The sequence below is a fragment of the Anomalospiza imberbis genome, chromosome 1 (assembly GCF_031753505.1).
Source record: "Anomalospiza imberbis isolate Cuckoo-Finch-1a 21T00152 chromosome 1, ASM3175350v1, whole genome shotgun sequence".
Taxonomy (NCBI): Eukaryota; Metazoa; Chordata; class Aves; order Passeriformes; family Viduidae; genus Anomalospiza; species Anomalospiza imberbis.
Genome location: NC_089681.1, coordinates 57322182 through 57610539, shown reverse-complemented (window position 1 = coordinate 57610539; position 288358 = coordinate 57322182). Strand labels below are relative to the sequence as shown.

Genomic DNA, 288358 nt, shown 5'->3' with positions numbered 1-288358 from the left:
ACTTTTTCTGCAGCTCCTCTTCCAGCCTCCTTCTTATTTACAGAAAGGTACATTTCTTTCTGGACATGTGAAACATGATTGGTACACACTAACTTGTTCAAAACTAATATAACACAAGTTGATTGCACAGCTGAAACAGTGACTAGCAGCCGGAAAGGATTTAACAACATTTATTACAAAATTTTTAGCACAATTTTAACACAATCAGATAAAGATGAGCAGTTAGAAAGTAAAATATTATGATTTTTTTTCTCCATCAATATTATTGAAATTCATTAAAATAAGAATTTGTAAAGGAAATCAAATAAATTGATGTTCAATACTTAATTACCTTATGTTTAATTTGATTACCTAGGTTCACCAGGCTTTAGAATTAGGTTACTAATGCATAATTACATACTGTTTGTGGGAATTAAAAACAAATTAATATAATTTAAACACATCTTAGCTTACTGCTAGAAAAGTCAGGAGCTGCAAAACAAACATTAACAAATATGGTGTAATGAACGAAACAAATTACTATATTTTAGCCCAGGTTTACTGCTTAAATCATAGATCTTTGCTTTTTTTCCTCTAGCCATATTCCAATATTTTATTCCTTCTATAACCCACACAGAATTTATTTTCAAAATTGCTTTTATCTGTCATCCCATGTAAAATGTGCTTTAGAAGTCTAAACAAAATAATGCCAACTAGCTCTCTTTGTCCCTTTATTATCCCCAGAAAAGCCAAATATATTTGTTAAACTAGACCTGGTGTCCCTGAATTCCTACATATCTAGACTCTAATGATTTCCTTCCCCAAAATAACATCCTTAATGTACAAACTACACTTCAGTTAGCTTCAAAGGACCAGTCTTAGAAAAGGAAGGGGTGTTTTCAATTACTGAATGCTACATAAATTTATACCAGAAATAACTAACTTATACAAACCTAGAGCACAATGAATCGTAGACCAATTCTCATTGTCTCTTCTTTTAAAGCCTCTTGAGATTTCTGGTTTTACATTTGTATTTGCTCTACAAAGAATATTCAAATTTAAAATCAATCACAATATTGCAATTTTGAAGTGTCATAATTAAATTATAAATTAAAGAAAAGAAGCCTGAGTAGAGAAAAGTTAAGAACACAAGCAAACAATAATGTTAATCTCAGTCAGAATACCTTTTCTATATTCTTCTATTAGAGAATTTGGACAATGATAACAACTTTGAAATCATCATGGTGAAGCTCTCCATCAACAAATCCAAAGTATATTCTTTGCAGAATTAGAAATCAATTCTCTATGAATATGTCCTCAATAGGTCAAGAGTTTTCATTATAAATGTAGTCAATTTTGTAAGACTTTATAGTAACCTTTATACACTATTTAAATAACAATGCATTTCGAAACAAAGAAAAACTTTAAGTTCCTGAAGATCTTATCTTAAAACAGATAAATTGGTAGAAATTAGAAATCTCAATTTCAGATAAATGCAACTATTTCTGTCTATTCACAAGCAAATATCATCTCTAGAATTTGAAATTTAAACAGTAAAAACCCTGTAAGATGGGGAGTTGCTACCTTTTAAATAACAAAAGTATTTATGCATCCATTTAGAGAATGACAAAACTATTTTCATGACATTTCCTTTGTACTATCTTTACACAGTAGAATTTAAACCATATGGTGCTATGTACTTGGTTGGGGTGGAGGGATGTTTAGAAACAAAATTAAGTGTCATAGACAGAAGTGCTAAAGAAACTGGAAGAAGAATATGTCACTGTTTACATCAGAATGGCTACAATTTCCTCTATAATCGATGTTTTTGCAGGTTTTACTCATACTCATGCCAAGTTGACATTCTCAGTCTGTTGTGTAGGTCTCAACATTATCTAATTCCCAAGATTCCCTCTTGAGGAATGTACAGAGGGTGTGTAGCCACAGCCAGACCAGGTCAGCTAAGCCTCCAAATCACATTAACCCGCCAGTGATGGTGCCCTCCAGAGTTTCACTGAAGCTGCACCACATAAGCATTTAGAGTTTGACTGGACATACTTTCAATCTTCCTGTCATTGATGCAGGTTGTGATGTGTTGGTTTTATAGCTGGTGAGACACCCTTAATAAATATGCAATTGGATTTTGCACATTTAAGTTTTTTACTTTCTTTCCATCTCTATCTCCATCTCCATTTCCATCTACCTCCATATCCATATCTGTCTCCATTGTTTAACTTGATTGATTTCAGTGAGCTAATTCCTCATTTGCTTGAGACCAGCATGTTCAAATTCAGACCTTAGTAACCTGTTTTAACTCCTGGAGTTGGCACCTCTTCAAACCAGGCTAATGACTTCACTGTAAGATGTTTGCAGGAAATGCTGCTGGTACTTGAATCTTGGTAAAATTATATAAATAAGAATCCAGCTTGGTCTTTACAGCTCTTAGATTGTCAACTGGTACTTTCAGAAGTGTTTCGATGATCTTTTTGTTCAGAAGGCAGCATCTCTTGATACCAAGGCCAGAATACATGGAAGAGAGTATGTATCTTTTAAAAAGAAAAAATGTAAATACATACAATGCAAGGAAACACACTTTACCTAGAATTTGGGAAAAACTGTTTCCTGCTTTATTTAAAATTACATTACCATTATATTCTCCTTACAAAAGCTGAGAGAATTTTTAACAACAGATACATTCATTTTTGCATGACTACCATCCTCTCATACCTACACAAAGAGCATAGACTAACCAAAACCAAATACAAATACAATCCACAGTACTAAGTACTGCAAAACTCTGCATATATCTGTATCTAAATAGTTGGCTATCTGTGTCTTAATTAGTTACCACAACATCACTTTTGTCCTGAATTGCAGAAAGTTGTCATCATAGTTGTTCATTTTGCTTTCTCTTTTTCCATTTTTGATTTTCAAGAGCCCCAGATAGTCCATCTACTTACTGTGTATGCACACATAAAATTATATTACAAAATGAAGAAAGGCAGTTCACTACAATGTGGTTTTTCATGTAAAGTATCTAATTTTAAGATAAAATTTTATTTTATTGCTAACTCTTTTTATCTGCAGAAATGCATTTGAGTAGTTAATACTATGGAATAGTCCTCTATTGTAAACATTTCCTCTGAAAAAGGGATCATAGTTTTTCTGCTTCATCTGAAATGTGTTTTTAGGAAAATGGGTTCTGCAGAGGAATAAGATACCTTCTTTACACAGGAAAGAGATGGAGAAAGCTATTTTAAGATGGTTGACTTCAGCCTGAAAACTACTTAAGAGAATCTAACTGGAGACCAAGAAGTGATAATGATTCCTTTGTACTCAGTCAGCTCTGGGTTTGAAGATCATAGAATCATAGAATGGTTTGGATTGGAAGGGACCTTTGTAGTCATCTAGTCCAAACCCCAAGATAACAATTAACCTCAGAATTTGTTGAAACTTCACAATCAGTCTTTTGAAATATCCAGTCATCCCTTTCTCTGAAATATCCATTAGGTCTTGAGAGAGTGACAATACTAAGGTTATGTGCTCTGAAGCAAGAAAAACTCTGTGTCACTTGTAACTAGTCAGTTGTAAAAGAAACACTAAAGAGAATCACAATGGACTAGTGTGAGATTTACATATTAGAAATTAGAGCTTGCACTTTCACTAGCTTTAATTTTTAGACACCAATCACAACTCTTAAAATTAATAAATAGATATATAACAATGTGTGGTAATTGGGTGAAGTTTCTAAGGATTAGAAAGAATTTTTCTTCCATTTTTTCTGTCTTCCATTCCAAACTACTGGAGCGTTTATTTTTTTTTTTTTTAATGTTACAATTATAGTGAGGGATGTCTTTACTACTCTGAGCAGGGCTTGAATTTAGGTATGAATAACTTAATTAATTTTTCCAAGTGTTCCAGAGGTTATTTCATCAGGTATGTGAAACTGGCCTGCTCCAAAGGAGAACTAGAGATTTCAGTGCAATCCACAGCTGAAGTGGCTTAAATGGAGGGAAATATCCTTCTGCCTTCAGTAAATTTGACAAATTTTCTGAAAGAGAAAGGTAAGTTTAGCAGATTTTGATCTAGAAAAGGCTTATTGACACATGTTCTTTTTGGAAACCTTATTTTATTGGTGCAAAAAAGCTCTAAAAAATCTGAAATTCTGTTTCACTCCAAGTGAAAATTTCAAATGATAGTATAAAAAGGAGTGTTTAACATTTGGATAAATTGTCTGTGCCCTTATGACACATTCTTTCTGACAACACAAAAAAGTGAACTACTGAAGGAGTGATGATTCAGTGCATAACCAGCTTTCAGAAGACTCTATTTTTAGACTTCTGCATGACCCAAACATATTTGCTGTGTTTTTCTGTTTGTTGAGTTTTTTTCAACACAGCCTCTTTCCTTCAACATTCAGTCTATTCTGGATTCTAAATTACTTGAAAATCTGAAAGAGTGAGATTTTCATGTTCTGTCTACTTGAAAGGTACTGAAAAATTTGAAAGAAATTTTGCCTTTTGGAGGATCTGAAGGTAAATATTATCCCTTGCAAGATTTTGTTTAAAAAGCCTAACGTTGTGGTTTTCTGCACAGAACTTGATCTTCAGTATCTTAAAACTCATACACAAATATCAGTATGCTGCTATGGAATTTTATTCCACTGCTTAAGTAGTTAAGCCTCCATAATACACCATTGGAGATTGTCATGAAGTTTCCAGCAGTTGCAAATCTGTCATAATTATCTGCCTAATGACTTTCTTTTCTGTATAGGCACATGGATCTCCCAAAAGAGGGTCTAATCTATTAGCTGTGTGGACCATTAGCTGTATGCATACTCAGGGCACCATGAAGATTAATTTTATCCTGTGTCATGGGCTGCTTTTAAGACAGATGTAGCAATGTTCCACTTGGCTTATATATATAGTGCATTATAAATGGATGAGAAACAGTAAAATTTTAAGAGTAAAACAGGTGAATCAATGAAAATAAAATTAAGGAAGAAAGAAAATAATAAAATTAAGAAATCTTCCAGAGTTTCTTCAAGTAGTTTTAATTTCCCATTGTACTGGACAGACTTTTTACTATAAAAAACATAAAAATGATGAAAACCAGTGCACTCCCAGAAACTCTGCACAAACTACAAAATTATATGCGAATATTTTGCTGCTTCAAACACCACGGCTAACTCTGCAACATGAGTGAACTATATTTTTGCCAGTATTGCTGTTATATTTGTAGGAAGATGCAGTGAAAAGAGATTAGAGAACATCTTTTACTCAAGAACAGTGTGTGTGAGCACACTTAGGAAGGGGGGTCTATTTCATACAGGGTGAGTTGAAGAGTGTGACAATTCATTCCTCACAGTTTAAGGGTTGTAGTGGTGCCAGCTATAGTATGGATAAAAGGATGGATGGGTGAATATAAGCTAGGTCCCAAGGAACCCAAGGAACTCCAAATTATGTCAAAGACTGCTTGAAGAAAGTCAAGCGTGGGCAGCCCAGCTCCACTCAGTCAGCTTTTTAGCTTTTGAGCTTTTTAACTCTACTGAGTTGCTCAGAGTTCAGCACGTGATGAACTGATTAACTGCATTTGAACTTAGGCCATATTCTTTTCATCTTTGCATGTCTTTAGATACAAGCCTATTGCTCTTCTTCAGGAAGCCTGCTTCTTGCATACCAAACTGTAGTTATCTCGTTTATATTTAATGTTGATTGCTTAGGAAAATACTGATTGAAGGTGTCATCATGAGTCAGAAAGTCTTTGTTTAGGCTTCTGGTTGAATTGGAATTCAACTGTGTATTTCTCTTCTTACTTTTATAAAATAGGAGCATAAAAACATAATTTACCTTGCATTTTTTTTCCCTGTGAGAAGCCATGGCACACTAGTAAGGAACAATTATGGCATTCTGAGGTAATTCACCTGATTATAATGGGAAAATCTATAAAAGCAGGATGATGCTAACTGTCAGAAAGAAACAGTTGGAGAGGAGATATGACTGGTAGCAATTGCGTTTCAAGTGAAAACGGTGTAAAAATTGACACAATATTTTCATATTTGAAAATCAATGTTCATTTGCATTAATTTCCATATAATTCTAGCTCATATGTGGGGAAAAAGTAATGGGAAAGAAATAGAAGAGTTATTCTTCAGCCCAAATATCATTGGGAAGTAGTGTTAGCATGTAATTTATAGCACTTACTGTTTGTTCTTAAGTTACACTAAGCACAAAGCTATCAGCCGGACTGTGATAATTTGAGTGAGTTCATAATTTCTGGCAGATCAAGAATTATTTCCGTAAAAAGATTGACAGAGATACATCACCATGGCTGCGTGTTACTTTTCTCGGCCCCAGTCAGCTCTTGAACGCCCGGCTTGGGCGTCTCAGCTTTTCGTCGGGGCCGGGGCTCACCGCAGTTCCCGGGCGCTTTTGCTGCTGCGCTCCGGGGTGGGCTGTTGTCCGCGCTTCGCCGTTGGTGCGAGGGAAGAAACAAAGAGGCAGGGAATTAGTCCAAATCCGTCCACGTGGCGGCCGGATGCTTTATTGGCTGCAAGAGCTGCAGTGGAAAAGCTACAGCCGCTCCCAGCTTCACACGGACACAAATGGCCTCGAGCATGCCGAGGAGTGGGATGAAATAGGGAAGGGACAGGGTGGATGGGGAGCCCTCCCGCCCAATGGGTACAGACATCGTGGTGATGACGTGTACTACAGCGACCAATGGGAACACGGCAAGGGCGGACATGGGGCTCTGGGGTGAGTGGGACTGCAAGAACGGGGAGACGGGCACAGAAACCGCAGGAGTAGGGGAAAACCCGGGGGATGCGTGAGGGTACAGAGAACTGGAAAACTAACAAAGAAAAAACCCATAACTTGAACCCAAAACCAGGATGCAACACATCACCTTCACTTATCTTGATATTTCAATTTGCTTTCAAATATTTTAAGGTGAAACAGTTACTTATATATTGCTTTTTGGGGCATATAGTTTGAGTTCTTGTTTTTCTCAAGATTGATCTTAAGAGGTGAAATCCCTGACTCCCAGCTGTGACTCACCAGTTTGGCAGTACCATCTTCCAGTGCCCAGCACAGCCAGCTGACTTTGCTTTGACTAGTGTGTTTCTAGGCCTAGCTACCAGTGTGCAGCCAAGACCTTAAGTACTAGTAACCAGACTGTGTGGATGTAGAGCAGATTTTTATATAAGCATGGGCTTAAAACTGGCCTGGAGATAATGTTTGTGTAGCCTTAAATTTAATGTTAAGTCCTATATATTCTAAACTATAAAATGTCATAAAAACCTTAGGAAACAGAAAAAAAGAAAGCCATTAAGAGAAAAAAGATTAAGTATCTATTCTGTATGTACAGGCAGGTCATAGAGAGACACTCCCTTAGACAGATGCATCATTATCGGTTCTCTTTCATGAGGAGCCCTGTCCATTTTTATTGCAGAATCATAGGATCACACAATGGCTTGGATTGGAAAAGACTTTAAAGACCGCTTAATTTCAGCCCCCCCTTGCCATAGACAGGGACATCTTTCACTACATCAGTGTACTCAGAGCCCTGCCCAACATGACCTTGAACATTTTCATGGGGATGGAGCATTCACAGCTACTCTGGACAGCCTGTTCCAGTGCTTCATCACCCTCACAGTAAAGAATTTCTTCCTTATATCTAACATAAACCTGCTCTTTTTCAGCTTAAAGTCATTGCCCCTATCCCCTTTTATTGGAAAGTTCTACACAGATAAAACGCGGTAGCTTAAAAAAGTAAGTAGCTTTAGACACATCTGTCATTGGCACATGCAGCGTTTAATCAGAGCTGTAAAAGAGATCAAGGAATTTTCTTTGGTCTTGAGAAGGGACAGTTACAGAGATGCCAGATGCTTTGTGGCCATTACAAATCCCACCTCCAGAATCTGTTTCTGCCTTTAAACAGAACAGAACTGACACTGAAACACGTCTGTGGCACAACAAGTCTCTACAGAGCTGCACTAAAATCCTTTGTGTCACCACAATGACAAAACACAATAAAGTAATAATGATACTGATTCAAGAGCATCACAAGCACAAAGTCATGAAAAGAAATGCTATGAAATGCTTTTGGTATTTTTTGCCTCCTGTGCTGTGGCTCCAGGCCTACAAAGGTTTATGTACACAAAGAGCAAAGCACAGTGGGACTGCTCATATGCCTCGAGTAAAATACAGACTAAGTCTTTGTGGGCCTAAGAATTTCAGTTCAGGCTCTCTGCACATTAATTTCTCTATTATATATGTAGTGTATATATATTTTATATATGTGTGTGTGTGTGTATATATATATATATATATATATATATACACTGCTATGTAAAGGAATTATTTGCAATGTGAATTTTATTTCATCTTTACAATACATATTATTCTTGTATTTGGCAAAGGTGTGTCAGAGTTCTGGCTCATCATTTATTTTAAACAGGATTTAGTGTCATTCAGTTCAATGCAATGAAAAAACTTCAGATGTGAAATCCCTTGTGAAGGCCTCAGTATTAGAATGGGAAATGCTATGTCTGCCTCAAAGTTCCTAATGCAAATGTCTGAAATTTAGTGCATTTTCTTTCTATACTGAATGTTTCAAGTTTTCCCTGGAAGGAGGAATACAAGGTGATGGGAATGACTGCTTCTCTGTCATCTCTTTGTGTCTGTGCCTTCAGGCACCACTATTTTTCTATGCAGTCACATGCAATAAAGCATGTTGGGTGTTCAGTGTTTGGGACAGGTATGAATCAGGCTATATGAGGGTTTACCGTGAAAGATTACCTGTGTCTACAACCCTGAGAATTCTGGCTATATCAAATGATGTGATCAGAGATGTACATGGTTTCCCAGAGGTATGGTACAAACATATGTAAAGATCCTTCAAAATAGTGCAACAACTTTGCATAAATATATCTCCTGTTGCAATACTTCCTAGCAGAACGGGGAATGTCTAAACAGTAATATATGCCCAAGGTTCAGCTCAGTGTAGAAAATGAATTTTCAGTTCTTCATCCAGCTTCTTCCAAGCTGTTAAAACAGATAACTATCTAGATACTCTTTCTCATACCTTCCCCAGACTCACGAGTCTGGCTCTCAAGGTCTTTGACATCAAATATGTCAGCTTTGCCTCAGTGCCTTCCCGTCTCTGTTCCCTTAAGAATGTAAGACATTAACTGGATTGTGGCTTTGAATTCCTGATTGTAAGAAGAGACAAATACTGTTGTTCCCAAATGCCCTTATCCAGCTCAAATGAGCTTTCCTTCACAGTGGACTGTGCAAATATTCAGCAGATAATGTTTCACCTCCTTTCCTACCTGATTTGGTGAGGACTGAAGAAATGACATGTCACAAGTGTTTTCAGGGACACCCAATTTAGCAGTCACTGAGATTAATGGGATCGGTCATACCTCATAATGCAAATGCTTAAAAGTAGTGGAGAACTGCCATTGCATGCATCACCCTGGTTTGTGAGGCTATTGCTGCAGTTACAGTAGTTAAAATCTTCTTTTGATAAAAGCCTTAGATTTTAGAAGAGAAGAACCTAATGCCGTACTGATGCACAGTGACGGGATCTGCACTGGCTATAAGTTTCCTGGCACTTTCAAAGGATACAAAGATTGCTATTCAGGACTGTTTCAGATGAGGCAAGAAGTCTCCACAGACCTGAGGAAGCTAAAACAGTGTGAAATTTTGTCATAAGTGGTAGAGCTGAAACGTACAGCAGCAGAGAGCTGAGACTGAAGTGAGGTGTCTGGAACTCAGATCAAGGATGTGACCTCCTTAGATGGATGTAAATCTTCCTGCATCCTAGACAACATTTCAACAGACATGGACTACTTTGGATTTTCTCTATATCCACCTTAGATGAAATACCATTTTTGTAGGCTGGGATCGGATTGTAAGTGTTCTTTGGATGAGGAACTCCAGTCTTTCCCATTTCAAGACAGATTCACAGACAGATACACAAAAAAAATATATGACAAAAAATCTCAGCAGTATATTAGTCTAATTTTTAGTGCAAATTAAGAACTTTGATGGAGAAAAAGTGAAAAAAAAACCAAAAAACAAATACAAATAAAAGCTGAAAGAAATACACGAGTGAGTTAACAACAACCAGAAATCTTCTTCATTATTTTCAGTGAGGGAAACTAAGACTCAAATCTTTTGGGTCCCTCAAATGTCATCAGAATTCTCAGCAGCCATGTGCTGAGTTCGAATTAGCATATAAAAGTGACAAAATACATCTGTTCCAACTCTCTGAAGATGAAGATAGATTTATTTCAGAAGAAAAATTAATTTTAAAAGGACTGAACTTAACCAGTTTTGCTCCCTACCAGGATGGTCACAGCTCTTTATAATGACTGAGATTTCTATAGCAAGTAGCTTTTTTGTATTCCTACTTTGTGAGTGCAAAACTTGGAGCAATGTATAGAAGCCTGTTTGCAGAGCAGTTGCTTTGTAAAACTAAAAGTATGAATCTTTAAAGAAGAATTAAAAAAAGAAACAACAAAAAATATATGAATGATAGAGTTATAGATTTCCTTCCATGTATGTCATTAATGAGACTGTCTTCTAGAGTGTTGCTTTCAAACCAGATTTGCATTCTGAAACGTTATTCGGAACTAACTAAATTAAATCATTAATAATGTGATCTTCCATCTATTGCCATGCATTTTTATTTCTTTGGATCGTTTTCAGAAATGCCAAGGTCTTCTCTGCTAATACAAATTATAATGAATCATTAAAAACATGTGATTCAGTATAATTTTATTTGTTTGGAATGGATCGTAAGATAGCGTAGGCGAATAGGAAGTATCATTCGGGTTTAATGAGGGGGCATGTGGTTAGTGGGTTGGTGGGCGTGAAGTTTTCTGGATCTCCTAGTATGTTGGGGGAAAACAGGGCTAGGGAGATTAGTAGGAGCAGTATTAGTGCAAACCCTAAGATGTCTTTTGTAGTATAATATGGGTGGAATGGGATTTTGTCGCAGTCTGGTGGGACGCCTAGTGGGTTGTTTGAGCCTGTTTCATGCAGACTCCCTAGCCCTATTTTCCCCCAACATACTAGGAGATCCAGAAAACTTCACGCCCGCCAACCCACTAACCACACCCCCCCCACATTAAACCCAAATGATACTTCCTATTCGCCTATGCTGTCTTACGATCCATTCCAAACAAACTAGGAGGGGTACTAGCCCTGGCTGCCTCAATCCTAGTCCTATTTCTTCTACCACTACTACACACATCCAAATTACGATCAATAACCTTCCGCCCTATCTCATAAATCCTATTCTGAACCTTAGTTGTCAACGTTCTAGTCCTAACCTCAGTTGGCAGCCAACCAGTAGAGCACCCATTCGTCATCATCAGCCAACTAGCCTCAGCTTCCTACTTCACGATCATTCTAGTCCTATTCCCCCTTGCAGCTGCACTAGAAAACAAAATATTAAAACTATAACCAACTCTAATAGTTTATAAAAACATTGGTCTTGTAAACCAAAGATTGAAGACTACACCCCTTCTTAGAGATGCCCCATCAAATCAGAAAGGAAGGATTCAAACCTCCGTCACCAACTCCCAAAGCTGGCGCTTTCAATTAAACTACCTTCTGACCCCCCTAAACAGCCTGAATCGCCCCCGGAGATAACCCCCACACAAGTTCCAATACCACAAACAAAGTCAACAATAACCCCCATCCCCCCAACCAAAAGTAACCCAGCTCTTTGAAATCCAGCTGAATGAACAAGTGAAGCAATGAACTAAGTAAAGAAAGTGAAGGCTGTGGCATTTCTTTGTAGTATTTCAAAGTCCTATTTCAAAATTTTCTCTTCTGAAAATAAATAGTCTTTATCTCTTGAATTTCACATTTGCGTGACATTGTATAGCAGCATCTCACCTGCAGCAAGAAAATCTATACAAAAATATAGTTTAACACCACCAGTTCTTCCCACCTGTCACACGTTATTAACATATAATATCTGTATGTACCTAATATATATACCTATAGTATCTTATATATATATATATATATATAATGAGTAAGGTAATATCTGTAAGATACTATTAGATAGATAGATAGATAGATAGATAGATATTATCTAACATATATTAACTTCTTTGATGTTTGTATATATTGGCTATGAGCCCTAAGGGATCTCCTGTAATTAAACTTGAGACCATGCTATGTTTATAGCAATGTTTTCATTATAAATTTCATGTAAACTCTTCAGTCTCTGAACTCAGTTGAGAAGCTCAGAGAGGGGATACTGGATGGCGAGTGAAAGAGAATAAATAAGGTCTTTATTTCTGTTAGCTAGGAGCTACATTTTTAAACTATGGAGAGTTTATTTATAAGGTCAAGTTGTGAGTTTGTATGAGAGAATAGTGCCCAAAACCTAGGCACACAAGCAATGTTGTTACGTATAAAAGAAAAAAAAATTATTTGTGCTTTCCAAGCCCAGTGTCTGGCTGTTGTTGTGGTAAACATTTCTCACAAATGCCTTTTCTTTTTTAGACAAAAAAAATTTGCAGTCTTTGGAGAGCACACTGGCTTGCTGTCATCATTTATCTACTTAAAAGCTCTGCGAAGAAGGAATCCAGAGAAAAGCAAAGCTGCTCCACATCACTGTAAATTGTTTTTTCTGAGGATGTACCAAACTTTGAAAACTGGGCGTAAGTACTGAACCTGCAGAACACATTGGTGACTGGTGCACATTGTCTAAACATTTCTAATTGGTATACATTTAGGGGGGAAAAGTGCCACTTGCACCATTTTTTTTTTAATGATATTACATATATCCATCTTGAAATTTTCCCAAGCAAATCAGAATTACTCAAAAATGTGTTGGTCAGAGAGGCTGATGACAGAGTCAGAACATGATGTTAGGGTTGTTCTGATATTTTTATATGAACCAAATGTTCTTGAGAAATTGCACTCACTTCTTTCAATGTGTAAAATCTTATGAAGATATTCCTGAAATTATATCAGACATGATGTTCTTTATGAGAACGGGTAAATTCTTCCATCCATCCTCCATTTTCCTCACCTTCCAATAAAGGGAAAACCTTTGCACTTGAGAACTGTCACCTGATAAAAACTTATGGTGAATTTTCTTATGCAGGGAAAAAGCCTAACTGCCTTGGTTGATGTGTGAAACACTAAGACTCAGGGACTAGAAAACAAGTTTAAGTATCTCTGTGAATGAATTCTAATTTATTATGTAATTTTTTCTCCATATCGCTTATACTTGAGAATGTTGTGCATGTTATCAACAGGGAGTTATATATTCCTGGCCATAGCTGGCAGCTATAAGGTAATAAGCCCTGGAGTCCCAATAGAATAGAGAATTAAACACTGATTTGAATTCACAAAACATTATTTTAGTCATGCTGACAGCTGAATTTAGCACAAGGATTGCTCTTACAGAGGATGGGTGTACCTCAGCTGGTTCACCAACAACTTTTGGTTAATACGGAGGTCATCACTGGGTAGGTACAGAAGGCTGCGCTTTCTCTACCTTCAGATTATATTTCAAAGGCATGCTTGCATGAAAAAATGATCAGATTTTTAAAATCCCATTTGTTACGATTTACAGTAAAATTGTTTTTTAAAGGCCAACTAATCCATGAAGACACAGTTTAACCATTTAAATGGTAACCTATTTGATACATGAGGACCCAGAAATCATCACCTTGGCTGATCATGGAAGTGTTTTTGTGTCCCTGCTACAAATTTGTTCTGATATTTCAGGTAGATAAAATAAATTTTCACATTAAATGAACATTTCTTCTTTCTCTGTTTATGTATATGTAAAAATGATATCATATATGCAAATATCTGAGACATAATTTCAGGAAAAATCTTACAGCATTTTCTTTTGGAAAGGAGTGTCCTATTTTGTTTGGCATTATTGTAAATAATGTATGGGAAACACTTGGGAGCTACTGATCAAAACACTTTTCTGTTGATAACTTGATTTAGTAGATAAGACAAAAAGCTTTTCTCCTTGAAGCTGTTGGATTAAATGAGTTCAAGGTGAAGGCTAGCTTAGGAGTGGTTCCAAAGAAATGAGCAATTTTATTTCTTGTGTAACTTCCACACCATCAAGTTCAACACATCCCTGGTAGAAATGTTTGTATTCTTGGCAAAGTTATGAGAAATGACATGAGCTGGATTACACACTATTCTTTTCCAATTACAACCAACTTTTTGAACTCAAGAAAGAGAACTTTACTGATAACTTACCTGCTAATTTACTTTAGAAGCTATACTTTCTGAAGTCACTTTATAACTGAGGTGCATTTTCTGACATTAATAATTTAATATTCTATATTTTCAGCCTTCCAACTAAAAAAAAAAAAAAAAAAACAGAAAGATCCTTAAGAGCTACATACCTCCATGAAGGCTGCAGTTTTATTCCATTAAGGACAATATTTAATTAGAAGTAACATGCAGAACTGTCTTCTAATAAACACTGTAAATGTCATGTAATTTGATATTTTATTAGAAGTAAACATTCTGTTTTTATTCCCCCTACCTCTATTCATGCTGTGATGATTTTTACTTACAGGTCTTTTATTAGTTACCTATCTAAGAAGAAGGGAGTTTCTATACTTTTGGGATCCATTTCTTGTACTAAAAAGGGCGAGATTTAATATCTTTTTTTTTTTCCTGTGGGTGCACATTGGATTTAATGGCTTTTCAATTCCCTTTAGTTCTTATGCTCATCTTCCTTGAAAGCTGCAGGCAGAACTGGTAACATGCCATCATTCCCTCAGCACTAGGCCTTATGTTCTAAGTCATACAGAACAAGGTACAAATCCTTTGGCTCTGCTATCATTCCTCATTTATACAACACAGTCATAATCAATGAGTAGTGTGATCTACAGAGAAATAATAGCAGCTCCCTAGTGTACCAGAGACAGGTAAGATTGAGTTTCAATCTCTTCTAAAGGAATTTTTGTGGTCCTTTTCACTGTCTTGCAGAATAGGTGCTACCTTACAGCCATAGACTTGTTCCTGCTCTGATTTCTGATAATTTTAATGCACTACACTTTTCAGCTTTCTACTCTCATAGCTCCGTGCTTGAACTCAGAAAAAAGACCATTGAACATGAGTATTTCAGGCTTAGCATAAATTTCTCATTTGAAATAAGGAGCTATAGGTTAGGAATTCCCTGCACACTGCTTAGCTGTAATTTCAGGGTATGATTAATTTCTCGGTGCAAATCACCAGGCAGACACCCTCAGGGGTTCCGTGCTTCTCCATAAAGCCGAAGATTGAAACAGAGGAGTGCTCATTCATAGAAGAGATTGTAATTTTACTGTGGACATACATCTGCAAATTTTCTCTATATCAGGAGCTACCACTTAGAAGTAAACACAGTTTTCTGATAAGTTCCTTCTAGATGCTGAAGTCTAAGTTTCAGGATCTCTAGGAAAATGCCATATGAAATGAGAAACCCAGTTTGCAATTGAGAAAAATGCATCAAAATGCAATGGTGTTTCTCAAAACTGCATTGCCAGAGCTCTGCCTTACCCTCCCTCGCATTGCTGATAACCTCTCTGCAGCAGCCCCACGAGCTGAGGAGCATGAAACATTTGCAGCCAGCAACATCTGATGATAACCTCGGCTGTGACAGACATCATCGCTACCGCTCCGCAAGGCAGGGGCGACCTACAAGCCCAGCTCACCCAGACCCTGCAGGCAGCGAGAGGGGCGGCCACTCAGCTCCTCAGGCGAACGTTCTGCCCTTTGGGAATATCCCTCCTCCCTCCCCTGCCGGGGTGCGACCCTCCCTGCTCCCTCTGTCCCTCCCTGCTCCCTCTGTCCCTCGCAGCCCCGGCGGCCCCGGGCCCGCCCCGCGGTGCCGCCAGGTGGCGCCTCGCGACCGTACTTGGAGCGGAGCCGCGGGTGGGACCGGGAGCGGGAGCAGGAGAGGGCCTGGGAGAGGGACCGGGAACCGGGGTCGGGAGAGCGGCCGGGAGCGGGCCAGGAGCGAGCCTTGTGACAGGAGCGGGCTTTGGGAGCGGGTTCGGTTCGGAAGTGGGTCGGGGAGCAAATCCCAGAGTCCTGAAGTGGGTCAGGGAGCAGGTTCCGGTTCGGGAGTGGGTCTGGGAACGGGCCGGGAATCAGGACATCCCGGGGAAGAAATATACTAATAAAGGGGCAGACGCCGCCGAACTTTGGGCGTAGAGGTGTGCAGGTACGAGCGTAGGAATGGGGCCTTGCGGTGTGCGGGGCGCAGCCTTACGGCCCGAAGTGCCCCGAACAACGTCTTTTTTAGTGATTATTGTTGTCGGAATCAAAGTCTGTGAATTCCAAATAGCTCCCCGTAAGTGATGCTGCGTGGTTCGGCCGCGGCGGCGGCCGGTGAGCGCTAACGTGTCGGTGGCATGTTGGAACAGGGGCGTTTCAGCACGACGGGTTCAAGTAGAAATAATGGCGGGGGGGAGGGGGGGCGAGGCGGCACGGCTCTTCCCTGCCTCCAGTGACACCGGAGAGGCCGTCCCAGCGGGAACATCGCGGCTTGTCGCTGCTGCTCGCGATGTGTCGGGGTGCGGCTCCAAGGCGCAGGGGTGCCTGGCCGGGGCAAGGACTGGGGTGCAGCATTGCCGGCGTTGCTGTGGCAGCACTCAGCTCTGGTCCCGGTGTCTGAATCTCTGCCGAGTGCCTGTGCTTATGTGTGTGTGCGTGTGTGCCGGAGAAGAGGGGAGGAGGGAGGAAGAGGGGTGGTGGTGGTAGCGGCTGGCGGGAGGGGGATGATTATTGGCAATGGGCGGGAGAGAAAGAGGCGACTCCTGTTTCCTTTTCTTTCTGCCAGCGCAATCTCGGCTCATTTTCTCTAAGCTATACAAGTTCACGGACGAGCTATCTAGCCAACCCGCCTCTCCCGCCATGGACCTCCCAGGTAAAAAAGCCGTTCTCCTCCGCGCCGGCTGCTCTTTTTGCAAAATATCGTTTTAAATGATAGCAAGAATAAGGTGCGGGGTTAGGTAGAGATGCCTCTGAGGAAGTGTAGGGGCGATCTCCCAGAAGCGAGATCACCGGGTGTTCTGGTGAACGGGAAAAACTGAGATGCAACTTCAGAGGGAGAAGCCGGGCGAGGCTTTGACTCCTGCGATATGTGTGCATGCCGGGGTGGGAACCGGGGGATATCTGAACCAGCTGCCTCCTTCTCGCGAGTTTACGGAGTCGCCGGGGTCGGCAGCAGTGGTGGTAGCCTGGCCTGGGGCACAGAAGGTTGGGAAGTACAAATCGGTGCCCAAGCGCGGCAGCCCCCAGGCGGGGAGAAGGGCAGCGGCGGCTTCCAGAGCCTGGCCGGGGCGGGAGCGCGGGGTTCGTGGCGCCCCGGCCACCAGCGAACTCTACAGATAGCGGGGCAGCTCAATCGAGGGGAGAGAGGGCGCGTTACTTATAGTAAGAATAAAATCTCCTTCCGTGGTGTCTGGGGCATTAGGAGACGGACACAAACCAGGCTCGCAGATGTAGTTAATAGTGGGGCTGTGGGAAGAAGTGGAGCCGGGTTTTGGAGACCCCGTTGGTTGTGCGTCAGGAAAGGGACTGCCCGAGGCACCCGCAGGATGCTCCGCCGGGGGTTTGGGGATGCAGCGCTGCCCCCTCCTCTCCCCTCGGAGTACGGCAGACTGCTGGGGAACCGGAGAAAGAGGGCACACCGGGCAGCCAGGTACCTCCCAGACCTGTTGTACTCGCTGGAGCGCCGGGGGCGGGGAGGGGGAGCCCGCCGGGCGGCGTGGTGCCGGCGCCCACCTGCCCGCTTCTGTGCTTCACTGCCGCCTTTCCCCTTGGCAGGCTGCTGCGTGCCGCCCGCCCTCTGAGAAGGCTCATTCGCCCCGCGCAGAGGAGAAGGCAGAGGAGAAGAAGGGGAGGAAGGCGCGGCCGCAGCCGCCGCTGCCCAGCCGCCGTCCCGCAGAGCGCTGGCCGCAGGGCGCCTCGGCGGCAGCAGGCGCGCAGCCCCCTCCGCCTCCCCGCGGCCGCCCGCCCGTGGCGGCGGCGCGGGGCGCCCGCATGTCGGCGGCGATCCGGAGCGGCGGCGGCGGCGGTCCGGCGCCGGGCATGGGTCGGCGGCGGCGGGGGGCGCTGCCGGAGCCGGCTGGCGGCTGCTCCTGCTGCCTGGCGGCGGCGCTGCCGCTACTGCTGCTGCTGCTGCCCGCCGGGTGCCCGGTGCGGGCGCAGAACGACACGGAGCCCATCGTCCTGGAGGGGAAGTGCCTGGTGGTCTGCGACTCCAGCCCCTCGGCCGACGGTGCCATCACCTCCTCCCTGGGGATCTCGGTGCGCTCGGGCAGCGCCAAGGTGGCCTTCTCGGCCACCCGCAGCACCAACCACGAGCCCTCCGAGATGAGCAACCGCACCATGACCATCTACTTCGACCAGGTCAGGCGCTGCCTGCTTCGCCTTCGCTACCTCTTGTCCCCGCGCCTTGCGCGGGCATACCCCGCCCCTGCCTCCCCCTGGCTGTACGCGTATTCTTCTCATGTTTCCCGCTCCATCTTTTAATCCCGACCCACCCGCTCAATAGCAACTTCCCGTCTCAGCGGCCCAGAAAGACTTTGTAAAGTTCTTTTAGGCAGCTGCAGGGCTTTCCTAGGGTGGTACCGTGGGTGAACACGCTGGCTTCTTGTCCGGTCATAATCGCTAGTACGGAAAAAGCTTTAATGTGAAAGTCTGTGCCTCGGACGCGTGCGGGGGCGCCTTGAAGCCAAGGATTGCCTCGGCCAGCCAGGAATGACACGGGGGAAGGGTGCACACCCCTCCTTCGGTGCAAATTCAGAGAGGTACCGATGAGGAGTCGCCGGATCTGCCTGTTCGGAACGCATTTGGCAATGTCACAGCATCTCTCAGAGGGAGGGAGGGATGAGGAAGAAGAGGGTGTTTCCCGCGTTATCAGACGAGGCGAACGGTGTCCCCGGCGGGCTATTTCGGAACGGTGTTATCCCGCACGGCATACGCCGGGCAGAACAGCAAACAGCCCTAGCCCTGACTGCTTGTCCTGACCCCTGCCCCTGCCTCGTCGCACCGCTCCCCTCCTGGACACCAAATCTTATCCATCCACTTTATTTTTGCGGTGAAATTTGCTTTTTTCCTACCGCTTCTGACTACTGAAGTAGTATTGCAGAGTCAGCCAAAATCAGCATACCAGACTGTTTTCTCTGGGCATGTTTGTTTATTGTTGTTTTGGGTTATTTGTTTGGTGTTTTTTTTACCTGTCTGGTTGTCATTTATCTGTCTACCTGTCCCACCTAATGAGTTTGCACAACCATTCGTCGCATACAAGATCTCATAAAATCAGATCAGTAGAGGAAAAAAACAAAACAACAAAAAATCAACCCCCCCAACTTGCTAAATATATAGCACATTTTAGATGCTTTACCTGGCAATGTGCAGTTCCTAGGAGTTTAAAGATGTCTTCTCGGTGCTCCCACAATAAGGTTTTTTTAAATCAATTTTTTGTTCCTTTTTTTGGGGAAACCATAGACTTCGGCTGTTTGGGAGGAAAGGCTTGGGATTTGAGGGTGGGGGGCGATGATGGGTTTTTTTCTCCTGCTTCGTATTTTTTCATTCAAGCAGAATTTTAGCCTGCAAACCGAGCGTGGCGGGTGTGCCCCAGGGGTGGGCACGGCGGAGCAGCCGGATCGGGCACACCCGCACGCCGGACGGCATCGCCACCGACCCGCAGGTTCTGCTCTGCCCGCCGCCCGTGCCTTTTGAGCCAGAGCCTGCTCCCCGTCACAGGAGCCTGGACAAGGCGCCAGAGGATGAGCCGAGCCCAGGGCCCTGTCAGATCGGCGGGATCGGCAGGGTGCGGCCGCCGCTCCCGAACGAGGCTTTGCACATCTGCCGGGGTGCTCAACTCTTCCTCTTTTTTTTTTTTTTTTTTTTTTTTTTTTTTTTTTTTTTTTTGGTTTTGCTTCAAAAAAAACATTGAAATATATGACAAATTAAGGTTATTGCCCAGATGGAGGAAAAGGCCCACCCCAGCCTCCTTAGGAGCGTGTGGGCCAAGTGGTACAGCCTCCAGAGGGACAGAGAGACATGAGCCGGCAGATATTGCTGTTGCTGAGCGTCGTCTTTCCTCCTTTGCCCCTCTCTGCAGTGCAGGTTTAGTTCTACACCTTATTAAACTCGAGGCCAGCCCTGATTTCAGCAGTGCTATCTAAAAACCATACATTTCTATTATGAGCTAATGACTTTTGGTATTTTTTCCTACTTTTTTCCCCCTTCCTCCTTCCCTCCATTCAACACTCCTCCCCCTCCTCCTTCTGCCACCTTTGCTTTTTTGACAGCTCAGTGTGGACATTTGCACTTCATCTAACAGGCTTTGGAGATCATTTTTGTGTAACTAAATTGCTTTATTAACTCTGATGCCTTTTAAATGCCTCTATAACGACTCCATTCCCCTGCCATGCATTTGTGCTGCAAATGCCATTTTGACTATGATTTATGTTGGTCATTGGGCTCATGTCAGATTTTTGCTGGTGCTTCTCTAAGGTGGAGTCTGATTTCTCTGATTTCTCTCTTTCTCTCTCTCCTTTTCTCTGTTCTGTTCTATTTGTTTACATTCCAGGTATTAGTTAATATTGGCAACCATTTTGATCTTACTTCCAGTATATTTGTAGCACCAAGGAAAGGGATATATAGTTTCAGTTTCCACGTGGTCAAGGTCTATAACAGACAAACCATCCAGGTGGGTTCTAATCGAAGGAAGATGCTGTCTTTCCTTTAATTTTCTTCTCTTTTTTTTTTTTTTTTTTTCTTCAAATAATAATTTCTAGACTCATATTTAAAAAAAAACCCTCCAAAGTTGAAGAATGAGATTGTGGGTTATTTTTAAAGGGGTCTGTATACATGACAGAAATCACACATTGCCTATTTCCTTAGCTTAATTCAATCTAGATTCTTACCTGTACAAAATTTAGTGATATGCAGAGGGCAAAAAAAAAAAAAAAAAAAAAAACAAGCATTGAGAGTATTGAGAAAACTCAGATTCTGTCTCTTTGCACTTTTTAGGTAAGTTTAATGCAAAACGGCTACCCAGTGATTTCAGCTTTTGCAGGGGATCAGGACGTCACCAGAGAAGCAGCCAGCAATGGGGTCTTGCTCCTCATGGAAAGAGAAGACAAAGTGCATCTCAAACTGGAAAGGGGTAACCTCATGGGAGGGTGGAAATATTCAACCTTTTCCGGCTTCTTAGTCTTTCCACTATAAAAGAAGGCCAAATAGGAGACAGATCCATGAGCCAGAGCAAGGATTCAATTGTTAATGACACCCTGAACTTGGCAGCACATGACAATATTTCAGTCACCCCGTCAGACTGTCACAGTAGAAGAATGATAACCTTCTAAACTCCAACATTTGCTTTGAATATTGACAATTCCTTGGAACCTGCGCCTCTAATTAGTTTTAGACGACAGTGATCTTTAGGAGAAATGAAATTATCGACCTGAGCAATTTGTACCTGTGATTGTAAAGTCAATTTTGGATTTTATTGTTGGGATCATTGACTTTCTTATTCTTTTTATTTTTATCTCTCTTTAATTTTTACCTCTTTTTCTTTCTCTTGTCGTTGTCCCAATGAAACAAATAACTTGGACCACAGAATTGCTTTGTCAAAGACTCACTCCAGAGCCAGAAGAATGGCGTGTTCAGCCCAATGAGGTGTTCTTCCATGCTTTATTTCTTTGTGTTGTACAGCCTTAAGGAAAAAAAAAAAAAAAAAAAAGAAAAGAAAAAAAAGGAAAAAAAAAAGAATGGCTTCAGTCTCAGTCCTGTATTTTTCTGGGGGAGGGGGATTCTGGACATTACTGTGTCAAGAAGTGCTTTATCCAGTGAAGCAAAATTTGCACGATTGGAACCTTATTTGTGTCGTTTGTGTTTTTCATCAAGTTTTTATTTTTCCTGTTTTTTGTTTGTGTGTACTAAAAATGTAAGCTAGATTGATCAATAAGACAAAACAAAACACATATATACCCTGTAGCTCCAAGTAAAGCTAACCAGTGAACAATTCTGTCTGTACTTTCCAGCTGATCTTTATAGACTTATTTAGAGAGAGAGAAAGAACGAGAGCTACATGATCCTTCAATTACAATCTGGAAACCAGTAAAGGAACTGACATTTCTCAATTGCCCTGACATTTCTAGAAGCAACAGTGGAGGCTTTGAATATCTTCTCTGACCATACCCCAAAATATATTCTTTCTTTGCAATACCATATTTTGGATGTTTTTTTCTGATATTTATTTGATATTTTTGCCCACTAATGCTTGAGTATACTTTGTGGAAGTGCGGAGAGATGTCAGAGCAAATTTTTCCTCTTCCAAATTAAATAAAACCATCTCCACTTGAGCTGTCTGAGGCAAGTATTGGAGAAGTAGACACAAGCATCTTTGACAGCCTTAGGGAGAGGGGACTCAGAGGATCAACAAATGCTCCAGAAGTAGGCACAGGTGCCATGTGTATATTCGCTGCGTCTGCTCTTCCCAACACAAATGGCCTCACAGTTCTAGGGGTGGACTGACATCTATATTGAACACTGAGAAAATTATTATCCCAATCAACAAGAGGTAAAATATCAGGCCAATGTCAATTGTATCCTCTTGCCTCATTCTCAATAAACAGATCCTCTTCAGTTTTTTAAGTTTATTTTTTTGGTATGGTGGGGTTTTTTGGGTTTTTTTAAGTGGTGTACTAGACAACATGCTGAGGAAAATCTTGTTTGAGGAGATCCAAGAGGAATGTTTATTTTATAAAAATTTTCTCAACATTTTTTAAATTTTAAATATTTCATTTTACTATGAATCCCCTAAGGGTGGATGTGCATAAGAATTTATTTTTGTCAAATTTACTCCTCTGCCACAAGCAAATAAAATGGAAAGGCATTTTCAGGAAAGCGGTGGTAACTACATTGTATTTCAAAATAATGGTAGATGTCATTTTCATTGTAAATTTATCATTCAAGGGTCAAAATTAAAGTAATATATTCTTAAAAAACCCTTATCTGTGTTGCTTATATACCTCAGATGACTAAAATATAAGCCAATTTAATATTTAATATTTTTGTGCATTTTCACCATTGGTGTGGTTTGTTTGCTTTGCTGTTTCACTTTGCCAGTTACTTAATGAATTGGTTTCAGGTTGTTGGTTTTTTTAAATGAGTTGCATTTTCTAGTTCATCTTTGTGCTTTGGCATGACTGCAATGTTTCTAGTTGCAAAATATCACAGGGCTAAGTTTAAGTACATGAAATAAAACGTGAGTCAGCAGCAACCTTTTTATATTAAAATACAATAAATACAGTTGTCTTAATGGTAGACATTGTAAAACTATTTTTTTGTGTTTACAACTCGATCGTGTCACTCAAGGAAACAGAAACTGAGGTGGGGTCAAGCTCCCAAAGTTTTAGTTTCTACTATATTTTTAATTTAAAATAAAAAATACTCAGTCAAAATAATTTAAAATAAGAATTACTCAGTTTTGGTTTAAAATTCTGCCTACCGTAATCACATTCAGTATTCCCATTTATTTCAGTTCATTTGCTTGAATAAGGCAATGACATCTTAGTTCTGGCTCCCTCCTAAGCTAAGTGAGGCCAATGGCAATGTTTTCCTTGGAACTATCCTTGGAAGTTTCTTTGGCCATTGAAGATGTATAATCTGAATATCTCACTTCATGTGATCAAGCTCAGTAATCTTGACTGTGTTTTTTTAACAAATATGTTTACATGATAGCCAATCTTTTGAATTTATAGAAAGTATCTCATACAATGCCACTTTCTGCTACTCTTGTGTCCTTCATGCTAAACTATAGAGTTAGGACTCTTATATAAACATTTAAAATAAATAGAAAATGTGGAGTAAATTCTTATTGTACACTAATTGCAATAATGATTTGCTGTTCCTTTTATATTCTTTGCAATATTTATTACCTTTTCGCTTTTAATTTTGCAGCTGGGTTTGAGAATGTGCAATCTACTTGCTATTGGAAATGGTAGAAATTTTGATGTATACATAAGGTGTGGATATCATGATATATTTTATGTTGGAGGGGAAAAATGTACAACCACAGCATTGGAGATTGCAGGAACTATGAAATCAGAATGATTAAAGGAGTCTCCCAGTACATTAAGAGTAGGCTTATAGAGAATAATTTATATAAATAAATAGTTTGGGTAACATTCAGAGTTGATTTAAGTTTAATGTTGAGGGGCACCACGAGAGTTAGAAGTGTAAAACACGTGGTAGTGAAGTAGACCAGTGCCACCATAATGACTGTTACCTGTGGGAGCAATAGCACAAGACCCCTTCCAACAGCTTTAAAGCTTTCTCGTAAACTGCTGTGTAACAGTTGTAACATATTCCTATGAAACTACTGTCTGTTTGACTGTTTCCCTTCCAGGGAACAATCTGTACCCGGGTGTTGGTGTTCAGTTTTAGTACTTCTTCAGCCTACTTACAGCAGGGTGGAAGCCAGGAGCTGTATTAGGAATGATAAATTCCCATCATAAATATCATTGCCTTTCTCTGAGTTTTATATCCATAGTTTGAATACAGTCTTGCCAGAGAGCCTGTGTGCTCTCACCTCCCCCTGAGACAGTGGGTGTGATGGATGTGTGGTGTATCTCATTACTGGTCAGCATCTTGCAAGCTGTATCTGTGGGAGGAGGAGAGAGACGGTACGTGAAACTGAGGAGTTGTTTAGAAGTTATATTGTGTTTGTCAGCTGTGACTTTTTTAACTTTTAAAGAGAACATTTTGTTTTTATTGACCAAAATTTGCTTCTTGGACAATCTGTCAAAGTAGAAGATAGGCTAAAAGGGCCTGTTTACCAGTGGATTCATTCAGAAATAGCTGAAAGTGGTTTCGTGTCCTTGTAATGTGGGATTGGTTTCTGGAATAGGCAGAGTCACAGGTAGCATTCTTTAAAAATAGCTGTTATAATTAATAGTCTGTTTTGATCCAGGATAACTTTCTAGTGTTAATGAGCACTCAAATAACATTGTCATTAATATACTAAAGTTTCATATGTAGTGACTTGTCATTAAGCAGTTATATGTAACTAAAGAAATACAATCAATTCCCCTCTTTTAATATATTGTTGAAAGGCCAAGAAATGTCTTTGAGTCATTGAATAGTTTCTAGATTTAGGACCACTTACTGTCTTGAACAATTGTTCCAGGATCATGTATGATGAGGAGTCATGCCCAATTTTTAAACATGGTAGTAAACTATGATATATTGTAAAATACACATTTTCTTAGTAGAGTGCCTTTTATTTGACATGATTTCACCTGTCAAAATGCTTAAAATAGAACTTTATTATTCCTGGCCACCTGTTAATTAAATCACATTTGGAGTTTATAAATTCCTGACAATTATTCATGTCCATCATGAGTGTAGTTAGACACAGACTAAGTGGGTGGCTAGATGATAGACAAGCATTTAGATCAGCTGTTTATATAATCAAGTATCAGTAAAATTCAAGTGTTCCATAGTGAAATAAATATATTGTCATGTCAGCTAAGAGGCTGATCTTGCTTGTTTCACTCACTTCAGGAAAGTCCATTCCTCTTATGAATGGATTTTACTTGAGTGCCTCTTAACATTAAATTTATGCCAACTGTGAATGTTATCTAATCAATTTATTTACATTTATTACTTTGTGTAAACCTACTCTTAATGTGCTGGGAAGCTGTTTTAATTGTTCTCACATCATAATCCATGTTGCAATCTCCAGAGGTTCTGTTCCCCCTCTAACAAAAAATATATCAGGATATCTACACCTTATAAGTGTACCAAAATGTCTAGTGTTTCCAATAACAAGTGAGTGGAGATTATGAAAAAAATCAGTACCATTGAGCTTGAATTGTATGGTTTGGATTTGGTTATGGTCTACCATCATGTTAATTTAAAAATCAGTGGCAGTAATCAGTGCAAACCTTTAGTTAACACAACTATTCTTGGGTGTTGAGGTATTTCAACACTAATCATACTTCTGATAATATAAGTGAAGGTCTACAAATATATTTTGAATGCATGTTTTAAATCAATCCCCAAACTAGTCATGTTTATGGTCTTATCTAAAATAATCATGATCTATTTTTTCTTATTTCCTATTGCAAATAAAATCTAAAGACCACTAATTGTACTTAATGTTATTTGAATGTCATAATGAAAATACAATTCTCATACCAAGTATATCTAAAATCTCCTCCTTCTTAGCTCATATAGCTTAACCTATTTAGTGAATCATCTCTGCTATTCATCAGCAAAATAAAGTTGCCTAACTTGCTGGTCCCCTGCAGATCACATACAACAGATGGTGTAAATAATGACATAGCAAAACATGGAGAAGCAAATAATGACTATAAATTCTGCACCAAAAAAAAAGTCTGCATCAACAGAAATTCAGGTCTTATTGACGAATGTTCCAAAACTCATAAAATATCAAAGTTAAGTTTTTAAACTAATCTTTCTGACTAATAGTACTTCCATTGTAGTAATGAAGTGTTATTTTTGCTATGGGAATTAAAAAAAAATTAAATTGCTTTGTGAGATCAGCTGTATTAAAAGACTCTTGCTCAGCATATTGATATATTCAGTGCTATAAATTCAATCAAAACCTAAGTTCATCAATTAGTAATTAATAGTTATCATGAGACATTGTAATTTCTGCTGATATAGTTAAATTAATTAAAACTAATTATTTGAAATGCTTTTAGTTTTCAGTGTGTGAATATACACAAAAGCGCACACACATATGTATATGTACACATGCATGTAGAATACATTTTTAGCTAGAAATGGACTGAGAGAGCTGTTTTTTTTTTTTTTTATATGCAGTTTGACATTCCTTTCTCTGAAGCATTGCCTGAACAAATTGATTTTTATTTTATTTGTTGTCATTCTATACCTAAAGCTGTTTATCTTTGCTTACATATAAGACTACCCAGAGTAATAGCAAATAGCAGTATATATTTCAGTGTCTGAGGGCTGCCACAGTTCAGGTAATATTAGGGCAAAGTGAAGCATACAGTTATTAATAACAGATTTAAATACCTCAAGGTCTGTAGAAAGCTTTTGTCATGAGTAAAACTTCAGTGCTGTGTGGGAATTGCTTCAGAAAGACATACAGGGAGACCACAGCTGGAAGTTCAGTTTGTCCTTCTATTGACACCAGATGGGAAACCTTTGATACTCTTTAAAATTGAAAGCAAACATGTCCCTGTACTTAGTTTAGCAAATGTAATCCTTATAGGCTGACTGAATTTTGATTGTGTTAATTTACGTCTAGAGAAATGCTTTACATTGTCACATATCAGAACTAAGAATACAGAGACTAAAGTGGACAAAGAATAAAGGGCTCTCCAACTTTTTTCACTAGAAGAAATATCTTAACACAGAGCATATGTTGCTCCAAAAGACTTTTGTGACAATGAAATTATTTGAAGAAGTTATTTGAAGAAATTATTTGAAAAAGAATCTTTCAAATTCTTATTTATTGTTACCAACAGCAGAGTTTTCTCAGCTCTGTTTGTAATAGTATGACTGGGACTATTTAAGGATGGAGTTTAATAGCTAGACCTTCTAACATCTGGCTTCTTCCCTATCTGAAATTTTCTGTAGAGCTATGGGCTCTCATAAGAACTTACAATCTCTCTAGATGAAACTGTCCTTTAACCCTGACTGTCAAATAAATCCAGTTTTATCTAATTATTTCACCTGGGTAAGGAAAGCATCCATTATTCTGCTTCTTTGCAATGGCTCTATTGTTTTCTTATACCACATGAACTGTGCTAAAAATATCCAGTAGAAAAAGGAAGATTCCCACTACGCTTACCTCCCTAAGACTTGGTAATTTCTCTTCTCTTGCCCTCTGTTGCCCTTTCATGCTTATTTGAAATGCTTTTGATGATTAATTTTTTGAATATTTCCTAAAATAATGCTTTTCCAACTATGTGAAACCTTGTTCATACAAAATTATGACAGCTTTATTTGACTGCTCACAGATTATTCTCCCTTTGTTATGTAGCCAGAACTCTTGAACAGGAGAACCCCATCTGATTAAGGAAAAATATAACTATGAATAAATAAATAATGGGAGATATGTATATGAATCTGTGATTTTTGGTTAATATTTTGACCCCATTCAGTCTGTTCTCTTTGAATGATTGTGCAACCAAGTGACTTGGTACCTCTCTTTTTTTAAAAAATTCAGGCATTTTGGGAATCTTCCCTTTTATAGCCTGTTTGAAAATTATAGACCCTCTTGTATAGGTGTTAGGTATTGGTTAAAAATAACAAATGAGATCTTCAAGTACCTGTGTGATCCTTTAACACGAACACCTTGTGACAAAGAACAGTCTGTAGGAAAGGAAGAATCCCTCCTAAAAAAAACAGAAGAGTCGCTAATTATTCTTTGCACAGATACAAACCTCAAAAGCATCCTGGGACATGTGCATGTACATGTAAGAACCATAGCTGTAAGTGAGGCATTGTATATGAAACACTTTCCCAGAGCTCTAACTTTCATGCAAGCAAAAAAATTACAAGAAAATACATATGCAGTTTAGGTGGGATTAAAGATCCCCGTGCAATTAGCGATTGTACCAAAATGTTTATTACAGACAGTGGCTAATTGCAGATATATTACACAGTGTGTTCCACTCAAGCATGGAATGATGCATTATATAACAAATATCTAAGCTATTACTGTAAAAAATTTACAAAATTATCTTTACAGAGCCATGAAAGCCAGAGATCAGATTGCAGTTAGTACAATTCAGACCACTGGATACGTTATAAAAAGTGAGATAAACATTTTATAAATATTTCTGTATATTTCCCTTGCCCTCAGACAAAAAGTAGCTCACCTCTTAAAAACAAAAATGGAATCCATATGCACTATAAAGCATAATTCAATTTTCCTGTGAGTAAAGAGTCTTGCTTATTTACCTCCATGTCCCCATCCTCCCTAAGACATTTGCCTCTTACTAACTTTTTACATGTGCACTAATATTTTTCAGAGCTTCATAGGTTATGTCTGAACTAAATAATTGACAGATGATTTGCAAATGCACTTTAACATGTTAAACCCATAAGGAACTGGCTTTCTTACCATGCCACTGATCACCAGATTTTCTGAAAATAAGGTTGTATTGGATCTGTCTGAGACAGAGTTCATTTCCCCATAGCAGGACTCACATTGCTATGCTTTGCACTGATATCTAGAAAGGTGTTGATAACACACCAGTGTTTTGGCTGCTGCTGAGTAGCACTGGCACAGCATCAGCTCTCTATCCAGCATTCTGCCCTATCAACAGAAGGCTGGTGTTGGGCAATATCTTGGGAGGGGACACAACCAGGACAGCTGACCAAAATTGACAAAAGGGATATTCCAAAACATATTAAATCAGCTCGGATATAAAAGCAAAAAAAAAAAAAAAGGAGGAGGAATAAAGTGGCATTTGTTATTTGCAACATTAGCCTTCCAGAGTAACTATTAGGCATGCTGAAGGCCTGCTCCTGGGAGGCAACTGGACATAATTTGCTGGTGGGAAGTAGAGAATAAAATCTTTGTCGTTTTTTTGCTTGTGCACACAGAGCCTTTTGCTTTTGCTTTCGTAAATGGCCTTATCTCAACCTATGAGGTTTCTTTCCATTTCATTTTCTCTCCCCTGACCACCTCAGAAGAGAGATTGCTAGAGCCTTTTATTGGGCACCTGGCATCCAGCCAAGGTCAAGCCACCATATAAGGCTTAAAGTGTCTACATCATGTTTAGAAAGAGCCAGGCTCAGGAAATTTGTTGGATATAGGCTGTACTCTATCCATGCCCATGGCAGCCAGGTGCAGTGAAAGACAACTTTAGAAAACATTGAAGTGGCATGGCCAAGTACAGATTCAGTATCTCAAGAGTACTTTAGTGCTGGGACAAAGATTACAAATCAGTGTATGCTTTCTTGTAAACAGTAAATGTGGTGAGTGAATCTGGACTGGAAAAGAAGTTCCCAGCTACATATAACTGCACAATAGAATAGATTTATTGACCTATTAAAAAATCTCCCTAGGGTCTATCTTGATTTACTGCCATTAGACTTGTTCCCCAGTGTCACTGCTCTTCCTGTACTGGGAAACCAAACTGGGCAAGAGACTCTAAATGTGGTCACAAATGCCAAATACAGAGGTTTTCGATCTGCTGGCTATGTTCTTGCTAATATATCCCATTCTTCAATAAACATTTACTGCTTCAAAGCTGCACTCTTGATTGGTGTTCAAACTTTTAAGCTCAGGATCTCCTTTTTTTTTTTTCTTTTTTTTTCTGCAAAATCTTTCTATCCAGTGAGACCCAGACAATACTGCTACACATGCCTATTTCATTCCAGATTTAGAAATTCCTATTTGTTTTTGTTGAACTTCCTGAATGTCTGTCAGTCCCAGCAATTTAAAGCCCCACTGAAGAGCAATCCTGTTGTTAGGCATGTTATCTTCTTCCTCTACATTTGGTTTCATCCACAGACTTGATGAAAGTGTGTTTTTGTATGTCATACAGGTAGCTAATAAAGATATGAAATAGTAACAGGCCCAGTACTCACCTGTGAGGAAAGCCTCTAGTAACCATCTGGCAAGTGAATTTCAAACTGCAACCCATTAGCCTTGGATCCTTGTAATCCAACCAGGTTTTGATGAACCCTGTAATCCAATCAGTTTTTCAAGTATCTTGTAAAACATCTTGTATGCATCCAATTCATATCTCTTTAGGTTGGCTACAAAGGTATGATTAGACACCATGCAAAAATCTTGAGAAAGTCAAGGCAAATAATATGCCCTGACCACCAATCCATTTATCAGAGAGGGAAATCAGTTAGGTGTGATTTTACCTTTGTAAATCCATTGTGGTTTTTCCCAATCATCTTATCATTCATATGCCTATGAACTACTTCCATATGCATATTTCTCTATAATCTTCCAGGAGACTGCATTGAGGCTGACCAGCCTCTAAAGTCCCTAATTCTCTTTCTTGCTCTCTGAATAATGATGTGACACTTTCCATTCTCTAGTCACAAAGGCCCTGTCTGTATCACCCAGGTTTTGAAAGGTGATTTTGGCTAAGCTTCCTCACCAACATCAGGTTATCTCATGTGGTCTCATGAACTGTTGTAAAAAAATTCATTCACTTGATTGATCATTAACTAATCCTTTTCTACCATAGGCAGTACCTCAGTTTTCCAGGCTCTCTTGAAAAGCCAAAGGACATACCATATCAGTAAAAGCAAACAAAGCTTTGAACGTTGCAGACCCTTCTCACAAGACTCCTCTAGTTTTCCCATCAGTCTACTTATAGAGGTTTTTACTTTTACCATTCATATTGTCTGCCAGTTTCAATTGCAGCAGAGTTTTAGAATTCCTAATTCCATGTCAAATTAATATTTTAATCTTTTTCCTGATTGCAAGGCTGCTTTCAGTCAGCTAAAGAAGATTGCATCTTATTTTACCTCTTGATCATCACAGCAGCTTCCTCACTAACTTCCCTCTGACCTCGACCTGTAAACCCCCCTCTTGCTTGTGAACCACCTCATGGCAAAGCTTCACACATTCAAGCTGCTCTTTTGAATAGAGTACAGTTTGTCTTCTTGTCATTCGTAACCTGTGCCTCTTAAAGGACCTGTTCCCACCCATTGCACTGCCCCAGCAATGTGAACTATTCCACCATGCTCCTGTTACTCTGCAACTGATCACAGCTTCTAGTTCTTCTGTTTTGTTTTTTTTCTCTGTTTTACTCATGCTGGAGAAATTTGTGTATCAGCACATTGGATATGTTCCCAGCAGTGTTGTATTTTAGGGAATGAGGAAGAACTTTTCTAATTGTGTGGTCTCCAGAATCCTTGCTCCCTACTATGCCGCTTCTCTTGCATTTGGTCTTCATCTTGAAAACTCATGTGTAAATGCTATGTCATTTTGCAAACAAGCTTGTTTCCAAAAATTCTCATCCCACTTCATCAGATGGAGACAACCATTGTTTCATCCTAAGAGATGGCCCAGTGGTCACAGGCACACAAACTCTGCATGGGATATGAGCGACAGAGGCAGGTATTGGCACACACTGTACTTTTGATTCTACCTGAGCCTTTCCCTTCATTGGAAATATTGAGAAGACACCACTCAAATTTTTTAGGTTCACTCTCTCTTGATATGTTTTTTTTTTTTTTTTCCCACTGGCTAGTGGAACTCACATGGGTACGTAATAAAGGTTTATAATCTAGGGGCTGGCTGAGCCTCTGCTATATTTCTACAAAATCCTGGATGCAGAATGCTCTTCAAATCTGTTTAGAAACAAGTAAAAGGTGAAGAGATAAAGATATGGAGCTGGCATCCCTAGTACTAATTCTTTGAAATTTATTGAGCGGAGAGAAAATTTATGATTATACTCTGTGATATTTGGACAGCATCTTGACACTTCAGCACCAACTAATCTGACAATGGAAGCAATGATGTACTTTCTTCACTGATATTTTTACCATCATGAATCTTTCTAGCACCTTAAAGTCAGGCAACTGTGAAGAAATGGGAATAATCATATGACAGAAGAGACAAGGAGCGATATAAAATGACAAATTGAAGAACATGGGAGGCAAGAGAACAGTCTTGAATGAAAGCAGGGATCCTTTTGGAAGGTGCTTCTAGGATTGAAAATGATTTGGTGTAATAACAGATAGGGCATGGGAGAGAGAAATTAGATGTAAAATGTGGGACCGGTCTTGAAATACTGGAACAAGAGGCAGAGATTAGAATTTTGTCCAAAGCAGAAAAGAAACATTTAGAGAGTGAGAGACTTGGGGGAAAAGTTGTAACAAAATGTGGAGAAAGAGAAAAAAAGAAATCCAGAGTGAACAAGGGAAAAAATAAATGGTGTTTTAGGGCCTGTAATGCATCTGGTCAGTTTGCAGTAAGTAGGCATAGAGGAAGAGAAAAAAAGAAGCTGTGAAATCATACAATTCAAAAGATACCTGGTAAAAGAGGAGAATCATAGAGGTGTCACAGTCTGATGTGACAGTGGAGGCCCTTGGCAAAGGGATAAAGCTTTTACAAATGGTTTCCAAGTTGGAAAAAGAAAATAAATTCAGAAAGTAAAGGTGAAAGATGTAAAGTTTTGTGTGTTTATCTCAAAAATGCATAGACTGGGCAGAATTCTTAGCACTTCCTTATTTTTCTTTTCTTGCTTCTATTTATGTCAAGGGCTTTTGTACCCACTCTTTTTTTTTTTTTTTTTTTCTAACAGCCTTTCCATTTATGCTAGTTCCTCTCATTCTCTGCAAATGACTCATCAGTCCTTCCAACTGTTGAAAATATAGCCAACATGAGCAATTCCCTTCTAACAATGTCAGTGGCAAATGAACATTGCTTCCTAAAAACAAGTTTCTTTCCCTGACCCATCAAAATATGTTATCGAATTTTTTTTGGGCCAGCTAGCCTGCCCCTTTCTTCTTGTTTCCCTCTGGTGTGCTCTGCACCTCCCTGTAACACACTGCTCCTCTTGAGAGATGGTCATTTTGTGACGCAGCTTGTCCAGACCTGGCTGAGGGCAGCAATCCATCTGGCTAGCTGCAGTGCTTTTGGCTTCTAATGGCTGACTGAAAAAATGGGAAAAAATGATGCATATTTTGATTTTTTTTTCCTGTTGTAGATTAAGTTGTAATATTTTACTTTTCAGTTTGAGGTAGGGGGAGGATATGGAAGAATGTATCTTTAAACAATTTCATAGTCTTTTGAGAGGAGATTACAACTTTGTGGGTTATAGTCTGTGAGTTTGGTGGTCAGAAAACATAGTGAATATAAACACTTCCAAAGGAAGATGGTCCTACTAGAAGCCAACCTAACATCCTCCTATGGCACTGAATCACTGCCAGCACTACCTGTCTGTGCCCACCCCTTGGGACCTCCCCCACCTACCCATGTGTACTAGTTTGAAAACAAACCAGTGAGAGATCCCAAGTCAGAACTACAATTTAATAAGAAAACTAAGATAAAGGCAGTAATACAGAAACACTGTATTTAACTGACAGAATCAGGATACAGCCTGACAACCTGTTGGTAAGGGCGGTGGTAGCAGTCTGATTAACTGGTGGCTGCAGTCCTCCCAGAGTGACAGATGTGGTTCTGTTGAAGCAGTGATCCTGTAGAAGGGTCTGGTCTTCCTCTGAAGGTCTAAGGTGGGGCAGAAGGATCTGATCTTCCTCTGGGAATCCAGTGGATAAGGCTGCTTGTGGTGTTTGAAATCTCAGATTATATCCAGGCAGGAATGCTTGGCTCCTCCCCCTGGGCAGAGCATCTCAAAGTGAGATAATGCTACTTTATGAGTCATGCAGTGAGATTTGATGGCTCATTAACAGAAGATATTCCCTGAGGGAGTTATTAGGATATTTTTGGTTATATCTCACATTGTAACCTAAAACACCATGGCTCAGGACCCCCTCTCAGCCCTAGGGCCATCAGCTCCTGCCCCAGCAGTGCTACAGCAGGGCTGGTCTCCAGCTCCCCACAGCCTCATCTTGCCTGGCCATGGACCCTGCCAACCAGGTCTACCTGCAGGTCAGCATCCTGGCCCTGCCTTGTCACATTCCTGTCACCAGGGAGGTGTCTTATGCCTGGGACTAAAGCTTTTCCTGCCTTCTGCCCTTTGCCTGCTCCAGGTGAACCACATGGAGACCACCCCAGTCCTGGAGTCCTCCAGGCCCTGAGAGCCATCCACCCCCTCAAGTACCCTGCCACACTCCCAGGTTTAGGTAAAAAAAACAAAATAATCTCAGGTGTTGTCTGCATCATGCTTGTTTCAATCCACACAGAACAAAGCCACTTTTCCACCTCTGTTGCCAGCACTTGGCTACCCATATTTTTACAGTAGAAATTGAGACTCATTTCCTCAAGAAATTTTGGAAGTGTTCAATAAACCATTGGCTGCACTCATCTGGGGTATGGCCTAAACTGTTCACCAACATCAAATTCAGCTGTTTCATGCAGGAACAGATGCAGAAAGGGAACAAGGTGTCTATGGTGAGTTATCAGTCATTAATATGTGGGAAACTGGCAGGTACCCAAAGCATCCTCTGGGGAACTGGCAGGTACACCAGGGGTGAAGCTGTCCATAAGTGATCAAGCTTTATTTACTCATAGATTATTGCTGAGATTTTCTTATTTAAGGAAATGGGAATTATTTTCCCTCCATGGAGTATTGTTCAGCTACAATTTGTATTCATCCCTCCAGAGTTTGGAGCATTGATTTATTAATTTGAGTGCCTTTTTAGGCAATTAATTGATTAATATCAAGCCTTACTAACTTGAAACAGTATTTGATTCTGTTATTATTCAGTTCAGATGGGATTTATTTGCCTTTAATTGGAGAAAGTCAGGCCTAGGTACAGTGAATTGGTATTTTTCTGTTCACTACTGCTGAAATGTCACCATTCCTATAATTTGATTTATATATATTTTAAGGTCAATTGATCATCTTGCCAGACTGTATAGTAGAGCTTATTGGGTTAGGAACTCCATTTATCCAGTAACACAATTCCTGAGATAATAATTTATCTATGCATTAAAGTGCATCTTTCAGAAAAAAAAAAAAAAATTATAATGATCTCTTCAGTAGGTGGCAGTGCTGGGATTAAAACTGTTGCTGCTTGACTAATATGCAAATTCCTGCCTTTGGGGATTTAGGTCTAAAAGGGTTTTCAGGGCATTCTCGTCTTTAAATTTGGGCTCTAGTTTGCTTGGAATGCTGAAACTGTAGGGAGATTTATTTCTGCTGGCTGAGAAAGTATAGAAAAATAGATCAGTACCACAAGTGCAGTCAGTCGGCTCCAGAGATATGCATGAACAAGCTAAATCCGTGGAAAACACGTACGCCGTAAAGCTCTAAAAGTAATAGTTTCTCCAGTGCACATCCACTTCAATTGGTCTCAGAAAAATGATGTTGCTAGCTGAAATGTTATAGAGTCTGAATAAAAAATATTCCAAAATCTAAATCTATATTCAGATTTCAATTTTACATTTAACTTTACATTAAACATTTTACATTAAGTTTTATCAGAATCACTGCATTATCCTTACATTGTGGAGGACTTTTCTATGTATAGTACCATAAATGACTCCATTACTGGGTTCTTGTGACCTCATAATCCATTCCATAAATTATGATGAAGAACATTTTTCTGCAATGATGGAATATACAAATTAGGAAGTTCTGATTCCTGAAATAAGGTCTAAAACAGAAATTTGTGTCACAACATAAAGTTTTTTTTTAAACAAGATAATTTCTCAGACGGCGTTTTGCCAGGAATCTCTTTAAAGGTCATACATCTTAATGGCACACATTAGGTAGCCCACATGGAATACTGCTCAGGAATCATTAGGATTTTAAGAAAGAAAGAAGACTTCTCTTGGATTAGAGCTGGAATGCACCTGTGTGGACAACAAAGGATGGTTTATAGTGGCAATTAAAATGTGTAGCAGCTGCATATCATTGTTTGTCCATTGGGAAAGCAGGACAGAGAGGGATCTCACAGCTGCATGGAAAGCAGTGCAGAGTAATGCATTCCAGATCATACACAGGACGTAGTGATATTACATCTATGAGCAGCTAGGAATTCTCAGTTATCTCGGTGCTGATTCCTTGCATTGACCCAGTAATTCAGGGAGGCTATGGAGAGAGCACCTATGGAGAAAACATCATTTTAAACACAGCCCCAAAGAAAGAGAATTTGGTCATTTTAAATAACACTAAAGTGTCTAAGGGAGATCTGGACTGATCCTATCCAATGGGGAAAAATATTTATCACAACAAAAGAAAAAAGAACATAACAAGAAAAAAAACTTCCAGCATTTTTCAACAGTAAGAAAGTGGAATTCACTTCTCATAGATTAGTAAAAGTTAGATAACTTGTGAATTCTTCTGACAGAAAATGAAAAATATTTTTAATTAAAAAGAATAAAACAATATTGACATTTAGAGTGGCTTGTTTTCCAAGAAATCTGAAAAAATATTCAACTTGTAGTTAAAGCTTTTCCAAAGGGAATTAAAATATGTTCAAACACGATGAAGTTTAGAAAAGTTTAGAAAAAGTATATTTGGGAGTAAGTCAAATCTCTGTTCTGAAAATGCTGAACCTAAATTGGCAAAGGGACCCCAAACCCCTGTTCTCTTTAGGGAGACTTGAAGACCCAAGACCCTCCAAGATGAGAGACTCCTGGTTGTACTACAGAGGTGACTTTCTTGCACCCAGGGACTCAGGAGTCCAGTCCCTAGAATCAATAAACCAGTTTATGACATGCCTATGGCACTGTGGTGCCATAAACCCCTAAGTCTATAGATATATCAGATTTCACAGCAAGGACTCAGTAACCATTTTTATGAAACTAAGTCAGGATGTTTCAGTCTGCGCAGAGTAGTTTCATTGGCTTACACTGGTTCAGAATCAGTTTTGTTTTAGCTGAGACTTTACTGTCAGAAACTAAACACAACAACCTGAGTGTGACAACTTAATGTTTATAATTAGTAAATAGATACACAAAAAATATCTTGTTATATAGTAAGAGAAGAAGAAAATGGTACCATTACTTTTGACTGCATTCCTTGACTGCATTCACTATGAGCAAGGTTCATAATTAATCTCTCTGAAAATTATTCCACAAATATATAGTCTCATACTTAAATTAGTCTAAGGAGCTTTATTTTACCTTATTGGAAGATATATTAAAGTAATAGAAACAAGAAAATTTACTATCTACTTTATACTCACCTTCTGAAAAGAATTGTATGAACCACAGAGCAATGGAAGAGAGGATTCTTTCAAGAAATATGCTAACCTTTTCTAAGACAAGAGATGTCACTTTGAACCCAAAAGGTATTAGAATTCTCTCAAAAGAAGAAAAGTAGCCTTCTAAATCCCATTTGTAAAATGAAAAGAAGTTGCTAAAAGAGTTTGCATTGGCTGGAATAAAATCTTGTTCTCTTCAATATAAGTAGTGATTTCAGACCTGCTGGTACATAGGTCAGCTGCCTACTGCTTCAGCAGAGTAAGAAGCAAAACCTGATGCTTTTTAAGCTCTTCAATTTTTATTGTGTCATGCAGTGAGAAGATAAGTTTTGTCTTCTAGCAAGAGTATGTCCCTCTTAACTCATGCCTGACCTGAGACCTTTTGAGACATAGATACCATTGTCAAGTTACAGCTTCTCTGCATCATCTGTTAAACATCTTGTCCTAATGGCAACTTCACCTCCTCAGAAGCCATTGGACAGAGCGATTCTACCTAATTCCCTTTTCAGACGCCTCCTGAAACCAGAGAAAATGACCATGCACATGTTAATGCTGAGTTTGTCAACATCAATTTAGCAGCAGGATAATCCCATGGATTTTCAAGCTTTTGGGGAAAAAATAAAGGTCTCTCTTTTCCTAAATAGGCACATTTTTGCATAGAAAATCTTCAAGCACAATTTTATTCTATTTTTTTCTACTCTTCTTCACTGACTAGATCATTGGCAAAATGGGACCAAAAGTCAAATCTTTGAAATGAGCATTGGCTTACAAAGATTGAGAATTATTTCAAAGATTCCTTTTCCATATAGGCTCTTTCTCAGAATTAACTTTTCTTTTGAACTTGCTTTTCTATCTTCCTCTTAGGAGAATGTGCCAAAAGAATGATGTAGTTTATTGAATTAACAATCCCGCAGGCACCTGTGTCTATTTTGATCTCAATTTTATTCCTAAAGAACAATAATGAAAAGTCTAAGATCTTTCTTTCCTGGTGTTTAGTTTCATAAATTCAAAAGGGCACTGTTTCACTCTCTTAGGATGTTTTTACTCTAAAACAGTCTCAAGCTAGTCAGTGTAGCTTTATAAATCAAATGCCAAAACCACTTTAATCAAAATCTGTGATAGGATTCTGGTCTAAAGGAACTGCATTATTTTAAAACCATAACTGTATCATAGAATTATATTGCTTGTTGAGCTGTTTGGGGGTGACCTGGGGGCAGACTAGGAGCTGAAATCTCACCTGAAACTGTTTTACCCTTTGAAATTCTCTTATGCAAGTCCATACAGGTAATGTGGAGCTAGTAGCTCTGCAGACTACTGAAGCCTTCATAACTCAAGGATGATTAAGTTTCATGTTATCATTGCTAAAACATTTGAAATGGAAGAATTGCATGTCTGTGCAAGGGTCCTTTTAAAAGTAATATCTAAAACAATCATGAAGGGGTTGTTTATTTTAATTATTTTTATATTTTGCTGCTAAAACAGCTTTTTAAGAAAAAACCCAAAAGGACATAAAATTGAGTATGACAATGAAAATTTAATCTGTCTCATGAAGCCTAATTGTCATGCCTGATATGCTGATTGATGGTAATTGTTGAAGTGGTTTCTTTAGTTAACTCGTATGTGTAGGATAATATGTGGAATATTGGTAAGAGATATTTTTTTATTATGACATTCTAAACTAATAGACAGAGAAAAAGGTTACCTGGCAGAGGTAACTTACACTGGTAATTTTATGAAACAGACTGTAGGAGGAAGGATTGTGCTTTGAGGGGGCAGGAAGCTCAGGGTCAGGCACTCTTGCTCATTTGTGGCAGTCAGCTGGTGTGAATTAAATGAGATTCAAATCATGCAGGGTCTCTTCAGAAGTAAATTTCAGGAAAAAAAATGAAATTTGTTTTGTCCTTTGCTGTGTTTTGAATGGCATTTTGGATTAAACAGAGACAGCAAAAAATGTCTGTGGATCATGATTTATTTGGGGGATCCTGTTGTTTACTTTATTCTTGCTTGTAACTGGAAATTCAGTTGTGGCTGAGAACATACCCTAGATGAGAAATGTTCACTCTTTCTTAAGCTATGGCAACCAAAGTTTGGGCCATGCACTGTCATAGGAAGATCTTATAAATAAAATCTTACAAGAAAAAATAGTAGAGCCATTGGAAATTCGAAACCTGATAACTAACAGAGTGAAAGAGGTCATGGCCATTTCTGATTATTTCACTTCATTAAATCTCATATATTGTGTAACATACGGATGAGGTACACTGCAGAGAACAGAAAGAACGTTCTTCAGTGTTATCAGTAAGGATTCTCAGAAAAGTTTTGCTGTGTATTTGTGTGGTTATAGATTCTCTGGTTTTGCAGGCCTTTGGGCAATATTAAAAATCAAAATGCAGATATATAGGCACAGATACTGCTTCTTTTGGCTCTTAAATACCCAAATCGTAAACATACTTAAACATACATCATCTCTTTGCGGAGTGAGAGCTACACAACATTTGAACTGAATAGCAAAACAACAGGGCATAGTATTTCACATAGGAAGAGGTAACTGCTAGTATTCCAATTCGAATTTCTGGATGAAGTTGATGCTCCCTTTATTCTTTGCCAGGATGCCAGTGTAAACTTGTGTCAGCTGTGAAATATATAGTTCTTTCTAAAGAGGAAAACCCCAAGACAGTGAAAAGATAGCACACATAGGGGTAGTGCATGTCCTAATGCAACAAACGATAAGAACGTAAGTTACTTAATACCTATTGTCAAAAAGCAGTATAAATACAATTTTAACAATATCTGGAAATATGTATAAATTTCAATTTTTATTACATTTGATGACATTGTTGAATTTGGTTGTAGTGATGTTTTTCTGTTTGTTAGCTGCAGTTCAGTAGATCAACAAAATGTGCCACTGTCAAATCCAAAAGGTCAAATAGCAAAATGGTGTTGTCAGCAGCTGCAATTCTTTTTTCACTTGATTGATAAACTGTAGGTAATACAATTCTTATATCTGAAAGGCATGCACAGTCATAGGAGTACATAATACCTGGTTTTGTTACTAAGATACCAGCATTTGTTCTTAAATGGACCAGAACACTAGCAAAGATGATAATATACATTTGTGATAAGGGGCAGGAGCCTATTCTGAGCTGCTGGCCAGTAATGCACAGTAATTGCAGCTGTGAATAGTTAAATAATGAAGCTGTGGGGAGGCCCAATGAAAAAGTCAGATGAAAGGTTTTAAATCTGAATAAATGACTCCTTGAGAGTCAGTAGAAAAAAAAAATATTAAAAAATAAAACTAAAAAAACCCAGCAAACAAAAACCAAATAGACTTGAAATTGTTACAAAAATATTATTACTGTGTGGCTTTTTCTATGAAATTGTTTTGCATACTGTAGTTAGAAGCCAGGGACGGTGAGAATTATGATATTTATAATGACACTTTCCTATTCAAGTACTTACAATAATTGTAATCTTAGAACAGTGATTTACTGTGATCTGCCTGCTTTATTTTTTCTAAATATGTTTTAATTGTTTATATTTAATCAGAAATTCTTTTACAAAAGTTAATAAGGGAATGGACAAGGCATTGCTCTTCTTTATGTTTGGTTGTTCTTTAACCAAAACAACAGTTTTGATGTTTTCAAAATTTTTGGCATAATTAGAAATTTTTTCAAATGCTAGAAAGCCAGTGTTAATTTTATAAACCCTTTTCCTTTGCCTTTGCCTTTGCCTTTGCCTTTGCCTTTGCCTTTCCTTTCTGACATAAGCTTACCTTCCTGAATTATGAGTTAGCACCTATATTAGTTTTAGAACTGGAGATATGTTCATAACGATCTCATTACATATGAGGCCATATTATCTAAAAGAAATTTTTACTGTAAGAAATATCTTGGTATAATGATGACATAAAATAATGAATATGCTGGGAAAAATGTATGGAACGGGATGCTCTTATGGCTAAGAAAAATAAAACAGGAATTTAAGCTGCTGCTGAACTACCTGCATTTCTGGAAATAATCCTTGGTGTCCTTATATACAGTAGTGGTGGTGGTGGTGAACAGTAAGGAAATATAAGAGAAAATCATAGGCCACAAAGAACAATACTGTCAGAGTGATCAAAAGGGTCTACTAGCAATCTTATCAGCATTATTAACATGAGAAACCATAGGATCAAAGTCTAGGAATATTTGTTAGCTGCTGGGCCTTGCCAAGACAAGAACAGAATACAGAAAGATTAATCTTTACCTTCCTATTCTATAATAAGTTGTTAGAGCATCCCTAACATGCTGCATGTAATATTCTTTACTTTACACCTGTTCTATGTCTGAAGGGGAATTTAGAATTTAAGGTTAAGCTGAGGTTTCTATTTAATAGCGGAACTGTGGCATTGATGACCAAACTCATCAGTTCTGGAGTTAGTAGAATTAGCTGTTTTCCAGCTCCATGCAGAAATAAAAACTAGGCATGTCTTACTCATAGCTACCTGTGCTCTGGTTTTCCTCAGAAAGAAACCTGAACACATGAGCTAGAGGAGTCTTGTGCTCCAGAGAAATAGATGATCTGGTTCATAGCAGGGATAAGGACTTAAAAGTATGCTGTGGGATGTTTTTTCTGTCTTGTCTGAATTCCAGATTCTATGCCTTCTTTGATGCCTTAAAGAAAACCAAATTGTTGCTTACTCTGACCCTGCTGTGCTGTATGAACTCATTGAACCTACTGTGGAGAGCTGGAGAAGGGAATTTTTGCACATAAGTATGCATGTCATTTCTTGGGACTTGTCAGATTTTGTTCTGTAACTTTAAGCATTTGTGTGTATATGTGGAATTGCTGCACATTTTCTTTAGAGAGTTGGCACAGCTTCTAACTGACAGGTGGCACATTCTCTGTTCCATGTTGATTTTTGCTTTTAATATGAAGAATCTAAGTAAAATTCCCTTTTGAGGACGTGTTTAATGTTTGGAAATGGGTGATCTTGGGTTGTTTGAAGTTTTGTTACTGATAGTTATTGATTCTATTGTAGTCTGCATTTTAAAGTTCCAGGAACACTGAGTTGGAACACATGAATGAATGATAGTTCCTGCTTCAGAAAAAAAAGCTAGGTGCTAGAAACTTGTCTACGTTCGCTTGTTCTGAGAGCATGTTCAAACCTGGTACTTTATTCAAAGTAAAATACTTCTATATTCAGGGATAAACATCAATTGATGCCCTCTGGACATCTGATTTCTCTTTTTTTACATTAAAACTTGACTTCATAAAACACTCTGAACAGTACTTGTCCTCTGCATTCCTTCTTTTGTCCATTGCCAGTTGCTTTCGTAACAGAAAACATGTCAGGGAAGTCCTCTTCACCTGCACAACCATATATCCTTTTTTCTATTCTTTTGGGAACATGACAAGGAAAATTTATAAAGCAGTCTAGGCATCCTGATAAGTTACAGGATGAACAACTGGTATTTCTATGACAGGTGAGGAAAAGTGAGGATAATACTACATAACTCCAGTCAAGTACTGTACATGTAATAGAGCCCTGATGTGTCTCAGACTGCCATTTTGCATGTCTCTGGAACACGCAGAAAAGCTCAACCTAGCTGTGGCCTTCTGGTGTCTTACCAAGAAAATACTAAATAATAAGATTTTTCAGAGGTATGTTCAAATGAATTAAAAACAAATGCTTAAATACTTCTAGAAATAAAATGCTATAGATTTTTGACTTATAAGTGCTACCAAATACTACACAACTTAAACAGAACTCTCAAGAAAAATATAAAGTCTTGTTAGATATAAGAACTTGTGTGCTTTATGTGATACTCTGGGAATTCCACTATTTATGATTTAAAATTTTTATAGCTTCAATGTACTGGAGAGCTTCCTGTTCTTGTGATACTTCTAGCGAGGCTTTCCAGGTGCTACGTGTGCTCTCGTTTTAAACAAAGCAATATCACAACAGACATCAATTGTGATGCATTTAATGTATGAATATTTCATCCACTACTGGATGAAACTCTTGGTCAGTGTTAACCTGTTCAAAACGCAGAGCTGATGCAATTGTTGGTGCACCTTGTTAGACAGGAACAGAATAGGTGTTATAATGGTAAATAGTGTGAGCAGCTCTTAATAGCACTTCAAGGGCAGTCAGTATATGCTGGAATAATATTAACATATATTCCTTTTGAGGTGAAATAAGTTAGTCCAGAGTAAAAATAATTGTTCATAAATCAGGGTTTTTTTTTTTTTTCCATTAGTCTTAAAATTTTGTAATTGCTAAGACTGTTTCTATGACTACCACTTCTGCATGTATTTAATTACATTGTATTGTAATTTATGGAACAAAAATGTAAGCCCCACCAGCAGTATTTGAATTAGAATGTAGCAGGTTTATAGCTTTGTTTGGCCTCAGGCACAAGTAATAAAATCCTAGCTTTAAGTACCTTTGGGGTTTGTGGAATGAAGATATCTGCATTATTGTAATAAAGTGTTCCTTGGTGTAATAAATATAACTGACAGAAGAGCATGACTTCCTTTATGAAAAATATGTTGATAACAATATAGTCTTTAAATACTGAAGAAAGTGACTATTAAAATTTTATGTTTCCAGTTAGAGACATCTGTTGAGCATTTAGGTGGTATTATCAGTTTACTGCTGGGTATGCCTAATAAGACTTTTAGTTTACAATTAAATTGAGAAATATCGATGAAGGAAGATATTAACCTTCTGCTGATGAATATTTTTTAACAGTTAACATTTTAATTTTTCAATAGGTATTTATGAACACAGGGTGATGGATTGAATCATAAGGAGTTTCTTTTGCCTTCTCCAGGAAGCTCTAGGGGAATTTACATTTACAGTTTGATCAAAAGCAACTTCACTGTCATCTTTTCAAAAATGGACAAAACACTATAGATGTTCTAGTTCTTATTTATTTTGTCAACCTGAACATTCAATCTCCATTTATATGCTATCAACTATTCATTATACAGATGGCTTAGATGTACTGGTTAACTAAAATTGTTCCCAATACAGGGTAAAATATATTCCAGCTGGGCTATTGTTTCTGTTTGAGACATGCTATTGTCTTTTCCAGCTGATGTCAAAAGCTTGGTGTAACTCACTTCATTCACCATTGATTATTTAGATGTGTATAGATATAGATCTTGTTCTTTACTGCGTACATGCTTTTTTTATTTTTTAAGCATAGTTGGTAAAGGAGGAGAGAATTTTATGTAGAAAGGATTTAATCCTTTCAGTGTTGTTTACCTTACATTAGTTAGAAGATGCTGAATCAGTTTACACAAGTTAATCTAGCTTTCAGTATTACGTTGCTGAGATGGCAGCTATGTCACTATTCAAAGGATTGAAATATTGGTCTTTGAAGCCTTTCTTCTAGACATTAAAGGGAACTATTTTATTTTCTGGATCCAGTGGACAACCAATCTGTTTTATTTATACATTTAACTTTTTAAAACTAGTGTGGTTTATTACCTCAACACTTAAAAAGTGAAGTAAAACTCATCAGGATATTTAATTAAACTTCAGAGTTCTAAACAACAAGATATTAATCTTTAAAATGTAGTTCAAGGATGAACCAGTAATATATTTTTATTTTAATATATTACTTGAAATAAACTGTCACTTACTTTATTCATAAATCTAGCTGTTCATGTTTGCAAGCTTTCTTAAGCAAAAGATTGTTTTGAATAGAGCATCTCCCTAGATTTTGTTGTGCTGAAGTTCCTGCTTTAATGCTTGCTTTTTTGTGGTTGTAATCTTTGGCTGCCAGAACAATAAATGTTTCTGATATCTGACTGACAGGTTCCCACTATGATGACAGGACTATTTTTCTCTCCTTTTATCTCTATTGCATTGAAATGTCCTTCTTCATTTTGTTGCTATTCAGCCAATCTATTTTCATTTTTCCTTGGTCTTTTCCATGTTTTCCTTCTGTTTGTTTTTCTTTTCCTCTTTTTTTTTTTTTTTTTTTTTTGTCTCCTTTTCTTTCTACTGTCTCAGTATAGCTTTGTGACAGTCCAAAGGCTTCAAAGATTAAAGGCTTCCTCTTTGCACAGTCACAAAACTGTGAGTGTCAAACATTGTGTGTTATTACCAAACTAGATTCTTCAACCTGAAGTAAAAGGAGGTTCCAGACTTGGACTTAGAGCTATTGTAAATGGGAGGAATAAACAATAGATTACTTCAAAAGCCCAAATTAAAATCTCAGTATTCCAGAGGATGGCCTTTGCTCTTAGACAATCCCAAAATAATAGCTTGTGCTTCTAGCTTCTAAATTGTTTTTATTTATGTCAAACCATGTCTCTGCTTTTTCTGTTTCTTACCCCCTGCAGGTGGAAGGTGCTTCTAATGTACTTTGCCAGTGCAAAATCACATGTATGCTGGCCTTTATCTTGGCTAAGGACTTCTACTTGGTATATGTTTTTATTTGTAACCAAGTATATGGAAAAAGTAGATTTTAGGCTTGCTGAAACATTTTTGAGGTTTGAAGATTTTGTTATCCCAAATAAACAATTTTTTCCTTTATTTATATTTTTCCGCTCAATTTATATTCTTGGTCATGTTGGGGGCCACTTTCTTTGAGAGAGAACTTAGAAAAAGGTCATCAACTTGCAGGGAAATACTATTGTGGGGTTATACTTGAATTTTTGTGTAATCAAGATTATTACCAAGTAGATACTAAAGAATATTTAAGAAAGCTATTCTTCAGTGATGATTCAAGGGAATATCTGAATAATATTTTACATTTTTATAATGAAATTAATGATAAAGTCTCCCCATATTGCATATGAACTGTATAATCTTAGAATGGTCAAGAGAGGTTGGCATTAGTATTGTAATTTTGCAGCGAACCAAGGCAAAGTCTAAATTACTTTCTTGAGTTTATGCTGAAGTACAGGAAGAAATGAGAATAGGACACTAGTGAACTTAAAATTATATCTAACCTGGACGGTGCCCTCCAATTTCAAAAGTTATAACTTAAGCTTTAGTAATAATATCATTTTATGAAACATGAGAGAACAAATCTAAGCCCTCAGGTAAGTTACAAAGTAAGATACCTCTCACCGAATGACTATGGACAGTAAGCCAACTATCTAAAGGTTTCTTTTGTCTGTATTCTCAATATCTCAATAAAGTCTTAGAATATTATTATTGGATAGGGATTGGAAGGGTTGAAGATACTTCAGTCAATGGTGATGACTTCCTCCCTTCATTATACCTTGTAATTAAACAAACACTATTCAAAGTTGTTTAGGAAGTTGATTCAGTTTCAGAAAGGGAGAAATTAGGAAAGGTGTGGAGAAAGGCACACTGAAAGTCTGTCTGTCTCCTGACACAAACTGGTAAGACATGAAGATTCTGCATCATGCATGCATGCACACAGAAATACATGCTTTTAAGAGTCTTTCTACTCCACCTGAGTAGAATAAAATAAAATACAGAGTTGAATCCCTGATATCCCAAACAGTTCAATATAAATTTAAACTGCATTTTAAGACACTCTTTAAAGTTACCTGACCTCATTATGAAAGTACTTTCAAAAATAAAGAATATCAAGGTGAATCTGATTTTTAGCCCATCATTAGTACTGAACTGCATAGAAAAGACCAGATTGTATAATTTTTATTCTGCAAAGTTCAAGGCCAGTTTTATAATGGTTGTCTCATTTATTAAGATCCTAGAAAGATTGGATTTTTTTGGGTATGGTTTTGTGAGTTGGGCTTTTTTTCTGTTTCTTGTTGGAGATTTTTAGTTGTTTTGGTATTTTAAAGATATCTAAATAAGCTATAAAATAATAAACAGTGTGGGGTTTTTAATGGTAAACAGATTTACCTAATTATTTGAAACTTGTCAAATATCCTGTTAGACATAAGAGAGAAAAGTCTTCCTGAGATCTCTCTTGGTTATTTTGGTGTTTACAATGTTTTTGAAATAATTTATAATGCTGCAATGTGCAGAAGGAGCAAATATGTCTGTGGATTTGTCTTGGAGAGTACACATACAGCCTCATTCCCAGAAAACAACTAGTGATTGCTCAACTTCTGTTATGAGCAGACCCTTCTTTAACATGCTATCTGCCATCAATTTTGAAGTTGCCTTCAATAAATAATACACTTTGATGCATTTGTGTCTCTGTGATCAAGAATAAAAAGCTATGAACCACATAATTGTGATATTTTGGTTTGTTTGTTTTTTTTTTTAACAATAAGAAAGTATGCAGCTAAAGCTTAGTCAGAAAAATCAAATGCTTGCATATTTGAAGGGACAGGTAGAAAGAAGAATTAATTTTTCATGCAAGGCCTTTATTAAAAAAAAGCTGGGGATATCAGCAGGATTAATATTACAGATTCCCATTGGAATTAAGTAATCCCTTCTGATATCAGGTTTTATCTCAGTCATTTTGCATTCTGTATAAGAATTTGGTTACTCTAATACAGACCTTTCCACTTCTTTCTCTTAGAGAAGTGAGTGAAATACTAAAGGCAAGTCTTTCTTAATATAATATGTTGCTAATAAAATCAAAAGCAGAAATGAAATTCTTTGGAAGTATGATGAACAAGGAAAACAATCACCACTTGAGAAGATGGGATACAAAGCTCTTTTGGTTAAGTTTGCTTCAAGCTTATTTGGCGATTTAGGTGATCTTTAACACTGAGTGCTTATCTAACCTGATTTCTTTCCTCTAGCATTTTTTGTAAAATTTCTCCTACCTCCATCCTACCCGTTGCCCTGTAAGCTTAGCATTTAAATTTATTTCATTAAATTTTGAAGCAATATCAGATGAAATGGGGCATTTCATGTGAAGAAAACGACCCTAAAAATTTTTCTTCATAATAGATTTTTTTTAAATACAAAAATAATTCAATTTGGTTGGACTTAAATTTAAAAAATGGTTTTGATGTGATTTTTTTTAGTATTTTCTGTTGACAGCTAGACATGCACCACAGAAGCGTTATTTCCGGTTCTGTTGTTAAATAAAGTGGCACCATTCCTCACTGTGCTCTTACTGCTTTTTTGGGGGGTTTTTTAAGAGAGGCATTTTTCAGAAGCATGGGATCTTCTCATAATACTCAGGTTTTATTTGCCAATAACATGTACTTTTCTGTAAGTCTTGTGTGATTACACAGTTACACATTTGTGCTATCAGAAAAAGAGTTGCTTGTTAGTGACTCGTATATGCTTAATAAATGTCATTGTTCCTTCCACAATTTTTCTGGTCTTGTTTTTTCCCTTGATTGTTACCAAATGATGTTTCAGACAATAGAATGATTAACAGCAATCTTGCTATTCTTTTTGAATCAGAGTAATTACTTTTAGTAGAGTTTGTGCAATCAGACCTTATCCATATGTGCAACATGGTTGAATGAGAATTCTCTCTGATGATTACTCTACTGAACTCATGGTCGTTAATTTATCTCAAGAAGTGAATTTCTGATTCTTTGGAAAGACAGCAAACTACATTTTAGGCTGGGAAGGAAAAAAATTGTTAGAAATTCATAGTCAGTATATCGGTTTAGTCACCTGATGTGTTTGTAGCTCTTTTTGTGATAAAGTAGGAACATTATTTGATCAGATGGTCTTTGGACAGAAACATACTCTAGATGTCTTGTGGCTAGCTACTTAGCTGAAATTGATTAAAGTGTGTGGGTATCACTATTTAATCATGTGGATGTTGCGGATCACAGGCAAAACCCCCAGTTCGGTTCTTCTCTAAACTTACATACACCTGGTGCTTACTTCCCTGAGTAGGATTGCTAATTTTGCATGTTATATTGCAAATATATTGAAAATTTTTCTCTTAAAAGGTAAAGAAGGTGCGTGAAGTTGATATTTTCAATTACAAATTTCTATTCAGTGAAAGTCACAGAATGTAATAAATTTTTACAATAGATTCTCAAATGGTACACTGCCTTTTTTTTCCTTGTTGCTCATGTTTTCCACTTTGCACTTGACAAATATTAAGTTGCTGATCCAAAACTGTGAGGAGTAATTGATATACCAGTTTATGCCTCTATTCAGAGGGACTTCAACACACTGGGGACACTGGAAATTGGGAAACTCATGAAGTTTATCCAAGTCCTTCACCAGAGGAGGATTACCCCATGCACCAAACTGGCTGGTGGTCAAGTTGCCTGGGAGACAATTTTGTGGAAAAGGACCTGGGGGTCTCAGTGGGAAATGGGTTGACAGTGAGACAGCATAGTGCCTGTGTAGCAAAAGAGGCCAACAGCATCCTGAACTGTATTTGAAAAAACATTTTCAGTTGCTTGTGAGAAGCTGGGAGGTGTTCCTGCCTCTCTTCTTAGATTGGTGAGACCACATCTGAAGTGTTATATCTAGTAATGCACTGTGTGGTATAAGAGGCATTAAATACTGGACTGGGTCCAATAAAAGACAACAGATGTGATACTACGAGCATCACACAAAGGATGAGAGACTGAGAGCTGGGATTATTCAGCTTGAAAAGAGAGGATGGTCAAACACTGGAACAAGTTTTCCAGAAAGCTTATAAAGTGTCCACCCTTGGAGAAGGTCAAATCCTGACTGGGCAGGCTCTAAGCAACCAGTTGTAGTGTAGACTTCTTTGAGCATGAGCATAGGACTAGGCAATTTCAGGAAGCTTTTTCCAAACTCAACCCTTTTGGAATTTTAGATTAGATAAGGATATTTTAGTAATCAAAATGTATTAATGTACTGTGCAACTGTTAGTCTTAAAGAATTGTAGATATTTCAGACAGTTCTGTGTATCTTGAGGAGCACAATACTGCACTGTCAGAAGAAGTGGCAGATTATATTTGATGAGATCCTAGACTTTTAGGCACTGGCATAAAAGACCCCAGAATTCTTTTGCCAACCTTCACAAAGATCTGTCTCAACTTCAGGCAGTGTTCCTGTTTTTCAACACTATAAACTCAGAAATAGTTTGGTGTTAATATTTCTGGAAAAAAACCCCACTGATTTGTGTTCAGACCTTGCTAGATGTCTAGCATGTTTCTTCTTCATTCTGTGTGTAGAGTACAGTGTAGCCCTCATATCTGTGAACATTGTGTGGAAAGAATGATAAAGTGTGTTTTTGCAGTTTAGACCAGTGCAAGCCATCACCTCTTTACTCCTTTTTTTTTTTGTGTGAAGGTCTCAAGGCATGGCTGGCACTGTGGGAACTGTAGTATAAATCACCATGGGAATCAGAGTAAGGGAGTATAGATAACCCCAAGCATCTGCAGAAGGATTGTGCTTTATTCTAATGTTGCCAGTCTGGATACCTATATGGGACCCTTCATTATTTTCTTGGGAAAAAACAAAACAATTAAAAATTAGGAGATGCTTTTTTTTTTCTTTTTTAATTTTGCTGAAGAGATCTACTCTATTGTGTAAAATGTTAGTGAACTAAGACCAGAGTTTTGATAAGGCCAAGGCAAATACTCTTGCGTAAGATATCTGCTAAATCAGAGCCTGAGGTTGCTTCTAGTTCTTGGCTTGTTAAAGCTCACAGCAAGCTGGTGTCTTAACACTGTTGGTGCTTGAAAAACTGATGCAAAAGGTCAGTAATCTTCATAAGTTTCTGTTTGGGCCCGAAGCTTCAGAGGACAATTTTGCAATTGAAAAACAAACAAAGCAAATCTCCACTCCATAACTCCCCCTCAGCAAAACCCCAAAAACTAAACAAATGAAAAGAAAACCACAACCCCAAGAGGAAAGAAACAAAATCAACAAACAGACCCTAACAAAAATGATCCCTGCTGAGACTGCATGTAAGATGCTGCAACTTTCATGCTAGTGGAAGGCTGCTGGAAGTTAAAAATCCCAAGCAAACAAGTAAGAGAAAGCTGGAAATGCAAAGGTATAAAAAAGTTATATTTAGAAAGATACACTGTGATAAGGCCAAACTATTGTCATGACTTTTTGTCTTGGAAAAATCTCTGCCTGATCCACTGTATTTGCTGTAATGCTTTACTACAGTGTATCTGTTCCTGATACCCTTCTTTTATAAAAGTGTGAGAGAAAAGATCAAGAATAGTTAAAGTGCTGTGCACACATTCCCTTCAAGTGATGCTTACAGTATTTCATAGTGGTGCCTCACTTCAATTCTACTTCTCAATTAGCTTGCAAGAATCCTGGGCTGGAGATGGCATGTAAAATTTAAACTTAGGTGTCTTGGTGAACTCTTCTGTGTCTAGTGCAACAGGCAGTACAGAATCAGGAGCTTTCTACATTGCAAGGATGTTTTTCTGAAGGCTAGAAAATGGTGCATATGGACCTGCTTAAATTCTCTACCGCCTGTATTTAACTTCTATTTACTTCAACTATCTATAACTAAAGTAAAACGTATTCCCGTAAATTTATTGAAAGTGTCGCTACTTTTATGTCCTACCCCTGGCCATTCAGTCTTTCATAGAGGGGTAGATTAATAAGTTGACTTTGGACTTTCTCATGTGACAGAAATAAAGTGTGTTTAAAATTTCTAATCTTTACTTAATGTCAGAGTTTTTATTAGGCATTAAACAACAACAAAAGTTTTGTGCTTCAAAACTTATTTATCTACTGAAAGAAAGAGTCTGTGAAATTATGTTCAGAATAAAATGTCATACATCCAAAAACTAATTATTTCTCTATGAATGCATAACAGCCTAGCTATCACATCTGCAAAATAGATTAGAAATGAAAGTCATGTATTTGGGTATTGTATAACCTGAAAAGATTTAGTTATGACCTTGCTATGTATAACCCTAAACCACTTTCAGGATTTACCATTGTTATAGATTTTAAGGAATACTGTTGCATTCCTTCCTCTCCTTGCCTCAATCCAATACAGTATTCTCTTCAATTTCCCATAATGCCACTACTGAACAACTTATGTTTCTTCAAGGTTGATAGGTTTATGAAATATTAGCCAAAACACCCTCCCTCCAGTATTTGGGGTTTTCATATTAAAAAAAAAAAAAAAAAAGGTAACAACAACAACAAATCCCCACTCTGAAAACTGGAGTCTTTCTCTAATCAGTCACTGCTAGATATAGAATTCAGTTTTATGGAAGAAGCAATCTTTATATGTATATTTAATTCAACTTGATTCTTCAGACTTTGCGTTGACTGGAATGAGGAAACTAAAACATTATATCTAGAGAATTATGAAAATATAGGTAACTGAACAAAAATTGTATTGTTTTACATTTCAACTTGACTAGGAACTACTGCGAGTTTGTATGTATATTACCAAATTTATTATTTCTTTAATCGCAATGAGATTTTCCTTTTGGTGTAATAAGTTTTGGCATGTCACTGTAGAGCAGGACGGTAATGAAAAGACTCCAAATCAAAGGCAAAGAGAATGAATTCTGATTTATTTCAAATGCACTGCTGTATTTATAGAGAACATCGTGCAGACTAATTTCATTGGTCTTAGAGTAAAAACATCTCACACCATTGGTGTTCAGTGAATGACACACGGTGGCAGAACGTATCTATCAACAATGTGAACAACAAGATAGAGAATTATTTACATTCTTTCCCAAATGTCTCCCAGGCTTTTGCCTGGTTAGAAAACCTTCTCTTTTTCTCTCTGACTGAACTGAGAATATCCACATTGGCATGCTTTCTTCTATTACATTCATAGTAGTTGGATTTAATATAATCATAAGATCTTACATGTGAATATTTTCAAATTTAAAAATAACTACAGTTAGAATATTTTATATTTCTTAAAGGAAGAAAAAAACAAAAACCATGCCCAAAAAGAACCACCCTAGCAAACACTAACTTACTGAATATTCAGTTAAAGCAGACTTCAGTACTTTTATGTGGTGATGAGAAAGGGAATCAATGCTTTATTCTTTAGAGTTGTGACCTCACAGCCAAAAAAATCAGTAGAAAGCTGCATTGTGACTGTGCATCTCAGGTGATAACAGGTTTTTCACTGCTCTTGACAGAACATTGTCAACTTACCGTGGCATTTATCTTTGTTTATTCTCTTCCTTCTTTGCCTTTCAAACAAAACAAGTTCTTTACAAGAGATGGAGGACGTGGGGTACCTGGGAGTTAGGAATTAAAAAGTGGTCTGAATAATTCTGGCAGAAAAGTTTCTCCTGAAATTAAAAAAAAATTAAAAAGCCAAAAACTTGTAATTTTCTTGTTTCTATGCATGTACTATAGTGTTTTTTTTTAGGACCTGGTGTAATCCTGAAGACTGATCAGTTTAACTTGTTTCCATCTTCATCAAGACAATCCAATGAGGCTCTCATGTGTCTGGGTCAGAGCAGTTTAGGTGGTTGCTGATGCCTAAGTGAAAATTGGCAGTGACTGCATCTGGTTTCTTCTTTTGTCTGCACAGTACTTCATGTCACCTCGGTTACCAGTTTGACTATATGTACCCTTGCCATTGTTTTTGTCCACTCCTTGCTTATGTTGGAACTAGAGTCCAAGGAACAGGTAATGCTTAGAAAAATAAATGCAAAAGTAATTTTTAACAGTTTTTGTTTTTATATAAGTACTTCACTTTGTGACCTTTATGATTCTTGCTTGATCTAGTATATTTTTACAAGTAGCAGTAACATATTTTAGCTGATTTTTTTCTTCAAAAAAGCTGGCACTACACAGGTATTCTAGGTGTTAATCTATTTCTTGAAAATCCTAGGTGAACATTCCTGTCTGAAATTTCTTACTTCCTCCACCCCCAAACTTGGTGCATCTCTGAGAAGAAAGCGTGAGGCTGAGGATCCTCTCCTCATACAAAATACATTACTAGATCTTGCAGTCTCAGCTTCCAAAAGAGATGACAGTTCTGCTGCCTTAGATATCAGTGAGGCACACTGATAAGTCTCCAGAAGCAAATAGCACAAGCTTGTTGCTTTGTCCTGTGGAGGTTTTCTCTGTTTGTTGCTTTGTCCTGTGGAGGTTTTCTCTGTTTGTCTGAACTGTTGCTATTGAGTTAATCCTATTGCTGTCCTTAGTAGCAATTTTCACACTGCTGCTTATAAAATGATCTTTAAAACTATTATTCTGATGAGCTTAACATAATTATATTGTATGTACATGAGATTATTGCAAGTCTTTATTACTAACATTAGCTAAATAAATTGCCTAACAAATTTATAATGCATTCCTTAAAAGACTGTCTGTGTCTAATTATATATAATTTAGAAAAAGCTCACAAGATGGTGTGCTGTGTTTTTCTACAGTATCCTATTTGCATTGTTGAAATAAATTTAAAGTATGGGCACTTGTGAGTTTCCAATTTGTAGTTTTCCCTATAGAAGTCAACTATTCTGACATTGATGCCATGGAAATATTTTTGCTGGAGAGCATACAAAGCCTGTGAAAAATATTGCATGAAGTCAAACACTATATTCAGTTACAGAAATAAGCTGGGAAAAACTCTGTCTATTTTAAGCCAGATATAGACTTTGGCTCGTGATCTGGATGCATGAGTACTTATCAACACAATGATCTGATTTTGCAAACTTAAATAGTCCACTGCTATATATGCAAATCTTCTAACAAGGAGTGGCTTTTTTTTTACAGATTTATTTCAGCTTTAGTGAGTGTGTTACATGAATCTATAAATACAAAATATTTGTTGCACATTTTAATGTGTGACTTTATAGACTAGAATTTTTACTAAGTTTAGATAGAGTTGCAAGGATAATGAGAAATGTGAAACTGCAGAGGGTTATATTTTTTAAAGCAAAGATGGTTCTTTTCCCAGGAATTATCTGTTGCTTAGTTTTTTAGTTGATACAAAATAAGATATTTCTCAGTTGTTGCTGAGTTGTGACGTATCCATAAGGAGTCTAGTCATGGCGATTTTTGGGCTCCTTGAGTGAGTTCTTGTCTTAAAATCTGAGACTTCTGAGGCCGCCTTTCTCTTAGCTCTAAAGGGACACTGGTCTCTTTATGTAAATGCTTTTATTGTGTGTGCTGAGCTGAGTGGTATGAAAACCTCTGAAGAACTTAAAACTGTTTTACTAAACAAACAGTGCTGGTTTCTGGATGTATCACTCAAAGTGATGACGGCTATGCAAGATGACAAAAAGATTTTAGCCCCAAAATATAAGCTGCAAATGCCATGGAGATTTCTATGGGGATCTTTGCACTAAGATGTCATCTACTTGTTAATTTAAAGCTTTGTCTTGCATTTGAGCCTACTGGCATCCAAGGGCAAGTATTTTCTCCTTTTTTTAGAAATTCCTTTATGTTTTTGCTGTGCTGTGCAAAGAAGACAAAGTATAGAAATGAGAACCTAATGTGAGTAAGACTTTTTGACATATGCTTCTTCCACAGAGTTTACAAATTCCGGAAGGGAACAATCTTTACTCTGACAACAGAAGAGGAATATTCAGTGAGTCAGAGAGGTGTCAGAACATCTTGGACATGCCGGTCTCTGCAGTAAAGCTGTGACCATCTATGCACTTTTGTAAGAATAATTAATTAAGCTACTTCAGGCATCTGTTGGTGCTACATTCACCATATACCACTTCGGTGGATGCAGTTGAGTTTTTTTCACTGTCACCTACATACCTTCAGTCTGGCTATTGGATCAGTGCATGCTTGTTTTCATAAAAAGATAATTTATGAGCCAGTCTCTCCTTACAGATTTCACAGCTCCCTAATTCATTCATTTTTCTGACACTGAAAATTAATTTCTTATGTCCCTTGGTGTTGCATTATATGATGACTAGTAAGAATCATTACAGTCATTTTGAAAAACAAATAAAACCTGAATGTGAGTCTAGGAGAGAAAAACTGAACTCTCTGGGGAGAAGCATTCTTCTTTTCCATCTTAGCAATTACAAGTGTGATCCTTTGCTGTCCTGGGATTGAACTGATGCCTTATCACAGAGTCAAGTCCAGGATGAAAGCTTCAGAGGGAAGACACAGCCCATGTTTTGGAAGAAAATACCACTAGCTCCTCATCCTACTATGATAAATACTTTGAAAATGAAACATAGGGAAGCATAGACTTAGAAGAAATCTCCTGTGGAACACTTCTTGCAAAGCTACTTGCATGCACCAACCATACTCAATAAGGCTATAGTTTTGTTGATAACACTGTGCTGTTGCCCTTGCTTGCATCTATTTCAGATGTAGGACTTTGCATTTTCCTTTGTGGGAACTCACCACATCTTATTTGCTCATTCCTTGCAGTAACCATTGTGCCCATTTGTGCAAGAACATGTAAGTTTTCTTACAAGGAGTTACAGTAGGGGAAGCTCTTTTACAGTTGCTTGCATATTCTAATTTATGACCTTAATGCCCTTTACAGCAAAATTTCAGGGTTAAAAAGTTTCACCATGCTTAGAAATTTAAAAGCATGTCTCATGCAGCATCTAATTTTCTCCTTTTTGAGAATTTTCATGTATATTCAATCATCTTCAACAATTTAATCTACTGCAGTATTGTGGAAACTACAGCTTCTTTCTCCTTGAAATACTTTTAGTGCTTATCCAAATTGAGCTATGAAAGAAAAATCTGGGCCAGTTTATTTACTGAGCTTGGTTACTCTTGTGTTTAATATTCTCTAATGATCCACTAGTGTATTGCTGAATGTGTGTTGCTATCCAATAGATTATAGCAGAGATACCTAAGCTGCATAAAAAAGGAAAGTAGTTGCTGGAGAGGCATGACGATTAAGTAATATATTCATGAGCATCTAGTCTCAGTTTGGCTGTGTCCACAGATTACCTGGATCTTTTTAATTTAAGAATCTTGATAGACACAAAATGTAACTTATATGAAAGTCTCCTAGAAATAATTGATGAGGTAATGTTCTCTGAGGAATAAGAATTTGCTGTGCTCTGTCTTTAGCTTCTAACAGATATGAATGAACACAAATATTGCACTGTTTTTGGCAGGGAGTGCTGTGGTAACACTTGGTGTATAATGCTCTCAGGATTTTCAGTTCTGGCAGCTTCAGTTCAGTAACAGCTTCCACTTATCTGGAAAATTTGCTTTTAACTTGACATTAAATGAACATGAATGAGGCTGGTCATTGGTAAGTGAGTAACCCATTATTCTGCAAATGCAGATGACACCATCTAGTTCTGCTTAAGAACTGAAATTGTCTACTCAGCAAGGAATTTGATATTAGAAGGCAAATCTTGATCGGAAGTAATACATTTAAAGATTGTTTCTTATTTATATTTCAGAACATATTTCTGAAATACAGATGGCACAAACTAAAGTATTCTTCCTCTCTTTAAACTGAAATAGTATAGTTCTCTTTTTATCAGCATGTTGGATCACCATTGCTTTCCCAGCCAGGAATAGTTGGACAAAGTCAGCATAAAACCTCTCTGCTTCTTGTGGTTATTTGGATTTCTTAACTATAAAACCAGATGGACAAAGCACCTTCAGACTCTTCTTTATATGGTGGACAAAAAAGAAGAAAAAACTTTATTTCCCTCTGAGGTCACAGCTGAAAATTAACTGTGTGAACTGTGGCCAGAGTAAGTCTTCAAATTCTATTATTTAGGAAGCTAATTCTATTTGCATACTGATGTCCCTATATTGTTTAAATGAGCAGGCAGAAGTACTACATATCAATTCCTTTGTCTTAGTTAGCTGTCTCAGAAATTAAGAGATAGTGGTTCCTCCATCTTGAGAAACCTCAAGGAAAATAATGTTAAACACCTAGCATCTACAAAAGAGCTCATAAGTAGAACTCATAACAACACATTGTCCCTATTTTAATAAAAATGCAGCAAAGCAAAAATGGGTGGCTGGGTGCACCTGTAATAATAACACCATTTTTTAGAAACTTTGAAGGCAGCATACTCCATTAAAATTGTGGAGTTTTGGAACTGTATGAGCCCTGAAGGTTGACATCTGACCTGTTTTAATGAAAGATTTTGTCCATTGATATCTACATTAACTAAATTAGATTTGTATAGAGTAAGTATAAAAGTTTATTTTACAGATTATTCCTTTTCAGAATTAGATCACCTCCAGTACATATAATTGCAAACCATTTGTCTAATTCCATATGATAAAAAAAAAAAAAGAACCTTGAGTAATTTAAAACAAAATAATCCTGACACCTCTGAAAGAATACAATTTGAAGAACAGGAAAATAAAAGAAGAGATGAGGGAAGAGGACAAAATAGCTGTAGTTCTTCTCTGGAATCTAGACTCCACAAATGCTTTCTTATGGGGAAAAATAATTTCAAAAAATAACTGCTCTCAATTTAAGGAAGTACTCATATGAATGAGTTAATATCCAGCATTATAAATATATATTAATGATATTTACTTTATCTTGTACAAAAATCCACATGTAGTGCTTTTATTACAAGTAATGACCATATAATCACTGTCTCATGAGTCATACAAGGTGCTGCTTAAGAGTACGATGTTTTTTTTTTATTTGCCCTGGAAGTGCTGCTCACAGTGTAAATGATCTTCAGCTTTTTTTCTTTTTCTGTTATTTTTTATGAAGACAACTGCATTTGTATTATGTTGTAGCATAGCTTTCAGTAGAAATGGTAATATGTGTATTAATACATGTATATTACCCAAATTAACATAGCTATATTATCTATATATCCAAATTAATATACATATATTAATGCACTGAGACAGGAATGTGTGGGGGGTGGAATTGTGTTATTAATGAACATTTGATATGTGCTTTAAGATCGTTAAAACAAAATAATAACTAGGTATTAAAAATGTTGGTAGAAATTGAGCACTGTGAAAAAGAAATACAATCCAACTTGTCTATTGTTTTCACCTTGCAACGAAGTTGTTAATATGGATACATTCTTTAAACTGAGTAATAGCTGTTTAAAAAAAATCTTTTTATAGAGACTTTCATCTGTAAAGAATCTACTGAATACAGGTCCTAGGAGAGCATTTTTTGTCTGATTGTCCATAGCATGAAGGAGAGAGGAGTTTTTTGTCAAAATGTGTAAAATTGCAGTGTCATATAATTAATAAGTTTGGAAGAGATCTCTAAGATCATCAAGGCAAACCAACACTGCTATGTTCACCACAAAATCATGTCCCCAAATGCCATGTTCACACACCTTTGGAGCACTTCCAGGGATGGTGATTTGACCACTTCCCTGGGCAGCCTGATTACCCTTTAGGTGATGAAATTATTCCTAATATTGAGTCTAAACCTCCTCTCATACCCTGAGACCATTTTCTTTCATCCTGTCACATGGTACTCCCACCTGGCTACACCCTCCTTTCAGGCAGTTGTAGAGGACAAGCAGCTGCCCTCTGAGCCTCCTCCTGGCTGAACAACCCCAGCTCCCTCAGCTGTTCCTTGTATAATCTGTGCTTCAGACCCTTCAACAACTCTGTTGTCCTCCTCTGGACACACTACAGCATTCTCAAATACTTTCTTGCAGTGAGGTGCCCAAAACTCAATACAAGATTTGAGGTGTGACCTCACCAGTATCAAGTACAGTGGTATGGTCTCTGACCTGGTCTTGCTCGCCACAGAAGTTTTTGCTACAGGCCAGGATGCCATTGGCCTTCTTGACCATGTGAGACAAGAATACTACAAGGAGAGTGCACCAGAGGAGCTGAAGTCAAATGCATGTTGGTAACTGCTTATAGAAATGAATTTTGCATGTGTAATGTAGGAAATTTTGAATTGTATTGGCATATTAATAGAACACAGTCAGGAAGACTGTACATCATCTGGTAATTCACCTTATTAAATTAATAAAATACTAATCAAATTTACTATTGTAAGTTCTGTTCTCTTTAAATTGTTGTTGGATATGAAAATGACTTCAGGATATAGCATAAATTCCCAGGTAGATGTCACTCACTGTTTCATTTTCAAAACACAAAACAAAATTTAGGCAAATAACAGGACTGAATTTTTTATTCATTAGCATTGCATATGTTATTATTTTCTGTAGATAAAAGAGGAAAGAACAAAGTACGTGTGACCATAGGGTCAGTGATGTTCCTTAATGTATTTCTGACTATAGGGTTCAACAAGAAAACAAGTCCCCTTGCAGGCTGGACTGAAATGAGAAGTTTCAGTCATGCTTGTGTTACTGAAATAGTTGTTGTTTGCTTCCTTTAATTGCACATTTAAATACTTTGATTTCCTATACCATTAAATGGAGGGAATCTCCAGATCTTAGACAGCCTTCTTTCCCCTGGTCCCTCTGTTGTGGGTTAACACAGGTGGGCAGCTCAGAACTACACAGGTCATTCCCTCAGTGGGACAGTGAAGAGGGAAAGAAGAGTAAAATCAAGGTAGACCAACACCTAGCCTGTTCCTAGGCAAAATGTGGCTAACCTCCTAAACTCATTTCTTTTCCCTTTTATTGCATAACCTGCCATTATACAGCATGTAATACCTCTGGTTAATTTGTGTCATATGCTCCCTTGCTACACCCTGCATGAGCCCCAACCTATTCGCTGTAGTAGGGCAGACTGAAACAGCAAGGATCTTGGTACAAATTCTATCTAGTAAAAGCGAAAGAGGTTTTTTATCTGTCTTCCCTTGGCCATAAATCTAAACCAACACCACAAAAGCTGCTATGAAGAAAGTTAACTGTCCCAGCCAGACCCAGTATGTCCTCACAATACACACATTTCTATCATATAGATTAAATCAATAACCTAGGAATCCTTTCCTTCTAAAACTGATGGAGTGGAAGACAGAATTGTTGGGGAAAAGAGATGAGCAGTAAGAAATCTCTTCCTTGTTTTCCCTCTTTCTTTAAATAAGAAAGAAATCAGTTCAAAATTTATGGACTAAACTCTTCAGTGAGTTACAGGAGATTAACTCTGTGAGAGAACATGCTTTTGATGAGGATAATATCTGACAAGCAAACTTGACAAGCATAATGTTCACAAGATTACAGCATCTAGATGTCTGCTGAGTTAAGGAAGGTCTCAGTCATTTTCAGTCTGCTACTCAGAAAAAAACGTTTCTGCAGACCCTAAAAAGGATCTGACAGAGAGATAAAGTGCTGATCACAGAGAGAAATAGAAAAGAGATAAAAGAGAATACAAAATACTGAAGAAGGGGAGAAGAGGAGGGTCAAATCAGAGGTCTCTCTTTGTAGCATAGAAATATTATGCAAAGAATCACTTTTATCATTATTAAATGTTCCCTACATAAATTTTTGACAAGTTGATGAGAGCAAAAATGCTAAACAGAGGACCAGGAAATCTTCATTATGTGTAGCTTTCCAAGAAAATCAATTATACAGTATTGTGGATAATTTATAAATAAAATTGCAAATAATAACATTATGAATTTTGTATCTTAAAAGTTTTCTTTTTGTTAGGGTCATCATAAGCTTCCTTATTTTGAACTTTGACTCCTCCAGAGTAGATAATGCGTTTAACTGCAAAAGAACTGATCACCATCTGCACCTTCTACTTTCAGAGCTCCTTCCTTTGTCCATGGTTAATAAATTTCTCTCAAACTTTGGGCTTTTAGAATAGCTCTTTCCAAAGGAACATTTCAGTAATATTTTTGAGTTCTTGAAATTCTGTCAGAGTCAATGGTTAGGTTTTTTTCACTTAGCTGTATTTCAGAGACACTTAGCATAAAGTTAGCACTTAGAATCTTCCACAATGAGTGATAAAAATTTGACTAACCAACAGAATTATGTCAGTTTTTACTTTAAAATCATAACTAAATTTGTCAATGTTCAGTGTTCTCTTTCTCCTGCCTTTGGAGAGTGGGGGAGATGCTACTGTCAAAGTTACATGGACAATTCACTGTCGAAAGGAATGGAGAGCTTAATCTATGAGGAGTCTGTGACAGTGTGCAGCTCTGAAACTTTCTGTTCCTGGCCTGGACTGTTATGGACTCTCCTGCCTCGGATCCTTTTGAGCCTGGCATGCTGGTGGGAAATGGGACTGACTTCCTGAAATCTTACTGCTTTCAGATCTTCTGTAAACACATTTTTCTAGTGGAAGCCCTGCTTTGCCATTGTGCCAGGTAAACTCTGTCCAGCACTGCTCAGTAATCAGAACCTTGTCAGATAAGCTGAGGTCTCAGGATATTGAATAATACATATCCCAGCCTGGTCATTTAGGGCAGATGTTATTTCCTTCTGCTTAAGAAATTCAGAAATGAGTGTGTGTGTGTGTGGGAAAGGGGTGGGAGTTACCAAATAATCTAGATGCTCTAAGGGTGCAGGAAAGAGAAGGAAATCAGATGACCATGCCCAAAAAGGTTTATTTTCTTTTCACTCTTTATGAATGACAGAGCAAATCAAATGCTTGACAAATGTCTTGCATCTACTATAAGGATCTATGGATTTGCTTCTTGATATAGCATTTTATTCAGTGATAAATATAACACTCTTTGGTTCAGATAGTTAATACTGTACCTTTTATTCCATATGGCTACCCAGAAGAGTTTGGGTTTTTTTTTTTTGTAGTATCACAACTGTTATTAATATCATTACTGGCCAAAAAAAGAAATTTTCCATTCATTTCTCAATATTATTTCAACTGTTTCATAGCTCATTCAAATGCATTTTCTGTCATAATCTACTCTAGTGTTATAAATAATATACTTTTTTCCTTTCTAAAATACATTTTTTCCACAAAAGAAAAAAAATTAAATCTTAAAAACACCCTAGAACTTGTTCCTCCTCTACACTGTTTTAAGAGTAAAGCCAAATAGCATCAGCTATTCCAATAAAACCTTAATCTATGTTATAGAAATATTTCTCATGTGTACATCGTAAGTACTTAAACACTTTCATTACCCAGGTTTATGCATGCCATTTTCTCTTGTAACAAATCAATCATGTTTTTCTTCCCTAATTCAAATTATTTCAAATATATTTCATTTTTCTTTGTCACTTTAATTTCAGGTTCTTAAAAAATGAATTTCTTTAGACAACTTATTTTCAGTGCTTTTACCTTTTTAATAAAGTAAATATGCAGCAAGATATCTAACTCAGCCAGTAAGTAATGTAGATTACATTGTCCTTTGAATGTGGAACATCTTTATTAATTCTTAACCAGTAATAGCATTTTGAAGTATTATCCTTCATCTACAGATATTAAAATGCATCTACACCTTTTCTGGTATATTTCACAGATGTTTTTATGAACAGAAAATGGCCAGTGGCTCTTCCAGGAGGCTGAGATGAAACAAAATTTAAAAATTGGATAGGGTAGAGGGAACTGAAAACATCAACATGCTCAGCTTAGTATCTATCTTAGTATCTTAGTCTATGAAGTTTACACAATAGAAATCATAATTGAGGTTTATGGCCAAGCTTTATAAGTAATATCTTCCAGTTAATTATTTTGTAAGGTACTTGTAGTTAAAAAATGCTACCTAATTTTTGGATTGCCTTCATAGAAGCACATGATACAAATAAACATGCCAGTTAGCTCCCCAGAATGGGAGAGATGCCTGTTTATAAAAAACATGTTAAAAATGTGTCATACAGATGAGTTTCCTCTGCAGATGAGTTATGATAAACTAAATAAGCAATACTGTACAAATTGCTACTTTTTTGTTCTTGTAAAGAACTGTCTTCTGGGTTTGATTTTTTTACATACTGTGGTCAGACATTTGTCTTATAGAACATTTAGAAAACAAGATATTACATAAGTTTATCTGATGAATGAAACTACATACTCATTCAAGTTATGTTTAGAGATGTATAAAAACAATTTGCCACCCATTCTTTCCTTATCTGTTATCTCATTAATGCTGCTTGCTATTTTTAAAGTGGTTTTTACTGGATGTATGATCTTAAAGTTCAGCAGCAACAGCTCTTTTTTCCTTCTAATTCTGCAGAACCATATAGCTGCATTATAAACACTTTCCTCTAATACTTTCAGGAAATTAGAAGGGAAAATTAGATTTTTTTTTTTCTTGTAGTCGTGAAATCATTTACCTCTGATTACAAGGAAGATTTTAGAGAAGTTACTTATAGGTAGAAATGTAATTGTATGTTGTCAGCTTCTGAATCAACTGATAATTTTTATTGGCACTAAAATGTAATAAAAGTAATGGTAACAGAGTCCATTAGACCATGGTTCTGATGCAAAAAGTGTAAAACTGTAGGGTGGAAAGAAGCTTCATCATCTCTTTCTTCCTACACTTCAAATTATATTACCCAGTATAATGCTGGGTGGTTTTATCCTCCACACATTTTTGTAGATAAAGGAATACATTTTTGACTCTAAAGCTGGGGCTACTGCTTTGATATTTGCTGCCTTAATGAATATTTCCAGATCACAGCCTGAGAGTGAAAAGATTTGCGATCTTGTTGACATATTCAGCCGCAACACAAGATGTGGAAGAAAGCAGGTTGACTCTAATATATTGGTCTTAACTTAAAATGATACTTTATTTTGTTAATACATATGTTTTTCTCAGTACTCACTTCTACCATGTGCCTTCGGTTATCTGCCATGGCAGAGAATATGTTGTTCTGTATTTAATACCATGTAGAATCTTGAAATTAGCCCATTTCCAGTGATTTGTGAACCTGTCTTCCTCATCACAAATTTGCCCTTTGTTACCCTATGATAGTGTTTTATTTATTCCTTTATGAAAATATATCCAGGGTCATCGCATGGTTTTGACTGAGAAAATTGAATAGAGTGTCAATATTCTTGTCAAACTTATTCCTTAGACTGAATTTCTTATTTGGGTAATAAGCTATTATTTCCCAAAGAGATTGTGAGTTCTCTGTCTCTGGACATTTTCAAAGACTAATTAGATAAAAACTGTGAGCAGCCTTTAGATATGAAGTTAGACCTGCTTTGTCTAAATAATTAGGTTGTTGGACCAGATAAACTCCAGGTGTGTTTTGCAATATATATTATTGTTTTATTCCAGGTACATAAGCATTCTTTAGATCACAAAAGGTGAAATATATCTACAAACAAAAGCAATGAAAGTCAGTACATGAATTAAGATCAGTGGGTAGTGATTCTTACCTATCACTGAGATGTCTGACTAGCAGCACCTATAAGTTTTAAATGTCTATAATTTGTGGTCAATATCGACAAATATTTAAACAATTCTGATTTTAAAGGAACCCTGCAATTGCTACAAACTGGCAGAAATTAAAACTTGAGACATTAGATCATTGAAGTTGCATGAAATAGGTGAGTAGAAGTTTTCAGGAAAATGCAAAGTACATAAAAGTGTGGCAAGCATTAAAAAGCAAGGCATCTCCTTTGATGCAGTATTTGAAGCACAAAATAGTTGAGAGTCTCTTGTGATATTACTTGGTAAAAGTACAAAAGTTATCCGTAAAAAGTCCTGGGAAGGGTTTTGCAGGATGGAGTAGGTAAGGGAAACAAGCACCTTGCAATTTTCTCGACATCAGTGCTACATATAGAGAACTGAGAATGTCAAGATTCAACCTGAAGCCAAAAATGCCATTAGAAGCATCAAAACATGCTGTCATGTCATTGGGAAGCAGCAAAAGCTGACAACCACAGCTGTAGACCTGGCATGGCAGAGGCTGTTGCATATCCAAGCCACAGTTTCAGCTGTCTCTTGGCCTTGTTTTTACATGTACAATGTGTACCCTTTTGCTGTACTCACTAGTGAGTCTTACACTTTTTGGTCTAAACATTATCAACAGATTCCCAAGGTAAAAAAAACAGTTAATAGCAATGTTTGTAGGTATTAAATAGACTATTGTAATCTGTTAATTGTATGGTAAATTATTGTAAAATGCAGGCAAACCCAATGGGAAGAAATGATGATGTCCAACATCAGTTCAGAAGGTTGAATAATTATTTATTATAACTATGCTATAATACATTGATATACTATATAAAGAAAGATACTAAAACTACATTCCTACTTTTCTAACTACCGTATCTGACTAATAACAACTCGTGACCCTGTTTGCGAGAGTCCAGACACAGGTGGATTGGATTGGCCATCAGGCTCAAACAATCCTCACGAGAATCCAATCAAGCAATCACCCCAGGTAAACAATTCTCCAAACATATTCCACATGGGTAAAACAAGGAGCAGAAATAGAAATTGTTTTCCCTTTCTTTCTCTCTGTGCACCTCTATGAAAAATCCTGAGAAAGAGAGAAATGTGCTTGCCACAGTAAATATCTTCTAAAGTTTCTAATAATCTCAAGGTGTTTCTGCAATACTGAAAACTTCTGCACTACTGTTTAGCAAGGATACATCATGGGCATGGTTATCCAGCTATAATACATCAGATACACCAGGAAGCTGACAACTGATTATGTTGTCTCCCACAAACTAGAGAGTGGTCACAATAAAATAGGGCTCAGAATATGTCTTTTATAGTTCCCCTCAAGTTGGGTTCTATTTTCAAGTCAAAACATATTGTGCTATAACTTTAATTAGTTATAAATAGTGCAGTTTGCCCAGGTGCTTTAGAAAAGGAACCATAAATTATTAGGACTTTGTTGTGGTATAACTCCAGCTGGCAGCTATGAACCCCACAGTTGCTAGAAGACTCCCCATTTTTGGGAAGGGAGAGGGAACTAGAAGAGTAAAAGCAAGAAAAGTCATAGGTTGAGGTAAATGCAACTTAGTAGATAAAGCAAGAAACCATGTGCACAAAGCAAAGCAAAACAAGGAATTTGTTCACCACTTCCCATGGGCAGGCAGCTGTTCAGCCATTCATAGAAAATCAGGGCTCCATCATATCTAAGTGTGATTTGGGAAGGCAAGCATTACCACTCTGAATGTCCCTTCCTTCCTTCTTTTCCTGCAGCTTTATATACCCAGTATGATGTTCTATGGTAGGGAATGTCCCTTTGGTCAGTTGGGGTCAAATAACCCAGCTACATCCCCTTCCAGCTTCATGAGCATCCCTAGCCCCCTCACTGGTGGAGCGCTACGAGGAGCAGAAGATGCCTTGATTCTGTGTAAACCCTGTCCAGCAGTAACTGAAACATTGATGTGTTCACCACATATCCAATGGTTTCAGCACAAAACCAAAGCACAGCCCTATACCAGCTACTCTGAAGAAAATTCTCCTATCTCAGTCAAAACCAGCACAAACTTTAATGAATGGACTCATGCTACTCAGGACTCCTTTGGCTCATACTAATGAAATCCGCAGTATAATTCAATTATCTGCTGCAAGAAAGTTACAAACATGGAATATTGTCTCTTATTCCCAGCAGTCACCCAGTTCTTAGATAAGACAATTTAGTGAGAATGTAAGAGCTTCAGCAGGAGGAAACAGAAAACATAGGCTTAGTCATTCACCTAACAATTGCCAATCTAATAAGAATCCAGGAAAAAATCTAAAAGCACTTATAAACCTTGATGCATTTGCAGTTAATTTCAGTACTGTCTCCTATGAATATTGTAGCTACTGAGATGAGACGAGATGAGATGAGATATGCCCATATGATAGCAACTAATAAAAGTTGATTGAATGGAGGTAAAAGTTATCAAACCATAGTGTTCAGGTAAGTGAGAATATATATTCATGGAAGTTTTCTCAAGAATCTGTCCAAGTCTGTCTAGGGTGGAAACTGTTTTACGCCATTAGCTAACTAAACATGATGCTGTGTTTTGGAGTACTGAGTGACACACATATGAAAGCAAAACACTGACCAAACAGAAAAGAGGTCATGAAAAATATCTGATGTTTCAGACAGTCATTTGTTTGAAAAATTTTATCAATATCTATATAAAAGCATCACAGCTGGAGTTCCATAAGTAGATAAATAGGTAGATAAGGCAGCATTCCAGGCAAATCTGGGCTGTTATCTCATATGTCATTTATGTAGCTTTTCCAGAAAGAATAACTCAGTTTTCATGTTTTTATCAAGGCACTGGGGCTTTGTACTTTGGGTAGCTAAATAAATAATTAGAATCACTGGAGCACTAGTAATTGTGGGGCAGTGGGAAGAAAAATGGAAGGAGTACACAACTAACTGTTCATGAACAGGAAACTGTGTAGAATGGGGATTGTTACTATCACATCTATGGAGGAATAACAAAAATTTAGAATTCAGTAGGCTGCCTTATGCCAGCTTTTGGAAGAATGTATCAGTAGCAGAATTAAAAAAAAAAGAGTGCCACACACACACAGTGATTCCACACTATGTATAATTTTGTCACTTTAAATAAATATGAGAAAAGTGGTTTGTGATAAATAGATGGATTTCCAGTTGAGTCTGCTTTAGCACAATTGTATCTGGGGGGTTGGTGAACTCTCCTTCTCAAATGTGTTTGTAAAAAAAGAACAGAATATTTGAGGGAAGAAAGATATGTATTGCCCTGACTCTTTATCTCTGTTCAGTGTTCAGGCATAAAAGGAAAATCTATCAGTTCAGTTAGGAGAGTGACAGTTCTGTACATAAATCTATAAACCAGTAGACCAGAGGAAGGACATCCCTAGAGACGTCTTTGTAGTTTTGCGTATTCTTTCTTTCTCTGAGATGCTGTATCTTTTCCCATGTCTTGGATGTGTCTCAGGAATGAACTGCAAGAAGAATGCTAACAAAAATAATATTTCCCATAAGGCTTACTTCTAGATCTTGTTTTGCTGAAGGTTTAGAAAAAAAACCCAGCTGGTGTTTTGGAAGCAGACCGATTCCCAATGCAATGAATGTTGACCAGAGTATTTACTAATATATTTATTATTTTGATTGGACACAAAATCTTTTATTAAAAAGACAATAGAAAAATTTTAATAAATTAAGATATCCTGCTTTCTTACCAAACCCACAAAAAGGCAGAAAATTGGTTATGAGTACAAAAAAAATTGCACCATCAGTATTGAATAACTTCTAACATTTTTCTTTTCATAGTAACACTAATTGTTTGCTCTTAGAGTTTAATTACCATGACTTTATATAACAACTTCACAATTTCAGAATATAAAATTCTCTCCCTGTTTTGTCCTCTTGCTTCATACAGGCAAAAGCGTTTTATGGAACCTTGTGTTTCTGCTGAACAGGGCCCTGGAAGGGAATGTTGGATGTAGGTAGGAGTAAGAAACCCTTTATGAGTTGAGCAAGGACAATACAGAATTACTGGTAAAAATAAAATTTAATTAAAAGAAAATACAATAGCATAGGAATAGTAATAAAGCGGACAAGCTTACTACACTTATCCCCCAAGCTATACTATGTAGTGAAATGTTGCATCCTAGGTTTGGGTTCAAATTATGGGTTTTTTCTTTGTTAGTTTTCCAGTTCTCTGTACCCTCATGCATCCCCCGGGTTTTCCCCTAGTGCGGTTTCCATGCCCGTCTCGCGGGCATGGACCGTTCTCGCGGTCCCACTCACCCCAAAGTCTCGTGTCCGCCCCTGCCGTGTTCCCATTGGTCGCTGTGGTACATGTCATCACCACGATGTCTGTACCCATTGGGCGTGAGGGCTCCCCGTCCGCCCTGTCCCTCCCCTATTTCATCCCACTCCTCGACATGCTTGAGGCCATTTGCGTCCGTGCGAAGCTGGGAGCGGCTGCAGCTTTTCCACTGCAGCTCTCGCAGCCAATAAAGCATCCAGCCGCCACGCGGACAGATTTGGATGAATTCCCTGCCTCTTTGTTTCTTCCCTCGCACCAATGGCAAAGCGCGGCCAACAGCCCACCCCGGAGCACGGCAGCAAAAGCGCCCAGGAACTGCGGTGAGCCCCAGCCCCGACGAAAAGCTGAGACGCCCAAGCCGGGCATTCGAGAGCTGACCAGGGCTGAGAAAAGTAACGAGCAGCCGCGGTGAAATCCATGTACATTTTCTGATGGCACATTTAAATGTAGGAACTGAAACACTTTAAGGAGACAAAACTATGGCCTCTGTGTCCAAGGAAGCTGCTATCTATGCAAAAGGATGACCAGAGTTTTAAGATGATGGGACTTGGTAAATGGAATAGAGTTCTGGCTGTACATGTCTGAAGGGGAATGACTAAGGGGAGGCCACAAAGAAGACTGAAAACACAGCTGGATGGAGACAATTAATGATTTCTTGATGAACCAGCTATAATTTCAGAAGTAGATTTTACTGAAATACGTTGCAGTCTTGAACACTTGGTACATTTTTGGATGAAAACAAAGTCACTGACTGCTTCATCTGCTGCTGGAAAAAAAAATGTATTAGATCTTTCCTGCTTTACAGAACTTTTTAACTACAAAGAAAACCCCAGTCTCGTATATCCTGTGCATATTAACATGGACATAATGGATATTGTCTTTGATGAATAGACTGTTTCTGAATTTTCATTTAATTTTATTTTTTATATGTATGTATTCATACTCTTGACATTGTAGTTGAAGTGAAGCCTTTGAACCTGTGGCTGATTGGCACGACTTCCGTCTTGGAGAGAAGTACTAGTTTTAAAATGGGATCAGCATTAACCTGTGCTCCTGTCTGCAATTTGAAAGTCAGCTCAAGATGATTACCCTGTCCTAAAATCAGATAATACACTAATGTTAATTAGAGACATTGAATTGTTTGATTAATTGAGGCAATGAAGTTATGTGAGGTACTGTGTTCTGAGTTTATTTATTTAATGTGCATTGTAACTGTGCATTAAGAAGGAGATAGGAGTTTAACACTGACATATTGTGTCCTCAAAATCAATGTCATTGATCAGAGTTTCTTGAAAAAAAAAAACAGTGCAAACATGCTTTCGACATTTAGGTTATCTATGTGCAAAATTAAACAATGATGACCCATCATTTAAACTATAATGTTTTATGGACTTTTCAGGGAAGTCTATAAAAGCCATATACAAAGCATGTCATTTCCAGAGGAAACAAACCTCTCTAAATGCTCTAAATGTTACATATCTCAGTAAATGCTTCCTTTCCTTGAGTCATGTCCTTCTTGCCCTTTATTTTCCCACAAAACTGCTGCCTACAATAAAGACCAGATATCAAGTTCTATTGTGTTTTCTGTTGTCAGTATGAAGCAGATTCTTATTATTTAACTCCTTGTGAATTGTTTTTTAACTGTTGCTGAAATACTGTATGAAAGTTGAGTGAAGAATTTTACAATGAATAAACATTGTTCTGCAACAAGAAGTGTTGAATTAAAAACCAACCAACCAACCAAAACCTCGCAAAACACTAACCCAAAATCAGTGCAGATACAATATGAAATGATGTTGAACATTTTAGTTCAGTAAACTGAAGACAATAGTGCATTTTAATTAGTAGAACATATACCAAAAAGAGAATTCATCTCTTCCCCCATTTTAGTAAAACTATTTTGTGAAAACTGGCATGTATTATTCAGAATTTTGCTGGATATCAAATGTCTGAGTGCCAAAATCAAATTTCTTTAGTTACAAAGTCAGGTATAAAAATATTTGCTTCATCTGATTGCAATTCTGTTTTTCCTTTTACACTTTATACTTTGTACATATCAAGAAATTAACTCATTTTGACATTTTTGCATGAATTTTTGAGTAACTGAAATGATGTCTGAGAAAATCTGCCAAATTAAATACTATTTTTACAGGCCTCTGCAGTCTTTAAATGGACATGAAAGAAAAATTTTCTTGAATCTCATGATTTTGGATGCCTTTAAGTGTGAAGCCTAATTTAAGAAAAGGACTAGGGAGTTCTAAAATACCTTTCAATTGCTCACATTCTTTAGCATGATTTAGTTTAAGTTATACTGTATCATGTTATTATATAAAGTTTTTAAGCTGTGCGATTCAGTCCAATGCTTTCTTCCCAAATGTACATTCATTACAACAGCATTAATATTGAACACCCTAGTTTTTGAAAAGTGTAAAGGATGGAGTAGGATAGCAAACAGACAGAAACAGGAGGTACCTTAAGAATCTGCAGATTATTGATGGATATCAGCTGTAGCAGCTTTGCAGTTGTGTGATACTTCTTTTGCTCAAGGGTGTACATGTTTGGCAAGCTCTAAAATGTTGATGTTGGTCTGAAGACTTGTAAGAATAAAAATTGCTTAGATATAAAATCTCCTTGTGTGATCATTTTCTTTCTTGTATTTCCTTCAAACCAAATGCTGCATTCGGATTCCTTTGCTATTTACCCAAAACATTCAGAACCTCAGGGCTAAACAAACAAGACATTCCCAGAATACCCAACTTTTCAGATTAAGTACATGAGAAGTACTTTGCTGGCATCAGAAAAGGAAATATGCTATCTATGGAATTAGTGTATGGTTAAATATATAATGAGTCAGAAAACATGATGATGGTAATCTTCCTTTTCCCTGATTATTCCTAATAAGTCTATAAATTCTATATAAGGAAGATAATATTGTTTGGAAACACTGAACTGAGCAGTGTGATTTAATGTAGCTGCTGGAGATATCTCAAAAATGACATTTCAGCCTTGCTTTTGTTTGCAACATAGATGCCAAAAGTGAAGAAGTTAAACCACTTGTCAGATTAGAGTGCATGAACGATCTGCCTAAAAATCTGAGCACTTACACTTTCCTTTGAAATTAAAAGCAATTTTTTCTTGAGTAGAGAATACATAGAAACAAACAAAAGGAAAAGATAGATCTAGCTCTAGCTCTAGCAGAAATCAAAATAAAGAAGTGTCCATTCAATCCAAACTTGAAAATACTTTTTATATCACTTATAAGATTAATTTATTGGCATTACTATGCTCTTTTGAGCTGAGACAGGACAGTCTTTTGGAAAAATACAGGTATACAATTTTATCTTCATCAGCTACTTTTGCTTGTGTTTAAAGTGATATCTCTGTCTGATTCCTTATCGGAGCCTTCTGACATTCATAGATATTTGACAGTCCTTCTTTCCATCACATCTGTAATATCTGCATACAACAGCACACATGGTGTGATTCTTGAGGCTGTCCTGTGCAGGGCCAGAACTAGGATTTCTATGACCCTTGTGGTCCTTTCCAGCTGAGGTTATTCTGTTATTCTAGTGTTAATGTAACTGCATAAAGTTACCCTGGCTGGAGCTTTGCTGTTGTTTTTAAGCTTGGCATGGCTCTCATCATGGCCAAGGTATATGGCTCTCCAAGGCAGCAGAACCCTGGGGACAGCAAAATGGCCTTGGCCTTGCTGCCTGTTTTTGTTATGTCAGAGCAGTAGGAAAAGCCAGGAGACCTGATGCAGACAGACAGATGCTGCTGGGGCTGGTGAAGGATCCATTGCCAACAGCATCACTCAGTGTTTCCTCTTTTGTATCCCTCATATTCCTGGAAGATGCAGCTACACCAATTCTCCACATACTTCCCTATTTTCTCCTTTACTCTTTCCCTTTCAGGTGTCAGAAGCTCCTTAACTTTTCCTCCTCTCTTCCTCACAAAAATCCATTTCCGCAGTGTACAGTTCAATGTGTGTCTACTGCAAGAAGTCTTGAATAGACTCTGTGATGAACTCTACAAATAACATGGAGTTATCTGGCCATGTTAAACACCCAGAGCTGACACTGTTTGACAGCTCCCCTCCCTGTTACTGTGGTGGTCAAGGCCAGCCAAGAAAACCAGTTAAGTAGGGGAAGTAGGTTCTGAAGCTGTGATTCATCTTCTGGACCTGGATCAGTTTTCCTTCACAGTTTTAGCTGAATCTGTTAGCTCCAGTGTGCTTTAGTACTACTGGTAGAATTGGGATTTCTATTTTCTCTGCATGGATCTTGCAGAAGATAGGCTGCAAAGGTAATGTGAAAATCTGGGTTCTGGAAGAAAAGAAAAACTGAGCAGAAAAGAAAGGTAGATTTTCTGTTAGATACATGGATAATATATATGGTGTTCCACAGATAGTAATGCAACAGCATACAAAGATGTAAGACAATGAAGATGGAATTTTTAGTGCGATTCCACCAATGACATTCCTATAGTAAATACTTCTGCATATCAAAGAAACATTCACAGGCCTTTTTACTGAGTACAAGACCACATGCTGGATGAAAGCTAAAACATTAAAATACTGGTGTGTGATACATGATATGCAGGTCCCAGGAAGTATGAAATTCATATAACAACTTTTTTATAAAAATGAGCTTCACTGATCCCAGCACAGTAATAAATGGTAGCAATTATCAGAATAGCAGTAGTATTTTGAGCTTATACAACAAATTAGTTACAGTATTTTGAATAATTTTGCAAAAAATATTGGTCTCAGCTTCTCAACTTACTGAGAATTACATTTAGAAAGTCCTTTATTTGTGTTCTACATATGGAACCAATGAAATTCTGAAAACTAAATGGCTTTCCATAAGTTCATGAAGCATTCATTAGATCAGACAAGGACTTCTGCAAGAACTGGGTTCCTCTCTACTTATTACTTTTGTTTTTCTAAAAGACATTGCTAGACAAACTGAAAAAGTACAAACAGAAAAAAGTACCTAGGGTTGAAAAATTTTATCTTCATCTCCTCTCCCATCCCAATAATAAAAGGAAATCATACCTGTGAACTGGATATGAAGTGAGATTTATGGAATTATTTACTCTGCAATAGACTAAAAATTAGTTTCTGTGGCAACCACTGCACCTTCTGAAATACAGAATACCTTTACAATAAACATAAATACAGCACAACAAAGTCTTTTGCTTATCTTTTATTATTTTAATAAGTAAGAATTTATGCTGCATATAAACATACATTAAATGATCTTGCATATATTTTTAATGTTGTGTTCTGTAATGTGTGAATTTTTAGAAAGGAATTAATATTTTCTAGCAATGGTGATGCTTGTGTTTTGTTCCTGAGAGGATAATGCCAGAAAAAGTGGTTTGAGAATGCTGTTGGTGTGTGAAAAATTGGAAGTCCATGATTATTTCCTTTTTAAGATTTTATGATTTATAATGTTCACATCTCTAACACTCAGAAAAGATTCAAATGAAAAGTGATCTTTTTAGTATTGATAATAGTCTTACTTTGAGTGGGAAATTATACTGAATAATATCTGTTACTGCCCATATTTCTATGATTTTATGAATAATTACCTTATTAATTAGTTTGTACTGATTTTAAAGTCTCCTGTGTCATACAGGTAGTAGTAATTCTTTAAACCATGTAAAGCTTAATTTAAAAGACTATGCAACTTGCCATGTGACAGAAGTCATGGTACAGAGGTTCTTTTGAGAAAGAGCTGATGGAGGAAATCTGGGAAATTTTAATATAATTTATTTGATTTTTCATTAAAAAATAAATAAGGGGAGCAAATATATTCTACTAAAATTTCTTTGGAAACAGGGTAAATTTATTTTACTTTCACCTTAGATGCTTGGAAAAGTGTTGAGTTCTTTGTGTACTAAATCATGTTTTTTGACTTCATGCATTCAAGTATCCATATGCTCATAATACTCAGGGAGAAGGCTGCTGCCAGGAGCAGAAACCCTGGAGTTTGAGATTTTGGATTCAGCAAAATCATTGACCTACCTTGGTGAAAGTATTCCAGGGTTTTCCTCCCATGGAGAATTTTAATAAGCTTGTTTTTTACTCTGACTCAGAACATAACTGAATTTTAAGGTTTCCATGGCATAGAATTAATGCCTCAGTGGAGAATGAAGTCTGATACAGTTATGCAATATGTAACATAAAACTCTGTAATAATCCATGACTATATAGCTTTTTCTCTCACTCTTTCCTTAAGTAATTATTATCTTCTCAGGTATTGCACAAAGGTGAGTTACTCCTTCTGTTTAATTTTATTTTTTGGAAGACTAATCATGATACTGCATTTGAATAGGCATTTGAATAGGCTGAGATTTTTTGTTACCTTTGAACCAAAATAATTTTATTTTCGTAGCATCTCTATAAAAATGTAAAAAGGTTTTTGTGATCTGACACAGCAATGTATCAACATAACTCCTTGAGTTGTTACTATATGGGGGATTGACTCAGAAACAAAACAGCCTCCTCAAATGTGAATGTAGTGTTTTGTTCTGAGTAAGGCAAGAAGAGAACAGTTAAGAAAAGGTCATAGCCGAAAGGAAACAGGCACAGGAGGGTTTATTAGACAAATGGGACTATTTCTTCATTGCTGTACTGGGCTGAAAAGTTATCTTACATAATTTTCTGTAGCTGAAAGTTTAACATGAATTATGCCTGCCTTGTGCTTGTTGTTTGCTGTTAGATGCATGAAGAAGGGTTAATATATTGCAGTAGGCTTCAGCAGAAATGCCTGGCAATTTAACATAGCACCTGAGCACTCCAATAGCTGTCATGCACTTCCAGTGATTTTCTATTGGAAGTCTCATTAAGGTCTTTAAACTTAGGTGATTGTACCTTATATTTCAGATTATAGACAGAGATTTCTGAGGCTCAATTACTAATAGCTAGTAACAAGTAAAACAAAGGTATTTTATGTTGCAAGATGTTTTGACATTTTCATTCTTTGTAGAAGGATGAGGCAAGTACTGGGAACCACAAATATCTTGTTGGAAAAATTCGCAGTACTTGCTTTCTATCAAAATATGAAAATATCTCAGCAGAATTCAACTGAACCTCAAGATTTCAGCCATCATTATTAAGTCTTTTTATAGTCAAGGGAAAGAAATGGACAGTTCTAGGGTGCAATTATAAACCACATATCCAAAATTACTGAGTTCAATTGTTCTGCAGAAATATTCTGAGTTGGAAGGGACCCACAAGGATCATCAAGTCCCACTCTTAAGTGAATGGCTTATATGGGGATTGAATTCACAACCTTGATGCTTTTAGCACCATGCTCTAACCAACTGAGCTAGTAAAACACACTTGTTCCTGTTTAAAAAAGTAATTCTCTGATCTGTGTCAAAAAGACCCCAAAAAATATATCTTGCTTGATTTTTCTGAATGAAAAATAACAGATTCCCAGTAAAAGTAATATTCCTTTCCTGTGTTCTCAAAACTAACATTTTGTCCTTAGAAAACCAATTAATAAAAGCCCAAAAAAAAAAAAAAAGATTGGCTAGGTTGAGGCTTTATACCTGTTAGCTGATGACACAACAACATTAGGTAAGTTCTCTGTTGTTCCCTTGCAAAATAGAGTGATGAGTATTGAATGGTGCTGCATGAAGAGCATTGCATTTGGGGTTTTGGGACCCAAGGGCAGAACCTGGCTCTTCATTGTGTTGAACCTCATACAGCTGGCTTTGGTCCATCAAACTAGCCTGAACAGATCCCTCTAGAACTTTCCTGCTCTCCAGAAGATCAACAGTCCCTCAGCCCAACTAGGTGTCCTCTGCAAACTGATTGAGGGTACATTCAATTCCCTTGTCCAGATTAATGATGAAGATATTAAACAGAACTGGCATCAATACGGAGCCCTGGGGAGCACCACTGGTGACCGGCCCCCAGATGAGTACATCTACATCTATATGTGCAATCAAAAGTGTATTCTTAAAGGTCTTTGATGTTGTGGGGCAATTCCAGGAGCTTGAACCCTTGAATCTCCTCTTTGATGTGAAAGCCAGCCTACATCACATTCAAATGCAGAATGAAATTTTGTGTAAATTTTGGAGATCGGCAACTGGACATGAAGTTGGCTGGCTCTGAGCAGACAGAAGTTTACACTGAACCTCTAAAAATGGTATAGTGGATCCTAAAAAATGTCATGTTGAAAATTTTGGAAATTATGCCGTTGACAATTTAATAGGCCAAATTAAGTTTAATTTATATACATTGCTTGGATACATTATTAGATTAAAACCTTATTAGATAATACATTATTGGGTAATGCTGTTATGTCACTATGACAGTCCTATTGAATCCTTCTGCTGAAAATCAATGGACTTGCAAGAACATCAATAATGTTCATCAGTACAGATAAAACCTTCTATAGCATCTTTATCACTTTTCTTGAAGTAGCTTAAGTTTCTGATTAATTACTCATCTTCTCTAATGTCTGAAGATAGGTCTAGATAAGTTTAATTAAAAAGCATCAGCTGAACAGTGTTGCAGAAGGTTCTGTGGGGCACCTTTCTGGTGCCTTACTTCTCTCCTTGATGTTTAAAGGAGTTATCCTGCTGAGGATATTTTGTCAGGTTTCTGTCAGAATGTCTTTCCCACATTTTGCAGTTCATTGCTGCAGTCTCTGATAATCTTACCACACTGACTGGCTGCAGTTATTACCCTTTATATGAAGGATCTATGTTGAAAGCCAGTTATGAGTTTCTGTCCCAGTGGATTGCATGATGAAGTTGAAGCAGGCTGTCATCCAAAGCTGTATAATAGCTTCAGCTGGGAAATACAAAAGTGCCATGGATTATTGATAGAGTCATATCTGCAGTTCTGCTGACAAATTTGATGCCTCTTTTGCTAGGTTTCTGTTATTAAGAAATACTTCTCTTATGTCACCCTCTTCTCTCTCCCTGCGTGTTCCATTTGGCTTGGCTTATGATTTGGCTTTGTGCCACATATACAAGTGAAAAATTATATACTTGATGTACTTAATAACCCTAATGTTACAAGAGAAAATGATGAACTTAACAAAGTTCTAATGATCTTAATTTAAAAGAAAACCCTAGAAGTATAAATTTAACAGACCATTTAAAGTTATTTTTATTCTACTTTCAAAGTTCTTTATAAAGCATTAAAATGCATCATTTTCCCTAATCTTGAATATCTACAGTACAAAGGAAAAGAGAGAGAAAGGAAGATTATTCTACCAGTTCTTAATCGTTTAATGGTCATGCTGGTAAAATATCTTATTACTTATTCATCAAAACTATACCCACATTGGTATAAAAAATCTTCTTCCCCCTTCATTACATTGTATGGTATAATTGTTATAAGGAAAACTGAAAATACAATTTTGAAGATTTTGGTTGACACTGATGCCTTAAATTTTAGCTTTTATATTTTTCAGATTCTGTACTGTCTTAGTGTGTAACTCTGAACTTCATATAAAGTGTTAGTAAGTTCTCTTCACAGTTTTTTTAGACAAAGCAATCCTTTTCCAACCTGACAACCAAGGACACTGTTGCAGCTCCAGGCCCAAAAGTTATAAACAACAGTGAATTGAAGAAAACAATCTGGAAGGCTGGGACTTCATAACATGAAACTGTAATTGGACAATTAATCCCAATATATAAATGGACCAAAACTTATAAAAGTGTGAAAACTCGTGACCAGTCATCCATCTTGGGTCCATCTTGGGTCCCTCTTTTGTCCATCTTGGGTGGAGCCATGTCCGGGCTCTTGTGCTGCTCAAGGTGTATCCTTTGAAGGCCTTTTAATAAATACCTGCTTTATGCCTTTGGTTCTGGCTAGCTTCTGTTCCAGGTCAGACTCTCTAAGCATCAACACAACTGCAAAAATTTAACTATTTATATAATTATGAAAACTCTGCCACTGCTACCTCTGTGTTGCAGGTAAGTTCTTTTCTAGGTAAAGCATAAGAGTGTAAATGGTAATATAATGTAAGTTATAGTGGCAACAGGGATTCTGCAAAGCCCATTTCACTTCTCAGTCATCTATTCTGTCATGTTATGGAAGCATGAGATGCAGTATTTGGCTAAGCCTGAACTATGTGTCCAAGAAGACATGAAAGATATCCTTGGTATTTCAAAAGATGCGACATCAAGAACCAATAACTTTAAAAGTGTCTTGGCTAATCATTTACAAAGAAGGGAGACACCATTTCTCAGGGCTGTGATGATTCATCACCACTGGTCCAGATTATAAAAGGCTTTGACTGCTCCCATGTGCGGTATTCAGTCTTTATCCACCACAGAGGATCTCGCTGGTGTTGCTGATCATCAGTCTGTTAATACATTAGGAGCTTTTGCCACTGATCTCAGTTCTGAGTGGGGCCAGCTGAGATCTACTAGAATGTCTTAAAATGAAGTTGAAATACTGAATGCTGACCTGCCCCTTATTAACTCTTTTGTTAAAAAAAAAAAATCCAGAATAAATGAGAGAAGAAATAGGATAAAAAAGGGAAGCCATCCCCATGTTAATACAATGACTGAACAAGGGGTAGTAAGATCAAGTTTTCACAGTGCTTTAATCAAGTGAAGTTTTGTTAAAGGCCAGATATTCCAAAAGATTCCCTTAAGTACCTTAGGCACTTAAGTACCTGCCGGCGGTAAATCAATTACTTTGTGCCAAATGTCCCTTGTGCAAGGGAGCATTAAAATATTCTGTTTAGTATATAAATGCTGTGGGAATTACCCTTCACTTATTAATTTTGAAATAAGTATTTGTACAGAAGTCACTTATCTAGTTTTGACACATTGCTCTCTGAGGGGAATGGAACCTCATTATTCTGTGTTGTATGTCATTCGTGTTGTGCTCTTTTGGGTACCAGCAGAAAAGGGGTCTATTGGCTTGGTACAATCAGACTGGTGTACTCTAGGATACATGGAGCTCCAAGGGGGAAAAGAAAACTTGTTTCTTCCTGAAAACTCATGCAGAAGGGACAGTTTTCTGAGCATGTTGTGGAATAAGGAACTGAGGAAGTACATGGGTGATCGGAAAGTCTGCAGAACAACAGAGATTGGGCAAGGGAAAGTCGTGTATCTATCCTTCAAGATGAAATACTACAAACTGTCTTTTTAGACAGACAAAGATGACTGTGGAGGTTGCAGCAACCTATGCAAAAATTGCACAGCTTCTGTATTGAGCAGATCTGAAGGAAAGACACCAGCTTGCAAGAAGTATCTTTCTAGTTTTCTACTAATTACAAAGAAAAGGAAAAAAAAAATCTTTGAGTTCACTTAAACTCCTGGGATTCTTTCTTATGAGAAAAATATGTAGAATGAAGCATCAAGGTTTGGCAGGCTCAGGGACCCATCATGAGAAGAACGCTGTGATGATACCTTGAAGGCATGTGTGTAGAGTGTAGTCCTTTTTATGGTAAACCCAGGCATAAGGCAACTATCTAAAAGTGTTAGCCTGTTGTCTGCCCCACCTATGTTTACTGAAGTACTAAAAAGACAAGTCATAACAAAAATGTGATTTTGGAGACTGGATATTGGTTGGATGTATACACTGAGGTACTATTGCATAAACCAGTACCTATGAGAAATGGTATCTGAGTACATCTATATGCATAAGCATTTCTGTGTATTGTGTGCATGTATATGTATTTGCATGCTTTTACACGCACAGACTCCCACTGAGATTCATTATTGTCGTTGTACACATGTATCCCACTGGTACATATCCTTTTATAGCAAATTAGATAATATCTCTTTTCTCTATCAGTGCTGTTTTAGAACAAAGAAAAAGAACTCATTTAATCACAGTTTAATCTTTCAGGTGTTGCACAAGAAAATGCAACCTGCTTTTATAAATATGTCACGTTTTTTAAGATTACATATCCTGGATGAGCATAGATAGACTGATAGACTGAATAATTTTGTCCAAGAACATTCCTGAAAGACCTGTGCAGAGCATATGAGGTAATGTGTTTTCTATATTTTTTCCATGAACTATGTTGCTATTCTCTCAAGAGCTGATCTGCTCAAAGAGCAACTGCAGAGCATGCACAAAGGATTAATGGTGAGAATTTCTTAATCCTTTTAGTGAATATTGAAATGCAATATCTAATGGGAGGTAGTCAAGCATACTTTTACATATTTTTCATTTTCCCTGTCCTTCTTTCTCTGTTACTGAAATATTAAGCAATTCAACCTTATTTTGTGCAACTGGTGAGGAATTGGCAGTAAAATTGGACATATTTTACTAATTATTAAAAAAGGGGTTTTGTTCGGTTTTTTGTTTATGTTCCATATTTCTTATTGTTATTTAGTGTTTGGGGAATGTGAGAACTCTGACAGTTGATATGTCAGACTGCAGGTTCTCCCAAACTAATTCATATTATTAAGACCTGTACCTGGTGTCTTTAATTCTCAAAGACTGGAGTCTCTTAGGACAGTTTGTGTCAAGAATCCCAAAAAAGAGGATGGAGGCAGATGGAAGATGGAGGCAACAAAGACTGCCAGCCAGCAGTGATCTATTGGCTGCCTGCATCATCCAGACTGATGGTTGGTACCAATAAAGCTTCCCCAAAGGAGGCAGCAGCAAAGTAACCACAATGTGTTTGGGTTTTTTCTTCTTTTTTTTTTTCCCTTCCTTTCAAGACTGTCATATACAGGAGTCAATGTGGTGATTTAAAACTGGGACTTGTTTGAGGAAGAATAGTGCAGTTGATTTCTCTGTAGAGAATTAATAGAGAAAAAAAACAATTGTTCATGAGGACTCTATTTCATCCTCTAAACAGTTATTCAGGTTGCTTAGTTTTCTCCACTGGTTTTGTAATTATAATCTCACCAAATTCAATGAGGTTAGCTTAAAATTAAATACTTATTAAAAGTAGTAAGTGGCTGAATATAGGATGTGAGAATATTACTCATTACTCTCATTTTCCCTCCACATTACTTAATTTGAATGTTTACTTTTGTGACAATGCATCCCATGGGATAAATCCAGTTCCTTAAATACATGAATGAGATATATACAAAAACCATTGAAGAGTGAAAAACAAAAACCGTATTTCTCATACCCTTTCTTAATTGCTAAAAATTACTTTGAAACTCCTGGCCAAGAAAAGAATTTAAAAATTATCATATTTGTTGATTTTTAGAAATTTATTCTTAATGATTGTATGGCTTAAACATATTTAATTCTTCTACATTTGCTAAATTAAGGGCCTTTTTGAGTTGAACGTGAACCATATAAATGCATTTGAGTTTGGAATTTGATTTATCTAAAGAGGATTTATACCAATAGTGGTACTTCACATTCTTTGTCTTTAATTGAACATTTAATTGATTTTAATTCAACTATAACTGTTGCAAAACCTCCTGTATTAACATTCAGTAAGGACATGAGAAATGGGACTTAAATGGTATATGTAGGGACATGCACTCTGTGTTTTGACCATATCTGGTTTTAAGAACCGCTGACTATTGTCAAATTCATCTTTAGAAGACTCTTAGAATTACCAGAAAAATCAGAGGGCGGAAAAGATTTTTTTTTTATCTCTAGCGTTCTATACATATTTGTGAAGTAACTTATGATATCTCTTATAAAGGTGAGTTGGAAATTTTCAGAAAAGTACAACAAAAGCTAGTGAAATTGAGATATTTGAGTCTATCACAGAGGGAAGTCTTGAGATTTTCCTTATCTATCTTTGTTCTAAAAAGGATAAACTGGGGTTCTTTTGTTTATGGTTGACTTGAAGGTGCACATAAGCAGTTTATATCAGAAAGTCCAATACATGTTTACCTAATGTTTGCTTCAGAATGTCTGTAGCCATTAGAGAAGAACATCAATATCATAAGCTTGAGAAATTAGAATGTTAAAAAGAAAACTTGATTTAAAGTAATCATAATGGATTTATGTGGTGATGCAGTAAAAATGCATACTGGATTTCTGTAGACATTTAGACGCCAAGCCTGAGGACTTCTGAAGGAGAAATGAGCACACAAAAGCAATTCCATTTCCCTTTGGTCATATTTATATTACACACAAATACTCAGAGGGCACATTCTCTGAGGCACAGAAAATTCAAAATAGTGTTGATTTGATTGTTACTGATGAGGAACACTCACATATTTAACAATGAATATGATAAATGAAAAGATGTACCTTCTGTTTATGTAAATTTTACTAATGTAGAAAACATACTTGAGAAAGACACTAGGACACTAACATACATGTTAGTGTTGTGTATGCAATCTGCACCCCAATGAGATCACCTCTCAAATAATACCTTTTCTGTAAAAGGATTAAATTGTTATAAACTTTGCCCAGTTGAATCTGACACATATATGTGGATTTTTGCTGAGCCACAATTTTGGTTTTAGTTTTTATTCTTTGTGTCTTGGTTGTATTTGCTTTTTTTTCTTAAATATTGATTTGGGTTTTTTTAATATGGTAAACAAAGAAGAGAAGGATAAAAATTGGTATCACATTGCCTAAATCTAAGAGTTGTGTAGTGAAATCAAAATACTAACAGTCATAAAATCAAATTTTTCCCTTTGAAATTTTAAATATCGAGAGCTATTTGAGTGAGAATCAAGAGGAAATATTTTCCAAAACTTTTAATTTTAAAACTTTGTACATAAGCATTCTCAAGGTTGGTTTGTTTTTTTCCTAGCTACAGGAAATACATCTGTCATGTCCCCTAATGCAGGAGAGGCTTATATTCCTTAAAAAATTTTATGACACTTTTGATTTTTTTTCACACCACTGGCTTTTGTTTCTGGAAAATTTCCATGAAGAACAAGTGGGAAAGTGATTGCCATTAAAAATAAAAGAAATAATTAAAATAAAGAGTATGCCCTTACTTTACCCTCCACAGGTAAGTGAACACTGCATTGGAAATATGAAGGAAAAAATCCAAATTGCATAAGTGCTAGTATGCAACTATATTTTGAAACCTCAGGCTGGCCTGCAATGCAATAAAATAAAAAAGTTAGGAAAAGAAAGATGCCTTCTTTTAAGACACTGTTCAGTTTGGTCAATATCACAGTTAGCAGAGGCAATCATGCAATAAATCTTCAGTTTTAATTTAAGATAAAATGTTTGAAATAGTTGAAATTGTGCTTCACGTGCATTTTATTGAAGCTGACAAACACAGATCTAAGGCATGTGTTCATATATGAAGAAGAGGGAAATTTATATAAAAGTCAAGCTCAGGTACGCTTTTTTGTAACAAGTTAAATGAGAGCTGTACCTTAGCAGCCCTCTTGAATCAATACAGTGAAGTTGAGTTCCTTATTGATTCTCTTGATAAAATGATGCAGTTGTCTCTCTCTCCCCTTCTCCCTCCTCTTCCCTATAATACAGTAGAGCATTAAAGAAGCAGAATAAGTACATTTACAGCCTTCTTAGTGCTGCCCACAGGGTGCTATAAATGCACAAACTGGATATAATTGAAGCACATATTAACTTACCTTCTGTTGTACAGGAAGAACATAAGCAGGCCGTTAATGTGCACAGTGTTGAAACTCTTAACTTGGGGGATGAGAATTAGCTTGCAGTGGTAATTTGATAAGCACCTGGGAAAATTGCAAGCTTCATTTCCTGCAATGTGGAATATGATTAAAAACAGAATATATTATTATCAGGGGTACCATTAAAAAATGTGTAGACAGCATTCTATGATGTTAAAACGGAAATTGAAAGTTGTATCCAGATGTTGAAGATGCTGCTTGTTAATTATTGTCTACCACAGTGCATTGAAAGTGCAATTCAATTATTTGCTTTGTCAAGCAATATTTTGATTAACTTGAACGTTAATTTTGTACATCTGGTGTTTTTCACACTGTGATAAAGGCAGTGTCGAGGTGTGTTACTCTGCCAACAGCCTCCTGAAATGACAGAAACACATGTGCAAAGAAACAGTAAACCAGAATAAATAAAAGAAAGAGCCTTTCCCATTCCTCCTGGCCCCCCATCCCCCACTTTTTATTTTAGTTTGTAAAGAGGAAGAAAAAGAAAACTTTCTCAAAGGGCATTCAGTATTAGTACACAATTTATAATGCATTTATGAATATGGAACATGAAATTATATTTATCTCTTGGACTTTCTCAGGCATTGTCTTTAATTGATGTGATCTCATTCCGATACTTATTGTATTAAGCCATGATAAACCCTCAAGTTGTGATCACAGAATGGATAATGTTGGAAGACACCATAGTGGATCATTTGATCCAATGTCTCTGTTCAAGCGGGGTCATCCTAGAGCTCATTGTAATAAACAACCCCAGGTATTTTGCAGAACCTGGCCAGTAGTAAATCCTTAAGTTAATTTCTGGTGATAACCAAACAAATTGACCATAGGCTTGTCTGCTTTGTCATGTGTTGTTTTTCAATTACATACAAAATTAAAACCATAACTAAAAAAAAAAAAAAAAAAAAAATCCGAAACAAAACAAACCCCAAAAAACCAAATAATTCAAACGCCCCTCCAAAACCCCCCACACCATCATCACCACAAAAAAACACTAAAAAAATAATTTAAAAAACCCACAACAAATCAAAAATTAAAAAAAATTAGTAAAGAAAAATAAATTCAAAATATCCTAAAGGTATCGCTTGCGTGGGTGCTCCTTTTCATGGCTTCAGGGTGTATTCTGTAGTGGGCTTTGGGTGCTCATTTGTGAGTTTCCTTTGAGGACTGGTAGGGTTTTTAGGTTGGTGGGAGTTTTTTGGTTTTCAGTTTGTTTGTTTTTCATTTTGAGTCTCTAACAAGAGCTACCATGCAGGTTGGGACTGGAAATTATGTTCCAGATAGTACTGGCTTTCCCAAGGGAAACTGGCTGAACTGAGGAGGAACTGTCAGCTGCAGGGCAGAATATACATCACAATAATCTCCCCAACAGCAGCATTCTACTTCAGAACATGTTTCCTTAGACCTGCAGCAGGATTTATGGCTGGCTTGGCTGGCTCATTCTCTATTGCTTTTAAGACTTGCACTGTCTCTGCTCCCCTCTCTGTGGACCATAATATTTCTCAAAAAGATTCAGTTGGCTCTCAGTATTTTTTTCCACTAAATAATTTATTTTTATTCAGCATTCATATAGAAATTATTTAATTAGCTGAAAGCTAGTGTCAGGTGGCATGCAAGAAGAACTTTTATTACCAACTGAAAAGCTTCACATATTTATGTCGTAGACAGTAGGAAACAGATGGCAGTTATAGGAAGTAGGAATTGTTGAAAGGTGAAAGGATGTAAATGGGTGTTTTACCTTTTTCTGAAGTGAAAACATAAATTACATAGAAGCTTTTAAAATATTTTCTTTTCCCTCTGGGAAAAAAGAATCTTTCTTCATTGTAATATGACAAGGAATACAAGTATTTTCTTCAGTTCAAGAGTACTGCATGATCCAAAACCGTGAATTTAACTCATTCAGCAAAATAACACATTTAAGAGGCTGGAAGCTGGTATGAGAAAACCTTGATTCAATCTACTTAATGACTTTTGTGGCATCATGAACAAATCAAGTATTCCCCCTCCTTGGATTATTTTTCTTCCTTGCCACAGAACAGTGATAAGAGGGCAAATATGTTAAATGTCTTTAGGGAGATAGAACAGAATTGATTTAAAATGTTCTAGAACAGTTTTCCAGAACAGAATACAAGTTTGTCAAAATACTTAACATTGAAAAATTAAAAAAAAAAATTGAGAAAAAGAGATGTGTATGTGTGGTGAACATTACCCCATACATGTTAATGAAGAAGCTCTAATAGACAAGTGTTTAAACTCTTGTAGTTCTCTCAATTTTGTATATACAGAATTGGATGAAGAGGAGGTATGGATAGACTTGTGAAGACGAAACTAGAGTAGAATTCTTGGAAACAGAATGCTTCTGGTAGCCTCTGTGTTCAATTTCTACATTAGCCATAGTTTGTACAACAGAAGTATGATTATTTGTGTTTCACAAAATTTAAACACTCCAATAACCCCATTTTTTTCAGTCTTCACATAAAAGATGAAAATTGAGAAAGTAGATGGGGTTTGTTTGTTTGGTTGATTGGTTTATTTTAATGTAGCAGCACAAAAATCTGTAGGGTTATTTCTGTCAGTTCTAGTTTTTGAAAAGTGAGAGTTAATATGGGACACTTGAATACACAGATAAGTCATTGCCTCAGGGATATTGGGGCACTTTAGTCTTTATAAAAAGTCTGTGAAGACTATAGGAATAACAGAAGGAGGTTTTCAAAAAAATAAAATTACTGAAAAGCATTAAACTGTACCTTTCTAGGGCTTCAGGAGTTTATGTCAAAGGTAAAATGATTTTATAGTCTGCTTCAGAATAAAAATGTTCTAACTCATCAAAATGATCAAAGTAAATCAAACAGGTTTTGCAAGTGGGGGGTTTTTGAGAGCAAAATGAAGACTGTGTGTTGGGCAAATCTACTGATCAGTAATTTTTTATGTGTCTTCCCTTTTAAATTTTTTTCTACAATCTTTCCTGTTTATGTAGATTTTGATGTATATTATGGTAGTTCTGTCTCACCTCTGGCAATGATATGTGCAGTTACCTCCATGGAGGAGTTTTCCTTATTTTTTGAGGATATTTGAAATAATCTAGTTTGATTGAATAAGAAATTTAATATTACAATACTTTCTAACAGTTAATGCCTTTATTCCAATCTTGTTTTGCAATAAATTTGTTTTAATTTAGTTTTTTCACAGGTTTTTGTTAATCTAAATGTTGCTTCAAATTTTTACTGCTAGGAATAATTGTATTAAAAACAAGGTAATTTCCTCATTCTTTTTAAAGAGGACTTGCAAAATTCCAATCACAGCTACTATTCTTTCATCATTGTTTTGGAAAATATCTGTATAACCTTATGGAATTATTCTGAATCTGGATAAAACAATAGTTAGCTTAATCTAACAAATCACATGCACATAAATTACAACAGGAAAATTACTTCAAGTGGGCTCTCAGGATTTTTGTTTGCATTTTTGAATAAACAATTTTTGAGGGTTTGTTTTTTGTTTTCTCCCATCTTACCTCTGTGTGCTAAAATAACCGAGAAATTCACAATAAGTTAAACCATCACAGGGTGTTTCAGAAGCTGAAAATACTATCTGAATGTTCAAGTAAGGTAAATGATATTTTGCCTCACATGCTTTAAAACTCCTTCCAAAATCAGAATAGTAGCCTCTTGTCAAATCCTTGAATGTTAGGCTTTCTGACTTTTTTTCTGTTTGTTAGTTATTTTTATTTTTATAGGAAATAATATGACTGATAACCCTGTCTCTTGGAATAAAGTAAAGCCTTGAGGTTAAAGCTGTCTAGACTCTTTTTTCAGTTTGCTTTCTGACCTTTTCTTGTATTACAGCAAGTGAACTAACATCTGAAAAAACCTTTAATTTTGGCAGGCTAGGCTACATGTTATTTAGAAGAAAACTACAGTTTAAAGACAAATGTCTTCAAACTTTAATACTGTCATATTTAACAGTTCAACTGAACTTGACTACTTCTGTCATTTTTTCTTTTATTTCTTTAAGCCAATAATTTTTCTAGTATTTGGATTATTTTGTAGACTTTAAGCAGGATTTTTAAGCTGGAAAACAAATGCCCTTAGTTTTGAGCACGGGCAGCAAAAGGGCAAAATTTTGCTGATTTCTTATGATATCAGTCCTTTGAATAGCTTGACCTATTTTCAATAGTTATTGCTCATTTGACCACTGCTTTTTTAATATCAGTCTATAAAATTTCTGTAAGTTAATGTGCTTTTATTTATCTCATATTTTTAAGTGTGAGACCAAGGGAATATCAATTGCATCATTCCTAATCACAGCGCCACAACAAATATTCCAGAAGCTTTTATATGTGAAAATAACGGGCATAGAAATGCCACATGAAGCTTCCTTGCTCAAGGGTGCCTATAAGCTCACATGCATGTTGTACGCACTTTCCTCTTTCCTTTGGAAGAGATCAAATGTAAGCTTGGATGGTGATCGGTTCACGTACGAAGGCTGTCACAATGCATCTGAGATATGAAGTCTGCTTCAGGAGGAAAGAAAGAGAAGTATGGGTTGCCATATCTCTGGAACCACCCATACCAGACAGGGTTGGCAAGTAGTTTTAAGATTAGTTGTTTGGCTAGTGGATAATTAGAATAATAAAATAGTTTCAGTTGGAATATAATGTTTATCTAGTTCAAATCCCCTGCAACTGGCAAGGATACTTTCCACTAGATCAGGTTGCTCATAGCTCTGTCCAACCTGAGTTTGAATATTTCAAGAGAAGTAGCATCAAACACCTCTCCAGACAACCTGCTTCAGTATATTACCACCATCATTATAAACAAATTTTTCCTTTTACGCAATCTAAATTGATCCTCCTTCAGTTTGAACAATTATCCCTTGTCCTGTTGCAACAGGCCGTGATAGCAAGTTTATTGCTATCTTCCTTATAGGTTCCTTTCACGTATTGAAAGATCACAGTGAGGTCTCTGGAGCTTTCTCTTCAGGCTAAACAACCTTAAACTCTCCCAGGAAAGCCTCATGAAAGAGGTGTTTCATCCCCCTGATCACTATTGTGGCTCTTCTCTGGACTTGTTTCTACAGGTCCATGTCCTTTCTGTACTAAGAATTCCAGAGATGACCAGAGTACTCCAGGAGGGTCTCAGAGTGAAAGGCAGAATCCCCTCCCTTGTCCTGATGGCCACGCTTCCCTTCATGCAACCCAGGACACGTTGGCTTCCTGAGCTGTAAGTGCACATTGTGGGGTTTTATGCAGCTTCTCATTTGTTAGTAGCTCCAATTGCTTCTCCCCTGGGCTGCTCTCTATTCCTTCAACCCCTAGCCTGTATTGTTACTGGGAGTTGACCCAATCCAGGTGCAGGACCTTGTACTTGGTCTTTTTTTAACCTAATGAGGTTCCTGTGGGCTCACTTCTGCAGCTTGTTCAGGTCCCTCTAAATTGCATTCCATCCTTCAGGTGTGTCAACTGCACCACTCAGGTGTTTGCAAACTTGTTGAGGAAGCAATTGATTCCACTGACACTGACTAAGATTTTTCTTAATTTACAAAAACTGAGAGAAGTTCTTTTCCCCCTTGAAAGGACAAAAATCAAATGTTTTATTGAATTTCCAAGGAGAATACTTGGTTATGAAAGAAAAAGCTGTGTTTTGATTTTGCTGGATTTAATGTTTAATGTAGATTTTCTGTTTCTGTTTAAACAGAAGAAAACTTTGGTTAAATATTCTCCACAAGCAACTCTAGTTGATACATTATTTATCTTTTTATTTGTATATTTGATTTTGGTTTTGTGCAGGCATTGCCTCATCTTGAGCAAATAAGACTTTGTGGTCTATAAAATCAAAATGTATAATAATGATTTGTGGCATATTCTGTATATATATAGTATTTTCAGACATGTGGAATTTCCATAAAAATTTAACCATGTATATACATCCGTCTCCTAGGAGTTTGATAACTCTTAGGAGTTGCCATTTGGGATTTCATGATGTTCTTTTTTGGTATATTTTACGGTTAGTATCTCTACTTCATACTGATTACTGTGAAGGGTGAAAGGCTAAAGCTAGAATAGCTTTGTTTTTTCAGCCTTAACAGAATTTCCCTTTCCTGCTTTCTCTCTGTAATACTTTGACTGTAGGTACTGTAGTACCTGAAAGGTTGAGGATAGAAAGAAGTGTCTCAAGCAGGTATTCATGAGCTGGAAGATGTAGAACATGCATAGAGTTCTTATCCTTTCCAGAATATATGTCTGACAGGCTCCAGCCTGGATATGATACTTTATATGGTTAAGAAAATATGTTTTATAATTTTGAGGAATCTCGCTGGTTTTGACTAAAGAAAATGATAAAACAGAACTTATAATACGTTGTCTTTAAATTACTCCTTTTAAGAACTATTCCATCAGAGTTGGAGGAAAATGAAATGAAACCAAGCATTATACACTTGCAAATTTGTTTATTCAGATGATTTTTCTTCTGGAATACAATGAAACCTAGGTTATGATTGAGAAGACCTTGGGTATGTGGTTTACATAAACAAATGACCATGTGAAATAGTCAACAGACTAAATTACTCATAATGCAAGATGTACTGATTTGTTTGTCCAAGCAGCCTCTTAACCAATAAAATGTTGACTTTTTTTTACAATAAAATGTTGACATTTTTCTATTTTCACAAAATTCTACTGTGAATTAGTGGGGGAAAAAACCCAGTGATGAGCAAATTTGCATTGAGAAAATTTCAAATTAATGAGAATGTTGCCTAGGTTTTCAGAGTGTCGGCATTCTTGCATAAGCAAGATAACTACAATTTCCTGTCATTTATTGCAGAAATCTTTGCAAGAAAAGGAAAAGTGTAGGGTATAGGCATCTCTGTGATCTGAGTATTTAGTGACTTGAGGACTTTGAAACTGACCAAAAGTTAAGTTACTGCATCAATGAACAAAATATTGATCTTGTCCTGTAAAAAGATTTCTGTAAATAACTTTAAGAATTAGAGCACACCAATTCCTTTTGTTAACGGAATATGTTCTAAATTCCCCCATTATTACACAGTTCTGAAAATGGTCTGCTCTTCAAACATATTTAAGAATATGTTCTGGATTTGGCTGGGATAGATTTGATTTTCTTCCTGGTAGCTGGTATAGTGCTGTCTCCCAGATGGAACCAAGACAGAATCATACCAATATAGTATTGATTACAGGATTTTTTGATTTAGCAATCAAATTTTAATCTGAACCTCAAACAATCCTAAAAGCTATGTACCGGAAAAGCTGATTCCTATGATAAAAATCTTCAGCTCAGAAAATTCCATATGTGCCAGTTAACTAAATAAGATGGTATTTGGAGTAATTAAAATAAATTTCTCTGCATATCATCTTAAATATTATTTTATATTTTGTGTTTATTTATTTAAAAATGTATATATTTGCTCTCGTTTCCCTCCTATAGCATAAATAATTATCAATATAAAAAAGCCTCAATAGATTTGTAATTGTAGTCAAAAGGCATTTGAGTAAATAGGTCTTACATTCATAGAAAATCTGTAGCTATTTGGGGTTTTCCAGAGTTCATGGCAATATTGAGGTGTCTTTTAGCTAATCCCAATATTGCTAAGATTTTGAGGTATAGATTTTTTTTCACCCAAGGTAATATGGCCCATTCTTTGAATTTGGACTCCTTTGTGGGAGCTAACTTGTTTTTGTATGTAGCTTTTAAAATACCTTGTAATAATCTGGTACTATTGATGATAGAAATCTTGTTGACCTTATAAAAAAATTAACATCTCTGATTTCCCTTCTCTTCCGCAGCAGTGATGAAGCACTGATAAATGCCTTCAATATAATGTTATGAAGCACTGATCAATGCCTTCAATATAATGTTATTCAATGAGCTTTAAGTGGATATAGTTAAACAGCTATGAACGTGCTTTGCATCAATTGAGAGAAATAATTTTATTGAATAACTGGTTTTGAGTTTTTTCTGTACCTGGGAAAATAAATAGGATTGCATGGTAATATCCATTCTCTTGAAAATGAGAAGTCTGCAGGTGGGGAAAAATGTAGCTGGTTTTCTGTCTGGCCTGGGAGTACTGGCAATGGAGAGATGGGGATGAATGAGTTGCATCAGAGCCAGTTTTATTGAGAATGCAAAGGGTTTATACAGAGTATATTTTATGACACTTATATATAGGATTCTGGTTTTGATAACAATTTCCCATTGGTTATACATTCTACATGACATCAGTTACCTGGCAATCATTACAAAGTTTACAACGTATCTCTTGGTCACTTCTACCCCAGGGAGTAATCTGTGTCTGTCTCTGTTTGGTTAGGCCTAAGATATCAGGCTCCTTTATCAGTTCCATTCTCTGTCTCATCTCCCATATGGGAGGTTGGGCAAAGGTCTTCTTTTTGCTACATTAGGATGAGATTGTGAAAGTCAATTGAGTAAGCTGAGCAAAATGTGATCTGAATGTTGGTTTCACACATTAAACCCGTGGTCTTGTGATCACAATGCAGTGTAAGATTCCATTTAGCATTATTATGACCAGACCGAGTTATTGTAGCTATATTTTGAATTTTCTTTTTCTCAAGTTTGTTGCAATGTTTTCATATCATCTTTGCTCCCAAATGCGTTCCTAAAAATATTTACAAAGACTCATTTTATTAAAGTGCTCCAGAAGTCTTTTCCCAGCATTTATACAAATTTTAGATGACAAGAGAAAAATCTGGGAAGGCACTGGAGTATTACTAACCTTCAAGGAACTGTATTCTCACTGTAGTATTATAAAACTTCACTAGATGGTAAATGGAAGTTACAGTCTAACCAGAGCAGGAAATTTCCTAGATGGTGAGTTTAAATTGCTTGATCTAATTTCATGTCAGAGCCATAATAAAACATTTTGGATATAGAGTTAAGAAAGTATCTCACCCCATTTCAAGGTTTCCTTCTCTTGTTATATCTCTATTTCCCCAGCAAAAGTACTGTTAGAGCTGGTGCCTGAATGCAAACTCCTTTAGCTATTTTAGTTTTGAGAAAAGCCCAGTTTGATTAAATTTTATCTAGATGAAGCTGAAATCAATTTTATTGACTATTAATATGATTTGCTAATAAAATAAGTGTTGTTTCTTAGTGACTTTGAATTTCTTTTGATGTTAAACATTGATAAGAGAGTAAGCAAGAACCATAAAAGAGCACACACATATGGAAGAGTATCACCAACCTGAAAGAAACTTTTATACTAAATTATGAATATTACGTGTTGTGACAATCTAGAATTTCATAACAAATTCTGATTCTTCTTCTCACAAGATATGAAGGAATTACTTTTACTACCCACCTTGAGACCTTTGGTTGAAGCTGAATCAAATAATTGGAGATGAGTGGGTCAAAGATTCTACCACAGTACAATATATATCTCTAGAACTGATTAATCATAATACTTCTTTCAACCACCCTGCCTCTAGACATCTACCCAACAACTGTTACTTTGCACTGTTAATTTTTGTGTGCAGTGGCCTAGAGAATAACACATGGGATTTAGTAACTCTGCATAGTTAAAGTGCTCTGTTGATGAAAGTAAGCATATAAACATAGAGATACATACATAGAGATGTAAATATGGATCAGAATCAGTTTGGACCTTATGAATCAGTTCTGAAATTGTTGAGTACATGTGCTTACTTTCTTCTGAAGGTGAGTGAAACACCTTTCAGCTTACATTTTATGCTCTGAATAAGGAAACACTGTAGATCACATTGCCATTCCAGTATTCATCTTCTGAATAAGTGGAATGGAGGAAAAGGATGCGTACCTGAAGGAAAGGTTAGATCATGATAGCAGCTCTCTGTCAACAATCAGTAGTCCTTATTGTCCACGGACACTAGGATAGGAAGGAGAAAGAGTAAACTAGAATTGTAGGAAGGCCAAAGCAAATTAGGAATTCAGAAAAGCAGAGATTTCTGTATGTGTGACAATTAAGATTTATTAAAAAATTGTCATTTGAAATAAGTAATGTAAGAAGGCCAGAAGAGACAAACCTCTATTTATGTACACATGGGTTTTTTTGGCTTTGTCATCTGTTAGGGGAAAAAAAACAAAACACATTAAAAAATTATAGTACCTCCTTTATCCAAGAGCTACTACATGTAGCTCCCCTGAAAGAACTGTTTATAGGATAAGTAAACTTTATATGTGTTTGGCTTTCATCCATTGTACCTTGGCTGATTTGTCTTTGCAAATTTCCACTGAAAGTATTCCTTTCAAAACAATTCAGTTATGACTCTAGGGACTGCTAAAATGCTACAGAATGTATTGATTCATAGAATGGACAACATAAATATTTCAGAAGGTAAGGTGGAGGAGCAATTTCTTCCACGTAAAACTTTTTCTTTTTTTTTGTTGTACTGTATTTTAAATCTTTATTTGGCCTGAGATGTGGGTAGTGATGTGTTGGTAGGATTTTTTTGTTTGTTTTTTTCCCTTGAATAAATTTAAAATACCTTGGGTGACTAAGTCCCATGAAAAAACTAACAAACAAAAAACCAAAAAAACAAACAAAAAAAACCCCCAAAAAACCCTAAAAAAACAAAAAAAAAAAACCCCAAACCCAAACAGCAAATCTTGAGATAATTTAATGTGAGGTGCTGAGGTTCTACATTGCAATTACATTAAAGAAAATAATCTTTTTAAGAGCAAAATTTGGAAGCTTCTAGGGACATTTTTGACAAGTCAGGGCAGAAGATTATTATTTTCTAGTGAATTAATTACTGGTGAATTGAAAAATGCAGTATTCTACATGGTCTTAAAACTGAAATTAAGTGACCAAAATTTTGCTGGTATTATGGAATTAGTCCACATTCTTTATTTCAGTGATGTGCCAAAATGAGAATTGTGCTAGGGCTTATAATTTACTATATGGATTCTTTGAAACAAAAGTTGTATGACAAAATATATAATGTCTTTGTTTTTAGTCTGAGGCCATCAGACTCAGCTGGTAGATCCAAAAATGCAACTCAGTTTGTGGATTTTCTGAATCATCTGCAAGTACTGCTGTTTTATTGCACAGGGTAGTGATGTCTGTACTGTCACTTATTCTCCCTAGCTTAAGCTCAGATCAGTGAACAGTTCATTTCTTCAAAGAAGTTTCCCTAATGGGATTTATAGCATTGGAAAGGAGGGATTTTCTAGCCTCCAATCCCTATTTTCCTTCTCAGCAGATCTGAGAATAGAAATCTGAAAGGAACCAAATCTTCTGTAATATTGTAATGGAAATCAGGACATAATTACACTTATAGACTATGTAGAGAACCATGAACTATGGCCAATAACTGTGCCCTGTAGCTTGTGAAAAAGTTCTATATTTTCATGGTCCAAGAGAGTGTTAAATATTGTCAAGGAAACTAAAAGAAAGTTATGCATGTGCACATTAACTAGCTATTAAACATGTATTTTAATATTTAATGCATTCTAGTAAAAACATTGAACTTGATTTCAGATATGATGTTTTTGGCTCTTGTTAGAATGGGAACAGATCATCTTTCTAACATACAGAGAGAAAACTACCTCTGCTATGACCCTCTTCCACTAATTGCTTCAATTATTTTGTTAGAACACACAGGATCCTAAAGTAAACTGCAACACAGATAAATTTAAATAGATTTTGTAAGAAAAGCCTTTGATAAAAAGGAGAATTTATTTACAAAGACAGCATACTTCTTGATGCACATTTTTAAAAATAAAACAGCTTGCTTTATTCTTCCTAGAATGCTCATGTTTTGGGCCAATTCTTTGGCATAACCCCAGTAGTTTCTGGGGTGGCCTATATGGTATCCCTGGAAGTACTTTTTTAAGTCTATAGTAATAAGAAACAAAGAATAGTAATGAGAAACAAACAATAAAAGACCTTTCAAGATAAAGCATTTTCCTGGTATTTCTCATAATAAATGTCTTTCAGCTAGTGAAAGAAAAACAATCTTTCTTTCAGCATTTCCTGGGAAAGGTTTTCTATGTATGGAGATACTGAGTCTTCAGTAAGCAGGTTTTGAGACAAAAACATGAGAAAATATTCAATGGCATTTGTAAAAGGTCCTCCAGAATAGTTTAGCTACTGATATAATTTGGATAAGCAAACTTTTCTGTTTATCTTGCCCATTCATTCATTCATTCATCCATTCTTAAGGTTTTTACATGGCCAGGTTAAAAAGCTGGGGTTTTTCTGCATATTATATCCTCCTTTTCATCAGAGCACCTCTGATTCACTAATTTTGCATTATATATTTAAACTCTGTTTTGAGGTCTGGGCCAAGAGAAGAAAATTTTTCTTTTCTTTCTTTTTTTTTTTTTTTAAGGCACTTGTAACCAGTTCTCTGCTGAGGAAAATAAATGTATTTTCCTGCAGGAACAGCACACTCATGAAGTTTTCTCTGTAATTAAACTGCGACATTGCACAGGCGAACTTAATGTTTGCTAACCAAGAAAGCAAGGCGCTCACTGGGAACATTTTTTTTTGTAACTCATTTTCATCTTTCTGAGCAGCAGCAAAACCTGGCACATCCTCTCCAGTGGTGTTCCCATCACATGTTCACGAGTGGATGAGTCTCATTAGGAAATAATTTAATCATTCTTTGGCAAAAAATGACTCATAGGGCCTGGTGAAAAGGATTCCCTGATCCTGCTGGTAGTCAGTTCAATCCTCTGATTCTGCACTGGGAGCTGCTCTGTGGGTAAGACAGGCTCCTAGAACAGTGAAGGAGTAAATAGGGTATTCTGGGAGATTTCAATTGCTTCCTCTGCCATGCGACGGAGAGATTGGTCCACCAGGATTCCAATGTCTCAATTGCTGAATTCACCAGGGACAGTTACCACAAATAACTTTTGTAATTTTCTACCTTTTTTGGTCATTTCACCAAATAGGATCTATCTTAAATTCCCATATGTGAAATTCCCAGTCTTTTCAACTTGGACTTTTTAAGGCAAGTTGCTCTTATTTGGTGTCCCAGTTAAAATACTATCTCTGTAACTTTGAAAATAATATTTTTACATTAATCTAACATTACTAGTAATTATATTTTATATACATGTATACATATATGTACATATAGAGGTCAAGTTCATAATATTAATTTTCCATCCCTTAGTCACGATTTTTTTAGCGATAAGTGCAATGGTCACCACCATGAAAACAGCTGTCTGCCCAAGGCCTAGAGACAGCTGGTCTACACTGGGAGCAGCATCCCTGGACAGCCACAGGTGTTCCTATGGTGGACAATGGCCCTAAATGAAGACTAAAAAGTAATGAGAAAAAAACTGGTGAGCATACTTTAAAGCCTGCCCAAAGCTGAAAAAAGCTGTGGAGTCACTTGCCTTGTATCCTGAAAATTAAGTTGAATAGAAGAGAATGATCCAGAATCCTGCAGATGTTGAAGCTGTCAAGTAGGTATTACACAGCAGACATTTTTGATTGATTGCACTATTTTGAATTATTATACTACGTATTTTGACTTACTGTGCTATTTATTTTGTATTATTGGGCTCTTTTGAATAACTGTACTATTTTGAATGGTGGTTTGAATTTGCATCATGTTCCTCTACAGCACTTAAGTGTAAATGGAAAAAGCCATCTCTAATGGATAGTGAGCTCAGTTTTGCAAACACAAGGATAAAGAACCAGTGCACTAAGGATTCCTGCTCTGAGCTCTCTCTAAATTGTGTTGTGCTTGGAGAAAGTCAGCATAGTACATCTAACTACCATCATTATTTTATGTAATGAAAAAACAATTCAAAAGTGACCTAAAAAATATTTGCAAAAGACATTGATGGATGACCTTGGACAGACAATGCCTAGTCATCCCCCACATCCACCAGGGTGGGTAATACCAGAGACATCAACGATCAGAAACTGTTGCTGGATGCAGAGGGAGATGGAAAATGCCCCCAAAGCTCTGTATGACTTCTGAGGATTGCACCATACCTCTGCTGGTGCACCCCACCTTGGTGCCAGTGATGGCAGCATCCTCACACACTGTGAGCAAGGTGGATGGTGATTAAGTTCCTAAAGTATTGTCACTTGTCTGCAAGTTTTACTGAGCCCACAGTTTAACCTTATGACTCCCAGGTTATTCTCAAATCATTCAAATTACACTTAAATTCTCTATGTTATACCCAAATAACATGACAGCAATGGACCTGGGGATAATTACTGCAGTAACAGACTTGGTGAAGATTCCATGTTCTGTCCACATTATTTATTGGAATAATTATAATGCATCCTTTATTATTTCTTTTTATTTTTGGCAGCTCATGTGCTGGTGAGCATGGCTCTTGCTGAGCTCCATGGAGCTGGTGATCAGGATAAGTAGAAATAAATCTCTGGAAAACACCTTTGGGCAACTAGTATTTAAGAGTTTTGTTTCAGGATGGCAACAAAGCTAAAGGCTACTTTGGGCTCTCAGCACCATATAAGAAATCCCTAGCAGCCCTGTTTCCAATGTCAGTATTCCCTGTTTCCTGGTCAAATTTTTAGTACCCATGGCAGAGAAATGCTGATGTCTGCTTCTATGTTCTCCCCTGTGCACCACCTGCTCCCAGAAAAATGTGCCCTCAGCCACCACTCAGGTGCTGGTATGACACAGCAGACACCAGTTCTGACCCTGTTCACCTAATACTTCACCTAAAAACTCCTCATTAAGGAGGTTGTTTTCCTCCTTAACAAATCTGATTTCTTATTTAATATTTCCACCAGGGAAGTAACTTCAGTGTTCACTGTCTCTTTGCTTAGCAGCAGATGATTTTTGCCCAGTTTCCATCATCAATCTGCATTTTTTTTTGAACTTCTCAGTGATGCTCAATGGAAACAGCTCCATGGTCTAAGCTCTTTATCACAGGCCTTAACCTCTACCAGTAACAGCAAGGCTGATTCTCAGGGCTCCATTAGGATCCACAGATCCTCAATGGATCAAGTGACTAAGAGGTATAAACTGGTTCAACAGTTGTCTTCTCCTGCCTCAGAGTCAGCCTGAGCATGGTACATCCTTGGTACCATGGCAGGTAAAACTCGACCTGAAAAAAATTAATATGAAATTTGTCTGCATTTTCTCATTCAATTCTGTTTCTTCCTCAAAGAGAACCACTGAACTACTTTGCACATCTTAGGCACTTGATCCCTTGAGGATCCAGAACTGGATCCTGACAATTGTTCTGGAAGCACATCCTCAACACTGCAGAGGAGCTTACTGTCAGAGATGACAAGCAGGTGTTGGACCTGATGTGCATAAGCATCTTTAACTCCAGATGTGACAATGAAGGCAAGCACAAGCACTTTTGTGTATAAGAACACAAAGCTAATTGACAGTACAGGTGACAAAAATGAGAACAGCCTTGATTGCAAGGCTCTCTCATGCTGTTGAGATAAGAACTGTGGCTCTAATTCCATATTTCTGCTTATAAACTGGTAATGAAATGGCTCTCAAGGCTGTTTTATTCAGGTCCCTATTGGTCCATCCACAGGCTTTGCTGCTTACAACAAATACATCGCATTTTCCCTGCTGTTAACAACAGCTTTTTTCTCTGCTTTTAAATCACCACATTCTTTCTCAAATAATATTTTTCCAGGTCTGGAAATAATTTGGCTTGACCAAAACATTTTTCAGAATGGGAGACAGGGATGAAGGAGAAAAATATTCATGTCTTTGCAACCAATTATAAGGGATAATTGCCCTCCCCTCGACCTCTCCTCTCTCTGTCAGTAAGGGAAGATAAGGCTCCACAGAAGACAATTCAGAGCACCTCCCTCTCTGCAAGAATTATGTAGCTGTGTAAATTAAAAGCCAAATCACTTGCATCAGATCTCACGGCATAAACAATTCTCTTTTTTCTTCAGAGACAAAAGAAGGGTTAGACCAGTATGCATGATAAGATTTCCAGGCCTTTTAGGATATTTTTTTTCTACTGCTTAACCGCCCTTAATGCTTATGCCTTACTACATTTAAAATTTGTCTTGACAAATCTTCTGAAGCTCATTCTACTGTTTGCCAGAGCAAAGAACTTTTATGGTACCCTTTTAACTTTCCATCCATCCGTCCATCCATCCATCCATCCATCCATCCATCCATCCATCCATCCATCCACTTTATACACCATAGCTTCCGACCTCTTGGTCTTTTTTGTCTGTGAGCCAGCATAAGCCTTAGCATTTAAGATTTATTTTAATTCCACCAAAATGCTGAAAGGAGCATACAGTTTCTGGCTTTGGCGTGCTTTAGGTGCACTTGCTGGTGGAAAATGATGTCATTTCTGTACACAATCAAGCAGCTAATAGGATGCTTGTCAAATTTTGAAATGAAAACAGGATAATGACAGTTATTTTACCTTTTTATGTAGATAATAATGGAAATCATGCTCATCAGAGCCTGTATTCTGGTTGATAGTAGCTGTTTGGAAAAATGCTTTGCAAATTTCAATTTTGAACTTCTGTTTTTGAGTGGCTTATAATTCTTGAAGGGGAGGGGGAGGATGATACATTGAGTTCATAATTTACCATAGATGTGTTATTTTGCTGTCTTTCCCCTTTCTGTTTGCATTCAATACTTAGAATTTATATAGTAGCAGTATAAAAGACAAACAAGAAAACTACATTTAGTTGTGGAAACATGATACTGTTAAACACATGGTGTTTATTTCCTTCTAGTGAACTCCATTGGTTTTTTGGCATTGGGATATAATGTACATAGAAAGTAGCCATGCTGGCAGAACTTGTCTGTAATTGCTCACATGTTGCATAAGTGGATCATAAAATGCTTTTAAAGAAGCATTTTATGGTCTGCTGGGTCAATGATCCATTTTTGAGAAAATTCTGTCTTTGCCAACAGAGTGCAGATCCTATTTGTGTTGAACCAGTTGAAATCAACATTTAATCATGGCATCTAATGGGTTTTTTTTGTGCAGAGTATTAATGTGTTAGTGCTTTAAATTAAATTTTGCATCCTTTGCTCCTTTTCATCCTCAATTTAGCATCTCTAGATCATTTAGTTCTGCAGAGGACAGACTTGCTGAAACAATGGATCAGACACAATGAATTAATCACAATGTTAATGTTATTCAGCTAACTCACTGCTTGTGACAATACTGTGTTTTGACTAAAAACCAAACATATTTGTAGTGAAACAACCTGCATATATACAGCAGAAAAGTAGCAGCTCAGCAATTATCTGTGGTGAAACCACACAACTATTATCTTACTGGTGCACTTTCAAAGAGATGTTTTTAGATGTAGTTGAAATCTATTATTTATAGAGGGACTTGGGGAAGGCATAGAAAAGGCTTGTGAAGAATTTTGAGGAGGTATGTATATCTTCACCTTGATATGAGATTTTATAACAGAGCAAGCAAGCACATCATTGATATTTTTTTAAAATATCCTCAATGATGCTGATTCACAAAGCATTTGTATTCTATAAAGGCATTTTCTTGCCCTGTCCTCAAGCAGCTTCTATGAGAAACACACATAATTTATCAGTGTTTGGAATCTGCCTTTATATAACCTTGTAGTGTTCCTGAATGTGAGAAGTTCTTAATAGAAAAAGTGAATTATTTCTGGTCCAAATAGTAATGTATTTCTCTTAACATCTCATAGTTTTCCTCTATGCTGGCACCCTGAGGTGTCAGGGAAGAAATGGAAGTGCGAGTGTAGCTGTGGATTAAATGCAAATGATATGTATTGTAAATTTGGCAGCTTGTTTCATCCTGTCTTAAATTGGTTCTACAGCAAGTTTATAAGAATGGTCTCTGAATGACCTGTCAAAAGTTTTGTAGCATGGAAATAAATCAATTAGTACTTTTTCATCTATATTATATTTTATTTGGATTTGTTAAAAGGAAGCAATGAAGTCATGACAGGTAGAAAAAGCCAGTTACAGCAGTCATTTACTGAATATCTCTACAAGGGTTCTTGTAACATTATAATTATGGTCATATATACAGTGATTGTAACAAGGTGGAAGCTAGATCTGGTAATATTTGCTAGTTTTGTTCCATATTTTTGTGAAGTATTTGTTTCCTTTTAAATGTATGTTATAGAAATTAAACGAAAAAGGTATAAAAAAGTACATATATGACCACAGTGATTGAGAGTGGTTCTATCTCTCCTACAGAGTCCTCCTTTACAACAGCAACTAAATTTTGCTCATTAAATATTTGGCTCACTTGAGATAATCACATTTATGTGGGCCTGTCACCTGTGATTATATGAGGTGATATATCCATATATTTATACTAACAAAGTTCTACACTGCAGTATAGTGTTAAGAAATGTTACAAATAATTGACTAGATTGTATAATTTGATGCAATGTTTATCACATTGTGTTATTTCTCAGTATTCCAGTATTCCAGCTGTTGAAAACCAGATATGTATGCAAACACACACAGAAAAAATAAAGCTATAATATTTTAAGTAGCACTTAGGTGGTTTCTTGCTCTGCAAAAGATGAAAATTGTTCTGCAGTTCAAGAAAGTTTTAAGCATTCTTGTGGTTAATCTTATTTTCATTTCATGATATTATGGATCAGCTAAAATTATGTATTGAAGCAGACATGAAAAAAAATTTTACAGTGTATTTAAAGCTCTGGAGGTCTCATGTCATTTCAAGACAAATATGAAGTCAAGTAGAAACCCACTTTACAGCTGAGGAGCTGTTTTAGAAAATGTGTGTGAAAAAGTTGTTTATTAAATCTAATGCTTCAATACTATTAAGCAAAATGCTTAGTAAGGTGCTCAGAAGTGCTGAGAGTTAATAGAATGCTGAGAGATCCTGAGGAAAAAGTGATATTTAGCAATATTTTTTAAGCATTACCTGTGTGTTGGTACTAGCAACCAAACTTATATTAGCTGAAATTGTTTCTCTCTCCTTTTATATATCCCTCTGACAATGGAATAGAGATAACTAAAGTAAGACAATAGAAAGTTGTGGGGTTTTTCTAAAATATTCCACCCTTGCATATTCATCTTTTGTGTAGTAGCATGAATACTGTGCAAAAATTCAGCTGAGTTTGGTTGGTTAGTCCCCAAAGTTGTACCAGTCAGAAAGGATTACATCTAGATGTCTCGATGAGGTCTTAGAGGTGAAGACATCTCTTTTAGATGCTTTTTTTGATAGAGCTAGCCTTTTTCATTTGCTAATTAATTTCCACATTTATTTGGAATATGACATATTGATGTATACTATTAGTTTCAGGGCAGGCTGAAATGTCTGTGGTCACCAAGCTCCAGTTCTGATACTTCACGACTTATCTGAGAAGTGGAAAAATTATTTCATTCTTGTAGAGTGCTTCAAACATGACAAGAACTGTGCAAGTGTTAAAAATTAATAACCTAATCTGTTCATAAGAGAAATATTTGTGATGTTTGAAAATATACTTGCAAAATATAGTTTTTATAATTATCAAATATGTTTGTTTATTTTGGAGCTCTTTTGTTTGCGAAAGACAGTTATGCCTAAGCTGTCATTGCTGCTTAAACTGGAAATCCAATTGGTCTGCATTTGTAAATGTGATTTTTAAGTCCAGCACTTGTAAGCAATAGTCTTACTAGAGGGACAGCACACTGCTCTACCATTCAGAAGTGCTCACGTATGTGTCAATAATCAGACACATGAATGACAAAACTAGTTTTTTTCTACTTATGGCAGAATAGAGCTGGCTTAGAGAAAGGGAACAAAATTATGCTGGTTTGTCCCAGATGTTAACAAGATTTTATAATGTTTTGAATACACATTGTTTTCCAAGTGAAAATGTTCTATTTCTACTTGTCCCTGAAATCCATCTTATATATACAGTACCAGTTACAGGGTGATTGAGCAGATGTGAAAACTAATTGAAAAAAATTGTGAAGACTGGAAAATGAGATGCATCCATTCTGTATTTTCCAGTGGTGACATTCATTGTATTAATAGTAGTGTTATTATTTTGTTATTAATTCAGTAAACGTAGTGTTCCAGATAGTGTATTAAAAATAGGCACCTTCAGACTTAATGAGAAGTGGAGAAAATGAACCAAAAATTGGATGCCAAGTGAATCTCTTGTTCTAGCATTAAGAAGGACTGGTAGTATTTATGCTTGACTAGAAATCCACATTAATGCAAATGTATAACCTCCAAATTTGTGATTGCTCATATGAAAGTCGTTACAAATACTGACCACTGAGGTGACTTGAGGACGGCAGATTGATGTTAATAGGGGCCCCATCTGCAACTGGTGAAATGACTTCTCCTGATACCACCTGAAAGTGAAATTCAATATGCAAAATTTAAGAACATTTGAGCTTGCTCCTGAGAAAATCACCTTATTTTTAATCCTTCTAGGTCTCAAAATTTTTGTGTTTTTCCAAAGAGGCAGAAAAATGCATCCTTTTTTCCACAGAAAACAGACTAATTATTCAAACTGGGTATTAAAACATTTCATAGCATCCACTAATCATCTCTCATCTTATTAAAAAGCTCTTGAAAAATAATTTATTATTTATTTGCTAGCAGGTGATAAAATATTCATTTGAGATAATGGCACAATCAGATTAGATTTTATTGCAATCTGTTTATTGGTCTTGATAAAGGGACAGTGGATTAATTACAATTCTCTTTTACCATCTCAGTAACATGAAGAAATACCACTGCTGGGAAAGGAATGACTTAATTCACAGAAGAGTCTTTTTAATTACATAATTTCATGCAATAAAGAAATAGGCATGACTATTCTGTGTCTCATATAACTCATTTTGAAGCCGCATCCAATTTGGCTTTGGAAAAAGGACTCAATGAACAAGTATTTAAAGGTGAAATGTCACGATGCTATTCGTTCTTCAGGTACTCAACAATCAGAAACTTACCTTTTTTTTTTCTGTTAAGTCACTGCAAATTTGGGGTTCAATCAGTTTTCAGATGTAAATAAGATTACTATACTGAAGTGCTTCATTTCATTCTGCAAGGTTTATTTTTCTGTTTATCCTTCTTGCTCTTTCTCTCCTCTTAACAAAATGAAATGCAAAGATCGGGTGAATGTTGCTGCTGATGGAAGATGTCAGAGTGACAGCCTCAGAAAATGAGAACCTCAATTACCCCAAGAAGACTGACAGCCCAGACAGCACCAGTGCCAGCTGCTTTTCACTGAGCCTTTTACTTTATTTACTTCTAGGGATTAGATAACTGTTTAATTTCAGTGGCTTTGAGATCTGCAGCCTTGCTGCTGAAACTGCCGAGAAGGGAGCCAATTAGCGGCAATTGTGAGAGATTTATGTTGTTTTAAATGATAGATGTATCTGTCCACAAGGAACTGATCTGGGAGCATTATCCCACATGCTGCATCAAGCAGCTGTTGTGGCAGTGACACCCCTCAGCTGCACACAGATGTGTTATGGTTTGTTGGTGACCTCTGGGTGGAAGGTGTTCTACCCACTCACCTGACACTGGAACCACATTAGCTCCCTGTTCTGAGTTTCTCATCTGTTTTTGAATTGTGAACTGTTGAAAATCCAAGTAAGAGGTAGCACCAGTTACTTTAGGAAGGATCTTTTGTTTCAGATCATCAGAAAAAAAGGTTAAGATGTGCCACAATATTAATATGCTAGTCCTTACATTGACCTTAACTGCTGTAATTACTTTTACAACTGTTTGGGCAGAATTCCAGCTATGCTGTCCCAAATATTTATGTATAATCTATATATCCGGGAACCTAGAAATACATTAGACACAATAAAAATCAAGAGACCTTCCAAACCATTAAACTGGCAGCTCATATGTTGGATTTTGAGATAAATGGCATAAAACAAGAGTTATAAGGCAGTGCTTAGTGCTTTACCAAATTGCTTCCTCTTGTCTGAACTGCTCTTTGTGGCAGAGCAAGTGATAGCTCCCACTGTGCTCAGATAGGAGGTGAAATGGGAACCTGGCACTGTGGAGGGGCTTGAGGCAGAGGCAGTGACTTGCCTGTGTCAATGAGCTATATTTTTTTTCTCATTGAATGCAGTATTTGCAGACTGTGAGACTGCTTTCAGTTTCCAGCCCTTATGAAATTCAGATGGGTAAAAGCACCCTGAAGCAAGGGGCTGTGTCTGAGTGGATGGAGTTTGGGTACTGAAGTCTGGTATAACACATCTACTTTGATACTTTTTCAATATCAGAGAAAAAAGGTGGAACATATATACCATGACAGTTTTTTTGTTTGATTGGTATGTTTGTTTTTTTTTTTTTTTTTAATCTTGGACTGCATCAATATCTGTGAACACTAAGAAAGTATTTCAGTCACCATGCTTGAGATTTTCATCCCACTTCTTTTTCTTTTACAAGTCATTAAAATTTGTGTGTGGGTAGTAGAGTCTAGAGGTCACTTTTGTGCTGTAGGGTCTAAACTAGATTTTACACTATTTATTGGATGCTGTTTGATTGTTTCTGCTGAAAAGAAGTGATAGAGAGAAAGAAGAGGAAGAACATATGAATTTGATACACTATCCATGTTGCCCTTAGAATAAGCAATATTGGATTATAAAGGACAAATCATGCAACATAAAGTAAGTAGCTGAGATCAGATGAGGAAAACATGACCTGAATTACATGCAGACTTGTTTATAGGCAATTGAGATTGTCTGGAAAAGCAGACTAACTCTTGATAATGTATGCATTCTGTGTTTGGGGAAGAAACTCTTGATTCTGTAAGAAAGTCTTAGAGGATAATCTGATTGAGTAATGAAATATGAAAGCATACTCTGGGGAAAGGGAATGTAATTTTTTAAAAATGCAAATTAATTATTATGATTAATTTTCACGTACATTAATTAATCAGTTGAAACATATTTATTTTGTTTCTAATTATATTTTTTTAAAATGTTGGGTGACCTAAAATGAATTTAAATATGGCAAATTTGTGCACTCATAGCTGTTGTAATTTAATTGTTTCCAGCTGGAAAATGACAAGGACTGATGTTTGGGTCATGCTATTTTATTTTTCTGTTTTGTCTAAGTCTCTTATTTCTCTCTTCCCATCTCTTATTGATGCATCACTGAAAAAGGTGGTGGAAAGACAATTTCTTTGTTCAGGAGTGTATTGGCCTCAGAGCACACTTTTGAAGAAACACCAAGAGGAGTCATGTGGAGAACATCATAGACTTTTTACATCAGTGTCAAACAAAAAAGAATAGCACCATACAGAAACCTGCCCAAAATGCTGGTGGTACAGAAAGTGTGTCAGAAAAGTTTCTTGCTTTTGTGTTTTTTTTGTTTTTTTTTGGTTTTTTTTTTTTTTTTTTGTTGCTGTTATTGTTTCTAGTTTTATTCTTTTTTTTCCTTTGGTTTTCAGTTAGTTTGATTTTTTTCTTTTTTAGCTAAGAAAGCTTAGCTACTTCTTCTTTGCCAATGTTAAGGGTTTACTGTAGCTCGTTGGGAATTACTCAGTTATGTTTTCTATGGCATATTTGATTTCACTATAACTGTGTTTCACTCGTAACAGTAGATGGAAGTCAGCATGGGAAATCCAAGAACGAAACACACTGACTGTAATGCTAAATTTTAGACAGTGATAATTGAGTGGGGTTTTTCAGAGGAGATAATTTAGCTGTACTTGGGCAGTAGAAGGGAATATGTCTCTCAGGAGACAGTAGGAGAAATTGGATGTAATGAAAAAAATCAAGTTGGCAATGGTGTTCTCAAATCCTCAAATGAAATAAATGTGAAATTCACAGAATGCGAATCTCGACCTAAAAATAGCAGTTTTAAAGGTTCATATTATTTTAAAGAATTAGTGAGTCTTGTTATATGGTTTGTACAAGGAAAGATTTGTATAATAGTAGCAGATCAACACTTGGAAATATTTTCTGCAGATTAGATGGAATTCCTAAATCCATTTAATTACCAGCAATAGCCAAGTAACTAGGATGAAAAGAAGACTTTCTTTAAGGACATCTAATTCAAACACTCAGGAATTTCAGTTTACACCAATTTTTCCCTTTTCTTTATGCTGTAGTTTAACCCAAGCTGGCAATTACGTACAGTAGCCCCGTTCATTCAATCCCCCTTCCCTGCCCTAGTGTGATGGAAAGAAGAATTACAAAAAAAGTAAAAAAAAAGCTAAATATTGTAGATTGAGACAAAAACTGAAATAAAGTGAAATAATAAAAATAAAATAATGATATTAATAATAATAAAAAGTAGTAGTGAATTTCACATTTGAACAACAGTGTTCTAATCAAACATTTAAATACTTTTAAAGCCTCTCTTCCATTTCTCACAAGTCTTAAGAGACTTTGGTCTTGAGATTACTACATTTTTTTAGAAAAACTATATTTTTTATAGTTTTTAATATATGTTAATATTCAAGCATCTTTACACATATAGATAATGTATGTATTTCACATATAATTATTATATATTGCGGGTTCAGAATTTCCATATGACATTGCTGTAATCTTTCCTGGATATAGTGAAGATAGAAAAGATATTATTTTAAATAGGACTGTCTAAAAGATAATGATGCTGTTTCACAGCAGCTGTGAGATTTTAGAATTCTTTTAATCCCATACTAGAACAGAGCACTAGACAGTTCTCTGAATTTGAAGAAATTTTAATTGAAGAATGCAATTCTGCATCTCTGAAAAACACCGATGAAATAAAGTTTCACTAGATCTTTTTAAATCAATATTAGTCCTACAGTTAAATTACATTTTTGGAAAAGAGAGTTAGCTGCAGTGCCTTGAACAATTGATCTATTTCTCAGTTACAAGTAGGAGCCATTGCCTGTAGTTGTTGGTGTTTTTTGTGTCTTGTTGTTCATGTTTTGTGTACAAGCTATGCTGTCTTCTCTCCTGGCAGAAGAGTCCCCATAATTGTGAGAATGTAGACTTTTTGATCAGTGACTCTCACATAATTATTTTTTCTAGACTGAATTTCCATGTGTACCATGTAGGCTTTAAGGTCCCACAGGACATTAAAGTCATAGATGTCTATTGGAAATATTTAGACGCCAATTAGACATCAATTTATTTCAATTGATGTCTAATTGAATGATGAGGCACTATAACTGGGCACTGTAAGGTTGCCCAGACATGTTGTGGATGCCCCATCCCTGGAAGTGTTCAAGTCCAAGCTGGATGGGGCTTTGAGCAAACTGGTCTCATGGAAGGTGTCTCTGTCCGTAGCAGGGGGGTTGGACCTAGATAATCTTCAAGGTCCCTTCTAATGCAACCCATTTACTGATTTCATGACTACAACCTTTGCCCAGTGTTACAACTCAAATAAAAAATGGAGAAAAAGTGAAAGTATTGGTGGTGGTCATGGAAACCTGTTCTGCATTAGGAAATACTTCCAAAGAAAACACTGAACTCATTAATCTTTGATTAGTGAAACATGGCATTTCCCTTTTAGGAACTGCAAAATTAATGCAGTATCTGAGTGAGAAATGGTAACTCCCAGTAGTGAACTTTCTATACTCATCACATAATAAGTACAAGGGGAATGCATTCATAGTTATTACTGTCAGTGGGGGATTTAAAAAGTGAGGAAAGCTTATATTTTGCTCAGAGAGCAGAAATATTTTATATGTTGGATGGAGGGAAGCAGTGTGGATTGAAAAGTTGATTTTTCCTTTGTTGTCAGCATGGTGGGCAGTGGGACACGGGTTCTCAGAGGATGGCTTATATTAATACAGGAAGCTATTCCTCTTACTATGGTAATAGGATAAACATTGCTTTGAGTGGTAAACTGCTGCATGATTAGAAAGACGGTTTATAATCATGCTTAGCTGGATGAACATGTTTTCTGCTTGATGGTCTTCAAGAAGGCAATTGGTTGAGGTTAAAGAGGTTTCAGAGTGTGAATGGATAATTAAGACAATTCACCATCTGCCAAGCAGGAAAAAGAACAATCAAAATAGAATCATACACTCCAACGGAGTAGCAGAGTAATAGCTGACAGCAATTATACCTGGTGTTCCGGTGATTATTATTTCATTAGGCTCACAACTAAAATGATTCCTTTGCTTGTGTAGACAGGAGTGTGGCTTCTGCGTACTGCAATCTCTCGATCCATATGGGTAGCTGCCATCCTTTTATCACACACAATAAAGAGGATGTAACATAGAAGAAAGAATGCAATTTTACTAGTTTTTCTGTTGGAGACACTGGTCTATATCTCTACATTTAGCTGGTCATTTTCTTTATGTAAAACAGACATAACTGGTAATGTATTTAAAATTGAGGCGAGCTTGATTAATATTGAACCCTGATAGATTTGTAGTTTGACCTGGAACCATGTACATTATCCAAAATGTGAAATCATCAAGAAACTGACTTTTACAAGAGATCTAAGCTGGACTCTACTGTGCATCATTACCCGAGCCAGTTTTTTTCTGTGTCACATTATAAGTTTCAGATTAATTTAAGGTTAAAATCCAGAAAGAAACTGCATGTTGAAAATTTAGAGTGTTGAAACAAAGGGAAAAGCTAGGGGAAATTTACTGAATTCAGTGCTTCTCAGATGGCTGGCTTTTCGAATGTGATACAATATGTAACCCCATCACACCAACAAAATCACAGCAGGCCTTGGCTGAAAATAAACAACCACATCTCTTCAGATGAGAGACACTGGGCAAGCTGCAGGGACTCCTGCATGTGGGTAGAAGGATAATAACTGCTTATTCCTTTTACACACTCCCCCAGATTGGAAGGTATCTCTCTACCAGATGGAGTAGGAAGGAAAGGAGTGGACACTAAATTTGTACAGTAATTTTGGTGCTGCATTTAAATTTCCTCATGATACACAATGAAAATTATTAGTTATCTTGGCACACTGTAGGACTGCATGGAAGGCAGTGTAATGCAACATGATATATCACTACTCTGCTATAGCAAGCTAAAAAGTCCAAAATACAAATAAGCTTCTACCTTCCCTGTATAAATGATCTTTGTAAAGGAATTCAGCAGATTATCCGCAATTTTAGCACCTGGATGTCTCTAATGCAATAATTAATGACTGTGGCTTTTGACCATCTGTTTTACAAGTATTGTGGCAGGTGTGAATACCTGCTACCCAACACTAAAAGTGGGTTGATGAAAATAACCTTTTTTTCAGGACAATTATCTTCCTATACACCTTAAGAAAAAAGTTGTTTGTGAAAGCTTAGAACCATGTTATTTATAGCTGTATATGTAATGGAACAGTATAACATAAAAGTTTAAATGCTTATAAAGGAATCTATCATATAAATATTAAATACTGATGAAGATTCTGAAGGAGTTATTAAAATTAAACCTACATTTCATATTTTACTGTCATGGCTTTAGGATTTCATTGCAAATCTTTGTTGACAGAATCTGCTATTACTGGTATTCAATAAGGGTAATATAAAGTTGTAATGTAAAAGGTCATGGACCATCTTCTACACTGAAGGAAAAAAAAATCTCCTTTCCAATAATAGATAATCTCTTTGTTAGGTTGTAATTAGTTGGTACATTTATGCTTCCCTTTCTCAGATATAGGATGTGTGTGCAGTGTATGTCTGCAGGATAAAAGGATAGAGGATGTCCACTTTTTAACTTCCGAGATTTCTATTGTGTTGAAAGCTGTTGCAGGATTCGGATTTAAGACTATTAAATATTTCATTCCCAAAGGTGTTTGTGGGATTCATGTGGTTCTACTGTCTTAAAAAGGATAGAAAGTTAAGGGGAGGTAAAAGGAATAAAAACATTTGGGAGTCTAGAGGCAGCAACTTCTGTTTGAACCCAGTGGTCTACTTTCCATACAGCTCAATTTGATTAGTAAATTATTTTCTTTCTCGTTGATAACTGAACAAAGTGTCATTGAAAGGAAGTATCCAATGAAAACTTCTATGTATTGACTGCTTACTTTTGTGGGTGCAGTGAAGTGATTTCATATCTCCAAAATAACTGTTTTGCTGTATTGGAATCGGGGCCTGCTCCCAGATACACACCTTTTAGGATGAAGTTATTTCAAATTTAGAAGTGTAGAAATATTTGCTCACTGATTTATCTTATTTGTCCTTTTCATGCTTCTTAAAACAATATATTTATTCTTTTCTGTCCCGTCTTCAGACATTAAGCAATATGTACACATGGAACAAAATGGGTTTGTTGTTGTCAGCCATTCAGGCGATTTGGTAATTTATAACCCAACAGCTTTGTCTGCTTATAAAACTTAAAAAAAAGAAAAGGATTCTACGTTAGATTAGATATATTTTAATGTAGCTGGGATTTTGTTGGCACTGATCATGCTAGCCTGCTCTTTCCTGTTTAATTTAACCTAAGAATTGGTTATTTTCTATTTTACATTTTCTTACATCATACAGAGTAATTACTATTGCTAATTAGTGCAGATACAGTTTCATTTTATTTTTTTATATCTCTTCTGTTTCAATGTTTATGACTAATTCTTGCAGTAAGCTTTAATAGTTTTACAAGAAAAAAAAAAAATAGTCCTGCTCCACCACAAGTTTCAGATACCTTTTTTCTCAGTCACCAAGAAGGTGAAGTGAAATCTCTGGATATGTTTATAGCTGAAGACAAGCTCTTTTGTCTTCTTCTTTTTATGATGATGATGATGATGATGATGATGATTTAACCTTTCTATAAACAAGTCATTGTTAAGTGGACACTGGTTTAGCATTCAACTGTTGGCAGTACATAAATCACATTGTGCATTTCTGTTTTCTAGGAGTTGGGCATCATTTTTAGAACCAGAAAAAGAATGTTTGTGCATCTAAATTTGAACTTTCTTTTACAGGAATTTGGCTTTGTACGCAGGAAATTCATGTAAGAAAAAGTTAGCCTGAGCTTTCATGGAAGAGGAAGGTGATTTTATTATGAAAAATATCAAGGAAATTTAATTTTATCCAGTCATATTCTGACACCTACAAACACTAAGACAAGTAACTCCAGCTGCTGTAGAAAGGATCACTTGTGCACAACACATGAAAAGAAGTGTCATCTGCTAAACCCTCACTATGTCTTCTGGTTTTCTTTTGATTGGCGATGAAAATATGATTTTTGTACAAAAAATATATACTCTCTAAAGGAAAGATTTTACTACAGTGTGGTCCTTTAATCTCAGAATTTTGCTCTTCTCTTCTTCCAATTATTTTTATATCTATGCTGCCTATCATAGCTAGGGTAACTAAGGACAAGGGGCACCTAGGGAACCAGCTCTCAGAGCTTGTTTGAGGGCTGTTAGCTGTCATCAAACAAATGTGTATATGTATGTAATTTTAGGATCTGAATTCAGGTATTGCTCTGGCTACCTTAGAAGGGATCTGCAAATTCTGTGCCACCTGGGTCTCATTTCCGAATTCCCTTTTCTTATTATTCCCTTACTTTCTAGATTCAGCTCACATTGACTTAAATCTGTGTTTCAGGCTGAATACATTGACTTAAATCTGTGTTTCAGGCTGAATCCTAATAAGTCGTGAGGGTGGCTTCCCCTTCAGTTCTAAATAGGTTGTTATGTTGTGTTCCTGCTTGCTTGGATTCTTTGATTCCAAAAAAGAAATTAACTGGCTTTCCTGATATGAACAAAATTGAGGAAACAAATATCCATCAGAATAACTGAAAATGTAGCTAGAATCTGAAGTTCCACTTAACAGCACTGCTCACTACATATACTTATGGTATTAATAGGCTTCATTACGTGTTTCCTATTATTGTTACTAGTTGTTTTGATTCTTCTTCTACTTGCAGGAGATGGAATTCCTACCAGAAAATTGCTTATTATGTTTCTTCAACATCATACTACTCAAGTTCTCACTTTCCTGAATTTAGCCTTTTAAAACCTCTGTGAATTAATATGAATATGATTATATTTACTTGCCAGGTCAGAAACTGAGACATATAAATCAGCTTAGTACTTTGTGATGATATTAGGATCAGAACTGATACAACATAAATGTAAGATCCTTGTCACTAGAAGTTCATTCTTTTTTGGAAATTAGTTGGGGTAATTGGGACCTGCAGTCTTACCTGTTTCTGAATACTGATGATGTAGTAAAGCTTGCTTTGAATACACCCCTAGTATCTTTAGCCTCCTCACTTATCAATTTTGCCTGAAGTGCAGTCAGGGTGGGTCAGATGAACTCTTACTATGGAGAGGTGACTCCCATAGTATAGCCTTTGTAGTTCTGTTTCTATTACTTGTTCTTTGTTTCTTGCATCAGCAATAAGAAGCTGATCAGTAGATAGCAATAGGAAACCTAATTGTGATAAATTATTTGCACGGTTAGCAGAACAGGTTTAACAGAAAAAGAAGCAACAAAAAGTAAACAGTAATATATAAATAAACAAAGCACTACCAACTAAGAGTTACTGAAGAAATAGACAAAGTTCAGATTTTCTACCTTTAGGGAGAAATATGATAGATCCATGGGACAAGTACGCATGTAAATTGTAGGCTGCCCAAGTATAACAGTCATATAAAATTGTAAACCAAAGAAAATACTTGGTATGTAGCCCCAGTTTTTCTGCTGCTCAAAAATGCTCCTGAATGTAATTTGACTTTTTTTTCTCTCCTCATTTTGAAAGCATCCTTTTTCTAATGTAGGCTGTTCTTTGACACATGGAAAAGCTTTAGTCTAAGTGTCTAGGCATAATTCAGTTTTGTCTTGGCTTATGCTTATCTTAACAATATCACAGTTGACAGTTTTCCTTTCTGTGATTTATACCTGTGTTTTAGGCTTTTTATTACACCATGGTGTGGGGTTGGTGACAGAGACAGGCTAAATGAGTTTCACACAGCTTCCATATCTGGAAACCTATTCTATTTCTTTTTTGGCTCATTTTTGTTGTTGTTGCCAAGGCCCAGATTTCTTTATTTCTTTTTGCAGATAACAGAATGAACATCTCTAGAATCAGCACTATATTTCCTTCTCTCCTAGCCTATCAGCCCCTTTTCTCATTTTTTGTTAGGCATTTTCTCATAGCAGAAAAGAAATCTGAACATTTATTTTACATATTAAATTCACCTATTCTATTTTTCATTTTGTGTATGCATGTGTAATTTACTCACCAGCAAACTACCGAAGTAAAATTGTCTTTTAAAACAAATAATAATGATTTTAAAGTTATATGAGACTAAGAAACCTCTACATGCTGTTTTTGAAAAGACTAGCATGGTTAAGAACATGTAGGTGGGTGTGGAATATTTGATTCCTAACCTTGTAAAAGCATTTAGCTATAGATGTGTGAGGGAGCCTGGTCTGCTTTCAGTATTATAGAAGAATTTGTAGACAAGTTCCCTGACTTTCTCATGAAACTGCTGTGATATTCTGGGATCTTAACTAATGCAGGTCATGTCCCTTCATGTTTTTTATAAGCTTAAATTCAGCTTTAATTTTCACGAAGTTCTTATTTAATTTTCCTCTTTCCTGTATGCAACCTGAGCCTTTCTGAGTGCCATTTTCTATCATTTTCTGTACTTTGGGAGAACTTTGTTGGATGCATATATGCTTTCAAAATCTTCCTTGTGTGGAATTAGAAAAGAGATTAAACTTGGTACTAAGCATGTGTCCATGAGGAAAAAACAAAGTTTTAGCCCATTCTTGTTCCTTGGTGTAAAACTTAAAAGGTCATTTCAGCTAGGCTTTAATCTAGTACCTTCAGTGATCCAAGGAGTACTCCACAATCTCACTCTAGCTTCCTGTCTGTACCATACCAGGATAAAGGAAAGGAAAATTAGTATCCACTGTGGTAAAGCCTAACCTTGTCCAGAGGAGATTGACCTTAGCCATACCACACCATGACTGAGCCCTACTCTTCTCTGAGAACCCAACATTTTGGGACCAAAAGCAAATGGGTAATTTTCTTGGCAAACTAGGCATATCCTGTTTGCAATATTCTTTAGAAAATCATGTTAAAGCAATATGACACATCCATTCCTTAAACAGATGAGATAATATAAGTTTATACAATGTTAAAAAACAATAGATTGTACCAGATCACCCCACTGAGAATGATCTCTGATTGCATGTTACTGTGCACAGTCAGTTCACCTCTCTTGTATTTTACATTGCAAGGAACTTTCACTTTGTGGGTGTACTTGGTGTAAATCTATTCATTCTAGTGCTTTATCTGGTCAGAGCCAATATATTTTGTACATAGTCTGTGTTAGAGCTTAATTTTTGTAATTATTTAGAGTACTATAACTCATTGCAGGCAGTGTGTGCAAGTCATGTCATTAACCTAGTTACAGCTCTCAGTTCAATCTATACAAATCACACATCACAATTTAATTACATTGTCAGTCTGCATTGCATCAAATTTGTGAAAATCTCAAAGTTATCTAACTCTTAGCAAATGACAGTAAAAATGTGTGCCTTTTATGCCTGGACACCAGAAACCTATTCTCACCTAATGGGCTTGGAAACGTACTGATATTTTTTCCACACAGGAAAGTTAAATAGGGCATTATAACAAGAAAGCAATGCTCCCAAACTGTGAAGAAAAGTTTTATAGCCTCAAGGACCAAGGGTCCACGTATCTAAAAATAATTTTGGAAATATATATCAGTAAAGTGATTCTTGCTGACAGAAGCTGTTTTGCTTCTCTACAGTAGATATCAAAATCTAGAAACTGAATTTGAATGTTTTGATCTAATCCATACAGTAGTGCTGTGAAGTACACACAAGTCTCATAAGTTTGGAAGGTTTATAGAAGATTTTGGAATTCTGTTTTGTGTGAAGAAGTGATAAATATGCATGGATAGCAGACACCAAAATGCAAAAGTTTTTTTACTCTCAGCAAAATCAGAGTGTGATTCTTATTGCTCATGGGTCAGTGCATCAGTAGCGACAGTCTTAAAGGAGTGAATTGTATTTGCTGTGAAATACTTGCATTTCTAGCCTTTGCCTCTCTCCAACAAAACAATTACTGCAGTTTTGATCACTTTTTACTTCATTTCTAAAAGAGGGAATTCTTGAAAGTCTTCCTCATTTTACCTCTGTTTAATAACTACTACGACAAGAAAAGCTTCTGTGTTGTTTTTCCATGATAAAGGCTCACTTCTGAGACTATTTTCTGACAATATATACAAAGATAAGGAGTCTTGACCTGGATTTTAATGTGTGCTTTGAGGTATCAAACTATGCAGCATATGCACAACCACCCCTGCCACAATTGTCCTAGATAATCCTGTAGTATCAGAGAAAGCTCAGTAAACAGCCTTTGCCCAGCACCTCAGTGCTTCCACATCACTAAAATTTATATGTATATTTCTTAAAAATGAATATAGAAATTTTTATCAAAATGCTGAGTTTTAAAAATTTTATTATTCAAAAGCACTGTAAACGTGAATGTTCATCTTTAATTAAAAGTGCAATAGAAAATCTTTGGACAATTCTTGTTTTACTATTTTTTTTCTGAAATTTTGTCTGAACCTTCACTGTAAGCCAAACAAAAACATGTGGATTCTAGAGCTTTAAACTACTTTATATTTTATAAGCTTTATACTACTTGCATGGAAAAGCAAAGAACTATTTGAATAAGTTAAGGTGATTACAGGTCTTCTCACATGTCTCTGGCTCCATGGTAAAGTTCTGCTGTGCAGTGCAGTTGGATCTATCCCTAACAGCTCCAATTGGTGCCTGCAATGTGTCTGGAGGAGTAAGAAGGGATTATAGCTGCTGAGGCAAGTGGGAGACCCAAGGGATAGAAGAAAGCAGAGTATGCTGGTAATTATGAGATTGTAGGTGTCATAGGTTTTATGATTGCACATAGAGCACCATGCAACGACCCTTCTTCTAATTGAATGGTGGCTCTATGAGTGCAGAGGCCATCATTATCTTTGGCAGGCTTTTATCACATGCTTTGAAAGAACCAAGATAACAGCATTCTCTCATAAAGAAAAAGAAAAAAGCCATTTCTCAAAATAAAAATATTGTTCCCTTGCTAACTGGCTGGCATTTCACCTTTTTCTACACGGAGTTATTTTTTTTTCCTATTCTAAATACTCCTGTATGCAAACTGAAAAAAATATTAATAAAGTAAAAAATAATTAGGCTATTTGAAACTTCACAGACAACTTGAGCCTTTAATGCTCATCTGCTAAATCAAAGACATGCATAATATATTTAGATTTTTTTAAAACAATCTAACATCTGTTACTATTCTGCATAATTTTGATTGAAAGTAGTGAGATTTATGCTATTTGTTTCTGAGATTCATATTTCTGTGAGTAAGGACACCAACTCCTTGATAATTGCTTGGTGGTTTATTCATGTTTGGATCCTTTGTTTGTGTGACTTTTGGGATGGTTGTATTCTTTTCTGAAGGACACTTTATTAGAGCACACAATTCCCTTATATAATGGAGCACTCCCTGAACAAACACTCATTGAACGAATAGTGTTTTTTATGAAATATTGCAATTTATATTACTGTATGACTTGAAACTCAAAACATGGAGAAAAATAATGCTGTTTTGATACTGCATGAACACAACCATACCATTTTCCTTCTCACACACATAAAACTTACAAATATAACATAAAAGTAAGAAAACAGGAATCAACAAAGGAGTGAAAGGAGATTGTGAGAATGCATTGATCAACAGGACGATCTCAGCATATCAAAACCTTTGTTAACTTTTTCTCAGCTGTCACAAGAAAGCCGTCTACTAAGAGGAGAAATAAAAAAAAATGATGGTGAATCACTCAGTGGGTGTTTATATGTACTTTCTCATAAAAAACAGGAACATCATGAAAAGCTTGCAGGGATTTAGAATAAGTGATCAGTAAGTGTAATGTCATGGGCTGATTAAAAAAAAAAAAAGACAAAAAAAGACACAGCATAGAGAATGAGAGGTGGATAAGAAGTAGGGACACACTGTATATCTCAAAGTCTTTGTCCCCAAAGTGATATCATGGGTGAAGGTCATCAGGCAGAGTTCCTGTATCTTGAATTGCAGCACCCACATCTCTCACAGAGGGGTCTGCAAATGAGGGGATGCACATTTTTGCCCAGAAGGTGGGAGGCACATATGCAAACATGCACCAAGTGTATATGTGGATGTGTTTGTGTACATGGTGAGACCATTTCAGTATTAGTCATGAAAGGATGCTAATAAACATCTACAACATTGAAACATTTAAAGACACTTTGTTAATTGTCTTCCTGTTGTGGTTTAACGGTTTTATCACAGACACTGATCTTGTGTGCATAGCTTACTGATTGTTGGTTAATTACATATCAATAATAAATCAATAAATTACATCAATTCTGATTCGTTTTAAACCATGTGCACTGAGGTGTTTTTCCTCTCTGCTGAATAACTAAGAATAGCTTCTGTGTAGGGAAAAGCGAGGACTGAAAATTGAACAGAAGAGGGTCTTCACTAGTTCAAGAGGTGGTGGCTTGGAAAAGTATGGCTAGCAAAACTTGAAAGGGAAGTTTAGAAAACTAAGAGATTTGAGGAAGTATTGGTAAAAGACACAGAGAGACACTTGCACTTTGACGACAGAAAGGGACATCAGTTTGAAAAGGAAAGGAGAATAGTAGTGGAGGTACAAAGGAATCCAGAGAATGCACTGGGAATACAGAGGAACATAGAAGGCTTATAAAATAAGACTAGATCAATAGATTATTATGTGAAATAATAGAGGGAGAAAATGTGGGATGAAAAGGAAGGGAGAAGAGAGCAACAAAGGATTTGTTTTGGGGTTTTGGTTTGGGTTGGGTTTTTTTTTCCTATTTTATTTCTGGCCCTGACCAGTAGGATCTAATTCAGGGAAAGATATAGGAACAGGTTATTTGGGAACAGTTCACAGTTGAATTGATGGAAAGATTTAGTTATATTGGGAAAATGTATTTATTTGGAAATAAGATTAAAAAAGGAAAATGCATTTGAAATCCAGAATAACAGAAGTTTCTTTTGAAAACATAATGTTACTTCATTAAAAATATTTATATCAAAATATTTATTAAAATATATAAAATATAATTTAGGCTGCTGTCCAAAGTACTTGGACTTCTGTTTTTTTTCCTAACATATGTAACCATATACTATCATGATGTTAAAAAGAAAAGCAGAATGTCTGGGAAGCAATAGATTTTTCTGAATTTTACCGCTCACATTTCAGTTCTTCGACAAGAGCAGAGATTTAAGAGTTTACAAAGATGAGAGTTGTAGTTTATATAGTTGATATAATTTTTGAACATTGAAATTGTGGAAAATTAAATTAATGACTTTAGAGTGTCTTGAAGAGCTGTGTGTCAAGAAAACACTGTATTCTAGGTGCTCTGAGAATTGTCTTCTGCCTTGTTTGCCAGATTAGGTCTTTCTTGTCAAATCTTACATGTCAAAATCTTTAGAACACTTGAAATCTCTTCACTTGTTATGAATTTAATGACAGGTTCTTTTCATGACCCAGTTTAATTTGCCTTTATATACATGACCACCTATTGAAAATTATGACCATATTACAAGATTCTGCTACATAAACCAATGTTAATGAAATGAGAAATGGTTAAGTGAGTAGGAGGAGGAGAAGCAGAAAATAAACAGAGCAGTTGCTCCACAGTGAGAAATAAAAAAGAGTTCCGTTCATCAATGTGAATAGTTTTGATGTGAAAAAGGAGAAAAATTGTTTCATTCAAATAGTCGTTGCTTTGAGTTCTGAGGTACAAATGAATGAATAAAGCTGTAGACTAAGGCAAATTCATATAAATTGAAGCTGCAGAAAGTATCTGTGTGAAACTGAAATGAAAGCATCTTGCCCAATATTATTAGCAGTCAAGAACTGCTGAAAAAAGAAATTGTTTACTTAGCTACTTTTAGAACAAACAGTATGAAAAAGCAAAACTGATGAGTACTTTGACTATTAATGAGAAGCACTGTAGTGGTACAAGCTACTAGGTATTCTTGAAAGACTGACAAGAACTGATGTATTTTTGAAGGAAAGACATAAATATTTTGGCCTAAGGAAGATGGAGATTTCATGTATTATAGCTTCAAAAGTATTTTCACTCTTGTGGATATAAAATAGGAATCTATCAAAAAACTGAGGATTTTTTCTGTTATCATGATACCCCTCTGAATGGAGTCCTAGGAAAACACAATCATAAATGCACTTCATGTGTTCATACAAAATATCTTTTTGTATGAAATTTTGTATATGACTGGCAGAAATATAAGAAATCGGAAAAAAAATGCTTTACAGGTGTCACTATAGGACACGAAAAAGCACAACGCCAGCCACTGCTATTGTCAAGGTAAAAAGGTCCAGTTTATTTTCTGACTCCAGAATTTATAGTTTTCCAAAGGTGACAGTGGATTGGAGGGTGAAAGTGCCACCTCTCCAAAGACACTGGACAAACTATCAGTCCATCAAATTTCTCCGCCTCTATGAAGGAATGCAAAAACAATAAGTTATTTACAGAAAGTGTGTGAGAAAGTTTGCTACAAGTATGTAAACTTAGAAGGCTTTAGAAAATCTTAAAAAATCAGGGTGACATACAGTTCAAAATATGCCTCTTGCTTTGCATTACAGTTATGAACATATATACACTAAGAAATTCAAATGCTTCACAGTATTCAAATGGTTGATATCAAAGTATGTAGACTGTTTTAACTTTCTGTGTTTTAGTGTTAAAATACCTTGAAGATGCTTCTAAAATAAAAATAGAACAATGTAGACACAAAATCAGACACCATGGTGAGGTCCTAAGGTGTTAAACTACTTCTACGATTATATGGCCAGCTATTTTGAAAACAAGACAAAACTAAATCAGGCTTTTTTGATGCCTATTTTTCCTTTCAACATTTCCAAGAACAATGTCCAAGAGCAGTTCAGTTTTCTAAAGAGTACTATCTTGTCTGATTTTGGAAACTCTCCTTTTCAGGCATTACATGGAATATTATTTTGATGTCAGGGAGTCAAAATTAATAAGAATTAATTAACAAAAGAGATTTCGTGACCTTAGTAAGACTGGGAAGAAGGCAAGATTGAAAGCGCACTTTTATCAATCATTATGTGTGGTGTACGTGGTGGACTGACTGGCTTGAAGGAGTGTTATGGTGAAAGAGACAAAGTCTATTTCACTCTTAGCACTTAGTCAGCTGGCAAGCTGTATGAACCATTACAACTACTGGTTGTTAAAGTCAGTGATCTCACCAGGAAAAGGATTTCTTGAGGCTTTGCATTAGAGAAAAATAGAACTCTGCTTCAAAGTGTTTGGTCATGTTTTGGTCATGGTAATAAGAAAGATATACCTGAGACTGTGTTTGCCTCCAAAGTTACTTGAAAACAGTCTTATATCCTTCTTCACTGAATTATACACCCTCTTGAAGTATATTTAAAAAAAATCCAACATTCCATGAGGTTTGCCATTGACATCACCTGCTCAAGACCACCACACAGCTTCATAAATCTCCTCCGATTCATGCATTGTAAATGTTGAGCTGTGGGTCTGGTAAATTTTATGACTGCACATTTTCAGCTCATGAATTCATAACTAGACATTTGCAACTTGAAAATCTTATTTAAGAACTGTGACCTTAATGTGTAAAGACTTCATGCACTATGGTGACAGTAGAAAAATTATCTGATTATTGTGGGAGTCAAGCCTATTGCATTTGTCTCTAAAAGTCTTAGAGCAGAGGAGAGCATTTTATTTAAGAAGTATCAGTGCAGTTAGATTTTTGTCTGGGGGTTGTATGAAATAAAAACTCAGATCATAATACTTCTAAGGCAGAGATATCTATTGAATGTAGGCTTAGATAAAAGTAAATAGCATAAAAATTATTATGTTAATATTTGTGATGATTACAAAATAAATATTGCTAACCCATAAGATACAAATTCCTATGTTCAGCTATCTAAATGTTAGCCCTTATAAGTTAATATTCTTCTATTTACGTAAGGTTTAAGAAGACCTCTGTGTTTAACTTGAATTAGGGATAATTATGTTAGTTTGTACTTGATATGTTACAATTTAACATATTCATGCAGAATGTTTAATATTTTGATTGAAGTGAGACTAGGCATACCACGATATCTAGAAACAAGCTGCTTTGGTAGGATTTATGAGACACTATCAGAAGTGAAGAACTAAGATAAACATCAATTGTAACCAAACAAGAGAAAAAATTCTGAATAAATCAGCTACATAAAAAGGTGTTATAAAAATAGGTCAATTTCATGTAGAGACAGATGTATTCATAAGAATAAAGTCACAAGTTCAAGATTTTGCCAAAGGGTTTAAATCTGCTCTTGCAAAAGTTTCCCTTCGCTGCCCAGTGTGTCACAAAGACAAGCATCTTTCTGAGTTTAGCCAACAGTGGACTTGAAGCTCTTCATTACCTGGATCTGGGCCAGCAGTGAATGCCTGTACATTTGGTTTACACTGAATGTGATTTTTCCTGTCCTTTGACATAAGAAAATGAACTTGTACATACATCTTGAAGAAAGCAGCTGTGAGAGATAGTAATGCCTGTTCAGCCCATACCTTTCTTAATAAATAAATAACTAAAGGCAAGGGGAACATTGAAGTTTTTATTATCGCTCTGTGTTTTCCACAGGACTATTATATATTTGAAGGAGAATGTTAATTACTTTGTCAAACCTGTTTGGTAATGTGTCAGAGAGACTCTAAGCTATGAATTTTTTCAGATAAAATAAGAGTTAAGCAAAAAGAGCTTGACTAGCCAAACCTGAATCAAGACTTTTTGGGTTTTAAAAAGCCAAGATTATAATGGAATTAATTAAACCCTGAAACTTCACTAGTGTCTTTCATGAAGAAAACTTTTCTGAGGTTAAGTCTTTCTCAGATCAATACCAAAATTGCCTTTCAAGAGATAAGCTCTAAAATGAAAATATATGATTGCTTTTATTTGTAGAGGTAATCACTTTGAATTCTCACTTCTGATATTTTAGATAGACAGGATTTTAAATATATTAAATTAATAAGGCATATGTTGTAAATGTGAAAGTATATATTTGTTAGGCAACAAAATAGAAATGTGCCATAATTATGAGTTATGAGACAAAAAATTGAAAATGCTTAAAATGTTTTGACTTTTGCTTGCACTCTGCTATAGTTTCACTGCAAGTGTTTTTGGGCAACACTTAAAATTCTTGGATATCTTTTTCTTTTCCTAGACAAAAGGGATAGAAATATCAACCATATGCCAAGGTGCATTTCAATGTATTTTCAATGTATACATGGGTTGCTTACTGCTAGAGAGTTTTGTTGGCCAATACAATGCTTAGCATAAATTGAAGCAATTGTGCTCTATTGTAGTCACGATCAGTGTTCCTTCAGTCTCTCAGCAGAAATTGATTTTAGACATGGAAATAATCTTTGACTGAAGTGAATTCTGCTGAGACAATTAAAAAAAGAAAGAGTTTGGGTCAAGAGTTCTGATTGTCTTTTCATAATAATACAATATTGCTTACCTTTGAATGAGTTAGTTAAAAAAAATCATTCCATATTTATAGATATAGTTTCTAAAACTTTGTTGCCATCTAACTCACTTAAAAGAATGTCTGAGAAATAAGCCTCTTAAAAGAAAACATTTTCTCTAGGCTGCCCTAAAGCATACTGAATAATTCATGCAAGTCATTGAAATAAACACAATAAAGAATGAAGAAGTTAAACAAATACACTTCTCTGAGCTGTGAGTTTGTATATTTAACTATTTGTTCCATGTGCAAAGTTTAGTCTTGCAAATCTTGATACTCTGAACTAATACTAGGAGGAAAAATGTACTAAGAGGATTTGTTCTTTATGTCTTAGCTTAAAATACAGTAAACAATTGAGAACAGACCCCTTGAAAGGTCAGTGATAAGACCATCTTGACTGGAAACATTTTAAGCAAATCTAACATGATTTTTATTTTTTTCCTCCTGATGCTAAGTCTCAGGGACCTTTTTTGGTTTGTATATAGTATTAGCTATGTACAATACATTTTTGCCTTGTTTAAGAAAAGATATGATTGCCAACAGTGGTTAAAATCTAATATTCCCAGTAACAATCTACATTTACTGTAATAGCTAAAAGTCTAAACCCAAAACCACCACAACCAAACAAAAACAACAAACAAACAAAACACTCTGCCCTAAATCCCAACATCTTTGCTAGTATACTCAGTCAAAATCTAGCTCTATGAATTCCCAAATTGTTGTTTCATTCTTATTTTTCCCAATTTCATACCTAGGAAAATATCCCACAATAGTAAAAAAAAAAAAACAAACCACCACCAGGAACCAACCCCCCACTCCCCCACCCCAAAAGTATTATTTTGTTCCCAAAATAGAATCATATAAACCTGCTTGTTTTACTAGTGTAGTGGTATTAGGGAATTACATGGATAAATATAAAAAATATTTTCCATCTTGATTTGTGATACAGGACAGGTTTAATAATGTTTTTGAAATGAGACATGTCAATGGTGGGAAGAAAAGCAAACCTTAAGACTGAAATAAACAAAAAACACAAAAATAAATTTAAAATAAATCATTTTCCAAGTGAAAACATGGAAAAAATATTCAGGATAGTGTCACATATAAGGGATGCTTTCATGTTTTGTTGTTTTTTACTAAACACTGCAAAGCATCTCTAGTTATTTTGCAATAGGCAAAATAATTTAATTTAATTCAAAATACATCCTGCTGACATCCACTGTAAAAGTAATAATAATAATTGCCCAATTCATTTATTTTTCTCTTCTGATGTTCAGGACTGGAGCAACAACAAATTAAGCAAAATGTTTGTGGTACTGCTGCACATCATATCATCATTTTCAGATCTTTCTATTCAGCTGCAGACAGAACATGTGCTACTTAAAAAAAGTATCATAATTTTTCAGTGCAAGATCTGCAGCTATATATACATACACATATATATATGTGTGTGCGTGTGTGTGTGCACATTTATATGTATATATGGATTTATATAATGATATAAGCCAGAGTTTTCTGTTAGCAAAACCACTCAGTGGAACTGGAGTTGAGCTCATAACCTCCTTGCCTCTCTCTTAGCCCGCTTTAAAAAAAAATATTCAGTGGTGAAAATATGTGAGTAGGAATGGATTCACCAGAGCACAGTCCTCAGCTCTCCACACACACAGGCAGACTTTACTGGAAATGGGTCAGTTTGGCAATATGCAGAAGTGGAAAGAAGTCCTGAAATCACATATAGGTTCAGCGATGAACTTCTCCTGCTCTTCATATCCCCGGAAATGTTTTCTCTCTTACAAGCTCTTACTTTTGCATACATGTAGTCATTTTACAAGTGATAAACGTAGATAAGGAATTAGTCTAAAACCAGTGTTACCACAATCAGTCTTAAACATCTGAGGCTTAATACAAGACAAAAGGTCCTAGAAAACATGAAGATTGGGAATGGAGACCAAAGTAAAAGACAGCAAAGTGATTAGCTTTCCAGAGGAGGCAGAAATAATTTCCTAAGTGTCACTCTCTATGTTTTTTACTGATGATAAAAATCTTCCACAGGCTGAAAACTTTTATTTGGAGTACTAAAAAGAGTTGGCCCATAAGAATATTTTAATGTCATGTACTGAATATTTTAATGTTTCTTTATGACTTTTTCTTCAGTTTCATTGGGAAGAATATCTACTTCATTGTAAGAGTTCATAGTGCTATTTTTATAACTTGTTGGCTGAATCATAGGCTTACTGGGAATATTGTTGGCAAAATATAGTTCAGTCATGGTGAACTGCTTCCAGAGTCCACTTAACATAGCTTTGAGTGTTACTTAATAAAATTCATAGTCACAATGTATACAAAATATCCCAGCTTAGTCAACTTGCGTTGTTTTCTGTTTCCTGAAATTTCTCTGTTGCCTCCAAGACATTTGCAAATGTTGGACTGGAAGAGGCCATTTCATAGTATTTTGGTTTTACACTTTATCTCTACAAGGAAAGTGCAGCAAAAACTTTAAGTTACTTCAGTCAGAAGTCTCCAGATTTGCACTTTGATGTCTACTAACCAGCATGTCTATTAACCAGTGTCATTTTTTTTCTCTCAATTGATTTAACATGTGATCCCTATTTCTACTAAATTAAAACACCAGAAACAGACAATACTACAGGTAGCTAAATAAGCTTCAATGCCATTTAAGGTTTCTATGCTTGATTGTTTATGATTAAATTCCCTCTGTTATAATATTAGTACAAATCAAGTTTTGGAGTTTTTATCTAAAGATTAATAATCTGAAAAATATTAAAATTTTAAAAAGACATTAAAGAGTAGAAAAACTACATATTTAAAATGTTTATCACCTAATAGTCTTTTAGATCCCCATATGACCCTTGGAATTATAATAGATGACATTCATTTAGTTTGCTTACCACATAGTTGATGCTTTTTGTTTAGAGATGCCATATCTGGCTTGGATCTTTACCACTGAATGAATCTCTCTTATGGTAACCTCTGTTCTATAAAATCATAATTGAAAAGAATTCTTCAATTATGCATTTTAAGTATAATTCTGATTTTTTAAATTAGTGATGTGGTATGACATCTGCCATTTTCCTTTTTCAAGAATTATACTATAGTGAGTGCTTCTGTGAAAATTATAGCTCATTTATTTTAAGACAGATATAAAAGGCTAGGTTGTTTGTTTGTTTGGCTGTTTGTTTTTTTTTTTTTTTAATCATAGATTTAATTTTTTGAAAACAGCACACAAAAAGAAGATCAATGAGAAAAAAATAATTTGTTAAGATTATGTCTGTAATGATACTTGACAGCCAGTTTTATTTGACAAGGTCATTTTGACTACTTGTACAATGCAAGTCAAGCTTAAGAGGAAAATTTTCAGATAGATGGATTTAATCTGGTTTATACTAACTACTATTCTTGTGGTTTAGACAGTTTCCTGAGCAATTGTAATTAAATACCTTACTGGTATAATCGACTTTTTGTAGCCTGAAATTTTCTAAATGAGATGCCACATCAAAAATGTAATGTGAATTTTCTTCTAAGGGCAAGTAATAAAATTTCAGTTTATTTTTTCCATTTTTTTTAACATCCAAAGTTACATTTTAATGAGATCCTGGAGATCAAATGACTGGAATTCTCATTTACTACAGGTGTCTGAAAGCAGCTGCTTCAGAGTAAAAAATTTGTATCAGGCATATGTTTTGTAACACATCACAGCCCCCACATTACCCTGCTTTCTGGTCAGTTAGTTTAGCTCGTGCACCTGGCTTCAGGCAGGTAAATGGTGTAGGGTGGGGGTTTGTTTGTTTGTTTCTTTGTGTATAGTTACTCCCTTATTTTAGAAAGCAGCATTTAAAAAATTTCAGACAATCAGATTAACTCTTGAACCTTTGTTGAATATACATATATATATGTGTGTGTGTGTGTGTATGCAGGTACTGGAAGCATATGGTAAATTTACTAAGAAAGTAAAGGATATTCATTTCTCCTTTTTTAAAACAGATTTCACATTAACTGAATTAGATTTGTCAAGACTTCACTTGCTTTATTGTCACATTTTCAGTGTGGTAAATCCTGAAATAGCGGAATAGAGTACAGCAGTACTTTGAAACTGTGAAGCTATGTATTGAGGGTATAATTAGATTAATTCAATGTTCTAATTTCAGAAACATCCATTTTCCAAATATCTAGGTTGTAAGATAATTTAATTATGACCTTTTTTTTTTTAATTGACATAAACTTTTATAGAGATTTTTTGGTACTTTTACTCCTCTACATTAGATCTCTGAATCTAAATATTTTACAGTACCAGGAAGGCAGAGGCTTTTATTATGAAATTCTAAATGGAGTCTGCTACCAGCTTCAGTTCATGATTCCCTCTGCTGCTCCAGTCTAATGCTGTTTCTGCAGATTAGGAGTCTTTAAGTATTGAAGTTCTGCCATTCAGGTGGAGAAACACATAGAGTATGGAGACAGGGCCACTATACATTTTGAAAAGGTTGAAGAAGATGCGTAACTACTTTTATTGGGTTACAGCAATGTGGATAACAGTATTCCTCACATAAATGTAAAGTTTCTGAGAAATATTCCATTGCTATAAATCAGGGTCCCAAGTTTGAGTCACATATAGATTCATTTTGTAAATGTAAATGACCTTCTGGGAAATTTCTGGAAAGTTTCTGGCAGTAAGTGCAGCATTATGAGTTTTCCATTTAACACTGGCACTAGTTTGAATAATTGCATATATCCAGGATATAATGGCCCCAGGATATAAGTGACCCCATGTGGGGAGGAAAAACATGACTCAGGGCATTAGTATGGTGATAATACAGGATTCATCAGACTGAGGAAGAGAAAGATAACAGAAGCATTTACAACAAATACAGGTCTACAGAAGAGGGGAAGGAGAAACGAGTAGTGGAGAAGGAGAGGGAGGTGGAAGGGGAGAAGAAAAAGCTAGAAACTGTTTTCTGCTCAGAAAAAGGGAAATTTTCAAGATTATGAGATTCTTCTCCACTGTTTAGATTTAAAATAGCAAGAGACTAGATGCCTAGGTATTGAGTAGTTTGACAGTTATTTGGCTTATTGGTTGTTTTTTTACAAAAAAAAAGAAACTGAGAATCTTTAAGAAGTTGGATTTCTGAGAGTACAGCTAGATAGAAGAACATCAAAGTAGATTTTGGTTTGGAAACACTATAATTCTTTTACTAGAGGCTGACATTTTCATGTTTTCTGAGTCAAATTTGGCTTCAGTGATTCTTCATTAATTCATGTGGATTTTTCCTAATGATGCTAGCTTTGTTTTTTTGTGATTGCACTGCATTTTTTGTTTGCTTTTTTTTTTCCTTTTTACTTCAATCTATTCCTTTAAATGATCCTTCCTTAAATAGAAATCATTCATAAAATGTAAAGGAATCACACTTTTGTTTTAAAATTGTAGTCCTCTTTCTCCCTCTTTTAGATTTTGAGGCAGGCCTGCTGGTGCATTCATTTTGAATGTGATTAACCTCTAATGCGGTTTTTGGATCAAAGTTTTGCAAACTAAATAACCTTTTTTTTTAAAATTCTAGTCACAACTATTCATTTGACAAAAGTTCAAAATCAGCAATATTTTAACCTTTCAGTTTTCACATGGAACATTTAATCCAATGATCTTAAATATTAATTTCTCAAACAGCTTGATTTCCATATGAAATATGCATGATGCTACAGAGATGCTACTGGGTTTATGCTTTTATGGCATAAAAATCTTGCAAAGAACATCATCATGGAAGTGGATGTTAGACAGATTAGCAAAGCATTGTGCAGTAGTAAAGAAGGAAAGACTTATCTAGGAGAATAAAAGATTTTGATTCCCGTACCTATTGTATTATGTACAATAGAAAGCTGTGTTTTCTTTGTGGGAATACAAGATGTCAAGTGATTTCCAGCACATTTTTAGCCATCACAGAAAAAAAGATGTTACTTCCTAACTGTAAACCTACTGCTAGCCACAACACCCATAAGAATGGGATGTACATAGGAAAATCCACATTAAAAAATCATTATTGTCAATATATGGATACATTAAGACACAGTGTATAAAAACTCTTCCCAGAATCTTGCAGCAAATCAGTGATGAAAACAGAGGATTAGACAGGTTTTATAATAAAGCATGTTTTCTTTCTTGGAATACAGAATATCAAATGCAAAGGTTGCCACAAGTTTCTTCATCTTTTTTGTCTTTTCCTGAATCTTGTAATGAAACGTGTGTCTACCAAGGCTTTCAAAAGCCAAACTAAAGCAAATAATTATTTTGGAGAAAATCTAATAGCCAGAGGTGTCAATTATTTTATTAAAATGGTAAAATATAAGTTACAGCTACTGTATGTTAAATGATGTGATAGCCTGGGAGGTATTTTTGTTTCTTGTTGTTTTATAGACTTAAAAGCTGTGCAGCTGTTCTTGTTCTATTAATAACCATTTGACCCCAGCTACAGGAAATGCTGCTGATTCAATTGCGTTGGTCACACATCATTTGCATAGGGAAGCCTTTCAGATGCATTAGTAAAAGGGACGCTGATGACTGCTATGTGCATCTCCTGGACTCTGAGAGTCTCTGGACTCGAGTGCTTGATCTAAATCACAAAGAATTGATGATGAAATATTAAATCTCATGCTTATGTGATGTCAGATGGAGAGCTCTCAAAAGTTGGAAGCTACTACTTCTTGCTTAATTCAAACCAACAAGGGATGGGGGGCCTTTGCTGTAGCTACAAAGTAGACCTAAAAGGAAACCCTTAGCTTTATATTATACTTAATGAAATATAATACTTAATGGAAAATTTCTGATAGATAACCTTATTAGTTATAGAAAAACTGATATACAGATTCTAGGAAGTGCATTCTAAACATATAAACAAATATTTTACTTGTGACTTTGAGCAGTGATATAAGGTAAATGAACTATTTGTAGTGCTAGCTCTTCTAATGTCACTTAAGGTCAATCTGATTCCACTTTAATTAAGGGGGCATTTGCTTGCAAAAAACTCAGTGTAGGAAGAGAGTTCAACCTCAGGAGAAACAAGAAAACTGGGTTTGGTCTGGGTTTGGCTCCTGTTCTAGGAGTAACTTTTTGTTTGGAATTTAATTTGTAAGTTATATGACAGTGTTAGGAGGGTTGAACTTTTATGAAACAGGTGTGAATATCAACTCAGTCTCTCTGACTTCAAATGACCATCTGTTTCTCCACTTAGTGTAGAAAAAGTTGTGCAAGAATCCTTCGTTAGACTGTAGTGGAGGGAGACAAGCAAATATATTTGCAAATTCTATACACTATTTAAAAGAAAGGAGACAAATAAGAATCAAAATGAAAAGCCAATAATCTGAAATTATTCTATTCCTATATCTAAGAATTTCTATATCTAGTTACCTGTTTTCAACCTTTTTCCTTTTTTAACATAAACACAGAGACAGGTTCATTCTGTTGTTTACATCAATAAATTTGTTTCCTCAGAGATGAGAGCTGTTTTTCTGCCTGCTCCTTAATTGTTCCTCATTATCAAAATACTTCGCTTTTAATAACTTACTTTCCTTTGTAATTATATTATCTCTTGGATTACACTGGAGTTTTCCCTTGAGGATTTACTCTTATTTGATTCCCTTGTATAATTAAAGATGTCTATGTTGTATTACAAAACTCCAGACTTTACTGGAGATAGCTGGTATTTGGCATGAGGTAGTGAGTAGGAGTTGAGAAAGTTTTTATCACATTTTTGTGATTTTAACTCAAATTATTTAATAAGATCATTCTGATCTTATTAAATTATCAGATCAGAAATATATTTCTGTGTATTTATTTTATAAAACAATATTATTGATTATCTCTGTCTTACAAACAGAGAAGCAGACAATAGGAAGTCACTTTCTGAAAAGCAGTAAAATAAAAACAATAGCTTGTCCTTGTAAATCAGACAACTATATTTTCCATGAACATATGACAGCCACTGCTTATAAATTAAAAATAAAAGTAATTGAAAATGCTCTGTATTGGATAAAACCAATATAACTGTACTGTTCTCTTTTGTGTGAAATTAAGAAAAATTAGTTTTGTATCACTTAATTCAAAGATTTTTCAGGCCACTTTCAAGTAAGTGAAAGGAGTGATATACAGGGTTTGGTTTAATTAGCATTCGTTAACAGCATTAATCAAAAATTATAATTTTAATTCTAAAGGTTTGATAAAGAATGTAGTGTAGGGTTTTGTGTGATAATATTTAAATTCATTCATTTTAAATAGACAAGGAATTACTTGAGTACAATATTTGCTTATTTGAATATTTTGAATGAACAAATGAGAAAATAGGGAAATACTTCTGTGAGGAAATGATCAGTTGAATTATTGAGTAGCATAAGACAGGATCCTGGGACTTTTGGAATATACATGTTCTTGCCTATTTATTCATTTATTTGCTTATTTAATATGGCATCTATTATCAGAAATAGTGGGCTGGCACAGTAACATGGCACACTCTTTATAGTATAGAGATGATTTTTTTAAACCTCAGTTAGGAAACATTAACATGCCAGGAACTGATTTTAAATATATTCTCACTACAGATTAGAGACATGCCACTAGTTTAAATCTGCTGTGGCAAAAAAAAAAAAAAAAAACAACAAAAAAAAAAACAAAAAAAAACAAAAAAAAATATTGAAGTTAAAAGAGGTGGATTGCCAGAGATTGGTGAATTCAGTCTTTGCCATAAAAACAAAACAAGGAAAGTAGCCTCCCCTGTAGAGAGCACTGGTGTCCTGGACGGTCGGGATGGATGGAGATGAGAGATCTCTGAAGTCAGGTCTTAGAATATACGGTTTATTGCAAAGGACGCGGGTGCAAGGGCCCTGCTTGGAGCTGCCGGCCGCAGATCCGAGCAGGCCCCAAGGAGTGGGGACAGGAAGAGACAAGGATAGAGAGAGAGAGAGCTAGCAGGGGTGGGAGAGGATGCCAAGAGAGCGTCAGGTCCCCTGGGCACACCTTATCAGGGGGCTTCAAAGTGGGCGTGGAACAAGACTTGGATCAATGGGGTTACAGATACCTGATGCTTCAGGGGAGGGTTACAGGTGTGGGATGAACCATACATTGGGGGTGAGACAGAGCATTCCATTTGACCCTTGGACCTGTCTGCAGGTAGAGGGAATTGTTTAATCAATGTGGGGATTGCCTACAGCTATACTATTGTTTTTCTAGTTGTTTAGTAACTAAGGTTTAGTATCTCAAAGCTTCTTCTCATTTCAGTCTCGCTTATAGTTTCTGTATTTTCCAAATCTTTTGCCAGGTAATCATATTTATAAGGCTTTCTGATTTCATCTTCCCCAACACTCCCCAACACCTGGTTGTCTCACAAAACCCCAGAAAGTTAGGAGTATTTCTTTCTCTAGAAAGAATCTGCACCACGAGATTAAATTGGAAATATTTCAGATACACTACTGAGAATTTCTGCCATTAAATCTAAGCATTAATTACAAGGATTATTAATCTTGTTTCATATGTTTGTAGCTTTCAGAGTCAGGCGAGACATGTCCAGACCAGAGCACTTTCAGGTTTTACTTGCTTTCACATGGTCAAATGGCTTCTGAGAGTATGAAAGAAAATAAGATTAGGCATTCCCTCAGTACAGTAACAGCATATATTTCGAAGGTCTACAAAACTTGCAAGTTTGCTTTTGATTTCTGAAGCTAAATATATGTACCAAAGATGTGTACCATCATCATTATCCTTGAAAACCATTGGTTATATTTATATAATTTTTTTCCTAGATATGCAACTTTAATGTTAATGGGATAGGATGAGATTAAATAGCTGCCAAGAAAGACCTGGTTCTAAATGGTCCTGCTGGACTGATTTATCTATGATGAGTAATAGTTTAAACATTAAGGTCAGAGGAAAAAAAAAGATTAAATTTTAGTTTAATCTATGAATTTGGCTGAGTGCACTGCAATGTTTTTTGTTGTTGTTGTGTTTGGATTTGTTGACCTTTGTGGTCAGAATACATTTGTGGGCAGAAGACCTCAGCTAATTTTTATTCATACATTACTTCTTGTATCATTTATGGTTTCTATTCCATGATTGCACAAAAATATATGCAAAAATTGAATATGAGGAACTGAGTAAAAGTGAAGACCTGTTTTATTTAAAGCATTTGGGTCACTTAGGCACTAATATTTCTCACGTTTACAGACTGCTTTGGTAATTCCATATTTGATTTTTAGAACACAGTCTTGACTTGTCTCCCTATATAATTCTTCTATATAACTGGAGATATCTGTGACTAGTCATATTAATCACATCTATTCTAGAGAAAGTGGTAGAGATTTTTAAAATTTTTGAGGAAAAAGAAGGCTTGAGGATGTTGAAATAGTTAGGAAACATAATTAATTTTTTTCATGTTAAACAGAAATAATTATGAAAAAAAAAGCACAATAATTTTAATTTCTGTGGTGTTATTGTCTCTATTTTAGATATAATAGAAACCAATTTAATTTTTTCCCATGTCCAGAATTTCAACAAGAGCAAAGCTAACTTCATTTTTATCCTGTGATGAAATATTTGGATTGCTTTAAAACCTTTGCAATTTATTTTGCTAAATACAAAGGAGGCTTATGTGCTTGATTTTCAGCAAAGGGTGATGAGGACAATTCTAGCACCTCTGGCTCAGAAAACATGACACTTACAAGTTGTTGCTCACTGGAGGAAAAATATCATAATTTTCTTCTCATGGGTTTTGCACTTTCCTCGCAGTATGCCCGAGGCCTCTCCCAGAAATGGGTCAGTAGGTGACACGCATCATTGTCTGAGACAGCAGCATCATCCATACTTCTACATATTAGTAACACCTGAATCCTTCAGAGAATTCTCTTAGGATATTGTGTGTATAATGATACAAAGTGTTTAACCTAATGCACTGAATGCTTGAAGTTAGTAGGAAGGGAGTGTAAGAAGTTGCTATCTGATCTTTCAGCTTTAATCAACTCAGGTTGATTAAAAGATTAAATCAGGACTAAGGTAATTGCAGCATCTCGCTGTGTTTTCCTGGTCCCCGGGCAGCTCCGGCACCTAGAGTGGTACTGCATCTCTCCAGGACCCGGGATCGCCGCGTGTTTCTGGACTCGGCTCCGTGCCGATGTCCGGGTGGGGTTGGCAGCAGATTCTCGCCACTACAAGTGAGAGACACCAGTAAAGAGTGAAGGAACGTCTGGATTCCCCATGCGTGGAAGGCTGAAAGTCCTTTATTGCCGCAAGGACCTGTGCTAAGGCACCGCGACCCGCTCCCAGCTGGCCCGTGAGGAAAATGGCCGCGAACACACCGAGGCGTGAGATTATATCGGGGACGGGGTGAGGAGAGCAGGGGCTCTCCCACCCAGTGGGGGCAGGCGCCGTGGCGATGACATGGATCACGCCACCCAGCAGGGACGCAACCGAGGCGGAACCCGGGCTCTGGGGTGGACAGGGTTGGGAGATCGGAGTGACAGGCACCGAACCCTCCGGGCAGGACGGGGAGTGGTCACAAGAGTGACAGCAGAAGCTCCAACAGTCAGGGACCCAGAGCGAACAGCCGCGGGGGAGGAAGAGACACAGGGGGTGCGCTGGGGTATACAGATCATGGCTAGCTAACAGATCAGAACTCCTAACCTAACCCCCAAAGCACGATGCAACAGGTAATCTCATTTCTGTCTGTATGGTGAAGATTTGTTTCTGGAACATTTACAGAGATGAATTCTCAGGCTTTTGGTGGAGAAAAGTAATGGGACAAACTCCCACCTCAGTAACAATTGTGACTTACCTTGCTGTTTTTTCAGAAGTGAGGTTATGATATGAGTATCTTTGTAAAACACAGTTTAAGGATCTCAGTGACATGACAGAAATATTTGGTTATCTTTTAAAAGTTGCATTTTGTTATAATAGATTCATTTATCCATTACTCTTTGCATCAAATACAGCATCTGCCCCAAAATCTGTGCCACTGCTCTTTTACCTGTGTTTCACACTGGTTGCTGGCCTATAGGTTAAGGGATGTCTGTACCCTATGTATAAATGCCATCTGGTTTGCAATTATGCTATTTCTTACCAAACTATACATTATTTCTATCAAATAGTTCTTGCAGAAACCTTTCTACTTCATGGTTTTACAAAAAGCTTTTATGAACTCCTCTCTTGGTCAGGGACTTTGGACCAGAAGATCTTCAGAGGTCCCTTCTTACCTCAGCTATTCTGTGAGTTTGTGAAAGAACAAAAAAGACTGTGTAGCATGCAAGGATTTTTTTTTTTTTGCCAATGAATACATAATCATACATCTGACCTCAATCTGAACAAAATGAGTAGTGTGTGTAAATCCTAAAGGCAAATTTCAAGTCTTTTGATCTGCAACAATATTTTTTGTTTCAGCTGCAGCTTCCTAGAAATACAGGATGAGTTGCAACATTTCTTTAATTTTATTAATAATCAAAACACATTAAACCCAGTGAGGCTGATGAAAGTATATTAATTAAAGTTTGCACCCTTTGATACATAGCACACACATCCTGTGCACAATGATGACATGGACATGATAATTGGAAACAATGAACAAATTGTTTCAAATTAACAGATTAATAATAATAATTTTGGAGAAAGAAAGCACTTATGTCTGAGTATTAATCACCAGAAAACTTTTTTCTTACAAAAGAAAAGGTATTAATGATAATAGAAAATTATATAGGATTTGGAACTAAAATAGCAACCTTTTCTGATCAAATATCCTAATATGATAAAGTGATGACCTTGACAAGCTGGAGAGGGGTTTAGTGCAGATGAAACTCATGAAGGTAAAAGTCTACTAAGAATTTCTTAAATGACAGTGTGACCTGAGTGCAACTAAAGTCAGTTTTCTGGGCCTCTACATATAGCCTATATACACCTCTATATGAGACTTTACACAATATTAAATACAGATGGAAATCTTAGTAAATGTAGAGAGAACTTTAATAATTCTTAACTTAAATATGTCTTTTCTTCTGCTTAGTTCTGGGTTCTTCTAAGCTGAGATTCTTCCCATCTTTCAGATATATCTGTAAAGTTGTCTCACTGCTTCCAGAAAATTACTAGTGGCTTTCCTTTTTCTCTGTATTCATGGAAGACAACTGTGTCCTCATTTGTGCATTTCTTTTCCTGTTTTGATGCATTCCCATGTTTCTCATTATTACTTCTCTATTTCAGAGATATCTTACATAATATATGATCATTCTATTTCTCAAGAGCTACTCTAACATTTTCATCTCCAAGTTTCCAAAGCATTTTTCTTGTTCCTATGTGTAGCCCAAACAAGGTGGTAGAAATGCCTTTTTCATGAAATAGTGTTAATACAGCTGACATACAGGCAACAGTGACAACAATAAGTGCTGATTGCTCTGGTGTTTTAAAAAGAAGGAAATGCAAGGGCTATTTTTCTACTTAGCAAGATTTTAATAGAGACAAGGGTTGTCATGGTTTTCAAGATAACTTCAGAGAGACATAAATTTTAAGTGAAACACTATACCTATCTCAATTTGATATTGTCCTTTTGCATTGCAGCTACTCCTAAGAACTTATGTCTGACTAATTGCATCCTATAGAAAGAAGCTAGTCTGTTTGAAAAACTCTGGAAATCTAATGCCCACTAGTTTTTCTTGACAACTTGTTCAAGCAGATTTTATAGAATGTATTATACTTACATCTGCTTATCAAAAGGTAGACTGAAACATCTCCCAGTAAAACAACCAAATACTAAAAGACCATAGTGAGTATTGTTCTCTTCTGCTGATACACTGTATTTCTATCCTGTAATTCCAGTTAATAATGCATATATCTACAGAATCTACACAACACACAAGAGTGCCATGCAGCTGTGCCAATGAATCTGCCCGAGATATTCTTATTATCTCCACAGAACTAGCTAATCTGGGCATGTGCCCAGTACTGCAGCCTATTGCTTGCTCACTATATGGCACTGTGATATTACTGCATCCTTATGCCCTAAAAAAAAAAGAAAAAAGAATAAGATTGAAAGACTGGCATTTTGAGATCTCTGTCTGGAAGAAGTGTTTCCACTTCTCAGATAATTTTTGTGGCTATGCTCTATACAGTCCATTATTGACATTATTATTTGAAATACATGGAAAGCCCAAGGGAGTAGACTTTTTCCAGAGTGATCCCAGTGAAAATGTAGTGGGAGGTAACATCATGTGCTGGTATCAGCTGGGGTAAAGTTAATTTTCTTCTCAGTAGCTAGTAAGGGACTGCATTTTAGATTTGTGCTGAGCATCAGCTGATAAAATAGAGATGTTTTTGTTTTTACTGAGCAGGGCTTACACAGAGCCAAGGACTTTTCTGCTGTTTTTATGGCCAGGCTGGCAAGAAATGTGGAGGTGCATGGTAGGTTGGGAGGAGACACAAACTGACCAAAGGGATATTCCAGACCATGTGGCATCATGATCCGTATATAAAGTGGGGAGAAGAATAAGGAAGGGAATGTTTGTAGTGGTGGTGTTTGTCTTCCCAAATAACTATTAGGTGTGATGGGGCTGTGCTCTGCTGGAGATGACTGAACAGCTGCCTGCCCATGGGGAGATGTGAATTAATTCCTTGTTTGATTATTTTGTGTATGTGGCTTTTGCTTTTCCAATTAAACTGTCTTATCTCAACCCATGAGTTTTCCAGCTTTTACCCTTCAGATTCTCTCCCTAGTCCTGCTGGTTGGGGAGTGAGTAAGCAGCTGCATGGGGTTTAGCTGCTGGCCAGGGTTAAAGCACGACACATCACTTCACTTCTCACACAAATTCCTACAATGTATTCTGTAACACACACCCACAGCCCCAAACACATATGCATACACACACATCTTGCATGGCTTACCTCGTTAACCCAGCTGCAGCCAATGGCACTAATTAGCATGGATGCAACATGTTCTTCCATGATCCATTACAGTGTTTGCTTCCTCTGTAGCCCTGTGGGCCAGTCTGACAAGGAATGGAGTAATACTACCTGTTGGGGTTCATTCAGTCTGGAGACACCCTACATTGTTACTCATTTATAATCTTTTCCTTGCATATCACGTGCTCTGTTGACTTACATTACGCTAATTGACGTTTTCTCACTTTTGTAGTAACTATACCTTGAAATATCATAGCAATGCCTTAATGCTCAGGAGAATTTGACACATTAATTCAGCATTAAAAGCTGCACATTTTCTTTTATATTTGAGCAAATTTGAGCAAAGTAGAAAATCTGATTAATAAAAAGAAGAAAGACTGGGCTAATATGATCTGTCTGAGGTCACATGGAGAGTCAATAATAGTTTCTGTCCTGTGTTCAGTGGCAAATACCTGCTCATTAGGAAAAATAAAGAGAACTGGTTTGTATTTCAGTCAACCATTTTTTTAAATCTTGATGTCTAGCCAAAGGACAACCAGCAGTTTAGAAGAGATTAAATTTCCTGCCACAGCAGTAAGTCAGTTTGGGATACATGTCTTTACTTACAGAAATACTTCTGGAATTTTGTCCTGCAGTTTTAGACCTAACTTTTGGCTGCCTGTCCCTTTTTGAATATTTTCCAGAACTCACTGGGGAGTTATACAAAACCATTATACTCAACTGGGGAAAAATATATCTATAGGTAGTCTGATATGAGATATAGAGAAAAATTAACTATTTTACAATCAGTCTCTTCAGAGTTCAGGTGCACTCCTTAGCCAGTCTAACACTATTATTCCCCACGTAGCATCCACACCTGAAATATTCTATTGTGAAATATGTTTCAAGACAGAAAGACAGAGTTCCTTTTTTTGGCTGAAATTTTCTTGTTCTGTTCCTCTCTCCAGAAAGTGCTATCAGACTTTGCTATCAGTGTTTGTGTCCTCTTCTGTTGAAAATAATTATTTTTTAACAGAGAGAAGAAATCAAGATCAGAACCAGTGAATAAACATCATCAGATGCCTCCAAAAATAAAAGGAAAAGTACAAGAGTTTTGAAGAGCTAATGTTTAGCTCAGGTGCCTATATTTCATCTAAATCATATATGTTATTTTTTAATCTGTATATCTTGCACTGAAATTATGTGATAGAATCATTTAATGTTATGAAATGGTCAAATCTAAAGTAGTTAGGTTGAAGAAGTTTTGAGTTTTCATTTTACTACAATTATTTTTTATTCTCTCTGAAATTTTGGGTCTGTGAATAAACTTTTAAGGGTTTCAGCATTTCTATTTCAAAAAGGAAATGGCTGTCATCTACTAAGTGGAGTAATAGTTTTTTACATATTTTGAAAATTGCATTAAAACACTTAAATGGATAATAATACTGATAAATGCAGAATTTATTCAACTATCTCTTTAAAGTAGATATGTATATACTGTGTGTTCCAAAGCTATCAAAGCACCAGACAAGTGTGCATTGAACACCCAGTGCTCCAGATGAACCAAAGGATCTATTGTTGAAATCAGGATCCCTGAAGCTGGAGACACTCAAACCTGAAACTGCAGGTTTGGAGTATTGTTAAGCCAATATTTTGATCAAAATAAGGACTGGATATAAATCCTCTCTTTTAATTTGCTAGATTGCAACCCTGTACAATTCCCTGACCTTAAAGACATTTTTAAACAGATTTATATTTTAAAAGACAAATTGCAGAACACCAGGGAAATGACAGAAAAAAACATAAGTCCTCATATTCCACAACATTTACGAAAGAGAAGAAAGGTCTTGTCATAATGAGGTCCCTAAAACACTGTGGGTGGAAATTAAAGATAAAAAAGACGAGTCCCACAGCCTTTTAAATATTTTATAAAGAAATGTAATTTGTATTCTAGTACATAAAGCTGCATCACCACAGCAAAAATACACACCACATAAATGTTTATCCAAAAAATCATATCAGAAAACAGTATGATTATTCATAATAGAATTCAATATAACTAGTTATCTCATAATCTAGGAAAATGCCACATTTTCATCAATAGAAAAATCTTTGTTAGAAAGAGACAATCAAATGCTCTCACGTTATCATCCCTGTCACATTAAATGACCTTAATTTTACAGGAAGAAAAAATTAGAAGTTTGACAGCATAATAAGCACAGCTTAGGATAACAAAATCTTCATTCTGCAAAACATCCCACTCTTGAAATGGCCCAGGTCATTATTAATCGATGGGAACAATTTCCTAAAACTCCTGTGGATTTCAAGAGTCCAGTGCACAGGTAGTTAAATGGCACCCCTCCTTCAAAGAGATTGAGCAGCTTGTCTGCTTGCTTTTGCCTTTACTACTTGAGATCACGTTGTGGATCTGGATGGAGTTTGCTTTTAGGTCTCAGGAGAAGAAGCAACAAATGAGCCCCTAACCTCAGGGAGTGTATCTGTAGAGAGTTCTGGTTCGTGCAGGCTTTTACTATTAATGGCCCTCACTGTACCCAGGCTGCTTTGCCATCAGTGAAAACAGAAGTATTTAAATCCCTGTGCCTGACATTGTCTCAGGGTGCATCACTCAACCTTTCACCAATAGATTTATATTCAAATTTGAAATAGTCTATCACTATAATTACCTCTGTGTTTGTAAAACACCCAGCATGAGTAAAGCCCAATTCTCAGCAAGATGTGGGAGTTAGCAAAGTATAAATAATAAATGCATATCTGAAAGATCACAGTGTTAAGCTAAAACCAAAAAAAGGGCTCCTCTTTCTTATGAATAATTTTCCATTTCCTGTTTGCTTGGAGAAGATACTAAGCTTATATTTTAGTCATGCTGAAGGATTCAAACTGATTTAGAAGAGATTTGCTTTAAAGCAAGCAGACAGTGTCTATATTATGAGTTTGGTATTTTTTCCAGCTCCTTTCCTGTGCAGCACATACTCATCAATCATATTGGGAAGCTGACTTATATTCTCCACACTTTACCACTAACTGGATTACAGAGCTGAAAATCTTACTCAAAGTTTAAAATGTGATAAAAGTAATCAAATTGTTCTAGTCAAATTCTAACTGTGGTGAATAGATGGCACTAATTACCTTTTCTTATTATGCTACAAATGTAGTTTACTCCATCTTTATTCATGAAGTAGTATCATATAGCCCACCAAGGGGACTTGCAGCAGTATGTAATATTGGCATATTTGTTTTCTTGTTCTTGTTTTTCCTCTTCATCAGTATTCTGTAGGTGTGGTTTTAGACTGAAATGTATTGCTATGTGGGTCTTTCTCATGTCTTGATGTAATTACAGCACTCTGCATAGTTTTGAAGTCGAACTTTTAGAAAATAATTCAAAAACGTCAATAATAAAAATGAGTGGCAGACTTAGTGGGGGTAATTGGCTTTCTGCTTCCCTTTAAGTACCATAAATATCAAATAAAATGTGTGTGTACACAAATGAAAAGTGCAAGTGTTCACAAGTAATATTCATAGTGTGGAAATAATTGGTCTGAATTTAGCCTTAGGGTTTTGCAGTCATTTTGTACTGATTTTGGCTGGGGGTAGAGTTGATTTTCTTCACATTGTCTGATATGAGGCTGTATTTTGGATTTGCACTGCAAACAGTCTTGATGACCCAGGGATACTTCCATTACTGCTAAGCAGAGCTTACACAGAGCCAAGGCCTTTTCTGCTCACCTACCAGTGAGGAGGCTGGGGCAGCACAAGGAGGTGGGAAGGGACTCAGCCAGGACAGCTGACCCCAAATGACCAAACAGACATTCCATACCATAAAGTATCAAGTTCAGCAGTAAAAGCCATGGGAAAGATGAAAGAAGAGAGGCATGTTTGGAGTGATAGCTTTTCTCTTCCCAAGTCATTGCGGCTTACGGAGCCTGACTTTCCTGGAGATGGTTGAACACTTGCTTCCCTGGGAAGTGGTGAATGAATTCTCTGTTTTGCTTTACCTGTATGTGACTTTTGCTTTTCCTATTAAACTGTCTTTGTCTCAACCCTCGAGTTTTCTCACTTTTTTAATTCCAGTTCTCTCTCCCATCCCCACAGGGTGGGGAGTGAGCCAGTGACTGTCTGGGGCTTGGTTGGTGGCTGGGGTTAAACCATGACATATTGTGAAATCATGCTAAACATAAAAAAATTAAATTTACTTTATGTAGAAGTTATCAAGATAATTGATAGTGAAATCCACTAGTTCACACCTAGCAATATCTGGCTCAGGTGCTATTCTGCGAAGAAATTCTGTGAACAGTCTATTTTTCTAGAGACTGTGCCTAAAAGGTTTGTTCTGAGTATTTTTTTTTTTTTTTTTAGCTTACAAAATAGAGAAGGAAACAGCATTCTAGCTGTTTTGGTCCTTCTTATGTTTGGAGGATCTTTTCCTTAAGATGAAGCTTCTAGACAAAAATGTCTTGAAAAATCACACTTGCTTCAGCTGAAGTGTTTGTTCAAGCATCCTTGCAAAGGATGAGGCTTCAGTGCAATTTCAGGACCAGCTTTTTTTCCAGACACACATTTTATTTGATCTTTATAAAGTATTCAGAGACATCAAGTACCTATATTTTGAATGTATTACTGCAATGGTTTTTCTAGATTTAGATAGAAAATGGGAGATGATGGTAGAAAGGATTGTGCCACCTCTTCTTACAGCAGAAAAATAGACAAATTCCTCTTTATGGCCTCAGACCATATCATCCTTACTGTATCATAATCCCTCAGGTAAAAAGGATAAGAAATACAACTTTGTGTAAAGGAGGTTTCATCTAGGCATGTTACCTCTATAATTTCACCAGCATGGAGGCACAAAGGATGAGTGATTCAGAAAATTTGCACTATGACCTTTCTCCCATGCTCATGGAAAGTAGACAGATTTAGCAGGGAAAGGCATAAAACTTGCAAGATCAGACAATTTGATTTGTTCAGAGCTGATTTTCAGATGACTGTTGGCAAGATAATAAAGCCCAGTGTTGCTCCTTTTTATCTTTAAAAATAAAACCCACTTAACTTCAGTATTTTACCCATAAATCCAGAAATGGCTATACTGGAGCTACCAATCAGCTACCATTAGCCATTTCAAGGAGACTGCTCACCTCCTGTTATACATGACTGTCATTTATCCTTCCTCTGCCAAATGAAAAAGGAAAAAAAGAAACAAATTCAGCTTTCAGACAGTCACATCTTTGCATCTAATCAATGTAGCCAGCAAAAAACCTTAACATTTAAAACCAAACCAAACCAAAAAAACAAATGAACAACAACAACAAAAAAAAAAAAAAAAAAAAAAAAAAAAAAAAAAACCCAAAAATTTGACCAAAACTATCTAATTCATGCCAGATTTTGAACAATATTACCTAAAATGCTGGTTTTGTGTCTGAAACTTTTGTAAGGAGACAGTAGTCAAAGAAGAAAACATATGGGAGAGTCAATTCCTATCTGATTAAGAACTATCTGCTTGTTACATACAGGCTTTGGGTCGAGTTATTACTATAGCAGGGAAAAGGTACAGATATTAACAATTTCTCTGAAAATTTATTTTAAGACTTGGTTGCATCCGTATGGAAAAGTCCAACCATTAACAGACTTTTCAGTGGTACATGTGGATTTTCAAGGTGTCAGAGCCTGGTGAAAATATTGAACAGAGAAAGAAAAGGTTTCTTGAAGCTTGAAGAAGTTGTGGATTGGAATTTTAAGTTAAAACTGTGATGGAAAACACTTTTATTTAATCTGAGGTCTCAGTTCCCTCTTATACTGCCTGAAGACCAGAACATGATCATCTGGACTGGAAAATACTTTCTCATTCCCTCAAAAGCATCTGAGCTACCTTTATGATAAATATCCATCAAGAGGAAGAGTATTTTAAAGAGAAACCTGCTAAATTTCTTACATTTTTACTGAATATAGAAGCTGATTCAGCTACTGCTTAAGTGCGTGATAATAAATTTTTAATATATTTCCAGAATAGATGACAAATACCTCTAATAATCCTATGCAGACATTGTTTTGTTTTCTAATGAGAATTATCTTGTGTTTTTCAGGGGTTATATACAATCTGCATGAGGCACAATATCTAGGCTTTATTGATCTAACACAATATATCACAGAACAAGTAGAGTAATCACCAATCTAACAGAAAATGGATGTACTATTAGTGCTAAAATAATGTTAGAAATGGATGGAAAGTTGATCACTGACAGTGGTAGAAACCTTTCATCAAGAAAGAGTGGCAGCACAGTACAAGAAAAAAGACTTTACAGTTGACAAGTTGTATGGAAATGCAATTTGGCCTGGCTTGGTAAATATAGCATTAATTGAAATCAAACTACATGCAGAAATATTTTTTAATTATTTGAAAATTGCTTGCAATTGTAGATCTGCATAATAACAGTACTGTTTGAAATTATCCAACTACAGATCCTCAGCATGAAGCACTTCTTGATGCTGATGTTCTTGCTACTATCTTACAAAATGTAAAAAAGGGCAGAGAAAGAGCCATTGAAACAACAAAAGCTCTGTAGAGTGTTGACCACGGTAATTAAAATATATTCTCTGGCTTCTAACGCAAGGTAATGTTATTTCCAAGACTGAGCAATCCTTAAATATATAGATCCACACTTGAAAAAAACCCCTATTACTTTTGATGTTACTGCAAATGATTTTGTTTCTCTTCAGGAAACAAAGACTCAGTTAAAATGGCATGTTCTTTCCGTGACTTGCTGCCTCCTGGGCAATATCAATATATCTAATCATTGTTGACTACTACACTGTTGTAGTAGTCAAGTGAATGTTTGAATTTATTTAAAACAGGAATTAATCTTCTTTTGGATTACATATATGTATACATGTATGATATATATACATGTATGCAATATTAAAATTATACTAAAGTAACTTTTTTTTTACTTTGGTAATATATATCTCTTTGCATGTGATAGTATAAATCTTCACTTTTGGAGAATATCAGAAAATCTACAAAAAAATGTGGATCATAAATGACAGCTTATCTAAAAGCACACCAAGACAGAAAAAAATGGGCAGAGTTGTCAACTGAGGGGTGAAGAGCAGTTTACAAATGTGACTTCTTATTTTGATTAGTACACATCTAATTTTTGATGTCAGACTAGACCTTTCTCTTAAAAACAATTGTAGGCACTCTCTTTGTGGTGATTGGGAATGGGGCTGTGGCTGAGGCTCATCCCTGATGGGTTACAGCTGTGTGGGACAGGTGACCACTATTGAAGACAAAGAAACATGGAATCCTGAGGTGTACTGACCAATCACAAAAAGGTGGAGAGGGCACACAAGTGTGATGCATGTAAGCTGAAGGGTATAAAAGGTTGTACGGGGGAGAGGGAATAAAGTGCTGATGCTTGGAACCTTCTTTGGTGTCTGTTGTACCTCCTCTGTCAAATAATTGCTTTAAAGAGAGCCATAAGAATTGCTGGAAGCCTGAAGATCTGATAGAAAGGTAGATAAGGAATATTTGTGTGAAAGATATTTTGCCCTAAGAGATTACAAACAAGTCTCATAGCTTTGTATTACATCCTGCATTAATACCCATTTAAAGTCATGCTTCTAATAATGTCTTAAAACTTTTAATGGTCCTTCTGTTCATGACGTCTCAAGTGCAGCAGGAAAATGAATTTTATTTTGTAAGTTAAATGGAGCTGCAGAAGATTTTAAAAATATATTGCTACTTTCATGACAGCTTAAAATGAAAAATAATTTCACTGTAAGGGACTCTAGAAATGACCACATTACATACAATATACTATATTATTATAATGTGTTATTCTTATGTAAAATATTGAATTTTAATATTTATCAAGTAAGCACTACTGGATGATACAAAGACAACTTAAATATACTTGAAGTATGTTACAGAAATTTATATTTTCCTAAAGGAACCTCATAAATTAAACTGTTTGACTAATTGCCAAATCATTTGGTTCAGGGAATGTGGTCTCTGCCAGTGCCACACACTTCACATGGAAAATCTGAACCTTTGTAGCATTTTGAAATTTGAATCACAAGAAGCAAGAGCTGAAATTTAGAACAAAAATCTGGGTAATGTAAGGAGAATAAAGGGATCTGCATCTCTCTCTCTCAGACAGGTTGCTCACCAGCTAAAAGCTCTCCTCTGTCACAGTGCTCTGCTGGATGCTCCATTTGAACCCCATACTTCTAAAAGGTCAGTAACATGCAAGATCAGCCATGCTGTCTACTAAAATAAGTACTGAGTCCCTGTAGTCTAAAATGTTAGGAACATGCATGTGACAATAAAGCTTGTGGCTGAGGATGTCACTTTTTTACAGGAATGCATCAAAATTGGCAAATCTCATAAGAAATTTTCCATCATATTTAATTTTTCTGCAAAAATTAGTTTTAAAAAATTTGCAATAAATATGATTGTTGTATGAACATATTTTATGTAAAACTTAAAACAACATTTACCATGTTGGGTCTATTTTTCTCATTGTTTTCAGGTATATATCTATTTTTCATGTACTTCAGTATCAGCAGGGAAAGCTTTGTTAAAAAAAAAATTTCTTTGAGTATACTTGTTTGTTTTCTGCCTTTTTACATGGAAGAACCTTTCTATATTTTTTCTTCATTGGTGATAGGAGGAGATATATTGTACATGTAAACATTAGGGTTTCACAGCTGACTTGGGGTTTTAGGAACTCTGCGTTCACAACTTTAATTCATTTTTCCTCTTCTATCATAACAAATACTGGGGTTTTCTCTCAGCTGCGGCTCTCTTCCATTTTCTCATATTTCCACACTCCTCTGTGAAGTATTTTTGGTCCTGCTTGACCTACTGGCCTAAAGGGCTGATACCTTTTTGATTTTGCCCTGTATAGTATATTTGTATACAGACTTTTTCAGACCAGAAACAAAATAAAATGTTCCAGAGGGACATTACTCTCCTAAAGAATAACTCTAAACAGTAAATAAATATTTTATATGATCCTTCTAGGCAGGGCAATCTGTGGTAGGGATGTTCAGATTGTGGCCATTTGGGATACTGAGCCTCTAAAAAGAAATGTGACTACAGTATTGGCAGCTTTTTTTATTATTTATTTATTTCATAAGATAAATCAGAGAATGCATAGAAAAAAAATTGTCTAGTGCTGGAAAAAGCCTGCAGGAAAACCCAACATGTATTTCTATAAGTGACAATACTTGACAGACCTTGTTACTTACAAGGTGCCTTTTCCTTTGTGTCTTTTCTTCTGTTGTACAGCTGAGATAATATGAAGCAAAAATGTCTAACTGTTATGATGGAAATGAGAGCTCTGCTTTTTGGATGATTGTAGACACCCTTTGTTTTGCCCTCCTGCTCAACCTGCACAGACATCTCAAAAATTTTCTTTGCCTCAGCTGGTGAATCTAAAGCGTTTGTTACCCACTGCTGTTTCTATTGCCCTCAATGAAGTTAAAGATCACCATTTGATCTTTAGGTACTGGATGCAACATAATTTTTGTCATAGTTTTATAACATTCACTAGTCATTAAGTAGATGGCCTACAGGCTGAAATATGTAAATTAGCTAATTATCTGAGTGCTGACATAAAATTTAGTATTAACTCGTCTGCTCTCTAGAAACTGTCTGGCATTGTTAGCTCTGGACCTTCAGCACCTTCAATTCGGCTTGATTTCTGCAGCTATACACTGCATAGGACCCACATGTTTTTTGTACCACTCATCATCCTTTGTGGCTTTTCTCTTCTGGGTCTTTTCAAGCCTTTTTTGTTGGTGTTAGACAAAAGTTATTTATGGTGTTTTTAATGCCCTCTAGTGTACTTCTAGTTTTTATGGTAATGGTTCTGAGCTAACTAAGCTATGCTGAGACCTCCACATCAGTATTGATATGCCTGGAGGCTTTCAGAGGGCACAGAGCAGCCAGTACCATCACAACCAGTTACTGTGCTGACTGTGACAGACCTGCCACAGCTGCCTAATAAGTTTGTATCAAAGTATGTGTCTGCAAATTTCCCTTTCTGAAACCAACCCTCCTGCACATGTTCCCTTGCAGGTTCCTCTCATGTGAGTTCTTGAGTCTGGTATCCCCCATCTCCCAGGCAGTCCTGTCCACTTGCCCATTAGGTTGCATGGTGTGCCCTTGCAGCTGCTTCCCACCTCACCCCAAGGAGCAGAAGAGCAGCCACATCTGGTACATGTGTATGCCTCAGGCCACAGTTCCCAAATCTACTTGCGTGCAGGCTCTTAGAGAAACCAGACATCAACTGGACCATTGCACTCATCCTCCAGTGTTTTTCTGATAGAACCTGGTTACATGCCATTAATTACATGAATGTTAGTGAATAATGCACTGTATATATTTGGGTACATCTCAGGAGCTCAGTGCCTTGCATTTCTTGTGATGCTGCTGCTTTAGTTACAGATAAACTTTCTGGGGTGAAATGCAAAAATGCAAATCTAGCTCTGAATTCCTACACATGAAAGCATATACCCTCAGAAAGGCTATACAGAATTATGTATCGAGATATAAAAGATGTAGACTGGGAGACAGAAAAGGTTATGGACTCTGAATGTCTTCATCTTTATTCCTGGCCCTTCTGATCTGCCTGTGCCAAAGAATAAGTATCGGTTACCCTGTGGTTTCTGGGCGTCCATGTTTTGTGGATTAAAAAAGTTTAGTCCTAGAGATAGGGTTTATGTATGTACATTTTTTTTTATATATTTTAACTTAATTTACCCCCTGAAATATTTTTAAATAAATGGTGGGTTGGCTTTTATTTTCAAATTTAAAATAAAATTACAATCTAGCTGGAAAGAATAAAAAAATGTAACTCTTTTTTTGGGATCAAAAGGAGAGGAAAAACATCAGTCTTTAAGATTTTGCTCTGATTTATCAAAGGTATAATAGTAAGTAAAATAATAAATTCTTCTTTAACTTCAAAATTCTTGTGTAATATCGAGGTCTGTGAGATGGTGACCTATGAGATTAGGAAAAAAGGGTCAGAAGGAGAATAGACATAAAAAATATTAGTGTGTAAGGTGAAAAGATACATAAAATGAGCAGTTAGATGGTTTTGGATTAAATATAGAGGCATTAAGTGCTGCATAAAAGAGATCAAAGGAAAACTCTGCCTCTATGAATGAGTAGGCAAATGACAAAATTTCTTTTTTTTTGTAAGATGTGAGTTGAAAATTAAGTAGGCCCAAGAGGGGAGGTCCAGGATTGAAAGGTCATTTGCAATTTAAATAATCTATCAGTGAATCCAAACATGAAAGGGATGCCAGAGTAAGGAACACAACAGCTAAAGCTGAGAGAAGAATTAAATTATGGTTGATACGTTTTTGGGTGTAATGAAATACGTTGGTGAACTTTGGCTAGTTGTTAGAGAAAATTATATGTTAAACATTTGAGTAACTGTTAAAATGTCAGTTTATGGAGTTATGAAATCCATCTCTTAGAATATAAATGTTTAATTATTCTAAAAGTTTTTCCAGACCAAAAGGTAAAGTATTAATGAACCATAACTTTGTCAAACAGTAAAATAAATTTTCCAATTAATGTAAAAATTATCTTTTTGACTAAAAGTACTGAAGTGATAATCACATTGTTTTATAACCATATTAGTAATTGTAGGTTTTAAACAATTGCTGTAACACTACTTTGTAATTTGGACCTACTTGTCTGGTTTTCATTGCTTTCTTTAATGTGTGCAGTTTATTATGCAAGATTCTTAGTTTCTCTTATAGCTTCTTTATATAGAAATGTAATCATAGACTGACAGAATAATTGCCCAGTATATGGAGGATCTACACTTTACAACTTTATTAGCTTTTTATTCTCACTAGCAAATTTTGACTTTTTTGAGGTAAATTTCACCTAAACCTCTTTCCAGGGCATAAGTACAGAAATGTTAAATGAAAGACTGTATACAGATAGCAAACAGCATATGTCCAGGTGGGTAAGTGTACTTCAGCTAAAATAACACAGGGCCTTCTCATAAGAAAAAAGATAAAATAATAGATACAAGGAATAAAGACTACTGTTTAAGTATCGAGACTTTCAGAGTAATGTGGCAAATTAATACTTCATCTTTGTGCATTCTCTAGGTTTGAAGTTTTCACAGATATAACAAATCTAAAACCTGAACAGATCACAATTGACAATGTTCGATTTCTTTATGTGTGTGCAATAATGAAAAGAGCAATCTTCAGCTTGAATAAACAATTCTATGCCCTGTTACAGATGTTCAATCCACTCATGTAAGAGTCATGTCAGCAGAAACTTGGCAGGCATTTGTGTGTTTGAAGAAAATTAAGGTTTTCATAAAATGAAAATAGACTGCATTTCTAGAACAACTGAGTTCTAAACAGAGCTCCAGCATCCACTAGAACTAGAAATTGAGGGAAAACTAAGGAAGAATTGTCAAAATACTGGTCTAAGACTTGGGCTCCAAAGTAATTGTAGAACTTGGTGATAGATTGGATTCACCCTTCAGTTTCAGGTTGTAGAAAAGATTACAGACATGTAGCAATAAATCACCAGGATTGAAACGTTTTCAACCAGGAGTTTCAGGACAGAAAACTGAGGCGTTGCTGAACTTATAGTTAATTGTGATTGATAGCTGTTAATTGTGTAAAAAGTAGTGATTTGCAGGCAATCTTTCTAATAAGTTTTGTTACTTGGCTAATGAAGAGTTAAAATATTTAAAACTCACAGAACTACAGGCAACTTAATCTCACATTTATTTTGAGTAAACATTTTTAAATGCTAGGAAATTGTTGCATTAATAAATGCATTTATAGGCATGATGTAATGAAGGACAGTTAATGTGGCTTTTATAAAGGGGAGTCACATTTCACATTCATCTATTATATGAGCAAATCACTTGAGCACACAGCCAAATTTGATTTGGTTGTTACAATATGCATGCATTGGCAAGAATCTGTTGCAAAATTGTCTCAAAAAGTTTCTTAGAGAGATTAACCTGCCATGAGACTACAATAAAAATACCTTCATAGAATCTCTACTGTCCAAAAGAAGAAAAAAATAGATTGGTGTTAACAAAAGAACAAGAGTGTGGTGAAGCCTGTGTTGTTGCACATATTGTTTCCTGCGTGTTGTTTCACTATGAAATTACAGAAGAGTAAAACTCATTGTTCCACTGAGCTGTGATCACCAGAATTAAAAAGGTACTGGCAAGGGTAATTTTGATAATGAGGAGTCATAGAGAATGACTTCTATACAAGGAGAAATTTTATAAGTAAGGTTATTCAAATCTGGAAAAAGGGTGAGTAAGGATGGTATAATTGAAATATATGAAGTCATGAATGGCAGGTCAAAAGTGATTTAGGGTATCATATTCACCATTCATGACACAAAAACCAGCAAGCGCCCAAGTAAATTACCAGGCTGAAGTGTAAATCGCTTTTCATATAATACATAATTAAATTGTGTAACTCATTGCTGCAGGATGTTTTTGATGCCAAAATATAAATCAGTTCAAAAAGTAATTAGCTGAATGGATGGAAGTAAACCCCATTAAGGGCTATTAACTACAATGATGTGGGTACAGCAGTAAAACCTCATACTTACAAAAGGAGTCTTCATTGAAAGAAGTGCCTAACTTCTTTTTTTTTTTACTTATTCACCCCTGCAAAAATCCAGTGTCGACCAGTATAGGAGATGAGATTATGGGTCTCTGCTCTCACATAATGTAAATAGTATTGTCATAATCCTGTCTGATTAGTCCTGAGAAGGATTCAGGGCTCTGAATGTAAAAATGGGCACTTACGAAGTAGTCCCATGGGACAACAAGAAGATCACCTGCAACTATTGCATGAAAAAATAAAAAGAAAATAAGTGAGACAGTAAAAAGTATGGTTATTTTATCAAGATCTAATTATGTCCCTACCCTGTGCAGTGTGTGTGTGTATATATATAATTAGTTTGAACACTAGATTGGATTTCAAATTCTATAAAATTCAATTAAATTTTTCAAAAAACTTTAAGCTCAATGAAATAAATTAGTTATCATAGCTCTTCTTATGATGGCACACCTAACAGAAAAACAGTATTTCTGTTACACACATAACAGAAATTCTCTAAGGAGTTAATTCTATTCTTCATATAGTGCTACATCTCTGGGCTGAAATTCATATAAATTTCATTACTGTTATGCCTGAGATGGCCTCCAACCATCACAGCACCCACAAGTGCTCTATGCACTAAAAACCCCAGGTCCTGTGGTCATCTTCCCCAGCTGGCTCTCTTTGCCAGCTGTATCAGGAAGTTTTCTTCCACAAGCTCCAGGAACTCTTAGATTATTTTCTCTCTATTGCATTGTATTTGCAGCTGATATCTGGCAAGTTGAAGTGGGGTTAAATATTTCCTTTTTTTTTTTTTAAGGGCTGGGGGAAAGCACTTTCTTTTAAAATGTTGTTTTATTTCAGGTTAAAGAAAGGTCTTTGAATAGATTTCTTGTAATCAGGCATTTTTAAGGGCTACGGCTAGCACTGAGAAAGTGAAGATTTAGAGTAGTGTTCTCATTACACTTTCTTTCCCTTTTCAAGACTGTGTAGAAAGAAACCCTTCTCTTTCAGTCATTTTGTTAATGACCTTTGTCACTAGTCTTTGAACTAAGCTGAAGGCTTTCTGTGAGGGTTTCTGCCATTCTTACACAGAAGTCTCTGATGTAAACACTAAGAAGAAGGTTTAATTGATACGCTTAAAATAATTAGAAAGCAACAGTGCTCAGCAGGGCTGTTTAGGACTAAAGGCTAACAAGGAACTAAATCCCCAGACAACTATGTGATCATTAGGAAAACTCAGAGATAAAGCATGACATTTTGGAGAGTTTGGATTCAAAATATGTAAAAGAAAATAAAAATAAAGACAAAACAAAGTAAAACAAAACCAATCATCCCCCACCCCTTCCCCTCAAACTTGCAGAAATAGTGCAATGGAAAAGAAGTGGAATTTTTACATCTGTGAGTGCATATGCCTTCCATTTAAAGTAAAATATTTTAATATTGCTTCTGGTTGTGAGTCTTTAGCGTTGACACATTCTTGTGAGATTTTTGTATGCAGCACTTAAAAAACAATACTCTTTCTAATGCATGGTATTTAATCTTTTTCTTTATTTTACTATATTTTTTTTAATGCAGAGATATATTTCCATCTATCCAATACTAATTTATTCAGCTGAGTAGTAAGGTTGAATTTGTTACCTCTTTGAAACAGTTGTAAGTTCATTTAGGCTAAAGACTCTGTTGCCCACGAGTCATCTTCTCAGAATATGAGTAGTACTACAGTCCATCCAGATTATATCACTTGCAATATGAAACAGGATGAGGACTTTTCTAGTTCAGCCTTCCAAATTATTGCTAAAATATGCTCACTTCAGAGTTTAGAATAAATAGCCTCCAATTTGCAAACAAATTAACATATGTTTTAGGAAGGGCGTGTGTGTATTAAACTGTGAGATGACTATCTGCAGCTAGAGCTGATTTGTACTGTTTGAATCTAGTAGTTTTCATTATTTCCTGAACCCAGGTAGAAACAAAATTATTCTGCACACAATTTGTCTTTCCTGCCATTTTTCTGCATGTCCTATGGAACAGTTAGCAAATCACTATATCAAGTATTCCACTGAAATTAATTAAAAGAAGTGCATTTGCAGTGTAGTAAATTGCTAATGAGTCTCATTAAAGTCTTAAGATAACAATGATTACAGTCCATGACTGGAGGATAAGCTTCACTGGCTTTATTGTTTTCCTTACAGATACAAGGGCTGTACAAACACAGTGCACATGCCTTGGTTAATGGCATTACCTGGACTGTGAATCACGACCCTGCCTGTGCATGCATGTGAAGGACAGTGTTGGTCCCATGGCACAGTTGTGGTGGGTGAGACACAACCAGCACTCGAATTGCCCAACATCAGCTGTGGAGTCAAAGCAGAGGCAATGAGAACTTTTGGGTAAATGTGTGAGGGGTAAAACTGGGACATAGGAAAAGGAACTGGCTGTTTGATTTCCACATAACAATACTTCCTTAACTGATGCTGGCACTCATATTCCTATAATGAATAATGGTGTATATCCTTAGTCACCTTCTCTTTTGTTTAGTGAAAGATAGTACAGGCATTTTCTTTTCTCATCTGCTTTTGCAGCAGTAGCAGTGGTAGCCTTGACTAACCCATACTTTAAAGGATGTGCTTTCTGACTTTCTAAAACTCTCTGAAAAGTTATAATTCAATAGCCTGGTATTGTAAAAGTGGGTGAATAACTCTTAATGTGATTTTCACCAGTACTAACTGCTATTATTGTGCTCCTCTGAAGAATAGGGAACTAATGAAAACTTATAAGATAAGTTTGGGGTATTAGCCCAATAAGTCCATGTTAAGAAAAATCCCCAAACATTTTTTAATATAAATGTATAGTTATTATTTCTACTAAAAATTTTATTTGCAAATAAATGAGATAAATATGGATCAGTTATTCATAAGTTGAAAGAGATGACAGGGACACATAAAGTTTTGGGGGTGAAAAGAGCAAAATTTAAGACTTTGAAATATATAAAGAAGCAGATGTATAATGAATTATATAGATGGGAATATGGGAAACTGTAGAAATATGTACACATTAAATCTAGACTATATGATGTGGAAATAGAAATTAAAAAGTGAAAAAAAATAAAACCATCAAAAATTCCCTCAAATCCCAAACCCTTCAGTTGAAGAAAGCTGTTTCTAGAATTTATTTGAGGAAAGCAAATACAAGTGTTCTGGTGAAATTTGAGAATTTTCATTTGGATGAAAATTCTTTTCTATGTTTTTAGGAGGGCAAAGAGAAAATAATAACAGAACAAAATCTCAGTAAATAAGATGCGAACCACTCAGAAGACAACACGTAGATGAGTGGTATCTGATATGACAACAAATGATATCAAGCAGTGGAAATTTCTTTCTGAAAAAAAATAACATGCTTTGTAGATGAGGGACACATTAGGTAACATACCGTCTTGGTATTGAGTCTAACAATATTATGTTCCATGATATTTTTCTGAATAAGAAGAAACTATTTTGTACATGTTTGAGGAGCATGACTCTGATAGAATTTTCACATTTATTGACTGTTCACAGGTAAAAAAGGAAGGAGGTACTGGAAAGTATATCAGAGTGATCTGAAGGTAGCTTCAGTTCTGCTCAGTGTTTTATCAGACAGGATAATGTGGTGGAAAATCTGGTAGGATGAATCATAAGGGTACTAGGAAGACAGAGGAGGTATTCAAAATGGTTTTCAGAAGCAGGATTTAATCTGAAAAACCTGGACAAAATCCAAAAAAGGCAACATTTGCACAGAAGTAATGAAGTGCACAAATGCAAACTTATGAGAAACTGTTCAGTTTTGTAGAAAGAATTAAAGATGAATGGAATGAATAATATAGTCACAAATCACAGAGACAACTCTGATAATAATGCTCTCCTCCATTCCCACACAATTTCATAGCAATATTCTATCTACCTTTTGTCACTGGGCTCTGAGAGAGGTGTGGTTTACCTAGAGTTCATCCAGAGTAGGACACAGAAAAAAGAAAGTGTTGTAAAATCAAATCATGCAAAGTAGCACAGAGCCTCTTAGGTTAAAAAAGGAAAGCCTTAGAGGAAAGGATGAAGGAGGAGTAAGTCTTCAGGTACCTAAGGATATGTGAAGGTAAGGGGTTGCTGCACACCTATTCTACATATAGTCACTTTCTGTGGTATAGGGTGTGTATGTTTTGAGGGAGTACATGGAAGGAGGGCGTTATTTGTGTAAAAATGGGATTAGAAGAGGTAGTTTTTACAGATTGGTAAGAATACCAGCAGTAGGAGAGACATCAATGACAAACACTGCGCACCTTGAAGCCTATGGTCTCATTGCAGTGTTTCAGAAAGTCTTTGAACTATGTGGAATGGAAAAAAAAATAAAAGGAAAATAATCAAAATCATTGTGTTAGCCCACAGTCTATATTCACAAAGACATCAGTTGTATCTTGCTGTCTTGCAGTGTCTTTGTGCATTGCTCTATTCGTCTCAGTTGTCTGGTAAGGGGAACAGCTTGTAATAAATAGAAGGTGATAAGAATGGCTTTTGTATAAATGAGTTAGGAAATAAAAGGTGTTTTCTATTGTATTGGGTTTTTTTTTTCTGTTGTTGATGTTATCTGCCTATTTTCATTATCTTTAACTATTTATTCAATAATGCAAAAATATTTTTAAGTGTCCTTTCTTTCTATTAGGAATTTATAGCATCCTTTTATGTAGAAACCCTTCTCATAAATATGTATGTTATTTTCTTAGCACCCTAATTTAGTTGAATATAACAGCAGAAGTCTGTTGGCATTGTTAATGACAGATTTTTTTTAAGAAAGGAGGTGTTTGAAGTTGACTTAGGTATAATAATTTCAAGACTAAATGGTATAAGCAGCACTGAGCATAATATTTTGGAGTGTCCTGAAGAGGGTCCTGCTGTAATATTAATCACTCTTTTTTTCCTGGATTGTTCTTTGAAGTACTTTTCACTTCCTTCTTTCTTTTCCTCCTCTTCAGTGTTTTAGGCTACAAAGGGATTTCTTAAAAATATTCTTATATTCATCTACAATAGAAAAGCATATTTTACCTTAACTTTAATTTGATGAACATGCCTTATTATCACAAATAAATGCCAAACATATATATTAACATGTATTGCAATAGTTTCAAATAGTGATATGGAATTCTTAAAGTTAGAGAAATTTGTAAGAAACATGTCATATAGCTTTAATAAATGTGGCTAAAATGTTGAACACGTTGTATTAGAGTTATATGTGTTTCACGTGCTCTGACCCATCATAGTACCTCACTGTAAATCTGTCAAACCTCTTTGAAGACTTTTTTATTTCTGTTAGGCATATCCTGGAATAGCTGATCCAATGAGGAATTGGACAACAATAGCTCATGCAAAGTCAGGAGATATAATGCACATACTAAAAACCAGCTCCCATTTTTTTTTTTTTTTTTTTTTTTGCTAAAGCCCAAACCAAAACTTAATGAAAATCAAGGCAAAAAGAAAGAAAATCTGAAGGCTAGACATAGCTTTTGTTTAATTGCTGCTGGTGACACCTCTTTTCTCTTTGGATGCTGCAACAAGATACAACAGCAGGTGAAATGGATGCAATGAAGAACATCTGGCTGAGTTGGTGTGCTGGATATAAATTAATTTATTTTCTGCTAATCTGTCCTTTTTCAGGTTGCTTTATGATTTCTTCTATCCCCCTTTTCTGTCTATCTTTTGCACTAAAAGTTTACACATGCATCAGCTATTCTTGGTATCATGAAAAGAATCATTCAAAGGAAAGGAATTATTCCTCTAGTTGAAAATCCTTAGAACATAGACCATACACGCAAGGAGTACAACAGATGAGTCTTGAATTGCAATCTGAAGTCTCAGATTAGTCTAAATTGCCTAATTTAGAGTAGTTTTACTGGATCTTGTAGAAATATTCTTTAATTGTTTCACAGATGCAATCAACATGTTAAGACCTTTACTTGGCATAATCTTTTATGGAAAACAGATGGAATAAGCAGTGGTTTGAATCTTTAAAATGGGCTTTATTTTTCAGTGTCAGTGCACAGTGCATTAGCAATAAATTCCCACAAGAATTTTAAAGAACGTGATGGCACCCTTCTGTGGTCAGACATAGAAGAAGGAAGATGTGCACAAGCTAAGAAATGAGATCTCTAGATTATTTGTTTTACTGACAGTTGCATGGGTTTCTTTGAAGAGAGTTGACTGCTCGACTCCTGATTTACCTCACAATAGTTTAAACAGGTACAGTGTCAGTTTCCTAGACCCTCCCTAGAATGGCAATATTTGTTACAAGTCTTAGAATGCAGGTGAGTTGAAGAAAATTGTTGTTTATTACAACGTTTTTATGTCTTCTCTGTCCAAGATACACTGAACTGAGTTTGCAACTGAATATGAAATTTATTCTATTTATTATTTATTAGTAATTATAATTTTCTTAAAGTACTTAAATACCTGAAGTATATGAACAGTCATAGCCTAGAATGTTACTGAATGATGGTGACTATCACCTAGTTATTATAACTGAAAGTTCATGAGATAATATTCATAACAGCAATATTGATATAGCTGGGGGCAATTAGCACAGGGCAACAAGAGACAAAAAGAAGACAGAAGAAGACAGAATATTCTTGAGGTTAAAATTTGAGAGTAAAATGCCTGTTGGTTAAATATTTTGGTTACACATTACAGAAAATGAGCAATTGCTGTGGTTTGTGCCTCAAGCTTTCAAGGGTAGAAAAGAATAACAATCACAGACCACCTGCAGAAGTTAAAATGAAGTCAGATTACTGTGGAAAACATCAGATTTTAATCATATGTGGGTACCAGCCATGCATAATTATCCCACTCCTATGATGAGCCAGATAGCTTTTCCAATTCCATATATGATGACTTGGTAGTTAAAGAATGTGAAAATTACACCTAGAAGAAAAACCTAACTAATAATAATAACTGATAGGCTTAAATAAGGAAAAAACAGTTGCTGTGTGTCTGTCTTTGTACTCAGTGTCGGGTGATAATCACACTTTTCCAGGCTACATAGAATTTTGTAGTTATAACGTGCAATATTAGTGTGTTATGAAGTTGATTTATCCTGCCTGTGAGGAGTGTTTTTATTGATCACATGCTGGAACCTAGTGCTAGTAGTACAACAACAGCTGATGTTAATTGTGCAAGACCAGGACACTGTCCAGCTGCATGTCCCTTCCTGGAGAAAGTGGCATCTCTGCTTCTAATAATTTCCTTTCCTGGTTTGGGTTTGCTTTGTAGACGTACTCTTGTGGAATTTCCATGTTTAAGCCTAGTAACTCAGAAGATAACACATTTTCTGTCTTGCTTTTAGTGAGAAAATATTTTTTTTAAATATTTGAGAAACTGAGACCTGAGAGTGCCTGTAATATTTACATATTGATTAGCATCGACAATGAGTTCTATGAGTGTTTTAAGGATCTATGCAAACAGTGTAATTGATTAATTTTAATAGAATTAACATAATTCTGCTGAAATTTGCCTTGCTATCCCCAGTGAAGAAATGCTATGACCACCAGTTAGGACACTGACAGATAAAAACAGTAGACAATCCATCTTGGAGAAAAGTGGACCAGAATATCTGAGGACTGGTAATAAAATTCAGCTCCTCAGTGGAAATAAAGAGGTCACTATCAGTGAAGCATAGTGGGCAGCAAATGAAATGTTTGCATCAAGGTTTGCTTCCAGCCATGTTGGCTTAGACTTGAAATTCATCAGGACAAAAGCTGGGAAGTTATCTCCTTATTCTCAGCTGGAAAGTGCGAAAAAAAGATTGCACTGAATAATGGATGTTGAATATCCTAATTTATGACCCAGTTTACTACTCTTATTTACTAAACCACTGGATACTATCAAAATAAGGAAATATTCCAGTTAACAGATAGGAGCCTATGTCTTCCTGTTTCACTACTAAAACTAACTTTGAGGGCATGAGCAGAGAATGTTCTGAACTGAGATATGCATTATATTATGGACATGATTTCTTCTGTCAGGCGACTGATATGAGAGAGAACTGTAGGGTACAAAGCCTTCCAAGCCCTTGGAAATGGTTGGAAGAAAGTTCTCAGAAAGCGAGTTTCTTCTTTGCTTAACTAATTAATGTAAAATAAAATGAAACCAAGTAAAATAAATGTTAAGTACTTGCAAAGTAACTGCTATATATGTTTCAATGTGGGGAACCACACTAGCTGTACTTTAGGAAAACCAATCTTTACCCAAACACATGTGTTTGCACAGCTAAAAAAAGACCAAGAGGAACTTCTGCAAAGTGTTCATCGGCAAAAAACTGTACCTTCAGGTATTCTAAAATGTATTCTCGACTACGTGTATACAAACATCTTAGAAACACTTCTGAACATTTATGTGCTCATATATATGTGCTGGCATGGTCTTCACATTATTTTTTAATAGAGACTTAGACTCTCAGAGAGAGGCTTAGTCTCTGTTAGAGATGTAGAAGAACTCTTAAGATTACCTCTAAAGAAATAAAGAAAAAAAGTGAAGTGGATGTGATGGTTTGATCGTGGCTGGCCACCATCTGCTATACCACCTCTCTTCCTCAACAATACAAGGAGAGAAAGTACTGCAACAAGCTCGTGGATCAAGATAAGGACAGAAAAATAACTTACCAATTACTGTCACTGCCAAAACAGACTCAACTTCAGGCAAGAAATGCATCTTACTGTCAATCAAACAGAGTATGATAATGAAAAGAACAAATCTAAAAACACCTTCCCTCTACCTGTCTCTTTCTTGCAGGCTAAACATTACTCCCAGCTCCTCCCCACACAGAAGCCCTAGGAGCATGGAAGTTACAGTAAGTTCATTACATGTCTCTAATACTCTTTCCTCCTTACATGCTTGCCCTGCTCCAGTATGAGGACCCACCCAAGGGACACAGTCATTCAGGAACTTCTACAATACAGATCATTCCCTCATGGGCTGCAGTGATTCACAAACTGCTCCAGTATGTTCCCCTATTCCATAGGGTGCAGCCCCTCAGGAACAAACTTCCTCAGAGTGTGTGTCTCCTGAGATCACAAGTTCTGCCAGCAAACCTGCTTCAATGTGGGCTTCTCTCTCCATGGAGCCACAGGTCCTGCCAAGAGCCTGCTCCAGCATGGGCTTCTCACAGTGTCACCACCTTCCATCTGCTCCAGCAGAGGGTCCTTCACAGGCTGCAGGTGTATCTCTACATCCCTGTGGAATTCCGTGGTCTCCACCATGGGCTCTAGGGGAATCTCAGTCCCTGACCTTCCTTCTCTACTGACCTTGTTCTCTGCAGGACTGTTTCTTTTAGATATTCTCACCTCTCTCCCAGCTGCATTTTAATACTTTTCCTTCTTCTTAAACATTCTAAATCTCAGTGTTCCTGATGAGCTCAGCTGTGGCCAGAGACAGGACTGTCTTGGAGCTGGATGAAAATGGCTCTGTCAAGGCATGGGGGTAGTTTCTGGTATCTTCTCACAGAGACCACCCATGCAGTACCTCCACTACCAAAATTTTGCCATGTAAACCCAATGGAGTGGATAAGGCAAGAAGGACCTCAATTTAGACTATGAACTCTTATGATGGTGAGACTAGCATAAGTGTACTTTCAGGCCATATAGAAATGTGTGTTCCAAGTTAGTAAATGAAATTAATAAATATGGTGAAGATTCATGGGAGCAACTCACTAGTTTAAGACTGCAAATGGTACCAAATTACTTTTATAAGGAAAAGCAAGTTACTCTGACTACATATAAAACACTGAAAAATAGAAGGACTTCTGAGGAAAAGAAAAAATGAAAAAAAAAAATTCTTACCACATGATGTTATTAAGTTTTAGTAATTCCAGTTATATTAATAGGCTACTGTATTAAGGAAGAAAATGTAGAAAAAATAAACTCTCCAGCACAATTTTTCTAGTCATAATCCTCCTGATTTATTGAACAGCTTGAATAATACAGGATGTAATTTAGTGATTAATTGAAATTATGTAATAGTATAAGGTGAACTTGTAAAGTATTAACCTAAATAATGTGGTTACCAGCTTCATCTAACTATAGCTATTGTTAGAACATTAAGGTGACTATGATATAAAAAAATACATGGGAAAAATAGAAAGATACTTTGCATTTTTTAAATTGAATTAATAGGTTTTACCATCCTAGAATGGTTACGGACTCCTGAATGTCTGTGTGTTCTTCCATTGTTTTACCAAATAGCAAACAAATATTCTGTTTGCCATATCTTTTTTTAAAAATACCTCACTACTGTAGTAACTATCTTATGCAAAAAATATATCTCTGAGTAGAGATGCTTCTCTTTCTATTTTTAAGCAAGTCTGTGGAAAGGAATACCATGTTTTAAACCATTTGGGTCCTTAATTGCTGATATGTAATGGCACGGTACATGATTTAGAGGAAAACATGGTGTGGATTAAAAGCATATATTTCCCTATGAGGAAAAAAAATAATATTTTGGAAAAAAGAAATACTTAGAAAATTTGCAACTGGCAAGTTATGAGATTGTTCCAATTCTCATTGAAATAAATGGCCATGGACTGTCCCCAGAATTAAGCTAATTAAAATAAAAGCAAAGTTAATTACAAAAGACTATAATGATGTTTTGGTATTAATTTGGGGGAGCATTGTAGACAATTAAGCAATAACACTTTAGGTAAAATTAAAAATTTTAGATATTTTGCCTATATGATTTTGAGCCAGTTACCAAAACCTTATTTACATTCCTTTCAGACTAGACAACAATGAAATACATTCTCCTTTGTTTTCTCTTTAACCACTTGTATATTTGCTGCAGGAGAAAATAACTTTTCTTTTTCACAAAAATCAAATAGAACAGTTGTCTGTTATTATTGTGGGGTTCTGTGGGTTTGTATTGCTTTATTTTAGTTTTAGGGGGGACTGCTACTTTAAACCACATAAAAGGTTCAAGTCGGCAATACCTGAGATGTCCAACCAAGATTAAATCACATTTAGTAGAGCAGTTCTTTCTCTTGGAAAAACCCTGGGTTTGTTGGCATGATGTACATATCTGGCATGAATCTGGCATATCAATTTCTCTGCCCCTCTGGTTCCTGGCAATGTCCTCCTCTTAGAGCAACTGGAGTCTCCCGTATGGCTGATCTCTCCATGGCAGCCAGTCACATACTTGAAGGCCAGCCTTACAGCTGGAATTTCTGCTTATGCCTCTTTTTGTCTGTTCCTTTTAAAAAAGCTAAAAGAAGTTTATTGAAAGAGTTTAAAAGCAGTTGCATATTCTCCATTTCTTTTTCTCCTGGTTTAGCTGGTGAATTGCAATGCCTATGATTAGTTGTAGACTTTTTCAAGGCATAAAACCCACATGTCATTGCCTGCAGCTGTATTAAATGGAAGATAGAATGTATAGCTAATATTTACCTGGTGCACAAAATAGCTAAGGATTTTCAGAAAATGTGAATTTTTATGTGCTAAGGCACCAGAAAGAAGATTTTGAATTTGTTTTGATTTCTTCCTGTAAAATCCACATTTTCCTTTACCTCATTTCTTTAGCCCATCCAGGTGTGAATGAAGTTGTACCTCGATCCAGCAAAAAAATAAATGTAATCAAATTTACATTTAAAAATTTAAAGATAGGAAATATAAATCTGACAAGCTTTATTCTCTCATGAAAGTAAGCAACCTGAACCTTCTTCCTGACTAGAAGTTACACTGCGGCAGTTGCACGTTGTGACCTCAAGCAGTAAAAGCACCGGCTAGCACTGCCTTGTGAGGCCGTAACTGCCACGTGAGCGGGCACTCCAGGATTGTGGAGTGCCCCGGTGTGGGTAAGCAGCTTTGGTAGCTTCACGCTGAGAGGAAGCGAAGGGACAAGAGAAGGACACTTTGCCTGCGAAACTGAGAACTTTTATTCCCCCATGCGTGGTCTGAGTGAATCGCCCTCAGCTCATTGCAAGGCAAAATGGCCCCAGACAAAAGATTACGGCAGATTAAATAGGGGGTGGGCGGACGGGGTGGAAATCTGTCTCACCCTGTGGGGTTAAACCGAGATAGGGTTTCACAACCAATAGTGACCTAAAAGAGGTGGGTACAGTGTTCTGGGACGAATAGAAATGCAAAGGTGGGGTGATTGACACAGAACTTTCTGTGAAGAAGCAGGGAGTGGTTACAAGGTTGACACCCCAACAAGGAGTGAACAAACCCTGATTGACAGAACCATGTAAGGAGAAACCCTGGGAGAAGTGAGAAGATTGACAGGTAACTGTGGGTCCGCGCGGCGGGAAATCTTGGAGTAAACAACCTGGATCAAACCACTGTGAGGGAAAATAGGAGTACAAGGAACAAGCCTAACTAACATTAATAAAATCCCTGACTAAACCAACCCAACCTACAACATTACACCTCTTTAAATGATCTGCTTTTTACAAGTTGTCTATTTTAGCCCTTTGGTTTTCTTGCAAGTCAGAAAGGGCTCAAATATTTTTCAAGGCATTAGGTCAGGCTGTGACATAAATGATCAGCCTTCTGGACAAGACACCTAAAGTTCAGGCTTCATGATGAAAAGAAGTTGAAACTATTGTTATTTCTGTCACAGATGGTTTTGAGTAAGACTAATTAAAAGACATAATAATTTGAAACTGTGACTGTGCAAGAATATATTTTGTCACTAACAGCCAATCATGAAATAGGAGGGTGACAGAGAAAGTGTATTCTCAGAATACTTCAAATCCTTGACAGTTGCTATTAAACTAATTGGAAGCAGGGTAAGACACCTTCCAAGGGTAACTGTTTTCAACTAGATTCAGCAAAACAAGTTAAGCACATATTTAAAGGAAAGCAAAGATGCAATTCTAATTTCGTGCAATAAAACAGGAAACTCTTTCTCCTTTGTGTTTTCTCCATGCTGAATGTATATTTAAAATCATAGCTGGGCGAAAATTTTTTATCTAACTCCCTTAGGTAAAAAAGATTCCCTTTTTAAGGTAAAAATGATTTTCCCTTTTTCCCTTAAGGTAAAAAAGATTTTTCAAAAAATCTGTGATATTTCTTTTTGGATACATTTGCCAAGCACAATATAGAATATCTGAAATCATACAGGATTTCAGGTGTAGAATTTTTTCATTTGTTTCTTTTCAGATATTGTATTTTATAACTTAAATAAATGAAAAACCCAATTTAAAAACCCATGTAAAGTCTGTGGAAGAGCTACAGTTCAATGAGTTTCCGGTAATTTGCAGAATTCAGTAAGAAAGGGGAAATTATTTTCATGACTCTTTCAAAAAGGAATTTCTTTAATTTTGGTGAGAACATTTGATCCTATAAAGCATTTCCTAATTAGTCCAATAAAGCACATAATCTATTTTTTTCATTATTTACTGAACTAGCATGTTTATTACCATTTTTATTACAAGAGGTTATTGATTTTTTCATAAAAGCAACTCACTGCAGATTCCTTGCATGTTAATTTATTGTATCAAATTCACCTAGAAATTACAGTAGTCCATTTTGAACTTCTAATTTCATACAGCCACTCATGCTTCTAATATTCATAAACATGTGAGCATAAGCAGTCATTGTTAAGGTTGTTCCTAAAAATAAATCACTTCGGGTCATGTGAATGGAGATCATGATCATATTTAATGCAAGGAAATTCTGAACAATGCATAGCAAGATTTAATGTGCTCTAGGCACAGAGTAAAACTATCTACTACAGCTTTCCCTTGTTCTGTAGTTTCACATAGATGCAATGTAATTTTGAAGCATCAGGCTATTGCATATTTAATACAGCAGGTACATGTAAAAACATACTGCATAGACCACAGTGTTGAATATATTGCATCACCATATAAGAAAAATTGTCTATGTGTCTGAAATACATAGAAAGGATTGTAGGGAAGGTTGTTAATGGATGCATCAAAAGGAGTGTGGCCAGAAGGTCAAGGGATGTGGTTCTTCCTCTCAGTTTTGCTTGCAAAAGACCCCACCTGGAGTATTGCATGAAGTTCTGGTGACCATAACATAAGAAGGACATGGAACTATTGGAACAAGTCCAGAGGAGGGCCACAGAGTTGATAGAGGACTAAGGCACTTCTACTATGAAGACAAGCTAAGAGATTTGGGGCTACTCAGCAAATAGAAGAGAAGGTTGCATGGAGAACTCACAGCAACATTCTAGTATCTGAAGAGGGCCTGCAGGGAAGCCAGAGTGGCACTCTTCATCATGAATTGCAGTGATAGAACTAAGAGTATATGGGTTCAAACTGAAAGAGGGGAAATTTAGGTCGGAGAATAGGAAGAAATTCTTTACTGTGACGGTGGCGAGGTACTGGAAGAGGTTGCCCAGAGAAGTTGTGGATGGCCCAACCCTGTCAGGCTTCAATGGCTGGCTGGATGGGGCATTGAGCACCTAGATTAATGGGAAGTGTCCCTGTCCTTGGCAGGGGCATTGGAACTAGATGATCATTAAGGTCCCTTCCAGCCAAACTATTCTATGGTTCTATGATTTGAAATCAGAAGAGGGGATTGTAGAAATCAACTTGGTTTACTGAACAAACAGTAATTGACATTGAAGTATCTCAAGATGACCCTTCAATAAATTTTTTTGAAAGTGAGTAAATGCATGCAGTAGAATAACATTCATCTCTTTTTCCCTAATGAAAGAGTTTTCTCTCAGTGTTGATTATATTGCTTTTGCAAGCAATATAAAGCATCCTCTTCATTTTGAAATAGTAATAATAAGGGAAATGTTTGGAAAGGGAGAAGCAGTCTGATTAGATATGGAAATGAAGTTAAAAGTAATATTTGAACATTGAAAGTTATAATTTCAACTCCTGAGTTACAGTACTCTGTTTTCTTGAAATTATAGTTTAAAATGTTTCGTAGAGTAGCTAATCCAAAAAGTCTGCTCTTCCTGTTTGACTATAACTGGAATATCATGTGAGAGAAAAATACAAGGGTATATAAGCTGTTTAAATGTGTGAGAAAATCAAAATCCTCTTTGTAAACTCAAGTTTTAAAAGGTTGCAAAAGGTCTGTGATTTGCAGTGAATATCAGATCAATAACTCAAAATGAAAAATTTCTCACATGAAATCCTGAGACTTACAAAGACCAGGGGATGGAAGAATGTAAATATTTTCTATAAAATTTTAAGGGTTTAGGTGTGGCTACTATTTATATTTAGGGTAAAATGAGATTAATTTTAATTTCTCATTAATTAAAGTAAGTTTTCCTTGCCTAGATCTTCTGGTTTTTGTCATCCAATAAGTTGTTCTTCTACTGGGCACCTGCAAGTACAGGCATCAACATTTCATTGTGTGTGTCCTAAAAACACTGGGGATCGTGAAAGACCAAGGAGGAACATATATGCAAATTAATTTTTGCTTTTAAATTGTAAGGATTTTGAAGAATAGTTTTAACCTTCTCTTCCAAAGCTCATAAACAGCAGTGCCCAGAAGTTCACTATTGCAGACAGCTCAAATTGAACATTCAGTTTTCAGATGCTTACAACTCTATTCTCTGGTAAATAATTGATTAATAAGTCATTTTAAAAATTAAGACTTCCTTTCTTCCTTTATACTCAATTGACAGAAAGAAAATTGTGTACTTATTGATAAATGTCCTTGAATCACGGGCTGATGATTTCCCAAATGTTAATTTCTCTGCTGACACTGCTGATGCATGAAGAAAGCCTGCCTTAATATAATGAATCAGGGAGATCTCATAGTTAAATATATTTTTGGTGTGCTCCCACTAGTATTCCTGAGAGTGAGACAGGAATTAGACTTCATAGTGATGTCCAGATCTTTTAGCCTAAGGGAACTGGAATAAACATCTTCTTTTTTTTTTCCATTTTCTGTCTTCTGGTAATTCATTGCTGAGGTAGATGGACTGTCTTACCATATACTTTAAAAGTAAATGAAGTGCCTATTCTTTATTTCAAATGGTCTCTTTGCAGTGTTCTCTATATTTCTGTTTCACCTCACCATTGCTACTACACAAACATTTGGTTTCGCTGCAGAAATACTTTTTTCACTTTAACTGCTGCTGCATTTGACTTATGCAAGAGAAAGTTGTCTCTCTGTTCCAGGTAATTTTTTTGTTAACATTTTCTTAAAAGGTGCCAAATATTAAATGATCATAGACACAATTTTCTGCTTGGATTTAGACCAAGTATCTTCTGTTTCTAAAGCTTTTCTCTATTGTGACCTTAGTAAGCCAGTTAAGATTCTTTTTAAAAAGTGCTACCCAAAAGTAAACTTATGTATTTGGGGTTGGTCCTGGTCAGGGACAGGAGTTGGACTCAAAGATCCTTGTGGGTCCCTTCCAACTCAGCATATCATGTGATTCTGTGAAAAGCCTTTGGATGACCTCAGCTGAGGTCCTATTAGTATACAAAATTTGGAAGATGATACCTTTGGAATAAGTAATTTGAGGATTAAATACTGCATAGAAAATATTTTGGTTATTAGGTGTCATGTAAGTAGAAATGTTATGTTATGTATTTATTTGCGTGTGTGTATTCCATTTTCTAGTCTTATTGTATGAAAACACACTTGCTGATATAAATGGCGACCTGGTTTCCAGCCGGGTTGTTTCTGGATTTTAACTGTTCAGACAGAGCTTCCCTCCACAATCATTCTCTGTGAGCTTGTGACAGTGAGGTGAGGCACTGTAGAGCAAGCAGAATTCTAATGGCATTTAGAATTAAAGTGAAGTAACATCAAGCAGTCAGGAGCTGCCAGGTCAGCCACATTTCTAAAACAGAACTTGAAAAAGATAAACTCAAAGCAGTGGAATTTAAGTGTAAGCATAGATGTGCTGCAATTTGGAAATAACTCAGGAACTGCCATGTAGCCCAGGAACTAAGATATCCAATTAACTACTGCTGCAGAAACTATTCAGGATTCAATGTAAGCATTCAAAAATAGTTTTTTGTATGCTTATCTGAAGCATCTAGCTCTTTGCACTTTGCTAAGGTAGTATTAAGTTTCCTTGCAAACTTTGGGGATTTTTTTCCTCTTCATGTAGAGACAATTTTTTATAAAGGTATGATTAGACTCAGTAAACAATAATGTTTTGCTTGTCAGCTTTATGTCCAGGTCAGAACTGTGCCATATATATTCAAATTACTCTCTATGAAAGGTCGGCATCTTTTGCTGTCTGATGTGTATTCCTTGCCCTTTTGTAACTTTCTATTTCAACTATATGTTATTTTCAGGAACTTTTACTTATCATATTTATTTTTAACTTATCAAAAACTTTCTCTTCTTCTTTACATGCAGGAAGCCTAAAGATACACTCTGACCTAACACTTGCAAGGATTTCATAAAATTGTAGGGTAGAACAACTGTAGGTTGAAAAAGGTCCTTGGTAGATAACAGAAGCATCAGATGTAATTCTTGAAGTATGGTAAATATGGTAAAAGATGCTACAATTAAAGAGGGCTGGAAATGCCAGACATCAGCCCTATCCTCTGGTTTGTGGTTTGTTCATAGTCCTCTAGGGCAAACTTGCTGGTTATTTGATTTTCTTTTTAGTGGCAGCCCCTCTAGTCAGCTCTTTCTAATCAAAGTCTAATTGAAATTTAATTCATCCGGGTAGGTGTCATTAAAATGGAATAATTAATCTCTTTTGTATGTCAGGAAATTAAAATAAATTGCAATATCATTATTTTTTATTTAAAAAAAAAAGTCTGTTTCAATCTGAGTGAGACTGCAATTGCAGTCACAACCAGCTGTTTGCACGCTATTATATGTATTCATACACACAATATATGTGGACATGCATACATACACACTCAGAACTGAAAGCAATAATGAATTTTCTTGCAAATGGAAATGTCTGTCTGATGTATGGATAGGTAAAGACAACAACTGAGAAACATTATTTATTTGCCTTCTTGCTTCTATATATTTTCTTTCTGACTTACATTCCTCTTAAAAATGTGGGAATACTAGATGATGGAAAAGGTCCATTCAGCTCTGTGATCCATATCTGATATTGGCAGAAAGCAGATTCTTGGGAAAGAGCCTATGCTGGAGTCATCTGATCAGAGCTGCTCCAAGATCTCCCAGCAATAATCTCTGATAGACACAAACAGCGGGTATTAAAGCCAGATTTTTGAAACTAGATTTTGTGGTATTTTATGAGCCAAAGGAAAAGTAAATCATATTTCATCTTCTCCTGCTACAGTATTAAAATTTTTTAGCTGCAGCAAAAAAATGCTATCATTACCAGTAGTTTTGGAATATTTTATATTGAAAACTGACATAAGACTGCTGAATCTGAGAGATATGGACTGCAATAGCAAATTTTGTCATTTTTTCTACTTGTGAAATTAGTCTTCATGTACTGTCAAAGGCTAGAAAACTCTGCTCTGAAATTCTGTGGGAATATATCCTTTTGCTAAATCTAAGAGAGTAAATCCTACTCTCTGGAATCAAGCTGAATGAACTTTATTGATTTTGAGAGGGCTAACCTATTTTGAACATTGAAATATAGTTGGGAATTTTACTCCGTATTTTGTGTGAAAATTTTTAGCAGAAAGTTAGCAAATATTCATGCCTATAAATAAAATTCAAGAATGTATTTCTATTCAGAGCAGCATCTTTTGTCTTCAATCAGAGTGGAGGTAAAACTTTTTTTTCTTTCAGAATTCATTATTAATTATAGGAATTCCAAATTGAAATCAATAATAAAGTGGGGCAATAGCAGAGTATGCAAGTTTTGCTTTCTTGATTTTATGTACAAGTTTGATGAACTTAAATTTTGCAATATATCAGTGTAAAAGAAAAGTATGATTTAAAATCCTGGAAAGTGTAGATCATTGTAAAATCTTTAAAATGTGGGAAAATTACAGTAACAGACTTTGTGGTAAGAACAGGTATGAATTTTTTGCAGCACAATAAATCTAATACTGCAGATATATTAGTTCCTATTTTACACATAATTCAGCCCTATTGTTTCCTGGCACAGGTTTTTCTTGATGCATAAATATGTAAATGCATGCTTTGGATAGTCTTTGTTAAAAAACACCAAAAAGCAAAATAGCTTTGGCCATATGAGAGACCAGTCTTGCCTACCAGAATATAGAAACATCTTCTGGTTGTACTCAGTCTTATAAAACACTTATGTTTTCATTTACAATGAATGGTGCTGAAAGTAAGATTTGGAATGGACTTTTAAGTGGACAGTTGTAGAGTTTGCTGATGATTTAGGCAGATTTACTGCTTGATTTTTTAAAAATATTTTTTCTTTGAAATTAAAGCTTGTGTTCATAGGTAAGCATAGCATGGGATGTAAAAGATGGTTACTAGTCCTTGGTCTACTACTGTGTAAGATACCCATGCTAGAAATAAAATGTCCTCCTGCTAATTATATGTTTCAATCTATTTAATAAATAAAAATTATTTTCTTATTATCTTACTTTAAATTCAGTCCTAACTTTCCTTCAAAAACTGTAGTCAAAATAGACAGGAATATTAAACGGAGCATATGCAGATGGACCCTGTAACGTCAAACACACACAGATATTACTTAGGTTTACTATAATCTGTTCCTAATGAATAAAAAAAAAAGAAAAAAGAAAAAAGAAGGTGTCCTTCAAAAAATATTTAAATATTGAAACACAGTGAGTGTCAGAACCCAGAATGTCCCTTGGACACTCTTGGATGTTCCGGGCCCAAGTAAAAGCATCTGAGACCCTGGAATGCAGCCACAGACCCTTGTGGCTTTGAACCTGATCCATGGAACAATTTACCAACTTTGCAAGAGGAACAAGAAATCACAAAGGTTTAGATATTGTAGTAGAAGTAGTCACAAAGTGAAAGGAAGAATTTTTGAGTGCTGTACAGGGGGGTTTTAGGCTTTGTACAGAGGGGTCTGAGTTTTGTACATGGGGGTCAGAAGTTCTAAGATGGACGGACTTGGGTGTGCCCTGTCCTCTTTCTTTCTTCTTCCTAACCTCCAAGTTTTTGGTGATGTTGGCATTCACAGACTGGTTTAGAGTAGAAAGTCACTGTTCAATATAGGTGATGGGCATTGGGGAAAAATGTAAACATCTAATACGTAATATATGGTATAAAAGAGGGCACCAGCCCCCGGGTGTTGGAGTGTGCCCTTGCCTGACTGCTGAACAGACCGCAGCAGTTCAGGGAGAAAATCTTTTAGATAACATACAATAAACTACCTTGAGACCGGATGACTGAAGACTACTGAGTCTTTCTTTGGAGACACGGGTTGGAGGAGAGACTTTTCCACCTTTCCGGCTCACTCCAACCAGGGGTGAGTTCCTATAAGTTAGGAGTCATTGTCAGTTATTGAAACATTGTTAGGAGCATAAGAATAAGAAAAAGATAAAATGAAGCACTATTTTATAAAAAAGGTTAGAATTTAGGATGTCATGGTTATTTCTTCAGAACTCGTGTTAGATTCCTGATCTGGAATGGTTTTCACAGGAATTTATCAGACAAGAAATTGTTCATCAGGTAATAACCGGGTTACAGTGATGGGAAGTACTTAGTTTAAGTTCTGGGTGAAATGGACAAGATCTTACATATTTCCTAATGGAAATGGTCTGATTATATATTTTAGGTCAATCTGATTAAAACACACCGATGAGTGAAGGGCATAAGCACAAATTCTTAAGAAGCTATACTGCTTTCAAATTTATATCTGTAAATGCACTATATTTATATTCATGTATGCTAATATTAAATGTGGAATAGCCAAGTTTGTGTAATCCCTAGGTTTTTATTCATTGCAAAGAAAGATGTTTTAGTTCAAATTACATGACATTTGCCCCAAGTTACACTGTGGATTGTGAAAGAGGCAAGCAAAATATTTTTTTGTGTACTACTTCCTTTTGGCTACAAGCTGATTTTTTTGTTTGATCAGCTCTTTATAATCCTTTGTCTCATTGTATAGTACCATTTCTGTCCCTTGTTATTCAATGCCTTTGCTCAGATGTAAATTCACAAAGGAGGAAGAAAGATAAAGAATAAAGAAATCACAAATAGCACTACTTTGACATGTAAATACCCACTGAGAAACCTCTTAATCAGTATTTCTTTTTCTGTATTTGCCACAATATAAAGTGGCCAGTAAAACTAAGATATTTGCCAAAGTTTAATCATAGCCTTGGAAACAAGGTGAGGCATAATATTTCTGTTTAAAATGTATCATGCACTATTCTCTGCCCTGAAATGTTCTTTCTGCTTCCGTGCAACTGTGTGCTTTAATACATCATACTGTTTGGTCATGTTGCACAAAGTATTTCCCAGTGCAGAAGAAATTTTTCAGACTGTTCCAGTCAAGCCTGCTTCATGTTCTTCAAATCCTTTAGCAGCTGTTGGTTCTACATCCAAAAAACACAAGAAAGTTTGTTACCATAATTTTATGTTTTTTGTTTGTTTGTTTGTTTGGGTGGGGGTAGGTGAGATCAAAGTGTCATAATCTTAATTAATTTCAAGTTCCTTTTTTGAACGCAGTTCTGTGAACTTCTTCACTTGTCCTTAAACTGAGTCTATAATCCACTGCAGTTCACCCGCATTCAAAAACAGCAGCAGCTCTTGCCTCAGGGGCCCTTATGGACAGAGGCCCATGGGGTATTGGCTGCTGTTTCCCATTGTTGTTAAATGAGAGACAGCTCACCAAGTATCTGTAATCACATGGGGTCCTTTGGAACAGGTTTCATTTCAGTTTGAAACTTCACCAAATGGGATGCAAATATAAAAAAAAATTAAAAAAATTAAAAGTTGAAACAAGGTACAGGACAGAGATTTTCCTTTGAGGGAGAGAAAACAAGCTGTTGCTGCTGCTGCTAAAGGAAAATGCCTGTTCAAAAATAGTATTTTTGTTTGTTCTGTCTCATTTACCTCTTTCATCAAACACCTTTGTGCTATCAGACTGTGTTTGCATGCTTGCCATACATGGAGTGAGACTGACCTGCTATTACTCTGTTTTAGTAGCCTCACAGTGGTTTACCTTCTGTTCATCGCCTTGCATTCTCATTGCTTGGATTGTGCTACATTATTTCTCAGGCAGTCAAAAAAGTCCTGTACCTGGATTAATTTAAAAGGATAAATGTCTATTTCCCAGGGAGTTTCCCCTCACTCCAGCCCTGAAGAGCACAAATAACTGTTCAATGTGATATTTAAAAATTTGTTGTCACCATGGTTACTTCAAGAGTTTTTTTCACTTGACAGTGTAGGTGTTAAACTAAGAGTTAAAAAAAAAAATTAAACAAAACACTTTTGCCCCAAATTAGCTTTATGCTCAGTTTTTGATCTTATAGAAGTACTCAAGTTATAAATCCCTCAAAGTACTCAAGTTATAAAGCCTGTTTCAGTGAAAGATACTACTGAGTAAGACTTTTTGTAACATGGACATAGTTGGCTTTAAATAAATTGGTAATGATAATTCTTTTCAATCACCCCATCATTCTCTTTGCCAATAAATTCTTACTCCCTGCTATTTTTTAAAATATATTTTCCAAGGCCATTTATAAAATATGGTTCAGGTGTCCTGTCCATATTAATTTTTTTTTTCTTTTTAGCAAAAAGAAAAAAAATATTATTTTTACTTCTGGTGTTGCAATTTTTTGTTGTATTGCTACAAGAGAATACACAGTGAAAGTATTGGAGCGATGGGTTTTCTTCCACTGCCTTATAAAACTACTCTATAGCTGAATGTATTTCAAGGCTAAGAAATTATACATTGCCTTGTTGTTCCCCTTTTATTGTATTTTTGCCCACTTGGATGACTTTTAGTCATTTTTCCCATGGCTTTATATTCATTCTTTTCAAAGTTTTCTCTCTCTGACATATATTAGGCAGGGTATATAAAATTTCTGCCCTACTTCAATTCCTTCTTCAAAGGTCATATAGTACAGAATCTCAGTTTGGGCTTTTCTATTCTGAATTCTTCACATTTTTTAAACTTTGAGATGCCTACAGCTCAACATTATGAGGGAAAGCAACAACTCTGGCGTTTAGGTAGGTCCTAATACATGTCTGGTCTATGATGGATGAACCTCTTTTTGCACCTAAAAATCATATCAAAGTTATTTTTGCTTTTCTTCTTGCTGGCATAGTATTTGAAATACAGCTGACTTCCTATTAACTGTTACTTCAAGACTTTTATAGCACTTTTGCTTTTAATATATTTCTGTATTCCAGCACAATTTTTTCCTTACTATCGCAGGTTTGAACTTTTCCTGGTATCCTTTTTCCTTTTTTTCTCCTTTTCTTTCCCTTTTTTCCTCCTTTTTCTTTACCCCATCTATCCTCTTCCTGTTAAATAAGTCCCCAAAAGAGGAAAACCATCAGTTTTTCAGCATGGTAACAGCAGTTAGTGTGAAGCAGAAACAGTTTACAACCTAGCCTGGTCTAAACAAAGCAAAAAAATATTGTATTAAGTTTTCCAGACCCATATCCATAAAATAAACCCCCCAAAACTTTAGTACTTCTTGACAGACTTATGTGACTGTTGGTTTTCTCTGAGAGGCAGTGTAGTTCTCCTGAATTTATCACCATCTCTGTAGGAGTACACTGAAGCAGGAGAACAAGATGATGATATAGGGCTGGATTTCCAAAGAGTGTAACTGCCTACACTGTAACCCTTGTCACCTGAAGACCCTCAAGTTGGCTCAATAAGCACTCACAAATGCCAGCATGAGGTCTGTCTCAGGCCCCCTTATAGAAGTGGTTGTAACTTCCTTGTGCACAAAGTCTGGTGAGAAAGGAGGAGATAGGGAGCTTCCTTTATTCACCACTTTATCACGCGCTTCACCATATTTTTCTTTACTTTCATTCTGGATATTGATTTTTTGTTTCAGGAGCTGAATGCCAAACAACTACCAACTGAGGTGTCAATTTGTAGATTCATAAAGCTAATCTCAAGTGTTGAAGTTATTTTTCTATTAGGCAATCACCTTTCAAAAAGTTTTCCTGTGGGCTCAAGTACATCCTAAGGATCATCAGTAGAGTTTGACATGAGATCAGGCCTACTGCTGCCTGTAGTGATAGTTTGACAAATTCTTTGTCATTTCTTGTTGATAATGTTCATGCTCAACAAGGATACATCTGTTCTCGCCCCTATAAGCTGTAGAAAGGGTTATGGTATTATATCAAATACTTCTCTGGACACCCACTACAGCAGAATCTCAATTTCCCTTTTATATGATGTTCTTGTAACTTAATTGAAAATAATCCTTGCTTTAATGGTAATCTTGTTATTATTTATATATTTCTTTCATTGCTAATTTTTCTATTTTATCAGACGAAGCCTAAAATTTGAAGGACAATCTTTGTCCTCTTTTATAACACATACAGTCATAAGAGCAAGTTGCAGAAATGGCATCTAGGTTTTTACAGGTGATTTCATGTGTACATGTAAGTGTGTGTAGATTTATACAAAGCATTTCATTGTAAAACAAACACACCTTGCAACCATCAATAATGTGGTTTAGCACCCGCATGCAGAAACATCAGAAGCAGCTACAATGTGATAGCACTATAAATTATGTATACTCTTAATAGTCAAGTTCTACTTGATTAAAAAAAAATTGCTGATTATTCAGTAAAATGATTGTCTGACTTAAGATTTTTTCCATTTAGAGATAAATTCTGCTATTAATTGCATGTGCTTCCAAAATTTCTTTGTTTTCTTAGAAGTTTACCATACATGGATAATTTTGTTTACCTAATTTCTGCCTATTTTTAAATTTTTTCTACTCCTGCTGATAATCTTAATTGGCACTGCCAATTTTATTTAATTTCCTCCTCTATTCTGCACTTACTGCATAGGTCTTATTTTGCTTCATTTGTCTGAGCAATTCCTTTAGGAGCCACAGCAAGATCAAGTACAATAAGCAGATGGGCTGTGATATTTTCTGCTTTGAAACCTATGTTTAATTTTTATAGGAAGAAAACATAACTTAAGACTGGTCAAGATTATATCTCCAGATCATCTAACATCAGGTTTCAACATTAACTTTTCCTCAAAAAAAAAAGAGATCAATTTTCTTAATGGTCAAAGGTTTCGGACATCTCTGGCAGATAGCACAGGACTGGTAGGACATCTCTTGGACTATCACCAGATTTTTGGTGGAAATATTGATAATAGATGAGAAGGGTAGTCTTTTTATCTGAAAATTATCATAGGAAACTTCATACAACTATGATTGAAACCTTTGTATGAGTTTCTAGTGGCTTTCATTTTATTTAGCCACACCTGGAATTCTGGGTCCAGTTCTGGGCTACCAAGCAAAACAAAGAGTCCAAAAAAGAGTCACTAAGATAATTTAAGGGCATCTCTCTCCTTATCTGAGAGTGCTGGGATGGTTCATCCTGGAGATCTCAGCGAGCTGTTACCAATGTGAACAAACCACTGAAGGGAGGGTGTAAAGAACATCCAAATCTGGACAGTGTTCCATGTCTGGGGAAGGGATGTAATGGGCACAAAGTAAAGCACAACATCTTCTGTCTGAACATTTGGAAGCATTATAGCTGTGAGGATGACAGCACTGGCAAAGGTTGCCCAGAAATATTGTGGTCCCTTTCTGGAAATATTCAAAAGCAGTCTGGACAGGGTCCCATCAACCTGGTGTAAGTGGCTCTGCTTCAGCAGAGCAATTGGAGCAGATGCTTTCCCAAAGGTCCCTTCCCACCTAAACCTGTACTCCTGTATTTAATTTTTGCCTCATATAAAGGCAGTGAGTCTGACAATAAATATGGTGAAGTCACTTTGTCAAAATACACATATTTAAATAATAAATTTCAAATGCATTCAAAAATTTTGTAAATATTACAGATTGTTATCTTATACTAAATTATCATCTAGTTCTAAATTAGGAATCTACTTTAAACCAGCTACTGAGTCTCTCTCATCCTAGAAGAATGGAGAGAAATTAACACTGTCAGAGGATGACTCAAATATGTTTTTGTAGGATATATTGAATTGCCTTCTGGAAGTGTTACCCTGAACGACCATACAGAGAGAGTAGAAGACAAGCTTAATCAGAGATGAATGGAGCAGCATTTATTTGAAGAAATTGTGATTAAAGTTCATTTGCTTTTCTAGGATTTTTTTTTTTTTTAATTTAGCTAACTTCTTGGCCTTTTGGAAATAAGAATACTGTCTTTGGAAAAATCTCCAATCCACTGACTGTCATGCGCTCTAATATATTTTTCTGAATGTTCTTGATTTCCATTGTAACTAAAACCTCTATAAAATAACCTAGCTGTGTATTGCTCATAGCCAAATTTCTCATTGTTGAATGCATTTGGTTTAACCAGCTTCTATCCTCTCATGATAACAATTATATAATTTATATGACAACCTGTAAACAATTTTTATGGTCCTAGCAATATGTCACTTAATTTTCCATGTCAGAACTGATTGTCATTGAATCTGACCATCTATAACGCTTCCTTTTTTTTTTCTGTGCCTCTTTGAGGTAGTGGAGAAGTACATGGCATTTTGCCAATGAGTCCTAGAGCAATAGTTTCAAAATTGAGTAGCTTATCAGTGTGGAACAAAGCAGACGTGATTATTACAAGGTCCAAATAGTGAAAAGAAGGGGTCAGTTCTCTATCTAGGCATTCCTAGGAGAAGCGGTGGTGAAACCAAGATTTTTACTGCACTTCTTGAGAGTACCCATTGGGTGTTTCCTCTCTGTGCCTTATCCTCAGCAGTTCTCAGGACTGGCTAAACTGTAAGGCGTCTCTGACTGTGTTCTCTTCACTGTCCTACTATTTATATAGAAAATAATAATCCTCTCCAATCTTCCATGGAGATGTTGGTATTTGCCGTTTATCATTGCAAGCAACTAGTTTAGTCTGTAATCACAGCAAATTTTTGAATTAAAGTCTCAGATATAAGTATTACTCAAATGATAAATGATATTACTCAAATGATAGATGTCATTCAGCATCTAATTCTGGCTGTAACTTAACTTGGATTTTAATTCCTTATTCTTCAGGTAGCAATGCATTTTTCAAGATATACAACAGACAAACAGTCTGAAATAGCCAGCTGACCTATTTTCTGTCAATCCAAGTATGTATTTTCAGCATTCAGAGAATTATACCTGACTAGGTACTATCCAGCATAAGATTGCAGTAGAAATAAAAAAAATTGCCTTGAAATACTTTGTTCTAGCAGACATTTACAGGCTAGGACAATAATGATGTAGGTATATCATACAGCTGAAGAAAAAACCACAAAAAATATATAACTTCCATGTATAGTTGAATAGAACCATAATCTAGCAAACAGAATGGAAAGTTTAACTCCTTAGCCCTACAATGGTGCTATAGGTTAGTAATTTTCCTATTTATTTAAGAGGACAGATGAAGGATTAAAAATACACACAGCATGTGTACATAAGTCTTGTTTTAATTCCCTCTTTTATTTCCAATCAGCCAATCTTGTAAATTAGAAATGTTAGTATTTGTATTTATACTGCATAAGAAATTATTTTTCTTATACTTCTTGGAGGAATACCAAATAAACTCTATTTCTTCTCTAGGTGCTTGATGATTATCTCTCCTTGAACTCAAGACCACAGACTCTGCTTCAGAATGCAGAATGAGATGCAAAAACTGCCTGATGAATTCAGAAAGCTATGAGGGGTTAAATAAGGACAGGAACAGAGAAGAATCGATGGCAAGAGGATTTGGAAAGCAAGAAAAAAAGCCAGAAGAGATACTGGCTATGCATTCTGTCCCAATAAGGGCATTGATCTTCTCTGTTCATCTGCAGCTCCAAAATCTCAGCAGACACCACTGATGACCCTACACCAGGGGCTGCCTCTCTTCAAGGATGGGCCTTGTCATATAATCTGTTTTATGGCTTTCCTACAAAACTTTTGAGTGCTTTTCTAAATTATCTATCTGGCCCATGGCAGGGATGATAGACTAAACGACATCTAAAGGTGTTTTTCAGCACATATCAATCTATGATTAGGTTTCTGTGAACTAGCCACTTTTCCACCAGCACTTTACTGGCATATTCTGAAGTGCCTTGAGTTTTCCAGAGGTCTGGCAGCTGTGGTAACAGAACATTCTCTCTCAGTTGCTATGCAATAGACATGAGGCAAAATACAGACAGATCAATAAAGTTTCCTCTGGTTTTATTTTAAACTTTGATTTAACAGTTCTCTGTTTTTCCATATTAAATCTAGCATTTTGTATCTAACATGAAAAATTTGTTTACTTCCTTTTTGTTGTTGGAACATCTTGTTTTCCTCTTCGTAAGTTTTCTCCCTATTTATATTTATGATCTTAGTAAAGCTTTGTTTTGTTTAAGTCTTTTCTGCTGCTCAGTTTATTTTGAGGAAATGAGAAATTATAAATATACCAAAAATGTCCTACAAGCCCAAGGAAACAGCAAGAAATTGCCACAGTACAGTAGTGTGGTGTGTCATGGTGTCGGATGAGCAATCAGACTGTTGTGTTTGATTATGTAATTGCTTGAGCAAAGAAATTATCTCTTACATAATGTAATCCATAAAACTGACCAGGCAAAATTATACACCTTGCCATGGCTAGAAGTCCTCCAAGTAAATGAAATTAAAATGAGAAGTCCTAGGTAAGTCAGCTACTTTGGGTGTCCAGAACAATCAATATTTTACAAATGACATGATGTGCCATCTGAGATTGTATGTAGCGTTGCGTAGTGATCTTGCATTCTTGGATCCAAGGACTCTGCAGCATTTGAATGCTCCTGTGTATAGACCCTTGAAACAGTCAGGGACTCAGATCCAACAGATCTTTGCTCTGATCAGCTAAACAGATCCTTAGTAAAAAGGCTACCTGAGAAAGCTGGAAGTGATAAGAAGTCTTAACATCACACAGCAATTTATGAAAGTAAAGAATGGTTTTAGATAACCTGAGTTAGACTGTTAAAATAATAATAATAATAATAATTATTCATGATGGCTGTGGGAATGGTAGGTGTACATGAAGTGGTAATGAGCACATAGCAGTGCTCAACACCTGCTTGGTCTGTAATCCCTACTAAAAAGAATTTTTTAAGTCTGTGTCCAGAAAATAGTGTAAGTTAGAAAAGCCTTTTTCTTTTTTTTTTTTTTTTTTTTTTTTTTTTTTACAAAACAAAACAATATTTATTAACCCACTTAGAAAGTAGTCAGATAGAAAAGTTAAAACTATTAAAATTTTTAAGCTCAATCTTCCATAAACCTTGGGTTTTTTTTCTGGAGCATAGTGTTAAATTTGGCTCTTCTAAGCAAACTGTGTTGTGGTCCGGAGGAGATAATTTTTTTTTTTTCATGTCTGTTTGTCGTGGGTGGAATGACACGCTTCACTTGTAAGACAGAAGTAGCAATAAGTTTATGGATGTAAAACAGCAATATAAAAAAATTTCATAGTAAATGGGACAGTGGTTTAGCAGCATTTAAGGACACAATCAGACCAGTTCCTTTGCAAACATGTCTTTTGAAGGAACTGGTTCCCCTCCTGTGGCAGTCATGTGTCAGGTAGCCCCTATGAACAGACACAACTCTTGGTCCCAGGTTGCTCTTCCTCTCTCCCCTCACTCTGAAAAACAACTGACACTTCTGTGAACCTGGTGATTACCAAAGAAGCCAATCCACTGCTCTTCTATGGGCGCAGGATGTTTTGTTATTGGTAACCACAATTTAATCATGCTAGAGGAGTTTTTGATTTAACTCCAGAAAGTCAAACGAAAGAATAGCCAGCAGGTAATATGAACATTAATTAAAAAACTAATATAAGTTGCTCTCATTCTCCACATCAATAACATAATTTAAAAGCATCGTGAATGACTATAGACCCTCTGAGCATAGTAAGAGATCATGCACGGTTCTCTCATTTATTCCCCTGATCAGGAAAGGGAGCCATATGGCAATAATTTATTATAATACTACTACTACTACTACTACCACTCTTATTATTTATTTAAAAGTCTTTAGGGGAAAATGCATTTTATTTTGAAATTATTGAACTTCAGTATTATAATGAGATGTGAAGAAACCAAGATTGTGGATGTTTTTATGGGTTAGGTTTGTTGTTTTGTTGTTTTTTCTCTGCTGTTTTCATTCTTAGGGATTGGCAATATAAATTATTTTTAGGGAAGAAAAAAAAAAGAATAATAGAAATAGCATAGAAAGCTATAGCCTATGGGTGCTTGGGACCAAAATATCCTGGTCTTTGATGATAAAGCCCCAGTCCTTGACTATAATCTACTGTTTATATAGAGGGATGATATTGTCCAGAAAACCAAGAATATTTTCCCTTATGTTTCCCTCTTCTATAATTTATGTACAATTTCACTTTGAAAATTCTTTTGGCTTTGTGACATTTTTTATTGTGTTTTAAATTTTATTTTTTATATTAATAGGCATCTTAACCTTATTTACTGGTTCGATTCACCCTTCAAGTCATGGTTTGGGGTTGGATTTGGATTTGTTTTGTCGTTTGTTTTTCATTTTGTGTGGGGGTTTGTTTTGGTTTGCATTGGTTTGGTTGGGTTTGCTTTGGGTTGGTTTGTTTGTTTGTTTGTTTGTTTGTTTTGTTTTTTTCTGGCCAATTCAGCACCAAAGTTATATTTGATATCCAAGGCTACTCTTAATTGAATATTTTTCTCACCTACTATTGATCTGATAAGCCAAAGGATATGAATAAATATACAAGTCGTTTGGGATTTAAAAAATGGTTTTTTTGGAAGGTATGCTCTGTCACTTTGTGTGTGTATATACTTTGTTCAATTTCAATCATGTCACTGAGTTTTAACTAGATTTTACATTAAATCTGCTATTCATCTGAGTATAACAGAGATAATACTTGAATCACAAGGAGAACTGGCAGATAGTTAGCAACAATGACCCTTGTAGAAGTTAGACGCTGTATAACAATACTTAAAATTTAACCTCTTGTTTCATTATCCATCTTTTACTCATTTACCTATAAACCTATTACTATAGCTAGCTAAGAAAAAGAGCCAAATCACTGCCCATCTTCTGACTTTTGAGTATCTTCCTGTAGCACTAATATTAAACCCTTAGCTAACATTATAATAAATTCACAGCCGAACTGGACATGGGTGAATATTTTTAAGTTTAAAAGCTCTAATTGGTCTGTTTTATTTAATTTTCTTTCTGTCTTCTACATTTCCTCATTCACATAAGTTAGAAATTATGTTTAAACACAGAGACAAAGATGCACATCTGTAAAGCTTTTTATTAACTGTATTTGGGTGAATGTCTTCCATGTGCTTCTTTGAAAATGTAGCCAATGAAGTTGGTCAATTTTATTTGAAATATCCCACTGTTGAATTTCATGTCCATTTACTGTAGAATATTATTCTCTCCAATGGAGATGAAGAGAAGAATGCTAATCTTTATTCATAAGGCCAATAATTTTTTTCAAAGCACACATCTGCCATAGGCTGAAATGGCTATGAATGAGATGAATTGTGACCTTGTTTAGATATGCAGTGGTACTTATTTGGGAAAAGAGATATAAGCTTTTTGTTGTTTTATTCATTCTTTTGATCTTTGATGAAGTTTGTGATATAGAAGGTGAAATACAAAACAAATGAAACCACATATGGATGATTTTTTAAACAATGTATGTTCAAGAAAGAAATAAAACAATAAAAATGTCCATTACACATTTTGATATTTTCATTTATTTTTTACTTAAGCCATGTTTCAAAGCTTATGCGAATTCTTCTGCACAATGCAGAAAATAAAATAAGGAATTTAGACTTGATATTGACTCTCCCAGCAGGATTATTACTTTAATACCCTTTAATACCATTTAATATAATTTAATACTTCTGTGATACCTTAAAACAGTTCTATTTTCTTGAACCTGGTTGCAGTATATGAATTTGGACTTACATCTTTTGATGGCTGTTCCATGGTGTTTGAGCAATAATGGTCTCTTTACGCCTCTGCATGTTGACAGCGACATTAATGGACAACAGAGTTGCCAATGTGCTTAGCATAAAGACAAAGCAAAAAAGTACCTTTCAATTGTTTTAATTCTAACTCCTTAAAAAGTCCATACACAGCAGAGATTTGTAGCTTCTGTGTGTTCCTCCCCCAAAGCGGGGGGCAAACATACTTGGTACAATCAAGGAGCACAAGACTTTGTTTATCTAATCAAGCATGGCAGTAGTCCTATAAAAAACATGATTCAATTTTTCTCAGCAACAATAATGTTTACAAAGCATACAGCAAAATAACAGAGTGTGTGATATCTGTGAACACCCTTTGTGTTTCGCTCTTAGTTTGCAACTGAACAGAAAGCATATAAAAAGCTTATATGAAGGATTTATGTAGATAATCATATTTGCTATTATAACTCTGAGTAATATTTGCTTCTGTTACAAAGAATGGTTATTTCTGTCTCCCTCCTTATATAAGTATTTTAATTTTTTAAATCATCTCTTGTGATGCAGATTAAAAATTCACAACAGACTAACAGCATCAAGCTTTTTGAAGAAAAAACCCTCATCTTGCATTAACAGGATTCATTTCAAGATGTACTTCTTAATTTTAATTAATAAGGACTAATGGCATCTCCAAGAAAGGATGTATTCTGTCAATGTGCTTGTTAGAAATATTTATTGTATTTCTTCAGGACTACAGAAGCAGTGCTTAGTCGCAAAAGGTTTCCACAGTCACAATAAGATTTAGGGCAAGTATAGGATTCTTATGAACACACAATCAGATACAGGGATAAAGCTATGCCTTGTTCTGTATTTTCTTTCTATATTATCTTTCCTAGCTGATCCTTTTACCAGTTGCTTCAGTTGCTTTTTCTTTCCAGGAAAGAATATCTTCATCTGTACATGATCACAGCCACTTTTTTTTTTTTTTGCAGGACCACAGATATTGTGAAGAAGATGGTATGAATAAGGAGACTGTAGAGAAAAAAAATAAGAAAAAGAAAAGACAACTCTGCTGAAACCAAGCAAAACTAGATTTTTTTAATCCTTCCTGGATCTGCTACAGACTTCCTATGTGTTGATGAAAAGAACTGTCATAATGCCTATGCACAACTGGGCTAAATTAGTCTGTCATTCCCTAACTTCTAAATGTGTGATTTCTCAACCCTAATGTTCTTTTAATGTCTTTGTATTCGGTATACATATATACAGTTACAATTTATTATTAAAAATTGATAAAGCACAAGCTTTTAATGATATGCATGCTTAACTATGCGTCCCTAATGCTCCCCATATAATTTTTAAATGGGATTTTGCATTCAGTAGTGTCATTCTTTAATCACCTAATATAAACAAGGGTCCTCCCTTGCTTAACAATTGCAAGTGTGGGTCATTAGGCTCTAGAAAATAGACTATAATTGCAGGATTTTTGTCCTAGATATCAGGAGCCATAATCCTGACTGAATACTTTGTGTTATGCATCAGTTGCAGCTTTTTGGCCTGGCAGAACTGTGACTGCAAGTCCAACAAGTCCTCACATATCTTGCTGTTTATTGCAGGAATAATCCTGCTACTGAGATAACACCTATGCACTGCCCTTGTGAAAGGAGATTTTAATTTTCCCTGAATACAATCCGTAAGGTGCAGATGGTACCAAATAAAACATAATGAATTAGACTGATACCTTGATACTTGCAGGGTTAAAATATGGACAGACAAGCAATGAATAAGAATGAACACAACATAAGATTTTATGTGCTGTTTGAGGAGTATAAAATCTCCAGAGGTGCTCTGTTGCACAGCCATATGTTGTTTTCTCACTTAAGGCTTGTGAAAGTTTAAAAAATTAATAAGATTACTAATATTAAAGTCTAAGCCCAGAAATCTCCTCAGAATCCTAAGAGAAAGAAAAGAAAGACAAATATGGGGAAAAATAAGTTAGGAACAGGGAGGGGGCAGAGAAGGAGGAGGGGGAGAGAAGAACATCAGGCTTTGTGCTAGCTTTAAAAATAATTTTGCTATTTGCCAATAGAATGGGCTTTTATCTGCACTAGATTTTTCAACTTTTTATGCTTCTATTACTCCAAGATAGGTCATACTGAAGCTACTAAGTAGTGAAATGAGTTTTTAACAAAGGAGCTGCATTTTTTCCCTTCTTTGTTAAATTTGAATCAGTTAAAGACACCATGAAGAAGTTTTACAATAAGCAAATATTTTCAGGATGAACCAGTATCTCAGTTAAACACTTTTTGTCTTTGAGATCTATATCATAGAACTAGGCCGACCTCTTGGTTTAGAAGCACATTTTAGCAAAATCTGTAAAACAGGTACATTTATCTCCCTTAAAAATGGTGCAAAACCCTGAAGGCCTGTAGAAATTAATATGCCAACAAAAATACTGTTATAAGTACTCTTACATTCAGTACTGCAATGCTGAGACTTTCAAGGATTAAAATAATCATTGTCGAGATTCTAATATTTCACTGCCAGAGATATTGAGGTTCCAGGCTGCTTTTTCTTTCTTAAGATTTTTCTTGTTTTGTTTTTCAGTAAAGGCACCTATTTTTTTGGCCATTTCCCCAGAGTAGCACAGAAGCAAGTTGCCTCTGTTTCTGTCAGATGACAAAGCTACAGATGGGCTGGTATGTCCTCCTTGGGCATCACTTTAAGAGTAAAAATCGGAGTCCTTCTTTGCTTTATGAAAATCTGATTGCTTTTCCCTACTCTCCTACTTTTTTATATGATTAACAAGAAGCATGATGAGGTTTTTTGTCTTTTAATCAGTATCTAAAGCTGTTGTATACACAGAGTTTAAAACTATTTGATTTACAATGCCAGTTCCCCTTCCAAAACTGTCTGAAAAATAGACTCTATGCTTAAATGTTAGATCTTTCCATGTCTGCTATATATTCTCATCCCCAGTGAGACTTCTGGTAGAAAACTTTTTAATCCAGTGGTAGAAGGAAAGATTTTGTAATGTCAATAACTGTACATTAAGTATATGTACAAACTACATATAGTATACTATTATTAGTATTACTTACAAATGTATCTCTGATAACTGAGATTCTAGGTAAGCAACCAAAAAATATTTTAATAGGAAAACCTGACAAGAATGGCCCCAATTCGGAAGTCTGTTCAACATTGGAAGGCTACTGTGCTAACAAAGTGGACTTTCACAGGGTCTTTGCCAAAGAAGGAGAATGTCACATGCATGGAAGAAAAGTACAAGGCTGGAGACCAAGATTGGGTTCTATGTGGCAGCCATGGCCTCCACAGTGAAACTGCAAACACATCTCAGCAGAACAAGTACCTTGCCTGAAATGTCAGCCCCTTTATATAAACTCTTTCATCCCTGCAAGTAGATCCATTCGTTAAAATATAATTAGTATGTATAACTTATGAATGTTTGGGGCTATCTTATTTATACAGACAAATTGATCTCTGTTGGCTTCTGAATTTTTGCTAGTTAAGCTTTATCAAGTCTCTGACTGGGAAAGAGCTTCTAGAATAAAGACTAAAGCTTTCCTATTTCAGTTGTTATCTCTCGATTAATACATTAGATTATATATATGCAATATGTAGACTAAAAACCAATTTCTTAGGAAAAAATCAAACAGGAGAAGAGCTGAAGAAAATGGATTACATATTTGGTAAGATTTCATAAGGAAGGTAAGTTTGAGCAGTTTTAATCAACTTATCAACATCACACGAGTTACAGTGTTTTTTTACTTTTGCATATATTTTACTTTTATTTCTGTAGTGATAAAAAGTGTGTACATGTGTGTAGGAAGATTTACATGAGTGTTTTCACTTATTATGAAAATTTACTTGTGCTCAGGAAAAGAAAAAAAAATGTTTCCACATAATTTAGACTTCAGTGATTATTTTTAAGTCAACATAAATAAACAAAATTTCTTGAGATATCTGAATAATCTATCTGACAAACCTACTGCATCACTTTCAGCAGAAAGACTGGAAAAATAATATTTTTTATTCAGAGCAGAGTATTTATACCAAATAGAGTATTAAAACCTACAGAATATCTTTTCAACTGCTCTAGATTACTGTTTAGTTAATTAGATTGGATTCCTGACACTTAAATCTATATTTTTATTTAGTATTCTATAAAGTTCTGTTTTTTTGATAATTCTCATTAAATAAGCAGTGTAGAGCTAGATATTAAAAGTATTCCAACATTGTTGCTGATGGTGAATTCATGGAGAAAAGCTGTTAGCATATTGAAAGGTAGAGTTATCATCCCTCAAGGAAGACGAGAATTTCATTGACAGAAAACTTGTCGTGGATATTAGCAAGTAGTGCAAAGTGGAAACAAGCAGCCTTCACACTGGCTGGGGGGCTTCCCTGCTGAAGAGGCCTGAGGCTCATGGTGGATTACAAGATTGCATCACTGGAGGTCTTCTCTATGAGACCAAAATATGACTAAATAAATCCATTATTGGCGATATTGCTTTGATCTAGAGCTTGGATTAAATAAATTTCAGAAGTCTTATGAATGCTAAGATTTTATGGGGTAAAAGAAAGGGAGGGGAAGTAGTGTCTAATTGAAACATCATAAATTGATGTTCTTTTAGGAGTGCATAGCTAAGCAGTTTACCATTCATCCTGAACACAAGGGCCAATTTGAAGGTCTGTTAGAGTGCAATATTAGGAAACCTGGGCAATTTCCATTAGTTATTTTGAATGTGTTCAGGTCCCATAAAACTCAGAAATTCCTTTAATTAACATGGTAAAAATATATTCTTAAAAGACCACATTACCTATGACACTGTTGAGCAGATGTAAGTTAATAAAATACTTTGATAAATCCCTTTTCACACTTCTGCAGTATGTAGACTTTACATTACTGCAGTTTATTATCCTGCCATAAAAACCTAAGAAATAAAATTTCCCAGCTTTGTTACAAAGGCCACATATGCTACACGAGTTTCTGAGTTAAGATCTTTCATAGTGTCTGTGATTTATGCAACAGGAAAGAAAACTAAAAATCAGATGCTTAAATGACATGGTTGTGTTTTACTTAACACCTAATACATTAGTTTCACATTTTAGTAACATGCTAAAGATGCTGCTGCAGTCCAAAAGTTGTCCAGGGAAGAGTAGTTTGTGTTATAACAGTTTATTCTGGGATATTAAAGACTCATATGAATTCATAGACTCATAGAATCATTTAGGTTGGGAAAATCCTGTAAGATCTTTGAGGCCAGCCTCCTAAACTATATCTTTAAGAGCTGCAACAACACATCTTTTAAATACAGCCAGGGATGGTGACTCCACTATTTTCCTGGGCACCTTGTTCCAATTCTTAACAACCCTTCATGTGAAGAAATCTTTCCTAATATCCAATCTAAACTCCAGTTTCCTCTGTTCCTCCTCATAAGGCTAATACTCCTAAACTTTCACCAGATTTGTTGCCTTTTCCGGGACGTTCTCCAGCACCTCAATGTCCTTCTTGTAGTACGGGGCCCAAAACTTAACACAGGATTTGACCTCCCCTCTGGGGCCATAATCTTTGGATTATCAGGACCTCATTCTGTTTCCCATCTCTGTCTTCCAGATCCTGTTTTGCTCATTCAAGGTGTCTGTTAAAATCAATTATATAGCTGTCTCATTGTTTACTTGATTTTTAGAAGTGCTGCAAAGCTGAGAAAGAGATAATAAAAAGTGCATTAAGCTGAATTTTAAATTTCTATCTGTTTTATGGCAAGGTGAACAAATATTAGGCTATTATCTTTCAATCATTATATCTTTCTATTAAATTACAGATATACCAGCAGTGTTGAAATGTCTTTTGGGATATTAACTTTTTGCAGTATATGAACATTACAGATAATTCTGTCTTAATACCAAGGAACTTAAAATATATGGCTTCTGACATTGTGTATGTATCTAACTGTTCTGTTCTAAAAGAAATTCAAAAATTACCTTCACAAAGGGATTTACCAAGTGGTCAAATCCAAAGAACATTGCTGGGATTTATATTTGTGGCAGACTTAAATTTACATTTTTCTTAGTACTTTGTTTCTTTCTTGGAGATATATCTGCCTCCTTATTCTGCCACTTTAAATAACTGGAATAATGTAGGGATCTTGTTTTCATAACCAGAGATTATTAGAAACTTTACTGTAAAAAGTGTCCTATCTGCTAGAAATAAATCAAATAGGGCTAAGGTTGTACAAAGGATTATTTCTCTTTCCAGCTTTTGAATGGAACTGTTACTGCTACCAACACCTCCATTTTGTTAACAGCAGACAGTCAATAGTGGTTTAGCCCCAGATGGCAATTAAGTACCATGCAGCCAATTTCTCCCCAGTCATCTTCCCTTCTCCCTACTGTACGGTCAGGAGGAGAACTGGAAAGAAAAGACAAGCCGCAGAGTTTGAGAAACATGGGTTAAATAGTTGAAACAAATGAAAATATACTGCTACTGCTGCTAATACTACTGCTACTGCTACTACTACTACTAGTACTACTTATTATTATTATTATTATTTTATTATTTAATTATTATTATTATTGTTGTTGTTGTTGTGGTTATGAAAAAGAGAGAAGGAAAGAGGAAAAAACCCAAGAAAATCAAGTGATGCACAATAGAATTGCTCTCACTAACTGCTGACCAATCCCCAGCCCATCCCACAAACAGTGATCAGTACCTTCCAGCCAACTCCCCTAGTATATATATTAGGCATGGTGTTCTGTGGTGTGGAATATTCCTCTGGCCAGTTTGGGTCAGCTGCCCTCATTGTGTTTCCCAACAGCTTCTTGTGCATCTGCTCCTTGGCAGAGTATGGGACTGAAAAGTCCTTGAAGTAAGAACTGTTTAACAAATAAAATATCAATGTGTTATCAACAGTATTTTCATGTTAAATCCAAAATATAGCATTGTACCAGTTACTTGGGAAAATTAATTATATGCCATCCAAAACCAGGGCAGCCTCTCATGCTGTTAAGTTGTTCAGCTCTGAAAAATCTTTCCATTGTTGCAGAACTAATGGAGAATATGAACAGAATTTTTTAAGCAATCTTACTTACAAGTCTAAATTCTGTATCAAATTGGTGCTGTTATTGAAAATTTTATTCCTGGAGGTGTTCAGCAATCTCCTTTAATCTTTCTTTGACTATAAACTGGCATTTTGGATCTCACCTTCTTAGTTAAGTATAAAGATGTCTTGATCATATTACATATGCACTTGAAATGAAAAGTATTCTGGTAACATAAACACTGGCATGTGAAACATTGCTTCCTAACATTGTCATGGAGTAATTTCTCAACCTGAGACTTTAATTATAATGTTACAAAGCTATGCACACAAAGTAGAACCTGTTAAGATTTTCATTACTGACATCCTGTTATTCAGGTGAAAAATCTATAGAAAAAAAACCCTTTTCCTTCTTCCAGTATCTACTCTGGTGGATATTCAGGGGCTGTTGGACTCTTACTTCCAACTTGGGGAATGATGTCTAACCATGAAAAGCACTTAACTGCAAATTATGACTAAATGTATAAGTCTAACTTACACATTGGATAGCACTAGAGCAGCTCAAAATGAAGGCCACAATGTGAGACATCATGACTGAAAATGTGAAATATGGTGCTTAGCTCTCCTACGTATCATATAGTCATATTTGTGTGTGAAGCTGTGTCTAAAACTAAATGTTATTCAAAATACCAATGTCTAGATTCCTATCCTTTTCTGTTAATGAAATTGTTTTACTGACTGGTGACTGGACATTGCATATGTGTAACTTTTCTCTCTTTTCTCTGATCCACACAATTCTACAGCAGCTTTGTTTTTTTGTTTTTCTTTCTGTTTTTGTTTGGGTTTTTTGTTTGTTTGTTTGTTTTTTTCTGTTTTTTTTTAATGAAAAGAAGCTGCTAATGCAAGAGAAACACGACTGAGCCAGATGAGCCACATGACTGAGCCATCTCTCTTAGCTGGCTGCTATACAAGCCTTATTTGCAGCTGTACTTTCTCCTCCTGCTGCCCTGTCCTTGAATGCTGATGGTTGGAGGTAGCCAACAGGCAACTTGTATCACTTCATCTTCTATTTTTCCTAGTGAGAGGTTGAGCTAGGTAGTTCACAGGACCTTCAGAAGTAGACTGGCATGAAGAGAAGTTTATGGTACTTTTTCTTCTTTCTGGCTTCTTCCTTTCAAATTGAAAGTCTTTACAGTGAATTATTTAAATTGACACAAATTTGGTTTTTTAAGGGGAATAAAAATATTCCTGCTTATGTATCTGCTCCATGTTGCTCTTTTCTTTAAGACATTTGCTTTTGGCCACTTTCAGAGATGATGTACTGGAATAAATGGACCTCTAGTCTGACCCGCAGCACTTTTTCTACTGTTTTTACTGAAATACCAGCAGTAGAGTCTCAGCCCTTAAAAAGAGTAAAAAAAAAAAATCATTTTAGGCAAGTATTACTTTTACTGTTACTGCACAGATAGACACAATAAAACATTGTGTAAACTTCCTGGATAGAAGGCTTAGTTTAGATCTATTTTGGGGAAAATGGCATGAATTTTAGTGCATGGCAGAGGTTCTCACTAAGATTTATCTTCCTCTTAATAACAGTCTTACAATCTTTGTGCAATCTTAGGTTATGCAGTACAGCTTGCAATTGATTTGAAATACAAAATTTGCTACATTGTAATTTTCTAGGTAGTCTCATTTTTAATGATTAAAAATTAGTAATGCCCATGTAATTAATAAAAATTAAATTGAGATTTAGCAAAAAGCACACATAAAATAAGTAAATTGTTTACCACTGTGAATGATGTGTTCCTTCATTAGACTTACTAGACTATGATCCTATGATATTCATTTTAAAAGTCATGTCTTCCCATTCATTTAATACTTAGAAAAGAAGCACCAACTTGAACATCTTTCTGAATGTTCAATAAAACTAAAAACCATAGTGGATTTTCCCCATTTCATACAGTTCCATTTCTAGCCTTTATGCCTCTGAAAATACGTTGATAAAAACAACCTCAAAAAGCAAGTAGGGTTTCATATTGAGCTTTTTTAGCAAGTATTTGTGAACAAATGGTGTATATGCACAGCAGTGATACGGCTCCCATGACAGGAGCATGCTTCTCTTTTAGAGAATTAATGCAAGTAAGGAGAATCAGTTTCTGTTTCAATGTTTTCTATTTTAATACAGTGAATGTACTTAGCTGTCATTTAAATGTAGGAGTTTATAAAATGGCTGAACATTAAAAAAAATTTTAGGAATGTTGCTAATGTAACTAATGGATATTCATTACTCACAGTGCACTTATTCAGAAAATGAATTCTCTACAAGCTGAGATCATTATGAACCTAATAAACTGTCCTGATATAATAGTTGAACCACTAAGCTACGTCAATAGGCAGTGGAAACATTATTTCTATATACTTCCTTTTTCATATAGCAAAAAATTAACCCACAGAGTCCTGAAAAAAGTTACAGAGCATATTTAACAGAGAATGCTGTTTAGGTGCTGGGTCTTATCTAGTTGGATTACAAACAATCTAAGCTGATCTACCAAGACAAATGGGAAAATCCCATAAAAACCAGAAATTTGCAAATTAAAACCAATTTATTTTCCTTTCAATATTTTTCCAAGGAAAATGAAGAGAAATAAACTGATGAAAGGACTTGGAGGAATGTCTTATGAGGAATAACTGAGGCCTTTGGGTTTCTCTGCTTTGGAGAAAAGGATGCTCAAGGGTGACCTCATCCATCTTTACAGGTGCTCTTTTCTCCTCCTTGTCTATTTACAAGACACGTGGGAATGAGTCAAAACTGTGCCAGGGAATGTTCAGGCTTTACATGTGGAAGTATTTCTTTACGAGGAGACTGGTGGAATGCTGGAACAGGCTTCCTAGAGAGGTGATCAATGTCCTAAGCCTGTCAGTGTTTAAGAGGCATTTGGACAATGACCTTAAGATCTGATTTAACTCTTGAAGAGGTCTGAAGTGGTTAGGCAATTGAAACAGATATTTGTTGCAAGTCCTTTCCACTGAAATATTCTCTTCTATTCTCTCCTCTTCTGAATCAAACATTACAATTTGAATGCACCTTTCACATTAATGTGTTTTTCTTTGCTAGCAAGAATTTCCCTAATTCTGATTAATTATTTTTGTCAAAAAAATTTTAACTGATAAATGAACTAAGAACATTTTCCCCCTAAACAGTCAATTAAAAAAATCTGTAAGCAGAATAATCTTTTATCTGTTGGGATGATCCAGAATGCTTGTAATAAATAAATCTTAGAGTTATCCATTCTCTTAAACAATGATTTACATTTGTACATATACATATATATACACTATATGTCTGTGTATAAAAAGAATTTCAAAACACTGAGTCAGCTACTGCCCCAAAACAATTTTTTTTTTATCCAAGGAGTTGTGTTTGAGTTTATTTAAATCTTGAACTGGCTATAAGACTTAAAGTTCTTAAGATTTTAGTACACTTCAGTTGTTCAAAAGAACATTATGTATGGTACATTTTATGGAGAGATTTACATTATAATTTGATTTTATTTGTGACTTGGTTCTTTACCCTGTCTTTAGGAATGTCTTTGGAAGAGTCTTAGTGCTGGACATCAGTAGGAATATTGGTCATTCTGAAATTACAAATCAAGATGATGTAACCTGCTCCATGAACCAGGCTGGGAAGCCTACAGGCTTAATTTAAATATTCATGTAAAATATTTACATAGAAAACAAGAGCATATTTTGGGTTTGTCAAAGCACATCTGTATTATTTGATCAGCATCTATTCAGATCCTTTTTACTGGATTCAGTATGCAGCATAAGCTCTTTTCTTGGTGACAGAGAGGCTTAAACAAAAGCAGTCTTTGTGTACTTTCACATTTCATTGATGGTATCATTTCTGGTAATTTCTAAGTCAACAAACCAGGTAGGACTCACTGGTGTACAATTGCCTGGCTTGTGATTAATTTGAATCTTTTTCAGTCTCAGTTACTCCATAGTTTTACTAATATGGATTTGGTAAATCCACTGAACCATTGATTGTTTTATTCAAAGCGGACCTCCAGTGCCATTCATCCAAAGGTACCAGCAAAGGCATCACCAAGATCAGAGCAAGAGTGCTGTAACTAATATGAGAATCAAAAACACACAGATGAAATTCAGCAGCTATGGGAAATGATCAAGACAGAGGCATTTTTCCTATCCTTTGCCTTCCCAGTAGAATGTATAGACTTTGTGATCCATTGCAGAATCATATAACTGTCTAACTTCATAGGACAGTTTATAATTTCAGATGTTTGGTTGGTCTCCTTGTGTACTTCTCTGATGTAGAAAGAGTCGAGGTTAATTCTTTAAAAATATGTAAAAGTAAACTTTGTGTAATTTGCTGAATTAACTAAGTACCATATCAGAGAGTTTCTGTCTTTTCAAGAAAAGTATATTAGTACATAAAACATAGCTGATTTTGATAAGTCAATAATATTTTTCTGATAGTTGTTCTAGTTTAACATGTCTCTGGATCTTTTTGTTACAAATAATTGTAGAAAAACACTATTTAGTTTATTCCACTAACTCTCAATCCTCATTCAGATGGCACTTGAAGGATATTAAAGTCAAAAAGTGGAAGATATTCTTCCAGCTGACAAAGCCAGAGGCAAGTTTCTGCATAAGCTCACCGGGCAGTGACGCTGACAAGTCCAAAGATGCCTTTGAGTCTACCAAATAGTTTTACTCCTGACTGGTTTCTCTTTATGTTTTATTATTTTATTATTATTTTTCTCTTTTTTTTCTTTCTTTTCTTTTTTTTTTTTTTTTTTTTAATTCATATTTTACTTTGGAAACATTTCACCCTCTTCTTCATTTTAGGAATAGATTCTGTGGTGTTTATCCTGACTTCTGGAGAGAATACTCTTGCCTATATAAAGCTTTTCTTACTTTTTCTGAGCTATAATTTGATGTGTGTTCTTCTGCCATCCTAGCAGTCTTTGAGAATCATGAGTAGTTGCTGAAGAGCTATTTTTCTGTGAAAGATACTAGAAACTCATCAAAAATAAAAAAAAAAAAAAAAGCGACAAAAAAGTAGCATAACCTAGTGTCCATTAAAAAAAAAAGGCAGAGAATATGTTGCACTAATTTCCCTTCAAATTATATATATTTAATTGCATACATAAATATAGGTATGAAGATAACATATTCATGTACCAAAGATATTTTTTTCATCTTAGCCACTTGTAAGCCATTACTATATCAGTCTGATTGCTCTGTGTCCTTTACAGTGTACCTAGTCAAAATGTGACTCCTGGTGTATGCTTCACTGCTTGACTGTAAACAAATTAATCAAATATGTTTCTGTTTCCTTTTAAGACATTCTCTTAGCTACAGAAAGGAAATGAAAACATGCAAGAATGAGATGCTTTGTAATTAACAACCATACCTTTGTTTGGTTTCAATATCTTATTCATCTCAAACACAAAAAAACTTATACAATATTTAACGGTTTCTGAATTAGTTGACTTTTCAAGGCAAGGAAACCTTGGTAAATACTGCAACCATACTTACCCAATGCAAGTATTGCATGACCTTCAATATCATGTTATTTCAAAAAACCCCATTAGGTAAAGACATACGGAATTATCTTTATAAACTCTCAATTAAGACTAAGTAATCTATACATTTAATAGCTCTAAAAGGAAAATAATTTAGAAAAGTCCTTGTTACTGAGATTGTGGAAGATTAGTTATACATATCAATTTACCTTTTTCTTTTGTAGTGCTCTCCTTAGTTTTATTTCAGTGAACAGAAAAGATGAAATCCTTTTTCATTGAAGACATTGTCAAAACCCCACATGCTTCTAATTAGCTAGAATTTCATTGGAGTTTTGTTTTTTTCCCTTTTTCTAAAACTACTTAACATCTAAAAAAATATGTGTGTCATTACTCTCTATTTAGGCTCTAAAACATTCTCAGTGTGTTTGTAATATTTATAATACCAATGCATAAATAAAGATGGAATTTGTATTAAATAAAACACCTTTCTTGTGTGTTAGTGCCTCTGCTAATTTATATGTTTGTTTCTTTCTTATTTTGCTCATACTTGCATATAAATTGCATACAAAGTCCAAATAGTATTGCAGTGTGAACACACTCACATTTTGCAATATATAAATAACCACTGCATAAAACATTGATTACATGAAAACATTAGATAAGAAATTTTGCTCAATTTATTCATTGGGCAGAACAAAATCTGCCCAAAAGAGAGTGCTAAGATAAATATTTTTTGAAAAACCTCCAAACCAAAACCAAAATGAAAAACTTTTTAAATTAAGATTTAAAAAATATTCTAAATTTAATAAATTAGCAGGAAAAGAAGGAAAGTCTTATGAGAAAACTGGAGGATCCAGCTTTATATATTTATTTAATTACTTATTTGCTGCATAACACTATCAAATGTTTCTGGACAATCACTAAACATTCTCTTTTTAACAAAGCCAACAATTATCAGGTACTTATTCTGGGATATAACATAGGATTCCCTATATCTTTTCTGTGTCTTTCTGTAGTTGAAAAAGCTGTGTGGACAGTGTTTTCACAGCAACTGCTTTCCAGAATTCTTAGTTCAATCCTAGCAGGCTCCAGATTGTCCTCCATAGTTCATGAATTTGTGAACTTTTGGCTTTAAAATGTCATTGTTCATATGAACCTCTTGTGGTGATAACCCAAAACTGAGAGTGGTGGCTGATACACCAGAGGGTTATGCTGCTGTCCAAAGGAACCTCACTAGGATGGAGAAAAAGAGTGATAGGAACCTCATGCAGGAATGTCAACAGGGGGAAGCACCAAGTTGTGCACACGGTGAGGAACAGTCCCAGGCGCCAGTAAATGCTGGGGCCACTGAGATGGAAAGCAGCAAGAAAAAGGACCTGGGATAGCTGAACATGAGCCAGCAATATATTCTTGTGTTAAAAACTGTGGTGGTATCCTGAGCTGCACCAAGAGGAGCATTGTCAGCCAGCAGCTGGAGATTATTCTTACCCTCTACTCAGCACTGGTGAGGCCACACATGACATACTCTGTCCAGTTCTGGCCTCCTCAGTAAAAGAGACACATGGTTATACCATACAGAGTTCAAGAAACTATCACAAAGAAGGGACTGCAGCCACTCTCTTATAAGGAAAGAGGCCTGGGACTTTTTAGGTTGGAGAAGACAGCACACAGTATATGGGCATCTGAAAGGAGAGTGTAAAGAAGTCAGAACCAAACTGTTTTCAGTAGTGCCCAGTGACAGGAATACCAGCCATGAGTAACACAGGGAAATATGGGACCTCCAATGGAACATAAAGAAACCTATTTTTCTGTGAGGGCTTCAGGGTCCTCCACCTTGGAGGTACCCAAAAGCTGGATGTGATCTTGAGCTAGTGGTTCTAGGTGACCTTGAGCACCGGGATTCATTTTGACTCAGGACAGCTTGTTTCTTGCTATGTTTTTTGTTTGGTTTGGTTTTTGTTCCTATTCTAATCTACTGTAACCTCTGTATCCCATGCTGACCTCTAATTTACATTTTCAGGAAGGCCAAAAAATGACTGTTCCAAATCACATACATTAATAACTATTTGTTGTGGTGAGCCCAGTATTTCTCTCTGTATCCAGTTTACATGTCCATCATTAGAAAAACCTTTCAAGCAGCTTTATGAAGTTTCAAATTTGCTTCAGAAATTATTTATCTTTTGCCTAGCCCTTAGCAATGTTTCAAATAAAACTGTTCTTGCAGCTATTAGCAAGTTTTAGCTGTCATATCTAACAACTTTATCTTAAGAGTTTGCAGGAGAGAAATACATTTCAGTTAAAGAAAGTATAAAATTTATAAAAGTTTTACCTTTTTTCAGAGCATAAAATGTTTCTCTTTTAATCTTTTTCTTAGTGTACATTAGAAAACAACAGTTAGCTTAACAGAATTTTTATTTCAAAATTCTTCTGAAACATGCATGTTGAAACACTCATTAATATTCAAGCAATGTTTTCAACACTGACAGGAGGTATACACAATATTTAGTTTCTTTGCAGTAGTTGTGTAAAATACTAAAGTACCTGTCATGAATGTATACTAAATAATTAATTTCTCTGTAAAATTCCAGCAAGAGAGAGTTTCAGTCTGCCTTTAGAACCTCTTCGATGTAGACAGGTTTATACCAAGCTGATATTGAGACAAATTACTGTGTGTGTCATTTCACACACAAAAAAAAAGAAAAAAAAAGTTTGCTAGTTGTGTTATTGTCATCTATCCCCCTCTCTGAGTATGGGCTGTCATTCTCTTTCCTCTCCTCCTGATTTTCACACAGCTTTCTAGGATGACAAGTTCATACAGTAAACATCTTTTTGAGGTAGTCAAGTAAAATGCCTTTAAAAGAATGTTGGAAAAAAAAATACATCCTCTACAACATTCTTTTTTACATATATATGTACATATACATATTCCTAATGGAAGAAGTTATATTCAATAGTAATCATACCCATCCCTGTTGTATTTTCAGAAGAAAAAAGGAAAGTGAAAAAGTATGTTTACTCTCTGCTTTTCACTCTTCCTCTATTCCAAGTTTTGAGTTGTTCTTTATTTGTCATGAGGATCAAAGAACTGGAATGTCAGAAAAATAAATTAGTCGACATTTCTCAAAGGGCTCTGAGTGCACCAGGGGGAATAAGAGAATGAATATCATGAGCAGAGAAGAAAGATCTGAATATGGGCAGGTTTTCTTATGACAGAAAAATAGTAATTTAGAAGGACAATGTTCTCTGAATGAAAGATGGAAAGAGAGGAAGAACAGAGGTATTACAAATGTCTTTTCCTTATCCTTGTTTTATCTGGTTGGTTTGCTTTAAATGTGGTGTGAATATTCAAAGTGTGCTAAAGATTTTGCATCTAAACTACAAACTTAAAGTGAAATTTGGGATGAGAAATCAAGTAAAACAGGATGCAAAACATGTTTTTCAGAGTCTGTAAGACACAAAATCACCACTTTCTAAAGACTGTTCAATCCACGTACATATACCCTATGAACAGACCTATATATATATATACACACTCTTTAATTTTCTAAATTGAAGAAATGGTCTAATGGAAAAAGGCCAAAGCACTTATCAGAAAAGAATATATTGTTTCACATTACCTCATCAGAAAAAGACAGTCTCAGGTTTTAAAATGAAAACAAGAAAATTCTGCTTTCACTGCAGAGAGCAGAAGGATGGTGAGAAAGAAAATGTAATAGAACAGTGACTGTGATCAAATATTATGCCACTGCAAATATAGCATTTTTTGGGGAGAGGCCATGTCACAGTGATTTCGATTTTGCACAAAAGTGAAGCAAAATACTTTTGTTATTGAATGTTGCTGGCTGAATCATAGCTGCAACAGACCTTTATCTTCTCAGAGTGCTCATAGATACATTCATGAGCTCACTAATACTTCTGAGTGTTTTGTGGACATCTATGGCAGCAGCTCTCTGGCCACAGAGAGCAGGCACAGGCTTTCCCTGGCGTTTTCCTGGGGAAAGCTGTGAGAAGATCAGAGAAAAGAATGAGAAACAGTTCTTATCTCCACTTGTTGCACCTCCTGTTGTGCATATGTGGAATGTGTCATGGAGATTTGTTTACCAAAGGGTGATTTCTTAATTGGACACTGGATGGTATTTGGATTAATTGACCAATTAGGTCAAAGCTGTATCAGACTGGCTGTAAGGGTTACTGAGTTTCTTAAGAAGTATAGTATAATGTAGTATAAGATGAGATAATAAAGCAATTGATCAGCCTTCTGCAATCATGGAGTCAATGCTGATTATTACCCCGCTGTGGGCCTGTGGTGACAGACATCTTACATTGATCTATAAAAATAACTGGGGAAATAATTTTCCTCTCCACTTGTATTTCCCTATAGACTTTCTGATATAGCATAACACTGAATTCAGATCTTGAGTGCCTGGATAAGTATATGTGTACACCTATATGGCACAGTCTGCAGTCTAGATTTTATCTGAACAACAAAGGAAGAGGCCTTGCAACCTGCAATCTATAATAAAGAATGAGAAATAAGGAGGATCCTGTCTTCTAATCTTGCTGAGCCAATCACTGTCACAAGCTTGTATATTGACATTTGCTTTGCTGAGCAAGAAAATTAAGAAACAGGAAGAAATAGAATAACAGCTTCAATCTACATTTCCTAACTAAATGAAGGAGTGTAAAACCAGCCATAAAGTAGTCCTATATGATATCTCTTTGTACAATCATTGATCAGAATATTGTTAATTAGAATGTAAAGAGAACACCTCTAAATCTATTGTGTGTTTTTGAATTTCAGCAGTGACAGATGCCATAGTAAAACCCGACTAAGATAGTTAAGCTGTTTGAGCAAACTTATACCAGCAAAGAACAATATAATATAAATCAGAAATAGCCCAGTCTTGCATTAGTATTATTATTTTGCATAGAGCTTGTAATTTTTTTTTCAAATTTTAATTGTAATTTTTATCTCTTTAGTTCTAACACATCATTATCATCTTTTATATTATCTGTAATTACGTCCCATGCCATCAAAATTTCATGGGCACCTTTATCAGTCTTGGAGAAGTTCACTGGCCATTCAAACATGTTTTGGATGACCTGTTAAGACAGCAGACATTTTGGCAGGTCTAGCTCCTTCCAACAGTGAATGGGAAGGGAAGACTCATCTGCAATAAGATCACAAATTGAAAGTCTCTGCTCAGCAATCTGCCGCTTTCGTGTTTCCAGAATGCAGTCTGAGGAACATTACCAAGAGAGATCTTGCATCCCAATGGCTTTGGCTCTAGGCATATGCTTGAAAAGAATCATCAACTTTAATGAGAAACAAAAGTTTTTTAGACCTAGAATATATTCAATAACAAAAGCATATGGAGACAGTTATTTCCATAGTAGCATGGATTCCATTTTCCTTTCTGAAAACATTTTCAGGATTTATTTGGGTAGTTCTGATTGTGCATCTGAATACCTAAAGTGCATTCTTAGATCTTAGGCAGACTGTCCAACTCAATTGTCAAAATCTCCAGCGTTCCTTGACAATGGGTGAATGAATTTTGAGTTTAAAAAGCTGCAGTAATTTTTATTTTGATAATTTTAGGTCACAGTGCAAGCATAAAAAGTAATGAGATTTCCTACTGCTACTACTGGTAGCAACAACAATAATGCAAGGTATATTGAGGAAATTATTTAGTTGTTTATAATATTGGACTATTTCATTTCTCTTGTTCAATCTATTTCTTTTTCCTTTTAGTTGCCTACATAAAATACAGCACTGCTTCTTGAGCAGTATAATTTAACCCATTTTTCTTGCCTAAAAACATTTTTTTACCTAAGACCATGTGCATTGTGCATAGTTTCATCTAAATTTTCAAGGCAAGTTTAAAAGGTGTTTCTGAAAGAAAAGCTGAGAGCTGTTAAGTTGTCTGGTATACTGGCCAGGGGAGAAGATCATAAAAAATGTGATTATATGCACATCTTCAGGTACATTACTGATGTACCGGAGATATAAACAATTTAGATGTTGGCCTAATAGGCACAAGTGCATGTTTTATGTAGTACTGAAATAATGAGACCTGCTTAAAAAAAAAAAAAAAAAAAATTAAGGTAAAGTGGCATTAAAGAATGTTGGAAGATAAAATTTACATGTTGATTAAATGATAGTACTTCACCCTTCTTGCCCTTGTTTTTTATTCCTTGACATCTATCATTTGGAAGCTCGTTCCATTCAGTGCCAGCTGAATCTTCTTCATATGATTAAATAGAATATGCAGGACAGAAATCAGGTTTTAATAACTAGCATGGAATAAGCACCTTTATTTTTGTGGAAAGTGTGAGCAAGACATGGGGCATCCCAGCCCCTAGGAGTGCATCTCCACCGCCTGCTGAGGGCAGCCCCATGGCCAGATTTGTCTGCTGTGTAAAATTTAAGCCTCCAAACAATATTTCAAGTGAGCCCAGTCTGGACCCTCTCTCTGAAGCCTCAGAGACCCTGAATGTTTGAGTATGGCATTGGGCATAGATTTCTAGGTTAATTTTTGTACCCATATTTTATTTGCAAGTTCTAGATTACCTAGCTTGTTCATAGATATTTTGTGTTTGTTTTCCCTAAATATTATGGTTTCACCAATAGTTTCTATTTTATATAATGACTACATATAATTAATATATGTAGTTATATATTAATTAAGATAAATAATTATATAAAGTCTAACTTAAATATATTACTGCCTTTTATTTGCAATTATTGTTAGCTAGTTAACTTCTATGTTGGTTAGTGTTTATCCAGTGCATCTCTATGAGGAATGAAAGTATTTGGTTATTGTGGTATGACTAAGTTTTCATTAGCAGGATCCCTTTTTGGATTTTGGCTGTTTTCACTATTAAAGTAGCACACTGCTCCATTACCTGATTTGGAGCTCTGTAAGTGGTTGTCCTCCTTTGGGTCTATCTAGACATATTTTTATTTGGTGACAACTACTTACCTTTGATATGATATACTGGTTCTTTATTATCAAAACTTCCCATTAGATCTTCTTACTGACAGCCTCCTTCTCAGTCTGCCAAGTGGGACACCTCTGCCTCATAAGTTTGAAAAACTTTCTGGAGCTGCTGCAGCAGTGTCTCCATGAGGGTTCCCAGAAATGTGCCTTAACTGGCAACTTGTTCCATATGGGTACAACTTCTGTATTGTTCATTTTTAAAATCCAGTGTAACACTAGATAAATCTCAGATAAGTGAACTGCTTTGCTTCCTGCTTGCCAATTTTAGTGTTTCTACTTCATGGTAATAAATTCTGAGATAACACTAGGACTGTCTGTGATAGTGTCAAATCTGTGGGTGAACGAGTTATGTACAGAAATCAGGCATGGCTGAAAAATGCATTGCCTTCTGAATACATTTATTGGTTCTCCCTCTCTCTCTGTCTTGCCTGACTTTTATGACCCCAGCCTGAGTCCTAATTGCTATGAAATGAGCAAGTGGGAGGCAGCTGAAGTGGTAGGAAAAGAAGGGAAACTGATTTATTTTGTGAAAAACTGACTCAGAATTTGGGAGGAAAGAGTCCACACTGTTAAACTACTGAGTCATCAGCACACTTGTACTCTCTCTAGGGCTTCAGGGTCCAGTGGTGACTGACAGATCAGGAGTTTGACTGAGACCATCTTGCACTTCTCGGGTGCTGTGTCATCATCACATCCTCATCTCTCTCCAGATCTTCCCACTGTCACTGCTATGGCTCAGCAGGCAGCTCACGGGACACACACTAAATCTAAACTGTAATTAGCACACAAGTGCAAAACTCGGTTTGGACCACAATGAACATTTGGCCATGTCCATAAAACATTTGCACAACTTGGAATACTGGGCTAATTCTGATGAAGAGACTGGAGCTGGGGTTACAAGGCCACTGCCAGACAGTGCGCTTGCAGTTATGCAGATAAGCTTGCACTTCATCTTCCCAAATGATGCCCAGAGGCTGCCAGAATGGTCATTCTTTCACTTTTATGAGCAGTGAATTTACATTAAAAGGCATTTAAATAAAGGCTGTAGAGTACACTTAAAAGATGTTGTTCCAATTTGAGACTTCTTTATGGTGCTGTGGCATGGTGAAGTGACCTCATACATGATTGAGCTGAGGTGCAACCTGCCCTAAAGTTCTGTTAATAAGGATTGGTGAGCCTGGAGGCAGCAATGTTGGCAGGAATGCTAATGACTCTCGTTAGCAGTGTGCTGCTCACTTCCTCTGGAGAAAAGTACGGGCCTGTGTGGGAGAGCTGGTAGTGAAGCCAGTCAAAGAGCTCTGTATCAAGTAATTTATTTGGCTTGCTTGGTCTTCCAGTGTAAACAAATTTTGCTTTCTGTGAATATTCTCATTAGTCCCCTATTTTTAAATAATTGCATTACATATACACATTGGAGCCAATATTTTGTCCATAATTTTCTCTGTAACCTAATGCACAGAAATCTGTTCCTTAACTGACATTTGCTTCACTAAAAGGACATAAGTCATTTTTACATTTTTGAAGATTCCTGCCACGAATGAGGTACAATATCCACACTTCTTGTTACAGGAGTCATATAAGTCTTGCAGAAGTACTCCTGCTGCTACTTCCCAGTGGTGTGAGATGACATATTCACCTGCATGTTCTACTGTACTTGCAGCAGTGAAATGACTGCAAAGTGCATTCAGGAAGAACATATTCACATAATTAAATCTCTGTCTTTATCTAAGAATCCACAAGGGCAGAAGACAGCTGTTACTATCAGGAAAACACAGACAGCCTGCTCTGCTTGCCCAGGGCTCCTCAGTTGCAGGTTGGAAATGGCAGTAAGCTGGATCAATTGCTCAACGGTGTTTTACCCAACAGCTTCACTTTTGTCTTGTCACTCTGCTGGAGCAGTTGAGACAGTAGACCTGACCTTCAGTACTGCAGAGAGGAGCACTGCTTCAGTATATTTTCCTAAGGGTTTTTAAATCTGGGTGCTGCAGATCTAGGTGACATAAAGAGGGCAAGCATCTGAACAAATTCACACAAATGGAGGAGCTTGAACATTCTCACATGAAAAAGTCTGTTTCTATGGATTGATTTATTTAGGAGTTCTAGACAAAGTCTGAAGTGACCTGAGTACTTCTGGGTAAATAGTTGGTTTCATAATATTGTCGATTAATTGAGAGAAAGGGTAACAAAAATATCTGTGTGTAGAATCAAAAATTTCATTTCTGAGTTCTTTTCTTCACTTTCTTAAGTGCATTTAGAATGTATTTAATTTTAAAACACTCTAGAGGGAAAAGCTTTTCATTTAAACCAAGAAAGAGTTTGACACATATATGAATTTTTTTATGTAATATGTTAATGCAGGTCTGCTTAATTGTCAAAAAAATAGATTAAAAATTCATATTTTCACCTGAAATTGTCCCACACCTTTCAAGAGCTTTGCTTTCCCTTTTATTTTTCCCACATAATACCTGCTACCAATTATGCTAAAAAGGGCAGAGACTGTGTGTGGCCTCCTTTTCATCACCTGTGGGGCTCTACACCTATTCTGGTTACACAGATACAAGGCAGACACATCTGTCCAAAGTGAGTCAAACTATTAAATGTATTCTATTAGTGATGGACACAACTATAAAAGGGATAAGAAGCTAAAGTTTCAGTGCAAATACAATCTAAAACTGCATCTTCATCAAGATTTTCTGACCAGCTCTATTTATGGTGTGCTAAACTAGGTTTTGTAGAAGCTATACCAAACTGTTTAAACTAGAGTAAAGCCTAACAGTTCTCCTACTAAACTAATTTATGAAACTGGAACTGACTGGTCATCCATTAATCCCTATTTCTCAAACTTATAAAAGGACCTAATTTTACCAAGGTCCTTTTAACAGTGACTCCCCTCTCAGACTGGTAACCTCCGTCCATTTGCTGATCCTGCTGTAGTAGCATTTTGGGGGACTAGTTCTTTAAAGCAGGAGCAGTGCAATTTCAGGCAGAAGCCCTTCTCTCAAACAAAAGAGCTATTATTATTTGGCCTAAAACATTTTATATTTGCATATGTAGGCTCACTAATTGAAACAGCTTTTTCCCCCCTTTTTGATCCTCTAAAAAATTTCACCTTCTATAATAAGTTTTAGAGCTTGCTTGATATATTTTTTCCTCTTTGATGTTCATCTGTTGTCAGTAGTGAATAATAATAATAATACTACTATTAATAATGCTGTTCTTATGCACCCCCTCAGATGCTTAGGTAGATGTTAGCTTTGCAAGTTCAGCTTCAAGTGTAAGCATTACTGATGATCTGTGCCAACATATTTTATCAACTTTTCCCTAATGATTATAGTTCAGATAAAATTTGGAGGGATACTTATTTACATAATTCTATTTCCACCTGTGCTTCTTTAATAGCTATTTGTAAAAGCAATTTCCTAGTCAGTGGTCAACCACAATAAAATTTTCCATGTCTTAGATATTTCCAGAGAAATAAATAAGTCCATAGTCACAGGAAAAGATAAACACTACAGAAAATTGTTGCATCGCGGTTTGGGGTTTAGGTTAGGGGTTCTGATCTGTTAGCTAGCCGTGTTCTGTGTAGCCCCGCGCACTCCCTGTGTTTGTTCCCCTTTCCCCCCACCACGGCGGTTCACTCCGGGTCCCTGGCTGCTAGAGCTTCTGCTGTGACCACTCGCTGTCCTGCCCAGAGGGTTCAGTGCCCCTCACCCCGAATTCCCATCCCCCGTCCGCCCCAGAGCCCGGGGTCCGCCCTGGTCGTGTTCCCTTTGGGTGCCATGGTCCATGTCATCACCACAGCACCTGCCCGCATTGGGCGGGAGGGCCCCTGCTCTCCTGGCCCCAGCCCCAATATAATCCCACACCTCGGAGTGCCTGAGGCCGTGTTTCCTCACGCACAAGCTGGGAGCGGGTCGCGGTGCCTTGGCACAACTCCCCGTGGCAATAAAAGATTTTCAGCCTTCCACGCGTGGGGAATTCAGACGTTCCTTCACTCTTTACTGGTGTGTCTCACTCGCAGTGGCGAGAATCCACTGGCACCCCTGCCCAGACTGCAGCACGGAGCCGAGTCCGGAAACACGTGGCGATCCCGGGTCCCAGAGGGAGGCGGTGCCGCTCTAGGTGCCGGAGCTGCCCGGGGACCGGGAAAACACAGAGAGATGCCACAGAAAATCAGTTAGATTATTACTGCATTTTCTATGTATTCCTATTCCTTTATTGTTTGCATTTATTTTCTTTACAATGATTTCCCATATCAGAAATCTATAGTATTCACATTCCACCATGCCACAGTATTAACTTCAAAGCATTTGGGATCAGAGTGACTTAGCTGTCCTGAGTGCTCTTCAGCCTCTCAGCTGTACAAACCGCGTCCAGATCTCTAGAATCTTGTGCTGTTCAAGGCAGGGTGCATAGCAAGGTGCACCTCTTGAACACTGGACTTTGCATTCCCACTACCTTTAGCAGGAGAGAAAATATTCTTCCCATCAGGACAAGCTGTTCTTTTGTTCTCTAAAATTGTAATCTGTGTTCCTGGCTTGGGAAAATTGCAAAATATATCTTCTTCTAAGAAGAGTTTCATGTTTCCCAAGTTTTCTTCTGTAGGCAAAAAAAAAAGTCATGGGAGCCATCTTTTCTGCTGTTTTGGACAAGCAGAGTAATAGGAGAGAATGAAAATGGATAGTTTAGTTTTACTGTGTTGCAGACAATGAACTCTACAGTAAATTGACCATGAAGAAAACACCAAAATAACAAGAGGGAGTAAAATATTACTTGGAAATATTTGCTATCGTTTTACCAAAAGAAAAATCCAAAATTTTAAGATTAACAAAGCTGCCTTCAAATCAAAATATGGATGTTTAAGTCTTTATTAAAGAAGATGTCAACTAAATTCTTTTAAAAACCTAACCTATTAATTAATAGAAGCAGAAATAGATAAAGCTGAGCACCAGTAGGCTAAATGTTAATTGCTTAATTTACAGAATAATTAAAAATAAAGAAAAAAAATTAAAACTGTTTTACTTTCATTCCATATAGCAAAGTTAATGTTACTGTAATAGTCTTTCAAACCTCCAGTGTGGTTCTTTTGCCTCCAAGTTCTCTCTAAAATCTTAGTTATGCACTCACTTTTTTTTTACAACAGAATATAAGGGAAAAAAACTGCTACATGCATTCATCTTACAGAAGAATCTTACATGTTAGAGCATTAGGAAAAGCTCTTCTGTTTCCTGATCATGTCCTGCCACTGGCATGCCACCACTAGTGTGATTTTTAGGGTTATCCAGTGCAGGGTCACTAGATGGACTTGGTGATCCTTGCAGGTAAATTCCAACTCAAGATATTCTATGATTATTTGCCAGAAAAACATTCACATCAACAGTGAACCATATTCCAGCATATCTTTTCTTCTAAACATCAAACCAGTAAGGCAGTTAATGTATGCAGTTATATAAACCAAAAGGTTCTGCCTACAATAAAGGATTCATTCATTCCAGGATCAAGCAAAATTTTCTTGAATAAATAAAATTAAATATCTTTATATGATACTCATACCATATTTTAAAAATTTTCTTTCTTGATCTCATTTTGTGACATCCTTGCAGATGCTAAGCATTATTTACTCTTCAAGTCATGGTACTACCAGAAATCTCACTGAGAGAAGTAGTGTTTTATGTACTGTCATTAGTGAGAAGGTCAAATTCAGACAGCTAAGTTGGAGCATGCAAAAGAAATTCTAATAACAACATTTAAATATGTTTTAAGTACAGATACTATGCAGCTGAGATAAATGAAACAATAGTAATAATAATAATAATAATAATAATAATAATAATTATTATTATTATTATTATTATTATTATTATACTTGGAATGGTTTTTTGGTTATGGTTTGTTTGGTTTTTTTTTTTTTTTCAAGTGAGCCAAAGCTAGATAGGTATCTGTCCCTTATTTTAGATAATTCAGCCTTTAGTTCTTAAAGCAACTAAGACCTAGCAGATATAATTAAGGATGCTATAGTTTATAGCTATATTTAGATTTTACCACGATTTGTTAGTTTTATTACCTTTTAAACTTTAACAAAAACTTAAACATTCCACAGTAGTTCAGTTGAAGCTTCTTATGCAAAACAGTTGATATTTTTTAGATTGTTCAGATACTGATATTTTGTGAAATCCAAATAAAAATTGTGTTTTTTCCTCTAATGATCACTATCAGCTGAATATTAGAAGACCAAGGAGGTAGACTTTTAATGTAAATTGTTAAAATGAGAGAAACTGGCATTCACAGAGGAAAGTATACATAGGTTTCTTAACATATTATAATGGGAAACCCTAATTTATTCTATTGTTTTATCTTCATTGTAATACAGGGATTTAAAAGTATCTCTTTACCTACAAAGATGCTAGTATGGCTATATTTGCTGTTTTAGCAGAAAAATTTTTGTAAATTCTCTCAGTGATGTAAAGTGAAAGCCAGTGAGGGGGCTGAGAGGCCGGGCTCTGCTTCTTTTAGTTAATACAGTTCTTTCTCTAACTGTAAGGAAATCTCATCCAGAATTAACACAATCAAACTTGAAAACAGATTGTAGACATCTATTTAATTTCAAATCACACATTAGTTATGACTTTTGCATAAACTTCAGAACAGCTGAATGGTCTGTTTTATTTGTTTACTGGATCCTGTATTTTGAATTAATATATCTGTAAAATTTCCTGTATATTGTCAGCATATCTGTTGAACAGTGCTGTCAGGCAAGGATCTCCTAATCAAATTTATGGCACCTGTCAACATATGATATTATGGATAGAGAATTGCACTGACTAGCTGAATCCAGGTATCCTAGAGAAGTTTAGTATTTTCTGAACCTGACTGAAACTGAACTTTAGAAATTGAGGACACTCAGCAGCTTTCAGAACCAGGCCCTCTATTTGTGAGAAGACAATGAGAATGTGCTGGAATATTTCAGGCAGAAATAAACTGACATCAAGACTTGGGTAGACAGAAGCCATGACATAGGGCAGTGCTAACATCTGCTTCCTCTAACATATTTTAAACAGCATCAGGAAGCTCCTCAAAGCTCCTGACATTGTAATAGTTGTGAAATCCCCCAGAATGTGGAGTTAGCCATACAGCGTATCAAATGTCAAGGTGACTGACATCAACCACTGTCACACTGATCCTGCAAGCCACCCTTCCCAGGGCAGATGACAACAGAGAGGCTGCATGCAGCTCCTGCTCTCATGCTGGAGCTGGAATCCCAGCCTAAACAGCCAGCAGGAGCTGAGAGTATGGCTGAAAGCCCAAATGATCAGATTGCTTTAGGCTGATGTGAACGGAACTTGTTTGTTGTAATTTGAGTTTCTATTATAGCTGTTTATTCAATACTAATTGAGGTTTTGAGCAGAGTTTTGTAAAATGGAGTTATGCCCACAAGCCTCATCTTTTTCAGACAAGCTTAGCTTCAACCAGCATTATCCTTGATATGCCAAATTACATAAAAAGTGACAAGCCTGGAAGACTAATATAGAGTTTCCACATGTTTATGTGGACAGATGGCTAAAAGCCCCATGGTTTGGGAGAGTGCTAAGTGCAAAAAGCCTGACAAAAGCAGTATGTATACATTTATTATACTTTTTGCCTAAGATTATCTAAGCACACTAGTTTGTTTCAGTCTCTACAGTCGGCTTGTGGCAATAGACATTTTTTTTCTATTTGCCAACCTAGAAGAACAGAAACAAATTGATTAAAAAGTAACATTGACAATATTGTTGTTATGATGCAGCTACACTTGACCCCATGCTTGAATAATCCTTAATGATAAAAGCATATTTGTTTCCCTTAATAAAACATTACTCCATAAAAAGAAACATTATTATATTGTGAATTTATTCATTTGCTAAAGATTTGGTATACCCTCAAAGCATTAATGAGTGCTTCTCAGGCATACATTATGATTTATGCTCATCAATATGTTGACAGATATGCTTGAGTTTTTGGTGAAAATCTATTCATAGGATATATGTACAGAAAAATACTTCCAAGTGGACACTGGGCAATAAATGAAAGCAAATCCTTATAAATGAACTAATTTTTAAGATGTCTGGCAGAAAAAGACACCAACAAAACCTAAAGAAAATAATCAGAACTATTTGTGCCTCTTGTCTTTATTTCTTCTTGTAGTCAGAGGACTCAGGCTTGACTTCACTGTTTATCACAGAAGAGAAGCCATTTAGAATTTTCCAGGCACATTGTAAAAGAATTATGATTCCAGTAGTATATGGTTATTTTCTAGTTCTTCTGTATGGTTCCCTCCATTAAAGGAATTGAATTATATTACTAATACTTAAATTTGAAAAAAGTGCAGAGGATGAAAACAATAATTTTCACAGTGATGGCTAAAATGGCCTGTGAATTAGTGTGTATTTTATGGTTTGAACTTTCAGATTTTTCCACACTTAAATCTAACAGAAGATCATTATTGTCATGTAAATTGCCATAGCTCCTAATTTTTAAGCTCCTGGTCTCTTGTTGAAATGTAAGCCTCAGCACTAGATGCCTTTAAGTCCTTCTCTACAGGCTCTAGAGAGGATTGGGCACCTTATAGAGGTCACTAGATTCTGCATTTTTGGCAATAAGAAGTACTGTGATTTCTCATTCTGCTTCAGAATATGCTTATCCAAGTCTGAACTAAGGGCAGGTGCCTTCAATGCAGTACCTGAATGCAGATACTAAGGTTCTCTTCTGAACTAGCAGTTCATGGTCACTGAGCAGGAATCACTTTTTTTTTCTGTCCAAATGGGGGCAGGGAAGAAATCATGTAACTGTACAGTTGGTTCTGGTTTTTACTTGCATATTGTTTATAATGTTTATCTAGAAAGCTGAAGAATTTTTTACATATACATTGATGATTGTAATAGTGAACATACTTTGATCTTTCATATGTGTAGAGAGGAAGGAAAAATTAAGACAAGAAAGAAAGAAAGGAAGAAAGAAAGAGAGAAAGAAACTAACTCCAGATAGTTTTAGTTCTGCATTTTTTTATTTCTTTCTTATGTATTTCTTTGCTCTCAATTAGGACTTTGTTGTTATTTGTGTTGTTACAGTTTTCTTTAATTTCAATTAAAAATATAAAATACATGAACAGTTAAAAAGCAAATACCAGAACATAGACCTTTTATACTTCGAGATAAATTTTCTCAGTTGAATAATCATAATTTTTTGTGGGGGTTTTATTTTGACCTCGCAAACCCTTCATGCCTCTTAAGCAGCTTGAATAATTAGAAAGCCTCAAGAGAAATTTTTCTGATTGATATACATTACAATGGCTTGATGCTTTTGTGAAAAGTGAACCTTGTATAATATCTATTGTGTTATGGAAAAGAAAACATAAAATCATGGAACCATAGAATGATTTGGGTTGGAAGGGACCTTTAGAGGTCATCTGGTTCCAGCCCTCCTGCCATGGGCATAGATACCTTCCACTAAATCAGATTGCTCAAAGCACAGTCCAACCTGGCTTTGAACACTAAAAATCATGGAGTGCCTATAACAAGCATATATATTAATGGCCTTAGTGAAATGAGGCCATTAATGAGACGAAGTCTTCATCTTTATTTTAAGCCCCCTTTAGGTACTGAAAGGCCACAATAAGGTCTCTCTGGGGTCTTCTCCATGCTTAACAATTCCAACTGTCTCAGCCCGTCTTCACAGAACAGGTGTTCCAGTCCTCTGACGATTTTCACAACCCTCCTTCTGGACCTGTTTTCTTAGGTCACTGTCCTTCTTGGGCTGTGAGTGCTAGCGTTGGACACAGTGCTGCCCAGCCCTTAGCTCCGCCCCCACCTCTTCCCCTTCTTAAGCTGCCTTCTCCACGAGGTTGTCCTCTTTTATCTCACTGGGTTCCCTTCAGTTAAATGTGATATCCTTTGCTGGAATAAAACCCTGCAAAAAGAGCCTTTCTTGCCTCTATCGCTGAGCCAGCTGGGGTGAGTGTTGAGTGAGGGTCTGACTGCGTTGCCTGAAGGTTAACTCCTCTTGCTTTTCTAACGGAGAGGTTGGTTGGGGGCAGATCACAGGCAGCAGCACCCACTACTCCAACACCCACATTTTTAGGACATGGAAATTAGAACATCTGGTTAAAATCTGATATCATAACTTTAGAGTTTTGACAAAAAACAACTCCAGATCTGGACCAGTATTTTGCAGATTGGCCCTTATTATGAGATAAGCTATATCTCAGTTTGGAGCCTGAGCTAACCACACTGGTCTATTTTCAATAGATTTAGAGTTTGTAATTCCCATCAAGGAAAACAAAACATTAAGTTGACGCTTGTAATACCTAATAAATTAAGACAGGGAAATTCCCTTAAAGGTTTTTTAAGTTCTTCCCTTTCAAGATTTAAATAAATGTGGGATCAGAGCTTCCCTGCATATGAAATTGTTGTTGCCATGCAATTTTGAATTAGAAACATTTCCTCTAAGTTTTTGTTACATATTCAGTTGTTTTCTTATTCTCTATTAGATTTGATATTTATGAAATGACAGAATAAAAGCAAAAAAGATAAGCTTCATCAAAGACTAGCGACTAGAAGAAGGTCTAAACATGAATATTGTATGGATGGTAAGTTTTATTTACTTAAAAGTAACTTAATTTTTTCCACTTTTGAATAATAACAAGAATTCTACTTGAGAAGAGAAAGAAATTAAATACAAAACATGTCTATTTCTACAGTTTAAGCACAGTCATTTTGTCTAATCGTGTTTTGTGTTTGTTCTCTTTGATGCTATGAATTTGCCACTAAGAAGAAAAAAATGACAAAGGTGCAAAATATTTCAGAACAGTAATGCTGAAAGCTGTCATTCATAATTTTCCTTTTCAAAGCTTTTCCATTAAAAATCTCCAGATTTATTGGAAGCCTGTGATGTTGGAATTTTCATCATTAAATTTTAATGATAATCTCCAGTAGTTTTGGTATACCTTTATTTTGACAGGGATGACAAAATATATGTTCATTTAAATGAACTTAGAAAGTAGCATATCCATTTTAATGCATATTTTCTTATCCCTGATTTTTACTTTACTTGCAGAAGATCACTATTTGGGATGTGTTGTAGATGTTGGATTTACAGTTGTTTCCTTCTGTAGTATATTTTGAATGAAGGTTGATTTTCATCAGTTAAAATATGTGACTAGAATTAGGTACATGTTATTATCAGTGCTCAAATTAAGGACTGATGTGGTTACCTGTAAGAGAAGGCAACAATCATGAATGCTGTCATTCCATACTTATTTATGTATTCATTAATTTATTACTATGTTTATGTAACAAGTGCTGGTGGTATAAAGAACTTGTGATTTATTTTTCATGGTGGGATTAAAAGTAGGAATAAATAACCCCAGTTAAGAGTAGCCATATAGAAAGTAAGAAATTTCTTCTGAAAAATTGTTTTCTGAGCCGGTGCCATGCCTACCTAGCACCTAAGCAGTTAATGCTCTCTGTCCTGTATACAGATAGATCATTTTGCAGTCTTTGCAGAGACTTCAGACAGGGAGAGTAACCTGCAATTTTTGTCCACAATCAGGCGACTGGTTTAATTGGGCAATGGCAGAGCCTTGCAGGATATCCTAATGAGCCTAATTGGTAGCAGAAATTTGACTCCTGGGAGAATAGAGGTAGAAACCAGACAGACAAAGAAACAGGTAAAGGCTATGGAGCAACAGCAATAAGATGGAAGGGCTCTGTCAGGCTCAGTACTGGTATATACACTACTTTGGCTCTTTCTTCTCTTGGTCTCTCTTGCTGCTTTGTTTACCAGCTGTGTGCCCATGGCACTGTTGTCTGTCTTTTCTGTTATTGAGTAGTCCTGTGGATCTTTTTGTGCTTATCATGGCTTTTGTTCCAGAGTGATCTGAATATGCAGGGAGTCCTAGCTTGAAAGGCTGTCCAGTCTAATCACAAATCTGCTTTTGCAACACTCAGTGCAATGGGGAGTGGGAGAAGGAAGAAAAAAAAAAAAAAGTCTGATCAAACTGTGTTTCTGAAAGGAAGAATCTTCAGTGTAGCTTCGGCCACCTCACTAGCAGTATTCCCTTTGTCAGCTGTCACAGTTCTGTCACTAAAATTCCTGGCAACAACTGAATTTTAATGAATGTCTGCTGTGGTCTAGAATTTAAATGAGATTTTTGATAAAAGAGAGAAAACCTTCTGCATATCTACCTTATGCTCTTAATGCATTTCTCCTGGTAAAAATAAATAAATAAATTCTGAATTAGTTCCCTGCTAGTTTTCTACAGAGATTTCCCTGCAAAACTGCACTGAACTGTTTTCATGCAGATTTTCTCCTTCTCTGATAGAAGCTTTTTGCTGTATATGCAGGTCCTGTTGCTTTCCAGCTTCCTTAGCTTCCCAGACTGGTAGTAGAATTCATCTCTGATAGTCTGAATCAGTGTCAAACTGTGTGAGGCCAGTAGCAAATAGTTTAGTGGGGACCTACTCATCTGAGCAGAGTTATGGCAGTGCATATGACCAGGATCTTTGTAGGTGACCTACTTATTAGTCCCTAATAAGTGATGCTTTACTGGGTACTGAAGACTTTAATGACACATTTGCTATCTTTCATCTGAAATTATTTTTTTTTTTGTATTGTAGACTCTAATTGGTCAGCAATACTGGTGTGCATATCAAAAGGGTGCTGATTGCAAAATCCTCAGTTTGCTGAATGTGTCTGGTCTCAAAAGTAAGTTTTCAAGCTCAAATGGAGCTTGATTGTGGGGGCAAAAGTTAAAGTACTTTTAGTATGTATTGTACTTTTCTCCTATGCAGTATGTGACACTACCTAGGTGTAAACACTACCTCACACAGATGTGCTAGTTGAATTCCTGCTTGTATGTAACTGCTTGCTGGGAAGTGAGGGGAGATTAAAACTCTTTGTTCTACCTACACTTTTACATTTCCAAACGGTGGGGGTATACATATGTGAGCATATGTGTGTGAAACAGAGACTCCTTTGCAAAGAATGTTTCTGATCAGTGGTGACAAAATGAAAATATAATGAACCACAAACTTGTTGCAGAATCCCAGGATATTTACCTTTTTTTTTCCCATAGTGAAGATAATCTACATAATACTCCAAATAAACTTGTGGTGCAGAAGACTATTTTCCCATGCTCACTCCTCTAACACAGTTCCTAGATTAAAAAAAATCAATACTGAAAGCAGTATACAAAAGATCTCTGTAAGTGCAGCACTGGAAACAGAACTTGTATCTAAAACACAAAGGAGCAGCTGGCACTTCTGACTACAGGCTGAAGTACCAGTTGTGAGATCATCTGCTCCAATGATTACTGAAATTCATTGTAATGAATCTGCATGAAGTATGCCTCAGTTAGAAACTTGAATTCCACAATGTCCTCCTGATGTCTCATGAATTACCACTTGCTACCACTGTAAGCACAGTTATTAATACAGGGTACCCTTTGAAAGGTATCTGGTTGTTTTTTTTTGGTTTTGTTTGGGGTTTTTTTTGGTTTTGTTTTGTTTTGTTTTGTTTTGTTTATTTGTTTTTTCCCTGAATGAAGAAGTGAAGGGTGGGTTTAAGGAAAGTTTCACACAGATATTTTGGTACATGAAAAGAGATTACCTTCTACCCCACTTTCTTTATTATCTGTGTACTGTCATAGGATATGTTAAATTTCCTATGCAAATAGCCTGAAGTGAGAAATGAAAGTTGGGAAGAGTCTAGAGGAAAGCCAGGGATGCCAAGCTGACAACAATACAAACTAGCAGTGAAACATACAGCAGGGTACTCACCAGTGGAAAATTTTGCCACAGTAATCAGTGACTGAATTTAGTACAGTGTTTTAGCATAGAATGGGAATGAAATTATCTTCATTCACTTATTAATGCTGACATTGATGATGAACAGTTACAGCTACCAGGCCTTTACCTTATGCTGATGAAACTGAGCCAAGAATATTTGGGTGTGGGCGGAAGAAGTGCATAAGCATTTATTGTGCTTGATCACATTTAGTTTTCACTCTGGATTCAGAAGAGATAGGCTTCACATATCTTATAATAGTACTGAGTGAAAAAATGCTGCTTTTGCACTGCAAAACAAGTTATAATATACATTTTAATGTACCACTATAATTCTTCTAGCACTTACCTCCATGCTAAATACTAACTGCCCTTTGTATCTCCTAAGTTCAGGCAGTCTGTCTTTCCTTCTTCATCTTTCACTAGCATCATACTAATGTAGATGATTATGAAGACACCTGGCAATCTAAACTTTTCCACAAGCTTCACACATAGACCCGGGCTGAGAACCTGAAGGTTTTAAAAAAATAGCTGCTTGCCTTCTTGGTGGAGCTCAGTATATATGAGGCATTTCAGACAAGCAACACTGGCTCCTGGTTTGAACTGCACACTTCTGTGTGCAGGCACTAGAATACTAAACTCTGTTAAGCCTTGCGTTGGTAGCTGTCAGCACCAAGATGATATAATTAGTCTGTCTCTGTCCTTGCATCCTTCTGTCTTGCAGAATGTGCTGTGCAGACTGCTTGAGTAGCAGTATTTCACTGGTGATGTGCTCATCTGCGCAGGACAGCGGTCAAATGAATGTGAGAGCCATTTCCCACACTGCTGAGGGAGGGGCTTGACTGGAACAGAGGGGAGTGAATCCATGTTGTCTGTAGGGTATAAAGTTTGAAGCAGACTCCTCTGGTTTCCAATTCCAATTTCATTTTTCAGAAGGAGCAAGCTGGCTAGCATTTATTGCAGATTCCAGAAGCCAAGTGCAGTGGTGGTTGTGGGATAAGTGGAGAGCAGCAGGCATGCAAAATATCAGGGAATGAACCAACTTCATAGAGTTACCAAAATGTCTGGGCATAAGAAAATACACACAACCCTCATTTGATAAAAGAGAACGTCCTTCCATTGGTAGGTAATTGGATCAAAAGGACCATTTTCAGACTGTTTTTAAAATGGCTGAACGTAACTGGTAGGTATCCACAGGGGTTTGTGCCAGGGCACAGCTGGTCTGGTCGGGAAAGGGAAGTGGAGAGTGAGGTGACAAGGTTTGCTGATAATGCTAAATTTATGCAAAATATTAATGAAGGAATCTGAATGAAGAACACTGGGTACATTTTGTGAAGCTGCTTGACTGGTGATAAAAGGGTAAGTGAGATTCACTTTTAACAAATGCAAAGTAGTGCTGGTTGGAAAAACAATCCATCTCTACATATACAGTGAAGATCTTTAAATTAGTTATTACTATTCAGGAAAGAGATTTTGGAGTCATTATATGACACCCTTGACACCCTGAAAACATCAGCTCAATGTTTATTGGTGGTCAGAAAAATAAATAGAGTTTTGAGAACTAGGAAAAGAATTGAGAGGAAAACAGAAAGTATAATTATGCTGCTGTATAAATCCATGTTATCCTCACATCTTGAACACTATTTGAAGTCTTGTTCATAATAATAAAATATTAGATATGGAGAAGGTACAGAAAAGGGCAACAAGTATGATAAATAGGGTGAAATGGTTTCTGCAAGAGAAAAAGTGAAACAAATTTGGATATTTTTGTCTGGAGAAGAAATGGATAATGAGCACCATGGCAGTGAGTGAATAGGAGAATAGTTTTTCATTCATTTTCAGAATACAGAAACAAGGCAGAGAAAAATGAAATTTTAAAGATATTTAAGCCAAAGAATAAAAAATAGGTACATATTTTTCCCACAAAAAGTCTTACTAAATGATATGAGTTTCTGACATGAAATAATATGTACAGTAAAAGTTAAAAATAAATTACTGAAATCTGTGGAGAAACATTCATTAAGTGCTGATAAGCACAAGGATAAAACCTGTGACTCAAAAGTCCTCAAGGTACATATTATTGTTATCTCAGAGGAAATGTAGGGGTACAGTGTCACAGAATGTCTGCCCTTTTCTTTTTTTTCCCTTGAGACATGTGCTCTCAGAGACAGGATATGTTGGTGGGTGGACCTGTTTCTGACCTAGTGCTGCTGTACTCAATGTCAAAGCTTAATCACCCAAATCTATATCTCAAAACACACAAAAATGTAACCACTTATTAAATCTGTTTTCAGAGCAGAATTCAGACTGAAGTAACCCAGTCTTTCAACAGAGGCTAACCACTGGGAACAAAAAAAGTAAAATAGTTTTATGATGTCCTAAGACTACAATGGATTGTGAATCTGCAGTAAAAATCACAGCTGTGCTTTAATGTATAAAACTTTTCCTGTTGAGCACTACTCCAGCCTCTCTCTTTTTTCTTTTGGTTTTTATTCTTTTTTTTTCTTTCTTATTTTTTTCCTTTAGCTTCTCACTAGGACAAATAAATGGCATATAAACATATAGCATTACTTGATAGTAGTTATGTAAATACCAAATATAAAAAAGAAATTCTTTTCACAAGGAGAAACTATTATATTTTATTTAGCAGTTCTATGAATGTTATATATAAGAGTAGTGCTAAGAAAAATATATTCAAGTGGCAAAGGTCTAACCAGAGATATTCAGACGTTTCTCTCTAAGCTCAGGAACCCACAGCAGAACTACCACACAGCTGCCGTATCATATTTTAGAACCAGGAAGAGGCATTAATTTCTTTTCAGTTTAGTACTAGATGACATTTTCAAAGAAGAAAGAGGATGAGAATTTCCCACTGGGAGTGCAAAGATGAAGAAACTGGCCTCCAGAAATAAAGCAAATACCTGGATCAACTGAAAGAAGCAAGGAGTGCATGGTCTTCAGAAGAATTTAAGAGGCACTGAATCTCTACAATCTTTGCTAAAGGACATTTCATATTCCAGTGTCAGTTTCACCTTAAACAAAGCCTTTATTTAGACATGTCCTTAAAAACAGGATCCTAAAGGATCCTAAATTTCTTTCCAAAGTCCCCCAGTCAGGGAGAGCAACTTTTAAAATGCGCAGATAGGGGTAGGACACAGGGGAGCAGTTTTAAACAAAAAAGTACCGGGTTTTAGATTAGATCTGAGGAAGAAATCATTTATGCAGAGGGTGGTGAGGCACTGGAACTGGCTGCCCAGAAAAGCTGTGGATGACCCATCCCTGGCAATGTTTAAGACCGGGATGCCCTAAACAAGCTGATCTAGTAGGTGGTGTCCCTGTCCAAGCAAGGAGGATTGGACCTTGGTGATGTTAAAGTCTCTTCCAATCCAAACAGTTCTATGACAGTGGAGAAGGTATTTGAACATATAGCAGTAGAGTCTGCTGCCTCTGATTTCCTGAAGTTTCAGGTGCCTTAATCCGACCCTTCATGTTATTTCTATGTGATACAGAAAGGGCTTCCGGGAACGTGAAGGAGTTTTGTCTGCATGCATTTAGCTCACAGCTTTTAACTATGAAGTCAGTTTTCATACAGGCTAAGCTTCAACCTGAATTAGGATTCTTCACCCAAGACTGCCTGCATCAAGAGAGGAATAGTTTTATACATGATCCTTTAAACAGCATGACAAGAAATTATTCACACTGAGGTACTGTTACACCTACAGAACTCCTAATGGCCTTGGAAGGTCTTAAGTAATGGTGGGAAGGTAAACTATATAAAGGTATTTTTCTAGAGTCAAAGTGACTTAAGCAGTCATAGACTGCTAGACTCATAGAAAGAGAGAAGAATTTGTTGAAAAGCATAATTTATCCCTGCCCACCTCTTTTTCCGCAGAATGTGGTATTCACCTCTTCTCTTTTCTTTCATGTACCTTGGCCAACGTGCACAAACAATCTGTTGGTGGATGTTTCCATAACATTTTTGAAAGAAAATTAAGCACTTCCATAATGTCATTAACTTTCTTCTTTTTAGTGGTGCATGCAGTAACAAAGTATCACAAAATGCTCCAAAATTATATTTTTTAATTAAAAAATGTAATTCGCTACTAGGGATTTAAAAAATCCCTAATTTTTAAATGTAAAAATTGTAAATTTAACAAATACAATAAAAATTAAAACATAAGATTTCATGATAATTTCTGAATTTTCCCATAAGACTTCACAAAGCCTATTTTAAAATGACAGCAAATCAACCATAACCCAGTAGAATGTATTAACTTCAAGATGTTGAAATTAAAATGTGTGCTGGGGAACCAGCAGAGAATAAGGCAATGGTATTTGCGATGTTCTATCAGGTATTAAATTTTGTTGCTTGGTCTCCAGTTGTATTTTTTCAATTTCAGCTGTTGTAACACTTGAAAGTTCAGCTATAGCTAAACTTAAATCTTTTAAATGGAATAAAAGTTAGCAAATATATAGCATGAAATCTGCTAAGAGATATTTGTAATAACATTAAATAGATGCATTTTAAATACACTAAGCAGATGGACCTCCATCTTTTCAAAATTAAATATAAATTAAGGACTTTTTCATTAGCTGAGTTTATGTCCCTATCCATCTCCCAACTCTTAAAGAATATTTCATTAAGATGGACATGATTAAAACTTTTCTTCAATAGTATTGAATCTATTGTTGCAACTGCAATGCAACTGTAAAGAACTATTTCTGAACTTAGAACAACAGCTACTTTGTTTAAATTCTGCCTTTACAGACTTTTCTTTTTTATGCAGTTACATTGGAAAAGATAGAGGAAAAAGCCAATATTTACACTTGAGAAAGTTGCCTATGATTTTTCTGCAAATGTTTTATTTGCAGTGTGCTGCAGAATACATAGTAAGTAAAAATATGTTTTCTTTAATAGATTTGAAATTTTCCATTTTTGCAATATCTCTGTATTAATTTGTCCAGAAGCTTTCCCTTTTGCCCCTGGTGCCAGATTTAGTATAAGAGAGAGAAATTAGTTGAGTAGCAGTTTGAACAACTTTGAATTTCTCAGTGTATATATTTAGATAAGTGACTTTTAATTCTGAAAATCTCAGAAGATGATGTTGGTTTTCCATTTGTTTAATTTTTTTTTATTATTATCATGCACCTGAAGAGGAAACAAAAAGAAACAATTCATCCAGACCAGATAGCCACATAACATGAGCACACACTGAGTGTGAGAAAAATGTGGAAAAACAAGTGGAGAGCTAATGCTTGTTGAGGCATCAGCTGAATGGTAGGAGCATGAATCCTATGTTGATCTTCTCTCCAGCTTCAAGACAGGCTTGTGCCAGAGGGGAATCACAGTCAAATTGCTGTCATGCTTAACAATGTAATCTGCTTCATCTCTTTTGAAAAAGTGAATTCTATAATAAATAACCTGTAGAAATATGAACCAAAGATTTTCCTATTACATACACTAACTTACTAAGTGGATAAAGTTGAATATCTTCCAACTTGATATAGTCATGCTTCATTATGTTCTTTTTTATGAGAGGGCTTTCATAATTTTATTTATTGATATTTCAGCATGAAACACTTTTTTCTCTGTTCTTACTTTGTATGTCATTCATAAAGTTACAAGAGTAATAAATTTATATTCTCCAGCCTTGATTTGTTTTAGCCAATTTCTAATTGCTTTTATTTATCTATCATACAGTCATTAAATAATTAAGAGTGGAACAGATTTTTGGAAATATCTTCCAATTTACTTCTCATTGAAGGCTAAATTCTGGTTAGGTTATGTTGTTTGCAGGTATTCATAATTTTTATTTTACTGTACTTCTCTAAGAAGATTCTTGCTCCTTCTTCTCTCTTCTGTCTATTACACTGAAGGTGCATAGTTTTCTTCTTGGAGAGCTTCATGAGGTTCCTGTCAGACTACTGAGATCCTTATGATTCATTTTCCAACTCTTCATCCTAGTTTTAGTGGTCATGACAGGCCACCCATCCTCGGGTGGATACTATCAGGGTCCATAGATTTGTAGATGTTCTTCTAACTGGATATTGGGAGGAGGGCGGAAAAACACTGTTAGGACTTCAAGCACTGGGGCATGTTGTCCAGAGAGGTTGTGCAATATCTGTCTTGAGAGATATTTGATACCAAATCAAATAATCCCTGAGCAACTGGTCTGAATTCAGAGCAGACCCTGCTTTTAGCAGGGCACTGGAGTAGAGATCTCCTGACATTCTTCCAGCCAGAGTGAGTCTGTGATACCAGTCCAGGTATCCTGACTCCTGGATACTAGAGTCTTGTATTTCAAGCTTACCTGTCTTGCAAATGGCAGGAAATCCCTACAGCTATGATTAGTATTGTGTTTTCTCTTCCAGTTCTGTCCTGTAAATAAATCCTGTTACCAGATAAACAACAAACACCCACAAAAACAACCTAAAAATAATCTTAAAAATGAGTGGTGTAACTGTAGCACTTAGGCTGCCATTTTGCTTCATGCTGCCTGTATTGTGTCGCTGTCTCCTTTTATTCCTGTCTGTTTGCACTTTAAGGGCCAGCTCCCCAAATTTGTAGCATACTGGGGAAACATGGTTCCTTTTTCCAGTGTTAGTGCTCTTAGGCAGTTCCATTTTAATAAAAATCAAATAGCAGCTAAAATGAAACCTCTTCAGTATAGCTGGAACAAATTCCTAATGCAGGATAACAGTTTATGTGTTTGAATTAGATTAACGGGATCACAAGGGATGCTGACAAAGTGTAATGTTGAAAGAAATGTTTTATCATGTTACAAATAGTTACATGTGTATTAATTTGAAGGCCACTACAGTTCAGCCATTGAAAAGCTCAGTTTATAAAGTTAGATTTTTTGAGGGAATTTACAGAGAAAGGCAAAGCTTCCTAACAATTTACAGCAAGCAATGAAAAACATGTAGTATGATTCATTTTTGTCTTTCAAATACTAGAGATACACTGCTCCTTGCTTGCAGCCTCTGAAAAGGATTCAGATGGTGGGTATAGAGAAGTCAGCACAGGGCCTGTGGAGATTATTTAAATTTCTGATACAAGGACTGTAATGTGTGGGCTCAGATCTGGTCTCCAAGATGCAGGACCTATAATTTAAAGGTATGATTCCAGCTTTGGATACAGCCAAATATGCTGCAGGTGTGCTAGCAAATGCTGTGTCATCATAGCTGTGAAGCAGTGTTAGGGGAAAAAAATGATAGTGATATAAATATAGTGTAAGAGTTGAGGAAATCACGGCTGCTGCACAAAATAAAACAGGTCATCCAAAGCAGCTGTTGCAGCACATCTGTATGTATAAATATTTTGTTCATGTTTGCTTGTCACCATAAATTTGCTTGTGGGTCCTTCTTACAAATATAAATTTTTCTACTGTTAGATCTTTACCATCTACTAGCAGATTTATCAGCTCTAGAGGTCAGCACATTATATGGGCCAGAAATGATGGATGCAGAGTGGATTATTTTTATAGGTTTAATTTTCATATTTGCATATCTGTGACCTATTTTTCTGAACAGATGTGGTAACATACTCCATACGGGCAAGTGATTTTTAAATGGAAACCTCAGATGACATATCTTTGACTTACACCAAAACAGAAGCACCTGCTAAATCAACTGAACTAAAATATATCCTGCTATTTTACTATGACCTTTACCATACTACCACCTCTAGTTCACTGTAGTTCCTCTTTGGACAAGTTCATCAGGCAGAGTGGTTTGGAAAAAATGATGGACTTCTCCTGATGGTCAATATACCAAACTGTAAATAAATATGACACAGAAGTTACAGATTGAAAAAGAAAGTTCTATCTTGTGTACTACCAAAAGATGTATCTTAAAAATAAGAATATTTTTCTTTAAATGACATATGTATTTAGCCAAATGCTTATTTTTTTTCTGTTCGTTCAGGAATGGAACTTATAAGTAAAGTATAGCTGCTGTTTTGCCTACAACAGAGTATACATATATGTATAAATATATACATATATGTATAAATATATATTTTTTGCCCAAACTCTGTTTGAAATAGATGGTTGCATATTTCTGCAGTGCAGAAATTAGCTAAAAACCTAAGTAGATTATGCTGAGATAAATCAGAACTATTTCTGAATTAGCTCTGCCGTGTTGCAGTCATTGGATTTACTGCACAGAAATGCGATGTTCTGCTGGGTAACATTGCCCCATTGTGTAGCCCTGTTTCCTCCTCTGTCAGTCTAGTGATTAACTTTGCTTGGTGTCTGAACGTTGTTAAGGTGTGGTGTTTGGATAGCACTTAGAAGAAAAGGATTACTGACAGATGTATAAGTTGTAATAAATGAGCTTTCGAAGATATGAAATGTTAGAAGTCGATTCCGTTGCATTGGTACTATTATTGGGACTAAGGGTTCTTTGGAAGTTAACTGAGAAGGACAGCTCAGCAAAGTGTTTTTGTTTTCGCCTTTAGTTTAACTTAAGTTTTGTGAAACCAATTGATCAACTATACATATAACATATACAGTCTTGTTTATGCATAATTTGGTGTATTTTCTATGTCTGGTCTGCCTAAAACATTTATAAAATCCAAACACTGAATTTCAGTAAAACAATCATATGATATTTTCTGTGGTGATACTCCTTTTTGCACTTGTTTGTGAACTCTTTTGACTTTAGTTATTTTCTGTCTTAAAGAACTTTCTTTTTTTTTTTTTTTTACTGGAAGCTTATTATTTTGGATTTTTTTGGTAAAATACCTGTGTTGGAGTTCTGTTGCACCACCAGAGTAAGTATTTTTTCCAAATTTACATTTCACTCCATGATAAATCATCCCAAAGAGCTGTGGTAGGCTGGATAATATCAGGTCTTTCTAGGTCACCCTTGCTTTGAAGATAACTATGTTTGGGTTAAATATATATATATATAATAATTATATACAATTATAGATATATAAATATCTAATTTTTTAGATATATAGGTAGGATTAAATTACACCTTATGAAGATATGAAGCCTGAAAGAACTCTGGAGTTTTAAAGAGGATGGGAAAGAAGAGAAAATTGTCTGCAATATGCTGACACACCTCAGTACTAATACTGATAATTAAGACCTTGTATCACACAGCTAGGTGTTTTGTCAACAGAGTACTTTCATTTCTCTCTGAAAAATGGTTATTCAAATATATCTGAAGAAACGGTGACAGTCAAATATCTGATGAGTTGGTCTGCAACAGACCAACATTTTTGCAGTGTTTGTTGCTAGAAAGAAACAAGACTTTTTGTTTAAAGCACAGATACTTATTTTATCAAATGTGATTTATATATACAAATCAATAACAGCTTCTGAAAACCTATTTTTCATGTCTAGCCTTAGGACCAGGGTTCTTGAAATAATTTTTATTTTTCTCATAGAATAAAGTCTTCTCCTGGGTCCTGCTATATTATGCCTTACTTCCACCTGTGACTGCCCTCCCTTTAGTTGAATTTCAGAACTTAAAGAGGGAAGCTAGGGTTTCTTGCCAGGCATGAACCTCTGCTCTCTCTTGTCTGCAGAGAAAATTAATGGTCAGTCCCTTGTGGTTCCTACTGAGGAATGGTTCTTAGGGTTCTTCTCAGAAGCTCTCAAAAACTCAGAGCTTAGGCTGTGCAACAATCTTTTACTGTGACTCTTCATCACAATTCTTCTTTGTCAGAATTAAAAAAAAAAAAAAAAAGACTATAAGATAGTTTAAGAAGAATTTTTCCATAAACTTTTAGTTATTAAGTAAGGATATTTACTTTGGAAATATTGTTAGTAAGGTTACAACATCCCTTAATTATCGAGCCTATGACATTTCACAGTTTTATGCAGGGCTGTTTGTGTTGTCTGCATTTCATTTTCCCATTGTAACTGCAGAAAATCTGAAAGTAAGCAAAAGTTAAAATGTAAATGCCATGGTCTTAGCTGTAATATTAAATGTTCCCCATGGTTTTACGATTACCCTTTACAAAATCTGTTGATGCATTTTGGCAAGCACAATATTAAAAGTTTGCTTGGCAAAAATCCCCTTAGCAGGACCTGACAGACAGTAAGGTCAATAAAGTTTTAATCAACAAAGGAGAAAATACGTTTCTTCCAGATGGGTGCCACAGAGCAATGCTTGCATGAAATATTTATGATTCACTTTAGAATCTCAAAGTCTGCAACATAAGGAAAGGTTGGTGATAATTTGTGAAGTAGAATGTGCTCCTACTTGGAATTTCTGAGCTTTAGATTGCTGTGAAATAAATGCTAGCCTTGTTAATGGAAGTATGTGATTGAGCATTTGACAGAATACCAAGTTTGTTATTGAACTTTGTTGTGTTCATAACCTATGATCACTTTATAAAAAATTCCTGCTACCTACATTGTATGTGATGATCCTTCAGGTGTTCCTGTCTCTTTAAACTGTAGACTTTATTTGGATGATCAGCAACTATGTATTTGCTATTGATAAAGACATTATATTGTCACTAAGGTTTTGTTGTGCTAGAATTGTACTACTCACACAGTGATAATTTAACAAGAAGAGGGTTTTTTTTTTCATTTCCAGTAATGGTGTGGACTCTGTGCTTGGGCAACTAAAAATAAATCTGTAATGAAAAGAATCATTAATACAAGTGAATTTTCTCCCTGAGTCCTAATCCTGATACCTCACCCACTCTCAGACCCAAGAAGGAGGAAACCCAGGAAAACTTTAACATGGTGGCTGGATTCATGGTATCCCTTACATATTCCCAGTACTGTGCAGTAACTCTTCTTCCTAATGTGACTTAAGTGGTCTAGTCACAGGAGCTGGAGTATTGGAATGGATTGCCCTGATACTTCTCTATTCCCAGCAGAGAATTAAGTGAAAACCTGCCCTGTCCAAGTCAAAAAAGACCAGGGGCCATGGCTGTATTCTGAATCAACAAAAAGACTGAGAAATATCAAGTTGACATGATATGCCAGTCACTCTTCTAAAGTGGTTAACCCAGGAAAGTCTAAATGTATTCTGCATTAATTTCTGCTACTATTTCAACACTTGTTAATTAACAATTAATGCAACCATTAATTAACACCTACAGCAAGCTTCTTAGCCACCATACTGAGAGTTTGAAAGCACTGAAAACATTATTTGTGGTTTGGAGTTCATTATGAACTCTGAATAATTCATCTTGTTTTCAAGAAACTGGTATTTTTTAGAGAGAAGCTTAAATTACAGGTGTACAATGATTTGAATTATCAGCTACATTAACATATTTGAAACCCAAAATATATTGGTTTAACTCTGTGGCATTAAAGGTGACTGAAATATTTAATTAGGCGTCTCTAGTTGTTTTACTATTGTATTAATTCAGTGAGTTTAGGAATAACACTTGACTTTTTAAGAAAGTATGAGCATCAATGAGTATGCATAATGTTAGAATTATATATAATGATTACTTTTGGGTCAAATTAATATAAAAATAATAAAAATATATGAAGCTGTTACCTTTTCTCTTAACCCTCTTCTGTCAATCCCAACTCTAGCCCTAAGCATAACTGGACTGTACTTACAGTCTTAGAAGATTAGTTCTCTAAATTTTCTCTTGAGGTAATTTTAAATCACATTAGTTATGACAAATTTGTCTTCTAAGTAGGAAGAGATAAAATTTCTGTATGATTTTATTAAACTCATAGTTAATTTTAAAAATTCTTGGTGGGTGTTGAGTATTTTTGTATAAAATTCCTGTAATCTAGTTTGTTCCTATAGAAAGTTTTCCCTCTAACTGAAAGGGAGTCCTTTACCTTTATCTTAATTTTAAAATTCAGAAAGGAGTGGTTTTGATGATGTGTTTTGCTTTGTTTTTCAAAATATTGAGATATAGATTTAATGTACTTTTAATGAGTATGTTATTACTCTGTTATTCACTCTATAATCCCTCTACTGTGATTGGCACAATTAATGTATCCTGTAATTCATTCAGAGCACATGCAAATACACCTGAGTATATTTAATTGCACTCTTTCCTGTCAAGTTTTTAATTTTCTCACAGGCAATTATGGGTGATAGTTTTGGGGAAAGCCAGAATCTTAATCTTCTCCCTAGCATGTATATTTACTGCTCTCTACTACTGGATGGAGTCCACAGAATACATCAATGATTTGCCAGCAGACAATAAAGAGCTATTTGGAGCTCTGTTGGCATAAGTTTTAAAATCAGGCAGATCTTAGTTCTGCCTATACCTAACTATTGGAACTGGGACATTTCTAGCATCTGTAATAAAACTGAACTGTGGCCACCAGGGTCTGATATAATTGTGTGTTCAGCAGCCTCAACTCCAGCACGATCCTATAAAGCAAATTTGCTGTTCAATACTTGTTCCAGCTCTGCAATTCCCATGTCTACTACTTCTGTTCTTCCTAAAATGTGTTATTAGAGCCAGTGTCTTAATTTTTAAGTTGGTCAACCCATACAGTGCTGGTGGGTGTCAATAGTTGTCAGAGGAAGGAACCAGCTGTGACTGTTTCTTAACAGAGCTAACCGCTCTCTGCTCTCTCTCTTCCAGTTGAGCTTGTTTCATGTTACTAAACTTTCTTGCATGGCTGTGGAGTCCTTTATGAATCAGTGCTCCTGATTGTAAAAGCTGTGGTTGAAAATGAAAGCTAAACATGGCAATTGACTCATTCATAGCACAGAGATTTAAAGAATTTGGTTGTAGTAATGGTGACTTGCAGCTTTCCTTCTCAGTGAGATCCATGGAATTGTATAGCTACAGTTCACTATTTTCTGCAATGATATCACACTGAGCAGAGCAGATGTGTTTCACATCACTCCATGAGATTTTTGCCCTTGCTATCCGAGTAGCTGCATTCCTCCCTGCAACATTGACTCAAAGATAACTTAATTTATTAAAACAATGAAAATATCAGCTTACAGGGGAGGCTTGTCTCTGTTTGAGACTGAACCAAAGACTTTACCAAAGTCAAAATCACACAGCAATAACACATTTCACAGATGCTGAGATTAATACAAAACTTAATTTTATTGTGCATGTTTTTCTTCAAGGTTTCTTTCCCAGATGAAAGTGTTGTGGGTTGAGGAGATATTTACACGTAAATTTAATATCACTTGGCACATTTACATATTAACATTAGTCTGATTATTTAGGATTTTACCTTAAAAAAAGGTGAATTCTCTGGCAGCAGTGTTTTTCTTGCCAATCTGCTGTCTTCCCTATGGTGTTGTCTTTGTTTAAATTACTTTAAAAAATTGGGAAGAAATAATTCTTCTACTTTGTAGAAGTGTATGTAAGGCTTCCATTGTCATAAGCTGATGAAAATCTAATCTTGACATGTGAAAATAACTTTTTAAAAGCCTTATTAGGTCCATTTCAACTAAATATTTTTCAAAGGTAATATTTCCTCTAACAAAAAATAAGTTTGGTTCTTCTTTTCTGTGACAATTTTTGTCAACTAAATTCATGCTGAATTGCTGAACAAAGTTGCAGGGGCATTCTGCTTCTAAAATACTGGTACCATGTTGCCATATTGACATACAGAGGACTTGAGTTACCTGTCAAAGGTATTTACTTTTTTTTCCCTCAGGTGGTAGAAATACATCCCCATGCTTCCTGATTACTCTTTATCTATTAGAGGAATATTTACTTGAAATCAGAATGAGGTAATTTTCTGATGATTGGCATTATGTGACACCTCAAGTTTTCAAAAATCTCATGGTGCCACCTTGGGAAAATATGAAGTATTATTAAACATACATAACACTGACTAAGAAATGCAGGTTCAGAGGCAAGGAGTTTGCACTTTACCTGTAGAAAAAAGAAAAAAAAAAACAGAAAACAAAACAAAATAGACACAAAACCTCAAATCATTCCTCTTCTGATAGCATTAGATGTCATCTTGAAATATTAAGCATCAATTAATTTTATTTTCTTATATAGAATTTAATGCTTTGAACATTCAATTTTTTATACTTTGATTTGAAATCTTTAATATTTACTCAGTTATAGACTATTTATTTCCCCACTGACGCATTGCATGCAACAAGTTGTCTGGTCTCTACAGCTTTTCAACAAGCCATACTAAGAATCTTGACTCCTCTGGTATTAAGTGAAGGGGAAAAAAAACTTTTGACAGGTTTAGCTATGAAATGAATGGTGACTTTCCTCTGAAAATGTGTCAAATTAAAGCAGGTGGGGTGAGGAAAACAGCTACAGTATGTCAACTTTTACAGGCTTTGATTTATTTTTAATGATGTAGTGCACCTTAGGAAGTCTGAAGATGTGCTCATTCACATCCCGGGTCTCATGGTGTGCTGTATTGTTCAGGTACTTCTTCTAAGTTGGGTCCAAGATGGGATCATGACCTAGAACTCCTGTAAATAGCAATTACCTCTTTGGAAACAGAATGATTAAAGTTTAGTTGAATGTCAGCAAACTATTCACTCCTCTCTGTTCCTCCCTTCTCCAACTTATTTACACTTCCTAACCATGCATGTCCCTTTTGTATTGCCAGTTCTCTTCATCATTTATTTATTTATCTATCCATATATTTATCTATTTATTATTTATGATGGGTCACATGAGAGCATGTGAAAGAATAATATATTAGTAGATTGTCACTTATAATAATACATCATGTAACTAATAATTTTAGGTTTGAATAAAAAAGCCTGAAGTTTGGTGAATAAATAAGTAATTAATAAAAATTGTTTCGAAAGAAAAAAAAAGTATCTGAAATATCATGAATCCAGAAAACAGGGTTCAAAATGAGAACACAGACAGTTCACCCAGGAAAATCATAAAATTATTTTGGGAAAATGATTAAAGCAAATGTCCTCTGTCTCAGTTTCATAAAAGAATTTGGCACTAGAAATGTAAATTGGATGAAAACCTGGCTAAAAGCCAGGTTACATTTGACTGCACCAAAGAGAGAGAATAAATAAGAAATACATTGTTCAATACCACCACAAATAAAATATTTTGATATTAATATTTTGACATGTTCGTTAATGAACTCAGCATAAAAGTTATTCAGCATGAAAGTTAGAGAGGTATGATAAAATTTAGAAAGATTTGGTGCAATTTGCAGATGAAAAGCTGGGAAGCCTCAGTATAAAGACCAAAGTATGTCACCTTGAAAATTACAGTTGTGAGTGAATTAAAGCATTTCCAAAATCAAGACCATGTGCTTAAAGTATAAAATAATATGTTGGTTATGAATTAACAGATGAGGACATAGTGTACTTATTGACATGTGATTGAGGAATGATCAGAATATTCCCTTGAAGATATCTCCCTTGAGCCAAGGTAAAGAGCTTCAGAGTGACACAGAATCTCAATTACAGTACAAGTCTGGTGGCTTTTTTTGTTTGTTTGTTTTATTGTCTCTTTCTCCAGAGAGATTTGTTACATCCTGAGAGTTAAAAAAAAGCTAAATCAGGCAATTTCTGGAATTCCTATATCCTCACACCTGATTCTCATAAAGGGGGAGACCTCAGCCTGAGGATCCAATTGCTGAGCTCTGGGAAAAATTTTCAAGGAAATAAGATGCAAAGTAACCATATGCATAATTGTCAGGAGCATATGACAAAAGGATATGTTGGAGTACAAGGTGAAGTCTCAGATTATTATGGGATTGGAGAAATAAAGGGGAAGTGTATTAATCTGCATTTCAGATGGAATGCTAAGCCAACTGTGGGAAGCACTTGAAACAGTAGACATCTAGATGGAGGAGGTACAAAATAAATAAACTGACATAGACAAATAAAGTCACAAAGTATACAGCTCTTAATTGAAGAGTTTTTGGAGAAAAGCTTTAGAAATACTAAACCTGTGTGAAATGACTTCTGGAAAAAAGCAACCTTTATGTACTCATGCAATGAGTCTGGAAAAGTAGCTTAATCCCTGGACACTATTTACAGTGCTTAGAGTCTTAAAAGAGGAACATGTGTTAAAAAAAAACCAGTATTAGTGTGATATGATCCTGCTAGCCATTCTCTAGGTAGCCTTGTGAGGATTGTCATATTTTATTCAGAGTATTACCAGTCAATGTGTATGAAACCTGATGTTTAAAAATATATGTTAGAACAGTTTTGATACTGTGAACAAGAATTTGTGGTTTATGATAGATAGGCAGAAGAAACGTGACAAAATGCTGTAAACCTTCAGGTTCTAATAGGAAAACACCTTAACTGCATGCAAGACAAATTCAGTGTGTCCAAACAAAGGTCATTTATCCAGCTGTCAGCTATGATTTGCAATAAGGCACAAAGTACATAATTTGATCAAGTGAGCTGTTTAACTCTGCTTCAACATACGCCCTGTTTTCAGTAATCACGACTTGGAGTGAAGCTAAGAGTACAGCAGGTAGTACTTGGATGTTCACTAAGGTCTGAAGAATAAGAGCTGAGTCAGTGAAAAGCTACTGAGAACCACACAACCTACACTACCTCTAATAAGGTTGGGAGTTTATTGTTTTCACTACAGGAAAAGGGTAATTTTAAATAATAAAGAAACTATTATTAGATTCCAGGAAGAAAAAGATGATATTTATGAAAATAATGAGTTAAGTCACTGGTAATTAAATCAGGAAAAAAATGTGTTTTGCAGTCCAAGCAAACGAGATGTTGGAGAGTATAGAGAAGCAACTCAATAACAGACATAAATTTTCTAAAAGTGCTATGTTTAACACTCACCCCTACTGCCAAACTAATTCTGGTACTTGCTACTCCTAGGAATACACACTAGGGATTGAAGGGCTGTTTTTCATTCCTGTTGGGAAGTGATAAACTTTTCCTGTTAAGAGTGAATGGATAATACTGAAATCTCTAAAAAACACTCATTCTGGGTGACTGGTTTGGGTTTTTTTTCCTCTTCCTCTCTTTTCAACTTTATTCACTGTTCTTTTAGAGGGAGGAGTGACTTGTCAGATGGATCTCTTAGTGAAAGGAAAAGTCAGCCTCAGAGCTGATGAAAAGAGCTCTCTGAGGGACAACAGTGGATACAGAATGCTTCAGTTCAGCTCAGAAGGTAACACAGGTATGTAAAACCAAACCTCCAAGGAAGGGTTTGCCTTGTAAGGACAGAGTGGGAGGTATAAGCTTCCTGTACTTGTATTCCAGCAGACTTCTAACTTAAACTTGTCTGGGTTGGGTTTCTGGCTTTTTTTTTTCTTTGTTTGTGTACTTGTTTGTCTGTTTTGGGTTTTTTGTTTGTTAGATTTGTTCTTCTGGGGGATTTTTTTGTTGTTTTTTTTCGAGCTTTTTTTAAACATTTCAACATTATTTAAAGAGTACAGAATTAAGTCTAGACAGATTTACCTTAAAGTTTTAGCTGACTCAGGATCCCATTCACTTGGGTTAATAGCCTCTGATTAACACAATTTGCCTGGCAACCAGCTCTGCTCAGTGTGCATATCAGTCTTCACTGAAATGCTGTTGGGCGATTAATATGGTCACTGCAGCCCACGTACAAAAGTGCACAGCAGCCTGCTGCACCAAGGGCCTTCGCAGCAGGAGACTGACACTGCAGGGGGACTGATTAAAATATTACCTTGATAAGACTGAATTAGTGACAAATTAGACCAATAACATTAAAAAAATCATGTAAGAAATGTGTAAGTGACTTCCAGGTTCCACAACTTGCCATGTGTGGGTTTGTATGGGGTAGAGTCAAGGAGTTTGGTTTTGAAGTAACAGATTTGTTTCTTAGATGTGGTGTATGCAAGATCCTGTGAATAAAGGTCACTTCATATACAGAATATATGATTATATTAAAAAAAACCCTTTAATGTTGTACTGGGCCCCAGCCTAATTTCCTGCTTTGCCACAAACTTCCTTCCTTTTATTAAGGGACATCAAGATAATATATTGAAAGATATCTGGATGTATGCCTATTCTCAAATTCATTAAGGATCTACTTAACAAATTTTGTATTTCAACCTTTTTTTCTAAGTGCTCAGGACTATGTCTTGTCTTTGAAACTTAATGATTCTTTTTCTGGATTACTTCTAAAAGTTATAGTCTGTTTTCAAATGAGTATTCAAAATTCAAAAGCATCCATTCAATCAAAACAACATGGAGCATCATAGAAATTTATAATTTCTTTTCACTTTGAACATTTATTTGACCAATGATTATTTGTACAAACTGAGTATTGGATTAGAAGCAATTCTGTAGTTGCCTTTTGTTGTGCCCAGGTGGGAAAACATATTCAAAATTATTCATACTTTTAAAAACAAATAAGTAGACCTGTAAATTTACCTGCATGTATTTGGAAAGCAGAATATTACCAAACTATTTCAAGCCCACTGACTCTATAAAAGGCCTTAGGAAAAGCAAAATTTTTATTTGATGCATTTTTATTTCCAAAATTTTAATGTTTTGTGTCCTTCTATTTTAAAATTAATCTTCGAAATAAAACAGTAAACTTTACTCTTTTTATTTCAAAAACATTCTTCATCTAGTAAATTTTGTTCTGCAATTAAATATCTATTTCTGATGTGCTCATGCTGAAATATTCCTTGGATTCTCTGTTTGGTAATAATTTAGAATTATCTTGATTTTTTTCACTGCAGCTGATTTTCAACAATAAAATGAAGATAAACTGAGATCTTGGATTATTATTCATTTTCATTATTCATAAATTGTTTTAATAGTCATAATTTTGACAAAATTTTGCATGTGTTATTAAGCAATTTTATTGATACTACTGATATAGCATTACTTATCTCTTGTCTCTTTCAACATTAAAAAAGTATATTATCTTGAAATTATGTCTGCAGAAGGGAGAACTGCACCTCAAGGTGATTAGAAGCTTATTTTATTTTACCATTGAGTCTCAGTTATACTGAGAGACAAAAATATTGTCTTTCCCTTTGTATTCCTGTGCTTTAAACTGAAGTAGGAGTTTGATTTATTTTTTCCAGTGTGTTGTACTGTCACCTTTAGGTGAATAGTTTAGGATTTTGTTTATCTGAAGGAACTTTGAGTTTCATAGACAAGCACACCAGTAACATCTGTTTGAAGGGGAAAGATTTTGGGACATATTTTTTAAAAAGACTGCACTATATTTATTAGAAATTACATTTTCTACTTTTAAATAGTAACAGGACATTTTAAAGCAAACTTTTTTTTCTTAAATTTTAATAATTTAGCTTTGAAATTGTCAATGAGTGAGATTGTAACACACTGAAGTACTACAAAATTATATAGGATAAAAGATATTGCTAATACTGGGCACTGAAGCACAGTCCGAAGAGATAATATTACTATTATAGTCAGCAATTTCTCATAGAATTTTCCACATTTTGTATCTATTACTTTCTCTCCTTGCTGGTAACAGCAAGTCAATGTTTCTTGCTTTTGTGATCTTTACATGTTCTCTTTGTCTAACCCTAAAAGAAACTATGATACTCAGGAGACAGCTAGTTTAGTACCTGAACAATTAGGGCTAAAAACCTAGTCCTACTATCAAAACATTAATCTGATAGAAATCCTCTGCATTCTCTGGATAACAATATACAGCTACTTTTGTAAAGGATAAATTGAGCTCTACTGTGTATATATGTGTATAGTTTTTTCTGGGTTAGATAAAAAATCTTAAAAAGATAATGGAGTGAGTTTTATTGCCTTGAGTAATTGCATTTTCATATAATAAAATTTCTTGACCAGGTTAGATTGCTTCTGTGTTTTGACCTAGAACTAAGACATCTTTTTTTGCTATAAATATGTTCTGCAGAGTCCATTCAGGAATAATATATTTTTTTCTGTCTTCTTCATCTTGTAACTTTCTTTTAAATATCCTTAGTAAATATTGTCCCCATGTTCTCCTGTTCCTGACTGCTATTTTTCATTTTACTTGATCATTAAAGCTGCCTTGGAATTATTGTCCTTTATGAAAAAACTCATGCTGAGTTGATTGCTTGTCAAACATGTCTAATTCAATACCATAGATGACATTATTCCAGTAAATTCAATGTCTTATATTAACAATTTTAAATTAAAGAACAATGACATCCCTAAAAACTGTAGATAGAATTTTGTCACCTTCTGGGAAACCACTGACACAGGTCAGCTTAAAAGTGATACTGGTATTTCATGCACAACATTGAAAGGCTTCTTGAGTAGATATTCTTATAATCATCATGACCGAGCTGAGTAGAATTATTAACTTTTTAGACACTTGATTTAGATTTTAATTTGCAAAAGAAATAAATAGGCATTTTTTCTTTTTTTAGCATTACCCAATGCATATTCTTCAGGTTACTGTTATCACCTATGATTCCTGAGGTAATTACTGTGTGGTTTCTATAAATTTTTGTTTTAATTTTTTGCTCTTCCTTCCCATTTCTGAAAAGCCAGCATTTGTTTCTTCTGTGTTTGTCTGCGATGCATTTTTTGATAATGGTACTTAATTTTGCCAGCCAACAATATATGTACCTGTAGCACAAGTTTTTTGTAAACACTGACCACCAAGTCTCAGAAATATAGATGCTTTATTCAGCCAAGAATGTGTAACACTGAACCCATATTGTAAGCAATAACTGAAGTGTTGACATCCGTGCTTCAATTTGTCATCATTTGTCCACTGTCATTTTGAGCTCTTGGGGTGACTAAAGTAACAAATGAGTTGTCTCATCTCAACCTGATTTTACTCCTTTGGGAAGAGCTAAGAACTTGTCCTTTAGCCCCATTTAAAACGTCTTGATCTGGTGCCAAGATAAGGCTTATGTACCCAGTTTAGCTCTTGGCAGATTCATTTTGCTCTTTTCTTCAATGGCTAATACAGATATATATAACTAAATTTTGACTGATGTGCCTGAGATGGATTTTTCACTGAATCCCATAACTTCATCCCATTGACGTTCTGTTGCACACTTTATTCTGAATGAAAGAAATTATTCCCACAGCAGAAGAAAAACTTAAAATGAAGAGCAAAATCATGAATCAGTTTTGTCAGTCAGTAGAACTGTTCATCTGTAAGAAAGGATGACCCCTCTCGTTGCTTTTGGAAAGGCATGGCTCTTGGCAGAACTGCATAACACCAAGTCTAGCTAATACTCTTTGGCTGTAAGAAAAATTGTTTATGATGAATCCAGCTTGGAGTTGAAAAAACAGGCTCATATCCTTCTAAAACTATTGTGCTTGGAAGGTTCAGGAGACCAGGAGATGTCTGCAATGCCTAAAGACAGGTAAATGATTTACACACCTTCAAAAGGAGAAAAAGCAAGACAGAGGATGCAGGTTGGAAGGATTTAGTTTGGATCCTGGAAAAAACCATGGAGTGATTTGGAAACATCTCTAGGCACATGGAAGAGAAGGCAGCTGCTGGAAATAACCAGCATGTGTTCACAAAGAGCAAATCATATCTGACAAACCTGTCTACTAAATGTTCTTGCATCCACCTTAGGACATCACGGTCTGGAGGGATGAGGAATTGGTAAAAAGGGACCTGGATAAGCTAGAAAAATGGACCAAGAGGGACATTGTGAAACTGAGCAAGAGAAAATGCCATCTACTGCTCCTGGGACAAAGAAGCCCCTAAATGGCACTGGCTAAGGACAGTGAGGCTGGGATAAGCCCTGTGGGAAATACCCTGGGCTTTGCTGAGCACTAAGCTCCAGTCATCACAGGTAGCCAACAGCTTTGGCTTGAGAAAGAGCACTCATTAGACTACACCAGCAGAACTCATTAGACCACACCTGCAGCACTGTCTGCACCATAGGGAAAGGCTGAGGGACAGAGGCTGCTGTGGCCTGATAAGAGGGGACATCTTTCAACAGCCCAAGAGTGCCTGTGGGGAAGTTATCGAGGATGTGGAGACATGCTTTGCACAGCTCAGAGTGATGACAAAATGTGAGGCAACTTGAAAAAGTTGGAATGAGGGGTTCAGGCTGCATATGAGGAAGAATTGTTTCCCTGCAAGGGCAGCCCAGCAGTGAGACAAGCTGACTAGGGAGACTGTGCAGTCCCTTTCCTTAGAGATGTGACTGGACTAAATTCTGAGTAACCAGTTCTGAGCTCAGAAATGCGTCTGCTGTTCAGTTCTTGTACCCCAGCTGCGCATGGTTATATAGAATGACACCAGCAACATATGTAATTCATTGCTATTGATTATCTTAGTCACAAATGAGAACAGCTCTCCCCATTACCATGTTTGTAGGAACATTTGTCTTGACTACTTACAAATATCTAACTTCTGAATAGTATGACCATTTCAGCAGCCTGAACCACTTGGGAAGACTTTGCTCACTCCATCCAGGATGTCAGTCAATAGATTTAAGCTGATAAATCAGATGAGACAGAGTAGGAACTACCTTGGGGAATTTCAAGAACTGTACAAAATTCCTATCTGAAGTGATCCTGTAACAATATCAGTCAAATACTTGACACTGAAGATTCAATCAATCACCTTGCTTCCAGCTGATCTCAAACTTGCCCCATGTTTCATCTATGCAGTTCCCAGATTGCCTATTGCCTGAGGACTTAATGACTTTAGTGAACACACTGGGTGTGTTAACTAGCCCAGCTCTGATATCCAGCACAAAGCTGTAGCTAAATAACAAATATGATTGGTATACTTATAATTTAAGCCCGATTACTGTTGCCACACCTACTGTATAATGATATAAGATGGATGGGATACTGAGGATACAGTCCTATAGGAAAGAGAACTGTTTTGCTCTGAAAATTTGTTGCCTGTTATGTTATGAAGTCTGCAGATTTTGAAACGAGGTGAGTGGGTTGTCTTTCCACTCCTCTCCTTTCTGATACCAGCATATAAATAAGAAATGGTGTCCCAGCTTCACCGTTACATTTACATGTTTGCTAAATGACTTCGTAACAATTTCTATTTTATGGTGCAAAAGTACTTAGCATACTTTTTGAAAGAATGAATGTTCTTTCAACTGCTTTCAAAGATGTACCACATCATTGCTCAAACCCCCACATTTCCTTCTGAAAAAAGATAGAGATTATCATTTTAAAAGAGCGAATTAGACAGAAAGACTGCAGCATAAATAATGATCGTTTGCGTGTGAGATCATAAACTTTCCCCATATTTTGATGTTACATCTCTTTAGCTGTAATATACCAAGTGATGGTCTACTCTAGCTTTTGATTACTATAATTCCATAGAAACACCCATCTGGACATATTTCTTTAGGTTTTTTAATCTTATATATTCCATGTGGTAGATGCATACTAATTTTCCCAGAAGTAGGCCTGCTTTAATGTTAAAAAATTTGTATAAAGTTCAATTTAAAGCTTCACAGGTAAATATTTTAATTAGATTTTTTATAAAACTTTCAGGATTTGTTCTAATGTCTTTATATATGAAACACCAAATTAACTCAAAAGCCCTCTCCTAACTGTAACTGGCTCTGCATCTTTAAAAATGCAGCTATGTCCCTAGAACTATTTTCCATTTTCCTTTCATGCAATATGTTCATTCTGCTTTTGGTAGCTTTTAGATGTTCAGCACTAAGCATATGTTTGAAGAAAAGTTCTACAAGGCTATAAGGAAAAGAAGCCTACACTACAGTTTTGTAAATCCTTTCTGCTTCTCTTTCTTTTTGATCTACACCATCACTCAAATACCACAGATTGCATGTTCAAATTCTTCACAGAGCACAATGGCAAAGCTAATTTCTGCTGCTTCATTTGCATTTTTAAAATTTTAATTTCCTTTCCTCTTTTTGAAATGTAGGTCAGGAACTCATAATTCTATCTTGAGGAGTTTCAGTCTGTTCTAAAACATATTTTGGCATTTTTGTTAACTTTTTTACTTCTCAATTCAGGATTTTATATGTATATAATACATATGCTGCTTTTGTTGCTTTTCTGCCATAATTTCAAGTCCATCATTGTGGCAAGTTGTTTGATTCACTAACATTACGTATAATACCTGGAAAATCTTAGCATATCTAGAACCTAGATATAGTGATTTATGACTTTGAAGTATAATTACAGGATGAAGAGGTATTTATTGGTCATGACTGCTCCCTCTCTGGGTGCACAAAACTTTTACACAACTGATTTCTATAGTACTGTGTTTTTTTTTCCCTTGCTTGCAATTTTGGAGCAATCACAGTGGTTCTACTATTTTATATTTTCCTAAAAGCATTGTCACAAATGTTACTGGTTTTGTGTATATTTGAGAGGCTTGTTTAATTATTCTGGGGCAAATTCTGTAACTTGTGTGGAAGAACATTTACTACTTAGGTAATTTTGCTGACTCAGAAAAAGGTGGTATCAATAAATAAGGAAGATGCAGGACTTAAATCCCCTAGCCCTTATTGCATAGATGTGCATATATATTTTATTTTCTGTGCTCACAGATGATCTGGGATGCTTGATGAAATAGTTTTACTCTGGTCTTAATCTCTAGAGGTAAGATATGAAATAAATAAATCAACTTTTGAGAATGAATTTAGGGGATGGCGGGTGTTCTTCCTTTCCCATTCCCATGATGAATGTATGGAGCATAGAAGAGAGTAAGTTCTGTCATATTGTGGATTTCAGAGACTGCTTCTGTCAGAGCATCTCTTGTCAGACAGTTCCCTAGGACTATACGAATACTAGTTCAAAGAAACTAGCTTTATTGTCTTGACTTAATGGGATGATGGGAAAATGTTTGAAAAGAAGAAAGCAGTAACAGAACAAAGGCAAACTGGCAGTGAGAGGGAGTCTGTGAAAACAATGAGCACTCCAAACCTAAATATAATTAACTAAATGCTCTCTTTGTGAAAATGCACACTTTCAGTCCCACATGTTTATTTCTATTTTTTTACAGGTGAGTCAGAGTTTGCAGTCTATGCATAATTCATGAAGAAGAATATCCACATTCCTTTTTTTGTATCTGATTATTCAAGGTGTTTCATTGCCCTCTGGACATGGAGGTACCAGCTGCCATAAACTATGTGAGCTTATAATCAAAAGAGCCTGAGAAATTAACAGGTTGAGTGAGATGTAAGCTACAGTGCTGTGAGGCAAATCCCTCCCTTCTGTTACTCTAAGCATGCCTGAATTCTTGGAGTGTCAGGAATATCATTATGATGAAACATTTAAACATACATTAAATCTATGCCACTTACAAACTTTTTTTCACTACATTTTTTTTTATTTTTAATTTTAAAGTGTCAGAGAGAAACTATTAATTATCAAACAACACTCCTCTAGCCAACCACTCACTTCAAAAATGTATGAAACTAAGTTTAAAAATTATTTTTTAAAAAACTAACTTAGTGTTATGGCCAGTTCCTTTCAGGATACCACAGAGTTCATTTCCGACTATGAGTAGACCATTCTGGCTGCCTTTTGTTGGAAGGAAATAACCTGAATTTCAGACACCTTGGTAGAAAATCTTAACACATGAACTCATCTGGCTTGCAGCCACACAAATTCATTCCTGGTCAATCATGGCAGAGCAAAGGAAGCTGAGGAATGAGGTCCTGTAAGAGCTAGAAAATCTGGTGAGGCCTTTTTTTTCTTTAGGTTTGCACTTGGGAAGTGGAGCAATCTTTGCATCAGGTTTTCCCTCAGTGGAGCTGGAGGTGTTGAATGCTATGAGGACCAGAGTGGAGATGAAAAGTGATGAATTCAGGTAATTGAAGCCAAGCTAACAGCAGACATAGATGAGCCAGTGCTGGGGAGTAATTGACAATGTAAGATCTCTGTTGCTTATGTTTTTCCCTGCTTTAATATGATCTTTCAGAATTGCTATACTGATCACTGTTCCCTTTCACTGTCTCTGGAGATAAGTTTATTTCTGGCATATCTTTACAAGAAAATTATTTCCTCAGGTCCAATAGATGGATTTCAACTTTGATATTCCATTAGCATTACATTCCCTTTGGTGAAAGGGAGGAGGGTTTTGCTTTATCTCTTCTGCTGTTAGAATTCCTTTCTTTCCCAAAAGAATATGTCTAGCACATTAAAAAAAAAAAAAAAAAAAAAAAGAATGTCATAGAATATATACTATGTTATTAACATACTTCTTAGTTGTTATATAAACTTTCAAGTCCTAAAATATCATAACAGTTCTATCAATATATGTTTATATTATTTTAACAAAACTGTTTTGACACTTCTACTTTAGTCTAGTCCTTGCTAAATTTATTTGCAACATTTATGTATTCAGAAATTACCACCCAGATCTTATACACGTGCAGGCAGATGAAAAAGATTCTTGAGTTTGTTTTTTTTTTCACAGTTTAAGCATAGGATTGGAAGTCCTCTAAAGCACCTATTCCTGTTCTACTTCTTGCATACTTTAACTCATTTAATTTAAAAGTAAAAATCCCCCCCATCAACCTGTAATTAAATTGGAACTGTCCTGTGGGACCAAGAATAACATAAAATTGTTGCTTTTGGCATTTGACTAAAATTGCAAGCAATCCTAGTGCTTTGTGTTCCACTTTATAGTTAGAAAAATCAGGAAAGGTAGTGACTTGCTAAAACAAGCATCAGAGGGTAAAGGCTAGTCTCAAGCTTGAGCTGATAAGGTATAGTGATATATTTAATTAAATTATGCTGTAGGAGTACTCATGGTCTGAAAAAAAGAGTTGTAATTTCAAATCTTTCTGTAGTTTTAGATGTCCAGTGTGAAAATTATGCTCCTCCAATGGAGGAATGCAATATATTTACAGCACACAAAGACTTATAATGAGTTAATAAGAACCCAGGATTGTATGCCCAGTATTATGTCAAATAATTACTTTATTATTGGTACACTATATTTTCCTTGGACTTCATGGAGCTGAAAGGCTTAATAACTTTGACAAATGTTAACTCGGCAGCTATATAAAAAATGTTATTGTTAATATTGTTTATATTTCAAAGAAGCTGCTTTCTGTGTTCAAAGTTACTGGAATGTTCCTTGGGGAATGAGATTAGTGTGGTCCAATTGGACATAAATCTATACCTTCTTGCAGACATGCACTTCAGGTCTCTGGAGGGTGCCTTTAATTTCTGTTAAAAGAACATGTTCAAATACTCCATGCAATTATAAGGATGCATTAAATGCAAAGTACCAAATCTTGATGGAATCTTTAACTTGAAGCTTGGGGAGGGGGAATTCAAATGCTCCTTTGTTAAGCAAAAATTTAATTTTTATGGGAAATGGTCTTTACTCTTGAAAATTTTGAAAAGCTAAGGATCAAGAAAGATATTTTACTGCATAGTGTAGTCACAGGAAAGCTACTCAGATAAACTACTTGCAGCTAGGGTTTGCATGCACTTGACATCATTCTTTGTGTATGTCTCAAAAACCTGACTGGGTTCTAACAGTGAATATAAACCCTCTCTGTATGCAAGCATGTATGATGATATCAGCCATCTGACATTGTACCAGTGAATAACTAGAGTTTTCAAAGCAAGAAGAAAGATATTCCTTTAATCAGAATTTAGTCTCATGAGAGTAATTTTCTCATTATTGTAAAAACAGTAGTCTTTTAGTTGCACACTTCAGTGATTCTGAGAATAGAAAACAATTCATGGCCAAGCTAGAGGTGAGCAAAGTAAAACCCATAAAAAGTTTATGTAAGAGTATTTGAAAAAATTGTATATCTAGCTATTTCTGCACTGCCAGTTATATCACTACTTAGATGATAATAATCACTGTGGTAATCAGTATTAATTATCCCAAGTACAGCCAAGTTAGGAAACTCTTGGTGTTATTGCAAAAAAGATGAAACAGGAAAATAAATTTGAAAAGAAAAAAGTCCTTAGAACCGAACTTTTTTTTTTCTTCCTTCTGCTCCTTTTCTAATTCTCACATGTGCAAGTCACTAATTAGAATATCTCATTAATGGGAGACTCCCGCTCAGTAAATCTTTTAGTATTGCACAGAGACTTGCAAAACATCCATACCAGATAAATGCTTGCCTGTTTTTGCAAAATGTGCTAGTCTGTTCAATCTGCATGATATAGAGTCCTGTTCACAGGTAGCAAAAGTGACTTCAACTTCTAAGATGGCAACTATATGTATATTTAAGAATTGTTTAGAAGAAGTATAGCCATGAAAAACCTTTAGGCAAAAAGGTTTAAAAATACCTACCTGCATAATCTTTGAAAATAGGAAGATAGGTGGCCTATAACAAAAAGTTTGCTCTGCTGCTCTATTTAGAGGTAGAATCCGATGGAAAACTGTGGCTGCTCTTGGATTCTTCAAGAATGTTCTGGCCCTACACAGTGTTTTCCCCTGTGTTTAGCCACCATTTAGGGAATAGATCATCCCTTTACAAGTTGGTTAAAAACAAAATAATCAGAAAGGACAACATTGAAATCTAGTTGCAACTTCCTGCTTGGGAACTTATTTCCATTTTGCAGATTTTTGGTACATATCTACTTTAATGTCATCTTTAAGTTCACTATTTGTTATAGTCCCATGACACTGACATATTGGTGCCACTTAGCTCTTCAGATCGTTTTTCAGCTGATACAGGACTTCTCCCCACTACAAAGCTGAGAACTCACATGCAGAAATTTTTTTCTAAGCAAGTCAACAGAGAAAGGATGTGGGATGCAATGAAAAAGACACATTTGTGAAAATGTCTCCTTTGGCAGCATTTACCTCTCAGTTTCTCTGCTCTCCGGCTCAGGGCTCTCCATTACTCCTACTATGGATGTTGATGTCTTATTCTAGGGAGCAGATGCACTGCACAGACCTCTGCTCCCAAGCCCAGCACACATGCCTGGGAAAGGTGCCAGCACATTACAGCAGATACAGAAAATCAGCATCTACAGAGGACAGAAGGATGGTGAAAGCAAGAGTTATTGCTATAAAGGGGATATTATACACATCTATTAGAAGTCTCATATGCCCAGATTTTAGGCAAGATCCAGGCTAAATTTGCCAGTTAAATGCCTCAGTTTTTAACTCTATCCACAAAGGTTGTACTTATTACTTAAAAAAAAATAAAAAACCCAAGAAAAACCAAACCGACGCCCAGCCCCCAAACCTTCATATTTAAAAGCCCAGGGAAATGATGAGCAGCAGACAGTGTACGACACTGGAAGGAATTTTTTTGTCATAGATGGAGTTGCTCTTCCATTTGACTGATAGACTAAATCCCTTTCATCTGGGACAAGGGTTCCTGCAGTGACAAAAACTGAAGTCCAGATATTGTATTTTGATCCTAGAGTTTGAAAATCAAAACAATAAAAATTATATATATATATATTTATATATAATTTATATTTGTATATATAAATTATTTTTAGCATCCTCTTTTGTTCTTTACACCATTAATACATTTGGCTTTTTTTTTAACGTGGTGGGATATCTTTTCATTTTCTTTCTTGTTTTCTAGCTACTTTTGTGTACTATAAAAACTACTCCACAGCTCATTTTCCTCAAATGAGTATCTGAAACAAAGTATGAAAGAGAAACAGCCATTGAAGTGACTCAATGTGTTACAGTCACATAAATAGATGGCAGGTTTTAAATGTGATAAATGCAGTCTGTTATTTTTCTTTCTAGTCCAGTATTTTGTTGTATGACTTAGTTTTGAGTGTTTATTTCTGAAACATAATTATTGTTCTGAAGGGTTTTTTTCTGCTGTATTTTGTTCTGAAACACTAATTATCACTTCAGGGAGGATCGTGAGAAATGCACCACTCCTTCTCAAGAATAATTCTCACCCACTGTAAACTACGCTAAGCAGTTTATATCAACTATTAAAAATTTAAAAGAGACACATTTCTAGCTCAATGGTTTATATTTTGGAAACCTTTTACCTTTGTACTCTAATAATGTTCCTCTTGATTCATTTTACAAGATTAGCTTCATTTTATGACCTCTGACTTCCAACTAATAAAACAAGAAGTTTTTTAAGGGTTCCTTTGACTCCAAGTTAATTTGATTTCAGATCACCTGAGAATTTTAAAGCACAGTAGTTTTTAGAATATATTTTAAAAGTCAGAAGTCATATGATCTGTGGTCTGGAGTCTGTGCTCATAGGTTTTCAGAAAAACTTTGGAATAATGCAGGGAGGAATAGTTCTCTGCTAATCTGCAAATTCTCCACTAAAGTATCCTGCTCTTAAATAAACTGTTGAACTAATTGAAGGATAAAATCCATAATGAATCCTTCTTATTTTATTAAGTTTCTTTTTATAATCCCTGTCACAGCTACATAGTAGTCAACTCTAAGCTTATGTGAACTGAGTCCAGAGGCAAATCCTATCCTAGGATAATGGTTCTGCATTAATAACAAACTACTTACTCCACCTAAGAATCAATTTTATAATTGCATTAAAATACAGTTAAAGAGAAACCAGAAAAATACCAAGCAAAAAAATGTGCTTGTGCTTGTTATGTTTCCCATATGTTATGCGGATGTGTCATCATACTGGTCAACACAGAGCTGGTTGTTTCTGAGCATGTTTTACACTTTGGGAGAAAAGGGATTGATTCTGGAATTGCACCTGATCACTATTAATGAATTTTTTCAATTTTTTTTTTTTATTGTAGTCCTGCAAAATTCTCTGTTGTTGATGTAGAACCATTAGGGTAATATTTATTTCCTGAAAATTAAATTGAAGGTAACAGGCAAATGTCCCAGGTATTTTCCCATTTGATTGACAGCTATCAAGGAACAATACAAGTGGGTAACCACAAACAAAGAGGAGCTGGATTTCCCTTGGAAGGTTCTTCAATGCATTATGCTAGCTATGAAAACCCTACAGATGCATAGATCTCTTTTCTTTCTATATTAATATTTTAGTCATCACTGTGAATCCTTACAATGGACTTTTGCATTATAGGACTAAGCACTAGGACACTAAAGCATTCAGGATGAGGCTGTACCACTGAGTAAAAGTATTTGATTCTAATTTTTCTTTAAGTCTGTGTTATTCAAAATGTGCTCTTTGCTCAATATGTTTTACTGCTTTAACTCCTCTAGGCTTCTTCACTCCTCCCTGTACTTAATTACCAACATTTGAGTTTCTCAAAGAAAACTATCTCCATGTAAATAATTCACCAAAACATTTATGAGCCAAATTTTCTATGCTACGTCTTAAATAATCACTGAAATAGGGTAGTGCTTTATATAGCTGGCTGGATAATTTGCCTTTTTAGCTATAATTTTATTGATGTCTTTCTTAAAAAGTAATGTAGATAGACATAACTTGATGTGTTAAAGCAATTTTGGCTAAAAAAGGGAAGCAGAAGTAGTTTGAAATGAAGTGGTAATTCAGTGCACAAGTTTTATACATATTTAAATCATTTTAATATTATTAGAGATTTCAGCTTTATTATAAAAAATAATATAACTGCTTACCCCACAAGCATTTTCTTTTTAATTATTCATGCATTCTCTCTCTTTGCTATTTTCTATTTGTGTGGGAAGTTGAGTGCTTTTTGGATTTTCTTATACTCAGAATAGCTTTCTGGATTCCTGTAGCATATATTATGCATTGGCTGAAAATGTAGCTTCTGTGGCTAGTCACAGTCTCTTAAGAATAAATTAAACTACTCCTAAGTCTCAAGATAAGATAATCTATGAACAGTCAGAAATGTTTGGGCTGCTTTGATTTTGGTTAGAACCATCTGCATTTTGAAATTCTGAGTACTGAAGCTGTTGATACAATAAAGTTTGGCTTGTGCCGGTTTTATTATTGCTTTATACTACATTACCATCTCTTAGATGGGGAGAAGCGCCTCTTAACATTCTGTCCAGTGTGACTAAAGGGGTCTTCTGAATATTCCAGGTGTTTATTGGTTTCTTTACTGTGATAAATAACCTGTTGTGTTCTAAAAACACTTGCAAGTGAAATCACTTTCAGATCTTGCATGTGCCATGTCATATCAAAGGATTTCAAAAAAGATGATCAACATATTTATAAATGTTTTAAAGATTTAAAGTGATATTTAATTTTGTTCCCTACTAATTCTTATCAGTACATTTTCTCCCTTTATTTTAATCTTATCCATAGCAGGCAAGTTTCCTGGAGAGAAAGGAAGCCTATAACTGAGAAGTAAAATTATTCTTGAAGGAAACAATTCTTTGAGTCTACAGTCTACAGACTGTCAAGGTTCCATGAAAACAACAAACAAAAGCTCTGAAATCTGTGATTAGTGCAGTATAAATAAGAAGTTAAAGAAAAGGTATTTAAAAGTGTGTATCTTAAAAAACTGGAGACTGGAGACATTGTGATGCAGTTTTTGGTTGTAAGGTAAGGACTAAGAAATCCATAGCTCTCGTTCCAGGCTTAATCTAGCACTATGCCATTGTACTTACATTTATTTAAGGGCAAAAAAAAAAAAAAATCAATACTTCTAGCAAAGCATAGATATTTGTACATATGCACCTTCCTGGCTAAACTGGAAGGCATTTTTGGTTGTAGAAGGAGAGAAAGGAAGGCAGAAAGAAAATGCTTTTAATGAGATCTTTCAGTGCTTAGAAACTAAATACAGATCAAGCTTAGATTTTATTACATTGTCTGTAAATCATCCAGCATAGAAAAATTAGTGTTTGAATATAAATGTATGTCTGTATTTGTGTGGGTCTAAATAATTTTTCTATGCAGCATAAAAAAGGGATAAATATCAGAAAAGATGATAGTTGCAATTTGATCTTTCATGTATGAAAACCTTTATAATAACTTTATATTCCAAGATTTTTCATTGTAAGAAAGAAATTTAATTTCTGCCTTAGCATTTAATTATTTCATAATTTTTTTTCTCTTATCTAATAATTACAGTATTAGAAAAATACTCATTTGAGAACAGATTTTTTTTTTTTTTGTAAAAACAGGCTATTTTGTTTCAACCCCTTAAATATTTCAGCAAATCATACGCCACTATAAATATATATCCTATATGTCACTTCCCATTTTAAGAAGATTTACTTGAGTTTGAGTACAACTCAAGTACTTTATCATCCATGGTAGGCTGCTTACAAAAACTTCTGCATGGATTATTGGTTCCTGAAGAAGGCTGAAACAAAAGTGACCCTTGGCTAATTTTGACCAAATACATCATGTAAAAACAGCATCATATTCTCACATCTGAACACACAGCAGATATTCTAGATGGCTTATGGAAACCATTCTGTGGGGATAGGAAAAAGATGTCAGGCACTGATGCAGATCCAAGTTATTCAGTTACATAAAACATGAATCTGACATGATTTTGCTGATTGGTACAAGAGACAGGAGCAGGAGAGTTTAGTTTATTTTCCAAATGTTGCTTTCTTGATTTATTGGGCAATTAGATCTGTAAACTCTCCACTTTGTCTACCTAGACATTCTTGTCTTTATTTCCCAAAAGATATGTGCCAATGTCTCTTTAGAGTGCCATTAAATGTCTCCAAGCTCTAGGTGGGGTCCAGGGAGTTCCCAAGATGTCCTGCAATGGCAGGGGTTCATGCTGCCATGGAACCTGAAAATCCTCAAAGACAAACTCACTTTTAATTTCCTAGTTCTATGTGCAATTCTTTGGGGTTTTATGATACTGGAAGAAGTTGACTCTTTCTCCTTTTTTAGAGGAGAGAAAGAGAGGATTATAAAGGAGCAAAGACAATTCTTTACTGTTTTCTGCATGGAAAACTGCAAGATTTTATGATTTTAGCTAGTATATCTAAATAGGAAGTTGCAGAAAAAATTGGACCTTTCTTCAGACTCCATAATATATTCTGAACAAGCCTAAAAATTAATAGTTAGAGAGAGATATATACTTTTTTTTTTCCCCAGTCATGAATTACTGAGAGAGAGAAATCCAAGGCCTGAGCCTCATTGAGAAACTCATTCATGGTTTGCAATAGTGTCACTAGGTGAGAAGATTTTCTTCACAGAAGCTCTGCGCTTTTCCTTTCTTTATAAGATCAGTACTGGACTTCTGTGAATTCACTGTACCTCTGCTGAAGCCATATACTGAGTTCTTGGTAAATTAATAGATTGTATTAGCTTTTATAAAGATTATCTATAGTAGTGGTGAAAGCCTGCCAAAATACTTCTCTGTCATGATAATCTTTGCCTACCATCTTCTCACTACGAATTATGTTATGGTTGTTGAGCTTTTGGAAACAATATTTTCTATTTTTAAAAATTTCAGAAAAAAAGGATATTAAACTCCATTCATTATTCACTGAGTGCTATATGGTTGTTGCTGCAAGTTACCCCATAATGACTAAGTGATTTAATAGGGTGTCATTCCCAAATCCATATCAACTTTTTCAATCAACTTTTACATGTTGACTGTCTTTGATTCTTTACAGCAATGCAATAATTAATGTTCCTACAGCAAAAGGGAAAAAAAGCCCAAATATGCTGGTGACCACAGCTGCCATGTATCAAGTGACAAACCATCAAATAAACAGGTCATTGAGAGATTTACATGCCCAGTGTATTCATGACACAAGCTAACTTGACAACACTGACTGAATAATTTAATCTTGTCATTTTATAAAGTAGTTTTTAAAATAATAAATTGCTAGAACTTAATAAGTTACTGAGCTCTCTTTCCTTAAGATATCAGTGGGTTTGAAACAATCTCCTACTTTCCTATCCCTCAGCAGTGACAGACGCTGGTGTGTTCATTAAAGCCTGCCACTCTGTGTAGATGTGCATGCCTTTCACTTTACCCATTATACAGTAGAGGCTATTAATATAATCCTGCCTTTCAAAATCCATAAGCATGTAGCAAAAATAATTATTCTAAGTCTATTAACACCACATTACTAGTTGCTCTTAGGGCTCTTTATGACATTTCTTAAATACTCATAAGTAGTCTGACTTTGGCTTTGAGCAAAAAAGATTTGGTGCTGTGAAATTATGATACTTGTGGAAACTGCTAGAGGAAAATTGCAAGGACAGCTCAGCTGTGGGAAGGAACAAGACTGTGTTCTTAACAGGCAAGGATTTTCCAACACATGCTTGAAGCTTTTGTGTTCTACTCAGTATCCACATCCACTGTGTTGCTGTGCTGCTCTTGATTAAAACACCCCTGCTCTTGGTTAAAATTCAATATGTAGAAAATATGAGCAACAGCTAGCTAAAGGCCACAGACTAACTCCTTCTGGAAGTTTATTTCTTCCAGTTTGAAAGAGGAGACAAAAATGATAAATGTTGGATTTATTATTTTGATAATTCAGAAATTCCAGAAATATTCACTTTGAATATTGATTGAGGAAAAATCACAACATTTCATCCAGCATGCAGAATTGGAAGCAGGCTGAAACAGAGGTTCTCACTATGTCTTCATTCCAGCATATCCTCCCACCTGCAACTGTGGGCTGTGGCAGTAACCAATGTGCCTAAAGCATTCTGTGTGCACCATTGGTGCAACTGAGGCAGCGTAACCTCCTTGGCATGGAGCTTGAAAGGACTGCCACATTACATTGAATCTGACGTGACCCAGCCCATTTTAGCTGGAGAAACTGAAGTCCTCCTACTTCTTCTCTTCCTGCTCCCAACCTGTGAAAAACCTCAAAATTCAAAGGGGACACGGTATATTAGTGAGAGCTTATGATAGTTTTTTCTTTGCTTAAAGATGTCATGGTAGTTTGGCAAGGTCTATATTCAGGTTTATAAAAATTTCTTAGGTAATATAATTAGCAGAATACGGGAAATGTCTCATACAATGGCAATTTTCCAAGTAAGGTAAATCAGTCAATGCTGTTTTCTAGCTATTTATCTTATTTTTAAAATTTTCGTTGGAAACAGGAAAGTTGCAGCTTAACAAAGGAAGAATTTCCTAAGTGGTTAGGAGAGATGATTTTTCTTTTTCTACTGTCCACAAGGAAAGGCCTGCTAGAAAATAGATCAACCCAACTTGATAGGTTTTATTTTCTCATTTGAACAGTCCTTTCTAGATTTTTTATAGACTATCAGATATTTCTGGAACATGTTTTAGTTTTTCAAACTTGAAGCTGTGTTAGTAAGAGATGACTATAAAGGACCAAGAAGGCTAACTAAAGAAATCTAGGCAGTAAATTTTGACTGCAAGAAAATCTTAACCATGAACACTTGGATTTGAGTAGACTGGCCTAGGGTCACTGTCAGCAGGAGCTCTAATAAGCAAGTTTACTCCAGAAGAAGCCAGAAAACTATGGATTAATATTTATGCTTGCCCAGCACCAGCCATTAAAAGAAAGAAATGAACCTTACACTCTCCAAACATGGTGAGCCTTCACTACAAATTGAAATGGATACTAAATGGAGCTTATCATTTATTTAGTGCTGGAGGTGTTCATGGTACATTACAGACATATAAGAAGACAAGGTCTTTGCCCTAAGGAGCTTGCAATCTAAGTTAGATAGCAACAGATAATAAATATAGGCTCTGTAGTGAATGAGAGAAAAGAAAAAACAGCATCACAGATTAAAAAAAAAAGGGATAGTGCCCTCAGGAGAACACTTTTTATAGAAGAATTTTTTTTTTTGGTCAGGGCTATGAATGCATGTTGGAGCCTTTCACGTTTCTTGCCAGCTTATTAGATGATTTTTTTTACCTTATTATTTTAGGATTTTAAAATATCCATATCTCATTATCAAATAAATAACAATGCCAATATGCAGTAGAGTAAAATTATTTTATTGGTATGTACATATTCAGGGCCAGAAATACAAGACACAATTTGAAGTCACTTAGGAGGAAAACAAAAATCTTTTAATCATATACCTAAATTCCTTTTCTCCCCTTGAAAATACAGAAATATCAGATTCTTCTTCCGTTTCAGTTATTTCATAAAGTCTTTTAAGCTACAGAATATTTTGGGTCTTACTTATAACGAGATTCCTCTCCCTAATCCCAATTTGGTTATCTGGCATTTTTTGTGTGCAACTTTTAAAAAGCAGAAAATAAAATGAAATGCAAATTTCCATTAGCTTGTGGAACAACAGGCTAGATCACTAATAATCAATTTTTTTGCTAAAAATTAAGATTGGCTATTAAGGGAAAAATGTGAAATTAATGTCTAACATAGGTGGTCAAAAGTGTGGAAGGATGAAGAACATCCTGAGCCCTGGGTCACAGGGAGGGGCTGGCACTGCTGTCTCTACCTGGTGAAGAGTTTTTGTTCCCTTCAGTAGCTCTGCCTGGCCAGAGAGCACATATACATTAATCTGCTTGATATCGCTGGCTGAGGCAATGCAGACCTTTTCAGGAAAAAAAAAAAAAATCACAATTTTGCAGGTTTTGTAGTTATTATTGCAAGAATCCATGATGCATTTCCATTATTAGTTACATTTTTTATTATGCTGCAATAGGTCATTAACCAATATTTTTCCATGTAATTTTTATGACTATCCTCCACTCCGCAGGCACAGGACTCAACCATGCCTTGTTAAATGTTAGGAAAGCTGTGTTTGTAGGCATTGAATTAAAGGATTTAGGCCAAAGACATATGGTTTGACTTCTGGAATAATTCAAGCTCCAGAATTAATCTTTGCCTGAAATAAATTATAGCACTTAACAAAAAAATCTCCCCCAAATTAATCTTCTTCCACTCTTAATTTTCAAATTTTTAGAAATAGAAAGAGTCTAACGGTAGATTTAGTGATTATTTTTGATAGTAAATTTCCCAGAATTTTGGTTAAATGACTTGCTTTAAATTCCACCTTATTTCAAATATAAATTTATTTAGTTTCCAGTAGTTAGTTCCAGTGTAAGCTGAATGAATCACACAATCTTTCACAAAAAAATAGTCTGATGCATTTAGCAAATACTTTTCAAGGCATATACAGGAATTTTCTCTACTGAAGAGGTTTACAGTCATTAAATAGGTAAGTAGGCCAAGTTGCTGTATTCCGTGATGTTGAATAATAGCAATAAATACTAAAACTGACTGCAAAACCTTGCAGGCAAGGCTTGGTCTCTGGAATCATCAAACAAATAGAATGCAAAGCAATGTACATGAGACAGCAGCGGGGGAAAGTATCAACCTTTCACAAATAAATACAGACCTGAAAGAGACTTGGAGTGACCAGGAAAATCCTCTGAAAACATTTATTGAGTTTGAGGAGTAAAAAAGACAAAACTAACGTCAAATTTTCAGAAGAGATTGGACAAAAATGTAATTATTATACCACTATATCTATCGTGTTTCACATCTTGAAACTTCACAATTTCTGTCATGATTCTCAAAAGGATACAGCAGCTAGAAGAACAGGAAAAGAGTGATTCATTTCATAAAACAGCAACTGGCTTTCTTAAAAGCAGAGGTTACAAAGCTCAGCACTCTTTATTCTGTAAAAAGGTGGTAAAGGTCTTTAAACCATGGCCATCACACCAAACCTGGAAAAAGTAACAGACACTACTCCTCAGAGCAAGTGAACTATCTGCAGTCAATAGTTTAAAGCATTAAGTTTAGAACAAGCTGTACTGTTCAACTTTCCCAGGGGCTGGTGCTCTATAGGAAATATTATATACCCACTCAATATCTTGCACTCTGGCCAGCTGTCATAAGGCTGTTTTTGAGATAGTACCCTTGTCTGACTCAATTATTTCTGCTGTGTCACCATAGGACCAGGGATACAGTGTCCATAGTTAAGTCCACCCCTCAAGCATGAGTCCATCTATATGTTTCATCTCTTCCCTGGTGACCTGAGATGCCATGGGCCCACCAAGACAGAAACAATTAACCCCTGTGCAGCCAGTCTTTAATTTCCTCTTTTAATTTCTGGAGATCCTTGGTCAGTCTCTCCACAGATGAAAGGCAGGCCCGTATCAGGGTGAAAGTAATTTCTTCTCACAGCTGGAGTTTGGTCCCTACAAACATTTGTCCTGACTCTAAACATGTGGTAGGCTGTACAGAGGCAGCAAGCATATCAACCAGGGCATGCTTTCTTTAACAACCAGAGGGAATTCAAAATTGTCAAATGCTGTTGCAGAAGACCTGAAAAAGGAGAATGGGGTGAAAGGCTAGCAGAAATTATTCTGTCATGTTCCGCCCACAGCCTGGGCATGGATGAATCCTCAGATAAAGCAACCAAGACCAGGGAAGGAGAGCTATACTGAATACATATTCCAAACAACCCTCATTTGCTCGAATTTGAAATGTAAGGAACTCTCAGAACTTTGGGCTTGTAAGCTAAAGCTTAGAATTGAACATAGGATTTAATCTGAGACTTTGGAAAAAGTTTCTAAATTTAGGTGTTAGAAGTGACAATGTGGATTTATAGTTTAAAGCAGAGATCATTAAGTAAAGGAAAGTTTAGAGTTTTAGAGTTTAAGATATAAAAATAAAAGTAATTATAAAAGTAAACAAGGAGTTTAAAATGCAATACCGCAGATTTATGTGTCAAAACATGATTGGCTAAGAAAGCTTACACTGTAGCATGAGTCCATAAGACAAAATATTTAAGGATTAGGTCAAAAATATAAATATCCTTGTTAACAGTGTTTTATTAGTCAATAACTCCTTAAAAGGTCTTGTAACTAAGGGTCTTGTGAGCTTCTGAACAATGCTGTAACAATGTGAGCCGGACTCACCCTTCCTGCCTATGTAGAAAATAAACTGCATCATCAAAAAAACTCAGAGGTTCCCTCTCTAAATCATTCAGAATTTTTTCCAAAATTCCCCACTGTTGTGGTTTGACATGGAAGTGAAATTTTCAGGAAGTAGGGTCAAACCAATCAGTGGTCAGGTTTGCATATTGGCACCTGGAGTGACCACTGAAGGTATGGACATGCCTCTGAGAACAGAGGGGGTTAAAAGCAAGAACTCCTAGGGGAGCTGCCTCTTTGGTTCCGGTCATCAGATGAGTGCAGACTCTCCCCTGCCCAGCCAAAGGCTGGGTGGGGGAGGGGCAGCCATGTGGCCTGGTCAAGGTGAGCCGAGGGAGCTGAAAGATTGGAACCAAGCCAGCTCCTGTGGACGGAAGGGTGGAGAGAAGCGGAGATGCCTTTTTCCCCCCACCAGCTGGAAGGAGACAGAGTCCGACGGCACCTGTAAATTTGCCAGGGGAAGAGAAGGAGAAGGGGGGGGAAGATGCCCAGTGGGGGAGTTGGAATTCTGGGCAGAGATTTCAGCCATCTGGGGAGTCTGAACTTTTAACCCTATCCAGGAAAATGAAGGCTTTGTAAAATATTACTCCTCCTTGATTTATAGAGGAAGAGAGACAGTCCAGGACCTGAGATGTTAGAAGAAGAAATTTTTAGGTGGGAGGAGATGATGGAGTGGCTTTTGGCTGGACTTTTCTTGCTAGCCATAGACTGAACCAAATTCTCCTGCAATAGAGACTGCATTTTAGGGGGATGCAGTGGTGAACCAAAGAGACCTGCTTCAGCAACTGCCAGCACAGGAATGGAGAGAACAGAGGAAAGCTGAGGAGGGAATGGTGATGCCCTCTGTCTTCAGGAAGATGATCTTTGTTCTTGGACCCTCAGCCCCAGGGGGAAAATGGGGGGGCCTGTGTTCCCAAGATGAGAAGCTGAACTGTTGTCTCTTTTGGTCCGTCGCAAAGCATCCTTAAAGGAGCCCTATGAACAGTCTGTCCATGCATGGTGGTGAGAGCACTGTGACATGGAAAGGAGGGTGTCACACTGGCAGATTTTCTCCGGGCACTTGCCATGTGTGACATGGAAACACAAGGGTGGCAATTGTGTTTCCTGGGGGAGTCTGTGGTACAAGGGAGACTTCTCTCTCCTTTGAGGGATGGAGTATTGATTATCTGAAGTGTGGCAACTTGATCAGGAATCCTGGGTGGTGTCTCACTGTGGTTTTGTTTGGAAATTGGGTGGGAGGAGGAGGAGTGTTTTGGAGGGTCTTCATCCTGGATTTTAGTGTGTGTGTCTTCTATAGTAGTAGTAGTTTAATAATGTTTTTTTTTCTTTTGTTATTAAGTTTGGGCCTGCTCTGCTCTGTTCCTGATCACATCTCACAGCAATTATTTGGGAAGGTGCATTTTCACGGGGGCGCTGACATTGCGCCAGCATCAAACCATGACACCCACAAGTGAATTATCACACTCATTGCCCTTGATGTTATCATGTCATAAACTGATGTCACACAGTACATCAACAAAGCAATTCTTTGTTGATCCTGCTCCCTATTTTGATGAGTATTACCATGAGAAAATCATACAAAAATATGTACCACATCCACATGAATAGATCGAGTATAATCTTTAGCAGAGGGGGAAGCAGAGAGGGAAAGGGAGTTTATTTTTTCATGGATTTCGGGGAGTGAGGCATTTGCAATCACTACAGTATGGTTTGGGCTGGCTACAACACAGAGGAACCTAGCAGGAGGAAGGGGAAGGAACAGTGTACTGCTGTGACAGGAATAAACTCAATCCAATTATGCTTTACCTGAGGTCATATCACCTGCTGCTGAATGTTCAGCCCATACTGGATAATGAGTGTGAAAACAATATATTTATTATGGAAGAGTGCCACAGTCTGTTTAGAATGCGCTTATATATATATATATAGATAGATAGATAGATAAACATGCACATGCATGCAATCTATACACACACACATACATATATGCATATAATTTATTTTTTGTTTCTGTAAGGCACACTTTCATCTCATAATTTTCCTGTGAGTGGAAGCTGGATCTGGATTTTTTCCAAGGTAGAAAATATAGAAACCCAATTTTAGAAGTGACACCTCCTCAGTCTGATGTTAAACTATACAAAAGCTATTTGATGATGTCTTCAAGCTGTCTACATGGACAAAGTGACACACCAGGTAAAATTGATTGGTTTTATATTCAAAAGCATGTTTTTGGAAATCAAGGCCAAGGTCAAAAGTTCCTCTTTTTCTTTGGGAAGAAAAGAGAATAAGTGGTTGGAAAATGTTGCAGAGGGATTACCAGCAGGATTCAATACACTGTCAAAATGAATGGATAAGAAGAGAAGAAAAAAAAAATTACTCATGATTATCCTCTTATCTGACACACCCTGCAATCTCAGTCTGCTCTAAGGGGTGTGCACTTCCTCCTGATAAGTTCTCTTTCAAAAGACAAATCCTAACATCTGATTATCGGTTAGGTCTAAAGTAATTAACGTAATTGAACCAACCCACAGGCAGAAATACAGAGCTGATGTTCATAGGATTCTTTCACACTTCTGATATGATTTGGGATGAGAATTGTTCCCTGTAGCAGGAACCATATGTGACAATACACAGGACTCTCTAAGGTAATATAAATCCAAACAATCCCAGATGAATCCAGAAGCATGCTGTGCTATAAGAAAAGCTTTTTTCTAGCCTTTGTTTTCTTGTATCTGCCTGGTATATCTTTTGTGTTTATGCCAGCTGTGGAAAATTCACTTATTCTGGAGTGGAAGGGGTCACTGTTGTGCGAATAAAGCATGAGCATTTGTACATCTTTGATATTGCACATATAAGCTGACACTTACAAAAACATATGAAAACACAAGACACTATTATCCTAACATTTTAGTTGAGGAGAAATGTGCAGATGAGAGACTAGATGTAAACTATTTCTGTTCCATAATATTTCTGTTTGTCCAGCACAGCATCATCAGTGCTATGCTACTTCAAGTGGGGATTGTTTCCTGACAGGCAGAGTCCACCTCTCTTCAGCTTCCTCCCCCCAGTTTTGTGCTTCCTTGTGTTGTAAACTGTCCAAGGTAGCTTGTATCACACCATGTCAATTATGACTAAAACTAGGAGGGAAATCATGTGACTACTAAGCTTTTGATTGTGGAAACATCACATGGTCCAACAAGAGATTTAGATTGTGATATTAAGATGAGTTTGATATGCAAATTACACTAAATCTTGTCTTCAGTAAAACTATGGTCTCTCCCCCAATACTGCAATCTGTAATTTAATGAATGGTTGACACGTTTCTTGGGGCAATACACAATGTTGCAAAATGCAGTATTATATTATTTTAATATCATATAAAACAATACAGATGTTGTAATCTGACATTTCATGTTGTTTACAATTATCAGCCTCATTCAATTTACATAATAGAAGCATGCCAAGTGGCTTTGAAATAGCAGTGCTTTCAGTACAAAAGTCTAGATGTTTTTTATAAGAAATACCTAAATTATGGAATCAGTTTTTAAGGGTAGTAATTGATACACTTGTGTCAGAATCCAGAACACAAGATTATACATAATTATATTCTTATTTTTATCAAATCACTGTTTATGTATGAGAATAATTACTTAATTTTCAGAGAAAAATCAAGAAACTGTTATATTAAACTACCAGTTCTTCATTTTATTATTATTTTTTGTTATTCTTGCATGTTTATATTATCTGATAAGTAGAGAGAGATTGGATCCTTAGGCTTGCCGTTCTGACAAAATTTATTGTTCCAGGTGTTCTGGTATTTCTCAATCATTGACACAAGCCAAAACAAAAATATTTTTACAGTGCAAACTTAGATATTAAATATTGTGGAAAATCTTTTGACTTTTTCGTTTGATTTTGGATATTTTTCTGGTTATTTTTTCTGGGTTTTGGGTTTTCTTTTGGGGGTGGTAGAAGTGTTTTCTTTGTTTGTTTTAGTATATTCTTTGAAACATTTATACTCCTCTAAATTGCATACATTTACTATTTGTTGCACTGTGGTGTGGAAGAGGGCAGCTCTTGCTAGTCTGTTTGATGAATTACAGGACCAGGACAAGGACCTCAGTGGCTTTATTTCAGCTTATGGATAAAGTTACAGAGATCTTGTTTTGTTGGTAGGTTTTGTTTGTTTGTTATGGGGCTTTTTGTTTGCTTGATTTTTGGTTTTTCTTGTTGTTTTTTTTTAATTTTTATTTAAATTAGGATGTTCACTATGTTGAGCAATAATATTTTGAACAAATTTTGCTAAGGGTGAGAATCTTTCCTTTAAGCTTTTCAATATGACTGCTTTTATTAACCTTGTCACTTGGCTTCTTCTCATTAACCTCACTCATATCATTACAAAGGAAGAACAGTGATCTGGAGAACATTTTACTCCATATATTCATCTTTTCATTGGTCTTCTTGGTTTAATTTTTAAAGGCAATTTTATTCTAAGGAAGTCCACTTCTCTACTAAAACACTGCTGTATTTCTTGGAACAGAAAAAAAGGAACCACTGATATTTTTTCCTGTACATAGACCTCATTATACCTGCTCTGTGAATACTTTTGAGACATTGTTTGGTACTGTTTAATTTCCACTGTGCAGTCAAAATTGTTAATGCTGAAATTATTATCCCTAAAAAATCACTATGGGCTAACAGGTCCAGACTTTATTACATTATTGTGTATGCAAATTTAGGCTTAGTTTTATAGCACAAATTATGCCTAGTGTCTGCAAAAAAACTCCACCGAAAACTCCACCAAAAAAAACCAAAAAATTCCTTTCAAAAAACTGTTAAAAATAAGGGTTGCAATAAGCATCTTAGGTTATTTCAATAAGAGAAGATTTGTTGGAAATTATATCTTACAATATCTTTCTGCTGCTTAAGGTATGTTGTTGCTCAGCAACAGCATCTATTTGGACTATGGAATTAGACAGTAAATTAAAGGATTGAAAGGTATTAAACTGTTTTTTTCATGCCAATAACTGACTAATCTTTAAAACTACTCCAAAGGATGCTGTCTGCAAGTGCTTCTTCAAAAGTTGATAACTGAACCACAGCAACGAACTTTGCAGTAAAAAATAAGAGAAAGATAATTCTGGTGATTAGTCTGTAAATCTTATCTTATTGTGGCAGACCTGACTGACACAAAGACACAAGTATAGTGCTCCATACTGTCTTGTAAAACTCTTTGGCAATATTCCTGTAAATAAGGGTTGCTATGTCTCATCTTAATCTTTTTTAGAAATTAATGCACTAGTAATAGCATGATAGTATTTATGGAGACTGTGAAAAATTATTTTGTATTTTAAGGATTATGAATTGAATAGTTTTAAGGGTACTTACTGATATCTGCCACCTTAAAAAAAGCATAGCAAAATACACTACTGGCTCTTGATAAATTAATCTACTTGAATATTCAGAATATTAAGTGTTACTCATAATGGTGCTTCCTATACACAACAACACTAAGCACACACAAGACTGAAAATACAATTCATACCCCAAAAGACTTGCAGTCTAAGCTCATTTCAGGACTAGAGAAACTGGATGAAAAATAAAAATATCTTTGGCATTTATTTTTCAGTGATCCATCACTGTGTTCTGAAAGCTGAAATAACACTAAAATAACACAATGTGAGCACCCTTCCCTGCCTTTCTTTACATAAGTTAACTGCAATATTTGGATGTCCGCTCATTCAAAAAATTCCCCATCATGTGACATATTTGGTTAAGATTGGTTTCTGAGTATTGCATAAAGTAAAGGTGTACCTCTCAGCTTTCAGACACTAATACGTTCAGTAAAGTTGTTTTTTTTTTTTTTTATCCCTTTTTTTTAAGAACAGAACATATTTTGTTTCAAACTTAGGGAAAAATTATTTGCTTTAATTGTGTTTTCGGGTCAGAGGAGAAGTGCCTCGTTTCAATATACTAGAATTACTTGTGGAGTTACCGGTGGAGATGAAGCATGACATTTGAGTCAGATTGTCATCATTGGAAATCCAGTAACTTTAAATGCTCTATACAGCTGCATTTTTATGTGAATATCTAAAATAAAAATTCCCTTTTCTATAAACATTTTTATGTGGATGAGTTTTTATTAGCCTAATTTATTGGTATTAAAACAGCCTTAAAAAACAGTGTTGACCATTAAAAATTGTGAAAACTGTAGTAATCAAGGTAAGAGGCAGAAAATTCTGAAAAAACATTTGCTCTTTGTTTGGATTAAAAAAGGACTACATAGTCATAGGAGCCACTTCAAACATTAAAACTACACCCAAAGGGTTTTTAGTAGCCAGTACTTAGAATATTTGTGCTCTATTATGCAGTCTCCAGTAATATGCAGTAAGGTGATAACCAGTATTTCTTAAAGATAATCTCATAATTTAGGTACATACAACACAAAAAAAAAAAAAAAACCAAAAAAAAAAAAACAAAAAAAAAAACCAATAATGTTGGATGCTAAATTACACACTGAAGAGGTTGTTCTTATGAATACCAATCATCAAGGGTTTATGAGAAATATAGTCTGTCAAACTACCTTGATATTGGTTTTTTAGGTGATTATTTTGCTTGACAAAAGTAATATTGGTATATTAGTCTTAGGCATGTATGAGTAACTGACCTTGTGCTACAATGTATTTTGGTTAAGGAAGCTGATTGATTCCAATTCAACCTGGCATATAATCAGTGGATTAAAGGTTGGTTGACTGACAGGTCATAAACCAAAAATGTTAATGGGATATTAAGACAGTGGATTGTTCCTGAGATCATGCAGATAGAGCTTTCTGTCATTATACTATAACACATTCTTATTAGTTATGTTAAGCTGCCAAAAAAAAAATGCAGCATGTATGTAAAAGATGTCATAGTAATTAATCTGATCAGTTTTATATGTAAAGAGGACTATAGGCATGCAATTGGCACTTAAAATTGCTGAGCAAACCCATATCTCAGAGAACAAAAAATTGAGGCCATTAATAGCAGAGAAGGCTGTTCTGGGACAGAGTGGCTCTGTGGGGTTCTCAGTACCCATGGCTGATGAACGCCATTGTAGCCTGTGGCTAGCAAAACCTACAGATTTACAGGTATCCATAACATAGGAACCCTTGATGTTCACACCCCTTGTGTATTTGGAGAGAACATCATGAATGTGTTTCATGAGAACACAGATTTTAATGTAAAGTGTGGAAAAGCTCAAAAGGTCTGTGGAAAATACATTCGTCCAGAAGCACAGTAATCATGATTTCAAAACTATATAGCCCATGGACAGTGCTGTGAAGTACATCAATGCAGTCCTCATACAGCAGCACCATCAAATTTGACCACTTTGTGGCCTTAAAACCACAAAAGTGAATGTTATTTATTAACACTTACATTTAAAATGTATTAAGTTGTTACTGAATGTAATTTTTTATTGCAATAAGTAGATACTTAAGTACACATTTTTAAGAAGTCTTTACTAAATGTAACTGAAGTCATTACTTTTTGGAAAGGAACTTATATGGAACAATGCTTGTTGAAATTTAGCCACTGTGTGAAGTACACCCCATCTGAACTCCTTCCTCCTTAGTTTCTAATAAAGACACATTGATAATGGTCTCTCTAAAAATATTATTTATAATCTCTGTCTTTAACTTTGCTCTTAGACTATATTTTGATTTTTAAAAATTAATTTACTATGGTTTGGTTTATAACTACATCCTTACTAATGCAGCCAGACGTTTTGTCTCTTAATTTTGGAGTAGACATTAAAACCTAAATAATTTCTTATAGAGTATTGCTTGTAATCAAAACATTAGACTTGACATAATGACTATGACTACAGAACATTAGGGAGAGGATTAAATGAGGAGCGATGGCATTACAATAATTTTCTTGGATCAGGAAACAACAAATTTGTTAAAGAGTGTCTTCACTTGTAAATTCCTTAGAGCATGAGCACACTTGCTCTACTTGCTCTACTTGCATGAGCACATGCTAAAGCCTTCTGGTTTCCACTGAAGTCTAAACATACTTTAATCATATTTCTAGATTATAGAGATTAATTTGTATAAAGCATGTCAGTGTCACTTTGAGAGACTTCTTTTCAGCACTGATTTTATTTTGAGTAGACCAAGGAAATATTATATATAGTTTTGAAATAAACAGCTTTTTTTTTTCTTGAAATAGTCACAAAAAAATCCTAGAGTTCTCTTGAAACGTCCTCTAGATCTTATTGTCAGGATACCCCCTTGTTTCCCTGAGGTTAAAAAAAAACAAACAAATCTAAACTTTTTGTCTACAGATCCAGGCTGTATCCCTTCCCATCTGAAAAGACAGCAGAGAGATAACTTTGCCTCAATTTGGAAGATATCATTTCAGGTTTTAACCTTTTGATAGTTCTGATATCATTGCAGGTTTTGACCATTTGATAGTTCCTTGCTGTCATGACCACCATGGAACTGATATAATACCTTTGTGCTACACAAAATTTATATTTATATTTTATATATATATATGAGCTAATTGTGGATGGCAGTAACAGTCATGAGAGGAACTATTCAATAAATGATGGAACTATGTTACTTAATACCAACATTGTGGGTAATGCTGACATATTGTGGAAGAATAACCTCATTTCAAAGCATCCTGTACTTTTTCTGAAGACAGCCTATGGAGCATCCTGTACTTTTTCTGAAGACAGCCTATGGAGCCTATGGATTAATTTCTGAATCCATCAGCTGAAAGAGGAAAGACAGCATTACTTCTTTTCATATTTGACACTGTGTTTTAAGCAGTCTTTAATTTTTTTTTTCAACACTATGTTCCTGTAACCAGACAGAAGACCTAACAAGGTACCACCACATTAAACTGTGGTGTTTATACACAGGTCCAAACAAATCTTCTTCTAGTATCACAGTTTTGATGTTAAGCTAGTAAATTAATCCTGTGCAACAAATTCTTTCTCACATGTCTGTTGATTAAAATAACCACTAGTAAAATTAACCCATCACTCCTTATTTAAGCAAGCCACATAGCTAGGGAGCCAGTATGGCATGAAAGTGACACTTTGGGTTTAAAAAGTTGATGTATTCATTGTAGTGCTGTCCTACATAGACAACAGGGTAAATTAATCTCAGGTGTAACTCAGAGAGGATGACACTGGAAGTAAAATCTGACCTGTTGTATCGAACTGGCTGACCTATTGTCTTCAGTAGTCTACAGTCTTTCTTCTATAAGATATCTTTTAGAAGACATTGAATTTGGAAAGGTGACTTTTCTTTGGCAAAGTGCTGGAGCTTTTAAATTGCATTGTTCTGCAACAGTGAGAATTTAGTCTATTAACTTAACCTCCATTTTCATATAACGAATCTTTGTGAAATGATTTCTGTAAGCATCATAATTAAGAATATCCTGAGTAATTTGTATGCTCAAGTGCATGTTTGCAAAGTGTTTGCCTTTTTTCTCTATTTCTTAAACTGGTGGTATGTGATTGACAGACATGTCTGAACACTTCAGATCCTGTCTGCTGACTGAGCAGTTTCAGCATTCATTTTTTTGATGGAAAAGTGAGTGAAAAGTTAGCACTGACTATCACAGTGCATGGAATGCCACATTTCACTTGCAAAAAGGCATTTTCATGGCTACCTGCCATCCCCAGATACTTTTTCAGAAAAGCTGGTTTTGCTGATTTAACTCCCTTCACTAAATATTTGTTGATGCAGTGTTTTACAACAGATGGAGACAATGAAGATTTTCCAATACTAATTTTTGCCACTGGTTACAGGTATATACTGAATTTTAGAATCAATGCTTTATGAAATTCTCCTTTACCTAGTTGTGCGTATATGTGCCTATATGTGTGGTATGAGGACAGATCGCAGTTGTAAATATTGACTGAAAGCAGAAGAATTTCTTTTATTTCTTAGTGTTTGGGGCAAATTGTGAAGACTTTGTGCTTCCACTATTGAGCTATCTGCTTTCTACTTATTTTTTTCTGCTGCACCAAAAAGGGTTGCTACATTGCCAACCAGCAAATATAGCAAAGTGTCACATAAGCACAAACTGCTAAGTGTTTTTCTCAATTGGTTCTTTTACCTGTGGTTGTCTAAAAATAGCATATTTCATATTTTTATTATTAACCTCTTAAATATTGATCATAATGTGTAGTTCTGTGGTAAATATACATCCATCTTGTCTAAAATTTTTTTCTTTCTGTTTCCCAGCCTTTTTCATACTGAAAACAACCAACAAAGAACTGGTGTGGTGTTTCTTTCAACTGCATCTGTCCTTAAAGAAATATGTTACTTCCTCCCCTTTCCCTATCCCTACCTTTACTTTTACTGGTTGAGTTCCAGTAGCTCCACCTGAGAGTTTCTGAAGGTTGTTAATAAGTGACATCCAGCTAAAGGATCCAGATAGCCACACTGGAAGTATTTGTATAAATATACAGACGTAAGCCTTCAAATTTTCAATGTATAAGTATCTGTTGGTTAGCTTTGGACTAGTCATTCCCACCAAGAGCTTGCTGCAGCCTAGGATGGCAGGGTGGCAGCTGCAGCCCCAGACTCCCCAGCAGCAGCTGCAAGGGAGAGTTCTGAGCTGCCGCAGTTGCAGCCTCAATAGCTGGTGAACCTTACTCCAAGTAGGAGTAAAGCTTTATCAGGATGAAATATGATTTTAACTTGCATATTTGTGGTCCATAAAGTTAATGTTTCAACATATTAACACTAAAAGAATAGAGGGTCTTCACTGAAGGAAATTAGCCACTGGAAGACCACTGTTGGTATCTTGCTTAAATCTTCTGGGAGCAGAGTCTCTGTGCAGCCCTTTAACTTTCCTTTGAAGTAAAGGTCAGGTATACAATTTGCTTTAAGCTAGCCAGAAGACTGCACATACACATGTGTTCATTTGTTAGAAGCACTTGTAAAGTCCTTTGAAATTAAAGTACTGCATAAATGATTTGTTAAAAGTATTTACTGGCTTTAAAGATCTCTATTCATAGGTGGTGAGTCCTTTGATGTCAAGCATAATTGCTAATGTGGTTGTTTATACCATAAGTGATCACAAGTGAAGCATCTGAAGATGAAATTTCCTTTTCAATGAAGCACTTTAATCTTTCTGGATGTGCCAGTAGTTACTTGAAAGCCAATTTTATGGCAGAAGGTGAAAGACACTGTAGTAAAAATCAATCAGGATCATGACCTAGAGATCTTCCTTCTCCTTCCAGGTTACAGATACTTTTTACATTTGTTCTTGAGCTATCACTTAATGATTAATCACTAAATGGATAGATATAATTTTTACTTTACTAATAAATCAGGACAAAAATTGAGTATGCCTTTTCTGAAAACAAGGACAGTGATACATCTAAAATGAACTGATCTTTTACACTTAGTTCCTCAGTCAGGATTTGATTTCATATAACTGTTTGAACTCAATTAAACTCAGTTTGTGCCTGTTTACAAAATGCAAAATTTGTTGCAAAATCTTCCTTGGCTGGGTACATATTAGCTGGATATCACATTAAAATTGGTTTTCATGCTCAAGTTATCCAGAGGAGAAAAGAGAGAAGTTATTTATCTGTTTATATACATGAAACAGAAGTAAACACTTGTAAGGTTTAAGTACAGATCTGAACTTTTGCTCGGTGGGAATAAAGACCATCAGTACTTAAAATGGAGGTTTCAAGTCAGGCTAAATAGAGTGGCGTAGAGATGGGTCTAAATCAGGGGGTCTCATTCTCTTATAATTAAGCTACATGGCATATGAAGTTTGAAAAGCAGTAGCTATGTGATGAAAGAGACTCAGGAGATGCATAATTGTTCTTTGGGTTCTGCTTGAATTATTACTTTGACTGACTATATGAGCGTATCTCTTTTTCCCACTGACAGAAGACCTTCCTTATTCATTGCACAAAATTTCCCTGCTAGTCACTTGGAAGGAAGCTGTAAGACTCTTATCATCACAGTTCAAAATGTGGCCAAGTGCTTTATTTCCTGTAAATCCTGTTCTGGTATCAGGATGAATTAATTTTCTTATGGTCTTTGTTATCATATTGATCATGGTTGTATCTGAGTGATCCACAAAACTCAATAATTGCCCTTGCAAAAGTGGTCTCTGCTGGGAAAAAAAAGACAGATAAAAGACTAAAAATTCTTTTCTAAGATGGTCAAACCCTGATTTTTCTACATACAAACTATAGTTAGATGGACATGGTTTCAGCTGTGAGTAGAGCTGAAATAAACTTGCTGCCCATTTCAAGGAAAAAAATGATATTTGAAAAATTACTCTTGCAGTTTAGAATGGAATCTAGTTATTTATTTAAAGATAAATAAATATCTTGCTTCCAAGGAAAATTTGTGTTAGCAAAACATTCTGGGAAATTGTCCTGTTGGATTTTCCCAAAGTTAAAGGGATCTGCTAACTGCCCCAACTCCAGGAAGCTCCTTGAATTGCCTTGTCTCCAGACACTCAAGTTGGAGAGCTAACGGTTGGAGCTCCTGCTGCAGCTGGGGGTCCTGGCTTCTCCAGCCTGGTTTGGGCAGTAGAGCCCTGAGTGCATGGGTGGTCTCCTTGCCCCAGTCCTGCATTCAGACAGGCACCACCCTTTCCTCAGGAACCAGCTTCTCTCTGGTTACTCAGGCTTGAAGCTTGCTGAAATATTACTCTGTTCTTGCTCAGCCCTTTCACTAGGGTTTCTCTTTTTAAGAAAGCAAGACACTGAGGAAGTGTGAAAAGGAGGTCCAGACCTCCACCTCATCTGGTGTCTCCAGCTCCTGTTCCCCATATTTGGATGTAACTTGAGGATTTTTTACCAGGTTCCACTATCTCTGGGGTACACATAGTGGTGGGCTTAACTCTGAAAATTTCCATGTACAGGGAAGTTTTGTGGAAATTACAATTCTTAGACAATCCATAAAATTATATGACAGAAATATTCTAGTGTAATGCTAATTTCCTTTAAAGTATAACTCTCGTGAAAATTTAGACAAATATTTTAGCAGTTCAGGTATCAATATTTCCACAGCCTTCATTAAGATGTCTCTTACTGCCCAAGAGAAGAGGTAGTGATACTTAATATTTCTTCAAAGTGTGGACCTTCCAGCTGTGATTGAAGTTTCTGCTGTGAAAGGGAGCAAAGAAATAACTGTACCTTCCCAGTTGCAGGAGGCAAATGCGATGGGACCACTAGTGGTGTAAACTAATGGGCACTTCTGATAGCTGCAAACTGTTTTTCAAGTACTGGTACAAGAAATCAAATTTGGTGTGTGTGGAGAGAAACAATCACCACTGAAGAGCTCTTGTAAACTATTTAAATGCCCTTATTTTTTATCTGCAGCTTTAATTTCCTATAAAATACATTATATAGGTACTTACCCGTCAAATATTTAGATGCCTCTAACTTTGTGTTTTGTATTAAGTTTTTATTTCCGTCAATTTGTATTTTAGATTGAAAATCAAGAACCTTTCAAGATAGTCTTGATTAATTTCAGGCACAACTTGGCTTCATTTATTTTTTATGTTTTGATGGTAATTTACCATGGCATAAAATTGTTTTGCATTAAACTACACTCATGAATCAAGAGTCTTTTCCATTAACAAGATCCATTTAAAGAATAAGCCCACCTACAAATCAAGTATTTTGTGTCAGTTTCTGTAATTATTGTTTGGAAAAAACTGGTACAATGGCACCATGAATTATTTCAGTGCATATATGATTTAGACAAATAGAACAGAAATGTTAATATAACTCGTACTGTGCTAAATTACCTGGCAGAGGCCATGGTTTAAGGTCTGTTACTCTCTTAGGTGGAAAAAGAGAGCTTTAGTTTATGCTGTTTAGATTACAACAGTATTTTTTAAAGAGACTTCTATCATTAGGAAATTATTCAAGGCTACCTTAGCTCTCTAGCTGGGAAACAGTAATGCCTAATGACTGGAGCCCCTGGGTTAACACCAATCTATTTTGTAATATATATACGCACATATATAAATTTATATATATATAGTACAATTTCTTAAATATAGATGTATGCATATGTTTGTAGGTGTATGTAGAAAAATGTTCAAAGAATTCCTTTGTTCATAAAGTTGTTTAGAAAGGCTGGCATATTAAAAGGAGATCTGGTAGCATCCATGAAGTCTATGACATGTGTAGATAATATATTTGTAACACATTTGCTCTGACCAGGCTTGATGAGCTTATTTCAGTTGATTTCATTGTTGACAATATTTTTGCACTATATTCAATAGTTGTGGATTATTGACAGGAGTTCACTATGTCACATAATTATAAATAACAAAATTACCACATTAGTTCTCTTGTAATTTTTTAAATTTGTTTCTGTCTTGTCTTTGTCCCCATGATTTCAGCAGATGTAATGTAGCAGGAAGGATGGGTGAAAATCAGATTGTACAATTTTGGCTTTCATCAAACTCTTGAAAATGAGTAGCTGAGGCACTGGGAACACTAATTTTATTCCTCTCCTTGCAATCTTTGCAGTTTTTTACTATCCATCTTTTAACTTGCTCTAATATATTAATGACTATGCTTATGAAACATTTAAATTTTGATTGTTCAGAGCATATATGGCAAAATTCTGACAACAGAACACCTTCTGCCATAATAATAATAAAGACAAGATTCCTTATTTTAAAAGTAAATAGCTAGTATTAAACAAGGATATTTTAGATATTATGATGAAATGTAGTAAGTCGTGCTATAGTTAACATAGTTTCAGTGGCTGATGGTCAAGTCCATTTGGTTTCTGAATGCTAATATTTTTTAATTTTGTCATCAATTCTCACCAGTGAAGATTTAACTAGAGCTGTCTGGTGTCCTCAGAATTGTCTGAGGCAATCAATATCACTTTCTCTTTACAATTAGTTTTAGTTTTCAGGAGTGAGGCAGAAGGCAGTCTTTTCTCCATTGCAAGTGAAGTGATCCCTTCTTATAACTGCAGACTGACATCAAAGTTCTGAGAAATGAGAACAAGCCCATTTATCTCAGTAGGTGTTCACTCATATGTCCCAAAATGACTGCTTTACATCAAGTTTCTCAACATGCCTTAACATTTCAGTGTAGTCAAAGTATATAAGGCCATAACTGCTGTTAGCTGCTGGTAGTATAATAGGGTGCTAGTTTAGGCCACAGAGGGTGTGGGATCAGCCTCTTTCATCTTGGGATCCAACTTGAGCTACTTTTTCCCTGTTGGATACTTTAGGAGAGTGGGAGCAAGAATCACACTATTCATTACTTGGTTCATTTTAAAGCTCTTATGTGGAAGAAGTTAGAAGTATTTTCTCTTCTCTTTGCTTCACTTCAATTCTTGTGTGGCTTCTGATGTTTTCATTCTTGGAGTGAATGCCCATGACTTAAAATGTGCTTGTTTTCTGGCTTGGTTGGAACTGTGTCCTAATCACTAGATCAGAACTCCGAAGACAGAGGAACACGGAGGCCATATGTCATGGCTGTTGCTCAGCATGCTTTTTTTAATTGCTTGTCATGACACTTTGGAGCAACCTGATCTGAGACCTGTCAGACAGCACATGCAACAGCATAAGAAGTCAGTCCTCAAAGGCCAGCACCAATATGAGAAACTCATTCTGATGTTAGGGCTCCTGTTGTCTGTGGTGCAGTTGAACCAGAAATTGAAATAATTGTAAAGAATAATTGATGTTTTTATTGCAATAATTTTGAAAATAAAAGATTCCTCTTCTTTTATTGTATGTGAACATGCAAAGATAGACAAATTTCCTTTCAAAGAGGCATTTTCTAAAAGAAATTCAAGACATGAAAATTTGTGCGCTCCCCCTTATCTTGAAATCTTTGTGAAATTAAAGACCTCTCGTTTATATATGTGTCTTTCTTATGAACTCCCAGGGAGGGTTCCAGACTGATGTTTCTGCAAAGCATGCTTAATGTTGAGTGATAACTTTTACTTTCAATTTTTTTTTTTTTTTTGTTTTAAGTTGGCCTCTTTGATGGCTATAATAATTTCCTGTTAGGAGGAGCACATTGGTTTACTATATATCTCAACTGGGCAACCCTTCCTGCTCTCAGAGGATTAAATGGAGGTCTCCTACCACTTTGAGTGGTTAATAAAACATGTATCTGACAAGCAAATCAATTCACCTTATTCCCCCTGCTTAGGTAAAAGCTGTTAAGCACAAGCTCTAGAAATTTGAGAAAACACAAAAAACAAGCAATTTCTCTGCCACTTCACTGTAAAATGAGATTCCTGAAATGTATGACAATTAGCTATAATGGATGTTCTGCCAAAGCCTAATAGAGAGCTGTGGGGTTTTTTTCCCTGATGATGTTTAACTGCAGCTAAATATGCCAAGTTGACATTTGCCTGCAATTACCATGGAGCCATATTGAGATCTTCACTCTCAGAAGAGATTTTGAATGACTACAACATCTTCTAGGATAACATCTTGTTTTCATTAATCTTTGTAGTGACTCTTGCTGCTGGCAACCCATGACTTAAACACAGCTTCTCTCTTGCTTTGGGAATTTGCACAACTTTTTCTGTTAAATAAATTTGAAAAAAAATTAAAACAAAATATATATCTATATAAAGAAGCTCCTGAATGTAATTTCAAACATGAAGCATTAATAAATAACAAGGTACTCTAAGGTCTTCACAGAGTAGGCCCTTCAAAGTTTTTGTTCTATGTCCTTTGTTGCAGTGTGACCTAACAAACTGTGAGTATCTAAATATTACGTAATATAAACTACCTGAAAATTCAAAATCTGTGCATATTTTGACATAAGGGAACTCAAGACTGATGTCCTACTCTCAAATTATGAGAATGATGTGGACTGAAAGGCACACAGAAATTTGCTGTTTTCTCTTCTGTCCAGGTATGGTCAGTATTTTGAAATATGGAAATTAATTTTTAATTTACTGGAAAATTAATTCTGTGACAAAATTTGCTGTTAAGCCCCTGTAATGTCTGACAATAGGTGTTCCATCTGAAAGCACAATTAATAATATCATTGGATATCACTGTCTGAGGAAACCATTAACTCTGGATTTGTATTAAAATTTAAAAAACAAATTAAAAAAAAAAAAAAGTTGGACTTTCCTAACAGATGACTGCCCATACTGTTTGTCTATTGCTTTACAATTTTCTTTGAAGGAGGAAATACAGGACAGCTGTTTCTGAATATTAATGAGAAATCTAGCAAGCCTGCTAACAGAAGACATGATCTAGATAATAGGAAATACATACTTGAGTAGGCATGGGATTACATTTTTAGAAAGGAAGGAAAACACAGTGTAGTAATACTATCTGTGTTATATACTGCAGGAACAATTTTAGGAAGGATACATCTATTCTGCAGTCACATTTGCTAATTTGGTGATACTGATTATTTCCTTCCCCTTGTCCTGATTCATTAACATAATCAAGAAGAGCTGGTTTGTTGACTTCTATTTCAGAGAAAACTCAGTCTTAAGAAAAGCAACCTGTTATGTGGTAGAATCTGCTGGTTTACATTCTACAGATTACTCATGATTTGTATTTCTCATTTTACTGTTTAGAAGTATGTTCTACCTTGCTCTAGGAAGTTTTAGATAATATGTTAAAGATAGTGAACTGTTCAGGTAGTGTTGTAGAAGCTGTAGAAGTAACAGAGAGACACTCCTCACTTTTGAGCACCAGTTTCAACACAGCCATCACATACTGAGATATTGACTTTTTTACTAATAAGTTGTGACAAAACCCCACTCTTGGCCAGATCCTTGAAGTGGAACTGTCTGCACCTTTTCCTGAAAGTAATATTACCAAAAATCACTAATGGCTTTCCAATTACTAAACAGTAATCTTATTACAGCACAGGAACAAAGAAATTTTTGAAATGTCGAGAAGTCAGATTTGCTGCCTAAGACATTAAAAGTTCTGACAAAAAAAAAATCCACAACCCTTAATGCTTGCACTTTTCTAGGATGAGTTTCCAATTACTTTATTTTTTCTTTTTTAAATTCTATGCCATACAGTTGGTTATGTTATTGTAGTCTTATCATATTGCCACTGTCTTAGTGGTACTTTACATCTCTCTTTGTCCATAAGATCCATCTCCTGCAATCCAGATGTTTTCCCCAGCTGGTCATTCTCAGTGGCTTCCAGGACATCTCCATCATTTATCTATGCAGTTTTCATTGCTCTAGAACAAAACAGTGAGCAGGCAGCCCCCCTCACTGATGACAAACATCTTTTGAAACAAAATATACAGTGAACTGTTATCAAGCCCATCATGGATACTCTGCCTGTCAGAGAAGCTTTCATGGAGTTTATTATTTTATCTTGAGTCAGCTGCAAATAGCAGCACCAAGCTTCTTATAAGTGGGATTGGATGCAGGTGCACCAAAAAACTGCCAGAGTTACACATGGCCTGGAATGGATTTGCACATCAGGCAATGCAAATTTAGTGTATGTAGAGAATATTTGTTAAGTATTCAATCTGAAAGCCGTAGACATTTTCTTTTTTTATTCAACTAACAGAAAAATATATTTTATGATCTAGTAATCTGCTGTTTTGGTTGATGTTGGTTCTCCTGGAAAAGATTTTAGATTGTACCTTAGATTGTACTGAAATATGTTTAAGATTTTGAGGCTTCTGGCACTACATAAGTGGATCAAGAAATACTGGTGTGTGAAGAGTTGAAATATGAGTTTGGAAAAAAAAAAGGAGGTATTGAAAGGCAAAGTGAGCTCTCTAGAGTGGCACATGAGATGGAAGACAACAGGTAGAATAAGAATCAATATCTTAAGTTATACACAATGAAGTTATTTCAGGAGAAAAACTCCACCTGGGTCTTATTACAAGCCTAGGTAGTTCAGACATAAGTATGTTATTTTTATTTAATCCCAAAGGAACATGAAATTTGAAAAATACCAGTATTGATACAAATTATCCTTTTAGAGATAAGGATTTAACTTTGCTGGTAAAATCATCCTCTTGGTCAGGCTATATAACTTCAATGGCCAATGGCAAATGGGTGGGAATCTTGTAGATACACCCCCACTGGTGGGGCCAAAGACCTTTATATTAGTGTACCTGATGAATAAATTGGATAATGGCTCTTGGAGCAAGAACTGTCTAGGCATTGTCTATCAGTCATAAGGGGCTCTAGAACACTGTGTGCAGTCTGCAGAAAGAGATATAATTGAAGTGGAGGAATACAAGAACAAAAGTCATCTTGTTTATGTGCTTTCATGGTAAGAGAAATAGAGGGTGGTTTATGTGGTGTGAGGTACTGTTTGTTTGCCTCTTTTCAAAGCAGGGATCATTCAGTGGGCCTGACCCAAAGACTCTCAGAAGCATAGACAGAGTGCAATATTTTTTGGTCCCAAAAATGAGTGCTGGTTTTTAGCTGTGTCAGAAAAGACAGTGAGAAATGTAGGGAAAATAGGCAGAACTAAGATCAAGATCTATTGGGAGAATCCTGCAGAGAAGGCTTTCTCTCTTGATTGTACAGAGAGGGATAGGTTTCTGTCTTACATTTCTTTAAGAAATGCTGCTTCCTCACCCACGCTATCTGAGGACAGCAGTGGGAATCTATTTTTATTTTCTTTGTCTTTTTTATCCCAACATCATGATATCAACAGAGCAGAAAGATAAATAATAATTCTCCTAGCAGCTGCCTGATTTTTCTGTATTAAAAGCTAATATTTAAGCAACTTTAATCTGAATGCAGAATAGCAGAAGGTTTAAAATGATGGCGTGTCATAAACATAGTATGTTTTATGTATTAAATATATACAAAGATATATACATATGCTGATTCTGCTTCCCGTGCAGATTTTTAAAGTTTTAGTTTAGCACGTGAAACAATGTTATGAAAAGATTCATTCTCTATAGATTGATAGATATATATCAGCTGAAGAAGCAGCAGGTCCCTAACCTGATGTCAGAGCTGGCCTTCCTCAATTTATGCAACTCATTCTTCACTCCCTCCTTGCTCTAAAGAGAATGCTGATCATGAAAAGAGAACTTTGGCATATAAATTTGGCACATGATTCACTATCACATTATAAATGGGGAGTGAGATAAATGTTGGAGACTGGGCTCACTCCCTGCTCTGTCCTCCCTACTGCACTGCATTTACTGTATTGAAGAAGTACAACATGGGAAAGGTACATCATTAGGTAATGTTGTTCTGCATGTATTTAAAAAGGTATTAGGATACCCCACTAATTTAAAAACACCTCACATATCAATGTGCAATTTTGGAATTCAAATACCTCCTCAGTGTTTTAAGTTTAAATGCAGAAAGAGTAAAATAAAACAACTGAAAATAATTTATTTCCTGAATTTCTTTTTGGAAACAGGCAAATATAACACGATCTCAGATACTGGAAAACTTAAACAGTTTGAGCTCTCTTTAGTCCATTGATTCAGGACATAAAAACTGCATAACTGAAAAGAATTTTAAATTTTTTTTTTTTGAGTTTGCAGTGTGTTGCACTGTATTCAGTGTGTTGGTAGTCCTGGAATATGATGAGAATGCATTCAAAAATCCACTATAAATTAAAATCATAAAAATGGGAAAATGTCATACTTTTCAAATAAACTGCAATTACAAATAATAACTACACCATCTTTTTATTATGCTATTTTATAGAAGCTGTAATATTTCCTTGTGTGGGATGACTTTTTGATTAGAGACCAAGCATGCTGATGAAATCTTTGTTGGAGGATGCGCAGTTCTGGGGCCTCAGCAGGGAAGAAGAGAAGGTCTCAGGCCGTCCAGGGCTGGGGCTCCCCAGCTTGCAGTCTCAGCAGGGACACAAGTACAGAACCAACCTCTCACCCCTAGAGGTCTCCCCAGGTCAGAATTAAGAAACGACGGCAGAATGTATAAAAGTTTGTATCTGACATTAACTATTTTTACGTGTTTTTCAGAGAAATGTAACATTAGCTACTTTCAGATATTTGATGTAAACAAACTTTTTCCAAAGATACTAGTTTAAGATTAATAAAATTCCCGTTTTTAGAACTATGACTGTCATCTGTGGTAACAGTTTTTCAGAAAATGTTACATTTCAAACTTCTCAAGATCCTTGCCTTTCAGTGGTAACATCATTAGTTGTTCTTTATCTGTTGAGGTTTTGTTTTCAGTGAATCATTAGGATCACCCATTTCAAATCTAAATGTGAATGAAGCATGTTTCAACTTCCTTTCCTGTCAAAGGTACATATAGCCTGATAGCTCATTAAAATTAAACAAAAATGCCACTGAGAACCTTAAAATCTTATTTTATTTCTTTTCAGCGTGTGTGAAGAATGTTAAGTAGCTACACTGGATCAGAAATCAAATGAGGAGAAAAATGTTTAAGCCTGGAAAGGCTCATTTGTTGACATCAGTCTTGAAACATGAAGATAATAGAAAATCTGTCACCATTTCAAAACAGTAGGAGATAACACAATTTATATTTGCTACTAGAAATATCATTTTTTAGTGGTATATTGCAGAAGAGTATAGTATAAGAATAATTCTAGCATGTTAAAAGCAAACCAATAATACTGATGTCTGTTTGCTTTTCCCTGTCTAATTAAGTCTAAACCCAAACCTACAGCTGTCAGAAACATATCAGTTAAGCCTATGTCTAAGTTCGAAATTTTTCTTTCATGTTCTGCATGGTTCTCCAGGTTGTAGCAGTGTTAAATATATGGTTCTGTTCAATTAGGTAGGACCCGTCATCTAGCTAATTTATATGATTGAATTTTCTTCATGTGTAGTATAAATGGTCGTGGTTGTAGATGTAGGAAGAGATCCATGCCTTGAATTTCTCAAGGTTTAAAAAACATACTAGGAGAGAAGAGGCTTTCAGTGTTTCTGAACCTTGGTATTTTAGCCCTACTTTCTAATCAATAGCTTAATAGCAACTACTGCAGCCTTGAGATCCCAAAGTGAGAGCTGGCATTTAACTAATCTAATCAGTTGAGAACATTTATATCTGTGGAGTCAGAGCTATTACACTTACTGAAAAACAGACTATAGAGTTGGAGCAAGGGACACATCCATCATCAAGAGCTCTGTCTGAAGCAGGGCTCTGGATCTCACAAATGCATTATTGCTTCACATAGCAAACTTTATTGCTAAATAAAGACAAGTTTATTATATCATGGATTTTATTTGCCAAGTGTTCTTCATAAGGTAAAGGAAATATATATTTTTTGGGGGCGGGGGTGATGGGGGGGTGCAGAGAGAGCCTTTTACTTTGTTTCAGAGTTTTCCTGAAGAAAGAAAGTACATTATTACTGTTTTCTGAAACACCACTGGGGTTTAGGGGTTCATAGGTAAAGTGTCACTTCCCACACTTTTCCCTGATTAATTTTGATTTTATGCAGTGTGCAAAAAAGGTTTTCTTTTATTTTATTTCACTCAGATAGATCCCTTTCCTCTCAGAGTGAAGGGGTCCAGACAGATTGGGAAAAGAAGGAAACAAGATTTGGTTTAGCCAGCCTTTCTTCCCAATGGCCTGAAGAATTCAGAGGAAAAGTATAAAACTTCATTTAATAATACATAAAATGAAGGCACAAATCTTTTTGCTCTAGAAAGAACAATTTAAGGATCTCAGCATTAGTCTTCTGTTAACATTGTACTGAATGAAACTCTTGTATGTTCTACAGTACACCTTTCTACTTACTGCTTTTTGGGGAGGGAGGGACACACAAAACTTTATGTAGCCCGTCTGTGTGTGTGTGTGTGTGTGTGTGTGTGTGTTTGTTCTGGTAGAGGCTACATGTTTGGATTTTTGTGGGTATTTTTAGGTTAGTCATAAAGAAATCCTGTCAGGAATCATATTGTCTCACCTATAATTTATTCAATAGTATTAACTCTTCATTTTTGTGTTACTCACTCTATAATTTACCATGCTAAAGATGCAAAAGTATTTTAGATCCTTATTATCTAGACAACACTCATTATACTTCCCTCTTTCAGCTAAATTCATGGGATAAAATATTAACAAAAACAACGAAAAAAAGAGTATGAGCACTAAAACATACAAGTAATTTTTCAGTCAAATTGTATTGTATTAATTGTCCAGATGTACATAAGATGTGTCTACCTATTAAATGCTCTAAATTACTTAGCTGAAACAGACTTGATTTCTGAGCAAACAGAGCTCAGAAAAGCTCACTTTTAAGGTTGACCTAAGAAGGGATACAAGTTTTAAATGAGGTACTAATATGTAGAACAACAAATAGTCCTTCTGACAAATTCTCAAAACTTTCTTTTTATTTGTGTTTATTTCATGTCCATTTTCTGATAATTTTTTTAATTGCAAATGATCAATATGTATAAAGATTCATAGACAGGGATTCTTCTAATTCAAAATCAAATAGCATTTTACATGCTGGCATTATATTTTGTTGCTCTGAGGCAATAATTACACCACTTTTCCTTGCTACTTAGGAAAATATTATAATCCAAGAATTAACAGACTACATGTTGATTATAATTTCCTGGTTAGTAATGCCCATGCTGGTAAGAAGAATGCAAATATAATAAAATTCTCCTTCTCCAGTTGCAGCATACCAATTGGAGGCCTCATTTTCCAATTCTCAGTGATAGATTTAGACTGCTTTTGCCTTTTGTGTCCTGTTGTGAACAGGACATAGCCTGTGTCTCATTTATAAGTTTTCTCATTCAATGCTACTTTATTTGCAGGGATTTTTGTTTATTATTCTTTACTAGTGGTCCACAATGTTAAAGGGTCAACAGAGAGCATCACATGAGGAAACCTGCTACTTTAGCCAGTTCTAAGAGGCAGGTAAGGTTTTGATTACCTGCAGCAAAGCCTTATCTTCACCAGCTATTCTCCTACATCATTTTATGCCAGTAAGTGCAAGTGTATGAGTCTTAAATAATCTTTTCCCCTGATCTCTCCAACATTCATGTGAATGACCCTTTCTTCTTTTAACATTTCCTGGAAGATTTATCAGAAAATATCCTGTCCTAGGTAGTTTTGCCAACATTGCTCTGGTTACCATTGCTTTCTGGGGATATGTCACCCAAAAGGTTTAACAGGGATTTTCAAAAGGTTTTTTGATATTACTGTGATCATCTAAAGTATAGTTTTTATGAATAAGACTTTGTATTCATCTTGCTAGCAGAGTCATTGAAAATGAATAAACAAAAATTAATTTGTCTATGTAATCATATCTACTGAATGTTTTTACAATATGTTCTTGTTCATAGGCCATTTAACCCATCAGAATCTTTCCCCATTTTCTTAGTCATGTGAGGTGATGTTTGTGAGTTTCTTTTTTTTTTTAATATCATAATTATTTAATGTATTTTTTTCTTTTTAAATTTTGTCATATAAAGTTTATTTGATTAATTTAAGGAAACTTCAATTAATGCCTCTGTTAGATGACCAAATTTATCCTGTAAGTTCTGATTCGTGTTAAGGACCATGCAGAGTTTAGAGCCATGATTTATCTTTTCTACAGCAATTATTCAGAAATGCTGCAACCTGTTGACTTTTTCTCCACAGTCTCAAGTCATGTATTGATTTTTGCTGCTTCTTCCAGTGTGACTTTGTGAATCTGGAGTCTGATGCCTGAAAAATTCCCATTACTTCCTGCTGTTATATCTACTGAAATCATGGTTAGGATTGATATTAACAACTATAGAATAAAAATTGTTAGAGAAAATCATGCCAAAATCAACCAACAAGAGCATATTTTAAAGTGCAAGCCATTTCTAGATTTAAGCTTGGAATGTGTTTGCCAATCCTAGGGCTGACCTTTCTCTGAAGAGTATAGATTTCCTACTGCTGGTGTAGAAGCATGGCACTTGCCTAACAGGAAACCATTTCTTTAAGCATATATAAAACACACCTGAAACATCACCCATTGCTCTGGAGTCTTTACATACCTGTATAAGGTGAAAAGCAGAAAGAGGGTAGAGTAGCCCAAAAATGTTGGCTGATTCCCAACAATCACCTACTCCAAGCTCAGGAGCAAGGCACCTGGACCAAGGCTCAGGAGCAAGGAAGTAATTGGATAAAAATGCCAGGAGACCTCTAGAAATGGATAAGAAGCTGGTGAGAAAACTCGGAGCAACAAAGTTTTCAGGAGGTGGAAGTGTGGACAGGTGCCCTGGAAGGAGTAGTCAAAGTATATGGGAAGATAGGGACAAGGTAAGAAAGACAAGGCCCAGTTAGAACTGAAAATTGCCAGGGATATTAATGACAAAAAGAAGTTTTTTTTTATAGAAATATTGAAAGCAAAAGAAAGATAAGGGATATGTGGGCCCTCTCCAAAAGAAACAGGACATCTGGCTATCCTGGACAAAAAGAAGGCTGAGGTTCTGAACAACTTCTATGCCTTAGTCTTGACAGACTTAAATGGTGGGACAATGAAAACCTCCTGAGGTTCAACAAAGCAAAGTGCAAGATCTTGCACCTGGGTCATGGAAATCTCAGACACACCCACAGGCTGGGCAGAGAAGTGATTGAGAGCATCCCTGCAGACCAAGACATGGCGGTGATGATTGATGAAAAACTCACCACGAGCTGGCAGTGTGTGCTCACAACCCAGAAAGCCAGTGGAGTTCTGGGCTGCATGCAAAGCAGCATGGGCAGCAGGTCAAAGGAGGAGATTCTCTCCCTCTACTCTGCGCTTGTAAGATCCCACCTGGATTACTGGGTACACTTCTGGTGCCCCCAACATAAGAAGGACATGGAACTATTGGAGCAAGTCCAGAGCAGTGCCATGCAGTTGACAAGAGCCCTGGAGCACTGCCCATATGAAGACAGGCTGAGAATGTTGGGGCTGTTAGCCTGGAGAAAAGGAGGTTATGTGGAGACTTCATTGCAGTCTTCCAGTATGTGAAGTGGGCCTACAGGGAAGCCAGTGAGGGACACTTCATCAGGAACTGTAGTGATAGGATAAGAATCAATGGGTACAAATTGAAAGAGAGGAAATGTAGGTTAGATATGTGGAAGAAATTCTTTACTGTGAGAGTGGTGGGACACAGGAGCAGCTTGCCTAGGGAGGCTGAGGATGCCTCAAAGCCAACAGTTTTCAAAGCCAGTTTAGATGATGCCTTGAGTGGCCTGGTCTAGTGGGAGGTGGTCCTGTCCATAGCAGTGAGGGTTGGAACTAGATGATCATTATGGTCCATTCCCACCCCATGCATTCTATGATTCCAAAACTAAAGGCAGTGGAATGAAATGAGGAAGGAAGAAAAGAGGAATTGGCCCCAGCTCTATAACAGCACCTTAATATCAGGAAAAGGAGGGCACACACAGTCCATGTCTGTGTCCCAGCTGCGACTGCAGGGACACTCGTGTGCTGTGGGACTGCAGCAGGTGTTTGTGCTGGTCTTTGGGGCATGGGACCTGTAGCACCCTGCTCTGCAAGGGGGCTTCATCCTGTGTGCCATGATAAAAAATGTACCTGCACCTAATAGATGTTTTGAGAAAGTGTACGATTATTCCTTGGGAGAGGGATAGTAAAAATAATGAAATTGAGTATTCGAAATCTTTTTATTAATATTTAAAGTTTCACTGAAAAGAAATTAGGAAACAACAACAAACAAAGGCATAGTTAGGGGAAACTTTGTGACAGTGCTTTTCTGTGGTGGAGTAAAGAACACTGTCAGTAACTTGAAAATATGAAAATATACATGTGCTCGGAAAATGCTAGAAGAGAGGACATAAAAATAACTATACCAGAAAGATAGCTGAACTATGCCAGAATGGGTTGATACATTTATAACTTGTTTTGATGCATAAGTCAAAATGATTTTTAAATCCATTTGTATTAGGATTTCAAAACCAAAAAGGAGGAACAAAAAAAAAAAAAAAAAAAAAAAAAAAAAAAAAAAAAAAAAAAGAAAATAGAAGAAAAAATATAAATGTGTTGCAGGAAAGTACAGCTCATTTGTAGTTCTTACCCACTGCTTCTTTGAAAGGAATGGCCTAAGAATTATGTTGAACCCAAAAGTTAAAGCTACTGTATTTTATATCCCTTTCAGTGATAAGAACATCAGTCTATGAGCAGATGCCCATCATGCTTTGCCTTTTGCTATAAATATTTATCACTTAAATGTTGCCTGTATAATTTAAAAGGCCAGTATAAAAGACAGCAAGGCAGCAAATGAATGTGCACAGTTTCAGCAAGAAGGTTAGTAAATAACATCATCCTCAATTTACAGATGTGAAAACTGAGATGTTACAATCTTTCTCAAGTCATTGTCAGATTAAAGGAAGACACTGGAGCTAAAGCTGTTAATTTATATATATTTATCCAGGAAACTTAATGCACACATGAAAATATAATCAGATTTTACAAAGTAGGGATTTCATCTCTCTCCTGTTTCAAATGTTGGGCTGCAGTGCAGTCAGGGATGCACTTCATGCAAGGTGTAAAGGAGCTGCATACATCTGTCACAAAGTGACTTGGATGATACATATGTAAAAATACATTTATTCTGGAGTTGCTCCCCACATGACAGTGCTTTTTCTGAAATGCAACATTTAGTGGGGAGAGCTGTTTCCTGACAGCTGTGATGGTCAGATTGAGAGGGCTGTTTGCTTCTGAGGGCTTTGTCTTTGTTTGGGTTTTGTTTGTTTGTAGTGAAATAGAACTGCTGAACTGAAATTTTTAAATTCTTGGAGATCTTGATTTCCATATTCAGAATTATTTTAACAAACTGCTTCCTATTTAATTTATTTATCATGAAGAAATAATGAAAAAGAGTCAGCAGCCATCCTTCCTTATTTCATCTTTTTTTATTTTGCCTTACTAGTTTAAGTGTCATTTCAAAATGATGTATAATAAAAAAGGCTGCTGTACTTGATGGATGAATTTTTTAGCCAGTGAAAAATAATTAAATTCCTTTTTACCTTAAAACTTGCTGTAAAATGTATAAATAATGAAATTTATTTAATTGAGAGTTAAATAATTAACATGTTCTTATTGTTCACCTTTACATGCATTTCTAATACTGCAGAAATTTATAGCATGGAAATTCTACTCTTGTCTTCTAATTTTTCCTCCTCTCCTTATTTGATGAGATTCTCGTAACTGAAAGACAGTCCCTTCAACAATAAATTATGGAATCTTTAATAAAGAGGAAAGCTTTTTAGATATTTAAATGTATAAATCTCACTCACCTGACATCCACTTTCTCATTTTGTTTGTGACATCAGGTTTGCTTGGAATTTCATATTTCCAAACAGAAGAGAATGTAAGAGCTCTAATTCAAAGCATCACTCACAGAGAATGAACGTAACTTAATGTCACTGCTGAATCAGGCCATCAATTTATTGCTTTGTAAAAGCAATCAGCAAGCTATCAAGCAATAAAGTGTATGGGAAAAGTGCTTCTTTTGAGATAGCACAGCCATTGACAATGATATACTGATGGAGAATAGTGACTATTTTACAGTGTAGTGTGCCTATTACTTGTTAAAAGCTCTGAACTGTTCAACAGATGTGAAATATGTTTCTTATTATTATGGATCAATCTAGTTTGTTTAATAGTCTTGTATGGCACTTAGATTCGCTGTCTTATTTAATGAGGTTATATTTGCACTCTCTGGCTCTTTTGTTTTAGTTGAAGGTATGACTTCAGTTTTCCACTCGGTTCTCCAAGAAAAAATGAATACTCAGACAATGTGTTTTTTACTTGCTTATTATGGCAAGTGCTACAGAGCAAACTGCAGAGCCATTCAAGCCCTGTTACTGTACCAAAATAACAAATATTTTACACTGTGCTAAAAAGATGTAATGGAATTTTTCATAGATGCCTAAAATGTATGCCTTTAGCTTTTTATTGTTGTGAGGTTTTTTTTTTCCTTACTTCCATGTTCCATATTTTCTTGTGATAAAAAAGAGCTAGAAGGAGTAGCATAGCATATAGTCAACTCACCTGATTTGTGCTGATGCGGTACATATCTTATATTGGTATAGCGAACCCTGCAACTGTTATCTGCTCTAGACAGGAGGTCTA

General features: G+C 36.0%; 1 protein-coding gene across 1 annotated transcript; it reads left to right on the top strand.

Annotated features, from left to right (window-relative positions):
- The first annotated feature begins 16538 nt into the window (after nucleotides 1-16538).
- On the top strand, nucleotides 16539-21767 carry CBLN2 (cerebellin 2 precursor). Its single transcript, XM_068193484.1, has 5 exons — nucleotides 16539-16670; nucleotides 16819-16905; nucleotides 17808-18392; nucleotides 20584-20703; nucleotides 21027-21767. Exons 3-5 carry the CDS (start codon nucleotides 18024-18026, stop codon nucleotides 21222-21224), a joined length of 687 nt encoding a protein of 228 aa, XP_068049585.1. The 5' UTR covers nucleotides 16539-16670; nucleotides 16819-16905; nucleotides 17808-18023; the 3' UTR covers nucleotides 21225-21767.
- Nucleotides 21768-288358: the final 266591 nt, after the last annotated feature.

What these genes read in the sequence shown, in the direction of transcription:
- CBLN2 (XM_068193484.1), top strand. Translation starts at nt 18,024, where the DNA reads ATGTCGGCGGCGATCCGGAGCGGCGGCGGCGGCGGTCCGGCGCCGGGC. An exon ending in TGACCATCTACTTCGACCAG is followed by an intron (nt 18,393 to 20,583) that starts GTCAGGCGCTGC and finishes TTTACATTCCAG; the next exon opens with GTATTAGTTAATATTGGCAA. An exon ending in ATAACAGACAAACCATCCAG is followed by an intron (nt 20,704 to 21,026) that starts GTGGGTTCTAAT and finishes TGCACTTTTTAG; the next exon opens with GTAAGTTTAATGCAAAACGG.